Consider the following 288,358-nt stretch of genomic DNA (forward strand, 5'->3'; position numbering starts at 1 on the left):
CAGAGCCTCGTTACCGCCTGAACAGTTATCTCCGATGCGGATATTCCAATCTGCAACTACACCCAGTGAAAGAATCTTATAATCAATACAGCATTTCAGTTACAGCAAGAAATATAATAACAACGTACACAAATGTAATTTACCTAAATATATGTGTACCTAAATATACGTGTAATATGTCAAAGGATATTTGGCTTATTTTGCACGGTATGAAATGGAAGCTTTTCAAAACACTGACCTTTGAAGTGACCAAATAATGATTAGTTAAAATAAGTCACATGCTTAAATATAAGTAAGATTAGTAAAAGTAAGCAATGATTTTTTTCTCTTGGACCATATACAAATATTGGAGTAATTGGAAAAAATACGGAATAACAGACTGGACATAAACGGGGAAAATAAAATAAAACAACCAAATTATTAAACCGCTTTTTTACCCTTCGACACATAGGTTGAATAGAACCGAAGAATGATCGAATTCATGCATTACACTCAGTGATCTTTTTGGTATAAGAATGTCCTCTCTAACTTTATGTATGAACAGGTATACCGAGCTCCATGATCGCCTGTCATTGATTTGATTTATCTTTTACAATATGTATTGTAAGGTATTGAAAACAAATTCTTACATAGTTTTGAAACTAGATATATGCTGATGTCATGTTAACATAGATAATTCATAAAGTTGCAAGACCTTCAGTAATAAAGTCCCTATATCAATAAACTGTTAAATAAGCATTTGATTAAATAACATACGTTTGCAAGTTATCTATACATACAGTGGCGGTTCCTTTTTGGAAACATTCATCTATTTGTAAAAATACATTAAGAAGAAGTCTCGTGTCATAACATATAATAACTGCAGAAAAATTCTATTAAGGGATAATATACTTGAATAGCTGTTTGAGCTCACCTGAGCCAAAGGCTCATGGTAAGCTTTTGTGACCGCTCAATGTCCGTCGTCCGTCGTGCGTCGTCAGTCGTCTGTCGTGCGTCCGTCAACATTTTCTAAAAAAATCTTCTTCTTCAAAAATACCGGGCAGATTTACACCAAACATCACATCCTTCTGTGGTCCCCTTTCAAAAATTTTCAAAGAATTGAATTCCACACAGAACTCTGGTTGCCATGGCAACCGAAAAGAAAAGCATAAAAAATCTTCTTGTCCAAAATCGCAAGGCGTAGAACCTCGATATTTGACATGTGATATCATATAATGGTCCTCTATGAAAATTGTTCAGATTTTACCCCTAGGGTGAAAAGAGGCCCCGCCCCGGGGGTCCCAAGTTTTACATAGACTTATACAGGAAAAAACTTTAAAAATCTTCTTGTTTGAAACCACAAGACCTAGGCCTTTGATATTTGATATGTAGGATTGCATTGTGGTCCTCTATCAAACTTGTTCAAATTATTACCCTAGGGTGAAAAGAGGCCCCGTCCCGGGGGTCCCAAGTTTTACATATACTTATATAGGAAAAAAACTTTAAAAATCTTCTTGTCTGAAACAACAAGGCCTAGGCTTTTGATATCGCCTAGTAGTCCTCTACCATAATTGTTCAAATTATGCCCCTGGGATGAAAAGAGGCCCTACCCTGGGGGTCCAAAATTTTACATTGACTTATATAGGAAAAAACTTTAAAATCTTCTTGTCTGAAACTGCAAGGCCTAGGCTTTTGATATTTGGTATGTTGCATTGCCTAGTATTCCTCTACCAAATTTGTTCAAATTATGCCCCTGGGGTGAAAAGAGGCCCTGCCCTGGGGTTCCCAAGTTTTACATAGACTTATATAGGAAAAACAAATCCTCTTGTCTGAAAGTTCAAGACCTGGGCCTTTGATATTTGGCATGTTGTATTGCCTAGTGGTTATCTAACAAGGTTGCTCAAATTATGCCCCTGGGGCGAAAAGAGGTATATAGGAAAAAATACTTCAAAAATTATCTGATAATATTTCCTAGACTGTTAAATTATAATTACCTGATGACTCCAAGTATGTAGGGGTCATTTGACTTTGACCATGACCTACTGACCTACTTCCTTATTTTTAAGATACAGCCTTGTAATTTGGATGACATTTACAGTTTTGCACACCGATCTTAAAACTGACTTTCAGTGACCATGAATGTGACCTACTGACCTACTTTCTTAATATTTTAGCATCAAACTGATGACATTTGAAACATGTAGCTCATATTACTCAGGTGAGCAATCCAGGGTCATCATGACCTTCTTGTTTCCATTTTCCCATCATTCAGGTATCAACAGATACAAAAAGGGAGGTGTTATCAGATCTTAAAAGCAACATGTCAACAGAAAGTGATACTACTGAAAATATAGTGATGTTCAGCCGGCTTGGTCATTTTGCTGCAGATGAAACTATATCTAAGGTATATATAGTTCCTTATTATTGTATATGATTTTGAGAATTTGGAGAAATAAATGGGTTTTTTATTGTTTTATTTTATGAAAATTGATAAAGCAGAATTTTACGGTAGGTTAGGTGTAAAACATCTAACTAAAATGGGAGAAAAATTTCCAACGATATGATTTTGTAAATGTACAACTGAATTAAGTTTTATAATTATGAATATAACTGCTACAGTAAAGGTACTGTTTCTTTTTTAATATTAACTCGTCTGTCGAAATGAATATAACTCATAATTCAAGACATTCTTCGTTATTTTTACACAAATATATTCTTGTCTGATATGGTATGCACCGGATATATTATCGTGTTAGCGTCGCACTAGGTGCGCTCTAGCGCCTTTACAAGTGAACTTAATTTAAACGCATTTTCCCGAGAAATTAGCGTTAACTATGCATTTTTTCAACAAATGAATAGTTTTCTAAAATATATAATTTATGTATTTCAATACTTATATACACCAAAGAACTGTAGCATAAAATTCCTCTATCGTCCATGAACAGGCTAAATCAAACAGAGCCTACAACGATTTTCTTTTTTGCCATGTTTGACGACCTGTGGAGTTTCTACTTTTTTCTATTTAACTAACTTTTTTTACGAAATGCTAATGGTTAGCTATTGTGATTACGCTGTGTCCGTCGTCCGTCGTGCGTGCGCTCGTCCATTTTTCGTTTAAGCGACATCTCCAAAACCACTGAATGGATTTTTATTACGCTTAACATTAACGATCTCTTGGTAGCCCACTTTCAAAATTGTTAAAATGGTTCCGGTTCATTGAACACATGTGTCACTATGGTTAAATATAGGTTTTCAGCTATCAAAATTTAAAACAAAAATTCTTCTCTGAAGCGATAAAAGCAATAGAGCCTTGATTTTTGGCATGCGATATAAGGGTTTCACTCTTTACAACAATTTCTAAAATCATTGCCCTTGGGTCAAAAATGGCCATGCCCTTGTGTGTGTCATGTTTATGATATAGGCTGATATAAAGGAATCTTTGAATATCTTTTTCTCTGAATTCAAAATAGCTAGAGCCTTGATATTTATGTAAACCTAATTCTGTACTTTACATTATTTTATCTGGGGACCGCTTTGCAGAAGGTTCCATGTGCACCGCCGTATAAATACATCTGCGGATGTCTCTAAATTACATTCTTATACTTACAACATGTGTAAATGTTGAGTTCTGCTCAACCCGGGGCTAGAGGCCGTGGACGGTAGCTTGCACTTCCACTACCGTCCATGAACAGGCTCAATCAAACCGAGCCTGCAACATTTTCGTTTATGTCGTGTTCGGCGACCTGTGGTTTTCCACTTTTTTATTTTATTGTACTGTACCATTATGTGATACAAACACACTTGAAGCCTTTTACACAGATGGGCGCTTTAGGGTCAATGACCCTCTAGTCATATTATGTTATATAATATAATGATATATTTAAAAGGTACGAAACCAAAAGTAAAAGAAACATAAGATATCATTAAAATACTGCTATATTTCTGAAAAAGGCTTTGAAACTTAGTTACTGACAGATTATATGCCGTGTTTAGTAATTTTTCCACTCGATATTGAAAAGCGTTTGTCACGGGCTGCCAAAGCTAAACTGTTTTAATTATGTAGCTATATAGAAAGAGTCGTTAAGAACGAATTCCTTCATGTTGTATCGGTCAAAATGGTAGGAAAGTGTTTATTGCAGAGACAACCCGGACTCAGACATGTATTTTTTCTCAATGTGAGCTTTTGTGACCGTCGTGCGTCGTGTGTCGTGTGTCAACAATTTCTAAAAAAAATCTTCCTTCTTCAAAACCACGGGGCAGATTTACATCAAACTTCACAAAAATGATCCTTGGATAGCTTCCTTTCATAATTGCCAAAAGAATTGAAATTTATGCAGAACTGTGGTTGTCATGGCAACCGAAATGAAAAACTTTAAAAATCTTCTTGTCCAAAACCACAGGGCCTAGGGCTTTGATATCTGGTTTGTAGCATCATCTAGTGGTTCTTTACAAAGATTGTTAAAATTATCCCCCTAGGGTCAAATATGGCTCCGCTCCGGGGGTCCCTAGTTTTACATAGACTTATATAGGAAAAAAGTTTAAAAATCTTCTTGTCTGAAACTACAAGACCTAGGCCTTTGATATTTGGTATGTAGCATTGTCTTAGTTTAAGTAAGTTTTAGTAAGTTTTATTTGGCACAAGTGTACATGACATGGCAATATAGCGATAAAACAAATGACAAATCAATGCATAATAAATATTAAATAGTGACAAACCAACAAATCATTAGACAGTTATATCATATTACTCAGCAAAGCCATGTAATGCTCACCAATACCAGGGATAACACAAAAAAGATGAAATGATTCTTCTTATTTCCATTGTGGTCCCTGTTATTGGCGGCATGACACAGAAAGTCATGTTTAACTATTATATTTTTGAGTAATAAAGCAAGATACATAATCTTAAATACTAAATGATTTATGAAAGCTAATTGAGATCACATACATGATTGTATCACAGTAAAAGATTTATCATATAATATTTCATGAGGAATGATCAATGAATGATAATATGATCACAAAGTTGTCAGCCAAAATAGAAAACTCACTACATCTGACGAAAATAAAAATATTCATACTTTAAAAATATAAGTATATCTACATTTAAATGAAATCAGTACTACAGCAAAAATAAAAAATATAAATGACTGAGATAAGAATTATATTTCTAAGACTTGTCTGTTTAAATCAATCAAAAGATTTTAATATACAACAACTGAAAGACTATTAAAATCAATTAGGCATTACATAGGATTTGATGGCATGCTTAAATGAATGGGAAGATTCAATATCCCTAAGATGTTGAAGGAGACCATTCCACAAAACAGTCCCATTGTAAGCAAAAGACTTTCTACCAAAGCTACCCATCCCCTCTGGCAAAGAAAACCGACCAGTATCAACAAAGGAATAATTAGACTCAAAAGAATTTGATGATGGAAGTGCAGACACTCTAGATCTGGTAAAATGGTCATGGGCTGGAAAAGAGGATGTAAAATGCTCCTTAAGATATTCCGGTGCAGTGCCTGACTTTATTCTATGGACATGACAGAGAGTTATCTGATCTACTCTCTTTGAGACAGGCAACCAATTTAGAGACTTGAATTGCTCTGACCCAACATGAAACCTACTATCCATGTTCAAAACAAATCTGATCATTTTGTTTTGAGTAGTTTGAAGCCTATTTTTCCAATACTTGGTCAAAATTGGATACCAACTAGAGCATACATAATCACAATGACACTATCAGAGACATTACTAAAAGCTTCTTAGTATGAAGATCCAAGAACTGATTCTTTCTATGAAGGAATTTTAACCGGGCATTAGACTCTGTGACCACTGAACGTGCAATTTCATCACCTGAAAGATTTTGGTCTAATGTAGCACCCAGATACTTCTCTGAACTGGTTCCTTGAATGTTTGTACCATTACAAGAAACAATTAAAATATTTGTGTCTTTAACCTAGGCTTAGACCCAAAGAGAATAGACTCTGTTTTACCAAGATGGAGTGAAAGCTTGTTATCAATAAACCATTCACTTACATTTTCCATTTCCATAGATAAAATAGACTCAATATCAGCTATACTTTTCCCATATACAAGAATTCCAGAGTCATCAGCATACAGTAATAACTTATTTTTGACCACAGCTGACATATCATTGACATAGATTAAAAATAAAAGGGGACCAAGGATTGAACCTTTGGGAACCCCGCAGGTTACAGGGGCACGACTGGAATGGACACATGAAACAGCAACTAACTGGTGTCTATCAGAAAGATATGATTGAAACCAGAGAACAGCATCTGAACTAAGGCCAATTGCATTCAGTTTCATTAATGAAATACTATGATTAACTGTATCGAACGCCTTCTGTAAATCCAGCAGAACCATTCCAGCCATGTTACCTTTATCCATTTGAAACTTGACAAAATCTGAAAGATGGATAAGACAGGTATCCGTGGAAAATCCACGTCTGAACCCCGACTGAAAACTGTATAATTTTTTTTCTCATTCAAGTAACCTTCCATTTAATCATAAATGACCCTTTCAAAAATCTCTTATGGTCTTCTACCAAAATTGTTCAAATTATACACCTAGGATGAAAAAGACCCGTCCTGTGGGTCCCAAGTTTTACACAGACTTATATAGGAAAAAGCTTTAAAAATCTTCTTGGCTGAAACCACAAGACCTAGGCCTTTGATATTTAGTATGTAGCATTGCCTTGTAGTTCTCTACCCAGTGTGTTCATTTTGTTACCCTGGGGTGAAGTGAAAAGAGGCCCCGCCCCGGGGTCCAAAGTTTTACATTGACTTATATAGGAAAACACTTTAAAAATCTTCTTGTCTGAACCTGAAAGGCCTAGGATTATACCCCTAGGGTGAAAAGTGGCCCCGCTCCGGATGTCCCAAGTTTTACATAGACTTATATAGGAAAAAACTTTAAAAATCTTCTTGCCTGAGACTGCAAGGCCTAGGCTTTTGATATTTGGTATGATGCATTGCCTAGTAGTCCACTACCAAAATTGTTCAAATTATGTCCCTGGGATGAAAAGAGGTCACGCCCCGAGGTTACTTAGCTATTATATGAGTTATATAGGAAAAAATAATTAAAAATTTATCTGATAATATTTCCTAGACTGTTTTATTATAATTACCTGATGACCCCAAATAATATTGGGTCATTTGACTGTGACCTTCGCCTGCTGACCTACTTTCTTGTTTTTTAGATACAGCCTTGAAATTTGGATGAAATACACAGTTTTGCACACCGATCTTAAACCTGACTTTCATTGACCATGAATGTGACCTACTGACCTACTTTCTTAATACATTGTATTTAGCATCAGTTTGACATTTAAAACATGTAGCTCATATTACCCAGGTGAGCGATCCAGGATCATCATGACCCTCTTGTTTAAAACATATTATTTAAAAATGTTCATGTTCTAATGTTCATAACATGATCAAACTTCAATTTTAAAGAAAGGTCAAACTTTTGAGTTCAGCCCCTTGTTTTATTACTATACAATACCAGATTTCGCCTTACAAATGCCTATTTATTTTCTCATACTTCTTCAAATAGGAAAGAAAATTCCGAACAGAACATGTTACACTATTTCATCCATGTAGATTGATATATATTATCAAATGAGTTAATAAATCTCTACAATTATTGATATATACACTACATAAACTGCTTTGAAAGATAAAATCTTCATCCCTGATACTCCTCGCATTCACATGCTATTTATATATGTAGGTATCTAGATACATGGAAGAAAATAGGAATACTATAGATCTTAAAAGCAACGCAGCTGTGGACTATGATGTTAATGAGGACTTAGAGCTCTACAATAGATTCGATATTTTACCTGTAGATGAAACTATGCTGGAATCGGACGAGGACATAAGAGAGGTATAAATATAATAGCCTTTGTTTTGAAATCATTGTTTGAGGTTAGTGTTTTTACAGTCATTCTAAACACCAACTGTGCTGAAGAGTGTAATAAGCTTACTTGTCTTTAAATTTAATCATTCTGGGCCAAGATCATCCGCCAATAAAAGTATAACAGTGAATAACCATCCTTATTGATGATCTCGAAAACGAACGAAGTGTTTCTGAGTAAGCATTTCAATTATCCGAATATGAGCTTGAACCATGAGACATTAAAAAACCCAACAGTTTATCAGTTTGTTCCACAATTATCGGGTTATTGCAGGTGAACGTATAATGTAGAACGTGTTTTAGCGTAATTAAGTTATATCTTAATTAAAGATATTCGTACTTTACCAAAAAAAAAAAAGATTCAAAAGATCACAAATTAAAATGATAGTAATCAACGACAGTACTACTACGTATGAAAAATAAAGAATTTAAGTAGTTGTTACATTTTCCAAATTTTATATATTATACACCCTCAGTGTATTAGGGATGAAAGACAAAATTGATAAAGTACTCAAGTCTTCGCACTATCAAAGAGGAAATACGAAATGTTTATCTGTGTTTCTTTGCATGTTTTGATAATTTGTAATAAAGGAAGTAACGACCTTACGTAGACTGCTACGATTGATATAGACGTTCTGTCGCGATAAAATGTTGTTTGTTTTTTTTTTTGCTTTATTGATACGCCGATATTTATTTAAACTTTTACGAGTGTCATCAGTTAGAGCGTGGATTTAGAATGGGTGACTATGTAAAAGTATACCGCATAGAAAAAATCGGAGTAACACGCGAAAGTTATTCAGGGTAAAATTAAAACTTAGGGGATGGTAAACGGGGTGGGGTAACAGAGCCAGGGTGCGCAGCAAGTTCAAATATAAGAAATCGAAAGCGGAAGTAGCTTGAAAAAATATGATGATGAAATTCGGGGTAGACGGGGTTGTGTTATCAGGTTAAACTTCATGTTTGGCCTTGATCTTTGAGCTAGGGAGTTTTGTGCACGGGGTACTATGTAGTTATTGCCAATGTTTATGTCGTGATTTTTCAATATCCAGCAATATCTGAAAGGAAGATCTCTATTTGACCTAAATTGGGTTGGTAGGACTTTAAGCCCATTCGAAAGTTACAAACTGGTATCAGAATCACTATAAATCTGTGCACCCTTTGTAATAGGGATTCAGCACATTGGCGAGTGCTTGTGTGATACTGCTTGAATAGACATCTATGCACTTGAACATTATAGATAGAATAATCAAAATAACATAAATTCCTGTAACTTTGAGCTATGTTTTAACTCGATATTTGAAGCTTGGGGTTTGAGTCTTACACACGGCAAGTTGTCTTGTGATAGTGTCGAGTAATTAAGAAGTTAATGTACTTGACTAATTGACTGGATAAATATGTGACTGACTGACGGGCATAAGAACTCAGTCACAAACATATTGACAGGCACAGTGTAAATTTATAATTTTCAAATTTTCAGGTACAAGTGGTCTTATTATTAAACTCTTACATATCTTTATAGGAATCTGACATTCGTGATGATTTTATGTGTCCTATATGTCTAGAGCTATTCTTTCGGCCACATTTGGTCCGTTCTTGCGGTCATGTATTTTGTGAACATTGTCTTCGTCAATTATGTAAAGCGACACCGAAAATGACAAAGTGTCCAATGTGTAGAGAGCTGATCTACAAATGTGTTTTTGACCCAGGTATACTTAGATTATGCGTAAATACAAATATACCCTTATCACAATAATAAATCTGTTCCAAAATATAAAAAAAAGAAACAGGACCAGTTTACCTGACATCTAGCATTTGGCTAAATAAATAAAAAATACACTTCAGACAAAGTACATTTTTTATCACAACTGAAATCAGAATTTTTGTCTTTAAGATCTAACCATTTTTTTTCAGCTACTCTAGTTATAACATTATACATTAGTCTAGTTTGAAAAAACTTACAACATTATAAATTATGCTGTTTTTCATTATTTTGCAAAATATGTTACACTTTCAGATTTAACTGAAAAGATAAAAGTCAAATTTGAAAACCGGTATAGGGAAAGACGCCTTGACGCGCGTCAGATGAGAAAAGATGACAACCCCCTACCTGGGTGTACAGATGTTGAGTATAACCGATACTTGAAAAGAAAACAACAGCAGGCCTTCCACTCGCAAAGACGGACTACAGAACAAAGCAACAGCTTACGGTCATACTTTGGCTGGTTTCTGATCCTTTTTCTAGTATATAAAATTTGGTTTTGGCTTGATAACCAGACGGAGTACGAGTATAATATAGGACTTATTATAGGTAGCTTTAAATGTAAATTGTTACTTTGTGAAGCAGTTCGTTATTGCGTACAAAGGGTAAACAAACCTATACCAAAACAAATGCTGTATATTTTCATATTTTTTGTAGCTTTGGAAAGTTTAAACTGTAAAGGTTTACAGATAGCAGCTAATATTTTCATTCTATTCTTATACTCTAAATAAGATGTAAATGAATTGTGGTTAAGGTAAATCAGTCCGTTTGATAAACCGGAAGTAATGGCGTAATCCCATTTATCCGGCACGTATACTGGCGCAAAAATCATGTTTTGGATTAATAGCAACACGTGAGATAATTTGATAAAATGGCAACGTTTCTTACATTCGAAAGATAAAATATGATATTAAAACGTTTTATACGTCTGATAATTCCAAATAATATATTCAGATCCACTTTAAATGTGCAATGTCTTTAATCATGGGCAAATAGGACCTATATATTTTATGTCCTGATATTATAGACCATATGTTAATTTATAATTGTGGAATGTTTGATTAAAATCTACAATGTAGAAACATTTCTATTCGCGAAAATGTCATCCAAATCGTGACTCAAATTATGTAAACTTGTGTGAGTTTAAAAGTTTCTATTAAAATAAGTCTAACAAAAAGTCAAGGACACACTCCACACTTTCTTATGTGACGAAACTATGTGCTGAAATTTTGAAAAAAAATCAGGATTTAATCAAGTTCTGCATTATAGAAGATTTTTCATCCAAACATGCATATCTACCTTAAAACATATGGGTTTATAATAAATTAAACTTGACCCAGTTTCCTGCATTCAATCATTTTTACAAGCAATAGAATAATTGATATATATTTTCCTTCTAACAATGATTCGCTGTTGGTAATTAGACTATTCGGACAATGTAGAATTTTGTGCCATATATATTATGCCTGGCAATTTGTAGGAGAATGAGACAAATACATGTTTTTTTCCATATTTAAAAAAGAGGTTAGAACGACTTCCTAATTTGCATGATAGCTGGTGTAAAAGATATCAAAATAATGACTACGTTCAAGATTGTTGTAAAAAAAATTCCAGACAGTAACTGAGAAGTTTGATGTGATGTTTGGCTATCTGTCTGGCTGTCAGTCCACACAATCTGGATCCCATGATAGTTTGAAATATGTTAGACTTAGTATGATAATAGACAATAAGGATATTATGCACGTTATTTTTTTGAAACTATGACCACAATACAGGTTGCTATTAAAAAGAAATACGTTTATTATTACAATATATATATATATATAATATGTTAGATTGTAGATACCTACATTGAAATCCACACATTTTATAATGGAAATTTCTTAAACTGCAGATCGCAGCTTTGAGTAATTCATGTATTGTCTCAAGGCCCAGGTCGAATCATTTCATGTCTGCTGCTTTGCATTGACAATCCTTGATCACCTGCTACATAACTTGGCATAGATGGCCCATATAGTTGCTGTTGGTTGAAAAAGAGAAATATCGTACGGTGAAAAAGGGTAAATAGGCGGTATTTGATTACAAAGGTCAAGTAGATAGAATCTAATATCCGTTAATTTAGTTTTTGATCCATTGGAGGATAGCTATTTAATTTTGTAGAGTCAAAATACTGGCAAATATTAGCTAAAGGGAAATGTTTGATATAGCTTTACTATACGGCATACGGCATATGACTCAAGTTTTTTTCTGTTTGTATACAATTGTAAGGAAGTGATTACAAGGAAAATAGTTCCTCTGTTTGATGTTGAATATTAATGACGTTTTGAGTGAAAGACATGCAATAAATCACATGATGTTAAACAGGAGACATGAAAATTTGTAAAATTGGATTGAATAAGAATGTTAGGACAAGTATTTAAATACATGCTTTAATGAGGAAAATGTATAATCATAATCGGATGTCTAAAATGTTTAAAAGCCTGAAATTGGCATTTTATTTTATTTTAAAGAAATCTGGGAGGAAGTCACTCATTAGACTTGCATATAGACTATCTTTATCCACAATTGAATATTTGTAGGTTATTATCTTTGTATCGGGATATATGCACGAGTTCTTCAGCGGAAATATTGCGCGACTTTAGGAGCGCAATATTCTTCCGCTGAAGAACGAGTGCATATTTCCCGATGCAAAGATAATAACCTTTTTATTGCATACGCATCTACACGTATAGATATTATATAAATATCATAAATATGTTCAACAGCCTGAATAGGATTGACAATACTGAACTAAATAGAAAAAATAGTGCACAACACACACTGAATTACGTCACGCACCTGATATGAAATTCAGGCGTCAGTGTATGAAAAATATTGACGTTTCCTGTACCAGTGTAACTTAACGGGGAATAGAAACGAGTATGTAATAATGATCATTATAGTTTAAGTTCTGAATTGTATAAATGCATATTTTGCTGTATGTCCCATATTTTAGTATAATAAAATCTGAAATGAGGGCGATCAGACAATAAGTTTGTAACATAGAATGGACAGCCCTGGTATATATAAGTCAACCGCTTCTCAGATTTGACCGAGGACAAATAGTTGGAATTTCGAAATGGTAAATAATTGCTATTAATATGTTACTAAGCAAAATTATGCAGTTTTCTACAATATTGTGAGAGTTACCACCCAACTGTAACAGGACATTGCCAGGAAACTGAAATTTGCTGGAAATACATGCTGCCTGTCACTTTTGCAATTATGTACACTTATTTTGAAACAATATTCCATTTATGCACAATGGCCATCCTATTGGGTAAGATTCTGTTCGTAATAACTGGTGCACTAAGCTGTACTCCCTTTGATGTTCCACACAGTTATTTTACTTGTAGGCAAATATATACCAGATGCTGCTGTAAATGGTGATATTGGCTGGCAACCAATGACTTGTAGAGTTAAGAAAACTGTAGTACAGTTATTGTCAAGATTAGTGAATATGTCAACTAATAGAATGAATAGAAATGTATTTGCTTGGTAATAGAAATTGTAAAATTGAAATTTCAAAGTTGTAAAATTGTTTTTAAAATACAATTTGAATACACATGCATGTGCTATATGTAAAACTCTGATTCGAAAATATGTTAATTCTTGGCGGCATGCTGCAGTAAACAGGATAAATACACAAAGAGGAAATGGTAGAAATAAACCAAGATTTTACAGATCTTTCAAAACTAATTTAAAACTAATTTTTCAAGTTGAGCCATATTGTAAATCAGTGTTGAACAGGTTTCACAGAGGTGCGATAGCAAAGTTCCGTAGTGGTACAGCACCAATTAAGGTTGAAATAGGAGATATAACAATGTTTTACTAGAAAGTGTTTTACTCCATTGTCCTTTATATATTGATATAAGACAACAAATGATGCTTAAAGCTTGTCAGCAGTTCTCTGAATTTGAGGTTTTTAAATTATGTAGAGCAGGTAAAAATAGAAGTAGAAGTAGAGTAGAATAGTATGCTTGTTTGTGTAGGCCATTTGATCTGTCTCATGGATATTATTGTTATTTTTATTTGTTCCAGTCAGCCAAAATCCTTTCCTTCCTCTATTGGTTAAATCAGGGTATCCAATTAGTAAATTAATTGTTTGATTTTTGAACTCTTATGAAACACACACACACACACACACACAGAGAAATTCTTTGGGTTATTGTCAGGAATCGATAAATGTTTAAGTATTATTTGACAGTTCACACTACCCACATAAATCATGCATATTATATAGATGAACATTTTAAGTGATTTTTTAAAACTGAATTGATAAAAAATATAAAGTACATAATCTGAGTAAGAAAGTTTGCCAAAAGTTTGTTGAAGTTAAACCTATAAAGTAGTTATTAGTAATCTAATATCAAAGTAATGATTACTTGTGAAATCTGTTAAACTACATATATATAACATTTGGCTTTGTACTGGTTCGCAACGAATAGTAAGCATGCAATGTTTTTGCTGAAATAATTAAGTAAGATCAAACTGATATTATATTTAATTATAATAAAGGTAACTTTTTGGCAAATATTCCTACTCATACTTAATATTCTTACTCACACTTGATAGGATTAAAATTTTAAGTATTTTAAAGGCTGTGATTAGTATTGTATATGTGTGTATGTAAAATAGTTTAAGTTTAAGTCTTTTATAACTCTATATCGAGTGACAGCACTCATTGTGTTTATACATAATATATATGCTGATGAGACTATAATAAATAAATAAATGAATACATACATAAATAAATACTTGACAAGAACTCATATTTCATTACATCTTAGGATGGTTAGGCTAGAAATGTTTTGACATATTCACTACACCAGTTGTACTTTGTGGCGCAAGGTTTTATATCACATTATGACACTTTCAATGATTGTTATAAATGTTTATGGAAAAATTGGTCTGAGGGGCCCTTCTTGATACTTCATTTTCTTGGCGGTTAATTTTTTTTCACATAAACATGAGCATTAAGACTTATTATATGTGTTATCTGAAATATTGTGACGCGCTTCCACAACATTCTATACGTTGTATTACGGATGGCTTGCCAGATCAGTTGCATGAATGGTTGCTGAAAGTAAAACTGGTCTCTGAAAAAGCTAGGAAATCTGTTGCAGTTAATCAGACTCTCATATTTGAAATTTTTCATGCGTGAAGCCGCTTTGAAAATCTAAATCCCGTCAAACAGATTTGAGCATTTAATTCTGTCCTAATAAAAAGATTTGCTGTTTTACCTGGAAATAAAAAATAAAATATAAACATATAAATGTAATGTCATGAAAATTCTTAAAAGACATGTTGTGTCAATTTGTATGATATGTGGAAAAACAGGTGTTCAACCACTATCTGATAATATAAAAGAAGAGTTGTATCCTTTTGGGTATAAGACTATCAAGTAATATCTATGCTATTTTGCTTAGTCATTTTAAATACAGTAACTCACATAATTTTCCGTGCATTGTAAATGTTAAAACCATAAATTACCTGTTGAAACTGGTAATTGGAATGGAATACCACTAAAACATAGAACTTGGGCATAGTGTAATTCAAGTAAAGGTGACGAATTCCGCTATCTATTAGAATGTCCAACACTTGTTGACGAAGTATATAAAATCAGAATTTGACAGATTTCCAAATATTTTACACTGCGAATATGTCATAAATATGAATTTCAATACTGTAGAATATAACAAAAATAGGTATTTTTGTTAAAAAATACCATCCAGAGGTTTAAGAAGTTTATGATAGTAATTATATAAATATTTGAAAACGGTAGGCATCTTTCTGTCTTTTCGGAAAGTCATATTTATATTGATTTGGTTAGAATTTGAGGACTTATTGTTTCAATTATGTCATATTTGTATTGTGTACTGTTGCAAAATTGTAACTCTCCCGCATGAAAATAAACATCAAACATTTCGTAATTATGAGTTCGATACATGTTTTAGAACTTAATGCTAATATTATACCTGTTGTTATGTCAATACATAAGCCACCTTATAGTTAAATGTAGCATTGTATGTATTTTACCTCATTATGTCATGTTACCACAAATTGGGAGAATAAACGAATTTAATTGAACCAACTCCAAAAAAGAGCCAAAAGCGACGCTAGAGCCGAAAACAAATGTTGGCTCTCTCCACTTTAAATACACTGAAGGACACTGTGAATTCAGTAAAATACCTTTCACATCGTAGTTTAAATCGTTTAGAAGATATTTAAAAGGTTAATAAAGAAACAAAAGGTGTCAACATCGATCCATTCATATTTTACAGCATGTCATCGTACAGTTCTGTGTTATAGAGTCCATTAATGACTCCTAAACTCTGCTTCCTATCACCATAATTATAGGCGTCGATATTACTCAACCGATATGACGGTATTCATGCGTGGAGTTTGTGAGTACAATATTAATTGTGTCAAATGCGATGAAACCGTGTTTGAAGTTTCACTCTATGGACGCATCAAGTACCTTAAAGCTGTGACACAGTTTTGGTCAAGAGACTAGAGGAGGTCATTCTAGACTTTGATTTAAACTGACTCAACTGAACGAAGCTTTCTGCTGACTACTACCCGGTAGCATTTAGATGCCACTCTAAACGGACATGTACTAGCTGCCATTTCCTAAACGGAAGCAATTGGACAAGGGTCTATAGTTTTCAGAGTATAGGATAGTGAAAAAGATAAAATGTAAGGGTAGGTTTCCCGAAAGCACAGATCAACCCAAACACAGCCACAGAGCTTACTTTTGAGAGGTCATATCCGCGCATCCTCATGATTCTTGCATTTTTATACAATCTCTACCTCCCTGGATGTATTTACGATGTTTGTACAAAAATGCAAAAGAAGTTTATTCAGGCGTATGTTTGCTAGTTTTGTTGTTGTTCAGTATATTTTAGCGATTCGTCTAGTACAAAAAATCCTTTACTAATAGGAAGAGAACGCAACTTCGGTAATTGATTCTTTTGTGTAACATTTGAACATTTACCATGAAAATGCACTAGCATAACACAGCTTGGAATATATCATGCTAGAAGGTCGATACTGTATTTGCCCAGTGACCATACAATTCGTATAATAAAACGACATCCCTGATTTCTTTTTTCAATTTTATTGGTGAAAAGAAAATAGTGCATGTAATGATTTCAGATTTTACAAACTTAAAGGCTTGTTCGGAGTTGATAAAAAGCAAACTACTCTTCTTGGGAATAAAAATTGTTTCTGGTATTAAGATACTAAACAAAGTCACTATAGAAATGCTTTATTATGTTTTAATGACACATAATAATGATCAATAAGGACATAGTTTCGACGCATTGTGTGCAGAAACAAGGTTGACTGTACAATTATCTGTGCCAATGGTAATACTGCAACCTGTCGGAACTGTATAGTGCCCCTTTCCTCCATACCTGTATTATCAATATATAATACGTTATTATATAAATCATCGGTCCATAAATAGTACTTTATGACCAGTCTATTCAGTGAAATACACATTGTACCCAGCACATGCTTACTGACCATTAGCTTGAAATAAATCTATGAAAAATTACTATTAAACCTTTACTGAATGGTTGTTCGTCTATAGTCAACTGTACTTGCCCCAGGTCCTGCGGTCAAGTGGCAAGTACTTTTACTGACCTTGGGAAAATAGTTTTGTTCTACAGTATCATTCTTTAAGTGTATTGGTGTGTATCCTATGCAATCTTGACACAAAAATATATTTTATACACTGCATATTATGTTAATTTAGTGTAAAGCCCGATCGGTTAGTCCAGTAGCAAATGTCGCTGGTTTGAATCTATCCGGCACGAAGTATATGTTCTCAGAAATGATTGTTCTGACATTCGTCGTCACAGCCGAGATGGAAAGTTCTCAAGAGTTGTAATGTTACATTTATAATAATGTTAATAAGCGAATCTGATGCAATATTAGACTTATGCAGGCAGGTGCAGCATTTTATGACATAAGATTAGATAAGAATAATAAAACAAGTCCTACATAATTATTGTAAAAAACTGAAAATGTCAAACCCGCAACACATCATATGAGCACTGTTTGGTGCAGTTAGCATAGAACAGTTGCATTTTAAACATCTCTCCTTGATTATCAACTCGGAACCAACTTGAAATGTGACTCCTGTTACTGAAGTACAGTAATCCTGCTCTCCATCATCTTGTGAATCTAGTAATAAAAACAAATTTATTAATAATATTTGAAGAAATATATAAACTGAAAGGAACTTTCTAATTACGTTTGAATGACTGTAAAGGTAAATCTTTTTAAATAATGTCCATTTCTCTGGTTTTATGTTAAATTTTAAAATTTTGAGTTAATCAGATATAAAGTCAAAAAAAAGTTCGCAATTCTAAACTTTTTACTTACATAACCTCACCGAAACAGATAACTTGCGCAGATACTTATATTTGCTATATGAGGTCTTGAAACTGAAGGATTTGGTCCTTAAATAATTCGGTGACTAAATACAGTTTCAACTACTACGTATAACAAATTACATTACTCTCATTCCATTTTTTACTTAAAAACGTGTTCCTCCTCTAATAAATATGTATAAGTGATATTATGAAAATGAAATGCATAGCGGAAAGCTAAATTACAAAAATCGGTGATGTCTGAAGTAAACTAATGGCAGCTGGAGCATCTTCATAAAATACAATACTAAACCTTACTGTGAAAGTTTTAAGCAAGTAAGAGAAATATATGAAGAAAGGACTTTTATCCACAGTGAAAAGTCCCAAACAGATCCAGAAAACATGCAAAACTAGACATGACACTGATCGATTAAGATTGAACATAAATGTCGCGCTTTCCAATCGTTTTCAAATACAGCAAACAATCTGATAGCATCAAATTATTAATTGTATTGGCATAATAATGACATACGGTAAATCCTAGAAAAACATGTCTGGTTGTTCACAAAATATGATTCCGCAACAAGAATGTACAGATATACACAAAGAAAAACTGCTAAAGATTTGACTAATTTGCCAAGCATATTTAATGCAAGCCTAAATATTTAAATGCATCCAGATCTACGTGTTTCATCTATAAATGAGATAAGATATGCAAACTTAGGTGGTGAAACTAGTTCATACTGATTATTTCATGCCTACACTGGGACTCAACACTTGATATTATGGTCTTTCAAGTATTAAAAGTTAAAACCTAAGATAAACAGAAGATTAATAGTAGTTTGTTTAAGGACTTATATATATTTTATATATTGGAAACTTTTGTTTGCCAAATAAAATAGACTTTAGCTTGTCACTGAAAACCAACAGCACTGAATGGAAAATTGTCATATCTCATTGATCCATTATTTAATGGACATGTGTATACACACTTAACAAATCCTCATTGTTTTTACAATTGTCATAAACGTTATCTAAAGTACATTTCTTACATTTGATATAAGTTTAGACAAATACATTTTGAATGCCATAAAGAAAATTTCAATACAATACATTGAAACCATCTTTTAATTTCACTCATTTTACGAACTCGTCAAGGTTTGTTTTAAAGGTCACTTAAAGTAAACAAAAGAACAAACCTTACAATATACAGTAACACCAATATTTTTTCATAACAAGAAAGAAAAGTAAACTTCTTGGACATATTTATAAGAAAAGTAAGTATCTACACGTGTGTGTCCATTTGATAATTATCTCGTATGCCTCTTTGGAAAATACAATTTGAAACAAATGTTTTACATAATACATTGCCATTACCTCTCATGAACAGACCAAATCAAACTGAATCTTTTATTATTTGGTTGTGTTCTATTATTACAAAGGATCTCCTGATAGATTATATTAGTGCAAGGATTTCAATCGGCTCCTATACAGTAGTCTCCAAGTGTGTGATGACTAAATTATCTGATAAGCATTGTTTCTATGAAAAAAATTGCATGACAGCATTTAAAATTGAACGAACTAAGTTTATACTGACGAAACAAAGATAATTACGATGTTTGTTAAGTCTTTCATGTACGTAACAAGATTAAATCGATGAAACTTTGTAAAGTAGAAAGTTCTTTCAGAAATAGACATGGTAGAGCCAGTCAATACCTTTAGACCAGAAGCACTAGGAATTCAATACGACAATGCTGTATTATGTGCCAGACGCGTGGCTCAAAAGGGTAACCTATGCCAGCCATTTCCTGAAATTTCTTAAATTGACATAAATCAACATGGAATTGATCAACAACAATTCCTGCCCTACTGAACGGAGGAAAGCAACGCTCGTCTATTCATAATTTTAACTTGTCCAAAACATTGTGGAATGATACTAATTTCACTTGGGTAATGATTACGTTTTACTCGGACTTTATCATAGACTCCCTGTGTAAAATCTCAAACTTTAAACTAGAATAAAGGTATTAAATCCATATAATATGTCAATGAAACTTCAAAGTTTTGTTGTTTGTAGCATAATCTGGGGCATGTGCAGTGAAAAAATCTTAATCTGATTTCTTAAAATGTGTGAAATTTATTTCTAAAGTCACTATATGTTCATTGTAAATATACCTCGTTATACCCAAGTGGAAATGAGAGGTACTCGAAAATGCAGCTCTCTGATTGGTCAGTTAGAACCCCTAATGTACAGTGATGTCATGATAAAGTTATGAATTCAAAAGTTTTGTCACGAAATAGTTAAAAGAGTCATTATCCCAAAATAACATAAAAGAAATTTTAAATTTGAGGCAAAGTACAATAGAGTTATGGAATCTGTGCGTCACATGTTTGATTATCATAATTAACATGTGTGGGAAAATTCAATTCATTCCTAATTGTGGATACTGAGGTACTAGCTTTTGTACAAAGACTAGACCAAACATTTCGAAAAGGGGCATAACGTTGTGCAAAAGCAAAACTGTGCAAAAGTGTATATCGTTTCAATTCATTTCCGCTAAGACACCACTTTAACCAATAAGGACGCTGACGATGAAGATTGGTAGAGCTCAGTCTCCACTTGGAATGGTCGAGTGAGCTAAAAAGCAATATCTTTGGTGGAGTTCTTTTATCTTTTAGATATTGCAATTCCATACAATATATATTGGTTTTGCATTTTTAGATCATAGGATTGGCCTACATTAATAGTTATTGTTACGTCATCATTTCATAAATTACCTGGCATGAAATAATTGCCTGGCATTATAATATGATACCTCGTGAAATTTCAATTAAATCTGGAGCGATTATAACGTTTATAAGTCAGTTATATACGAATCCTAGTAAAAGGTTTCGTTCAATATACTGAAACATAAAAAATTTTGACTAGTGTAACACTTTGCTAAGGTACGATTCAGAAGTAGTGCCGAAACAATATGATGTTATACAGATGTTAGAAAAAAGATTGCACTTGGTCAAATTACAGTACACAGTTTTTCAGTATATTTTGAATGATCAAAAAAGAGGGTTTGCTAAAATGCTTGCTATTCTCTTCAAATTTCGTCAGACATTCTGGTGTAAGAAAAGTAATGGTTCAATTTTTTTTATTGACTTTCTTGGCGGCCTTCTTGGATTCAAAATGGACGCCGTTATTTTCAATGTTTATCGCATAAGATGTGAGAAAGTCGTCATATTCTGCTGAACTTATTTTTTAAAAAAAATGCTTTTGATAACGGAAATTACTAATATATAATGTACTTTGTGTAATACATTGTATATGATGAGCTTTTTTTAATGATAAAAGCAGAAAAGAGAACGCAGTTTCTACATTTACGGTCGAGAGATGTATTTTGAATGGTCAAAAAGTGGGTTTGTTAAATTTTTGTTGTATTCTTTCAATGTGGTCTTATTTCATTTAAGTGACTTTCTAGTTTATGAAAGTATCAATGCCTTTTTTAAATTGACATACAATGGAAATTGATGATATAACGTAATTAAACTATTATTTAGTATTCTGCTTTATTTGAATGATAACTACAAAACGGGTGTGTATGGGTTTGGATTGAGTGGTGGGGGTAATATATATGTGGAAGGAAGATAAGTTTATATTATTTTCATCCTATGTTTAGCATTATCTCATCGCATATTATTCATGTGTGTTTTTTTTAGCAATCTTGCAAGCCAGTAGAATAAACTCTATGAACATTCTCAGTGAATATGAATGAGTTAAAAAGCGTGTAATACCATTCATCTTTTAGACATTCTGGTGGATGTCCGGGCCAACCCGGGCCCTTGTTATGTTTACGGTGTGGCTGCAATAAATGTGGAAATTGTCATTACAAATCATATGAGGACACTAACACTAAAACCTTGGAAGAGTCAAATGTGACATAGGTTTGTCTTAGTATGTTTACCCTTTTATTGCCCAGGATATGGATATATAACTACTGGCTTATCGATTTTATACACCGTTCCACATACTTCATACCATCAGTTCAAGGAATAGAGGCCATTCGCTTGGGAACACTCAATCCTTCAACCACTAGAAACTTTTCAAGTTCATCAACAAAATCAAGACAAAATAAAACGACTCAACCGGAGATTATAAATCAAGTGAGGTTTGTGCTACCGACATGCAAGAAAAAGCCGCTCACTACAGGAACATGTCCTAGCTAACAAACTTACTTACAAGTACTAAATAGCGGTTGTGGTGTATCAAAGCTAAACAATTTAAAGACAATTTGAGTTGTTTCTCAAATGTTTTTATTTTATTTTTTGTAGCCCAAAAGTGTAATTACAGAACAGTTAAGACACTCAGTTTTCGTGAGAACGTGTCTGGACAGAAGTGTGATCAATTCAAAGACAGTAGAAGGCTTTACGTTCGCCCTTCGTGACTTAGACAGACATATATACAACCTGACATGCACTGAGTTGTTTAACTGTGAAGATAGTGAAAAGAGTTTTAATGTCAGTCGGGACATTGAAGATACTTAGAAAATAAAATCTATAAGAAAAGCCTTTGGAATTACAGAGCAAAACCAAGCAAAATATAGCAGACCCGGTTTGATTAATTCCGTTCACGAGAGGTAATGAAATATGCGATAACCTTCACATATGGTGTCAATTGTAGGTTTATGTAGTCACATTGTCCTTAACGTAACGTTAAAAAGTTCAGCGGGCTGTTATTACAAGATAATACTAGGAACCTGCCCGCAAAAAAATCATAATCGCTCGACGTAACTCATAATGCCACTTAAACAGCACCATTTTCGATACTGTATACAGTAACATTCGTATTAAAGTAAATAATTGTATAGGTCCGTGTGCTTGCTTTTGCGATATTTGTCCATGACTAAACAGATACGCACATTTCAGGCTTTTGGAACTATTTAACGTATCAAACTTTTCGATATCATATTCTATTTTTAGAAAGATAGAAACGTTGCCGTTTAAATAATTTACCCAGTCGTTGCCGAATGCCATTCCATGCGTTATTTAAGAAATAATATATCTCATCCAGTGATTTGTCGTTGAATAAGTCATTGTTTGGAGTTCAGATGCGAAGGAATTATATCACGAGGGCGCAGTCCGAGTGATATAATAATACGCATCTGAACGACTAACAATGATTCATTCAAGAGCAAATCACTAAATGAGATATATTATTTCGATTCTAACACGTTACTAAGGATTTTTAGGTACATCCTTGACGACATTCATTAAATATTTGCCCGTTTTCAATCGGTTTCTTTTCCAGCGCGCCGCTATGCCGTTTGACGCCATGACGTAATAATTGTGACGTCAGAACAGTGATTTGTTGTATAATAATTCACTGTTTTCTGCCTTCTTTGTTTAATAGGAAAATGAATCGGATCGTGTTAGAATATACGTTATCCGGATAAACGACGTTACGTCATTAATCAAGTGCATGTATTATTTTCTCATTGTTAATCCTCTTTAAAGAGAGATACATATAATTTGACGGATGGATTGCGAATTTTTAACAAATTTATTTTAAAAAATAGATAGAAGCAATTTGATAAGAAACAAAATCATAACTTCACAGTATGATCATTTTGTAATTGAAAAACTATCAACAAGAAAAATGGCATTTTTTATGGACAAATTTAACATTGTGTATAATGTCAAGTTAGCATATTCATGCTAATTATGCTCGGAGGTCATGTATATAAAGCTATACTTGTGTTAATCTCTTTGAGAAAAATTTTGAAAAGTACGTTTCTATTTCATCCAGAAAGACCCAATATATGGACTGAATCACCATAAAAATTTAGTCTCATATAAATTCACTGTACTAGTCTTTAAGTGCCGTATGGCGCCCCATACTTGGACTCGGTGTTTGGCATATTTTCTTGTCCTTTTGGATCATGGAGTACATTCATCATACTATAATAGAATTCTGCTTAAGCCGGAGCTAGGGGTAGTGAGGGGTGTTGCACATTCCATTTCCTCTCATGAACAGACTCGATGAAATAGGATTTGCTATAGTATGTCGCGTTGTGTGCTTCCAAAGGATCTTTTGACAAATCTTTTCATCTACATCTACATCTACATGATACTTCCAACAATCATTAACGATTATGACTGGAAGGCGCTTGTCTGGGCAGTGTTAAAAATGAGAAAACTCATTAGGTGCAAAGAATAAAAATTACTACAGGTGCTAAGTTAAAAACATAGTGAAGGAAGTTACTGCAGATGTACAGTGGCCAGCCGCTCAGCAAATATGTTGAGGCTGGGGCTGGACTGTACATATTGGGGAAGGCCATTCCATAGTCTGATTGTACGGGGGAAGAAGGAATTCATGTGGTATTGAATACGGGACTATGGAATTAGGTAGTTCAGGTTTATGGTCGGAGTTAGATGGTTATGGTCGACGCATACATGATTTGTTCGGATTTTGTAAAAATAGATGAGAGAAGATTGTATGCGCCGTTGTTCTAAAGTTTGCCAGTTTAGGGTGTTAATCATCTGGATTACACTGCTTGTATAGTTATAGTCGTTAAAGATAAACCGTGCAGCTGATCTTTGCACTTTTTCGACTTTGTATGAGAGGGACTTTTGCCAGGGGTGCCAGATGGATGAGCAATACTCGAGTTGTGGACGGACATAGGTGTTGTAGGCTTTCTCTTTGACCTTTTTGTTTGTTGTCTGAACATTTCTTTTGATGAATTTAAGAGAGTTGTTTGCTTTAGAGGAAATAGTATTAATATGTTCAGACCAGTTTAAGTCTTTAGTTAGTGTAACACCTAAGTATTTAGCGGTATCGGTAGATTTCAGTTCCTTGTCATGCAGGGTGTAAGGAAACATGACAGGGTTTCGTTTGCGAGTAATTCTCAGCACCTCACACTTGTCTGGATTGAATTCCATTGACCAGTCCCGTTCCCACTTTTCAAGGGCGTACAAATCTTTTTGTAGTGTTTGGGCATTAGATGAGGACTTGACTGTAAGGTATACTATGGTATCATCTGCAAACAGTCTTGCCTTACTTCTAATAGAATCTGGTAGGTCATTAATGTAAGCCAGAAAGAGACAGGGCCCTAGGACGGATGCCTGAGGGACACCGGACAGGACAGGCAAGGTGTTCATGAATTATTATACCCTTATTGAATGGCTTGCCGGTCAATAGTCTAAACTATTGCCCAAGGTAAGGTTAGGGGTCAATAGTTTTGATTATTGACATGCAAGTTAATTATTGACGTCTTTGTTTGGTAGGTAAAACGACATAAAACACGTTTTTTTGGTCACAGACGTCGCGATCATAAATCAACCAAAAAAGACGTCTTTTGTTTGCTGGGAACAATCAGTGAGGACAGCAGCTGGAAATCAAACTTACAAAATGTAGCAAACAAGGCAAACAATAGGCCTACATAAAAAGAAATGTTCAGACGAATAATATAAAAATTTAAAGAAACTGTGTGTATTAAAACATATGTTCGCCCCAATTGATATACTGCTCAACTGTTGGCAATCGTGACAAAAAAATCTAACATATGAATTTGAAAGAGTACAGAAAGCTGCAGCCAGATATGTTCTAAACAACTATGACTATAAATCAAGCGTTCCAGAAATGTTAACTGTACTTAAATGGCATACTTTAGAAACAAGGATAAATTTCACATTGCTAGTTATGTTATATAAAATACATCATTCCATTGTTTTTGTAGATCACCAATACCTGATACAAACTAGGAACCTTAATTTTCATACCCCCTTCTCTCGCACACAGTATCACATGAACTCATTTTTCCTAGAACCATTAGACTTTGGAACAACCTACCACATCATGTACAGCCTGGAGTTACTGATGTTCTAACCTGAAATAAATGTTGTTTTTTTTCATCTTTTAACATTTAACTTGTATTCTAATATGCTTTTCTCAGTTAAAACACTCTTACGCTAGAATGACGTCATGTTAACGTGCGGTGGCGTCAATGTTTAAGGGCATATTAGAATCGAAATAATTTATGGCAAAACCGTGTTTTAAGACTACTTATAATACACTTGGGCTGTGCCGTCGTGAAATTATTACGTACAACCGCCCATCGAGCATATATAAATAGTGTTATAACACTCTTTTTTTATAAACTACTTTTTAATATAGTAGTGCTAATTTTAGTATTGCACACTACTTTTGTGTTTTTGTAGCAGACTGAAAATACTTCAGCCCTGGCTGAGAATCGAACCCGGGACCTCCCATGCCTAAGGCGGACACTCGACCGCGTCGCTATAAAAGCTAGCTCAATAACAATGAAGTATTAGTGCACCCTTATACTCTACCCTCCTATATACACCATCTCCATTTTAGAATACGTCCTCTCATTCAAGGAGTTCGAACCTCTGTGAGACGTTCCAATGTGTCCATTTACATCTACCCGAGAGTTATTTAACATTGGGCGTCAAATGTAGCAGACTGAAAATACTTTAGCTCTGACCGGGAATCGAACCCGAGACCTCACAGGGAATCGAACCCGGGACCTCTCACGCCTAAGGCGGATACTCTACCTCGTCGCTATAAAAGCTAGTTCAATAGCAAGAAGTATAAGTGCACCCTAGCTTATACTCTACCCTGGTGGCTTAATCATCAAAGAGTCCTCCAGACAGTCGCCTTCCAGTCATAGTCAGTTATTGACTGTTGGGAGTATCATGTAGATGTAGATGATTGCCTCAGTCGATTCAGCTGTAAATGGGTACAAGAAAATTGCCGGGGATAAGATATAATAAGATGATAATTGGTCAGTTTCTTAATTAGTATCGCTCTTGACTGGTATTGTCCCCACATTTCTAAATAGTATGTTTTGTAAATATAGGGCCTACAATTAGTCTTAATTAGTTGTATAAAATGTGCAATAAACTTCTGTTATGTGTAAAACATGACTTCTTTGTATGTGTTGAATATGTGCTAATGCTTTCAGCTATATGCAATGATTTTATATTTATAATTTTGCGTTCTTACTGTTTGCAGATTACTGTTTGTTTAGTTTTAATGTACGGTAAGGAACGGGCATACAGGTACAACTCATGACCGGATGTAGTTTGGCAAAAACATGGCCGAAGCAGAAGCAGAAGATTTGTCGCCCGAACAAACGGAGAAGTTAATCCAGTTTCAGGTAAACGGATGTACTGTGTATTTCAGCACGAGTTTGATAACAATTAGATATTTAATGAACGTTCTTATGATTAAATCTGATAGTGTACTGTTCATTTTTATGTTATGTATCAGTTGCACAAATTTATTTCCAATGCTTTTTTCTATTTATAGATATTACTTGAGGAAATGTACCTCTGGTATGGCTTCCACGTTTACAGAATTTTGTATTTTGTAACAGCAATCAGTTTTGGTCCTCATGCAGTCATGACTGGCGCACAATTGTAAATTTTATTTTCTCAAGTGAAACAAGAAAAATACCGTATTTTCCCGAATTAAGGCCCCCCCTCTAATTAACGCCCCCCACCCGTTTTGGAGGGGAAAAAAAGTCAACAAGAACGAAAAAAAATCACCTACCTCATTTTTATAAGTCCACATAATAAGTAGTTTACAGTTAAGTATCCAATGTATTAAGAATTAAACACACTTTTAAACAGTACATGTAACGTAAATCCAAAACGTTTATACTAAGTACGGTACGTATCCAATCATCAAATAGAAAATTAAACGGTAAATCCATTTTTGATTTGTTTTTGCACCACCCGCGCACAAGCTTCCTGTCGACTTTAAACACATTTGCGGCAAAGTGTTTTCCTTTTCTTCGGCAGTTTTAATAACTTTTAATTTAAAAGCCGGCACATAAGCAGCGTGTCAAACGACTGACATTGTGTATTGCAGTACCCGCATGTACTAAGGAAAATATTATCGGAGTACACAGCTGTTTGGGTATGATGACGTAATGTGTAATGTCGCGAGCGTGTCACGGAATACATGAGGTACTGTATTTAAATGCATAATTTTAAGACACACTGCATTAAATTGGATGCCAAATAATTACGTTTTGGGGGAATTAAACAACACAGAAACACTTTACAGTTGGTTTGAACGATGTTTTTAAGTTTTGTAAAAAAAATTATTTTTTATTTTTTTACCTCAAATGAACGCCCCCTCTTTGGAAAATGTAACGCCCCCGGGGGCGTCTATTCGGGAAAATACGGTATCACAAATTCAAGGGTACGCCTATAGTGCGCAATGGAGATAAAGTGCGAAATGGAAGTAAAATGCGCAATGGAGTCGATTTTTTTTTTAGGAATGATTATTTCTTTAAATGAAATGTCATTGGAAGGGTAATTAAATATTAATAATTAAAAAGGAAACACAAACATCAAATAATTTTATGGCAGTGGCTACGATTACGGTACGGTAATCCTAGCCTCCGGTTCTAGGATTATGGAAGTTCCGTATTCCTAGACAACCCTATGAGGATAGGCTAGGATTACGGAAGTATTTAAGAGACATCAAAAATATGTTAGGACATGCATAAATGATGTTGTAAACTTCTTATTTCACTTTATTAAAATAGCGATTTTTGATGCCTGCCTTATTATTCCGTGTTATCTATCCGCCATTTTGGGTTAGTATAATCTTAAACGCTATATTAATGGCGGCCCGCAGAAATATAGAAATATGAGGGTAAAAGTTAGGTTTAAAAAAATATTCTATACTTTGATTTTTTTTATTTATAACCATATTGTATGTTATTAAAGACCATTTGTGTTGATTTGATGACAAAAATTGCAGGTATATATGAAACATAGATAATTCTATAATATTTCCTCGTGCCACCATTAAGATTATACTAACCCAAAACAGCGGATCGATAGCAGGAAATAATAGTGAAATAAGTAATTTTATAACGTCATTTATGCATATCCTAACATATATTTGATGCCTCTTAAATACTTCCGTAATCCTAGCCTATCCTCATACTCATAGGGTTGTCTAGGAATACGGAACTACTGTAATACTAGAACCAGAGGCTAGGATTACGGTACCGTAATCGTAGCCACTGCCTAATTTTATATTATTACATGTTATTTTTATATATTTATACTAAGTTTAAACGTATTTTAATGATATATATGATGTTAAAAATATACAAACATATGAATTTAATGCATTTGAAAGTAATCATTTACAACATGCTGCAAATCAAATTTTTCTTAAACAGAAATAATATATTTAAAAGAAACAATGCGATGAAAACATAGCAAAAACATTTATATTTCATACATTTTTAAACATACAATATATGTCATATATGCGCGGCTCTAAGTCTTTTTTAAACTTAATAACAAATCATAAAAGAATATTTCTATATCAATATTTCCTGAAGTACAGACAAAGTTCAGAACAACAAACAACTGAATTTAAATAAATAAATTATGTTAGAACAATATACACAAACATTTGATTCTAGATAGATTTGAACCCATAATTTAACATTTTGAAAAAGTTATAGACAGACAGACATACAGATAACATTTCACCTATGGTATTATACAATACTACGTGAATAGATAGTTTTATTTCTCTAAACAATTTTCCAGAAGCCCCAAAAAGGTTATAAATTATATGTTAAACATACAAACACGCGAATTTATAGCTCATTATTACAACATGCTAAAAGTCTATTAGTTTAATATTAATTGTAAAATGGAAGAATCATATTTTAAAGAAAAAATGGCAAAAACATGTAGATCTTAATACATCTTTATACAGATAAGATAAGAAATATAAATGATATGTTTAACAACAATAGTATGGTACATATAAACAAAAAATATGATATTTACACACTGCTCAGTAAACCTATGACACTTTATTTATAATGTGTTAACATTTTTCAGAATAATTTGTACTTGTATATCTAGGAAAGGCGATAATACAACTTGGGAACAATCGTAGCATTAGGATATTTAATCTCAAAACTTACTTACTGTTTTATACATTAAAAGACATTATACAGCGATAATTAGATCAATAAACACGTGCGCTCTTTCTTGATTTAACCAGTTAAAATAGCGCGAAGTACTTACCAGAGGCGTGATTTAATCAGTTAGCATAGGTGTGATAATCCTGATAATTCAATTATACACCTTAATCAGTCGGCAGCTTATTTTAGATAGAGCAATAAAAGGGTTATTAAAATCCTTAAAATTATAATTATGATATATCTATCATTTTATTGCAATATTATTTACCGATAATAAATTAAGTAAAACTATTTTAAACAGAAAATCGGTAGCTGTGAGTATTTTTTAAACTTTTTTACAGGTTATCGCTCCTAATAGAATGTTTCCGTTGCGCACTTTGCCTCCATTGCGTGCCAGTGATTTAGCAGAAATTTCTGTTATGTGCCTGTTTTTTTTTCTTTTTGTTTTTAGCTCACCTGTCACAAAGTGACAAGGTGAGCTTTTGTGATCGCGCGGTGTCCGTCGTCCGTCCGTGCGTCCGTAAACTTTTGCTTGTGACCACTCTAGAGGTCACATTTTTCATGGGATCTTTATGAAAGTTGGTCAGAATGTTCATCTTGATGATATCTAGGTCAAGTTCGAAACTGGGTCACGTGCCATCAAAAACTAGGTCAGTAGGTCTAAAAATAGAAAAACCTTGTGACCTCTCTAGAGGCCATATATTTCACAAGATCTTCATGAAAATTGGTCAGAATGTTCACCTTGATGATATCTAGGTCAAGTTCGAAACTGGGTCACGTGGGTCAAAAACTAGGTCAGTAGGTCTAAAAATAGAAAAACCTTGTGACCTCTCTAGAGGCCATATTTTTCATGAGATCTTCATGAATATTGGTCAGAATGTTTATCTTGATGATATCTAGGTCAAGTTTGAAACTGGGTCACGTAGGGTCAAAAACTAGGTCATTAGGTCTAAAAATAGAAAAACCTTGTGACCTCTCTAGAGGCCATATTTCTCAATGCATCTTCATGAGAATGTTCATCTTGATGATATCTAGGTCAAGTTCGAAACTGGGTCACGTGGGATTAAAAACTAGGTCAGTAGATCTAAAAAAAGAAAAACCTTGTGACCTCTCTAGAGGCCATATTTTTCATGAGATCTTCATGAATATTGGTCAGAATGTTCACCTTGATGATATCTAGGTCAAGTTCGAAACTGGGTCATGTGGGGTCAAAAACTAGGTCAGTAGATCTAAAAATAGAAAAACCTTGTGACCTCTCTAGTGGCCATATTTCTCAATGGATCTTCATGAAAATTGGTCAGAATGTTCACCTTGATGATATCTAGGTCAAGTTTGAAACTGGGTCATGTGCGGTCAAAAACTAGGTCAGTAGGTCTAAAAATAGGAAAACCTTGTGACCTCTCTAGAGGCGATATTTTTCAATGGATCTTCATGAAAATTGGTCAGAATGTTTACCTTGAAGATATCTAGGTCAAGTTCGAAACTGGGTCACGTGGGGTTAAAAACTAGGGTCAGTAGATCTAAAAATAGAAAAACCTTGTGACCTCTGTAGAGGCCATATTTTTCATGAGATCTTCATGAATATTGGTCAGAATGTTCATCTTGATGATATCTAAGTCAGATTCGAAACTGGGTCACGTGGGGTCAAAAACTAGGTCAGTAGGTCTAAAAATAGAAAAACCTTGTGACCTCTCTAGAGGCCATATTTCTCAATGGATCTTCATGAAAATTGGTGAGAATGTTCAGCTTGATGATATCTAGGTCAGGTTCGTAACTGGGTCATGTGCGGTCAAAAACTAGGTCAGTAGGTCGAAAAATAGAAAAACCTTGTGACCTCTCTAGAGGCCATATTTTTCACGAGATCTTCATGAAAATTGGGTGAGAATGTTCACCTTGATGATATCTAGGTCAAGTTTAAAAGTGGGTCACGTGCCTTCAAAAACTAGGTCATTAGGTCAAATAATAGAAAAACCTTGTGACCTCTCTAGAGGCCATATTTTTCAATGGATCTTCATGAAAATTGGTTAGAATTTTTTATCTTGATGATATCTAGGTCACATGTGCTCAAAAACTAGGTCACTATGTCAAATAATAGAAATAACGATGTCATACTCAGTTGAACACTGGGTCATGTGGAGATAGGTGAGCGATTCAGGACCATCATGGTCCTCTTGTTTTTTTGTTTTTTATGCCCCCGAAGGGAGGCATATAGTTTTTGAACCGTCTGTCAGTCTGTCGGTCTGTCAGTCTGTCCGCAATTTTCGTGTCCGGTCCATATCTTTGTCATCGATGGATGGATTTTCAAATAACTTGACATGAATGTGTACCACAGTAAGACGACGTGTCGCGCGAAAGACCCAGGTCCGTAGCTCAAAGGTCAAGGTCACACTTAGACGTTAAAGGTCATTTTTCATGATAGTTGGGCGTGTCCGGTCCATATCTTTGTCATCCATGGATGGATTTTCAAATAACTTGGCATGAATGTGTACCACAGTAAGACGACGTGTCGCGTGCAAGACCCAGGTCCGTAGCTCAAAGGTCAAGGTCACACTTAGACGTTAAAGGTCATTTTTCATGATAGTGCATTTGTGTCCGGTCCATATCTTTGTCATCCATGGATGGATTTTCAAATAACTTGGCATAAATGTGTACCACAGTAAGACGACATGTCGTGCGCAAGACCCAGGTCTGTAGCTCAAAGGTCAAGGTCACACTTAGACGTTAAAGGTCATATTTCAACATAGTGCATTGATGGGCGTGTCCGGTCCATATCTTTGTCATTCATGCTTGGATTTTAAAAATATTGGGCATGGATGTGTACCACAGTAAGACGACGTGTCACGCGCAAGACCCAGGTCCGTAGGTCAAAGGTCCTAAACTCTAACATTGGCCATAACTATTCATTCAAAGTGCCATCGGGGGCATGTGTCATCCTATGGAGACAGCTCTTGTTTTGTTTAGAATTTTCACGACAATTCCATTATTTCAAACAAGTTTACACAATAATCGTTCCTACATGTATACAATGGCTGTACAATAGAATTCATCGAGCATTTTTCAGTCGGCAGCTTATTTTAGCGAGAGTAAATAAAATCTTTCAAACAATTTTAAACAGACAACTGTGAGTATTTTCTAAATATTCATCCAATTATCGCTCCTAGAAAGGTCCTTTGTGCACTTCACCTCCATTGCGCACAATTTGAATTAGCACAAATATATGCTGCTTGTGTGCCATTTTCATTTCTTGGCATTTAACTACGTTCCCATTAACTATAGCCAGCAAGTTTACCCAATAATCAATGCTAAAAAAAATGTGAGTCCATTGCGCACTTTACCTCCATTTCGCACCATTGCGCACTATAGGCGTACCGCAAATTCAAGGCAATCTATGGTAAAATGTTTGCATTTTCGGGCTGGTCTACATTTGGCACTGTTTGATGCAATTCCATAGCAAAATGAAACAGTTTAATTTAACTCATCAAATTTAGCACTGTAGTGTGCTTTTGAAGAAATAAGCAAAAGCAAATCACTTGACACATGCAAAAAAAGGAAGTGTCTAGTCGTCTGGTAACCAGACGCCTAGCCTGCGTTCTAGTCGTCCGGTAACCCGGACGACTAGCATTTCCCCTGGCAATTTTCTAGTCGTCCGGTAATCGATTTCTCAGTCAATAAGTAGTGTTCTGGCCTAATTTTACGTGTTATTATTTAAGATATCAATACCTATCTGCAAACAGAAATTTGTTTGAATACATACCAAAGTGTATTTTTAATCTTCTCGAGAAATTTACTGCTTTTTCAGCCGATAAAACGAAAGTTTGCAAAAATCAGTAATGACGAAACGAATAGAAGCGGATGATTGTGTCGTTGTCATCTTGCTGTTAGAGAGCTAAAATTCGTATTGCAGTTCAGTGGTCGTGAAAAGAACATGAGTGCAAACGTTATTTTCCATTGCCGCATTGTTCATATTTTAGTTAATACATCTTGAAAATTGCTAATGAAGCTCAATAATTTTGGTAAAAAACATATTTTGTAAGTTTTGCGCTGTGAGGTAGAATGGTACACAAATGTACAAAAATAAAGTAAAGACAAAATATGACATTATCAGTGTTTTTTTTTATTGAATTACAGATTTCCAGATTCATATCATAAAATGCAAATTAAACTTAAAATGCATAATGCAAAGACTTTAAACACAAATATTTAAGTTAAGGTGAATATGATTTTGTTTCAAAACCTCAAACTTCACTATCATTACTAGTAAGCATTACTTTCAAACATATCTATTTATCATAGGCATTATTTTCATCATAGAGGAACACTACTCGCTTTGTCTCGAACAATCAAGTGTAAAGTAAATATCAAGCAAAATGTTTGATTTAAATACTCTGAAAACTATTGCATAACGTACAATACATCCACGTTTAAAGTTTAAAACTATTCTATTTCAGTTAAGAACTCTTACGCGAATATTAGATGTCACGTACACAGGAAATGCGAGTAGAACTTTTATTATTAAAAACTTTCGTTTCAAGCTTTTAACATTGACAAAGAACATATATAGCTAGAATTCTAGGGCATTTTTAGTCTAGTGAGATATTCACATAAAACGAAGCAAAATTATATAAAAACGGTCGATTTTCAATAAAACTTACTGTAAACTTTCACACAGCGCGATCGTAAATAACTATTTTGTTTAAAAGGTAAAGTAATTTATACCGCTACGATCATTAAATATAGACTTTTGGCTAGAAATTGCAAAATAACAGATCAGAAAGAAAAAAACATTAAGAAATGACAAAATGACAAGTATTTAAAAATATAGAGTAAAACGGTATTGTTGACATAATTAATTTTTTCTAAATTCTTTGGCAATGCAGAAAATTTCATGATATAGATCCAATTGTAGTAAAAACATTACAAAAACAAATTTAAACACCTTCACCGATACCCAGACATGTTATAAAATTACATCTGGGCCTTGAATTAAGACCCCCTTTTATAGAAATCACATTTTAAATATTTCCGAATATATCCAGGCATCGACGTGTATTTCAGTTCAAGTCTCCAAATTCTAATTTCGCGGGGCCTACGATTGATTAGTTTGACCGGAAACGGTCAAAACTACGCAGGGCAGTACAAATAAATATGGATAAAAAAACAAAAACAAAACAAAAAAACATCACTTAATTATTCTAATTCATAACTATGGCATTCACAGAAAGCTACTGTTGGTCAGCTGAATAAATACGTTAAAAGAGAGCCATACTTCGGGCAAGCTTCATAAAACGTCTCTGTAGAAAATGAAATACTTGACAGATCCCAAACGACATGCCCTTCAGCAGAGAAGCATACGGGACTAGTGGTCTATGAGTGAAGCGACTTCAAATACTTCTTCAACAAATTCACGTAGTTAAATATGACATATTTTTAGCTCACCTGTCACAAAGTGACAAGGTGAGCTTTTGTGATCGCGCGGTGTCCGTCTTCCGTCGTCCGTCCGTGCGTCCGTAAACTTTTGCTTGTGACCACTCTAGAGGTCACATTTTTCATGGAATCTTTATGAAAGTTGGTCAGAATGTTCATCTTGATGATATCTAGGTCAAGTTCGAAACTGGGTCACGTGCCATCAAAAACTAGGTCAGTAGGTCTAAAAATAGAAAAACCTTGTGACCTCTCTAGAGGCCATATATTTCACAAGATCTTCATGAAAATTGGTCAGAATGTTCACCTTGATGATATCTAGGTCAAGTTCGAAACTGGGTCACGTGGGGTCAAAAACTAGGTCAGTAGGTCTAAAAATAGAAAAACCTTGTGACCTCTCTAGAGGCCATATTTTTCATGAGATCTTCATGAATATTGGTCAGAATGTTTATCTTGATGATATCTAGGTCAAGTTCGAAACTGGGTCACGTAGGGTCAAAAACTAGGTCATTAGGTCTAAAATAGAAAAACCTTGTGACCTCTCTAGAGGCCATATTTCTCAATGCATCTTCATGAAAATTGGTCAGAATGTTCATCTTGATGATATCTAGGTCAAGTTCGAAACTGGGTCACGTGGGGTTAAAAACTAGGTCAGTAGATCTAAAAATAGAAAAACCTTGTGACCTCTCTAGAGGCCATATTTTTCATGAGATCTTCATGAATATTGGTCAGAATGTTCACCTTGATGATATCTAGGTCAAGTTCGAAACTGGGTCATGTGGGGTCAAAAACTAGGTCAGTAGATCTAAAAATAGAAAAACCTTGTGACCTCTCTAGTGGCCATATTTCTCAATGGATCTTCATGAAAATTGGTCAGAATGTTCACCTTGATGATATCTAGGTCAAGTTCGAAACTGGGTCATGTGCGGTCAAAAACTAGGTCAGTAGGTCTAAAAATAGGAAAACCTTGTGACCTCTCTAGAGGCGATATTTTTCAATGGATCTTCATGAAAATTGGTCAGAATGTTTACCTTGAAGATATCTAGGTCAAGTTCGAAACTGGGTCACGAGGGGTTAAAAACTAGGTCAGTAGATCTAAAAATAGAAAAACCTTGTGACCTCTCTAGAGGCCATATTTTTCATGAGATCTTCATGAATATTGGTCAGAATGTTCATCTTGATGATATCTAAGTCAGATTCGAAACTGGGTCACGTGGGGTTAAAAACTAGGTCAGTAGGTCTAAAAATAGGAAAACCTTGTGACCTCTCTAGAGGCCATATTTCTCAATGGATCTTCATGAAAATTGGTGAGAATGTTCAGCTTGATGATATCTAGGTCAGGTTCGTAACTGGGTCATGTGCGGTCAAAAACTAGGTCAGTAGGTCGAAAAATAGAAAAACCTTGTGACCTCTCTAGAGGCCATATTTTTCACGAGATCTTCATGAAAATTGGTGAGAATGTTCACCTTGATGATATCTAGGTCAAGTTTAAAAGTGGGTCACGTGCCTTCAAAAACTAGGTCATTAGGTCAAATAATAGAAAAACCTTGTGACCTCTCTAGAGGCCATATTTTTCAATGGATCTTCATGAAAATTGGTCAGAATTTTTTATCTTGATGATATCTAGGTCACATGTGCTCAAAAACTAGGTCACTATGTCAAATAATAGAAATAACGATGTCATACTCAGTTGAACACTGGGTCATGTGGAGATAGGTGAGCGATTCAGGACCATCATGGTCCTCTTGTTTATATAAGTCGGGGAGGATGACATAATATCACTTACCAACAAGAAGCTGATGAAATCCCTTTTAAACATCTACAACGAGTTGACATCGAGAGGAGACTGGTTGTATTCGGTTCGCTGTTCCAAAGACATCATCGGCGCTATAACAGGTTATGCAAGCGCCTTAACAAAATTCTGTTTAAGTTATACCAATGCGAAATCTGGCACCTATCATGTGTCGGTGCGACGTTGAATCCAACCAACCAAATCAGTTTAGCTGTGAAATCTGTTACGGCATTTGAACATTAGTCTTAATATTTTAGCTATCCAAACCTAGAATACTAAAGAAAAGCATATCAAGTTTAATATTGTAATCCTTCAATCCTGAGAAAAACATGAATTTGATGAAAGATTCAAAGTGTTACATTATACCCTCATTAATGTGGGTTAGGGTCTCACTCGGGGCGTTGAATTCTTTATGTGAGGAAGCCATCCAGCTGGCTTAAGAAAGGTTGGTGGTTCTACCCAAGTGCCTGCTCATGATGAAATAATGCATGGAGGGGCGCCGTGGGGTCTTCGCCACTATCAAAGCTGGAAAGTCGCCATACGACCTATAATTGTGTCAGTGCGACATTAAACCCAACAAAATAAAATAAAATGATAAAAGTGCTGATTAATATTAATAATTTATCGAGTTTGCGGTCATGTTTTTCCGAGGATTAAATTATGAATACTTTTGTGTATTGTCACTTGCAATATGATTTAAACCATAAAAAGTGAGAGCAAAACATTATTTTAGCCTCTTGATACTTGATGTACCATAACTGGTTTAGTCTTTGCTTCTTGCAATACTGATGAAAATTGTTTAAGACTCTGGTCAAGCATGTGGCAATAACATCTGTAGATAAATGTCTACAAGTGCACAATAAAAAAAGATAGATAGAAAGGTCTACATGTCTTGCAACAATATTTCATCAGTCATTCCCTATTTTGTGTTATATTTAGTATTCTAACTTTTCTGGTTGATAGTTAAACATACTTTTATAAAGTTGTTGTGATTTTCAGGATTTAACAGGGATAGAAGAAATAGACAGATGTCGGCAAACATTGGAAAGGCATAACTGGGACATTGAGGTACCAGAATTTATATCTTAGAGATCTGTCTATATATAATTTTATCTTGTATAGCAGAGGTTAAAACATGAAGCATTCTCAGTAGTAAGAAGCCTAAAAGGAAGGAGCATAGCTACTGACAGTGGTTTCTTGATAATGGCAAAGGTTTCACTTCATATGAAATTAGTTTGACTACTTGAAAATTGGCATATAGTAGAGATTTTATTGTCACCCTTTCATCAGCATCTTTGTTCTTGTCCTCGTCGATTTCACAAAAGTCCTGAATGACATGACAGGGCATGTTACTCTAGATTTGCTTTGCTTGGCCAAATGCATTTCAACTACATGGAATCGTCTTCAGAAGACAAGTAACGTAACCTTGATTTCTTATTTTGGCAAAATTATCATATGCCTGTTTTAGTAAATAGAAATTTTAGTGAAAAGTTTACATGTAAGTTGCGTTCTCAAAAACTATTGGGCCAAACGCTTTCAGACTTCACACATGGCATATAAATTAACACAAAAGTCACCATTACTAAATGACTTGATTCTATTGCATGATAGATTCCTGTAACACAAATGTCAAGGTCACTCATAGGGGTGACCCGGTCAGATATTTTACCTCACAGGCAAGTTACATGTAAAACTGTGATAATGTGAAAAGTAGAAGGAACTGAGCTGTAGAATGTCAAATAAGCTTCAAGATATCTTCACTATCAAATTTCTTTATAAACTAAACAGTTAACAAAATGCTGATTTGATTCTAGGTGGCAGTGCAAGACACATTTAATGAACAAGAAGGTCGACAGTCAGTCTTTGATGAGCCGCCGCCAGAGCCACGAGCCCCTCCCATGAACCTTGAACCCACAGATCAAAGGTAAATATACTTAGTCCAATGTGATCATTCTACTTTGCTTGTGTATACTTGTATAAATGACAGTAGGGAAGGAAAGCAAGTAGCTTGACCTCACACACTCTCCCACCACCTCTGGCTGAAGACTTACTGCTACAGTTTGTATGAAATACTTTCTACAAATTAAGTTCAGTTAAATTAGCAGTTTTTTAGCTCGACTATTCATAGAATAGTGAGCTATTGCACTCGCCCATGCGTCGGCGTCCGCGTCCCGATTTTGGTTAAGGTTTTGTATGTAAGCTGGTATCTCAGTAACCACTTGTGGGAATGGATTGAAACTTCACACACTTATTCACTGTGACAAACTGACTTACATTGCACAGGTTCCATAATTCTATTTTGCTTTTTTACAAAATTATGCCCCTTTTTCGACTTAGAAATTTTGGTTAAGGTTTTGTATGTAAGCTGGTAACTCAGTAACCACTTGTGGGAATGGATTGAAACTTCACACACTTATTCACTGTGATGAACTGACATGCACTAAGCAGGTCCCATAACTCTACTCTCTTTTTTTTCAAAATTATGCCCCTTTTTCAACTTAGGAGTTTTGGTTAAATTCTTATATGAAAGCTGGTATCTCAGTACCCACTAATGGGAATGGATTGAAACTTCATACACTTGTCCACTGTCATGAGCTGATAAGCACTATGCAGGTTCCATAACCCTATTTTACTTTTTTACTAAATTATGCCCCTTTTTCGACTTTCTTATTCATTCAAGCGACAAGGCTGTTAAATAGTCGAGCGTTGCTGTCCTCCGACGGCTCTTGTTTCACTTATTGTCACATTTTTTGTAGGAAAATAATATATCTTTGTAATCTAATCTAACAGAAAATGTTCAGTGACCAGTATCAAACAGTATTGACCAATCAACCACTTCTGACCAATTTGGGAGTACTGATTACATGTAGGTTGCTTTAACTAAATGAAAATGCCTGCATTCATCTTAATCAAGCCCCAAATGCTCTTAAACAGTCATTTAATTGTTCATAAACTTTGCAAAATATCTTAACAGTCAGTATTGACCAATTGACCAGTATTGACCAATTGACCAGTATTGACCAATTGACCAGTATTGACCAATATTAACCACTTAGGGAGTATTGACTAGGACAGTTTTAACTGATTAAAACTGCTGGTTATAACCGCCCATCATTGGCTGAAGGTGTGAAAAAAATCTAGTTTCTTAAATCTGTGTTATCAGTATTTTACTTTGTAAAATGAGAAGTTCTGTCTTATTTTTAAAGACAGCAGTTTGTTATCAGTCAGGATTTCCTTTTAACTGTTATAAAAATGAAATACAATTTTAGTGTGTGTATGGCTTCTGTTGTCAGAGAATGTGTAAAAATAGAGATCTTGTTACAGCAATAAACCTGTTTTTAATGAAATGGTGATGTCTATACTTATGATACTGTAATAACAAAGGTATACTAGATGTTTGTCTGTTGATAAGCGATTTCTTGCTGTTCAAAGTGAATTTACTACTTAAACAGAAGGGGTAGAGTTACACATCTTTAAAAATATTGATTTACATACGGTAAAAGTTCTCTATTTTGCTTTCACTCTTTTGATTTTATATCGTGGAAGAAATTTTGGCAGGTGTTACGTCTGCCCCAAGGTTATTTTTGAATGAAGTAAGCAAAATTCAAAACAGAAACACAGGATTCTGTCTCATTAAATCCATTTACTTGTCGTTGAGGTACCCTAGAAAAAATTATATTGACATTTATATTTTGTGAATTGTAATTGTTTACCAATAGTTTGATGTTTCTTTTATTAAAATTAATGGTAAAATGAGTTCTCTGCAAACATTTTGGATAGTGGCCATCGCTTTGAAATTTGTCTCTACTTGAGCTTGAGGAGATACCATAAGTTATACAAAATTTATAAAAAAACTGCACGGTAAAAGTTGTTTAAAAATTGCAAAACAGTGCGAAACATGGTCACCTTTTAGAACATACCAAGCAAATGCCATTTTGTAAACATTACTATTACGCGACTAATACCTTAATTGTCCATTTGAAATAATTCAGTAAATATTAGTGATGATCATGAACTATAAATTATTCAGTTATTTTGTTACTTATTGGAAATAGAACACTGCTGCTTAATTTACCTGCTTAAGCAATGTGATAACCTAATAATCTTACAAAGAAGATAAATAATTTATTTAGGTTTCAACATGCTCTATGCACACTTTGTTTTCTAAACCAAATATTGAAAATGTTGAAAAGTAACAGAAATACATATTTTATACCAGATTACTCTTAATTTCTCGGAAACTAGTATAATTTAAAAATTACACTTTTCTAGTGAATCTAGTGTGTGACACTTTTTGATTTGATAAGCTGTAGAAAAAAACTTCTGTTTCACATGGGAGACAAATCAGTCATGTTTATTTGTATTAAGATACATGAGATAAATATCAAAGGGGAGTGGTGGTTTAAAGCTACTTGCCCAAAGTTTCAACTTTGGGTGAAATTTTTGAACATGTTGCTTTCCACCAAGTTTGCCATAGAATGAATATATGACACTGAAAAAAATGATAAAATGGGTAAAAATAAAAATTAGATATTAGTAAAAATGCAAGAGGAATGTAAGTTTTCTGCAATATTTCAAAAGCGTTGCAACAGTTTTCCACCTTCTGCACAATACATTTGGTTATTTTTAAAAATATCTTGCAATAATCTTACGTCAGTAAGTTTGTTCTACTAGTCACTTTCAGAGTACTCACTTTTTATGGATCTTTGAGAGAAATTATTTATTGCCTTAGATGTGTGGGTTAGTCCCTTTAACAGATAAGAGGGCTGTAAGTGCCAGTTTGAACCCCATAAAGGTCGCAGCTGCATCTCATATAGCACCGTCTCTGGTTTGCTCAATTAGTGGACTTGAGAATTACCTGCACAAATAAGTCGTACTGTTTACTCAAAAACTGAGATTTGATAACTTGGTATGTGGTTAACAGTTTTAAAAAATCAGAAAATTTAAGTTAAGAATCAAAATACATACGTATGATGATTAGGGTACTGTTTATTTTACTCTCGACTGATCTTACTTTTCAGGGTGTTTACAGTGCAGCCACGACAACCCCAGGGAATTGTACAGTGGGGATACTATATAATAACTCTCCCATTTAGATTCTTATACACCACATTGTTAGATATTATTAGGTTTGCTTGTAAGTATAAGCATTTTGATACAGTATATGTAATTTAGGGTTTTTAAAATGAAAGAGATTTTACATATTAAGTAAATTTTTACACAAAATTGTGCTTTATGTACTACATGTATAGTCAATGCAATCACAGAAAGCTAAATTTCAGTGGTATAGATTTATAAGCTTACTGATCTTCATTAATTTTGGTCATTTAACAAATTATTGAGTTGATCACACATCACTTTGAAGTCCATCAGCTGAAAGAGAGTACAGATCTACAGGAAGCAAGGTCTATTCATGAGCTTGGTCACAGGTAAAGCATATGTTTGCTGTGACAGTTGGATGCAACACATCATGTATGAAATAATTTGTTCTCAATCTCTGATTCATGTGATAAAAATTAGTAGTTACTTGCATAGAACACGCTGGTACTCACAGAATCCAGGCACATGGGTAAGGTTAACTGCCATGCTGTCACATAACTGAAATACTGTTTAAAATGTGGTGCTAAACACAAAGCAAAATTGCTATTGATTTGGCATAGGTATAATTGTGGTGATTAAAACTAGGTTGTTTCACTTCTAATTTCAGTTCAAATTTTACGGCCAGATCCTAGAAGAAGTAAGTATTTCCTGTGCTTTCTTACTTTACTTACAAGCTTTATCAAGTCCTATAGAGATGGTACCTAAAATTCAAATTGCATCTGATATTATTTTCTGTTGAAAACTTAATACCCGAGTACCTCAAATATATAATGGTTTAACTTTCATACTTCATTTTTCATGCTGAAAGGCAATATTTAATCCGAAAAATTTGGTTCTACTTGGAAAAGTGAAACCAGTGACAGATAATCTTCTAGGACTATTCAGTTATTTGAACAAATTACACATAGATATGGATGTGTTTACAAAAACTATAGTTCACTTCAAGATCTGTGAACAACCATTCAAACAGAAAAGTTGAGCATTATCTTTCATTTTTGAACAAAATAATTCAAAAACAATTGTTATTATTCATAACTGCCGATAATTTACAGGTATGGTATGATCATAGGAAAGAAAACATTATTCGTGAGAAAAAATATAAAAAGACTATAAGTTTTTTGCGACATCGAATCCCTCAACATTTTACAAAATTTGTTTGCCAAGAATAATCAAGGCCTCAAAATGTATGAGTTAAAAACAGAGCAATATAAAAATGTATATTCTCTCTGATGGTCACACCAAAACCATACCAAAAACTGTGCCGAAAGAAGTTATTTCACTTTTTATGACACACACCTTGTGTTTACAAATGTAACTAATTTGCATATTGACCGAGGCATGCAGAATCGCATTTACCTTGCGTAATCTGCTGTTACAGAAACTTCTGTTAATACAATGCAGACATTCTTTAGTATAAATAAAATGGTTGTGTTAGTGAAAAGAAAATGACACTCACCTTGCTTTAGCTAATCCATCAAAATAACAGAGCCAGTTTCGCTGTCAAAAGTTCCAGTATTTACTGACAGGTGCTCTGTTAAAATATTGCTAGCGTGAGATAAGTGATATGCGCTTCAGTTTTGCACTTGATTTGTTGTTGTTGTCGTTGAATACGCGGCCTTAGGTACCATCTCTAAGTCCTATCATTTAATGCTTTTTTTTTTTAATCACAACTTTTTCAGAGCTTTTTCAACAATCTTGACATTCTGAAATAGTAAATGAAAATGTTCTCTTTAATATTGTATGGAATAATGGAACATTTTGTTACACTAGGACAGGGTTATTTGTCATATTTACAGAGAAGTGAATACTAGTACTCAAATTTTAGATCATGAAGCACAACTATGCAGATAGTCAAGTAAATCATGCAGATTTACCACGTTTTAAGCAAATTGCTTGTTTCCAAAAGTATGTACATGCTTTCTGTTCGAATCCTCCAATTAGCTAATTACATATTAGACTTAAGTGATAGATCCACAAAAACATGCACTACCCGCCCGCTTAGCTCAGTAGGTAGAGCGTTGGTCTATGGATCTCTGGGTCGTGAGTTCAGTCCTCGGGCGGGGCGTATGTTTTCCGTGACTAATTGATAAATGACATTGTGTCTGAAATCATTAGTCCTCCACCTCTGATTCATGTGGGGAAGTTGGCAGTTACTTGCAGAGAACGGGTTTGTACTGGTACAGAATCCAGGAACACTGGTTAGGTTAACTGCCCGCCGTTACATGACTGAAATACTGTTGAAAAACGGCGTTAAACCCAAAACAAACAAACAAACAAAAACATGCCCAAAATGTTTCTGACCTTTTAAGTTGTAAACACAAGATATCAGAAATGTAAGAAAGAGACTAATGCCAGTAATGGTTGTCTGTCCTTTTGCACTTTAACACAAAAACAGTAATTGTGTATTCCAAAGAATTCCATTATTTATTCAGTAAATATATGTAATTTCTTAATCTTATGCAAAATAAACAAACTCATACATGCAAGTAAAACAGAAAGTGTTACCAAATTTCCAAAAAGGTTCAGAAATATTTAGTTATGAGTCAGCACTAGTAAAAACATTACAGTATAGCAACAACATATTTAACATAAAAAAGTACATTTTCAGATGTAACAGATCCTTTAGGTGATGTAGTACGGTTTATACAAACGTACAACGAGAGATACGGAGAAAACCATCCTGTGTTCTACCAAGGATCTTATAGTCAGGTAACTTTACCACTTTTACACTAAATTTTTTATTCTAGAATACAGTGTATTTGATTTATTGCTCTTTCAAAGAAGGCTGGTATGTTGTCTTGAGCAGTGAGTCATATCCTGCATGACATGAAAAACACAGTGCAAGATTGTCTCCTGTTATAAAATGTGGCAATAAAGAGCACTTGCATGTTTTTTTGTTACCAGTATTTATTACCACATTTCTTTGGGCACTCTTTTTTTTATGCCCCCAAAGGGAGGCATATAGTTTTTGAACCGTCTGTCGGTCTGTCAGTCTGTCAGTCTGTCAGTCTGTCCGCAATTTTCGTGTCCGGTTCATATCTTTGTCATCGATGGATGGATTTTCAAATAACTTGGCATGAATGTGTACCACAGTAAGACGACGTGTCGCACGCAAGACCCAGGTCCGTAGCTCAAAGGTCAAGGTCACACTTAGACATTAAAGGATAGTGCATTGATGGGCGTGTCCGGTCCATATCTTTGTCATCGATGGATGGATTTTCAAATAACTTGGCATGAATGTGTACCACAGTAAGACGACGTGTCGTGCGCAAGACCCAGGTCCGTAGCTCAAAGGTCAAGGTCACACTTAGACATTAAAGGATAGTGCATTGATGGGCGTGTCCGGTCCATATCTTTGTCATCGATGGATAGATTTTCAAATAACTTGGCATGAATGTGTACCACAGTAAGACGACGTGTCGCGCGCAAGACCCAGGGCTGTAGCTCAAAGGTCAAGGTCACACTTAGACGTTAAAGGATAGTGCATTGATGGGCGTGTCCGGTCCATATCTTTGTCAACCATGGATGGATTTTCAAATAACTTGGCATGAATGTGTACCACAGTAAGACGACGTGTCGCGCGCAAGACTCAGGTCCGTAGCTCAAAGGTCAAGGTCACACTTAGACGTTAAAGGATAGTGCATTGATGGGCGTGTCCGGTCCATATCTTTGTCATCCATGGATAGATTTTCAAATAACTTGGCATGAATGTGTACCACAGTAAGACGACGTGTCATGCGCAAGACCCAGGTCCGTAGCTCAAAGGTCCTAAACTCTAACATCGGCCATAAATACTCATTCAAAGTGTCATCGGGGGCATATGTCATCCTATGGAGACAGCTCTTGTTTTAAGTTGCTTTAATAAAAGTAAGTGAATTTTGAATGTGATACATTCTGAGATTTTGTCTCATACAAGAAATTACTTGGCTTTTTGTTGAGAGTTAAAAATAACAGAATTTAAGTTATCCTGTTTAATGTGACTATGTAATAGCATTAAAAGGGCAATAATACACTTTAGATATAAGAATTAAAAATAAAAGAAAACTTCCTCTAAATGCAATGATATATTTAGAAGTTTGAGCAGCTTCATCTGTCTGTGCTTTATGCTGTAAAATCAGTTTATTTTAAGGGCATGCAATTTTGTGATTTTGACCAAAACATCTGTTTCTTGAGGACATGCATTTGTTAATTCCAACATATGAAGATAAAATGAATAGGAATTTGATTTGTTTATTGGGATTTACTTTGTGCATTGATTTAACCATGAAATCCTTAAAATTAGTCCCCAGCAAATATTAATGAATTCGAAGTATGTCTGTGTTAAATGCAAGGGTAAAATATATGTGTGTCATAATCACATTCTTGTGTGTTTTACTTCTCTGTCATTATGTGGATGGATTTTGAACCAAACGTTTCAGTTGTTTTGGTTTGGTTTGGTGATTAGATTCCTGATATTTTGCTGTTTGCAGTTTACCTGTTATGTCACACTGTATTGGAATGATAGTTATTTTTTTCTTCAAAAGTAGAAACATTAGACATTCTGTATTTTCTCCTTGTTTTTTTCCTTGTTGAGGTATAAAGACAAGAGATACTGTATATGTGATCTTTTGTATTATTTACAGGCTTTAAATGATGCAAAGACAGAGTTACGGTTCCTGCTGGTATATCTGCATGGCATGGACCATCAGGACTCTGAGAGCTTCTGTAGAAATACATTGGGCAGTCAAACTGTTATTAACTTTATTAATACCTCTATGTTATTTTGGGCCTGTGACACTAATAGTCCAGAAGGATACAGAGGTGAATATACTTATTTCAGTATTTTAGTGGCTTTCAACTTGGCCAAATACCTTTTACATTGTCAGTCAGTTTGAAATTTCATGTGTTACAGCATCGTCTAGAAATGGTATTTATAAACGGGCCGGAATGACGAAATATCTTTCCTAGGGGATTTAGTGCAGTTTCTAATCATTGCTTCATTGAGACAATGCAAACATTTACAGCGGTTGGACAGTTTTCCAGTGTTTTGGTCATAAGTTTTGTATGTCACACGAGTTATGTCGTCAACGAGTAACAACGTCAAAATGTGTATTTATGTCATGTACAGTATTTTAAACAATTTTAACATGTTTATGTGGCTCTAGTATGAGTCAACAAGTTAAGCTTGTTAGGGAAACAGTTGGATTGAATTAAACCATGTTGCAGCAGGGGTCTCTGTGACTACTGATCTCCAATCACTTGTCTCTAAGTGCTACAAGTTCAGAAGTAATTATACATGAGAGTCATCCAGCTGGCATAAAGATGCTCGTTGGTTCTACGAAGGTGGCCCCTGAGTCTAAAATAATACCCAGAGGGGCACCTGGGGTCTGAAAAGATTAGCAAAGGAAGAAAAAAATGTGTATATGCCACAGTTTGTAAAATGTATTTTGTTTTAACATTTTTGAAATATTTCTGTTTCAGTGAGTCAAGCATTAAGGGAAAATACATACCCATTTCTAGCATTAATTGTTTTACGTCAAAACAGAATGACAGTTGTAGCCAGAATAGAGGGACCAATAGGTTTGTACATGATACACGTTAACTATCATTGAAATTCATACTTGAATGTTAGTAATGACAGAGTCAAAAGTTTGTAGATGCATTTGGTAACCATATTTTGCTAAATGAAATGTGAGGAAAGTAAATTTGAGAGTTTGCTGGGGAAAAATTGCTATTATTCTGTAATGATACATGCATTTATATTTGCAGTCAAATGGATGAAGGAATAATACCAATGTGTTGAACAAATAGTCAAGTCAATAATTTTTAAAGAGAACTAGCATATCAAATATATCTATAATTCATTGTTTCTGATTCACATTAATTTAGTCAGTCCATTGTTTTGTTACACTGAAGGAAGGCATATAGCAGTTACACTGTCTGGTTGCAAGTTTATCAGAAATGTTGTGTTGTTTTAGCTATATAACGTTTTAGCTTACCTACCTGAACATAAAGTGCTCAACATGAGCTGTTATGATACCCCTGTGTCTGTCATCTGTTGTCCGCAGTTTAAAACCACTAAAGGTCACAGACTTTGCCCAATCTTTATGAAACTTGGTCATAGTCATCTGGTTAAAAATCAAGGCCATATTATATACCTGGTTTGTATGAAACATGGCCAGACTGTGTGTTAGCCTAAAATGTAGATCTTCATGAATACTGGGCCATTTGTGGTTAAAAGACAAGGTCACTGGGTCAAATAATAGAAAACCAATATACTTCACTGAAGTCACATATTCTTTATTATCCCCCGACGAAAGTCGGAGGGATATAGTTTTGGCGTTGTCCGTCCGTCCGTCTTTCCGTCCGTCCTTCCGTCTTTCCGTCCGTCCGTCCGAGCCATATCTAGGAAATGGTTGGGAATATTTATTTAAAACTTCATATACATGTTCACCACAATGAGTTCTTGCGGCCCGTCAAGTTTCAGTCAGATTGCCCAAGTAACACCAGAGTTATGGCCCTTAGAAGTTTCTAGTGTTAACTATATAGGGTACTATAAATATGGCAATTTCTGCATCATAACTTTTGATATATTTGACCTAGAACTATGAAACTTAAACAGAATTTAGATCACCATAATGTGGTTGTGTACACACAATTTCATTTGGATTTATTTGTAAATTAAGAGTTATTGCCCTTTAATTGTATAAAAATCCACATATTTGTACATAACAAACTTACCATTTTGTAGAATTTCATTAAATTTCTTTCATTCTTTTCCATGAACATTTATTGTAAACATGTGAAGTTGTGTACCCACACCTGGTCGCCCCCTTACCTTGATCACACACCTCCCCCCCCCCCCCCCCCCCCCCCCCCCCCCCCCCCCCCCCCAAAAAAAAAAAAAATTCATTCCTTATTTTAGATTTTTTTCAAACAAACTTCATATACATGTTCACCACTATGAGGTTATGGGGCCCATCAAGTTTCAGACAGATTGCCCAAGTAACACCAGGGTTATGGCCCTTAGAAGTTTCTAGTGTTAACTATATAGGGTACTATAGATCTATAGATATGCCAATTTCTGCATCATAACTTTTGATATATTTGACCTAGAACTATGAAACTTTAACAGAATTTAGAGCACTATAATGTGGTTGTGCACAGACAATTTTGTACGGATTTCTTTTTGTAACTTCAGAGTTATTGCCCTTTAATTGTCTAAAAATCCACATATTTGTACATAACAAACTTACCATTTGGCAGAATTTCATTAAATTTCTTTCATTCTTTTCTGTGAACATTTATTATAAACATGTGAAGTTGCGCACCCACACCTGGTCACCCACTTGCCTTGGTCACACCCCCTCCCCCTCCCCAACCCCCCCCCCCTTTTTTTCATTTATTTTAGATTTTTTTCAAACCTTCCAAGTTGTACTATTCCCCCACCTCACTTCTCCACCCAGTCATGCCCACCACTGATCATGCATCCTCTGCCCCCCCCCCCCCCCCACCCCAACTTCACCCTTTTACCTTTTTTTTTTTCATTTTTAATTTTCAATCAATATTTATAATCAGCATGTGAAATTTTGTTTCCTCTCCCGTTCCCCTGCACCCCCACCCCCTAAAAAAATAAATATATACATATATCTATATATAGATATATATATTTACACTCCTTTTTTTTTTTTTTTTAAATGTTCAAACCTTCAACATGTTAAGTTGTGACTGCACAAACCTTGCCCTCAGCCATGTTCAAGATATCTTATCTGTGTTCTCTTAAGGACATCTGATCTTTTAAGTTCAAATGTACATGTAAAACAGCAACACCTGGTGCCAAACCACTCAAAGACAATATTTCATTCCAGTTAAACTTCAAGCTCACATTTCAATAAACTGCATTTGATTTTAAAAGCTAAGCTCATTACAGTAAGCATATCCCATTCAAAATGAATTCTTTAGTCCGGATCAAAGTATCATACATTTATTGTGTACTCTTTAATTAAACATTTGTTTTCTGTTAAATTGATTTTGACTAATGAAATTATTTGCTTCTTATTAACATCCTTAACTTTTTGCCGGTATATCTTTTTGCCATTCCTCACCACAAACCCTTTCAGCGGGGGATACCAATTCATCAAATTTGCTTGTTGATGTATATGAATACTGGTCAGAATGCTGGTCTCAATCAAATCTGGGTCAGGTTTGAAACAGGGTCATCTAGGATCAAACAGTATCTCACTAGGTCAAATGTTAATACGTATGCCAACTTTTCAACATGATATATATGAACCTTTGTCATAATGTTTGTCTCTATGAAATTAAGGTCGAGTTACAAACTGGGTCATGGGCCCAAATCTAGATCACTTGCTGTGGCACTATGCCAAATCATAGTAAAACTTTGTTTTCACTCTCAGCATCACATTTTCTACTTGATATATAGGTACATGAAACATGGTCAGAATGTTTGTCTCTTTGCAATCTAGGACATGATTTGAATTGTTCATCTGAAATCAGGAGTTGAAAACTAGACCACTAGGACAAATCGTAGAACAGTCTTGTGTACATACTAAAGGCCACTTTTATTCTTGAGCTCGATGAAACCTTGGCTGAATGTCTGTCTTATGAAGTCAAATTCAACTTTGAAACACAATTATCTTTGATAAAAAAAAACAACAGGTTACTAGGTCATAGCTTAGAAAAACTTGGTTAACACATTCTACCCAGGTTGTATCAAGCATGGTCAGAATGTTTATTTAATGAAATCTAGGTCATATTTGGTACTAGATCATCTTGGTAATTAAGTCTGTTGAGCAATTAAGGGCCATCGTGTCTGTCTAGTTACCGATTTAAAGGATTCCAATGAAATTTTGCACAGATTTTTATCATGATAGGAAGAAGTGGCATGATGAAGAGCCTTGTCTGTCCCTCCCAGGCCAAGGTCAAAGGTACACCGCTTCAGAAAAATTTGTCCATTTACTAGTGATATCTCTAGTAAATCAAAATATTTAACAATTTTACTGTTCAGTGGTATAACAACTGATACTAACAGACAGTCTTACTTTTCCAGAGAGTGAGCAGTTAATGCAAAGGCTAGAGGCAATAATGGGAGATAACGAGGCATCGTTAGTGGCAGCAAGAGCAGATAGGGAGGAGAGAAGTTTTAACCAGTCACTGAGGCAGCAACAAGATGAGGCCTATCTTGAGTCACTTAGACAAGATCAGGAAAAGGTAGGTCTTGTTCAAGTATATACGCTGAACTTCTTACCAAATTTGGTATTGTATTACCCAACCAGGTTTTCCCACATTGTAACTTAAGTACGTGTTTCAGATTGCTGACTTTACACATCTTTGAACTTCAACTTTAAAAATTCTAATATGTATTAAGCACTCTGTGAACACAGATAAGTGAAAATGATCAGTTGTTAGTTCCGAAGTAGCCTTTAAAGAGCTTGAGGTTCTTACAGAATAACAAACGTTTTGAAAGGGCATGCCCTTACAACAGACACATTTCTAGTTTAAAAGTGATTTATAATCTTTAAAAAGGATGTTTTTGTTCTCTCCAGGAAAGAAGGAAGAGAGAAGAAAAGGAGCTAATTAAAGCAGAGGAGGCAAGGAAAAGACAACAAAAGGAAGACCATGAACAGATGTTACAGGTACGGTTTTGGAAGGGTATGACCATTGTAGACTTTTGTTTTTAGCTCACCGAACACAAAATGCTCAAGGTGAGCTATTTCGGTAGCCCCGTGTCAGTCATCATACAACATGCTGCGTTGTCAACAGTTTGATTTTTAATACTCTGAAGTAACAATTTTGTCAAAGTATTATTGAAATTTTGTCAGAATATTACCTTCAATAAAATCATGGAACAATTTGTTAATGGTCATTGGGATCAAAAACTTGGTCACTAGGTCAATTAATAGAAAAACTTTGTTAACTTTGTTAACATCTGTAGGCCATATTTTCTACCTAATCTTCATAAAACTTTCTCAGAATGTTTACCTCTGTAAAGCCTGAGTCAGGTTAGACACATTATTTGAGGTCTGAAACTAGATCACAAGGTTAAATCATAGAAAAATCCTGTTAAGGCACTAGAGGCTACATTTTGTACTTTATTATCATAAGCATTTGTCAGAATATTTGTCATGTTGAAATGAAGGACAAGTTCAAGGCTAGTTTACCTGAGGTAAAAAACAAGATCACTGGGTCAAATCAGAGAAAAAAACGTTCTTTACACTTTAGAGGCCATATATAAGTTTAAAACTTGTTAACCTGAATTCAGAATTGAGCTCGTTTGGTCAAATCATAGAAAAATCTTGTTAACACACTAAAGGCCACATATTCCATTGAAAAGCTTTGTAGAATGTTTGTTTGTATGAAATTTAGGTAAAGATTAAATAATTTTACATAATATTATTTTTTCCATATGTGACGCTCTACCAAAATTGTCACTCAGGTGAGTGATTTAGGGCCAGGTGGCCCTTTTGTTTGATTCATGTATTGTTTCTAATATTTTATATCAGTATGGAAAACATTCTGCGAAGCTTGAAAGCCATATGATGTATTGATATTGATTGATTGCCCAGAGTTTTGTACTTGTTTCACGTAAATTAGTTTTTTGTAGGTTTGTATGATCTATAATTTGACAAAATTTTGAAATTAATGAATCACTAAATTTTAAGAATGTTACAGTCTATCTTTGGGGCTGTTTAAAAAAAAAACACACACAGTTTCATCAGAAGCAGTTCATTCAGACATTACCATGTGTGTCATGTGAGGACAGGATATATCTTTAGGAATTCAGGCATGTTAAAATGCAACCTTTGATGTGTTGTGGCATTACATCAGTATTACAGGATCACTGTATTTCAGTTGAAAATGGGAAACATTAACTGCGAAAAGTTATATAATTATGTCTCCCACCACAGAGTGGTGTGGGAGACATATTGATTTACTCCAGTGTGTGTGTGTGTGTGTGTGTGTCTGTCTGTCTGTCACAAAGCTTGTCCGCACTCTTAAGTCGAACATTTCTCATCCAATCTTCACCAGACTTGAACAAAATGTGTTTGACCATGAGACCTGGGTCAAGTTCGATAACTAGCCAAATCAGTCCTGGCATTTTGGAGTAACGGCCCTTGAATTATCGAATATCGAAAAATCTGCCCTTTTACTCTTGTCCGCACTCTTAAGTCGAACATTTCTTTCCAATCTTCACCATACTTGAACAAAATGTGTTTAATCATGAGACCTCGGCCAAGTTCGATAACTAGCCAAATCAGTCCAGGCGTTTTGGAGTTACGGCCCTTGAATTACCGAAAAATCTGACATTTTACTCTTATCCGCTCTCTGAGTCGAACATTTCCCATCCCATCTTCACCAAACTTGAGCAAAATGTGTTTGGCCATAAGACCTTAGCCAAGTATGATAACTAGCCATATCCGCCTAGGCACTTTTGATTTATGTCCCTTGAATTACTGATTGGATCCACTCGTCTAAACCATCTAGAGAAACTAGATATTTTTCATAGGGGCAGTTGTGGGAGACATGCGCTTTTCTCAAAAGCATCTCTAGTTATGTAATACATTACATTTTTTTCCATTTTCAGGAAAGAGAAAATCGAAAGGATCAACTAAGGAATGAAATTCCTCCTGAACCAGAGAGTGGGCATCCTGAGTCAGTACGAGTTGTGTTAAAACTTCCTCATGGTACCAGAATAGAGAGAAGGTTCCTTAAATCTCAGTCATTAAAAGTAGGTTTGATGTTTTTTGGGGTGGGGGGCAGTAGTTTTCTGACACATGGGTTAGGGATAAGTTGTGCATTCATGCTCCAATGAAAAATACTCTGTTTGCATCATGAAATTTAACAACCTTAACGTCAGAATGGCTGTTCCAGTAGCAGGGTTGATGTGTATTTCCAAGGTAGGGGAATTCCCGCCAGTATTTCTGATAGTTCCTATTTTTGGAAGTACTTCAAAAATTGCAAGAAATGGGAAATATTTGGTTGTACTGCAAAGATGACCCCCAGTTCAAAAGAAAATGCTGTTTAGTGTGACAAATCAGTAGTGGATTTTACTTGTAAAAATGAAATGTTTGATAGTTGTATTTGTTCATAACAGTTTCATTTTGTACATTGACACAACAATCCATGAAAATTAATTCCACTGAATTAATTATAGATTGTTACTTTTTAGCTCTGAATTGAAAAGATGTGCTCATGGTCTGCAACAAGATACTGCACAACTTCAGGAAGGCAATATTAATCTGTGAAGGAATGAAGCCATAGCAAATCATTCTGTTTTAACATACATGTTTAAACTTATAGGTGATACACATTTGGTGTTAAGATTGAGTCTGCAAAAATTTGCATTGGAATGCAACGACAGATATGAAATAGAAAAAGTTCAGTTGTAAATTAATGGCAATTAAAAAATATGTATTTGATCATAATGATTTCATAGCCATCAGTTGCCTGTGTATGTTTGTCATCCTTGTGAAGTATTTGTAATTAATTTTAATTTTCAGTACCTGTATTACTTCACATTCTGCCATGTTGATTGTCCGGACGATTTTCACATAGTTACAAACTTTCCGAGAAAGACGTTACCTTGTGAACCAACTGACGCTTGCCCAGATCCTATAACATTTGAGGAAGCAGGACTAGGGAAGAATGAAATGTTGTTTGTGCAGGATAATGAAGCATAAATAAGCTTGTATAATTCTGTGATAAATAGAGAATCATGGATCATAATTGAAAAAGCGGAATGCTTTTGAAGTACCAGTGTCAAATGAATGATACAGGAAACAATGGAGCTGAAATGTGCAATTTTTGCATCAAGTTTAGTCAAGTTCTTATGTGCATGAGCTCAAGGATATTGATTAAGTGTAATAAATGTTTACTGAAAGGTTTGATAGTTTGGCATAGAGTCTGCCAGGGACATAGATTCATACTGGATTTGGTGCAATTATAAGTCTGTATAAAGAACATAGTTTAACCAGTTAAACGTATGCATACATATTTATTTTGATAAGTTACATCATGGTATAATAGATTTTGTAATATTACTGAAAGTTTTTTTACTCACTACATTTGTTAAGACAACACAGTACTTTCAAATGGGCATTTATAATATCACCAGCTGATTTCATTTCCATATCATTCACAAATATGTTTCATTTGCAATGTCCAGTTTGCTGCGGCTCGTCCTTCAGTTCCAAATTCTCTTTCTTTCAAGAGGAAATAAATGGGACTTCCATATGGTTTCCAGTCAAGGGTAGATGAATGTAAAGAAGGTAGTTTTTGAATAGGCCATTGTTATTGACCATTAGGCTATTGTTGTTTTTTCTTAAGACACCGCAGTCTGTGTACACACTCTTGTTACAGTCAAACTATTTTTTATTTGATTTATCATACGTTTTGTTTTTCAGCATTTATACCAGTTATGTAATTTAATAACAAGGATCAGTAAAGTTACAAAATTTAGGAAGAAATGACCTCTATACATTCATTTATGGAGAATTTTAGGGATGAGAGAGAGATCTTACAAACTGTAAGTGTAACCATGCTGTAAATGTTAGACATTTTCTTAAAATTAACAGAAATTGCAAAATAATGGAATGGCAGGCAACTGCAGCATTCGGCTTCATTATTACATTACCGTTAGTGCTCAATATATTTACCAATTATAACTTTTAAGCATCTTGTTAATTGAACTTAATATTTTGACCATAGATGAAACACTACAGTGATCTCCTTATTGATTGCTGCTTTTAACAGGTTTAAAACAGATACTACACTGTGATAAATGGTTGTCTAATTTAATTATGTATCCAAGCAAACTGTCACTATTGCATAACATAAGCACCTTCTGTGTTCACGTTTATAAAATGGGTGTTATTGGTTCAAAAGTGACAACAGATGAAATCGGTAGTCAACATTAATTTGTTTTAGAATCGTGTTATCTCATTTGATAGCATGGGTTTAAATGATGATATATGATCCAAGTTCAAATTAGATACATTGATTCACAAACACGGCAACAAAGTCTTGTGTGCAAATAGAGCAAAGTTCAAGCTGCCAGTGTTGACTATTAACATCCAAATCACCTTCCCCTCCCCCCCTCCCCCATCCCGCCCCTTAGGCGGATCCTTGAATACTAGTCAGATTTGAGGGTAGATTTTAAATTGTGAAATAGAAATTTTTAGATCATTCCTTAAAGCAGTTCTTTTGCTAGAAATCTTTGTGTACACAATAATGAAGTACTTGAATGTATATTTTTCAAAAGATTTATATATCAAATGATCATATCACATTATTGACATTAAGCTTGATATCAGTGTCAAAATATGAAATCTTAAGAAACAAATAGGTAAAATATAGTCTTGAAAACATTCTTTCTTTAAAGTTAAGAGAATTTTAAAATGCTGCAAAACCAATTTAATCCTTGTTTTGTGACAGATATTTCATTTGTCAGGGACTTTTTTTTTTCTTTTCATAAACAAAATCTATGCAGTCTACTTAGTGTTGGTACAATAGATTATTGTATATTTTTGATTAGTCAGCCCAAGATATCAGATGATAACCTAGAAACTATCAAATAAATATCAAAAATTCTTAAGGTAGTTCTGCACATTTTAAACTGATACTTTTCTACAATGTAGAATTTTATCAAACAATATTTTTTTTTAAACATTATTGTATAAGGAAATTTAACCAGTAAAATATAGGGTTTTGGACTTTGTTCATTTAGTTGAACTCATTCACGGACACTTTGGGTCAGGAAAACCACTTCTACCCCTGTCAGCGTTCAGTCAATTTCTTTTAACATTTTAACAGGATCACATAGACAGTGTTTTATTACAGTTTCAGCATGTTTTAAAACTGCACTTTTTACCATCAATTCTCTTCATATTGCAAGACCAGAAACTCTGAAATTGTTACTTGGAAACAATAGTTGATTCAACATTAAAATCAGCACAACTGATCAAATTCTCGGTATCAATCGACAGGTCTGTAACCATTTTGTCAAATGACATCGGTCCCGACAACTGACATTTAGGTTTCAATGAGAAGTTGATAACTTCCATATTTCATTCAGTTTTTCTTCTATGAAACACTTTGAGGGGGATACCTGCTTTATACCGTAGGCTGGCAGAGCCAGAAACTAAACTGATACGCTTTCAGCTTAATTGAACAGGATAATTACTACACAAGGATTGTTATCCCCCGCCGATTAAATTGGGAGAAGGGTATTGAAATGGCGTCCGTCTGTGCGTGCGTCCGTCCGCAGCCATTTCTAAGTAACTAACAGGTAGAATTTCATAAAACGTGAAATAAACATGAACCAAAATATTGCGATGATGCCTGTCAAGTTTCTTTTTGGATTAGTCAATTTCCCTTAGAGTTATTGCCCTTGATTTAATGAAAAATCCATGTCTGCAGCCATTTCGCAGTAACAAACTGGTAGAATTTCATGAAACTTGAAATAAATATGAACCAACATACTTCGATGATGCCCATCATTTTTAGCTCATCTGATTTTTTGAAAAAAAATGATGAGTTATTGTCATCACTTGAGCGGTTGTCGGCGTCGGCGTCGGTGTCGGCGTCGGCGTCTGCGTCGGCGTTGCCTGGTTAAGTTTTATGTTTAGGTCAGCTTTTCTCCTAAACTATCAAAGCTATTGCTTTGAAACTTGGAATACTTGTTCACCATCATAAGCTGACCCTGTATAGCAAGAAACATAACTCCATCTTGCTTTTTGCAAGATTTATGGCCCCTTTTGTACTTAGAAAATATCAGATTTCTTGGTTAAGTTTTATGTTTAGGTCAACTTTTCTCCCAAACTGTCAAAGCTATTGCTTTGAAACTTGGAATACTTGTTCACCATCATAAGCTGACCCTGTACAGCAAGAAACATAACTCCATCTTGCTTTTTGCAAGATTTATTGCCCCTTTTGGACTTAGAAAATCAGTTTTCTTGGTTAAGTTTTATGTTTAGGTCAGCTTTTATCCTAAACTATCAAAGCTTTTGCTTTAAAACTTGCAACACTTGTTCACCATCATAAGTTGACCTGTACAGCAAGAAACATAACTCCATCCTGCTTTTGCAAGATTTATGGCCCCTTTTGGACTTAGAAAATATCAGATTTCTTGGTTAAGTTTTATGTTTAGGTCAACTTTTTCTCTTAAACTATCAAAGCTATTGCTTTGAAACTTGCAACACTTGTTCACCATCATAAGCTGACCCTGTACAGCAAGCAGCGTAACTCCATCCTGATTTTTGCAATAATTATTGCCCCTTTTGGACTTAGAAAATCATTTTCTTGGTTGAGTATTATGTTTAAGTCAACTTTTCTCATAAACTATCAAAGCTATTGCTTTAAAACTTGCAACAGTTTTTCACCATCATAAGTGGACACTGTACATCAAGAAACATAACTCTATCCTGCTTTTTGCAAGAATGATGGCCCTTTTTAGACTTAGAAAATCATGGGTAGGACAATATTTCTATTACACAAAAAAAATCAGATGAGCGTCAGCACCCGCAAGGCGGTGCTCTTGTTATATGCCCGTTTGAAAAAAGGGACGTATTATGGGAACGCCCCTGGCGGGCGGGCAGGCGGCGTCCACAGACTTTGTCCGGAGCATATCTTCTTCATGCATGGAGGGATTTTGATGAAATTTGGCACAGTTGTTCACCATCATGAGACGGGGTGTCTTGCACAAGAACCAGGTCCCTAGGTCTAAGGTCAAGGTCACACTTTGAGGTCAAAGGTCAAATTCAAGAATGACTTTGTCCGGAGCATATCTTCTTCATGCATGGAGGGATTTTGATGAAACTTGGCACAGTTGTTCATCATCATGAGACGGAGTGCCATGTGCAAGAACCAGGTCCCTAGGTCTAAGGTCAAGGTCGCACTTAGAGATCAAAGGTCAAATTAAAGAATGACTTTGTCCGGAGCATATCTTCTTCGTGCATGGAGAGATTTTGATGTAACTTGGCACAATTGTTCACCATCGTGAGACGGAGTGTCATGCGCAAGAACCAGGTCCCTAGGTCTAATGTCAAGGTCACACTTACAGGTCAAAGGATACAAGAATGAAAACTTTGTCCGGAGCATTTCTTCTTCATGCATGGAGGGATTTTTAGCTCGACTATACGAAGTATAAGGAGAGCTAATCTACTCGCCCCGGCGTCGGCGTCTGCGTCTTTCCGCGTCCCCACCTTGGTTAAAGTTTTGGTGCACTTTCTCTTTTTTCAACTTATCTCTGTAATTACTTGATGGATTTGATTCAAACTTGAAATACTTATTCCTCATCATCATTCACATCATCTGACATAAGGGTCATAACTTTGGCACCAATATTTCATGAATTATCCCCCCTTTTCACTTAGATTTTCAGGTTAAAGTTTTGATGCACTTTCACTCTATCTCTGTTATTACTGAATGGATTTGATTCAAACTTAAAATAGTTGTTCAACATCATCACCCACATCATATGACACAAGGTGCATAACTCTGGCACAATTTTTTCATGAATTATTCCCCCTTTTTACTTAGAATTTCAGGTTAAAGTTTTGGTGCACTTTAACTCTACCTCTGTCATTACCAAATGGATTTGATTCAAACTTAAAATAGTTGTTCAGCATCATCACCCACATCATATGACACAAGATTCATAACTCTGGCACAATTTTTCATGAATTATTCCCCTTTTTACTTAGAATTTCAGGTTAAAGTTTTATGCACTTTAACTCTATCTCTGTTATTACTGAATGGATTTGATTCAAACTTAAAATAGTTGTTCAACATCATCACCCACACCATATGATGCAAGGTGCATAACTCTGGCACCAATTTTTCATTAATTATTCCCCCTTTTTACTTAGAATTTTAGGTTAAAGTTTTGATGCACTTTCACTCTGTCTCTGTTATTACTGAACGGATTTGATTCAAACTTAAAATAGTTGTTCAACATCATCACCCACCCTATATGACACAAGCTGCATAACTCTGGCACCAATATTTAATGAATTATGCCCCTTTTTGCTTAGGATATACATACATAGTGTTTTGATACATTTTATCTTTACCTCTCTTATTACTTTAAGTTGATATTTTTGACATAGACTCAGGCTATTGTGCAATATCTTCATCCACAATTGGAGTCATGAAACACTCCAGTGACAGCTCTAGTTTCCTCAGATGTGCCCAGTTTCACTATCCAGCATCGAAATAGTCGAGCGCGCTGTCTCCTTTGACAGCTCTTGTGATATAACTTGGCACAATTGTTCACCACCACGAGATGGAGTGTCTTTCACAAGAACCAGGTCCCTAGGTCTAAGGTCAAGGTCACACTTAAGAGGCTAAAGTCAGATACAAGAATGACTTTGTCCGAAGCATTTCTTCTTCATGCATGGAGGGATTTTGATGTAACTTGGCACAATTGTACACCATCATGAGACGAAGTGTCATGCGCAGGTCCCATATTAAGAATTACTTCCCTTTGTTGTTACTATAAAAAGCTGGTATTGTAACTTTTTCATTACTAGTCGTAGGGAAAAATCGTGACCACTTTTCTGTAGTACAACATGCATGTTACATCCAATTCTGAGGTGTATTTTGACCTATCTCTACCTGGGAAGGATTTTTTTGTGGACTTACAATTTTTTGGGGCGGATTTTTTTTTTTTTTTTTTTTTTTTTTTTTTAAAGATTAACTTCCCTTAGTTGTTACTATACATAACTTATATTGTAACTTTTTTATAATTGACCGTAGGGAAAAACCAAGACCACTTTTCTGTGGTACAACATAGATGCTACTTTCAAATTTTAGGTGTAATTTAAGGATTTAAGGTATCTCTACCTGGTAAGGAGTTTTTATGTGGATTTGAAAAACAAAAGAATTACAATAATTACTACCACAAAATTAAAATTCCATTTGCAAATACAGGTGCTAGTGTAAAGAAATTTTCTGTGATGGACGTATATTGCGACATTCTGGCACTCTTGTTTTTTTTTTTTAATTGGTCAATTTTCCTTAGAGTTATTGCCCTTTAATTGTTTAAAATCCACAGATTTGTACGTAACAAACCAACCAATTGGTAGAATTTCATAAAACTTCTTTTATTTTTTTCCATGAACATATATTATAAAAATGTGAAGTTGTGTACCCACACCTGGTCACCACCTTGCCTTAGTCACACCCCCTCCCCCTCCCCCATAGGGACCTCCATGGCCGAGTGGTTAAGGTTGTTGACTTCAAATCACTTGCCCCTCTTCGATGTGGGTTCGAGCCTCACTCAGGGCGTTGAATTCTTCATGTGAGGAAGCCATCCAGTTAAACCCAACCAACCAACCCCCCCCCCCCCCCCCCCCAAAAAAAAAATAATATTTTTTTTAATTACTTTCTTTTAATTTTTAAACCTTCCATGAATATTTATCAACATGCAAAGTTGTACCATTCCCCCACCTCACTCCTCCACCCAGTCATGCCCACCACCCCGGTTAAGGATCCCTCCCAACCCACCCCATTTTTTTTTTAAATTTTTAATTTTCCATAATGTGTGAAGTTTTGTACCCTCACGCGCGTCCCCCCCCCCCCCCCCCCCCCCCCCCCCCCCCCCGAAAAAACATTCATTTTCTGTTAAATTGATTTTGACTATATATATTTTTTGCCATTCCTCACCACAAACCCTTTCGGCCGCAGGGGATACCAATTCATCGAATTTGCTTGTTTACTATGAAACAATAGTATTTATTTCAGTACCTGAGGCATGTGCAATACAGAATGGGTGTAAAGCACAAGATGGTGTCAATTTCAGAGTTTTCTGTCTTGTTATATAAAGAGCATTGGTGGTAAAAAGTGTATTTTTAAAACACACTGAAATTGTAATTAAACATGGTCTATGACCTCTATCTATGTTTAGTTAGTTTTAAAGTGCTAAAAGATATTGGCTCACAGTTTGCAGGGGTAGAGGAGCTGTTGGAGGTAGCGTGGAGCAGAGGAGGGGTCCTGACCCCATGGGTCCTTTGATTGATTTTTACAATAGGCTCATACTTTTGATGACATTTTTGCATACAGAAGTTTCACATTGTAAATATTAATGTAATTTTTCGTATTTGTAGATCTCCTATTTACAATCATATGGCAAGATAAAATGCATAGGTCCGCATGCTTAAGTTTTCATAATTCATCAATCATCAGTAGGAGTCCTTATATTGCTGCTTATAATATCGAATTATTTTACACCAAAACCTGGCTATATTCAAAATCAATCTGAAGAAAGACAGTAGTGCTGACTTTTTTAAAATGGATTTGATAGATTCTAGGCAACATTTATGTTACCAGTATAATGGCTACCGGGCATTATTCTAGGTTTTACGTTAAGGTTTCTGACTTCAAATCACTTGTCCCTCATCGATGTGGGTTCAAGCCTCTCTTTGGGCATTGAATTCTTCATGTGAGGAAGCCATCTTTGGCTTACGGAAGGTTGGTGGTTCTACCAAGGTGCCCGCTCTTGATGAAATAATGCACAGAGGGGCACCTGGGGTCTTCCTCCACCATCAGAGGTGGTAAATCGTCCATATGACCTATAATTGTGTCGGTGCGAGGTTAAAACCAACATAAACAAAAATATAGGTTTTCCATATAAATGATGTTTATGCCATCACTTCTAATTGACCAAACATGCACAATTACCTTAAGTGTTATGATGAAGAACAGCTAGTTAGATGTGAATGATTGTGAATGGAAGAGTTACTTTTTAAACTGTTTGTCATTCACATTACATTGAATTAATTATAGCATAAATGTACCAGTTTTATTTTGATTTTATTGTAAGAATACAAGTAAGGATCGATAGACACAGTTACCAGTTACAAAGGGTAGCTGGTTTTGAGAGTAGATTTTTACTGTTACTACGTACATTAATAAATTGATAACTCGCTTTAACTTTGCTTCTTTTTCCTTTTGGGAAGGTATGAATAGTTATTCCAGAGCCAATAGCTTTCTTAATCATCTGAGACTGTATTGCTACAGTTGTCAACTTTAATCTGTAATTTACTAACTTTTTGACCAGAGAGTAGATCCACTTGATATATACAATATAGTATATCTTTATCATGCAACCAAGTGTCCTATATTTGACAATTATATTAATGCAGAGATATTCTATGAATGATTAAAATCCTTCCACATAGGCGACCTTGTTAATTGACATCTGGTGCCTATACCAGTTGCAGTCTGTTAGACATCTAGTGCCTATACCAGTTGCAGTCTGTTAGACTTCTAGTGCCTATACCAGTTGCAGTCTATTAGACATCTGGTGCCTATACCATTTGCAGTCTATTAGACATCTGGTGCCTATACCAGTTGCAGTCTACTTTTAAATACTTCTTACCACATTTGTCAGTTAAAAAGATTTTAAGTAATTCGTAGAGAGCACAGAGTTAAAACAGAAAATATAAAAATCACATCAAACTCGTGCCCGATTAGCAACACATGTAATCTGACTGTGGTGTTGCTTTACACACTTGATCCTTTGCAAATGATATGTCATTTGTGAGACGTTTGAATATGTCAGTTTTTTCCCCTTTTCTGGGTTCAGTGATAGGAAACCCACAAGTGTCCCCATTGGCTTTCAGGTATGAAAGTTCATGGCCTAGGCCTTTGATATTTGGTATGTAGCATTGCCTAGTGGTTCTCTAATAGGATTGCTCAAATTAAGCCCCTGTGGTGAAAAGACTTATACTACATAGACTTATATAGGGAAAAATTTTAAAAATCTTGTCTGAAACTGCAAGGCCTAGGCTTTTGATATGTGATATGTTGCATTGCCTAGTGGTCCTCTACCAAGATTATTCAAACTATGCCCCTGAGGTGAAAAGAGGCCCCACCCAGGGTGTCCCAAGTTTTACATAGACTTGTATAGGAAAAAACTTTAAAAAATCTTCTTGTCTGAAAGTTCAAGGCCTAGGCCTTATATATTTGGTATGTAGCATTGCCTAGTGGTTCTCTAACAAGATTCTTCAAATTATGCCCCTGGGGTGAAAAGAGGCCCCGCCACATGGGTCACTTGTATATGGGTTATATAGGAAAAAAATACTTCAAAAATTATCTGATCATATTTCCTAGACTGTTTAATTATAATTAACTGATGACCCCAAGTAATTAGGGGTAACTTGACTGTGACCTTGGCCTACTGACCTACTTACTTGTTTTTATACGCCCGTTTGAAAAACGGGACGTATTATGGGAACGCCCCTGGCGGGCGGCGTCCACAGACTTTGTCCGGAGCATGTCTTCTTCATCCATGGAGGGATTTTGATGAAACTTGGCACAGTTGTTCACCATCATGAGACGAAGTGTCATTCTCAAGAGCCAGGTCCCTAGGTCTAAGGTCAAGGTCACACTTTGAGGTCAAAGGTCAAATTCAAGAATGACTTTGTCCGGAGCATATCTTCTTCATGCATGGAGGGATTTTGATGTATCTTGGCACAATAGTTCACCATCATGAGACGGAGTGTCATGCGCAAGAACCAGGTCCCTAGGTCTAAGGTCAAGGTCACACTTAGAGGCCAAAGGTCAGATACAAGAATGACTTTGTCCGAAGCATTTCTTCTTCATGCATGGAGGGATTTTAATGTAACTTGGCACAATTGTACACCATCATGAGACGAAGTGTCATGCGCAGGTCCCTTCTTTAGAATAACTTCCCTTTGTTGTTACTATAAATAGCTTATATTGCAACTTTTTCATTACTAGTCGTAGGGAAAAATCGAGACCACTTTTCTGTAGTACAACATGCATATTATATCCAATGTTGAGGTGTATTTTGACCTATCTCTACAGGGTAAGGATTTTTGTGTGGAATTACATTTTTTTTTTGGATTTTTTTTTTTAAGATTAACTTCCCTTAGTTGTTACTATAAATAATCTATACTGTAACTTTTTTATAATTGACCGTAGGAAAAAACCAAGATCACTTTTCTGTGGTACAACATAGATGTTACTTTCAAATTTTAGGTGTATTTTAAGGTATCTCTACTTGGTAAGGAGTTTTTTTGTGGACATAGAAACACAAAAGAATTACAATAATTACTAAACAACCACAAAGTTAAGATTCCATTTGCAAACACAGCTGCTATTTGCTAATTTGCTGCGACGGGCATATATTATGACATTCTTGCACTCTTGTTAGCTCACCTGAGCAATGCTCAGGTGAGTTTTTCAGATCGCTCGATGTCCGGCGTCCGTCGTCTGTCGTCTGTCAACATTTAGCTTGTGTATGCGATAGAGGCTGTATTTTTCAATTAATCTTCATGAATATTGGTCAGAATGATAACCTTGATGAAATCTAGGCCGAGTTCGAAAATGGGTCATCTCGGGTCAAAAACTAGGTCAAATCAAAGAAAAATCTTGTGTATGCGATAGAGGCTGTATTTTTCATTTAATCTTCATGAATATTGATCAGAATGATAACTTTGATGAAATCTAGGCCGAGTTCGAAAATGGGTCATCTCGGGTCAAAAACTAGGTCACTAGGTCAAATCAAAGAAAAACCTTGTGTATGCGATAGAAGTGGTATTTTTCAATTAATCTGCATGAATACTGGTCAGAATTATAACCTTGATGAAATCTAAGCCGAGTTCGAAAATGGGTCATCTCGGGTCAAAAACTAGGTCACTAGGTCAAATCAAAGAAAAACCTTGTGTATGCGATAGAGGCTGTATTTTTCATTTAATCTTCATGAATATTGGTCAGAATGATAACTTTGATGAAATCTAGGCCGAGTTCGAAAATGGGTCATCTCGGGTCAAAAACTAGGTCACTAGGTCAAATCAAAGAAAAACCTTGTGTATGCGATAGAAGTGGTATTTTTCAATTAATCTTCATGAATATTGGTCAGAATGATAACCTTGATGAAATCTAAGCCGAGTTCGAAAATGGGTCATCTCGGGTCAAAAACTAGGTCACTAGGTCAAATCAAAGAAAAACCTTGTGTATGCGTGAGAGGCTGTATTTTTCAATTCTTCTTCATGAATATTGGTCAGAATGATAACCTTGATGAAATCTAGGCCGAGTTCGAAAATGGGTCATCTCGGGTCAAAAACTAGGTCACTAGGTCAAATCAAAGAAAAACCTTGTGTATGCGATAGAGGCTGTATTTTTCAATTGATCTTCATGAATTTTAGTCAGAATGATTGCCTTGATGAAATCTAGGCCGAGTTCGAAAATGGGTCATCTCGGGTCAAAAACTAGGTCACTAGGTCAAATCTAAGAAAAACCTTGTGTATGCGATAGAGGCGGTATTTTTCAATTGATCTTCATGAATTTTGGTCAGAATGATTACCTTGATGAAATCTAGGCCGAGTTCGAAAATGGGTCATCTCGGGTAAAAAACTAGGTCACTAGGTCATATCACGTAAAAACCTTGTGTATGCGATAGAGGCTGTATTTTTCAATTGATCTTCATGAATTTTGGTCAGAATGATTGCCTTGATGAAATTTAGACCAAGTTCGAAAATGGGTCATCTGGGGTCAAAAACTAGGTCTCTAGGTCAAATCAAAGAAAAACCTTGTGTATGCAATAGAGGCTGTATTTTTCAACTGATCTTCATGAAATTTAGCCAGAATGATTACCTTGATAAAATCTAGGCTGATTTCGAAAATGGGTCATCTGGGTTCAAAAACTAAGTCACTAGGTCAAATCGAAGAAAAACATTGTGTATGCAATAGAGGATGTATTTTTCAATTGATCTTCATGAAATTTGGTCAGAGTGATTGCCTTGACGAAAACTAGGTCGGTTTTGAATATGGGTTATCTGAGGTCAAAAACTAGGTCACTAGGTCAAATTAAAGAAAAATCTTGTGTATGCGATAGAGACTGTTTTTTCAGTTGATATTTATGAAATTTGGTCAGGTTGATTGCCTTAATGAAATCTAGGTCGAATTTGAATATGGGTCATCTGAGGTCAAAAACTAGGTCACTTGGTCAAATCAAAGAAAAAACTTCTGTATGTGATAGAGGCTGTATTTTTCAGTTGATCTTCATGAATTTTGGTCAGAATGATTGCCTTGATAAAATCTAGGTCGAGTTTGAACATGGGTCATCTCGGGTCAAAAACTAGGTCATATCTAAGAAAATGCTTGTTTTATCGCAAGAGACCAATTTTTTGGTCCAATCTTAATGAATATTGGTCAGAATATTTGTTTCCATGAAATCACTAGGTCAAACATGTTTTACACTGTTATGGAGTGTTTCTTAGGTGAGCGACCTAGGGCCATCTTGGCCCTCTTGTTTAAGATATAGCCTTGAAATTTGGATGACAAATACAGTTTTGCACACCGATCTTAAAACTGACTTTCAGTGACCATGAATGTTACCCACTGACCTTTCTTAATATTTTAGCATCAGTTTGACATTTGAAACGTGTAGCTCATATTACTTAGGTGAGCAATCCAGGGTCTTCGTGACCCTCTTCTTGGAGTTTTGAGTGGAGTTTCTACCTAAATACTCTTTCTGATTTGATTTCTAGACAGCAATCCATTGCAGACACCTATTTAACACAGCTGAAAAGCTAGCTTGCTGCTGGAAGTACCCTGTGTACAGGCGTGTTCCAATATTTTGTACAGGTACGAATTTTGCAAAAGTCTTTGCCCTCCTAACAAACTAGTTTGAAATACAACAAAGAACTTGAAAGCAATGAGTAGGTCTAAACACACATTTTAGTTACAAATTAATGTATCATGGCCCTTGTAGTGAATAATTCTTTCAGCTGTCATTATTTTCAGCATTTAATAAAACATTGAACTAACGGCACCTATCATTATGGTTATAATGCTGATAGGTAGATATTACAAAGCTTGCATTTCATTTGACATAATTAATCTGCTAAAGGTAAGGTTAGAAAATAAACATGTGCCCATGCCTAGTTTATGCCTTGTGTAGCAAATAAAATAGGGCATTTAAATATTTATATAATTAATCAGTTCATATATAAAAACCAGTCGGGATTTCTACCAGGACATTCTACAATATACTAACTTATTGATATATATAAACAAATATGTAAATCTTTTGACGATAACCAATCTATGACATTTCGAAAGCTTTCGACAGAGTTTGGCACAAATGTCTTCTATTTAAACTTCTTCAAAACGGTATTTCTTGAAATATTGAATGGATCCTAAGCTATCTTAGTAACCGCACCCAAAATGTTTTTTCGGCTCCACTTTCTCTAATGAAAAAGTTTTAGAATCAGGCGTGCCACAGGGATTGGTGCTCGGGCCTTTACTTTTTCTCCTTTACGTCAGTCCCTTATTAGTGTTACACGTCTTTTCACAGACGACAGTTCTCTTGCGGTTCCATCTTCAAATATACAATACATGGAATCAATGTTGAATGCAGATACAATTACTAAATGGTCTAAACAACGGTTAGTTAACTTAATCCTTCCAAAACGGAAGTCTTATTTTTCTCCCTTTAAAATATGGATAGACCTAAATTAATTTTCCAAACCTCAATGTGTTCATGTGAAAGGAAATGAAATGTGCCACACTCCTCATGGACTCTTTAACACCGACCTAAGCGGAACTCTTATTATCTAGAAACTATGGGTGTTCTCAACGATCTCTAAAAAACAGAACCTATAATAACACTAGAAACGTCCAACAGGAAATGCTGCATTAAAAGAACGGAGCCGCCCATACAGCACTACACATGTGAAACTGTATACACGTACACAGTAGCTGAGTACGTATACGCAGGAACACTACACAAACGTGAAAACACAAGAGCAATTACGGAGGGACTTTGATATTTGACCACGTGTGAAAAATGACAGTGTTTTAACTTTTAAGGTATGTTGTGACCTAACACGCACGAATGCACTCGCATACGTACATTAGCACACACGCACAATGTCGTATGTGAACTTTGTCCTTGATTTCGAATTTAAGTGGTGGAAGTGGTATATATCTAAAGTGCATTTCAGGGCATTATTCAGGGGAGGACAATCTTGTTGGAGCTACAGTCCTACCGTCCTTTTGGAAGCTAGACAGCCGCTTCCTCACATGAATCTATTCTATTCGATAATCGATACAAGTATAAGTAACAAACACCTAACGAGTATGTGTTAATCAAGGGTATCAAAGTCGCTGATTTCAATTAACTTGCCCCCTACCACTATGGGTTCGAAAACCTCTATTGGGGTGTAGAATTCGTTCAAGTGGGGAAATCGTCTAGCTGGCTTGCAGAAGGTTGGTGGTTATATTCATTCGTCCATCCTTGCCTGAAATAACGCTTGGAGGCGCAATTTGGATTTAGTGAATGCACTTTAAATTTGTGTTGCTGCAGTTTCTGTGATATGCAGGATAGTCCATTGTTTAACTAGGATCATACGCGGCTTTTCATGGAATTGTCTCTAGTGTATCATTGAAGGTTCCTTGTACACCGCCATATGAACACCTTCATTGTATTTTGGTACATTTAACATTGGTAAATGTCAAGTTCCGTTTAACCCAGGGCTAGAGGGCGTGTACTGTAGCAAGGATTCTTCTACCGTCCATGAACAGGAGCGTGCACTATTTTTATTTTTGTCGTATTGGGCGACCTATGGAGTTTCCACTTGTTCTATTTTTGTAATTTGTTAACAATTATATTTTGCCATTTTTATATTTAACTGTAGTACATGTGTATGATAATCTTATTACACCCTGGAAAACGTTTTATGAATAAAGGTGTTGTAACGTTACAAGTATATAAGTTCTGAGAAATGGGTCTGTTGAATAAAATCTTAAAGAAGATCTTTTGGAATTATAAAACTGAACCAAGCAAAATAGTAGCAAACACACTTTGACTGAGTCTGTTTATGAGAAGTAACGAAATGTGCAACAACCCTTACGCCCCTATAGCACGGCTTCAGCAGAATTGTATTATACTAAAGATGAATGTACTAAAAATCCCAAAGAGCCAGAAAATACAATATCACTGAGTTATATTTCTAAAAAGTTCTACTCTACTTCTAGTGCATAGACTCTAGTCCTTTACATACCAAAGTGTTCATTTTCAGCCAGTTCTGTGTCAACAATTCAAAAGGCAAAATATTCTACAAATCTGGCCGATAGCCACTAAATTAGCATAGGATTTAAGAATAAAGTTAAATATCGTATAACATCCTTATTGTAATTGTGTTAAATTTACGAAAATGGATACTAATTAATGAAAATGATCAAAGACATTATAGATTTTGTAAAATATTTCATGCATTCCTTAATTGTAAATTCATTAGATAATTTTATGTATTCGCAACACAAATGCTGATTAATTTTCAATTGGGGTGAGCTGTTTCTTCTTCAACTGAGTAAGGATGGTAGCGGCATGATGGGGTGGTCTAAATACGCCCACTGATTCAAGTTGTACCCCATGCAAAGTATCTCCTGAGCTGATGTTGGTTGTACTGCCATCAACAACGTCATTTCTTGAACTTTCTGCTCCTGAAGCAAAATCTGAATCCGTATCCGATCCGTTGCTATCACTGTGGTTGGTTTGTACCGCTTCAAATGGACTCTGTCCATACTTTATCATAAATCGGTCTGGAGAGTCACACTGATGTCTGGTAAGGTTGTGCAGACTGAAATACAAAAAAGTATCGTTATGATACCAAATAAATCCTTTTTCGTATTTTGATAAAATCTTTAGCCCCCGCTCAGTAAGACATATACAACAACAGCAGTAACTGAACCTTTCTAAAGTTGTAACGTTTTCGTTCCATTTTACAAGTAAAGAGTTTTTACGCACCCGTTTAAGAGATCATTAGGTGTGTTTATTCTGTTTGAATTGAAAATCACTTATCCTGTGAATCTTTTTCAAGAGGACAGAGATATAAGTCTACGTAAGCCATAACGCTAATATGACGGACGACAGATTTGATCAACTGAACTATTTGAAAAACGTTTACTTACTTCATATGTGATACTTTCATATTTTTATTCAGTTGTTCCTTCTTCCTGTAGATAGCAAAGCATACCAAGCCTATTGCCAACAGTGAGCAGATAAGAATAGCCATTAGTTTAGGAATGTTGATGTTACATTTATACCCTGCGACAAGGTCTTCACAATCAAACATTAAAGCACAGGGTTCTGGCTCACATTCGTTAGTTTCTTTTTCGCACCATTGCCCTTCATATCCAGGTTCGCAATTACACCAGAAATTGTCAAAGGATTTAGCTCTTGAAAAATCTGAACATGACAAACCCTTGAGTGGAGCACAACCACCATGTACGCATGGATTGAACAGAACTCCGATACTCAATTTAATCGGTAAACTCCAGTGTCCTGCGATATCGTTAACAATTAAACCATATTCGATCACCCCAAAGAAGTCCGTAGATATAGACAGTTCTAACTGATATACTTTGGCGGTAGTCGCAGATTTGTTGTAGATGGATTTAAACTGCTGCACGATATTTAAATCATCAATTTCTTGCAGTGTTAAATTAGCCTCTGGGAAAGATGTTTCAAACACATTTTCTGTCAAACTGTCGTTCATGTCAATGTCGCTTGCAAAAAATGTTCCTATAAGATATCCTGTAGTATTTGATTCAAAAGGAAGAATGATTTTGTTGTTGCGATCACCTTTAAATGTTACATTGTCCCTTATGAATAAGAGGTCCGGGGCATCATTCACTTCTGTCACAAACAGGTTTATTGTAGCTCGACTTGGTTGTGGTACACGAGGAGGTGGTAGAGATGTTTCTATGCATTCAATCTCAACTATGTCATTTCCAGCAAAGTCATGGTCCGATTTATAGTAGAGTCTTCCGTCCGCAGTTATATTGGCATCGCCGTGGAGTGGTCCGCCGATTAAACTACATGTCACATTATCGTCCTCGTCGTCATAAACATGTATAGTCTTTAGCTCTACCGTCGCCAAATCTTCCGCGTACGTAAGTGAAGTAGTTTGAATGACAGGTGCAGTTTGGGTTATTTCTCTAGAAATGAAGACGAGAGAAAACTGACGCGGGCCATCGACTTCAGTTAAGACATCTACTGAGCGACGTTGACGGCCTGTTTCAGATAGTTGAGATGGCATACAGACCTGTGATGTACAATTGAACTGGTTATTGGTTTCATGCAGATGAAAAATAACTGTCAAATATTGAAAATCTGTTGTTGTTTTTTTTGGTCTCGAAAGTTGTATAAATGAGCATATAGGTATTTAACTTTCCCTTTTGTTTAAAATGTACACTTGATCTTGTCCTAGAACGACAAAACTAAATAAATTGTAAGAAATATCAATATTGTAGTTTGTCCAAATGGCATTATTAATATCATAATATGGCAAGAACATTTGTTTATTTTAAAAATGACATTCTGATGGTATTAAGTAGGTACTTCGCCTTGAACAAACCTTTGCTTTGTATGTTTTGGTATTGTAATTGATATGTTCCTCTGCTTTGCAATCCTCTGTAACATGCAGCCATTCTCCAGCAACTAAAACAGAGTAGACAAAACTCGTTTATTTCTACACATCTTTTAAAATGCTCTGGTGAACATAAGCAAATCTTATCGACGGCACACTTTGAGAAAATTCATACTTAATCCATAGTAAAACATCAAATTTGTTTTCGGTATTGGAAGAATTTAAACATTAAGTATGTCAATATGTTCACGATATTAGTATGTATACAGTTTAACAAGGATTCAATAAAATAAGTTATACTTTGGTCCCAGAATACTAAAGCAGGAAGAGTGGCTGTCTCTGTGTTGTTGAAATGTAAAGATATCTCTATCATATCGGCGAGCGTGGTGTCTCCGGTTGGAGAAACATAAAAGGACATTCCAGAATAGCGATGAAACCTGAATAGAGAGCATATAGCAACATATATATGACTGCATACGCGTAATTTATGTTTTCACTCCCAAAACTACGATATTAAATTGGTAAACCATTGATAAACTACTTGCATTTGTAGATTTCAACCTGAATACTTTGGATATACTATTACAACGCCATATCTTTATCAGCAAAATTTAGCTTAATTTTTTATTATGTTTTTGAAACCGTTACGTAAATTTAATTAAAAGATAATATTATGAATTACATAAGATTGTTCGGCTGTGCAAATGCAAATTCTGATGTAGTTTCCTTGAGAAAAGCCAAGAAAGGTTATGTATTTCATTTAAATTGCAATACCATTTTGGATGAATAATTTTGATATGTTATGGTTGTTACTAAGATTAAATCTGTATATACCGTTTTCTCAACAGCCGTGATGTTTTTGTTTTTGCTAACGGCGAGGAAATAAAAGGATTGTATTTATCACTAGCAGCAGACCCATACATCCCGTCCAAATCATCGTCATCTAACAACCCAATATTTAATCCACCAGACGTTCCTACACAGAAAAAAGAAACTCAAGGATGAATCGGACATGGAAATTGAAAATGTTTCAAAAACTAGAAGACGCTTTTGTAGAAAAATACATGTCTCCCCCAAAGCATAATAGTAATAGGCAAGTCAATAGGGGACAGGAACGAAAGTCAAAGAGACACTGATGATTTGCTTAGTGACTGAAATGCAATAGGAATAATCTACATGGTATGTCCTATTATCCCATGAAGGTCCAACGTTCTGTGTCAAGTGGTTCCCAAGTTATGGATTGAAAACTGTTTTCCATGTTCTGGCCCCTGTGACCTTGACCTCTGAAAGAATGGCCCCAAGATCGATAGGGGTCATCTGCTAGGCACCTCAAATCATCCCGTGAAGTTTCAACGGTCTAGGTCAGGTGTTAAATGTTAGAGCCCCTCTGCCCTTGACCTTTGTTCGAGTAACACAAAAAACAACACATCTACTCTGTAAGTCTATGAAGTTTGGAGTTTCTGGGTCAAACGGTTCTCAAGTTATTGATCGGTAACGGTTTTCCATGTTTTGGGCCCTGTGGCCTTGACCTTTGATCGGGTGACCCCAAAATCGTTAGGCGTCATCTACCCTGCATGTCCAATCATCCTATAAAGTTTCAACATTCTGGGTCAAGTGGTTCTAAGTGATTGATCAGAAACGGTTTCCATGTTCAGGCCCCTGTGACCTTGACCTTTAATCGAGTAACCCCAAAAATCACTAGGCATCATTTAGTCTGTATTTCTAATCATCCTATGAAGTTTCAACACTCTGGGTCAAATTGTTCTCAAGTTATTGATCGGAAACAATTTTCTATGTTCAGGCCCCTGTGACCTTGACCTTTGATCGAGTGACCACCAAAAACAACAAGGGTCATTTACTCCGTAAGTCCTATCACCCTATGAAGGTTGAAGGGTTCTCCAGTTAATCGGAAATGAAGTATGACGGACGGACTGATGAACGAACGGACAGACAGTGCAAAAACAATATACCTCCCCCGTCCCCCAGTGGGAGGAGACATAACTATTTTCTCTAGTGCATGAATACATTCACCTTAATATTATGTGTATCATTGTATTATGAACGAAAATGTATCTAAATAATATTTTAACATTTTCATTCTTAAAATTATATCAGACAGTGCATAGATTTGATTGAAAATTGCTTCCGGTTCTGTTGAACCTGCTATTAATATTGAATTTGAATTAATTACCACCAATTACATAGCAGATAATTTGTAATTGACGGGCGTTTAAATGCATAGAATTTAAAGCGGTAAATTTTCTTTAAAAGTACCTCTAAGGTTAATGATCATGTCTTTCTCTCCATAATGTGTTCCCGATGGAATAGTCGTCAATTTGTTTCCACTTGCAATAAGTGTTTGCGTTGTCTGATCCTCGAAGTTTATTAACAGATCTTTCTCTCCTTAATTGAAAATATTAGTGTTTATGTATTTTTCGTTATGTAGGATATATTTAAGTCTCTTCACAAATTTAGTATAACTGTTCATATACAAAATTAAAGTATTCACTTACTAACTAATGTACTTACGTTTATACTAAAAAGTATGTATTATATTATGCAGGAATAACAAACTTAAAAATCTAATGCCAGAAAACAAGTATTTATAACAATATCATCTAAGAACAAATTCAGACATAACATTAGACTCTGCTAGCAAAACACATTTTAACATACTAAAGCCTTCTTTAAATCAATGTACTACGAGGACAGTGCTACCCTGACTTACTCTTCATACATATTGGTTTCACTGGTATTTTGCTAGAAAGGTGAGCACGGTTGACTGAGTACAAGTTGATATGGATACAACGTCCCGGTTCGAAGTTGAAGAAATTTCCATGCGCTTTTGCTTCAGCTATTTCCTCCTCTGTCCAGTTGGTCAGTACGTATTCTTTAACAGTGGTATTTATATTGACCCCGTCCAGCCACAGACGACCGTCTATGATGGCAGCTTTTTTAGACTTTTTCGTACCAATTTTCACTCTTGGAAATATATCAGCATCGTACGAATTGCTCCCTATTTCCCATTCTATAAAGAAAAAAAAGAAACGTTTACTTCTTTGGCTTGTTCATACGATGCATTATATTTGAAATTATTTGCACGTTTATAACTGAATGGATCACTAACATGTAACCGATTACCTAGTTAAAACCAGGATCAGACAAATAGCAAAGGGATCATTTATAGAAAACTCCCATCCCTCACTAAACAAAAAAATGACAACTCATGTGTTGATTCGTAAAACACACAATGTTTAATACTCTTCTTAAGATAACAACAAATATTGGTGCGTGAAAAAATTCCGAAAACGTAACAACGTTAGTGAGAAATTAGGGATGCCTCTTGCAGTTTCAAAATAAGAACATAAACCTAGTAATTTTTGTCAGACAGAAAATAGAAAATCAACAAATGAGTATGTTTCGTAAAATCCATATGTTTCTATTCAATATCTGATTTCCGTATTAACTAATACTTCCATTATGGAAACTTTTTTTGTGGTCTATTCTTTCGAAACAAGTGCAGCAAAAAATAGAATGTTTGAAAAATCAAATTGTACATTGTAGAAAAATATCGTATATGTCAATATCTTTAGCGCAGTAGACGGCTAATTAATATCCTTTATTTTGCATAATGCGAAATCTTGTGGCATATTGTATGACATAGAAAACTCTGCTGGGTAAACCAGCTGTATACAGTATGTAGAGATGTTTGCTCTGAAAGATAAAGCTACGTAGAAACGTGTCAAGCACCCTGTCTGTAAATTATAAATGAAATCGTAACGTTTTTTCACAAACTGCATTTGTTTAAAATATAAAATGCATGTTCAAAAAAAAAGTGTAATGTGTACGTAAATGAATATATATATATTATGTACCATAATGAAACAACAGATTATATACTTACCAAAAAACTCTGTATCGTTGTTTTTGCTTTCCCACTGAATCCCTAGTCTGTCAGTCCGGTTGGAGAATGCTACATTTGGAGGTGGGTTTGCAACTGCCACACTAAACATTTCTTTTGATTTTGAATGTTCAGTAATTGGCGATTTTAATTCTACAGTTATGTTGCATGACCGGCTAGTCTGTAACGAAAAAATTGTACATAATATAACGAGCAAGAGTAAAAGAAACGTGCTTACCCTAGTATAAGATATAATTATATTAGCTATTAAATGTCTAAAAGATACAATTTGTCTGGGAATAATATTTACGCAAGAATAAATATTTATTTGATTTTAGGAAAAAATTACGTTGTATATACATGTATTTCAAAAGATACTATTATAAATACTTTTATAAAATGTATTGATCAGCCGAAGATTGATATGTAATTGTGTACATATAAAATAATACTTTCCTTCAAATTGGCTTCATTATAAGCACTGACTGTCAAGAAGTATGTGGTTTCGTCAAGTAATAACCCATCTAGGCCATCTATGAGTACTGAAGTTTGAAGACCGACATTCGTCTCCAGTTTAATATCACAAAGTCCATCAGAGGATCCGACGCATACTGTGTACCTTTCAATTTGACTAATGTCATCTTTGCAATTCCAGAATGCACCAACACTGGAATTTGTTCCTTGATAAAGTGTAGGTTCATCCAATGAGTGAACTGGATCAACACATGATAATTGATCAAATTCAGGAGGTGTATTATCAACAATTATAGCATTCGATACCGTTTCCGCAGAATTTCCAGCAAAGTCTACTACCTTGATGTTGATGTAGTAGGATTCAGTTTGTAAATCATTAAAGTCAGCACCAGATGAAATGTTTCTTTCAGTAACACGTGACGAATTTGATGACGGTAACAAGGTAAGGTTGGATAGTGATATAGAAAATAATTCCGTTGGAAAATTGATTTCTAGTGTGCAATCTGGATCGCAGTCGGAAAAGCATCTATTTTTGCACGGTAGGCAATATTGTTGTTGAAGAGCATAAGGCATAATAGTTTGAGTTTGATTTATTGAATTCGATATCCCCGCCCAAATTTCACGTATTCCGCTTTCGCCGTCGTAAAATGATTTTCCATATTTGCAAGGTATGCTCTTATTACTGGGAATCTGAACTGTGGAAATGTCTATTTCGGAATAGAAAGGATTAAAAATATCGTTCACTTTAGGAACGTAACCATCCTTGTTGTACCCGAGAATGGAAATACGACACTGCAGTCCATATGTCAATGCATTTATTGTAGCCTTTTCAACGCCGTCTATAGTAAGGATAACTTCCCATTTCACTTCTTCAGTGTCATTGATTCTTTTTAGAATGAAATCATACTTTGCCTCTGTCGATGTGGGGTCAAAATCAATTGAAACCCATTGTTGTCGGACGTTGAACATGTCAGCAGCCCAAAACAGAACGTTCCATGAGTTTGTTGCAGTGTGAATCTGGTAGCCTGGTATCAGCAAGCCTGTCCCATATCGCTCCTTTGCGGCTATAGTTATTATCCCGTTCTCTGAGTGGTTACCCTCGGTTCCATTAATGCCATATCCATATGGCTCCCCATCTTCCAAGGTGTCATTAAATTGGAATGGAATAGTTGAAGTATCACGTGATATAGCAACACTTGAGACCATTTGTTTACCTTTTAACCCTTTCATTTTAAATGTGTAAGTACCTTCTAAAATATCCATTTCGTCTGTCTGCACTCCTCCTTTTACTATCTCAGTTAAAATGTGCTCGTCAATTTTTACTTGAATTTGTAGACGTTTTGTTGTAAAGGTAACACATTCTGGCGTAAAGTTGCCTGCTAATGGATACAATGTTGAAGAAAAGGCATCCGAAATCAACAGAATGTCATTTTGTAACGGACAAATATAGCTCTCTTCAGTTTTTGCAATAAGCATCGTAGCATTTATAGTAGTTTGCGATTGTTGAACTGAAACTTCATTTTGCCAGTCTTCCCCAACCTTAACATCACCCTTCAGTGGCCCCTTGCTGTCAATAAATATAGATGCGGTAGTTTTTGTTGTTGATAAGTTTGCCCTATTTGTTGCCGTCAGTTCAATAACATATTGTTTCGCCATGTTAAGGTGGTAAAATGTTACCTCCGTTACATTGACAACCTGATTTTGAATTATATGGTGCGTATTACAGTCTTCCTTCTCAGCCAACTGAACATGATAATATGCAATGCCACTCTCGCTGTCTGAAAAGTTTTCCCACGACACCTTCAAACTTGAACCGTTGATAAAGTTATATCGTTTATCTGTTTCTGCACCGTTTAGAAATATTTTTCCAGTGCTTGGCCGCGTTGTATCTACTTCTATTGGGCCAGAAGTGACTGAGATACACGAACCGGATTCATCCTCCGCAAGAACTGTTACAAAATAACTTTCGCCGTGTAACAGAGAAAGGCCCGTTAGTTTTGAGAATGTATTCAGCCCAACGTTACGCAATTCCTGTTTATCAAAATTTGTAAATTTTGATTTATAGAATGAGCAATCCACAGTATCATTTGTTGTGTTTGGAGAATTTTTACCAACTGCCGTCTCATAATGTCGAATACTGTAGTCAGATATAAAGTCTGACCATCCAATATTAATAGTGGTTGTTGAAGATTGAAATCCACTATACTTAAGATTCCCTGGTTTAATAACTTCTTCATATCCTACTCTTATGCCATTGGAATAACCTTCAATGAAGCTACCAGCAGCACTGTAGGCTCTAACAGTTAAATAGTACCGGACTAATTTAGCGTTCAGTTTTAGATTTGTAAAGGTAATTGTTCTATTCATGCCGACATCAACGAAGCCATGAACGTTTGTCCTTGTATTTGGGTATCGCCTGTCATTTCCTACTGCAACTTCATACTTGACGATTATTTGTGACGGAATATGTTTAGTGGTTTCGCCGAATGCATCCCAGTTGCCTGACAGCTCCGAAGTGGATCTTTGGTAATTTATGTCTTCGTGCTCTAACCCATCCCTTACACTTGCAAATTTTGGAGGTTGTATGCGTACGGTTATTCCATCAGAACGTGCTAACCGTGTTCTGTTCAGAGCATCTATTGAACGTATGATATTGACATACGTTAGGCCGTTTTCAGTCCGAAGTTCATCATTAAGGAAAAGCGTGTTGGCGTTAAGAATAGGCTTAAACGATTGAATGGTATTTCCGACCAAATCTTCGATCGACCATTCCACAAACTGTATCGGACATGGATCAGAATATTTCCATTGGCCTTGAATGACGTTAAGTTGAGAAAGGAAATCTTGATCAACAGACTTGCCTCCATCAATAACAGAAAGCTTTGGAGAAGGACTGATAACAACTTGGTGTGAAAAATGCGTACTGAACAAATTGACATTATTGTAGACTTTAACAGAAGCAAATACTACTGCTCCAGGAATAAGTTGCAATCCGTCAATCAGTATGTGCTCCTTAACGTCGAAAGGTCTGAATTGCAAGATGTCTATTCCTCCAAGGCTGCTTCCGAGACCAATTTCATACCTAAAATATTAATAAATACTATTGATTCACATATCACTTTTAAACAATTTTTAAATATATATTTCTATATACAGTGCCAATTTTTAAGGAGCAGTTAATTAATAAACTTACTTAACATGTTTAACGTGTTAATTTACACACCTTGCAAGTCCTGATTCTTTATCCGTAAATCCACTAATTTGTATTTCTATATATTGGTCGGAAGACTGACACAGTATCTGGCCTTTCGGTGAAGTTGGAGAATCTTGTGTTACAATTAGTATATTTCCATCAACTGGAGGTGTCCTGTCTAGAATGGCAGTTTCCTCAATTATAAACTGTTTACCTGCGGCATTCCATATTCGTAAGGCCATATATACCTTTGTTATTTGTGTATCAGAGATGAAATTTCCAATATCTCTATACCAATTTCTTCTTTCTATTGAAATATCTGTAAAGTTCAAAATTTCAAATCCAAGCGGTGTTAAGCTAATTCCAAAAGAAAGGGAAGTGATAGGACTTTCACTGTCTGAAATCATTGACCATTTACACCCGATAAGACTTTTGGCATCTGATAATACCTTAGTACATAGAAAATCATTCACTACTGGTACAGATGTATCAACCGTGATTGCTGGGCTTATCAGCAAAGAAGACATTCCACCCGTGTCACTCGACTTAACTGTAAGAAAGTTAGCTTTTCCTGGATACAAGGAAACAGACTTTAGAGGAATTACGTCACCTTCTGATATCGTCATATCGTGAACATCCTGCGTTCCTGGTAGATTTCCTATCATCCAATCTACCTTGCCTATACCAGAATCATCAGTTGTCTTCCATGAAGCTTCAATGTTATCAATAGGCTGTTGAAATACAGGATCTTTCAGATGAGAATTTTCACGAAGGCTGTAAGATTCATTTTTCAAATATAATGTTATCTCAGGCCCATTTGTATCGAGTTTGATACCATCTGATACAGACATTATGAATTCTTGCTTACACATTTGACCTGTCCTTGCTCTAACTGATGCGTAATAAATTTGTGATTCGTAAAGCTCTTTATGAATTTGGGCTTGTCCCTGCGATTTGTTAACAAGTACAATGCCATAGTCAGTAAATGGTAAAATATCAGTCAGAAATGGCGTAGTACCGACAGCCCACTCATAACCAACAATATTACAAGTTTCGCTTTCAAACCCGCCAAAAGAAATTCCAATAGAAGTCTTATCTCGTGTGAAAACTGCATCTGTTAGCTCCTCCCGGCCATCATAAACAATACCTGGAACATTTTCATGTAAAATCTTGATTGGTTTAGATGTAGCTTTGTTAGATTGCAAACCAGCATAATTAATGGCTATTACTGAAACATAGTAGAGGATAGGTGACTCATCTGCATAGAATTTCATGTTTAAGTCACGGAACACTACGTGCGTTTCTTCGCCATTGAAACTGACATAACCATTGGAAACCGATGTATCCCCAATAAATACACCAATCCCAACCTGTATTGTTTGAATACCGCTCTCTGAATCCCTTGCTATCCAACTCACAGTTAGGCTATCCGACCCCGCAAGGAGAACGTAAGTGTCTGTTTCATCCAAATCCTCTTCTTCTTTTGGCATGGCGAGTTTGACCTATATGTAAAAACAAATTTGGTTACCAATTACAAAACAGTGTAAATATTTACACAATCTACTGTAATAATAACGTTTAACAGGAATATTAAATTATGCCGAGGATAATAAGCCAAAATTGAATTATTTCATTTATACTATTCAATACTGTGAGACAAAACTTAATATGGTTAGACTTAGTACATGACAGGATGTGCTTCAGTTGTTTTGTATCTCTTTTTCATATAAGAATGCCACCTAGATATTGCTTTCAAATTAATAACGATTAAAATCTTACATTTTTCACTATCGGTGTTGTCGTGTCAACGAGCACCCCCTCAGATTCATGGGAGGAAGACAGTCTTGCTTTGTTAAAGGCAATAAGGTGCACTTTATAAATTGCCCCGTCATTAAGGTGTAGCTTGTCAAGCTCCATAGAAACAGTTGCCGATTCAGGATATATATACTTGAAATCTCCGCCTGGCGGGAATATTGTTGTCTTAATACCAGCATCTATTTCATTTACTTGATATCTATATTGATCTATGCTAGATTCCGGGTCTGAAAACTCCCATTCCAGATTAAGCTTTGTGTTCTCGGACTGGAATCTATTTCCGTTCTTTGTGTCATGAATAAAATGTACGATTGGAGGAGTGTGATCTACTAGCATTCCATCAGATGATGAAGTTGCTTGTAACTTTGCACCATTTGAAGCGGAAACCTGCACTTCTATGTAGTCTAAATGGTTCAGTGTTAAGGAATGGTCTTGTAACAAAGTAGCCGTTGACATTGGGACTGTTTTAACAGTTTCGTTGTTTATTTTTATACTAATGTCGTAGTGATCAATATCGCTTTCTGGATCGGTAAAGTTATACCAAGACGCAAAGACTGTAGCAGTTTCTGACGTGAAGTCAATGTCGCCTATACGTTTACGATCTGTGTATCTATCGTTGACATTTCCTGAGAGCGGCGGTGTGATATCCACCAGTACTAAATAAAGAGAAATATAATACCAACTATTCTGAACATTTACCAAAAAACAATTGCCAATAAAACGCTAAGCAACAGGTAAAAATTTATATCCAAATTATAGATTTATATCCAAATTATAAATTTATATGAAATAGACCTGGAACTACATGGACTTTTAATAAATACTAGTTGCAAATAGCAAAAACAATAATATTACAGAGAGAGTTCGACGCATATGATATTCGAACATTTGATTCTACGTATTATTCGTATACTGTATATAATGAACACAGATTTTGAAAAGCCACAACACAAGTTAAAATAGCAAAATATAAATCCTTACATGCAGCTCCACATCTAATCTCCTACGCAGTTGTCTCCACTACACTAGGGAGAATTCTCGTACCACACAAATTTAACAGAAGTTTCTTAGTCTATTGTTTTTGGTAAAACTATTGAAAGTTTTGAGTATTTTTCAAAGTTTTAAGGTAAATATTGATAATATTGAAAACGATACTTGAGAGATGGCGACACATTAGAATTTATACAAGTATGGCATTGCTTACTTCTATATTATTGGAATTCCATGTGTGATAAATAAAAATAAATTGGTTGTTTATGCTGCACAACTTTACGTAATTAACGTCTACAGGCAATCATTACTTGAAATTGAATACCTTCGCGACGACCTATGAAGCATAAAAAGTTATTTTACATAAAGTAAAACATTAATATTTAGGCCAAAGGATTCTCCAGTTTAAAAGCGTTGGTAATGTGCTATACTGACCGATCTTCATATGCAAATGTATGTTTTATAAAACTAAACATATCATTACCTCCGTCCGATGAACTGTTGCTTCGTTTAGAATTCAGTGCATCATTAAGTGCAACCACTATAGAATAATATGTAGTATTGTGTGTAAGATGAGCCTTTTCACAAGCCTGTCTTTTAAATCTGGATATATTTTTGAAAGCAACAATATCGTCTAGTTCAGGTAGAGTTCCAACTCCCCAGATGAACCTTGAAAATGAGATATATTCAAATTGCGTGTCTGTCATTGTCATACGTGCGGTGCATGGCTGGTTATGTGACGTTGCTGTCAATATTACTCCTTACTTGACTGCCTTGATCATGTCGTCGTATTTCAAATATCTTTTCCAAATGTTATAAAAGTATCGATTGTTCAAAACTTTATTTTACGTAATTTAATTGTAATATAAAAAATATCAACGGCATCAGCAAAATTTAAGTTCTTGACAATCATTGAATATGAGTTTACTGTGAGACCTTGCAATTCATTGAAAATATAATATTACATTGGTATACATATAAAGTATGATAACAAATGAAAGATACATATCAGTCGCATTATCCTCTCGCAAAAACATTTTTCAAGCAGAGTCATTGAGTTACAACACTCGACGTATGGGACTAAATATATGGGACACATTGGAACTAGTAGATACGCTATTACCTCTTAATACCAGACTCAGGATCAAAGAAATCTTTCCACTGTGCACATATGTTTTCTGTATCAGACTGATATTGTATGTCGTCTTTGAATACATCACCATCAAACACTGCTCCTGGCACTGGGGGTGTTTTGTCTACCATTATAGGTGCTTCAGCATGACCAGATGCAAAAAGGCCCACTGAAATAATCGTTAGAAACAAAAAGTATAATACTGAATTGTTTAAATTTTAAAAATTGTTTTGCACAAAGCACGAGATCTAGACGTAAAAGGTACAAATTGAAAAAGATAAGAAGTGCTCTAATTACTTGTGTCGTCTTTCGTTCAGATATCAAAATTTACCGACATTTTGCCACAAACAGGCATAAGCTATGTTAAACATAACATCAAATTTCTCCATGTGTTATACTGTGAAATCATTAATATTCGTGGGGGATTAATTTTCGTGGATTTCGTGGTTGAGTCAATCCACGAAATTTAATCCCAACGAACAAGTAAAACTCCCATTCATTTTATGTTCAAAAGTTGAAATCCACGAATTCATATCCCAACGAAATTGCTGTTTTGACCAAAACCACGAAATTTCATGCCCACGAAATTAAATGATTTTACAGTATATGAATACCCTTAAAAGTATCATACAATCATTTATTCAATTTTGAAACGATTTTTAAAGAATCAATACAAATTATAAGCATGGCATTTCTTTACCATTGTTAACTGCCCTTAGCCTAACCCATGCCGGTATGCCTGGTTGAAGCTCCAAGTTTTCTATCACTAGGTAAGGATCGCTTCTATTTAGGAAATCGTGGCGACTGTAGGCTCGCAGTCCGACATCGTGCTTAGTCATTCCGAGACCAAAATCCACCCGCGATATGCCAGACTGTCCGTCAGACACGTTATAGTAGGCAGCAAGAATATCAAAGTCTTCGTCGAACATAACGTCAGTTATTTTGTGAAAGAAAGGCGGGGTTGTGTCCACAGTGAAAGGCACAGAATGGCATACAGTTGTCACTAGGGCTCCGCCAAATACAACATTATTCAGTGCCTCGACCGTTATATAATATTCCCCATCGGGAAGAGCGACATCTTCATGAAATCCTGAGTACGTCCAATATTTAGGACTGGATATATGTCGATGTGGATCAACGTACTTAACAATTTCCTGTCCACAAACAGTTCTTCCAACAGCCCATGAGTAACCCCATATGCCACTCTCTGGATCCTGTATATTCATCATACCAATAATTACGCTAAAGTTGCTCTGGCTGTTAAATAAATATTTTATAGATTTATCATGCAGGTGAATACATATAATTCTTTATCAAAATGACGCAATAAAACATGTGAATAAGTAAAAAAAATAAAATACTTTGTTTACCGTTAAAAATTGTTCTTTGTTGCAGATATATTTAAGAATACAATATTTATAACGGTGAAATGTTTCATAAATGCTTCAAATTTTGCCTCGTCATCTAACTTTAAATTTGTTTTAAAAAGCATATACCTGGGGGGTGGGGGGGGGGGGGGGGTTGTCAACTTATTGAACAGGGTTGTCTAATCATCTTTGTTTATTTCTATTCTGATATGTTTTTACCTGATAAGGCACGATCTGTTCTTGTTCAGACTTCTTTAATATAAATAAACACCATATTTGACATCTGCCTTGTCATTTGATATTTGTGACCAGCGAGTTAAAACGCAAGATCACTTCCTGATAGATAACGATGTTTATGTTTGGATTTTAGCTAATAAGTTTGGTGACATGATAAGTCGTGTTTTTCTATCAATCAGTGATATCTATCGAAGCATTTGAGATTAAGTAAAGATCAAACGGTTTTGTCTGCTTTCAAGTTCGACATTTATCGAATCATTTTGGAAAAGTGTATGTCGTTATTTGAAATGCTTAGGGGCAAACGAAACAATGATATTAGTTTGGTCCATTAATCAAATTACATTTTTACAAATTTCCAGCAAAGAACATGGTCCTTACATACATAGTGTCCATTTTACCTTTATTTCTAGCACATGTTTTACCTTTTATTTCGTATGAAGTTTGGGAAAAAGCAAAACTATTTCAGAACAAATCATTTCCTTAACACTTGCTTTATTATTATCTTGAAAACATACTCTACATTTTTAAGGTTCGGCAGTGTGTTAACGTGTCAGTCTATCTACATCGACCTATATATGCTTGTATACGAGCAATGTGTGAGTCTGGAGCAATATCAACGACGTGTACACCGCTAGAAGTTCCTCATCCTAACGAATATAATCACAGGCATGTGTATGAACTGGATGCCAGACATCCCAGTATGGATGACATAAAAATGAAGCTGCATGCAGAATTTCTAGGAGAAACCTTACTGTTGTTACATAAATTAGACCTTGACTTCTGTAAAAAGGACACGCTGCTTCTCGGTGCTATTCCAAATGCAGATGAAAGAAATATAACATGGTACCTACTGACAGACAAGAACATTCCGTCAAGGTCCTGTGAGTTGTCGGGAAATTGTATAAGGTCTGTCACATCATCTGGAGGATTTGTAACAATGCATAAGACCAAACTGATTCCAGGAGCTAATTATTACATATGTGCAAGTTCAAATAGAACCGTCGTCCATCGCGAACTCTTCGACGACATTCTGGAGGAAATAAACGAATGCGGGAATGGATTTCTAATCGACGATGCTCCTCCCATTGCTGGTCAGGTCAAAGTCATTAATCAGAACCAGGGATTTATGTCCAGTCAAAATGAAATGGTCATTTCCTGGAAAGGATTTAAAGACAGACTTTCGTTGTCACATTCGAATTTTTCATCTCCAGTTTATTCATACAACTATGCAATAGGTAAACAACATAAAAGATTTATGTTTGAAAAATTAAATTTCAACGAACAGGAATACAGCAATTAAATGGTTTAATATGTTGTCTTTTAATTACAAACAGATATAAATCATTCATTTCCTTCGTCGTTATTACAATGTTGGTATGTTTGACATGGTATTCTATTTCTCCCTCTAAATAACATATTTATTGAAATGTGAATTGTTGCGACCATTTCTTACTTATATAATTTAAGAAATGTTATATATCACAAGCAGTCTTTGAGTTATTCAAAAACGACGGAAAGTTTATACGTAACAGGTAGAAATTTCCCGAGGGCGTAGTCCGAGTCAAATTGTCCGTACGCTGTATAACAGCTTTTTACTGTTTAAAAGTAAATGAACAGATTTAGTTTCTGTTATAAAATATAAAGATTCTTTAACTTATATGTAAATCTGAATAAAAATTACTATAATCGCTAGAGTTAGGTCGACCTGATGTCTCCTTTAGCGTGTGTATTTAAAACTAACATGAATACTCAAAGGTGTACTATATATTCCAGGAACAACACCTGGAAGCATTGATGTTCTGCCATTTAGCAGTGCTGGTCTCTCTCATTCTATAGAAGTCAGAGGCTTACATTTACAAAATGGTGTAAAGTATTATGCAACAGTGCGAGGTAAGGTGCTTTTATACCTCAGTTTCTATATTTAACATATAATTTGACAAACAAAATATAAATTTCCTTGTTACAGTATAATGTTCTTTTGCTGGGTAATTCGATTTGTTACGCGTAAAATGGAAAGACTTGCATTTATTACATTGTTATGTCTCCCACCACACAGTGCTGTGGGAGACATATTGATTTGTTCCTGTCAGTGTATCTGTGTGTGTGGGTATGTGTGCGCGTGCGCGTGCGCGTGCGTGTGTCTGTCACAAAGCTTATCCGCACACTAAGTCGAACATTTCTCATCCGATCTTCACCAAACTTGAACAAAATGTGTTTGCCAATAAGTCCTCGACCAAGTTCGATAACTAGTCAAATCGTCACAGGCACTTCGGAATTATGGCCCTTGAATTACCAAAAAACGCTTAGATTTTTTGCGCATTTTTGATACCAAAAGGATTCTATACTACTTCTTAGTAGTATAGGGATCCTTTTAGTGTCATGAATGTGCATGCGCTCTAGTAGTATATGAGTCCTCCTGGGGTCCTTTATGTGCATGTGCTCTAAGTCCAATCTTCACCAAACTTGAACAAAATGTGTTTGACCATAAGACCTCAACTGGCCCAGGAACTTCATAATTATGGCCCTTGAATTACCGAAAATCAGCATTTTTACTCTTGTCCGCGCTCTAAGTCGAACATTTCTCATCCGATCTTCACCAAACTTGAACAAAATGTGTTTGTCTATATGTCCTCGGCCAAGTTCGATAACTAGCCAAATTGACATAGGCACTTCGGAATTATGGCCTTTGAATTACCGAAAATCGGCCTTTTTTACTCTTGTCCGCGCTTTAAATCGAACATTTCTAAATCGAACATTTCTCATCCGATCTTCACTTAACTTGAAAAAAATGTGTTTGTCTATAACTCCTCAGCCAAGTTTCATAACTAGCCAAATCGCCTTAGGCACTTCGGAATTATGGCCCTTGAATTACCCAAAATCATCCTTTTTACTCTTCAAAGGTATATTTGTAGTGAGTAAACAGTATATAATGACTGACTTACTATTTATTACTATTTAGATGATTAGGCAGTTGTGGGAGACATGCGCTTTTCTCAAAAGTAGCTCTAGTTTTATATTATTATATATATTTATTTGGAAATTATAGCCATGGACCATGTAAATCTATCCGCCGAGGCCATTTCTGCTGCTGTAGATGTAGATTTTACACCTCCTGATGTAGGTACAATTACTGTTGGCGGTGCTTTGAGACATAAATATATAATGGCAACGGAACATCTGAATGTCTACTGGAAAGGGTTCGAAGACAAAGAAAGTGGAATCAGACATTATTATTTGGGAATTGGTGATCAGCCAGATACTGATAATATACTTCCATTTAGAATAATAACAGAGCAGTATGCAGACCTATCTAGAAATGAGTTTCAGGACGGATTTAAATACTATGCTGTTTTAAAGGTACAGTATACAAATATCTGTCTAGTATATATATTATGTCATTGTAATATATGCGGTATTTTAAAACTTGTTTCATATGATATTATATCTTAGTAACTATGAAGTAACGTAACTTTGCATTTTTATTATTTTCATCAGTCATTAATACTAAGGACAACAATTGTAACACATGATATACGGTAATTTATTAGAATATCTTATTTTTCAGTAAAATGCATACTTTAATTCAGGTTATGAACAAAGCTGGACAATGGACAACGGTATCTTCAGATCCATTTATATTAGATTCATCTCCACCCCAGAGAGGAGTGGTCAGAGATGGCAGCAGTGTACAGTCAGTGAGTGTGTTTTGTTATCTTGCATGTGATAAATTTATGTACAAATCTTCCTATTAAATATCCTAAAGTAGTATCGTTAATATCATTTTCTAAGCTATTACGTATTACTTTCAGAGTGATGTCGATTACCAAAATTTTACAAGCTCTCTGACTTGTCATTGGGAAGCGTTTGATGACCCTCATTCTGGAATTCAGTTTTACCGGGTTGGGCTTGGGACAGATCCAGAACAATTTGATACGTACATGTTAACTGAAGTCGGATTGAGAACAGGTTTGTAAGGCACCGGTTTATTGTAGAGGCGCTGACTTCTGAATCGACATTTTTCGTTAATGTACTTGCGAAATGCTTAAAAACGAAAGGAAATCATGCCTTTTGTTAAATCACTTTAAGGTAGTTCTTCATGTCCGGATCAAAACTTTTTCTACATTGAAGAATCTGATCAAACCTTGGTATTTTTTTAACTCTAGGATATATTTGGAAAATTCAGCAAATAGAGAAGACAGCAGTGACTTGTGCTTGATGGTTTTCTATACTGACTTTTAAAAGTTTGAATATTTTACAATATTCTTCGTGGCCGTCGCTGACTCCAAATTAATTGTTTCGCACCGCTGTGGGTTTAAAACCTCACTTGGGGTATAGAATACTTTCATGTGAGTAAACCATCTAGCTGGTTAAATACTTAGGTGCCCACGCGTGCATGAAATCAGCCTGGAGGAGACCCTGACGTTTTCATACACGCAAAAGAAAATGTCAGTGTGTGCTGTTTTTAGATATTTCCCCAGAATTAAAGAAATAAGAAAAATATCAAATTGATTTAAGACAGTGTATGGAATTATTTTACGTATCAACATTTTAATGATAAATACCTGGCTTTAGAGTGACAACAATGTTGCTTTTTTGTATTAATTTACGCACGGATAGTAGACATTCAATTCTTTATGACGGCTCCAGATATTATGCTATGTTTCCAGTTAAATTACATTACGTCATTACTTCCGGTTTATCAAACGTGCAGACGTTAACAAGCCTTTAAATAAAGTATTAATTAATAACATTTAATAACTTTACATTTGATTTTAGATTTGAAACTATCTGTTATAAATCATAATTTGCTGCATGTATTTTGTTATTTTTATGATCATTTTCAGGAGTCCTATAGGGCATGTGTAAATAAACGAACAATTTATTTTTAGAGATAACTTGGAGAACCCACTTAAAAGCAGGTGAAAAGTACTTTGCAACAGTTGAAGCATGTAACGGTGCCACATTATGCACGCGGCAGCATTCCGACGGTATTATATTAGATGATTCTCCACCAATACAGGGTCATATACATGTTGGCATCAGTGGAAAACACGAGAACTATCAAAGTCATAGGTTTGTATTTTACCACAACCTAAAATGAGCACTGAATTTGTGGGCATATTCACGTAATCATTTCACTTTGGTTACATTATATTTTGTTTCCTTATCTGCTAAAATCTTTACCAACTTCAATGTTTATATTTACAGAAACAGCATTTCTGCACATTGGGTTGGTTTTGAGGACCCACAATCAGATATTCATCACTTTGAATGGTGCGTTACATTGCATAGGAACACGTGTGATATATTTCCGTTTGCAAATATACTTTTATCGCAGTCTGGGTTCAAGACACAACTAAATCTTCCTCTTGGGCAAAATATATTTATTAGAATAAAGGCCTATAATAATGTTGGAATGTACACGGAGGCTACATCGGACAGCTTTAAAGTAGACAACTCACACCCAGTCCTGGTAAAAAGGCCCAAGTTTGTTCTGAAAAATATGCAGATTTCCCATCAAGATCAAACACAATGGGAAAATTCATTAGTTCGTCTGGAGTGGAAATTCTCTGATCCAGACAGCCCAATTGTTAAACATGTTGTCCGGCTGAATACGCATCATGACGGGAAGGTCCGAGAAGAAATCACTCAACTAGGCAATGAGGACAAAGTTACTGTTCAAATGTCGGAACATGACCTGCTATTAAATGGAGATAGGTACTGGGCTACGGTTACGGCTTGTAATGCTGCAGGCATTTGTACAAATTCAACGTCCGAAGATTTGCTAATAGATTCTTCTCCACCACATCTAGGGGGATTTCAACCTCCAATGACATGGGTAAATGAAGGTAACGTAAGTCGTATATATTTATCATGGTACGGATTCAGTGACGTTGAATCAAATATAGTAAATTATATGATTACTGTAAGTAGACATTACAGCGGTTCAGAATTATCAAATGGGGTCGTGGAAATTTTACCAAAGAACAAAACGGTGGAAAGTTCATACATTTTGTTGCACAATACCATTTCCGAAGAAGATACTTTCATTTTGTCCATCTGGGCAGTCAACGGTGTAGGTCTTCGCAGTGAAATCGGAAAGGTAACGGTAACTGCCGTCCAGACTGATACAAAAGGTAGCAAAGGTATTCTTAAATTACAGAAACATTCTTGTGTTACTTACTACTGCAACCGTGATTGCACCTGTGCAGTAGTTGGAGAGAAATGTGAGCAGCATGTCAAAAATCTTACTTGTGTAACAGCGGAAAATAAACCCGAATACCAAAATATTCGAGTCCTTGTCGGAATGCTTAAGAATCACCAAGCAGTAACAGCTTCTTCATCTTGTATATCAGCTCACTGGATATTGGAGAAAAACGAAACAAAAGTACCTATTCAGAGATTTGAATGGAGCATAGGGACTGATAAGCCTGGCGGTGGAATATTTGAAGGACCATTGGCTAAAAAATGGTTTGACGTTGATTTGCAAACTAACTTAACATTTTGCATGCCAGCAAATCGGCAACTGGTCAATGGGGAGAACTACACAATATACATAAAGGCTTGGTACTCGGAAAGGGAGTCACATATGTTCTCTTCACCTCCTGTAACGATAGATACGACGCCTCCTGATATTGTTCGAGGAAAATATGTATATGTGTCAACCGATGATTGTGTAACAGACGTTTATTTCATCACAAACACCACTTCTATTCACGTGTGTTGGCGAAAGGTCTTCAAAGATAGAATAAGTGGCATACTAAAAAACTTTGTAATGGCTGGAACGTCTCCGTATGGTAAGATAATCAAGTTTATACAAAGAAAGCTTATTCATATGCTGTATAAGCAAATATTTAGTTTATGATTGCCTTATGCGTACTATGATAAAATATTTTTATGATATTGTAGTCATTTAGTTAATGAATATTTTCTGCATATTAAACATCTGCACAGTGAAATCTGTAGCAACACTGAATTGTTTATCATGTCTGTCATCACTTGAAATACTTATCCAAATAGAAAATAAGTATATTGTATTGCTGTTTTATACAGGAGACGACTTAATCCCAGTTACTGACTACGGATTGGCAGAAAAAGCAGAATTTAATGATTTACCGATAAGTCCCGGTACGAAATATTACTTCACTATCCGTGTCCTGAACTCTGTTGGTCTTATGACCTCTTTGGCATCCGATGGAATCGTTCTTGACGAAGAACCGCCATTTGAGGGTGTTGTATTCAATACAGACCATCATAAAAACGTTAAGTTCCAAGCTTCTTTGTCCATTATCGGTGTTTCCTGGCACGGATTTGTCGACCATCATTCCCATATTCATCATTATTCGGTTTTTGTCACTGAAGTTGCAACAGGGCGAGTAGTTCAATTTGACGAAAATGTTGGAATCAGAACATCCATTACCTTGAATAACACAAATCTTCACCACGGCGAAAGCTACAAGGTATCAGTTCAGGCTTCCGATGCAGCGGGATATGCAACTTCTGTCATCGATTCTGAAACAGTCACTGTTGATTCAACTGCTCCGCAATCTTTTACATGTAGAGCGTTCACTGGCACTAGTCAGCAAAGTAATCTAACATTTGGATCCAATGACATTTCCTTTACAAGCGTTTTAAGCAAAGATAGATTTTATAAGTTAAAAGTGGGACTTGAAAGTTTGGACTATTTCTCTTCAGTGCAGATTTCCATTGGTCATCACATGATGGTACTACAAATGTCTGAGAACGCTGACCACTCGAAGGAAACAGAGATGTCTTTCTTGTCTCCATATAATGACTCTACTGATTTTACAATCAATTTCAATGATCCAGTAAAAAGTAACGATATTAGGATTCGATTGCTAGAGTGTTCCGATATTGACCTAGAAGCTACAGTCTCTCCTATCGATGTGATGCAGTTCAGTCACTCGCAGATATCGGTTTGTTCTCGTATTCTAGACCTTGAAAGTGGCGTCAGGTCAATTGAGGTTGGGGTAGGAACAGTTGAAGGTGGATTCCAGGTTCATCCCTTAACGCCAGTCCCTCTTGAGAATCATGTCGTTATAGAGCACAATTCCCCACATGGAACAAAACTGTACGTTACTGCTATTGCTCGTAATCACGCTGGTCTGTGGACCGCATTTGGGAGTAACGAAATCGTCGTTGACCACACACCGCCACGAATATTCAACATTAAAGCCAAAATGAAGCTATACCAATTTGAGAATACTACCGAGGAAAGGACTGCGCATGTGACGATAAGTGGAAACATTCAAGACAAAGAATCTGGAATAAAAACGTGTACTTGCAATATAGGTATGTTTCAAAATAGAGTTATTTGTACATTCTTCTGCATTTTTGATACGTTGTGATGTTAATGATGAATTATTGTATACCAGATCATGGCATACATCGATGATTTTAATAAAAATGTGCAGAAATACTGCTTAGCAATAAAAGTATGATATGGTTTACTTTTTTTTCAGAATTATAAACAGTGACTGGAAACGTAACTACGACAGACGGTGAAACAATGGTCAGATGTCAGTTTGACAATGGCAATGTAACCGTTAAACATGGTACAGTTATTGTACCGAGTCTTGTTTGTATAAATAACGTTGAGTTGACTGCACGAGAAACAGGGCCACAGCTGTGCGCCTCATTTCGTCAACCATCTGCCACGGATGCGTCCCTCCAGATTTTACCCGATAATGGAATTTCCTATGAAGCATTTAACTATGGATTGAGTAGTAATGAAACAATTCAATCATCTTTGTCATCAGTACATGCTCGTTGGACAGGTTTCCATGACATTACTGGTATAGACCACTACGCTTACACTTTAACAAACGGAAATACCACCATTACCATGGATACACTGCATGACTCTCGTACAACTGCAGTGATCGCCGACGTGACATTAGAAGATGAAGAAACCTATACAATGTCTGTTGAGGCTGTAAATACTGGTGGCGTTCATAGCGAACCATGTGTATCATCGTTTAAGGTGAAAAGCGGAACACCCCAAATGTTAGGTATGTTTCAGTTTGTTCTCAGATAATAATTAAGTAGTCAATACATTATTATACAGTGTTATGCTGTAATTCTGTGTATTCAGATATATTGATGTTGTTGCAAAGTCTGTATCTGTTTCATGTAATATATCTGTAATATTTTCTGTAATTGCCAGAATAACGGATTAACTGAATAGAATGCCAAAAATATCTTATTTTTTGGATTTGATACTACGCTTAACTCAACGAAAGTGTACACTACCTAACAGTAGCCGGTCAAACTGATACAAAAGTATTCATAAATTTTAACTTCGTATGACATCATATAATATTACATGAACTTATTAGCAAATATATTACATGGACTTATTGGCAAATATATTATCATTTTATTTGCACAGGGATCATATTAGTATTAACCGCGGCGGTAGCCGATTAATTTTTCAGTCTGCACACCATACAAATTCCATAATTGTACGAGAATGTCATTCTGTTCAATTTCATATCCATACTAACAAATTGTTAATCCCTGTTGCAATAATACACTGTTTAACTGTGGATAAAATACCACCGTCTTTCATTTTGTTGAGAAAACGGCGTTAAACTAACTCATTAAAAACTAGTAAACGCTAATGGCTTTTTATATTTCCAGGTGAAACGGTAAAGATCTACCACGATGACAATGGCTCTAAAGTAATAGACTGGGGAAAAGTGTTTGACATGAGGGATGGAATACCAATGATTTTTGACATTAATATTGGAACGCGAGAAGGTTATTCCGATGCTCTTAACAGATTTGAGACTATGGCAACGTCTGTTGGTCTACCAGACACAGACACAGATAGTGTGTGGGTCTCTGTATGCGCTAGATATGTAACTGGCAAATACAGCTGCAACCATGGAACTGTTGTACTTTAGAGGCATATGCCTTCTGTTTACATTAAATTTGCAAATGAAAATTCCAGTAGAATATCGTGTATAGATCATTTTGTTTTATGATCCTCGCATACTATACGGAGCTACGTTTTAATATTATGCTAGATTCATTGTATGCTTACTTTGCAGTTCTCACACATCTGTCATGTGTAATTGTACTGTTCTAAAAGGCTCTTTTTAGATGATCGTGTTCATCGTATGGTCATCTAAATTTTAGCACACCTTTTTTCTTGGTCATATAAAATGGCGTTAGGTGGTATGTTACATTCTTTCGAATATAAAAAGTACGCGCTTTTCATTTTGTATATAGAATTGGAATTTCACTGGACTTGATAGGCATTGTTTGTTGCAGTAGTTGCTTAACAATTAGAAAAAATAAAAAATGATGAAGATTCCAGTGAAGTCATTTTTACTTTTTTAATTTAATTCTATAAACTGATGACAAATACTTATATTTGAAACCCCGCAGAAGTTTTCACGTTTATATACTTAAAAACAGAATTACTCATGAAATCTATTTGCTTATGTATAGATTTTTCGAAACATAATAGGAAGTCGAAAAGCAAAAACACCCTAATGTTAATCTTTTCAACATCGTTTTTCATATTCCAAATTCAAATTTCCTATTTTCATTCTTTAAAGCATAATTATGTTATAATTAACATTTCTTAAAAACCATAGCCTACAGAAACAGATGTGAAATTGTATTTGTTTTTTTTAATAATAGAAAGCATTCTTTACCAATAATATGATCTTGAATAGCCTGTGTTGGATGCAGTTCATTTCGTGTTTTTCTTTAAATTCAAATCATACATTTGAAGGACGTTGTTGTGCCTGCAGTCTCTTCATCATGAAAGCAGTAAGAAAATGGAATAGTTTTTATATGAAACCAAATGCTGTCTTATCTGATATTGTAGTTTATGTCAGAAAAGGATTAAATTGTCTATGAATGCATATTTCAAGTATGTACTTTATCACAAGTGGACATATCAAACCTGAGTCATGCACGTATTTAAGATTATTCTTGATGTAAAATATGTTTTAAATGTCTTTGAGTGCGTACTTTTAAGTACGTAATGAAAAATTAAAACTCAGTATTGTTTGTACTGTAAAGTGATTTGCAATTTTGTCTGATAAAAGATCCTGGGTATCAAGTATTTATTTGATTAAAAATCAGCTTAATCTTAAACTTGTCAATTCAAAGCTTCAAACTCAAGTAGGAGGTATAAAAAGCACACTGAAATCACACTTACTGCCAAAATATCAATATAAATGACGCATGCGTAGATTGATAATATAAATGTGGTATCACTGCGCGTAAACCAGTCGGGACTACTTTTTCATTATCGGTGTCGTCGCTAAACTTTTCGTAACAAACAAAAATGAGGTAAAGTTTTGCAAATCAGTTGCATTTACTGATAATCAAAATGGCGTACATATATTTTCAAGTTGTAATAATGCTAGTTTATATCGCGAATAATGCCGATTTATGCTTTGGAACAAGAAAGACGTTTAACCACGAGATACATGTGACAGACAACAACATTGGTCGATTCAAGCTCAACAGTCATGGACGGTTTTCAGATATAATACACCTTGACGACGAAATGGGAATTAAAGTAAATATTTTAACTTTATCATTATTACTACACTGTTTTAGGAAGATTATTACAGAACAAATTCTAACTTTTATAAGAATAAAAAGGTAGTAAACAAATGCGTTATAAATTATCGTAAATTATAGAGTCCCTTTTCGTTAAACATGGTACATTTTCTTCGAAAATAGTAAAAAATGGTCAAATTTGAAATAGACTGGCCAGTTAAAAACTACTTTGTTGTTTTAATTATTTTCATATGATGACGCAACTAAGCTTGCTTAGTTTAAAACATATTTCGGAAACTGAAAATTATATTTTCAAAAACGAAACCTTAATTAAGAAATAAAATATGTTTCTGGAGTTCATGTGAATGAACGACAGAATAGGATCGGCAAATCCATGAATTGCGCTAGCGAGTCATGTTTAATTTGCCGATTCATTTCGCATGAACTAAAAAAAAAGATTCATTTCTTACATTTGCACTATATTTTCTTTCCATTTGTTAACAAGGTTGTATTATAAAAGTGCACACATTTTGTTGCATTAAACACTGAATAAAATGAGCTTCCTGGTCATTCTGTTCACCAGACGGAACAACTGCGGCGTCACCTAAGGAACGTTCATCAAAACAGCGGCCCATTATCACTAAGCATCGTTGTCGTAACTTTTAGGCCTTTCCTTTGTTGTTCATACAATATTAACGTCATAAGTTTCAATGGAAAAGAAAAGGGCGAATGTAAAAATTATATAAAGGGTACCTTTCTGAACAATTTAGCAATCCGGGCACTTATTAATATAAGGAAAATAGACAGATTTTCCATCATTGTCTTAAAATGAATAAACGTTGTTATTTACTGTGTTGTTCTTTTAATCAGAGACTACTATGTCGGCATGATAAAATACTAATTGCCTTCAAAGAAAATGTTGCAATTCCGACCTGGAGACCTGGGCAGATTGTATTGGGAGGTTCTGAGTGGGCATGCGCACTGTCAAAAGAAGCTGGCGGACATCATGAAGGGATTTATGCCAGAATCCGTGACGTATTCCGTCCAAAACCTGACCGCCTTGATTTAGTGATAGGACATGTCGGGTAATGAAGAATACTTCAAACCATTTTAAGTGTTGTTAGAAATACAAAAAGTAAAGCATTAATCGTACAATTATCACTCACATGACTATAGATATAACCTTTACATTATTTTAAATGTGTTTATTGTATTTTCAGAAAAAATAAAGGCTTGTTTTGTAATGATTAAAAGTTTACAATGTTTAAGTTACCTGACAATACTAATAATTTAACCAGATGAATTTAAATTCGACTCTAACGATTTATGAGATATTAATTCAAAATTTTAGTCCTTTCGATTTGCTTGAAGAGGCTTCTATTCATTTCCACTTTGACCCGACGCTACCAAACAAGTCTATTTCGTCAAAGACACGCAGGAATGCCAGGAAGAAGAAACCAAATGGAAAGGGAAAGACGGTCTTTCATGAACGTAAATTAGAGAGAACGAAAAGGGGCACCTCTAACATGTTGACTGATATATTGAATAGAATAGACTGGCATAAGAATGTATCAATGTTTGTTCCGTTTAACTACGATGCACGCAACCACAAAGAGTCCTTCCAGTTTTCATTAAAGCGGATGAATGGTTCTAAGGAGATGCATGTATCAACAGGTGCTATGGGAATTAAGGATTTGCTGAAGGTTCCAGATTATTTTAGCTTGGACTGTTTATCCTGCTTCTCGGTGGCAAGTCTAAAGTACACATTGTGAGTTGTTTTGTTAAAAGAAAATAATAAATAGCATAGTGCCTTATTCTAGTACATGAGAGTTTTATTTTAGAATCTTTTGATAAATTGTATCAAATAACTGAATATAAAAATAATAAGGTAAAAACCGTAAAGAGTACAAGTTAATAATATGGTGAGCAGAAGAAAGTTGACAGCTCTCAAAATAGTCGTTGAATGACGAATGCGTAGCTTTGGTACACATCAGTCACTGCGAGGAAAACTGCCACAATGTATTGAGCTTAACACGGGTATACATTGATGGCTTCCCGCAATTTTTTTTTTATTTCACTGAACTTAAAGAGGCCCCGCTCGTTGTTACAACTGAAGTCACGACTCAGTGTTGTTACTTTTCCGGTCCGTCAGTGCAATAAATAGTCATGATATGACTCTTTTGGTTAACTCTCTTATTTTGAAGTATATGATAATGCTTGGGCCAATAAATTTCTACCTTTGTTCTTAATACGTAGAACTCTCGTCTTATAACTGTTATACAATACTGAGCTAAAAACTGTTGAACTTAAAAATCATACACTTATTTTTTATCATGCTCTTAATCCTGATTTTATTTGTACGTTATTTTTGTTTCAGCGACCTTAAAATTGAAAAGGTTGATAATAAACCAGTTTTAAAGCAATACATTTCACAGGTAAACTAATCTTCAGATAGTTTTAAAAACACATTTTACATACACTATGTTTGGAATAAAACTGTAAAAATGTCTGTTATATGCAAAATTTTATTTACACTTTTACGCAGTCTAATAAATATATACAAAACAATAATAAATGAAGTAACAATTTTCTAGGAATTCATGTTTTGGCCAGTGTTTTTAAACTATTTAACAATCAATCATTAACAGATGCAATGTGTACCTATACATATATATTTCAAAATAAACTGGTAACATCTTAGGTAGAAACAAAGACACAGATGCATACAGATTTCGCTCTTAGATTTCGTGAAGAGATGACTATAAATGGTAGTAGATTATTTTGGAAAACACAACCGAAGGAATTGCTGCGGATACCATTAGCTGTTGTACCGGGACTCCCGCCAGTAGAGCTTCTTCTTAGCTACGACATGGACATTTTCGCCGACATACATGCTGCGGTTAGTGGGCCATCTGTGCTCAGGAATAGATACACCACGAAAGGGTCGTATGTAATGTGTACGTAGTTAAATAAGTAATTCAAATGTAAATACGAAATGAATTAAAATATGTTCAAAACAATAACGTTTTTTAATTGATCTTTTAACTTGGGTTTTTAAAGCTGAATCTTTGATTTTCATTCATATTTAATACTGGAAACACAATATAATATAGAAAACAACGCATGCATTTTCCTGAGCTATACTGTAACTATTACAAGTCCAAAAATGTTAAGGCATTATTGCGCAAAGCTTTTTTGTAGCCCAAACGATGACGTCGCAAACGCCGATTTGGGGCGATGTCAGCGTATCTAACTGGACAGTGGTACCATCAGAAAGTCATTCAATGCTACCATCATTTGCTGATGTCAAGACTAGTTTCAAACACAGGGTAATAGTTTCAGATTTTCTTAAAGCAATAGAAAATTTCAATTATGCTTACCTTTCATGTTTCTAGTTTGTATATAATATCTCCTATATCAAATAGCACAACATTTCTTAATTATGTTTTTAGCTCGCTGAGACTAAAATCACCAGAGCTATTGTGATACGCCTGGCGTCGGCGTCGGTGTCGGTGACGTGTGTAACATCTTGTTAACTATTATCAGCTAAAATGCCATTCGCTCGAAATAACATGTCCTGTGCTCGAGATAAGATGTGCTTCCGAAATAATATGCAGTGCGCTCTGAATAAGATGTCCAGCGGTCGAAAATATGTAGTGCGCTCGGGATATGTTGTCGGGCGGTCGAAATATGATGTCACGCGCTCAAAATAAGATGACGTGTGCTCGAGATAAGATGTGCTTTCGAAATATTATAAAGTGCGCTCGAGATAAGATGTCGGGCGGTCAAAATATGATGTCATGCGCTCGAAATAATATGTCATGCACTCGAAATATGATGTTGTGCACTCGCGGTACGACGTCGTGCACTCGAAATAAAATGTCGAGCGTGCGAAATAGAATATCGTGCGCTCGAGACAAGATGTCGTGCACTCTAGTTAATTTTGTATTTGGACAGGCGTGGTATGATGATCCTAGATCTATCACCTGAATGTCGCAGCTTAAATTAGATATCAAACATATCCCGCACACTAGAGATGAGCCATGCTTTATGTTTTAAAATTTAAAAAAAATATGGAAAAATCTATGTTTAATGAATGAGCGCTCGGGGTGACCAAATCTAAAACAATAAGTTTGTATCCTAAACGTACATAATCATAGAACCGTATAAAACATTTCAATTTACTTTTCTTTTTTTACTCTGACACTTTATTTTGTTACTTACTATAGTCTCAAACAAACAATTCACACTCAAAAAAAGACCCACTTTCTGTTTGTTTTGTTGTTTTAATTGTTCATCTGTACAATGTCATTTTTCTGCAGATGGGATTTAATGCATCTTTGATTTGGTCTGGCAAAGATGTATCAATATCGCTTTCGCCGCAAACAGATATCACGTAAGTTACGCAAGTGGATTTTCTTCATTAATATTGAATTTACGACAGGTTAATATTTTTTTAACTTGTATCATATTATAACTATTAATACTAGTTTAGGAATGTTGTCACGCCTTTATTCTCAACGGGTCAAACGGTTTCGGTCATTTACCCAAAACAGCGTTATCAAATTATCTATTGGTACAAATTATTACAACATGTTTGTTCGCCCGTAGGTAGACCTAACCAGCTGATCTTTTCTTAAAATTTTTTTTTACTCAATCTGCCATTAACAAGTATACATATGTTTAGGGTCAAACTTTTGGGAATTTGATAAATTTATTTTTTCGCTTATCTGGGTTAATGTGTCACTAGATTTTACAGCATTTTAATACAATTTGCCATTCTAGAATGTCAGTATTTGCATTGATTTAGGTTAGAGCCAGACGTGAGCAATATTGTACATTCGGATTACTTTGGAAAGTGTCATAGTTCCGACGTTGTTGTAGTTGGAAATTTCAGCATTCAGGACGCATACTTTCATGTCCAGGCATTCGGAAAAGAAATTTGGTAAATAATTTACAGGTTTCTCTTCTGATTCACGTGTTATTTGGTTCTTCTTTCAAAATGGAAAATGTTTTATGGAAGTCGTATTGAAATGTTCAAATAAAACATAGTTACATGTACATGTAAAACTTTTTTATAACACAAAATTTTAGAAGTCGAGTACAATGATCAAAACTTTGTTTTAACCACATCGAAAAATTATTTATATGTTTACAGTATTTAAAACGCTCCATCTACTACAGGAATAAGTATTTAGCGAGTGGCTATGAAAAACATATGTCGATGACTTCCGGTGCATTAGTACACGAATGTAAGGCACGCTGTGTCGGCCCATCGATGACTGGTTATCCGGCTGATATGGAAGACGTTCTGGGAACAAGCAGTTTAAATTTAGACAGGAATCACAGTCTGTTTTCCAAACAGTAAGTTACAAAAGTTTTGCAATGACTTTTTATCTAATTAGACGTTACTGAACTGCGAAATCCAAAGCAGACATAAACAAGTTAAAGCATAGCAAATGTTCTTTTTAGGGCACATCTATATAAATATATAATGTTCATCTTGTAAAATTTTGGTTGCAATGTTTGTTTTAAATATTGGTCATCAGTGTGTGGAACCCCAGGACTGGACACAAGGACAAGACAATTCTACCTTATTGACAGTCCGTATCCCCCCGTTTAAGCGCCAACGGGGGTGTTACATTTTACACCAAAGATGCGTTTATTTCTGTATCAAAATACAAAAAAAATTGTAAAAGAACTATGTTGTTTTTGTACTGCCTAAAATGTCAAGTCCGCTATTTCCAAAGTATTTACGCTAATGTAAGTTGTTAAATCCAACAACAAAGTAAATCCGTTACCACTTTCAGTTGAGTAAATACGGCAATTAAGAAGCACCGGCTATACATATTGACCCGGTCAGTCCATGTCCACATGTAGTGTACCGTTCGATGCGTGAATTTGTTGCGCACAATTAGTCGCAATGGGGTTCGTTTTCACATATTGACCATGCATTCGAAGGTAACGATGTATGTTAATGTTTGTGACAAATAAGACGTTTGGCATGCTTCAACAAAGCCACTTTACCATCCTCGGGTTTACTAATATGTAATCCGCGGAGTGCGTTCAGCCCGAGAGTCGCCTCAATTAGGAAAAATTTATTTTAACTTTAACGTCAGAGGTTATTTCTAAGGTCACGGAGTTTGATTGGCCAGCTTCTAATGACAACAGCTTTCGAGGTCCGTTGCTCAGTCAAGTGTGACTTACAAATTCTAAGTGTTCCTTCTCAAGAGAAGGAAAAATAAGATTAAAAGAACAAAACATCGTAACCGTTAAGCATAATTATTTGTTCTTACTGGCTTAACAAACACTTGTAAATTTTGTATTTGACATCCAGACGATTGATAATACGTATTCAAACAAACGTTATCTTTGCTTGTAGCTTCAGAGGTCTGAGAGGAAATTTCATGATATTTTCAATGGCAAACAACAATGTCAGCAGCGATGGAGTAGAGTCATGTGATGATTATACTGGTAATGTGTCGACATTGTGTTCTGCGCGGTTGGTTACATTGACAATGGCCACAAAATTAGCTCGACTGCAGAGACTGGCACAAACAGAATGGCAAGACAGTTAGTATTTCAAAGGCTAGATTATTTTACTCGTAAACAAATTGACTCAAATTTGCACACTATTACTTAAAAAGGAGACTAATACAATAAGCTGAAAACGTAAAAATCTGTAATAAATTGTTAGATACCCAAGAATATGCATGTATTTCTAAGAGATAGTTATACTATTTGACGAAATAGAAAGAGGTCATTTCATTGAATACAATACTGCTATGAAAATCGCTTTATGACTATATATCAAATCGCGAATACATGTGACAAGTCTTGCAGTCCAAAAATTTGACCATTAGACCATCATTATTATATTTTGTCATTGGTAAAAGAAAGCAAAATAAAACAGAATTGTGGAATATTGAATTCATACAGCAATTTTCAGGGATTCTCCTAACCTGACATGCGTAGGTCAGGTTAGCACAATTGCGGAATTGCACAAGCGCGTTGTAGTATGAAATTAACCTTCATTGTAGCTATAATAGCATGTCAATAAATGTGAGAAATATGGTTTCTTGGATTATCAGGATACTATTTTTGACCAAAATTCCACTTTGATATCCCATATAACGATAGTTTTAGTTTGAGCAATATGTCAATATAAGATATTCTTAAAAAATGTCTTATGCAAGGTATTTTCTGTAACTAACACTTAACGATTATCAACTTGATTTCCTCGTCCCCATACCACTGTATACCAACATTTCACTGTTGTTTACCAAATAATTATATTTTCTTCTGACAGGACACCTGGTAGTTGTTGAAGGCTTAGACGAATCTCCACATTTCCGACACAATATGACATCGCCATATAGAGATGGCCGCGCAATGACACTAGCGCTAACAAACGTTAATTCCTCCACCACCCATACGTCCTTTACTTTGAGCAACAACTTGAATAAATTCAGACGCCTAGGCCAGTTGGCTGTATGTTCAGGATTTGACTATGTTGCCATCAAAAATCAGACGGGACAATTGGTTATTGAAGTTGGTGTGAAAAATGAGACAAGTGAGACAGTGATCTCAGTCCTGTCAAACCTAATTGACCAGAGACGCATTTTTGACAGAGCTATCCAGTCTGCTGGTACAAAAGCGTATTCATGTTTATACAGTCTCTACCTTCAAATACTAAATTGTTGCTGATAATTAGGCACCATGGGTTTGCACAACGGTTACACTAAACCGTTGTGTGAAACTTCTGGGGTGAAACGTAAAAAAACTATAATCATTATATTGTTTTGTTTTTCTTTTTTGTTCGTTTTTTTTTTGTTGTTGTTGTTTGTTTTGTTATGGGGTACGTTGAAAACCAACAGTTAATATTTATCTGATATCTTTTGTTTAGAATATACACCACAATAAACGTTCTTCGTATATCAGGTTTACTATAAACAGGTAGCAGAAATATAGACTGCCAAGCCAGAGTGTTGTACAAGGTTGGTGATAGTTATCCATTTGGTCGAACAATAGAGTCATGGTGCGGGCCGCCGACTGGCAGATTACACTTTCTTAACCCTGATGTTAATCAAAGGTACACATTATCACTGCTGTACAATTTATTTTATGTTCATTCAGTATGTTTCTTGAAGATATCTGTGATGCACTTTAACAGGTTTGAAAATGTAGTGTATATTTTTGCATTGTTGGTGTTGTTATTAAATTGAAACTTGTTACTGACATCATTAACGATGTCTCATCTATAGATTTGTATGCTTATTGTGTATAATTATATTAATTCTGTAAATAAAACGGGTTTAATATCTTGCAGCTTGTACGAATATCCGTTCAATGACATAAGCTTTAAACCAGAAGGACAACAAACAGATTGGTGTGGAAGTGCATTGAGGACGTGTAATTCATGCAATCATTCTTCCTCAGATGGTCATGCTCTAACATGGGACAGTTGTATAACACGAATAATGTCCCCAAGATTGGCACTAAGATTACGTAAACTGGCTAATATTGCAAGACGGAATTCTATAGGTAGATATTTTAGTACAGTCATTATGCGAACATTTGATACTTTCTCCTGTTTCGGAGAAATATGTACGTTCTTTTTGCAAATGATAGTAAAGTGTTGCTTTACAATTTAAGTGTGTCAATGATACAGATTTCTTTTGCACATAGATTTGCAAGTTGAGAAGGCATTGGTTGTGGAGACAAATGACACTGGCAATCATATTTCGAATCCCCTATTCCTCGAAGGAAGGTAGGTACACTAAAGATACCGATGCGCTTCTTACGTGCAGATATCATCATGTTCTTTATAAAGTAATGATATATACGTTTTGTAAATATTTACTGTAAGTTTTACTAAATAGATGTTTTAAGTCATTAAAACATTTTAAAATTTTCATTACAGTACCAGGGAGTCTGTTGTTTTGTTAAATCATGAAACGATACGTTTAAGAATACATTTACTTTAGGCACATGAAAATTATGTTCGTTAATTCTAATTTCAGAGCTGCGAGAATAACTTTAACTTCGTCTAACATTCCGTCAAAAATGAATCTTCTAATGAACGCAGCACTGTGTGCAGGTTTTGATTACGTCAGCTATACGTCATCAGATTTTGTAGATGTGTTTGTCCGACGCCAAGATGGTTATCTTGAAAGTAAAACATACTTTCCTAATGGAAGGGGACTCTTGTCTGTCCAAGCGCCGCATAATCTAACCTTAGAGTACGGCTATCCACTAGAATTAGCCAACGAAGCGCGACAACCCTCATTATTTGATGGTCATGATGACAAGATTTCTGTTTCTAAATACTACACTATATCAGACTTCAAAGATAAATCTCGCCGCGATTTCAGGCTTGATGCAGCACTAGTGGAATGTTTAGAAGAGGTTTCAGAGGAAGCTGGACGCAAAGTAGAGATTGTTCCCGGCTCTGGTTACATTCCCCGCTCCAAGAATATGAAAAACTTAGATACGAAACATCCTGAAGAAAAAGTAAGGCACCGGTCTGGTCAGGCAGCTCGTATTAATTTTGGAAGTTCAACCAACAGTAACGATCTTGTCAAACTTGGTAAATCTTTAATAAGGAAATGTCAGCCTCTTCTACAACAACAACAAAGGTGCATAGGGATAGGTTGTCATGTTGACAGCTTATATATTGATGTTAGACCAGTCATGGCGGGTAATGAAACAACTCTTATACATGTCTGGAATAGCGGTGGTGGCGCCGTATACACAGAACTACAAAAAGCGTCTGATACAGTCAATAAAGGTAAATGGTCATTTTCGTTTCACGGAAGCGCAACCTTGCAGCCGACACACTGCACTAAAAAGATTGCTGTTATAGAAGTTAATAAAGTCTTTAAGGTATATTAGATCCAAATTTTATATATAAAAACATGAATAATTACTTTATATTGTTTATGTAAAATTCATGTGTACAATGCATTAGGTTTAAAATAGTACACACTGTAGACATGTTCAGATAAGCACACTGGCTGTTTTTATAAAATCAGCTGTTGCTTCGTGACATTTTAATTATAAATGTAGCTTTATATATGCAAACTTAATTTATATACTTAGTAAAGTTAAAATATTTGATGAGTTTTTTATACATTTGAAGTAAGTATCACCTACCAATATTTTAGTGAAAGACGATCACTTAATAGCTTTAACAGGATCCTTTGGAAGCAAAAGAAAATGCGACAAACAAAATAATAGTAGACTCAGTTTGATTTAGTCAGATGACACAATGTAATAATATCATGCAATTGTATGTTTATGTGATTAGATTTAATTCGCCTTTGACAGGAGGACCATTGATTGCACCAATACATCGTTCGTCAGCCTGTTCTATTGCTTCTATGGTCAGTGCAGACAAACCGTATCTGTCCTTCCAATTCGGACACCCGCCGTAAGTTTAATAACTATATATTTATGTAAATTCAAAGAAGAACGTCGGAGTGTATAAACAGTATTGTGTGTGTATGTTTTTAGTTCTTTTAGTTAGTAAATGCATAATTAAACCGTAGTGTGTGAATGCATCTGCTGAGGATTTTCTATATTAAACGTTAATAGCCTTTATCTTATAAAAACTAGTTTAGTGAAAGATGTGAAAATATACTAAACAAAACAGTTAACCCACATTTATTTTTTGCCATTGTCTTGGAAACTCTGTTGAAGTATTTTTCTTCAGATTAAATGTAGGTTTGTAACCATGTGTTGCTGATAACATGTCAAAAATATCAACAAAACCAAACAATGCCGTCATATGAATTTACATGTTATTCGACTTCAACCCACTTAAATCTCAAAAATTTATAAACATTATTTAAGAACCATATATCACCAACAGTCATTAAATAAAATCATTGTTTGCAGTTTAAAATACGAAGGAAATATATCACACGGGCACAGTACGAATGATATAATAATACAGATCTAAACGATAATGATTTTATTCAAGAGCAAATCAGTGTTTGCGATATATTAAATGTATTTCGATTTTAAGACCTTTTCTGTCGTAATTCCATATTTTTTAAATTTTGATAATTTATTAATAAATGTATGAACTGTACTTCTAGTAATTATTAACAATAGGCAATTAGATTGACAAATGTATGGTTAGCGGTTTTATTCAGTATATATCTACAACATCAATCAGTATTTAATTGTTACTGCACGGAAGCTTTAAGCGTATCAGTAACTGCACCGTTTCTAAGATGAAAATAACAAATAACATATCGAGGGCTTGGTGCAAAACTATTGTATCTTGTTCTTTATTTATATACACTTACAATAGTTTTGCACCAAGCCCTCGATATATGAAATTAAAATATGTAAGTCTTTAATTGGAAAAGGAATTTTCTATACTTGTAGTCAGTGTACTAAGACTGGATCAGGTGTTTCTGAATTTTGTAAAACGACAAGGCCGTATTTGCTGGAACAAGCTTCTAAGCTCCAAGATCGACTAACGTCTGCTGCGGGATCAGATCGGTTGCCAAAAAGAGATATAATTGATGAAATCAACGCATGTGTAGTGGATGCTTGTGGTGGCTGTCCTGGAACAGGTGATAAGTCCAATAATCTATTGAAAATGCATTTCTACAATACAGGAAATGTTTTTGTCTCTATTACTGCATACGAACTTTGCAAAGCGTTTTATTATAAATTATTACTAATTCACATTTCATTAAAATAGAAATACATTAGTGTATTTGTTTGTTTGTTTTAGGTTAAACGCCTTTTTTTAAATAGTATTCCAGTTATGTAACAGCGGGGCAGTTAACCTGACAGTGTTCCTGTATTCTTTACCAGTACTTTCTCCATATGAATTGGAGGTGAAAAAGGAAGGATTTTAGAAACAATGTGTTTTATCAAATCGTCTTGGAGAACATACACGTCGAAATCATGACTCCACTCCGCGTTCTGTAGATCTACACTCTCCCAACTGATCTAAGCGGTAGGGTGGGGCATGCGTGTATTGATTAGACATCTAATTTGTAACACAGTCTTTTATTACCAGGGCCGATGTGGGACCAAAAGGTGCGTGTATGCTCAAAAATGATAGAGAAGTATCTGTCTAGAGCCAGCAGTCCTTTCAGAGAGATGACCAACAAGACGTCTTTCTTCAATCCAGACAATCCTCAGTCTACCGTCCACTCACTGGCTTGTCATGACGGAAATATTTGTGTTGAAAATACACAATTGTATTCTTTACTAAGTATGGTTTTATTGTAGTTTTATCTTATTTTTAAGGAAAACCAGCCATTAAATATCAAGTTGTAACGCTACGTCTAACAATATTTATTACGAAAATATGGCATTACTTTAAACATGAAACTTACAAAATGTTTGGTTTGCATTAGAATGAAGTCTTTAAAAGACAATATTACTGTTCTTTATTTCGCAGATCAATGTATTGAACGATAAAAACATATACCACATATATGCGTTCAAGTTATGTGTGAAGAAACAGCTGTCACTTATATGTATGTTTTAGTCTGACACATACAATAAAATATTAAAATATATGTTTCTTTCACAATTTGAAAACTAGTAACAGTAGGCCATATCTTATGATACAGTTGAATTCGTAGTATATCTACGGTAATACGCAGATAGTACGGAAGAATGGGAAAATATGCTGTACCTAATTTTGTACAGTTACATAGTATGAACTTAAACTTGTGCATAACTAGTTTGTTGGGCTACACAAAAGATGTAACAAATATGTAGTAAAATCGTTGCCAATTAATGACTTACATATTTGTATGTTCTCGTTACAAGTGCCATTGATAACAGCCACATACCGTGTGAACAGTGAAAACAGTGTTGAAGAGAGACTGTTTAACAATGAGGACAATCCTAGTCCGTTATTGGAACTTGTAGGACAAGAGCTTGCCATGCACACGTAGGGAATAGTGAAGGTTTATATAGACACGCTAGGAGACATTTCCCGGATTAGAAATGTTCTCAAGGTGAGCGTAACATGTCACTATATCACTGGACTACACAATTTTATAGTTTTTGACCACTTATGCCAAATGTTGAGTTTTTGGATTTTGTCTCCGTGATAAAGTAGGAACATGTATGTGCAAAAGCTACTCTACATAATTGAGTAAACACCTTCTTGTAAAATGTTTACACCGCTGAAAAATTTATATCAGTTCACTATTTTCTTACGTTTGACGCATGGTGCTTGTTAAAGCAGCTCACAATCTATACCTTTTAATCAGTCAGTACCATACAGACTTAGTTAATAACTTCAAGTATAACAACACACAGGAGAATGAGGAGAAGGTGCTTTCACGTATTTCAGTGGCTTATTGTACGTTTGCTTCTCCAGACTGATTAACTGGAAGTCCTTAAATTGTTATTCAGAAGTTTGTACTCTTCAGCATGCGAGGTGTTGTTTGATTTACAATAGGATAATTTACAATAATACATTTGTTTTTAATTTCATTATACCATTTCAGTACATAAAATGATACCGTTATTGATTGTTTTTTCTTTCCAGGTGGCAATGGTCTATAACAAGAACGTAAGTCATGTTGAATTTCACGTAAGCGGTGAAGTAAATAAAGACTCTGTGATGGCGACGATACAGAGAAAGATAGAAATCTGGGCTGGGACAGTTTGCAGTGATGTGTCCCGGCTTTCTATTGCACCTTTTAGTGTTTACACAATATATGAACATAGACTTAAACGAAGCGCAGAAAGAAGTCAATCCAGAAATCAAGCAAAACTTGATGTAAGAAACTGGGAGATGGAATGGGTGAAGAAACTGTAGGAAATACCATTGTTCTTAATGTACTTTGGAAGAATTATTGCAAACATTCACATTATACATATGCTAATGCACAAAACTCTAAGTCAGTTTGTTTTCATTCGCAAGGCAGATTATAATTTACCTGTACTTAAATATTAATTTTTCTGATGATTAAAATGTTTACATCTTCAGAAGGATACAAAGGTCTGAACTATGCCTGTAACTTTTCATACTTATAGCTAAATGCTATAGTGCGGGACAAATTTGTTTTGTTACTTAGCTTGTATAAACCAAAGAACTTAGTGCAATATATATATCACTTTATGTCTAGTACAATCCTCACCGTACAAAAATATATTTAGTCATAAAAACACTTGTAAATGATATACAGTCAAACATCTGAACAGGGACCACCTGGTTTAAAACACCACTGGTTTGGTTTCCTACTTTAACATTTACAGTGTATCTAACCCGAGAATAAAGACCGACTGCCATTAAAAAACAATGTTTTTCTCTCCCAGTGCCAGTCTTTATAGACAGTTTCAGCTGTAAAGCATGAATTCGAATGGTGTGAAAAACCCTTTATTCGATAATTTGTTAAAAGATGACAACTGACAAGGCGTAAATGAACAATCGCACAATTCCTTTTGATACCAAATATTTTTGAAATATGATACAGCTTGGAGTTGTTTTGATTTTTATACTTCACATAGCGTTGTTATGATGATAATAATGAACCTTGAGTTGTTATGATTATAATATTTGACCTGGAGTTGTTATGGTTATAATAATGAACCTGGAGTTGTTATGATTATAAGAATGAACCTAGAGTTGTTATAATTATAATATTTCACCTGGAATTGTTATTATTATAATACTTCACATGAGGTTGTTTTGATTATAATGTTTCTCACAGAGTTCTTATGATTATAACTGTTATGATTGTAATATTTCCCCTTGACATTTTTGTCTATACAATATTTGACATGAAATTGTTATGATTATAATATATCACCTAAAGTTGTTTAATTATAATATTTCACCTGTATGTTATCTTATTTCAAAATAAAATATATTTGAAACAAAGATAAGTAGATCTACATTCACATTTTACTGATCCGGAAACATTTGAACAAATCAACTTTGGTGTTTATCCTTTTCCAGGAATTCTCGTACAACACCTCACTAAACAAATCCTACCTGCCTGATATCCAGGTTCCTCCTCTTCATTAATCAGAATATTCTCGAATTCCCTAGTATTTTTATATTTGATACATGGCATAGACGTCCTGACCGATTCAAAACAAACACTGTTTCTAGAATAATAATGATCGCAAAAACGTCTGCAACCATTAAAGCCTTAATTTAGGTCTATATCAGGAATTCACAATGTGTAAATATCTTCTTTCAAGTATGTAACTTGTTTATGAATTGATGTACGGAAACATTTTTTCTTGTCCGTATTTGGTTTAGAGTCGAAAGGACACAATTTACGTCATACAGCGACTTTTCCAGTTTTTAATGACGGGGGAAGACGACAGTGGCCCCTCCGGGCATTTTTTCTCAGGCATGGGAGGGCATCTGGGTAAAACCACTGACATTCTATAAGCCTGCTGGATGGCGCCCTCATATGGAGAATTCTTCACTTGGAACGAGGTTTTGAGCCCCGTAAGGGGCAAGTGATTCCAAATCAGCGGCATTAACCACTCGGCCACAGAGGTCCCTTTTTGATATAATTATGTACTACCACAGTCTGTTCGATTTGACAACTCCACTTTACAATGAAGATACTAACTGAGTAATACTATAAGTCAGATAACAATAGTTATTTAGAAAATGTGAAACGACGTTATAACTGAACTTAAATTAGATAAAATGATATGGAATGAGGGGTGGAACTGACTACAAAAACTAGTCTGTTGATATGGACGGGCTCTTTTCGATGTCATAGGATTGATTTAATACCAAGCCCTCCCTGGGTTCTTTGTGTACTAGAATATGTACAGCCCGTTGTAATGCGATAAATAGCCGTGACAGTTGTGACAGTTTTCATCCCTGCCAAGTTTTATATCATATTCGGTAGCTCATAGATCACGCAGTTAAACATATCAAAATATAAATTCATAATGAGATGGGAACTTATCATCTTCCATAGAATGTCAGCCTTATGAATAGGTCACTGATAAAACAAAGTTGAAAGCTTAGTGCTTTGTAGTCGTTGTTCTAATACTTATCAGATAATTTCTTCAAGTTTTTGTCGACACTTTAGTTACATGCAACAGATAAAGCGAATTTAGATCTTTGGCTTGACAATTATTTCAAAATGTGTAGGGTGATAGCGTTGTTTTTCTTGTTCTTTGGAATTGGAAACTCCCAAAGCGAAAAACGATTAATTTTACACAGCGAAATGGACATAAGCCAGGAATTTGCCAGAGTGAACAAAAGGATTGACGATCAAGCACAGCACATTGAAAACTTGACAAAAACGGTTGCTGAAAAGGATAAAGAAATTGAAGTTTTGAAAGAGAAAGTTAAGAAAATTGAAACATTGCAACAATCTCTTCAAAATCTTAAAGGTAAGATAAATGTGAGAAGTATTTTAAGGAGGTAGGTTACCTTGATATTTGTAAGTGCGCATGTCCAACCGGAAGCTAACGTGACGATTTACGACGACGTTTACGACAAACTAAATGTGTTTGTATATCCATTCTTCTGGAAATAAAACTTCAACCTGCCTCCGATCTCATGTTTAATGGTTTAATAATGCAGATATAATGAATGAATTGCCGCAGAAACGCTTCAAAACATTGTTGCCTTAAAATGACGTCATTGACGTCATGACGTTACGTGCCAGTTACCGCGCAAAATTAATAACTTTCATTTTGAAAGTACGTTCTTCTGTGCTTTTTCTTTATTTGAACTATTTTTAAACAGCCATTATTTGCTGAAATACTTTTTATTAGTCTTTTGCTCTGAAAAATGATCAATATTTTGCTTCTTTTATGTAATTATATTGAAATGTTATGCGGAATGTAAGAAAATGGATGATGGTAACTGTTGTGATTTGGAATATAGTTGGCTGAAAGGTAACTTATTACGGTCATTTACAAATAAAAATTGGGCAGTTTGATTTGTTATACCTATTTCCCAGTTTCCGTTGATAATTTGTTACTTACATACTAAAACTAAGCTCTAAAATTGTTCAAATTTCAGTAAAAAAATGTGGTGTCTTGAATTAAATTGATGTTACCATGGAAACGAGGCCCGTGACCTATATGTCTAATTGTAAAATTCAAAAGCGTTGACACTGGTCTATTTAAGGAACACAACTTCGGCTTTTTATTTTCATTTCAACAATATCCATGAGAATAATAGCAGCATGCAGAACGGTTTTACAATAAAAATGTCAGACGACGGGCACTGCTGTAAGTATTTTAAGCTGTGAAATTTGTTAAATTAACTGCAATTCATACGAAAATATTACTAACGTTAGAAATAAGATGTTTTAAAGCTACATTAAGAAGAAAGATAATTTTATATAATATTTTTTTATAAGAAATTACGATAAAAAGCAACATATAAGCTATTTTAAACATCTCTGTTGCCATGGTTACTTTAAACTTTAAGAAAAACATAGTACTATGTAAAGTTCTTGGTATTTTGCTAATCATATTACCCAAATATTCCATGTTGGTCAATAACAGAATGGCACTGAAGCCGTCGAAAAACCCGTTTTCATACATAATTGTTGAAAAATGAGAGAAAATGCGTTACCATGGAAACACGAGCCCCGCGACATATACATTTTAAGCTTTTATTAGAAAGCTAATGCGCATACTAGTAAAACTATTAATTATGCAGACTTCTACGGATAACAAAGAAACCAAAATACACTGAAAAGTGTTAAATATCCGTATTTTCCTTCTTCTTTCTATATAAAATACCTTAAGAGGGTCATGTACTTCAAACCTTATAAAAATTGTACTTGAAGGGACAGAGATAAACGGAACAGAGATTGTAGCAGTTAAAACATTAAATTACACGAAATACAAAAAGTCACTGCGGTTCAACTAATTTGAATTTACCCTGGTAACAAGGTAACCTACCTCCTTAAACAAAAGTCACAATAGTGTGTCTTTGTAAATATTTAAAGGTACATGATTAATGTCAAATTTTCGCAATTTAGAAAATGTTTTCAGTAGTTAGTTATTGCAATCAAAAGGAAATATAAAGCGATTATGTGCATTTTTTTTTTTTTTTTTTTTTTTTTTGAGTTTTTTTATCTAAAACTCTTTCTATGAATACAATATGTTACTTGTAGACAACTCATAAATGCGTGTCACGATACTTGGCACTACTATCTACTTAAGCAATACTTCTTTATCGTTTTTGTGCCCCCCCCCCCTCCCCCACCCCCATGAGTGGTGGGGGCATATAGATTTGGTCTTGTCCGTACGTGCGTGCGGCCGTCCGTCCGTCCGGAGTTTGTGATGCGCCTAGCTCAAAATGTATTTGATATAAATTGATGAAACCTTGCCTGAGTCTTTATCATGATATGAACTTGCACACCTCCTATTTTTCGTCTGGCTCCATCCCTGTTTCTAGAGTTATGGCCCCTGAAATAGTCAAAAATGCACATTTTCGCATTATGACGCGCCTAGCTCAAAACGTATTTCATATAAATTGATCAAACCTCGCATGAGTCTTTATCATGATATGAACTTGCGCACCTCCTATTTATCGTCTGCCTCCGCCTCCTATTTCCACAGTTATGGCCCCTGAAATAGTCAAAAATGCACATTTTCACCTTGTGACGCGCCTAGCTCAAAAAGTATATGATATAAACTGATGAAACTTTGCATGAGTCTTTATCGTGATATAAACTTGCGCACCTTTTATTTTTCGTCTGACTCCACCCCGTATTTTAAAAGTTATGGCCCCTGAAATAGTCAAAAATGCACATTTTCACCTAATGACGTGCCTAGCTCAAAAAGTATTTGATGTAAATTCATGAAACCTTGCATGATCTTCGGGATCATTGATTTCAACTCATTTAGATTTGAAGATTGAATACTGCTAAAGCCGGTGCTAGGGGGTGTGGGCAGTGTTGCATTTTCCATTACTGCTCATGAACAGACTCAATCAAACCAAGTCTGCAATTTTCACTGTTTGCCTTGTTTTCAGTGCTCCCGAGGTATCTACTTTTCAGATTTCATTTATCATGATGTGACCATGCAGACTTGGCATTCTTCTTGGGAATCTTAGCGCTTATTACAGAATTACGGCCCTTGAAATAACCAAAATAATGGATTTTCTGTTTTTGATATTCATAGCTCCAAAAGTATATGGCCTAGAATAATGAATCCTTTATATAAAATGTTTGTTCAGGCGTATCCCCTTAAGACTGCAAACATTTGAATTATTGCCCCTTAATTGTGGACAAATGTACCAGTGGGGGCACACCCTGTGCCCTAAAGACACATTCTAGTTTTTATCTAATATCAATTCCTATTCGTTAAAAAATGAAATTGTAATTTTCATTTGGAGACATGTCCATTTAAAACTTCTACACAAATTGAAATTACCGTGACTGGCTTTTCAGTTCACTTTAAAATGAGATAGGGTGACGAAGTTCTTAAAAATGCTTTTGATCGATATATAATATGTTGCTTTTACTTTTTGTATCAATGAATTTCCACAGTCTATTCAAGGTACATTTTAAACCAAAGTATTTAATATATTGAGCATATCTGTATTCGATGATTTAACAGTATTCAGATACTGAATTAATGTTTTTTCCGTTGTAATTTTATTGCACTCTCGTATTTGCAGAATCAAGTTCAACATACGTCAGGTGGGGTCGCACAACATGCCCAAGCAACGATACGGACCTTGTTTACCATGGTAAAACCATGAAATGTTTTGATACAAAGTGAGATTAATGATCACTGTTCATTTGTTTAGAATGTAGGGGAATGTTAATTGTAATTCATTCTTTTATTTGTTTCCTCGTTGAAGTCTCGTATTAAAAACAGTCTTCCACAGATGATTTAACAATGTATGTTATATAGGGTGTATTGTACTTTACACTTTTTTGGCACGTTTTGGTTACCCAATCGCCTTTTTTACCTTTTTCAAACATATATTCTCCATTTGTTTATTCGAAAAGAAACATGGCCATTTATGATGGGTTCTTTCTTGATAAGTTATAGCATTTACGTGTAAAAAAATACTACTATTTTAGTGCAGATCTTCGAAAGACCATGTTCCGCTTAACATGCAAATGCAAAGCTTATGTTTAGAAGATATAGCTCCACAAATGTGACGGCAGTCAAGCGAAACTGACAAATTCAAGATAAATCTTTTTACGGCCTGTAAACGCAAGCTCCTACTCTTTTTGGAGGTGAGTTAAAAAAAAAAGAGCCAAAGGTACTTCCGAGGTGGCGTTCATGATCAGAACTATAGCAGAAACGTAAATAAAGGAAGAAGGTGAGTTTATTTTTTACTTTCTGTAACAAATTTAAGACCTTATTTCAACAAACGGGCAATGTAGTTCCACTCGGAAATTACAGCAGTCATACAGATGTTATACTTTAATGTATGACGGTCGATTTGTAGAGCGAAAGCATTTCTTGATGTGAGAACTTTTGAATGTTTTGGAATAGAACCGGTTCAAGCCAAAAGAGGACTTGTCTATATAGTTCGCCCTAATTTACACAAATTAAAAATTTCAAAGTCACCATACCGATCTTGTTGAAACGAATGTATTAATACTGTATGGTCTATTTTTATCCGTATGTGTGCATTTGTGACTAAGAGGATGAGATAGCGCTGCAGAGGTGGGGCCAATGCACATTAAATTTCAGGGTGTTGATTACTTTTCAGTTGTCAACAAACTCTCCGTTTTTTCTCAACTGTATTAACAGATATTTGGACTCCTTTTCACTATTGTAACATGTCTAATGGCGTTCGAACATAGGGTCATTAGTTGTATACGATATATCAATGTAAGGGACTTTCCCATTCGAGAACAGTTTTCATGGCCAACAGATTTTAGAATTAAATTCAGAAGTGGTAATCGAGATGATTATACATATCATTTATTTTTTTAATTACTCTGTTTTCAATATTTGCTTTGTTCGGTGTTATGTCAAGCTGAAGTTTTACTAAAAGTCTTATTGATGGCCTTCTTTTTACAGATTATATTAGGTACCTCAACAGCAGTTTTTAAGTGTCGTGTGGCGACAATCTGTCCCCTTGTTATATTTTCTTGTCCTTTGGGATCATGGAGTACATTCATTTTTACTGCAGTAGAATTTCATTTAAGGTCACGCACGCCTAAATAGTATTCCCTGTATATTCTATACAAAACTGACATTTTTAAAGGGCTACCAAACATAGCTAGACCCATTTCAGAGAACAAATCGTTACCTCATTTTAAAGAGATATGATAAAACTGACATAAAATGAAGAGAAATGTAAGGGTCATGTATCTTCTAAGAGAGATTTCTCTTGTCGCATTTTCTTACTGTAAAATCACATCAAAATCACACTGCTGTGACCTGGAAGTACTACTCATACTAAAATTGAGTTTCACTTCACCAAATACAACCTCCTCTCTCATTTTTTTACCAAATTGTCAAAAATACATCCACAATGAAATTTAAACAGAAACCAGCTTTAATTTTGACCTCAGTGGTCATGCCAAGTGAAAATCTAGTGTTCAAAAACCTGTCCGCCATTACGCGATCAGGCCAGATGGCTCCCACGCTGGTTCCTTTACTATAGTAAGGCTTATAAGAAAAACTAGCTTTCTGTAATAGTCTCAATTTCATTTGAATAGTACCAGTAACACATCTGCATGAAAAAATACCAAGTTTCAGCTTAATAAAATCTCTTTTCAAGGTTTTATGGCATTTTCAGTAACGCATGTCTCTGCGTCAATTTTCCTCCAAAATTGATGTCGCGACATATAGTTTTTGAGCTTGTTTTTGTCCTATCTTATATATTTTTACTATAATTAGCAAGCAAATTTCACACTAACGCTTTGATTACACCAAATGTCCCCTCTGAAAGCTATATATGGGCAAAAGTTAGTGTGTAAATGTGCATTTTTATAACCATTTCTGAGTGGAACAACACTGCCCGTTTGTTGAAAGAAGGTCTAAAATTTGTTATAGAGAGTAAAAAATTAACTCACTGACCCTCTGTCTTTGTTTACATTTCTGCTATAGTTTCGGTCATAAGCGCCACCTCGGAAGTGTCATTGGCTCTTTTTTTCAACTCCCCTCTAAAAAGAGTAGTAGCCAGCGTTTACAGGCCATGTTTTTATTGCTTGCGCAGTCACAACGCTCAGTTGTTTTTATATACGTCGCATCGTCAAACGTAATTCCAAAAACTGCAGGTTGTTGACGATTTATATTAATCATTATTTAATCAATTAGAGGAATGCAAAAGAAGGAAAGTTGTAAATTTAAAGTATAAATTGAGGTTTAGTATTTACATTTGGTTATTGAATAATTCATTGTATTTGAAAGTAATTGTAGAGGCCACCGGCGTTCTTAACAGTGTTTGTTTGTTTGTTTTGGGTTTAACGCCGTTTTTCAACAGTATTTCAGTCATGTAACGGCGAGCAGTTAACCTAACCAGTGTTCCTGGATTCTGTACCAGTACAAACCTGTTCTCCGCAAGTAACTGTCAACTTCCCCACATGAATCAGAGGTGGAGGACTAATGATTTCAGACACAATGTCGTTTATCAAATAGTCACGGAGAACATACGCCTAGCCCGAGGATCGAACTCGCGACCCCGCGATCCGTAGACCGACGCTCTACCTACTGAGCTCTTAAAATAGGCTATATGTATAAATTTACGTTAGTGGTTATAGAACTGTGATAAGAAGTATGTGTGTAGAAAAGATACACGTGTGGCAAATATTCTGTTTGACTATGCTTTGTCTGTCAGAAAAAAAAGTTTGAAGTTTGAAAGTAAGACAAATGTTATAATCTTCTTCGGGAAAGCCATTGCGTCTTTTCTATAGCTATAACAATACAAGGTTAACATATCGTGATAGTATTAATATTTACATCCTTTATTAATGCTTATTTTGAGGAGTAATCTTGGATGTCAAAACTTAATTGATAAAGCATATCAACGAAAATCATTTATTTCAGGTTATATGGCAAGCACTGCATACGCCAGCAGTGGAGGCGGCTCAAATTTCCTGTGTTTATCTCCTGATCCCCAGTGGAGCTACTACGATGAATCCATCACCAGTTTGGCAACTATAAAAGGAGTTGAGTACGAATTTTATGCTCACCACGCTGATGGTGCTGCCAAATTTTTCGGTCATGATGTTTACAACGATGACGCAGTGTGTGCAGTTTGCCACAGTCGCCGGAGTTCGAGCCTTATGATTCCCGGGAGGAATGAGTGTTACAGTGGTTGGACAAAGGAGTACAGCGGGTATCTTGTTAGTGAATATGATACGGCTACCCACGAATCGGATTTCATTTGTCTTGATGACAGACCGGAGTCTGTCGTTGGTGGAAAAAACGATGATGACGAGAGTCTTCTATACTTTGTTGAAGCATCTTGTGGGAAAAGCTTGGAGTGTCCGCCTTATATCAACGGAAGAGAGCTTACATGCGTTGTATGCACAAAATAGTCGATGAAAATAAAGATCCGTTGAGTTGTTTGATAACTATTTTTGTTATGATATGTTATAACAAGCATAATAATGTACAAATGAGCTTTTACACCAACACATAACTAGATGGGTGTTTTGATGAAAAGCCTATGTCTCCTGATTCATTTTATTTTGCTAAAGAGCCCGCCCGCTAAGCTCAATAGGGAGAGCGCAGATCTACGGATCGCGGGGTCATGAGTTCGATCCCCGGGCGGGGCGTATGTTCTCCGTGACGATTTGATGAAAGACTTTGTGTCTGATATCATTCGTCCTCCACCTCTGATTAATGTGGGGAAGCCGGCAGTTACTTGTGGAGAACAGGTTTGTACTTGTACAGAATCCAGGAACACTGGTTAGGTTAACTGCCCGCCGTTACATAACTTGAATACTGTTGAAAGTCAATGGACATTTTCTTTTAATCATATAGTCCGTAATATACGCACTATGATCATCAGAAATGTCAGTCAAATCCTACCAATAGTGTAGGAGGAGTAGCTCGTACAAAGTCTATAAAAATGACATTTAAGGGACCGGAACTAAGCAAAAATTATCTGAGCAAGACGCGCCAAAAACATGAACAATTAGGCTTTATACTAATCACATTTATGATGTGTTATTGATATCCGTCCAGAGGTTCATTTCTAAATTAAATGAAGAATTCCTTTCTTATTTGTTACTTACAATAAGAAAAACGGCACAAGCTATTGGTAACAAATTTCCAAAAATACACAAATATTCATAAGTTCGGATACAGTGTATGTACATAACGTTTTGAATAACTAACTTCATATGATTTTGCATGCTGCAGGCTTCACTTGCGGAACAGTACTGTTCATTGTAATTGACTGAAAAAGTTTTATAACGAAAAAAGAAGCACAAAAGCTATTTTATCAGTTGTTTAACAGTATGACTTTGAAATGTCCAATACTAGAAAAAAAGACATAATTTTCTCGTACAATGAGCAATGGGTACGAGTTGATACGGTTTATGCTAAAATAAGTATCGATAGAGTGGTCGTAAGTTTTATATTTTCAAATCGATCCATTTCCCGTCTAGTAAAGGCCACTTCATGTCAGATATAAGCTTTATTGATGCTTTATTCTAAAGAGGAATGTCTGTGGATGATTTAAGCTAATTTAGGGGTTAAAGGTCATTTCAGAGCTTGACCGGGCAGTATGGAGCGATCATTTTTTATTTCACCTCCATGACACGGGGTGTCGTACGCAAACCCCAGGCCTCTATCTCAAAGGTCAATGTCACACTTAGGGGTAAAAGGTCATTTTAGAGCTTGTCCGGGTTGTCACTTTGCCATGCATAAAGCAATCTTTTTCTTTGGCATAAATGTTTGCCTCAATGAGACGGGGTTTTGCGCGCAACTCCTAGACCCAGGTCAATGTCACAATTACGGGTCAACAGTATTGTTTTTATTTGGCATAAATGTTTGCCTCAATGAGATGGAGTGTCACAGGCGAACCCCAGCCCATATCTCAGAGGTCAAGGTCTCACTTAAGGGTCAAAGGGCATATAACATCTTAGGCCATAACTTTGACATGCGTTGGTCTTTTTTGGTAGATCCCATTTTGGTGGACTTACATTTTTTTTTCAGAATTATTTCTCTTTGTTGTTCCTATAAATAGCTTATTTTGTAACTTTTTTATTATTGGCCATGCGGAAAAGCCAACACCAATATCCTGTGGTACAATATGGATGATACATCAAATTTTCAGGTGTAACTTTACCCATCTCTACCTGGTATATCTGGGAATAAGGTAAACTTAACTTCAAAGCAGACGGCAGCTGTCAAAACTTTGGGTGCTCTTTAAACTAATTTTAGGACTTTTGAAGTTAATGCCTGATTGGTATAAGCAAAATGGCGAAAATAAGTAAGAATATCATATTTTAACATATATCTTTCGTACTTCCATCATCCAACTTTGAATTTGCGTGACATTCCAGCCGGTGTTTACAAATGAAATATCACGTGACCTGTCAAAATGGACGCTTGTGTTGCGTCATTTCCTTTTTACATGCATGTGTTTGCATTGTGCGGGGAGTAGCAATGTAACAAACTACATTTGGCAAATAATCGGTATGGACTCCAATTAAACCTCTTTGGTATTGATTAATCTTATTTTATTTTATTTGAATCAAAAGTATACTTATGTTTTTATTTAAAAATATGTAAAGGTTATGAATGTCTACACGGACAGGCACGTTGCGTATTGAAAACAAATAGAAGTTACTCAGGCTATCAGAACCCAAAGTGTCTGGTAAAAGACTACCAAAGTCTCAAAGAAAAGCTACCAAAGCCTAAAGTAAAACAAAATGCCAAGCTACCTGGTCTTAGAATTAAAATATGTCCACATCATTGGCCAACTCAAGTAACTGTAGTAAGATTACCAAACTGTATTACAGATGAAAACACATGTGCACCTGGTAAAACTCGTCGAAAAAGAGGTAAATGGCGTCATTTCCCGGTTGGACTAAATCGTATATTATCCTAGTCAATAAGGAAATTCAAATTTTGCTCCAAACGTTGTGTTATGATAGTAAACTATATTATAAACAGCATTATTTATGTTATACTATAAGTAAAAAGATGTTAAGTAAAGGCATGCAGTAAATTACTATGCCATCGGTATACATGTAGATATAACCTTTTGTTTCAGATGAGCCCATACATGTACTTTCATACTGTTTATATTGGATATAAAGAGATTTTTATATATAGAAGTACCTAAACAATTTTAGATTTGATTGAAATTAAACTACTCATTCATTGATGTCGAATTTCGACCGTTGACAATTTTGACAATTTTTTTGTCAAGTTAAGACGCATTACCGTTAAATTATGACACTGAACAATGATGCATTGCGTAGCAACTTAGAGAATAGATATCACCAGCTAGCGTAATATTGTATACACTTATTGAATGGCTTGTCGGTGTATAGTCAAAGCTATTGCCTGATTTCCAAAAGGACATGTGATCAGAAATTAATTTACACAGTTATATTTCTATTCATTATTTAACTTTTTAACCAAGGTAACACTTTTGGATATAGACCGGGCGTGTAGCATACACTATAGACCGGCGAATTAAATATAAGAATTCATATAATAATATAATTATATGGTGATTTTGATCGTAGTTTAGTTATAGCGCTATTTGTTTACATACATATTTAGAAAAACAGAATTACAATACATGTAGGTATCGCATATATAAAACTTTGTCCGAAGCTTTGCCCGCCCGCTTAGCTCAGTAGAGAGAGCGCAGATCAACGGATCGCGGCGTCATGAGTTCGATCCCCGGGCGAGGCGTAACTTTTCCGTGACGATTTGATAAAAGAAGCTGTGTCTGAAATCATTCGTCCTCCACCTCTGATTCATGTGGGGATTTTGTCAATTATTTGCGATGAACAGGTTTATACTGGTACGGAATCCAGGAACATGTGCACTGATTAGGTTAACTGTCCGCCGTTACATATCTGAAATACTATTGGAAAACGGCGTTAAACTCAAAACAAACAAACAAACAAACAAACTCTCCGAAGCTTACTTCTATTGGAATACAGCCCGTTGTAATGCGATAACAAGGTTAGCTTTTTAAAAAGCTAGAAAGCGGCTCGGTTCGTTCTTTTTATCAGGTAAGATGTGGACATATGCACATCATATGCACAAACTGTTCCCCGTTGAATGACAGCAAAGCAAAGAGCTACCAACGCAATAACAGTGCGTTGCCTACCAGCAAACCTGTCCGTAAAATAAGGATAACCCTGGTGACATAGTCCCCTCGTATATCTTACTGGTCGTACCATTATCACTTACCCATGAAGGCTTTATAATTTTGGTTGTTTCAACAATTTGTCTTGCATTCTCTGGATTGTGTGGGGCCTATTTCTTCCCGGGAAACTTCAGTGTAGAGTGTTAGTCTAAAAACCGAAATACGCGAAACGAAACGAAAAGAGCCCGAGTTAACTTAGTTCTGTACTGCCTATTGGCTCATAATCACAAATTAGTAATGTTACTTATGCCATGTTTATCTAGCACTTGTGTCCTAAATTAGAACATTTTCTGTTGCATGTGTGACTCAATCGAGTTCAAGTGCAGTATGCATTAACCGTGGCTCCCGATCAGTACCTTCAGTGCTTTGATCTTATGACGTCTCTTTTCGTTTCAAAGACATATTTGGGTTACTATACTTATGGCCGCCAAACATGGGGGTAAATTTATGCTTCTACTGGTTACTATGCAAAACGTAATATTTGGTCTCCGGTTTTTTCCTTTCTTTTTTTATTGATACGATGAAGCTGGAATCTAGGTTGGTCCTAATTTTCGGAACATTCGGAGTTCTAGGTGTGTTCATGTTGTTTTCTCACTAAATTCCTAACGCAATACCTGCTCGCCGAGGCGAGCCAGCAATAGCCGTGACAGTTGTAACAGTTTTCATCCCTGCCAAGTTATATATTGTATTCGGCAGCTCATAGATCACGCAGTGAAACATATCAAAATATAAATTTATAATGAGATGGGAACCTATCATCTTCCATAGAATTTATGCCATATGAATAGGTCACTGATAAAACAAATTTGAAAGCTCAGTGCATTGTAGTCGTTATTCTAGTACTTATCAAGATAATTTCTTCAAGTTTTTGTCGACAATTTTGTTACATGCAACAGATAAAGCGAATTTAGATCTTTGGCTTGACAATTATTTCAAAATGTATAAGGTGATAGCGTTGTTTTTATTGTTCTCTGGAAATGGGAACTCCCAAAGCGAAAAACGATTAATTTTACACAGCGAAATAGACATAAGCCAGGAATTTGCCAGAGTGAATAAAAGGATTGACGATCAAGCACAGCACATCGAAAACCTGACAAAAACGGTTGCTGAAAAGGATAAAGAAATTGAAGTTTTAAACGAGAAAGTTAAAGAAATTGAAACATTGAAACAAGCTCTTCAAAATCTTAAAGGTAAGGTAAATGTAACATGTATTGTCAACAAAAGTCACAATAGCGTGTTCTTTGTAAATACTTAAAGCTACTGCTGCCTCCAGATTTATGTCAAATTTCCGCAATTTAGAAAATGTTTTCAGTAGTTAGTTATTGCAAAAAGTGATTATGTGCATCTTATGAGTTTTTTATCTATAAAACTCTTTCTATGAATACAATATGTAGACAACACATAAAAGCGTGTCACAATATTTGACACTACTATCTACTTAGGCAATACTTCCTTATCGTGGTGGAGGCATATAGATTTTGTCTTCTCCGTGCGTCCGTCCGTGCGTGAGGCCGTCCGTCCGAAGTTTGTGACGCGCTTAGCTCAAAAAGTATTTGATATAAATTTATGAAACCTTGTCTGAGTCTTTATCATGATATGAACTTGCGCACCTTCTATTTTTCGCATGGCTCCGCGCTCTATTTCAACATTTAAATAGTTAAATAATGCACATGAAATAGTTATGATGCCCTGAAATAGTTAAAAATGCACATTTTCACCTTGTGACGCGCCTTTCATATAAATTGATGAAACCTTGCATGAGTCTTTATCGTGATATGAACTTGCGCACCTCCTATGTTTCTTCTGGCTCCATTCCTATTTCTAGAGTTATGGCCCCTGATATTGTCAAAAATGCTCATTTTCACATTGTGACAAGCCTACCTCAAAAAGTATGTCATATAAACTGATTAAACCTCTCATGAGTCTTTATCATGATATGAACTTGCGCACCTCCTATTTTTCGTCAGGCTCCACCCCGTATTTTAAATGTTATGGCCTCTGAAATAGTCAAAAATGCACATTTTCACCTAATGACGTGTCTAGCTCAAAAAATATTTGATGTAAATTCATAAAACCTTGCATGAGTCTTTATCATGATGTGACCTTGTACACTTGGCATTCTTCTTGAGAATCTTAGCGCTTATTACAGAGTTACGGCCCTTGAAATAACCAAAATTGTGGATTTTTGTTGGTGATGCTCATAGCTCAAAAAGTATATGGCCTAGAATAATGAATCCTTTATATAAAATGTTTGTTGAGGCTATATCCCCTTAAGACTGCAAACATTTGAATTATTGCCCCTTAATTGTGACAACTGTACCAGTGGGGCACACCCTGTGTCCTACAGACACATTCTAGTTTTTATCTAATATCAATTCCTATTCGTTAAAAAATGAAATTGTAATTTTCATTTGGAGGCATGTCCATTTAACTTCTACACATATTGAAATTACCGTTACTGACTTTTCAGTTCACTTCAAAATGAGATAAGGTGACGAAGTTCTTAAAAATGCTTTTGATATATATATATAATATGTTGCTTTTACTTTTTGTATCAATGAATTTCCACAGTCTATTCAAGGTACATTTTAAAGTATTAATTATATTGAGCATATCTGTATTCGATGATTTAACAATATTCAGATACTGAATTAAGGTTTCTTCCGTTCTAATTTACTGCACTCTCGTATTTGCAGAATACAGCTCAACATATGTCAGGTGGGGTCGCACAACATGCCCAAGCAACGATACGGACATTGTTTACCATGGTAAATGTTTTGATACAAAGTGAGATTAGTGACCACTGTTCATTTGTTCGACGCCGCCAGGAGGCGGCGTCGAGTATATGGGATACACTTTTATTTTGGACCCTGTAAAGATGGTAGTGAATAGTTTCGGAATGATAAACTGAACACAGTGAATAGTTTGTAAAAGGACCCACGATATTGCACAATAGATTTTAGTGAATAAACAAAAAATGGCAAAAAGAAAACATAAAAAAATATATGTAATGCAATTTATTAATATAAAACTATGTTACCTGTCTTTCCTCTCCTTATTTGTAGAGCAGAAAATATTTTTTTATTTACAATTTCGTCAAAATGTTGATCCGATTTATTGATAAAGGAGGTTACTCTGTAAGTCAAGTTTTCTATTTCTGACCTAAGCATGACCTATTTACCTATCGCATTTTATATATATAGAACACACCGCAGATATACCATACTGCAACGCGTGAATTGCGGTCATGTATTTTACAATAACCTTTCAGAGAATACATGTATTAAAAAATAAAAATACGGAAAATTACACTTTGCCTGCATAAAATTCCTTGAAAAAATGTATTAACAAATTAAATAAAGGAATCAATAAGCATATATATGTTGAAATGAACGTAGGAAGAGCCACTGTTAACTTATTTTTAACCTTTTGTCTTATTTTCTTTGTTGATAGGTACATTGATGTAATTTCAGAGTGCACACATTTTTGCAGATTCCTTAAACAGTTGTATATTTATATAATTGTTATGGTTACCTTAACTTTGAAGCATAGAGTTTCCCATTTGTGACCACATGTTCAACTGGTCAGAATATTTCTAAATATTTTATAAACTCATCTTGATTCTAACCTTTGACTTTCATTTCCATTTTTTTTTTTTTTTGCTTATGTGTCATATACTCATTGTTTACAGATATTCACTGTCAACTAAGGTGTGCAATAAAGGGCCATCATTTGTCAGTGTGTCAGCATACTGGTTATATGATCCAGGGAAGTGCCTACGCCTTTAGTATCTTGAACAATGGTTTGGGTCCAATCGCTAAGGTGACTATGTCTTAGACTAGCTGACAAACGATGTAGAATGTCCTTTGTTAAAACATAAAGCTGGTGAGACCAAATATCTCAGATATAGAATTTTCCTCTGGCTACCTTGCCTAAATGATTCGTGTACCAATGATTCGTAAATGATTTTAATTATGAGCTAGACAATTTCAGGGATCAAGCAAATCAATAAATATTTCAAACTAACAATTTCCATTTAGCTCAAACTCCTATAGGCTGGAGACTCTATACTTGACTGGTCTTTTTGTTGAAGTTCCCGTCAGACAATGTCTTTGAATCAACAACATACGAGTCCTATCGCATAGATGCTCGGCTTCTGTCCTCTCAAACTCTATATGATTGCCCTGACTCCTGGATGCTCAGCGCCTATATGCTATCATATGTAGCATTCAACTACCATATAGGTATTATCTCCGATGCCTTGGCTGTACTTCGCCAATAATGCTGAACCGTCTATAAGCTGGAACTCTCCTACTATCTCAGTAGATTACCAAACTCTGGGTCTCTGTCTCAGCTTCCCGATGCTCAGCCTATATATGCTATCGTCTATAGCATTCAATTACCTTTAAGGTAAAACTCCTATGAACTGTCCCTATAGCTCGAAACCTTATCGAAATTCTGCTACTCTTCTTTAGTCTAAGAACTTCCAAAGTCTTCTTTTTAATAATTTATCCGCCCTGACAGGGTAACTGCAATAGTCTCCTTCTCAAGGTACTGGGATAAATTATTAGTTGAATCCTCGATGTGTCTTCTTCAACCGCTGGATACCGAATGAGCTCTCTGTCATCCATCTACCTATTTATACCCCAGCAGACGTGCTATTTTTAGAACTTGTTTCTGATTGGTCCAAATTTAAACATAACATTTTACAACGAGTACTTGGGGCGCTTTTGTTTGCAAAAATCCGGTTTGGGTTTTAGGTTTTGGTTTGGATAAAAAATAATGATAAACTTAAACTGGTTTCGGTTAAAATGAGTTCTTGAACAAACAGGCGGTTTGTATGAACAAAATGACGAATCTAGAAAAATAGTGATTAAATTTATTTTATGGACTAAGCACATTGATAAAATTACAAAAAAGGCAAATTCAACCTTGGCTCTACTCCGTAGAAATTTTCGCCACTGTCCATCAGAATGCAGAAAAGTGCCTACTTAGCTTTAATACGATCAACTCTCGAATATAGTGCATTCGTTTGGGACCCTTACTTAGAAGGCGATATTAATAAGTTAGAACGTATCCAGCGTCAGGCAGCGAGATTTATTACCGGCGACTACAGGTCTAGAGAAAAAGGATCGGTCACAAACATGTTGGAATCTTTCAAACTAACTCCACTTCAGGATCGTAGAAGAACCAGTCGACTTGTGTTTCTCTACAAAGTGGCCGGGGGTCTGGTGCCAGCTATACACCCTTCGGATTACCTACAAACTGTAACTCGTAAAAGACAAATCAGAGCAAAATCATATAGTGATTTCCAAGTGTCAAACATTGTTGAAAACCAAGTAATAAACAATACCAGAGGTTTTAGTGTTAAGCATTGTAAATCTGAGCAATTGAAAAACTCATTTTTTGTGAAAACTATAATTGAATGGAACCACCTGGACGATAGGGTGGTCCGCGCAGACAACAGAGGGCTTCAAGTCTGCCCTTCTTCACGATTAAGCACCTCCCTCCAGTGTGCGAAGCTGTAACAGGCCCTACACTGTAAAACATACAGATACAGATTTATTCTAAATGGAGATAAATGACAGATTTTGTATCTAAGAGCCAAACATATTAAATAACATGTACTACTATTACTACTCCTCACGTGCCGCCACAATTTAACATAGCAAGGCTAATTATGGCATAGACAGTTGAGTCACTTCCTTTTGCACTCGAGAACATTAGACCAATTGAGTGAATACAAATGATAGTTTTTGTTAAGTTTAATGTCAGACTGACAGAATTATAGATCATATGTCAACTTTCAGTGCATTATTTAAGGCATGGGCGGGCAGCTAGGTAAAGCCACTGTCCGTTAAGTCAGCTGGATTACTTAAAAATCCACACATGAAAGAATTCTACACCCTGAGCAAGGTTCCGAGCACACTGCAGTGAAGGACAAATAAATTAATATCAGCTACCCTAACCATCCGGCCACAAAGACTAAGACTGAGATGTAATCATATAACTGTATCCACTATCCAGCAGACTTTTTTTTTTATTTCAATTTGATGAAAATTAGAGATTAAGTGTTTTGTAACAGGGATAACTCCTAAATTGAAATCATTGCTGTTTCCTTGTTTTAGACACACTCAGCAAAGTTTGACAGTTGTGATGTAGTTAATGTGCAAAAATAGATGACGTTATACTACTCAAGGTTCAAGCAAAGCACATATACTCTGACTCTGGTGCTGGACTGATTTAAGTAAGCAGTTGTATTTTAGGCCAGCGAGTGTATCTTACCTCACAAAAACATGTTTAAATAAATATTAATTAAGATTCTTCAAAAATGGTTGACATATTTAACCTCTGACATTTTTTTCTGATGACGCATTGTATATTCAAAATCCGGATGGCATCCAATGACACCCCTGACTTGATCAGATAATACTTAATACTTTGAACTTTTATGTCACTGTATTAGGTGGGGGAGAAACCATGGATATACATTATTAAACATAATTGATACTTATGTATATAGTTATATGTATTTCGGTGAATTGAAATTTCTCTACACTAAACGCAGCCACAGGAAAACACTACAGCAATTTCAAGGCAGAGACTGACGCACTCATGAAGGCCGTCTCAATGATTGAAAACTCGGCAGAAGAAAGTTCCTCAGTCGTCTTTCTTACAGATGCACTGTCTGTCATGGAAGCTCTTATCAACAATAAAGCTCCGCAGCTAGCCAGGAGAATGCAGCACCTGAGTATAACCTGCAAAGTAGCACTTCAGTGGATTCCATCCCATTGTGGACTTGCAGGCAATGAAGAGGCAGACAAACTGGCTAAGTTAGGAGCTCAGTCAGAACAACCAACAGAACATGTGAGTCACAAGGGGAAAGTCACCATCACTAATGAGACAATGCATTATCAATTGAAACAAACTTGTGCAAACTTGTTTTCGAAGTTAGCATTGTAATAAATTGTACAACATTTGACAACAAGGATCAGCTCTTTTTACAGACTTAATAGTCATTTTTATTTTTGTTGTTGATAACTGCTTTGTCTATATTGAAATGGTTATTTCATGAGGACACGATTTTATAGAATTCACCTTTTGAAGATAAAAACGATGGTATTTATGGCTTGTTAGAAATTAATTACACAACTATGAAATCCATGAAAATTAGTCCTCCACAAGTATGTATGACTTTGCAGTGTTTTGCGGCCATTTTTCTGCTTTTGTTAACAGGTCCTAGAGCTGTCAGTCAAGTTATTTTCAATTAATATCTTGTCAGGGATAAAAAACAAGAGGGCCAAGTGGCCCTGGTCGCTCACCTGACAAGCCAATGATGCACTATGGTTGTAGGAGAACAAGTTAATGACTGAAAATGTTATTTGAACAATTTTGGTAGAGGACCACCCAAGGATCATTCCTGTAAAGTTTCCTTAAATTTGGCTCAGCAGTTTCACAGGAGATAATGGTGCAATATAGGCTCGGCCAACCCGGTTGGGCTCACACCCTCAACATCTCGACCAAAGCAATCCTTGATGAAAATCATAATACGTTTTTTTTTTCTCCAGGTTCAAATATCATGTCTTCTATTTTTTATGAATTTTTGAAATCAAGAGTTTTTCCTATATAAGTCTATGTAAAAACAAGTATCCCTGGGGCGGGGACAATCTTGACTCCAGGGCCATGATTTGAAGAATCTTGGTAGAGGTCAACTAGATAATGACATACACCAAATATCTAAACTCTAGCCGTTGTAGTTTCAGACAAAAAGAATTTTCAAGATTTCCCTCTATAATTCTATGTAAAACAAGTAGCCCCTGGGGCGGGGCCAATTTTGACTCCAGGGCCATGATTTGAATAATCTATGTAAAAACAAGCAGTCCCGAGGGTGGGGCTAATTTTGACTGCAGGGCCACGATTTGTATATTCTTGGTAGAGGTCCACTAGACAATACTACACACCAAATATCTTAACTCTAGCCATTGTAGTTTCAGACAATTTTTTTTAAAGATTTTCCTATACAAGTCTATGTAAAAAACAAGTAATCCCTGGGGCGGGGCCAATTTTGACACTGGGGCCATAATTTGAACAAATTTTCTAGAAATTCGGTTAGGTGAGTTAAACAAGTTTGGTGAACATGCAAAAATAAATAAAAGCGCTATCGTGAACACAAGGCTAAAATCTGCAATTTTAGCCATTTCAGGGGGCATAACTCCAAGACCCATCGTGCAATATGGCTGGTTTTCGAAAGTAACCGAGATCTAATAGAGATACAAGTTATGTGCAAGTTTGGTTCAAATCAAATGAGAAATGAAAGCGCTATCATGAACACAAGCTCAATTGTGCAGATTTTAGCCATTTCAGGGGGCATACAGGGCCCACACTGGGCTGAAAAAAGTAGGAGCCACCTTTTTTTTTTTCGGGAACGGTGGGGAGGGTGCTGGAGAGGTTTCCCTTCCCGCAGCGCGTTGAAATTTTTTTCACTTACCATAAACAAATGATATTCTAGCTATATAGGGGGACTTTTGAATGAAAGTGGGTATACCTCTAAAGCAAGTTTTGTATTTTAAAATGTTGTTGGATGTTTGAATCAATCCATCTGAAATATTTTTCCATTACAGCTTCTTTTTGTTGTGGGCCTACTATGTAAATGCATGGCTCTGGGGTTGTGTTTTTTGTGTTCTGTGCTTCCGAGAAATCTACCTTTACAGTATTATCTTCTGTGTTGGTAACTTTGGTAAAACCAATACAGAATTACATTTCAAATCCACTCCTAACTTTTAAAGACATTAAAAAAACATGGCAAACACCTTTACTAATTACTTACTAAGATCTGACGGTGGCTACAACGTTAAAAAAATCATCAAACCGTTCATTATTTTGCCGATTTGTTTATCAATTATTTGATCCATGGAAATTAAAGGCATCAAACATTTAATCTGCCGTAATGACAACAAAACAAAACGATTATTCTTACCCGATAATTGGTTGCTAACTGATTGAAAATTGCATCTTCTCGCGTGTCAAGATGTTTATTACACATTGCACATTACACATTGTTAAATGTAAAGTGAACGCAGACTGGGTAGTACTATCTCAAAATAAGTTATTTTTATAAGGTAAATTATCGGAACCAGTCAACTGTTTTTTAACAAAATTTCTCGGAGGTTACGATTTAGAACGTCTGAAACAAAATGGCGGTCCAAATTACGATGATTTTTTCATTTTCGCCACTCGCGATTTTTCTTCGCCACTTTCATCGCAAATTCGCCAAATGGCTCAAGTGGCGAACGGCAGCGTGGGCCCTGGCATAACTCCAAGACCTATCTTGCAATATGGCTGGTTTTCGAAAGTAACCGAGATCTAATAGAAATACAAGTTATTTGCAAGTTTGGTTCAAATCAAATAAGAAATGAACGCGCTATCCTGAACACAAGCTCAATTGTGGACGGACGGACGACGGACAAAAGACCATACTAAAAGTTTCACCTACTTTCAGTCAGGTGAGCTAAAAATGAAAATTTAATTGGAAATTAAAATTTTATTGATATGAATAGTTGTATGCATGAAAATAAAAAAAATACTCATTTTGCTCTTAAAATTTAGTCAGACTAGGGAACTGCTTTGCATAATTATGTATTTATATACTAATGATGTTTATGTGCATATAAAGTTATGTCAATGTGCATAGGGCTTCTTGCTAGGACTTGAACCTAGAATTCTTACAAAAGTAAGTGTGTTTCTTTACACTACAAGAAGTGATCCCTTGCTTAGCAACAGAGACATTTATTTAAATACAAAATATTGCATTTGTATGTTATCCTTCAGAAACAGACACATTTACTATAAATTAAAACTTTATACTATAACAGTAATTGGATTTTGGACTGTCGGAGGTCGAATAATCTTGGAACGAAATGAATGGAATATTTCGACCATGTTAAGAGAAACTGATTATAACGATGTATACATGCCAATCAAAGAGAATGTTTTCAGAAGTAATTATTGACAAATGAATTCGGCTGAGCATAAAGATTACCACGGGTTTTCTCATGAAATTAACAAATTCTTTTTTTTTCCTTACTCATTTCCATTTTGGTCCAGACGGTCCGCCATTTTTTCTCGAACTGCAATAAATTTCGGATACAACAAACCGAACAAACCGCCTCCGGAGGCAGTTTGGTCGGTTTGACAAACCGGTTAGCGGTTTTTTAAAACAAATGACACAAACCTTTTCCAGATCAAAACCAGTTTTACAAAACAAATCGAAAGTTTGGCAAACCGGTTTGAAACCGAACTGAGTTTGTTACAAACAAAAGCGCCCTTGCTCTATCAAATATCTGGTTCCCTTTAACTTTTGTATATGACATAATGTGCGAAGCTGGCACCCAGCTATCCATATAATGAACCCAAATCAACCATAAATGACCCAAATTCTATTAATAACAGCAATTCAACAAAAAATATAGCAATGGCAACATGAAAAGGGAGTCAAGCACTGTCTGTGCTTATGTGTTACGTTATCAATATATTAAATATACAAATTATTCTGACACAGTGACAAGTTAATACTTCTTTAAAATGTGGTTAGATCGAAATATCAAAAGCCACGGGACCATAACTTATCAAAGCATCAGTGACTTTCAAATAGATTTCCATGTTGAATTTATATTTTCATTAATTTTATGTGACTAGTCAGTTGCGCTGGTTGTATTATATCTTGTTACTTGTTTCTTTTTTTTCTTGTTCTTCTTTTTGCTTTTATAGATAGTTTGTTTTTGTATCTGTCCATTCCTGTCTAACTTAAAAAAAATGATTTTCATTAAAACATTTTCTACACTTTGGCAGTGGGTTATTATGCTTGCTAAATTTCTTGTAATATTAGATTTGAATCTAGACACTGACATATTCCTAGTAACCTTACGGTTCAACGAGGACTTCAAGTTTACCGTTCGTCCGAAAAAAAAATGAATTCTATGATATTTCAAAAGCATATAGGAAAGATTCATGACATTTGCTTTGTGAATAGGGACAATATAAAGATTATTCATGTTATATCATTCTTTTCTCGGACAAAATTTTAGTTGTTTTGGCAACGGAAACAGTAAAATGCTGTGTATAATCTGCATTCTGAAATCTATAATGTAGGTGACTAAGGTCCATGAAACTTCATCAGTGAATGAGGAATAATTACTTTAATTTTGTATGTAAAGGGACCACCTACTCGCAATGTCAATGTCATTGAATACTTTTCTATTATGTTTATTCTTCATATTTTTAACAGTTTATAACATATATTGTATTATGTGCTAATGTTGATAATTTGTAACCAGGCAGAGTAGTAAAGTAATGATTAGGTGATTTATCATATTGCAATAAATGTACTTCAGGCACAACACTTGGCGGCGTCTTTGATGCTTGCATCAATGAATTTCCTTGTTTAGTATGTAGGGGAATGTTAATTGTAATTCATTCTTTTATTTGTTTCCTCGTTGAAGTCTCGTATTAAAACAGTCTTCCACAGATGATTTTACAATGTACGTTATATAGGTTGTATTGCATTTACAGTATAAGCCAGCCCGCCCGCTTAGCTCAGTAGGTAAGAACGTTGGTCTACGGATCGCGGGGTCGCGAGTTCGATCCTTGGGCGGGGCGTATATTCTCCGTTACTATTTGATAAACGACATTGTGTCTGAAATCATTAGTCCTCCACCTTGGCAGTTACTTGTGGGGAACAGGTTTGTACTGGTACAGAATCCAGGAACATTGGTTAGGTTAACTGCCCGCCGTTATATGACTGAAATACTGTTGAAAAACGGCGTTAAACCCAAAACAAACAAAAACAAACAAACAGTATAAGCCACGTTTTGGTTACCCAGTCGCCTAACTGTTGACATTTTAGGCCAAATTGTTTTTCTCACCTTTTTCAAACATATATTCTCCGTTTGTTTATTCGAAAAGAAACATGGCCATTTATGCTGGGTTCTTTCTTCTTAAGTTATAGCATTTACGTATAAAAACATAATACTATTTTAGTGCAGAAAGACCATGTTCCACTTGACTTACAAATGCAAATCTTATGTTTAGAAAAATAAAAGATATAGCTCCACAAATGTGACGGCAGTCAAGCGAAACTGACAAATTCAAGATAAATCTTTTTCACGGCCTGTAAACGCAGGCTCCTACTCTTTTTGGAGGCGAGTTGAAAAAAAGAGCCAAAGGTACTTCCGAGGTGGCGTTCATGACCAGAACTATAGCAGATCGGTATGGTGACTTTGAAATCTTTAATTTGTGTAAATTAGGGCGAAATATATAGACACATGTCCTCTTTTGGTTGGAACCGGTTCTATTCCAAAACTTTCAAAAGTTCTCACATCAAGAAATGCTTTCGCTCACATACATTAAAGGTATAACATCTGTATAACTGCTGTAATTTCCGAGTGGAACTACATTGCCCGTTTGTTGAAATAAGAAAGATCTTAAATTTGTTACAGAAAGTAAAAAATAAACTCACCTTCTTTCTTTGTTTACGTTCAAACGTAATTCCAAAAACTGCAGGTTGTTGACGATTTATATTAATCATTATTGAATCAGTTAGAAGAATGCAAAAGTAGGAAAGTTTTAAATTTAAAGTATAAATTGAGGTTTAATATTTTCGTTTGGTTATTGAATAATTTAGCGTATTTGAAAGTAATTGTAGAGGCCACCGGCCCTCTCAACAGTGATCAATGTGCTTTAGTATATGTATGAATTTACGTTAAAGCGGATAAAGAACTGTGATAAGAATTGTGTGTAGAAAAGATACACGCGTGACAAATATTCTGAAATTTGACTTTGCCTTTTCTGTCAGAAAAAAAGAAAGTTTGAAGTTTGAAAATAAGACAAATGTTATAATCTTCTTTGGGAAAGCCATTGCGTCTTTTCTATACCTAAAAGAATATAGGGTTAACATAGATAGTATTAATATTTACTTCCTTTATTAATGCATATTTTGAGGAGTAATCTTGGATGTCAAAACTTGATTTATAAAGCATATCAACGAAAATTATTTATTCCAGGTTATATGGCAAGCACTGCATACGCCAGCAGTGGAGGCGGCTCAAATTTCCTGTGTTTATCTCCTGATCCCCTGTGGAGTTACTACGATGAATCCATCACCAGTTACGTAAAAATAAAAGGAGTTGAGTACGATTTTTTTGCTCACCGCGCTGATGGTGCTGCCAAATTTTTCGGCCATGATGTTTACAACGATGATGCAGTGTGTGCAGTTTGCCACAGTCGCCGGAGTTCGAGCCTTATGATTCCCGGGAGGAATGAGTGTTACAGTGGCTGGACCAAGGAATACAGCGGGTATCTTGTTAGTGAATACGAAACGGCTACCCACGAATCAGATTTCATTTGTCTTGATGACAGACCGGAGTCTCTCGTTGGAGGAAAAAACAATGATGACGAGAGTCTTCTATACTTTGTTGAAGCGTCTTGTGGGAAAAGCTTGGAGTGTCCGCCCTATATCAACGGAAGAGAGCTTACATGCGTTGTATGCACAAAATAGTCGATGAAAATAAAGATCCGTGGAGTTGTTAAATAACTATTTTTGTTATGATATGTTATAATAAGCATAATAATACACAAATTTTGCAGAGTCGCTTTTATACCAACACATAACTACACTCATAGACATTTATAATCGGCCACCTATAATTTTCATATATTTCTTTAAGAATACGCTGAAAATAAAACACTAATGTATACCATCAATTTATTTAATATCTTAATAACAACATGGGCTGTTTCAATTCATTAGAACATTTCAGATTTGGTAACAACAACAGTTTAAATATCATTTTTATAGAACTTTATGTCAGATATAAGCTTTATTGGTGGTTTATTCGAAAAAGGAATGTATGTGGATGATTTAAGCTAATTTAGGGGTTAAACATGCATTACTCTATATTTTTTGGTAGATCCCATTTTGTGGACCTACATTTTTTTTTTGAATTATTGCCCTTTGTTGTTCCTATAAATAGCTCATTATTAATTGTAATACATGACTGAGTACCAGTTTCGTATATTGATCTTACAGCTTAGGTAGCAGATGCCGGTTTTTTCTAGTACTTCGGACTTCCGAGCGATGTGGCCAAGTCAGACGGCTTCTGATATCTTACGAGATGCAGACCTGAAAATAAAAAGATACCTGTTTACATCTTACTTGAAGAAGAAATAAAATACATAGTAAACTTCATACAAAGCATAGATTTTTAAATCCACAAGCCGCCTGAAAGATAATTTCAGCCCGCGAAACTACATGACATTTCAGCCCAAATTAGCCATTTTTCCAAGTGGCCTGAAAATGTTAGGGGAAATGATAGAGCCAAATGGCCACATTCATTCAGTACTCAGTTTCAAGTATTACTTGCAGAGCTGGACAAAAATACCTGTCAACCGATTACTTTTTTTCACTATTTTCAACTGTGTGAGGCCTGTATGTTATTTGACAGTTCACGAGAAGCTGAATGCTGGTAGTGGTATATACGCATTTCAAGCAGTTATACGAAAATAATGCCATCAAGCTTACATTCGCATCTGCCAGAATTTCTGCAACATACCATTCTTAAACTTCTTAATCAAAAACTCACATCAACAAATATTTCAAACATCAAAACAGCATTCACTTCAAGGTTTCATCTCTAATGACAGATTTTGACCCTGGCCAATTCGAATATGTGGCTGGAAACTACCAACTGCTACCTTAAAAAAAAACGGAAATAATAATCGTGTGTTTATGGATCAGTGTTTGAATAGTTTGATGAGTCATTTCATATAGATCAGTGTTTTAATGATTGAATTCACTTTGAATAAAACAGTTGTTATATAGACTAGTATGTGTTGATTCTATTCGACTTATGATATGCATTCAAGTTTTTACAATCATCAGTCAGTTGTGTTGTACTTTCATTACTGAATATAACTGTTACGTACCATCATTTATATTCATTATTCAAAAATCAATAACACAAGTCTGTTTAAAATAAATATTTTTTTCTCTCCTAATTTTGTTTAATAAATATGCACGTGCAGCTATTAATCTATCAATATCTTGGTTAACAAATGTATATTTAAAACGTTGTATACAGATAAACAAAAATAATAATATGAGAGCTGCAGACATTAAATGCAGAAGAAAGCCATCTTGCTAATAAATTAGGTGTCACTCCACTAAAAGTTTCAAAGAAAGTATTAATTAATGACTTTCACAGCAATTATATTTAGTTATCAAATTTTGTTTCAGACGTGAAAGTACTCTGCTCAGCTGGATGCTGAAGTTAATAATTGTGTCGCGAAATTGGTCCTTTCGCGCTTTAAGTGTATTTCGGTAAATTGTACTAGTTCGACGCCGCCCTGAAGGCGGCGTCGAGTATAGGTTATAACACACTAAATAGTAGTTGTTCTTTATTCTATATAAAACTGACCTATTTCCAATGACCGCAGCACACATCAGGACCCATTTTAAATTTCTGTAACTTACATTTTCTTGAAGAATATTGTCAGTGTTAACTGAAAATCAAAAGAAAAGTGGGGGTCATGTTTGATGCAAGAAAAATAATTTCAGTCAAACACACAAACTGCAAAATCAGCTAAAAAATGAGACCCCAAATTATACTGGTGGTGTATGATATAAGTTTCCATGAAAAAATTTGTCATGTTGTTATTTCATTATGAAAATGCTACCTACATGTCAAGCATAGATCTGTCATGTGATTTTAGCCAAAAAATTGCAAAGAAAATAAGGAAAATAGCTCTACAGAGCAAAAAAACTGAGGACTATTTGTGTCCGCCATTATGCGACTACCATTTTTTTCGCGCCATTTTTCTATTTAGTGTCTGTATGCCTATATGGGATACACTTTTATTTCGGACCCTGTAAAGATGGTAATGAATAGTTTCGGAGTGATAAACTGAACACAGTGAATAGTTTGTAAAAGGATCAACGATATTGCACAATACATTTTAGTAAATAAACAAAAAAAATGGCAAAAAGAAAACATAAAAAAATGCATTTAATGCAACTTATTATGTGATTTAAAACAATGCTATCTGTCCTTCCTCTCCTTATTTGTAGAGCAGAACATATATTTTTTTATTTACAATTTCGTCAAAATGTTGATCCGATTTATTGATAAGGGAGGTTACTCTGTAAGTCAAGTTTTCTATTTCTATTCTTAGCATGACCTGCTTACCTATCTCATTTTCTATAAATAGAACACACCGCAGATATACCATACTGCGACGCGTGAATCGCCTGGACAAGGGAGCGTTCATGTATTTTATGTAAACTTCGAAGAGAATATCAAAAAATAAAAATACGGAAAATTAGAATTTGCCTGCATAAAAATTCCTTGAAAAAAACGTATTTACAAAGTAAATAAAGGAATCAATAAGCATAGATATGTTGAAATGAACGAAGGAAGTGCCGCTGTTAACTTATTTTTAACCTTTTGTCTTATTTTCTTTGTTGATAGGTACAGTGATGTAATTTCAGAATGCGCACACTTTTGCAAATTTCTATTTCTATTTGTTTTTTGTTTGTTTGTTTGTTTTTTCTTTTTTTCTGCTTATGTGTCATATACTCATTGTTTACAGATATACACTGTCAACTAAGGTGTGCAATAGGCTAAAGAGCATTTGGCTGAATTTGTCAGTGACAAGTTAATACTTCTTTAAATGTGGTTAGATCGCAATATCAAAAGCCATGGGACCATAACTTATCAAAGCATCAGTGACTTTAAAATAGAATTCCTTGTTGAATTTATATGTTCATTGATCTTATATGACTAGTCGGTTGCTCTGGTTGTATTATATCTTGTTACTTGCTTCTTTTTTTTCTTTTTTTTTTAAGTTTAATAGATAATTTTTGTATCTGTCCATCCCTGACAAAGAAAACATTTTCATTGAAATATTTTCTACACTTTGGCAGTGGGTTATTATGCTTGCTTAATTTTTTGTAATATTAGATTTGAATCTAGACACTGACATATTCCTAGTAACCTTACGGTTCAACGAGGACTTCAAGTTTATCGTTCGTCCGAAAAAAAAATGAATTCTATGATATTCCAAAAGTATATAAGAAAGATTCATGCTTTGTGAATAGGGGCAATATAGAGATTATTTATGTTATATCATTCTTTTCTTGGACAAATTTTTTGGTTGTTTTGGCAATGGAAACAGTAAAATGCTGTGTATAATATGCATTCTGAAATCTATAATGTAGGTGACTAAGGTCCATGAAACTTCATCAGTAAATAGAAAACACTCATTACATTACATGATAATAAAAATAATGGTTTCTGTGAACCACTACTTTGAAATAATTTCAACATTTCCTCATCTCCCAACAAACTGCATTTCTGTGAAACTTCATACACACGCTCCTGCATATAAGAACTTTTCACAGGTGCTGACCTTAGTTAGTGAAATAATTACTTTAATTTTGTATGTAAAGGGACCACCTACTCGCAATGTTAATGTCATTGCAGGTAGAGGATTTGTATTGCATGGTAAAACTTTTCTATCATGTTTATTCTTCATGTTTTAAACAGTTTATAACATATATTGTTTTATGTGCTAATGTTGATAACTTGTAGCCAGTCAGACTAATAAAGTAATGATTAGGTGATTTCTCATATTGCAATAAATGTACTTCAGACACAACACTTGGCGGCGTCTTTGATGCTTGTATATAGTGGTCTATGTAAAAGTCGGAAGTATGTCCGTATGCAAGTGACACCATATGGCCATATAAATATACACTGCACATCCAGTTTGGACAGATCGTCCTGATAGTTCAAAGAGTGCACATCGAAGAGAAACTGGAGAAATATAATTCATAATAAGCCGTAATTATTGCTGGGACTTTGGTAATAAATAATTTAGGCGAGGCATCCTCATATTTGCAGCTTCGGCTCATCCTTGCTGGGTCCTCTTGATAATTATATTATTATATTGATCCGGGTCGCAGTATAAGCTGATGGTTTAAGGTTATAGTGCTGAACCTTGGTAGGTTTGAGACAAGGTTTAAAACATAGTTTGAGGCAAGGTTTAAAACATAGGTTTGGGAGAAAGTTGTTAGGAGTTTGAGACATTTGGTTTGGAATAGAGTTAAGGTTTGGACCTAGGTGGGTTGTGGAAAGGTCAGTCCCTCATCCTTACAGCGTATGCTCATACTTGTGGGGTTTCCAATCCATATATTCATTCTAGGTCGAGTGGTTCGAGACAAGGTGTTGAAACGTATGGTTTGAAACAGCTGGTTAAAGGTCAGAAATTTAGGTTGTTTGATACCAGTTAGTGAACAATAAGGACAACAAATTGAATTGATTACCTGCTTGATTTTAGTTGATTTATGTTTCAAACAATCATTTACAAATCATTGGTCAAACTAATCAGAAGAAAGGCAGCTTAAGGAAAATTCATTATACAAGTTTTATACTAATCAAAAGCAAATAGCTTGAGAAAAATTACGGGGCCTCCGTGGCCGAGTGGTTAGAGTCGTTGACTTCAAACCATTTGCCCCTCATCGATGTGGGTTCGAAACCTCATTTGGGGCGTAGAATTCTTCACGTGAGGAAGCCATCCAGCTGGCTTACGGAAGGTCGGTGGTTCTACCCAGCTGCCCGCTCGTGATGAAATTGTGCACGGAGGGGCACCTAGGGTCTTCCTCCACCATTAAAGCTGGAAAGTCGCCATATGACCTAAAATTGTGTCGGTGTGACAATAAACCCAACAAAATAAATAAATAAATGAGAAAAATTATATACCAGTATATTCATTTTATAAAGTTACGCTCGGTACAGTACGTGACAATTGTGTTAAAACTAAAGTTTTACAACTCACTGTAATTGACTGAAACCTTATACATATTTAAAACCTTACAAATATTACCTGGATTTTATGGGTACATTTGATATTTTAAAAGTGGGTACATTTTAATTTTGTTGGGCACATTTTAACCTAACCAAGTGGGTACATTTTAGTCTTTTGGGATACATTTTGACTTTACCATGTGGAAACATTTTGGTTTGGGTACGTTTTGACCATAATCCTATCTATTCATAACTTTATCATGACATCAAAGTTCTAATTGACCAAGTGAAATTAGTATCATTCCACAATGTTTTGCACATGTTATACATACACTGTTGTAGTGTTCTGTTTCGAGGGAGAGGTTGTTTTTATGAAACATAGCTGTTATTTTTGCAGGATCTTTGATCATATCTTCTACATTTTAAGTCAACTTTGTTATTTTCCCTTTCACTTTTTATAGAGTATATAGGAAACAAAGACTTAGTTCATTTACACCTATGACGGTTTTAAAGTACGGTATGGTACAGGGAATAATTTGATGATACTGATCAGTGCGATCAGACGCTCGTAGTGACAGCAACAATGGCGGCTTCCACTGCAAACAAACAAGGACCGAGGGAACAAAATCCGGTCACACTTGCATATCTAATTGCCTACAATGTTGCACAAGTGATGGGGTATGGACATTTATCTATGTTCACGATGTTTACTCTTTCTTTGAATTGTAGACTTCCCATATAGTGCCTGAAATGCATATAGGTTAAAAAGAATCTTGGACGTTTCGACCCCAAGACATTTCGACCCCAAGACATTTCAACCCCAAAATTTAATTTTCTTGGACAATTCGACCCCAAAGACATTTCGACCCCAAGACATTTCGACCCCTCAGAAATAGTTGTATGTTTTCATTTTATATTTCTTCCATTTTACATATTTTAGAAAATATGAATATATAGATCTATATAAATATTCTATTTTTAAATACATGTCAGTGAATAAACCGCGCGGGTCGGAAAGGATCGGCCGTATGTTTATTATTGGAACTAATTGAGTTATTTCTTCATGTTATTTTGATAATCTAAGAAGAAAATATATTATGAAAAAACAGTTTTTAAAAGAATTATATCATGTTTATATATGAATATAAAAACGTTTACTGCATTTATTGCCAAAGCACGAATAATGTCCTTTGATTAGTCCTGATAGAGTTTGACTGGATTATCACACCTATTATATCAATTAATCAGTATATTTGTAAGCACACACAACTGACATGTGACAAACAATGTCTTACAAGGTAAGTGCAGTTAAATATGATAAGCTTTTATTTAATTTAAAAGCTAACAAAATTATGGTGATTGTGGTTCATCCACGAGTGCTCAAATTTCCGTGCGCTCAACAAATTTTCAACTTCGTATAAAAACGTTTTGTGCATTTTATTTTCCTTTTGTAAATTAATTATTTATTTGAGATATCAAACTGTATGCGTTGATGGTGAGTTGTCGACGCCTACGTTGATGAAATACAGTGTGCCCCAGGGATCAGTGCTTGGTCCAAAGAACTATATCATGTACACTAAACCCGTGGGTGCCATATGCAGACGTCATGGACTTCTTCATCATTTCTACGCTGATGACTCTCAATTATACCTATCTTTTAAGCCGATAGAGGCTGTGGCCAGAAGTGAAGCTTTGCGCCGCATTGAGAGCTGTCTGACTGAAATTGTCTCGTGGATGAATTCCAACATGCTGAAGCTCAATGCTGACAAAACTGAGGTAATGCTATTGACATCAAAGCGTAACTCCAAGTACATTGATGACGTTTCTGTGAAGGTCGGTGATTCTGTGATAAAATCCACGAAATGTGTTAGGAATCTTGGAGCAGTATTTGACAGCGGTATGGATATGGAACAACAAGTCAACTCGGTGTGCCGGGCTGGATATGCACAACTTCGCAGAATAGGTCACATCAGACGGTATCTTACCAGTGATGCCACAAAAACCCTTATAAACAGCCTGGTTACTTCACGGTTAGACTACTGTAATGCCTTGTTAAGTGGTATACCAAACAGCACACTTAACAAGTTGCAACATGTCCAGAACACTGCAGCTCGCGTAATCACTAAGACGCCCCGTCGCAATCATATAACACCGGTTCTGAAGGAGCTTCACTGGTTGCCAGTGAAATACAGGGTGCAGTACAAGGTTCTGACCCACACCTTTAAGGCGTTACACAATCAGTCCCCTGCCTATATTAGGGATATGCTAGAAGTGTATAAACCGGTCAGGACCCTAAGATCGCAGGACACGCTGTCACTGGTTATGCCAAAATCTAATACCATGATGTATGGCAATCGCAGCTTTTCGTGCACTGCTCCAAAGCTTTGGAACTCTCTTCCTGTCAAAATCAGGGAAGCTGACACGCTAGCTGCTTTCAAAAGCCTGCTCAAAACCCACTTCTTTGTACAATATTTTGTTAACTGACCGATACATTTATTTTTTTTATCTTGTTTTTTTTTTAAATTATACTTGTTTTCATTCATGATTTTTGTTAATGTGGAATGCATTATCTTTGTATACGTATTTGTTTGTATTTTTGCAATTTATTCTGTAAAGCACTTTTGAACGTGTACAAGTGCATGAAAAGAGTGCTATATAAATGTGGTATAATAATAATAATAATAATAATAATATGATTGAATTCTATCATAAACCCTAAAAATACGATTTATTAAAGAAATACCTGTGTACATTAGAATATTTTAGGACATGGAAATTCCGAATGTACAAATTTCCAGTGCGCACGCCGATTTTCAATCATGTACAAGACGTAACGCGCAAAAGTATTTTAATTTCCTTTTGAAAAATAATAATTTATGATCTATATGTTTGAATTCAGTCATAAATCACTTCAAAAATACCATTTGTTGAAGAAATACGGGTGTATTTCAGTTATGGCAATTTCCCGCGTGGTCGCCGAATTTCAATCTCTTATAAAATCGGTTTGCTTAAGGAATTTTATTTATCCTTCTGAAACTTATTATTTATATTATACACGAATGATTTCTGCAATAAACCCTACAAAAATACCATTTATTAATAAAAAAAAGGGTGTATTTCGATAATGGAAATTTCCCGCGCGGTCGCCGAATTTCAGTCTCGTATAAAGTCATTTTGCGTGAACGCATTTTATTTTCCATTCGTATTTTATTCATTTATGATATATATAATTGAATTATTTAAAAAGAACTTCAAAAATACCTTTAACTTACAAAATACAGGTGTATCCCGGTTATGGAAAATGTATTCCGGCGTATCCCGGTTTTTTAGGTGGATTCCGGTTTAATGTGTGACCGAAATCGCTTGAAGTTGCTTAAATCATACTTTTAAAATCATACATTAAACCACGTGTATTTGCTAAAATATTTAATATAGAAAAAAGTAATACGGCTGTCACATTTTCTTTACAGATATGAAATATGATAATAATTTTTTCCCCGTTTTTAACAGAACAGTACTCACATATTCTTACATTTTGCAGAAACGGGGATTTCGTGTTTGATATTTTACAACTGGAAGGAATGTCGTACATAGAAAAGAAAAGAGCAGTTTGTAAAACACGAAAATCATATTCTGTAAAGCAAATACTTTATGTGTGCGTCAAAATCGCGTACGAAAATAACATTAAATGCGAAAATAAGCAATATGTTGTTTAATTTCCTATTGTTTTCTTTACATTTTCGCCCAAATTAAAGATAATGTTGACACATGTTTATAAATATCCGATGTCACCACAATCGCTTGTTAATTGCAATGCGCACTGCAGATAAATGCACACCTGCTGTATATCAACAAACAATTAATCAAGGTGTGATAATCCAATCAAAAGATTACGTGTTTCTGATTATGATTCTAAATATAAATATAATGAAGATGATGACATCTTAAACTTCTTTGAGTTACATTATAATTATTTATATTTGGTTGAATCCCATAGAAATGAGATGCATATATCTTTCGAAAAAAAAAGTCAAATAAATATCATATAATTATCTATAGATTAAAGCTTAATTATAATAATGACGACATTCTTAGATGTTTTCAGGCATATCATTGAATGGGGTCGAAATGTCCAAGGAGTTGGGGTTGAAATGTCTTGGGGTCGAATTGTCTCTTGGGGTTGAAATGTCTTGGGGTCGAAATGTCTTGCTAGCGGTTAAAAACTAGGATCAAGGGAGGCAATCCAATAATTTATTAATTATCTATAATATCGTGTGTATTGATTTTGATAAAACAATAATTATTGTTTTTAAAATTATGATTAAAGACATTTTTCATTTTGTTTGATTTCACAATTTGTTAGAAAATGTCATTTTTGACATCCCCGTGCAATGCAGTCATACATTTTAACCTGCTGTTGGGCACTCATTTTAACCCTTGCAAGAGGGAAACAAGGGCGAAAGACTCTGTTCATTTTAGTGATTATATGTTGCATATAATATCATTTACGTTTGACTTCTGTCCACTTTTGACATAGTAATGAAAAAACTCTGTTACTCTATTGGTCCTACTCTATTTTATTACCGTCTTTAGCACTAAAATGTCTTTGAAGATTTGATGGCTACAAGATACAAATTTTATTTAAATCGGTGTTATATATAGACAACATCAGCTATGTATAGCTATTGACCGACATAAATATCTATTGACCGTCACCTACATAATTTCCGGAAATCAGTTATAAACAGGTTAATAATATGAAATAAGGCAAAGCCTCAAAGCGAGCTCAAAGAAATTGGATTTAGCTAAAAATATTATGCATCATTTATTTGTCACAAAGACACTATTCACTACTCACAAGAATTCAGGAGAACATAATACCTATTCACTTGAAAAAGTGTGCATTTAGTGTCACCATACCTATAACAGTGAATGTAATACGTTGCAAAATTTATGGGAAGTCGGTGTCACGGTGACGTCATTACCGCGTTCCCGTTTCTTTCTGCTTATTAATGACATTTTTTCCATTTTCTGGCCGATGCTTGATCTTTTAAATGAAAATAATATTTTTTTCAAACAACTGGAAATCATTCTTTCATTATTGTTGAGTGATGAATAATTTTTAGCAGTTGAATGAAGTTTTGTATTCACTCCGGAAAGAAGTATTTCCTGTGAGCACCTGTCCGCTAGGGTGCGCTTTTTAAGAACTTCTGATGAAACTTTTCAAATCCATCACCAAGTGTGAAAGTATACTTGCATTACCGTAAAGCTCTCTTCGAGCTTGCTATAAAGTAGTCATTATAAAAGTGATTTGTATAATTTTGGTATAATTTTTAGAGCCTCTATACTCCAATATATTTTTGAAAATTGATTGAAAAAAAAACTAATTTTTTAATAGAGTAGTTTGGTTGCCAAAATAATGCAATAATCCAAAATTTGTTCTAGGTGAAACAGTAGCATTTTGGAAAACCGGGAACTCATAAAAGTGCTGAGAACTTAATTATTTTTAAAGCAATTAATTCATTTTTTTAAAAAGTGTATCTATAGAGGAACCTCTATGCTAAGAAATATGTAAAAAGAAAAAGAAAATATTTACATTTAATACTAAAAGTAATCTGATTGTCAAAATAGCGTATTTTTCTATTCGAAAAAGTAGCATTTTTGAAAATGCGGAAATCATAAAAGTGCTTTTAAAAGAGTTAGGACTTTAATGTATTTAAAGCAATTAAATTTAATTTTTTATATCTGTCTATAGAGGAACCTTTATGCTACGACATATGTGAAAAGAAGTAGAAAATATTTACATTATGATTTAATAAGGTAGTCTTATCATCAAAATAACATTTTTTCTAAATTCTATTTGAAATTGTACTGGCTATCGACCACCAAATCCGGATGACCACCAAACCGAACAGTCCTGTAAACGCTTTATTTCGGTCTTTAACCTTGCTAATCTGTTTATGGTCAAATGGACGCTTAATTTTCAACAACAGGTCAAAGTTACAACAGTTTAAGTTAAGTATTTTACAAGAAATGCTACATTTCATTTCGTCTGCACTCATGAAGCATGTTTACAAGTCGGGGGAAGTCCGAAGTGGCGAGATACGCATGTGCAGTATTTTCGTGAGGTCCCGCCATTAAATCTAAAGGACCCATGCAAATTTGAGGTAAGCAGACAAGACATTTCGTAAACACTTATATCAGGGAAATACAGCTTTGATAATCTAGTGCATGACTTTTACACACTCTAAAACACATTTTCATATCAAAATATTCACTTCGAAAAGTGAAATTTTAAAAGATTTGGTTGGGAGAGATACGATCAAATTTATAGATTTAAGAGAGGTAATTCGTACAATTCTAGGACTCAGACACTGTATGAATACTTTCCATTGGTTGAAAATAAAGTTTAATTCAATGTTGAATGTAAATTAAAAATCAATAAAGTGTCCATCTCGCTGTCCAGAAACATGGTACTGTTAGACCTTAAAACAATGTGATTCTGTGGCCCTTCGTTCGGGCCTCGAAAAAGTACTTGACCTAACTTAAGAAGTAAACAAATTAGCTCTTTAGTTAGGATGAGAACCTAGCTTTGTTCATGTGAAATTTCAATCACTAGATGTATCTGTTTCCCGAGTTATCATGAGGAGTATTCCAAAAGTGTTTGGTTGAAAGACGCTAGCCAGTAATTGTATCACTTTGGATAATCCGAAAATCATAAAATGCTATAAAGCATTAAAGTATTATTTAAAGCAACTAATCTGTGTTTCTTAAAAATATATCAAAACAAGAATATAATTCTATTGCATACGTAAAAGGAAATAGAAAATATTAATGTTTAGTAATATAATTTGATTGTCACAATCGCTGTATTTTTCTATTTGAAGTTTTGAAAAATCTGGAAATCATGATAGAACTTAAAACTATGATAAAGCATTTTGATTAGGTTTTTATGCCCCCGAAGGGAGGCTTATTAGTTTTCAACTGTCCGTTAGTTTGTTCGTTCGTTCGTCACAACGTTAACTTTTTGCATGAAGGCACTTTACTCGCGAACCACTGCACCCAGGACCTTCAAACTTCACATGCTGATAGTACTTATTGAGTATACCACCCCTACTGACTTCGGGGTCACCAGGTCAAAGGTCAAGGTCACAGGGGCCAACGTTAACTTTTTGCATGAAGGCACTTTACTCGCGAACCACTTCACCCAGGACCTTCAAACTTCACATGCTGATAGAACTTATTCAGTACACCACACCTACTGACTTTGGGGTCACCAGGTCAAAGGTCAAGGTCACAGGGGCCAATGTTAACTTTTTGCATGAAGGCACTTTACTCGCGAACCACTGCACCCAGGACCTTCAATCTTCACTTGCTGATAGTACTTATTGAATACACCACCCCTACTAACTACTAACTTTTGGGTCACCAGGTCAAAGATCAAGGTGCTGTGGGGGCATTTGTCACCATTAGTGACAGCTCTTGTTATATACATATAATTACATTCTTTCTATTTTATATGTAAATATTATATATAATTAATACTACACCAGAATTAAGATGTTTTCCAAGCTTCCCGAGCTTCCCAAAGTGCCTCTATAGCAACATATGCTTTTCCACACCTTTCAGTTTTAAGCCCAAAACATTTATTCAGAAGGTAGAACTATAGGCAGTACATTGGTACCTGACATCAAAACAAAACACCGGATAAATAATACATTAATTACTTTTGTTACACAGTGTGCCAAATCATGTGATCGCGCTACGTCATTTTGAGCACGAAAGTGAAAGTGGAAAGGTAAACAAAAATTATAAATCAGGGCGTAAGTTTTTTGTTCAATATATTGTGTTATCTTGCACATGATTCAAAACCTATTTGAAAGTGCTATCCCCGGTACTACGATTTCCCCACCAAAACCTCGTTTTAATGCTATTCCTGTTCGACCACTTTCGACATTGTGTGCTCTAAGGTGTTCTCGCTGCAAATCAGTTGAACAGGAATAGCATTAAAACGAGAAGGTTTTGGTGGGGAAATCGTAGTACAGGGGGTGGCACTTTCAAATAGGTTTTGAATCATATGCATGATATTTACACAATATATTGAATAAAAAAACTTACGCCCAGATTTATAATTTTTGTTTACCTTTCCACTTTCACTTTCGAGCTCAAAATGACGTAGCGCGATCAAGTGATTTGGTACACTGTTACAATAATTGCAAAATTCTTGATTTATAAATACAATAAAACCTGGTAAAACAAGAAAAGAAAAGAAAGCTTCTGTCATGGATGGATCTCCTGACCTGTGGACTGTAAAGCGGACAAATAAATCTTTATGCTACTGTAGAAGTGTAATATCATAAGGTACAAAAGTACATATATTATAATTTCAGTTACAGCAGCCTGATGAGATTCGTTTCAGATTGAAATTTATGTAATTACTTATTTTTGTACAAAAACAAATATATTTGATGCTGATTTTTTTTTATCAAACACTGATTGTTATTTAAGAAATTTTTTTTTCAGTGTTTATGCAAAATGAATGACAGAATGGAATTGGCAAATCCCTGAATGGCGCTAGCGATTCATGTTTAATTTGCCGATCCTATTCTGTTGTTCATTTCCCATGAAAACCAAAAAAGAAGTTTTTTTTTTTAAATTAACATTATATTTCCATTCCATTTCTAATCAAGATTAAATTATAAACTGCACACATTTTGTTGCATTTAACATTAAAATCAGCTTTTCACCAGACATAACAACTGCGATGTCATCTATGGAACATTCTCCCTGACTGTATGAAGAAGTCGTCAAAACAGCAGCCCGTTATCACTAAGCAGAGTTGACGTAACTTTTGCGCCTTTCCTTTTGCTGTTCATATGAAATGGTCGTCATAATTTTCAATGGAAAAGAATAGGGCGAATGTAAATAATCAATATTCAAAACAGTAAGCGAGAGGTTTGAATCATCTGTGAACGCAAACATCTATTAACACCATTAAGTACTAGGTGCAGTCCTGTGAAGAAACCTTAATAACTCTGATTCCATCAAATGCCACAAATTTCCAAGTCATCATTATACAGTAGAATAAGAATAATCTGTTTTCTTTTACACATGTCTTCTCATAATGAGATGCTGTTGTCGCTGCTTCGTGGCATCAGTATCTCTGCTATTGTCTCCATTTATATATAAAAAAATGTTGAAAATGTTTTAAATACAAATTATTTGTTTTGTTTTGTATGGTGAGCATACACACTCACAGTTATCATAGGAGTTGTTTCAGCCAATCAGTGTTTTCCTATATGACGTCAAATTGAAAATTCCAGCACCATCTAAGAAATGTACCTGCTATCAATGAGTAAAGACGATGCACAATGACTGCAATCAGTAAAGATTTACAGTTATAATTGGTTATTAGTAATTCACCTGTAGTAACATTCCTTGTTATCCTGCATTGATATTTTGATGAATATGACCACATCTTTTAGAGATGGTTTTGATTCACATAATTATGTTTTTATTGTGAAACACTACAGTTATTGTCCGCAAGTATTGACCTGGCACTCTTTAATCTTCGCCAATATTTTCGGACGTTTCTGTTTATTTACGGAACATTTGTATTCTGAAAATATCTTTATTACTAAAGTAACCTATACAGTTAATGGAAGAAACAGTGGTATGGTGCTAAGCTGTCTAACTTCCAAGCACGTTGCCACTGGTTCGAAATCACCTTAGATCGTTTTTTTTTTCAATATATTGTTATCGATACTGCTTTTATTCTCACATTATTTTATGTACCACATTTCATGAATTTTAATTGTTTCTCATGAATGTAAAATTTATTTTCTTGAAACTGTTGCGCTGGTGACAAGCAGTTTGTCTTTTTATCACAGATAGGCCTACATTTGAAACAATTTTTGTCTGACTTTTTCTACAACGTTTTGATAACTTTTTATAAATGAACCATAGAAATCATGATAACTTTGATCAGGTGAGTGGTAGGTTTGCATATAAAATTTGGAGAAAAAAAGATGATTAAGTCTGAGGTAGGACTCGAACCCACAACCCTGATATTGACAGCTAAGCGCTTTGTCCTCACAGCTACCTGCACTTGTGACATCACATCAATTAAGAAATATATACATGCAATAGTAGTATTACTGTTTAGGCTCGGGACACCGAAAATTGATTTACAGAAATATACGGAATATTCATGAGTGCCAGGTCAATACTTACGGACAATACTACTGATAGCTGAAACCTTTAACCTGTTATGTAAACAAAGTAAAAATATCAGTGAAATGTACCAGAGATTCTACCAAAGAATCACTGTAGACTTGGTATGCCAAAATGTGTTTGTGTTATTTAATTTCATGATGCACTTTCTATACGATGTAGAGCATTTGATATGTTTGCTGTTTGCAATACAAAATGTATACAAATTATCAAGTATTATAAATTTGTTTATTAAGGACAGAATTCAATTTATGATGATTTGGCAATATCATGGTGGTGACTAAGATCAGATTTTTTTTTTTTATAAGAATAGCTCAAATGAGTAATGTGATTTGCAAGTGTCTGTTGTGGGTGGTTGCTTCAGTCTGTATTTTCAGACAGGTTATACATATTTCTTATTTAATTGTTTTCAGATGGAGTGCAATTCTGTTTATCTTCATATCACATTATTCAACAGAGAATACAGCAAAGGGATTGTATGCTAAAGTTGCCCCTCTTCTCAACATATTCCAGACAGCAGCCATTCTTGAGGTAGTCAGACTTTCAAACCTTTTTTTTTATTTCAAAACTTAAGACACATTTAGATTGGATATATTTCATAGCCATTTATATTCTTAAATCTGTGCTTTTTGTGACTAACACCTGAAAATGTTCAATGTAGGATGAGTATACACATTTGATATGCTGTAGTCACAGATGGTCATCCAGGTATGAAGTAAGGTTGTTAGTTTCCCATCATTTTTTGCCCAAAAAGTGCCTGTATCTATTTTTGTGTCCCCCAAAATTTTGGGGAAGCACTTGTCAGGCAGTCTAACTGTCCGTCAGTCCGTACGTCTGTCCGTCCAAATTTGTGTTTTGAAATGGTATAGTGAAGTTTGAAAGGGCAGTAATTTTGGATAGCTTTTTTTCCTTGTTAACATGTCATTGGCAGTTTGTTATTTCTAGTTTTTATATTTTGCAATCTTTTTATAATCATCCTCAGTAACATTAAAACAATTCCACAAAGGGTACGTAGGTTTCATGGTTATATGATAGAAATGACAATGTGATCTAAATTGGAAACTGAATGGCAAGATTTAAGTTGTTCACACTTCTAACTTTAATCCCTTAATCTTGCTCAATAATTGCTCAGTCGTCATCATAATAATGTCTATTCAATAGATTTTTATAGGTATTATAACATTAGGCATGCAGGTGTCATTGTTATCACTATATGGGTTGTAAGTCAACTAAAGTGTTGAAATATATGTATTGAAGTATGAACTGAAATATCATACTACCCAGTATTGCCCACTATTGCCCAGTAAAACCTGGGTTTTCCCAGTATTACCCACTGGGCTGGGCAATATGCTTAAAACCCGGGTTTTTGCCAACCCTGTGAAATATACATCAAGTTGACACCTGTATTTCTGTTTTGTGACTGTTTCAGATCCTCCATTGTGCAGTTGGTTTTGTAAGATCTAGTGTAATGTTGACAGCCTTCCAGGTGTTTTCAAGAATCATGCTCACATGGGGAATAGCGTATAGTTTATTAGTGGTAAGAAGGTTACTTATTTCATATGGTGGCTGGTGTGTTGGTATGATATGTCTGGCTTGGGTATCACAGGGTGTTCGGTTGACCCGAGGTCCCGGGTTTTGACCCGCGAAAATCGAAAAAAACTCGTATTTGACCCGCATAAAATATGCCACGTGCGTCGGCTTGACTCGCGGAAATTTACTTTGATGCGTCTCAAGTTCGAAAGTTCTGCCCCTTGTCAATCAAAATCCCAATGAATTTCAATATTGTTTGCCGGCACAAGCGGAAATATGGCAGTAGGCGGAGCGTCGTATGTTAATTAGCTGCTGACAGATGTCCGTCACGCCACGCGCCAAATGACACGTGATCATCTCGCGGTTTGTATTTAGTACAATATGCCTTGTCATTATCAAAGGTGTTTATTGATCAATGTGTAAAAGTTAATTGATAAACAATGCAGCCTTGTACCACTTGTTAATTATTTTGTGTGCTTGATACGATTACATGCGCCGGCCGGCCGTCACGGTCTATAGCAAATTTATTATCATTGCCGAGGCTTTGTTTGGGCCAAAACAAATTAAATGCTTTAAATAAGCAGAAATTATACGTGGTATGATGAAAAAATGAAATTTAAAACAGTTATTTTTTCAAGAATTTCAAATGTTTACTTTCGTTTTCCGTAATTGTCACTCGTTTTCGCGACTGCCATGTTTGGACATTTTTATCATTTCTTCCGAGATTTTGCTAGTACAATCTGAATAAAAAGCCAATAAAACGTCTGCATTTAACAAAAATATGATCACTGTTGCCAAAGCAGCTCTTATTTAGAAGAATTTGCCGAGAATAAAATCATGCAAAGCACCAAACCCCACCCACTTTTAGGCAATATGCAAAATAAGACAACTAAAATATGAATTGCTTAAGAAAATCTGTTATGTCTAATGTACTTGTTTAGATGAAGTCTGTGGGAGTTGCATTAATAACAGTATACATGTAGCTTGACCCCTGAAAAGCTGATCTTGACTCTTGAAAATCTGATTTTGACCCTTGAAATTTTAGGCTGAAGAGTCAATGACTCTTGAGTTTCAGAACCTACCGAAAGCCCTGTATCATATATGTGTCTACAACGCGATATTCCAGTGAGGCAGCATTATGAAGTTGGGCATTGTCCTCACTGCTACAAGTAGACACCATGGTCTAAGTGACTGAAAATTGTTGAAAAAAGTGCTGAACCCGAGCACACACATATATGATGGCTGCAGTCCCACATGCACTCTACACAGCAACTGTGCCTTGTAATCCAGAGACAAGCAGAGTCTGGCTTACCTGATATACACATCCATCTAGTTTATTAGATTTGCATCAAGAAATATGCACACAAGTGCGAGACTGAGAAATTGCACAACTTCAAGAGTGAATTTAACACTACATATTTTTATCAGAAACGTAAAAATCGTTTTTATTGAATACATATTTATACTGAAAAATGATACATATTTGTTCCTAAGCTTAGTAAAATTTACAATTTTCAAAAATAATGTACGGTACTTTTTAATGCCATGACTGTCATTGAATTAATATCACTCAGCTGATAGGAAATTAATTTCTTTTATTTACAAGTCAATAAATGAATAAAAGTAATGGAAATTATGAAAATTATCTATATCCTTCCTATCAGGTCCAACACTTGCAGACGAGCAATGGCACCCGTAGGTGGTTCTCTTGTTTTCAAATTGGGGCACTTGGTCCCTATAAAAGACCATTTGAGCTAACGTAGAAACATCTTCAAATGCATTTTTCTTGGATCACTTGGCAGATCTCTAATTATGTCTCCCCCCAGGAGACATATTGTTTTTGCCCTGTCCGTCCGTCCATACGTCACACTTCATTTCCGAGCAATAACTGGAGAACCATTTGACTTAGAACCTTCAAACTTCATAGGGTTGTAGGGCTGCTGGTGTAGACGACCCCTATTGTTTTTGGGGTCACTCCGTCAAAGGTCAAGGTCACAGGGGCCTGAACATTGAAAACCATTTCCGATCAATAACTAGAGAATCACTTGACACAGAATGTTGAAACTTCATAGGATGATTGGTCATGAAGAGTAGATGACCCCTATTGATTTTGGGGTCACTCCATCAAAGGTCAAGGTCACAGGGGCCTGAACATGGAAAACCATTTCCGATCAATAACTAGAGAACCACTTGACCCAGAATGTTGAAACTTCATAGGATGATTGTACATGCAAAGTAGATGACCCCTATCGATTTTGGGGTCACTCCATTAAAGGTCAAAGTCACAGGGGCCTGAACATTGAAAACCATTTCCGGTCAGTAACTTGAGAACCACTTGACCCAGAATGTTGAAACTTCATAGGATGATTGGTCATGCAAAGTAGATGACGCCTAACGATTTTGGGGTCAGTCTGTGAAAGGTCAAGGTCACATGGGCCTGAACATTGAAAACCGTTTCCGGTCTGTAACTTGAGAACCACTTGACCCAGAATGATGAAACTTCATAGGATGATTGGTCATGCATAGTAGATGACTCCTAACGATTTTGGGGTCACTCTGTGAAGGGTCAAGGTCACATGGGCCTGAACATTGAAAACCATTTCCGGTCAGTAACTTGAGAACCTCTCGACCCAGAATGATGAAACTTCATAGGATAATTGGTCAAGCAGAGTAAATGACCCCTATTGTTTTTGGGGTCACTCCGTTAAAGGTCAAGGTCACAGGGGCCTGAACATTGATAACCAGTTCCGATCAATAACTTGAGAACCACTTGACCCAGAATGTTGAAACTTCATAGGATGATTGAAAATACAGAGTAGATGACCCCTATTGATTTTGGGGTCAGTCTATTAAAGGTCAAGGTCACAGTGGCCTGTTCATGTAAAATCATTTTTTGGAAATAACTTTAGAACCACTTGACCTACAATGTTGAAACTTAATAGGATGATTGGACATGCAGAGTAGATGACCCCTATTTATTTTGAGGTCACTTGATCAAAGGTCAAGGTCACAGAAGCCTGAACAGTGACTTGAGAACCACTAGGCCAAGAGTGTTGAAATTTAGCGGGATGATTGGACATGCCAAGTAGATGATCCCTATTGCAGCCAACCATCAGTGTCTCTTTGACTTTCGCTCCTGACCCCTATTGACTTCTTGCCTATAGGACTTTGCATTGGGGGAGACATGCGCTTTTTTACAAAAGCATTTTCTAGTTTCTTCAAATGGCGGCATTTGACTTGTTTTCTGTTTTTATACAAAATGTTACCTTTCATGATTCAGTGTGTCATAAATATATTCAAGGGCTACTTGAGCAACTTACAGCCACTATGGCCCAGTTGTTTTTTTTTTAAAAAATGATTTATAGAGTTGCAGGATTTGTTTTCTCTATTTTAAATTATTGTGATATTGTAACAATTCCCTTAACATTGAACATGTCTTTTAAATTTAAGATTATAGTAAACTTTCTACCCTTCTTCCTGTATATTTCAGGTTCAGAATGTATTTGGTGTTTCCATGTTTATTTTTGCCTGGAGTGTTACAGAGATTATACGATATGCATTCTACATGTTCAGTTTGATTGGAGAAGTTCCCTATGCTCTACAGTGGTGCAGGTAAGTTAGAAACTTGACACTGAGTTCAAATGATCCAAGTTTGTTTCATTTTTAGCTCGTCTGATTTTTTAAAAATATCAAGACGGTATTCACTTGATTGTCGGCCTTGGTTTAAATTTTTTGTTTAGTCCACCTTTTCTCAAAAACTATAAGATTTACAGCTTTGAAACTTGCACACTTGTTTGTCATCATTAGTTGACTTAGTAGACCAAGAACCATAACTCTGATATGCATTTTGTCAAAATTATGGCCCTTTTTATACAAGTTTAGAAAATTTGAGTTTCTTGGTTAAATTTTTTGTTAGGTCCGCCTTTTCTTAAAAACTATAAGAAATACAGCTTTGAAACTTTGCACACTTGTTTATCATAATTAGATGACTATGTAGGCCAAGAACCATAACTCTGCTATTCATTTTGTCAGAATTATGGTCCTTTTTGTACAAGTTTAGACAACAAAAATTTGAGTTTCTTTTAAAATCTTTGTTTAGGTCCACCTTTCTCAAACACTGTAAGAGCTGCAGCTTTGAAACTTTGCACACTTGTTTATCATCCTTAGGTGACTATATAGGCCAATAACCATAACTCTAACCAGCATTTTGTCAGAATTATGGCCTTTTATGTACTTAGAAACTCTGAACTATAACTATTTTCTTACATACTGACCAGCACTTGCAGACGAGCGATGGCACCAGTAGGCGGTGCTCTTGTTAGTTTTTGTTGTGCTTATGTCATGCTGACACAACTATAGGTCAAATGGCAACGTTCCAGCTTTTGATGGTAGAGGAAGACAACCTGACTACATTTGTGCATTATTGCAGGTACAAGCTGGCACCTGGGTAGAACCAGTGACCTACCATTAGCCAGCTGGATGGTTTCCTCACATGAGAGAATTCTACCCTGGAAGCAAGGTTGATCCATTGACCAAGTTTGAGCCAATGAAGTAGTGGTTTAAATATGGTGTTGAGTTTTCAACCTCAGGGTTGCGTATTTAATGTTTCCCTGGGGTCACGAAGCACCCTTTCCATAAAGCACCAGAGATATATATTCAAATGAGGGTAACTGGGCCTACATTGCTAAATGGTTATGTTTGCCATCTTCTGTTTTCTTGCCGACCATCTCTGTGAGTTTGAAATCCTGATGTAGAATTCTTGTGAAGATGCTTATTGGCTGCACTACCAATTGCACTTGCCTAAAATAATGCTGGAAAGGGAATATGGAATCTTCTTCCATCATAAGTGCTGGAAAGTTGCTAAATAATCCTGTCTTTAAAATGTACCAGAAACAAACAAATGAGAGTTATTTACGTTATAACTCGGCTAAATAAGGGTTAACTAGACTTTGTGTACATTTCTAGCAGACCAAAAATGAAGCACCAGGTTGAAATTATTTGATCATGCAATGTCCATTGATTTTCTTATTAACCACATACATGTAGGAAATCCAAATGGATTGAAATTTCTCAATTGTTCACTGTAATGATCTGAAATGCACTGTACAGGTTTCATAACTCTACAAAGTTGAGCCTCTATTTTGACTAAATACTTTTTTGGTTTAGTTTTTGTATGTAAACATATATGTCTGTAACCACTATAAAAGAGGATGAATTGAAACTTCACATACCTTTTAATTAGCTTACCTGAGCCAAAGGCTCATGGTGAGCTTTTGTGACCGCTCAATGTCCGTCGTCCGTCCGTCAACATTTTCTAAAAAAATCTTCTTCTTGAAAACCACCAGGCAGAATTACACCAAACTTCACAGGAATGATCCTTGGGTGGCTCCCTTTCTAAATTATTCAAAGAATTGAATTCCATGCAGAACTCTGGTTGCCATAGCAACCGAAAGGAAAAACTTTAAAAATCTTCTTGTCCGAAACCGCGAGGCATTGAGCCTTCATATTTGGCATGTGACATCATCTAATGGTCCTCTCTGAAGATTGTTAAAATTGTGCCCCTGGAGTGAAAAGAGGCCCCGCCCAGGGGGTCACAAATTTTACATAGACTTATATAGGAAAAATCTTCTTGTCTAAAACCACAAGACCTAGGCCTTTGATATTTGGTATATAGCATTGCCTTGTGGTCCTCTACCAAAATTGTTCAAAATTAATGATAACCCTAGGGTGAAAAGAGGCCCTGCCCCGGGGGTCTCAAGTTTTACATAATTATACTAATATAGGAAAAAACTTTTAACAATCTTCTTGTCTGAAACTGCAGGGCCTAGGCTTTTAATATTTGGTATATAGCATTACCTTGTGGTCCTCTACCAAAATTGTTCAAATTATAACCCTGGGGTGAAAAGAGGCCCTGCTCCGGGGGGTCTCAAGTTTTACATATATAAGAAAAAACTTTAAAAATCTTCTTGTCTGAGACTACAAGGCCTAGGCTTTTGATATTTGGTATGTTGCATTGCCTTGTTGTGCCAGAATTGTTCAAATTATGCCCCTGGGGTGAAAAGAGACCCCACCCTGGGGGTCACTTGTTATATGAGTTATATAGGAATAAATACTTCAAATATTATCAGATCATATTTCCTAGACTGCTTAATTATAACTACCTGATGACCCCGAATGATTAGGGGTCACTTGACTGTGACCTTGACCTACTTTCTTGTTTTTTAAGATACAGCCTTGAAATTTGGATGACATGTCAGTTTTGCACACCGATCTTAAAACTGACTTTCAGTGACCATGAATGTGACCTACTGACCTACTTTCTAATATTTTAGCATCAGTTTTCCATTTTAAACATGTGCGTCATATTGCTCAGGTGAGCAATTCAGGGTCATCATGACCCTCATGTTGTCATGATCTGATATGTTCTGTAAAGCTGTCGTAACCCATTGTACTTTTTTTTGCAAAGTTATGCCCCTCTTGACTTTGCTGTTCATGCATTAATTTTGTTTTAATGAGAAGGCTTTTGAATGATAGAGAATTGCTGTTGTCCAGCAGGTCTTGTTCTTTTGAACCTACTGTTGACATCTGTCACAATTATCTTAATTGTTCCAGCTTATTTCATATGAGGTTAATCAGAAATAAAAATAGAAACATTTTCTAGTGGCCTCTGCCAGTTTACTGCTTGATAAATCTTTACCAAACTGTACTGGAACATGCAAGCTGTTTTTAAATATTAACATTTTATTATTAAAAAGGTAAAGGGTCTCAAATTGTAGGAAATTTTACACAAATAATTATGCAGTGAGGTTTTATTTTTCAGATACACCTTTTTCATTGTGCTGTACCCCATTGGTGTGACAGTAAGTGACTTATTTTGCTGTTCCTTTAGCTGAATCCATAATAATACTGTTCTATATTGTATATATCATGTAGTTTTACTCTTGTCTTTTTAGCTCACCTGAGCCAAAGGCTCATGGTAAGCTTTTGTGACTGGTCAATGTCCATCGTCCGTAGTCCATCGTGCGTTGTGCGTCCATCAACAATTTCTAAAAAAATCTTCTTGAAAACCACTGGGCAGAATTACACCAAACTTCATAGGAATGATCCTTGGGTGGCCCCCTTTCAAAATTGTTCAAGGAATTGAATTCCATATAGAACTTTGGTTGCCATGGTAACTGAAAGGAAAAACTTTAAAAATCTTCTTGTCCAAAACCGCAAGGCATAGAGTCTTGATATTCGGCATGTGACATCATTTAATGGTCCTCTATGAAGATTGTTCAAATTTTGCCCCTGGGATGAAAAGAGGCGCCACCCCAGGGCTCACAAGTTTTACATAGCCTTATATAGGAAAAAGCTTTAAAAATCTAGTCTAAAACCACAAGACCTAGGCCTTTGATATTTGGTATGTTGCATTGCCTTGTGGTCCTCTACCAAAATTGTTCAAATTGTGCCCCTGGGGTGAAAAGAGGCCCAGCCCCAGGGGGTCTCAAGTTTTACATAGCCTTATGTAGGAAAAACCTTTAAAAATCTTCTTGCCTTAAACTGCAAGTTCTAGGCTTTTGATATTTAGTATGTTGCATTGCCTTGTGGTCCTCTACCAAAACTGTTCAAATTATGCCCCTTGGAGGAAAAGAGGCCCTGCCCTTGGGGTCCCAAATTTAACATAGACTTATATTGGGAGGAAAAAATCTTCTTGTCGAAAAGTTCAAGGCCTAGGCCTTTGATATTTGATATGTAGCATTGCCTAGTGGATTTCTAACAAGAATCCTCAAATTATGTCCCTGGGGTGAAAAGAGGCTCTGCCCTGGGGGTCACTTGTTATATGAGTTATATACTTTATTAGGAATAAATACTTAAAAAATTATCAGATCATATTCCCAGACTGTTTAATTATAATTACCTGATGACTACAAGCGATTGACTGTGACCTTGACCTACTGACCTTCTTTGTTGTTTTTTAAGATACAGCCTTGAAATTTGGATGACATGTACAGTTTTGCACACCGATCTTAAAACTGACTTTCAGCGACCATGAATGTGATCTACTTTCTAATATTTTAGAATCAGTGTACCATTTTAAACATGTGTATCGTATTACTCCGGTGAGTGATTCAGGGTCATCATGACCCTCTTGTTAAAAGCCACATGTAAAAAGTTCGAGCCACTTTTATGAAATTGTAGCAAATGGCTTAAGTGGCAAATGGCTCAAGTGGCAAATAAGAGTGTGGCTCTGGTCCTATATGTATTAACAGTATAAATGTGTTTCCTTGGATGGAACAATATAATGTCAAAAAAAAATTATATTGCACGAAATATATTGACCCAAAAGTTGGCTTGTACTAGGTGTGACTCTGCTGGATTTGCTTTACTTGTTTTCAAATGTCACCTTGTCATATGAAATACTAACAATAATTGCTCATGGAAAGTGAGTGTTGTGACTGCTAGATGTATAAAGTATACAACATTGAATTTAATAAATCAGTGTGAATGGAAGAGAAAACAAACCTGTTAATATGAATCAGGTTGAATGATGACCTTTTGAGTATGAAGTTCATTAAGTTGGCTGTACACATGCTGGTGGGTTATATATTCAAAGGGAAAATACATTGTTTGTACTCATTTTGTAATAAAGAGTTACTCACAGTAAACAAAATACAGTTCTGTCACAGGTTTAGATAACTTATGAGTCATTCTGTTATTCTGGAGTTGTTTTGCCATGTGATCTCAATGGTAATTAGATCAATGGGAGAATTTGTTTGGGTTTTTTTTGCATCTAGTTATTTGCTAAGATCTACACTGGTGTGCATTCAAGAATATTATATTGATGGAAACTGCCAATAATGATAGCTCAGAAATAAACTACTCTTTTTACTTTATGTAACTTTATAGCCATCCTTTTCAGTTTTTCTTTGTTTGTAATTTCATATAACTGTTATGTGAATTTGAAAATACCGGTAACCTTCAAAATTAATTTTTTCAGGGTGAATTGCTGTCTATTTGGAGTGGTTTGGATTTTGTGAGAGATTCAAAAATATATTCTGTGGAGCTACCAAATGCGGCTAACATGTCATTTAGCTACTACTACTTCTTGATTTTCTTTATGATCATGTATATTCCAAGTAAGTATGCAGAATTTCCATAGGGGTTAAAATGAAAGTTGAAAGTGCTTAAGGTGAGCTATTGTGATCGCCCTGTGTCTGTCATCCTCAGTCGTACATCCATTGTCAACAGTTTGACAAACTAGATTCACAGTTTGACCCAAGTCAGAATGTTACCCGCAATAATATCTGAACAAATTTGTTATTGGGTCATTCAAATTTAAAAGGTAGGTCACTGTGCTATTTTAAAGGAAATCCTTGTTAACACTCTAGAGACAGCATTTTCTGCCCCATCTTCTTAAAACTTTGTCAGAATGTCTCTATGAATTCATGGTCAAGTTACCAATATGCTTTATCCAACTAATTAACTCCAAGGTATTTTGAATTTTTTGTTACTTTTAATTCAATGTTGTGAAGTTTGTATGGGTAAATGACAGGATTTCGTTTTTTGGTAATTCTAATGATCTCACATTTGTCTGGGTTAAACTCCATTCTTAAGTCATTCTGTAGCTTTTCAGAGTCAGAATGGGTATCTATGGTTAAGTATACAATTGTATCATCAGCCAGTCTCTACTGAATCAGGAAGGTCATTGATAAAAGATAAGAATAGGCAGGGGCCCAGCACTGACCCTTGGGGCACAGGGAGTCTCATTTTTTGCTCATTGTTCATAAAAGTTTGTCAAATTGTCACTATGAAATTTAGGTCAAGTTCAAAATTGAATAACTTGAGATCAAAAATTAGGTCACTAGGTCAAATCATAGGAAATAACTCTAGATTACATTTTCTGTCTGAGTTTCATAAATGTGAGAATGTGTGTTACAATGAAGTATAGGACCAATTTGAAACAGGAGTCAAAACTAGGTCACTAGGTCAGTTTATTGAAAAATCTTGATAACACACTAGAAGACATTTTATACTTGATCTTTATAAAAATTTTGTCAGTGTATTTGTTTGTTTTGGGTTTAACGCCGTTTCTCAACAGCATTTCAGTTATGTAACGGCGGGCAGTTAACCTAACCAGTGTTCCTGGATTCTGTACTAGTACAAACCTGTTCTCCGCAAGTAACTGCCAACTTCCCCACATGAATCAGAGGTGGAGGACCAATGATTTCAGACACAATGTCTTATATCAAATTGCACGGAGAACATACGCCTCGCCCAGGGCTCAAACTCGCGACCCCGAGATCCGTAGATCTGCGCTCTCCCTATTGAGCTAAGCGGGCGGGCTTTTTCAGTATATATGTCCTTATAAAATCTAGATGAAATTAAAACTTGGTCAACTTGAGTCAAGAACTAGTTGGCTAGGTTAAATGATGGAAAAAGTTGGTTACCTGTTCTACCTTATTTAAAGAATGCATGGTTTGAATGTTTGTAATGATGGTTACCTGAGGAAAGAACTCGGTCAGATGAGTGATACTGGGCCATCATTGCCCTCTTGTCCTTTATTTGATCATATTTATGTCTCCCACCACACAGTGGTGTGGGAGACATATTGATTTACTCCAGTCTGTGTGTGTGTCTGTCTGTCTGTCACAAAGCTTGTCCGCACTCTAAGTCGAACATTTCTCATCCGATCTTCACCAAACTTCAACAAAATGTGTCTGCCAATAAGTGCTCGGCCAAGTTCAATAACTAGCCAAATCGGCCTAGGCACTTCGGAATTATGGCCCTTGAATTACCAAAAACACACAGATTTCTTGTGCAGTTTTACCCCCAAACCGACGCCTATACTACTAGTAGTATAGGCGTCATTTTGGTGTCAAGAAAGCGCATGCACATGTGGATTAAGTAAACCATATATAAAGACTGACTTACTATTTAGATGATTAGGCAGTTGTAGGAGACATGCGCTTTTCTCAAAAGCATCTCTAGTTGTATTATATAATTCTGTATCATTACATCACAGACTTGATCAGATCATCAGTACATCATTACCATGTTTGAAAGTGACAGTCTAAGACAAAATATTTGCAGATAGTGTGAAACTCACTGTAGATGAAATGTTTTTTACCAGCTACATGTAGCTTATAATATTCTTGCTGTAATACTGTAGTGTTCTGTTTAAGTTGCAAAGGTTTGTTCTCAGTAGATGTATACTTCTGTATTAGTTATTCACACACAATGGCCGTCGTAGGTACACAAAATGTTACTTGACATATTCTTTATCAATATTTTGCTCATATACAGTTTTATTTGACCAGTCTTTAATTTGACTCCTTTATTTTATGTTTAAATTTAGTTTTTCTACACATGCAGTCTTTGACACCTATGTTCTTTTTCAGTTTTTTCAAAAATGCAGTCTTAATCTTTGATTTGACACCTATATTCTGTTTCAGTTTTTCCACAGTTGTACATGCATATGCTGGCACAGAGGAAGAAAGTCATTGGAGGTGCTGGGAAACCAAAGACAGAATAGTTCAGATTGTCAGAAACAGACTGTAGCCATAATGAATGAAACAAACTACATGTATATGCCAAAAAGCATTGTATGAATGAGTTTTATGACATGAAAGAATGTAAATTAATGAAGAGAACTTGAGCGACTAACATGACTTAGACATAATATTCCATTTAATTGTTATATAATAGACAATCTACAGTAAAGCATGATAACTTGAATTATCCTGGGGTTTCAGTGATCCAGACAGAAAATATGAGGAAAATGGCTAGAGACCACACAAATTTCTCAGATCAGCCCTGGTACCCTAATGTTTCACTGTACTTCATTCTGTTTTCCATTTCATATTTTAAGAGTTAGGTCCATATTTTATACAAGAATTTCATAGAGAGAAAGAGTTGCTTGAACTGAAAATGGAACAGCATGTGAAATATTTATGAGTTCATTTAAAACTATTGCCAGTTAAAGTGATACCAACTGAATTTTTGAGGAGTTTGCAATTATGTCCAGGTGCTGTATGTTCACAAAACTGTTTTTAATATCCTTTTCAGCAATTTTGAAAATTTGTTAGATCTACTTGGAAAGGATGATAAATGTTTTTAGAATAATTCACATATCCATTAGTACTGAATGGTATGGGACAGTTTGATAAAACATGTGCTGGAAAGATAGACTGTTTGTAAAAATGTTGCTTGTTCATAAATGGTGAGAATGTCATTTTACATTTCATATTATATTTTTAAGGAGTAATCATGTTGATTTCATGACAGCCATGTTATTTATTCATTTTCAATAGTTGTTTCCCAAAGATTCAATTGGAAATGGAAATCTGTCGAAAAATTGCATATGGCTGACTTCATTATTATAAATGCATAAAAATATACCTGTTTTACAGTTGGAGAACTATTATATTGTATTTAAACTAAGAACTATTCGGAAGTGTGACTTCTTTTTTTTGGATTCTAAGGCATATCATCACACATTATACATGCACCTGTTGAAAGGAATATCTGTATGCTGAAGTCAATAGTTAGGATCTGTTAAATTTCACATAAAGAGTCATTTAAATACATAATGTTAGTGATTTACAGTTTGGTTCAGAATTTTGAATATCCTTATTTGGATCCTGTGTACCAATACTTAAGTTTTATACAAGATGTATATCCGACATTGAAAAATAATGAAAGGTGTGAAACTTGAAATTGTTGTAAAAACCCATGCAGAATGCTGATTCTGTCCTTTCAAAAGTGATACTTTACAACTTTCCAAGCTTCAGTTTTTAATTTTATAAGATACTCAGTACAAATATATGTCAGTATGTTTACATAAAATGTTATGGAAAATAACACATTCTATCGATTTCGAAATGGCTTTATTTTTACTGGAAAAAAGTTGTTAATTAGTCACTTTAAATGTTCTTTCAACAACTTGACTGTTTTGTAATTTATTTTTTAAGGTGTATGACTTGTAGCTTAATCTGTGTAGATTGTTTTTAGGAGAAAATATTGAAGATAGTATGAATAATTGTTGTCTTATTACTTATATGTGCTTACATTAAACAGATCATAAAACATGAAATATACTTTGATTTTTAAGAAGTGAACATAGTTGTTGTGTATGCTTTGAAGAAGAATTTTAGGATATTCCCATATAAACAAATATAAATTTGATTAAAACCACCATGTTGCAAATGGTTATTAAAATATAGCATGGTAAAGGTTAAAGGAGAAAGCGCAAAAACATGAAGACATCTTGCATTAGTGATTGTTTGAAGCTGATGTGATTGTAAATTACTGGATGAATCTGTCAGTATAGAAAGATAAAAATACCAAGGTAAATGAAAGTTCAAAAATGATTTGCAACTCCACTGGTGTAAAAGACTGAAGGCATATAGTGTTTAAATTGTCTGACCGTTAGTTCATTTGTCACACTCTTGTGTATTCAACTCCTCCCACAGTTTCCATCTAGTTAAAATGAAACTTTGTATACATCATCAATCCAAAATTATCACATACAATTTTTTATGGACTTTCATGTGCAAATTTTTTTTCTTCTGTAGTTTTGACATTACAATTTTGCAACTTTTACCTGTACTTTGATCAACTCTTCTGTTGTTTCAATCCAATTCAAAAGAAACATGGCAGAGATATCCTTTATTTACACTGCCATTTGACTTTGAAACATGGAGGCTGAGCTTGAAGTATGGTGTGCACTTTAAGCCAGTTTTAATTCCCTAGTGGTGTTATGTCACTACCACTTTTATTAGGTCATTTGAACTATGTTATGGGTGAGTTATTAGTATAGATGGATGATCCAGCATTTGTTGTTCATTGCCCTGCATCCATCACCCTGTATCCATCATTTGCTTCATCACCCTGCATCCATCACCCTGTAATCATCATCTGCTTCATCAGCCTGCATCCATCCTCTGCTTCATCACCCTGTATCCAACATCTGCTTCATCAGCCTGCATCCATCACCCTGTATCAATCATCTGCTTCATCACCCTGCATCCATCACCCTGTATCCATCATCTGCTCCATCAGCCTGCATTCGTCACCCTGTATCCATCATCTGCTTCATCACCCTGCATCCATCACCCTGTATCCATCATCTGCTTCATCAGCCTGCATCCGTCACCCTGTATCCATCATCTGCTTCATCAGCCTGCATCTGTCACCCTGTATCCATCATCTGCTTCATAGCCCTGCATCCGTCACCCTGTATCCATCGTCTGCTTCATTGCCCTGTGTCCATTGCCTTGTGTCAACATTTTTACTTTAATATCTTCATTGAAATTTAAATTCGCTAAACTCTGTAGCCTGCTGGCATGAACTTCTTTCATATTTGTTTGGGTTATTTAGCTTGGTCCCTTCTAGGGTCAGCTATTATCAAGTCAGGCCATCGTACAGCTTATCTGACATACTGATGGACAGATGTAACAGAGGAGTATCCATACTATGTTAGAATGGATAGTTCATAGCTCAAGATTAGGACAGGTAGAGCTAAAAATAGAAAAAAGAAACTTCCCATGAACCATACTTTTTCAAGAAGGCCACTGAACACTCCTCAAATTATCAACACTTGTAGGTTGTATTTTTTGTTTTGTCTGAAATGGTTTAAAAGTGCACATGTCGTCTTGTTTTTCTAACATTCTATGTGAACCTCTGAGCCCCCACCCCTATTTCAGTTTTCTAGGCTAGTAGTATGTCCTTTTCAACCTTATTTACTCAGATAATTTGTTTGAAATGACTCGGGACTGCGTCGTTTTGTCTTGTGCTATTTCAGCATTTCTCAGGGATTTTGAACTCAAGACAATAGGTGTACACCCTACCCTCCAGGTTAGTAAGGTGTAGTTATTTGTCCAACTTAGTTTACAACTTGCACCCTTAAGAACCAGGAGGCTTCTGGAATTTGAGTATCTTCTGTTTAACAAAGGGACTGGACTTTGGCTAAAAATGAAATTTTTCTGTGAAATTGAAGTTTGGTCATATTATGAAGATTAGAAAATGAGTTTTAGTTTCTGAACTATTTTAATGTTACTAACTTGTTAAATAATACTTACATAATTATACTAAATACATTTTTAAACTGCAGATATAAACTTGGATGTTTTTTCATGAAACTTCATCTGTAGGTTGTATCTGCCGATTGAATTGCATTCAGAAAGCTATTTCCTTCCTTCTGACTCAGAGCAAATGAATCATGGCTAAGGCCTATCTCATGGTCTAAAAGAAGATTTAGATTTAGAATTATCTATATGTATAACGTACTACATCAGAAGAAACTGAAGATCTTGCAGCTCTCAAGTAATTTCGTTATATATTTTAAAAGACATCATACTGCTTATCTGTCCACAAACCAGATCATTTTTACTTAAAAAATAATTGAAAGCTAAAGTGTCAGCAGTTAGAGGTGATAGGTGTCAGAATAATTTGTATATTTGATGTATTGATAACGTAACACATTATAAGCAAAGACAGTGCTTGACTCCCTTTTCATGCTACCATTGCTATAATTATAATCATATAATTGCTGTTAATAATATGATTGGGGTCATTTATGGACGATTTGGGTTAATTACAGTAATAGCTGGGTCCCAGCATCACACATTATGTCATATACAATAGTTAAAGGGAACCAGATATTTGACAGAGCAAGTGCTCGTTGTTTATAGGTTACATTCTACCAATTCAATTCCTTATTTATTTCATATTAATAACAAAACATTCAGACCTCATTTTCAGCACTTTAGAGCATTTCAATGATATGAAAACCATATAACATATTATGGTCATTTAGTATAACATGTCTTCTTATCAAAAATAGAAAAATATTGACATGTTATGTTGAATATAAGAAAAATAATCTGTTCTGAGATACATCACCCTCTAAAAATGCCCCCATGAAAACAGCCGTTTAGCAGTTACGCGTAGGTAGACATTTTTCGCAAAGAATAAAACTTATTCCAAGAAATTTACAATGAAAATGGTCTAGATCTATTCTCAATACTATAAGCAATAAACATAAGCCAAAAATTTAACTGTCACCTCCTCATGTCACTCATTATACCAGATTTCATCCATAGCATGGAACTACATTTTGGACTACTTCACATGTAACACTGAGTAGTCACTTCCGGTTTGGTGTAATCCGTCCTAAAATACTACGAATAAATTTGGACCAATCAAAACACGTTCTATAAATAGCACCAATCAAAGCTCGCGTCTGCTAAGGTATAGATAGGTAGATGGATAACAGAGAGAGCATTCGGTATCCAGTGATCGAGAATTCAACTACATGTAATAATTTATCCCAGTACCTTGATAAGGAAGTTATTGCAACTACACTGTCAGGGCGAATAAATTATTAAAAAGAAGACTTTGAAGTTCATAGACTGAAGAAGTGTTGCAGAATTTCAACAAGGTTTCGAGCTATAGGGCCAGTGCATACGAGTTTTACCTTAAGGGTAGTTGAATGCTATAGACGATAGCAAATATAGGCTGAGCATTGGAAAGCTGAGACGGACACGAAGAGTTTAGTAATCTACTGAGATAGTAGGAGAGTTCCAGCTTATAAATGGTTCAGCATTATTTGGCGAAGTACAGCCAAGGCATCGGAGATATACCTATATGGTACTTGAATGCTGCATATGATAGCATATGGGCGCCGAGCATTCTATGAATCAGGTCATTCGTATACAGTTGTAACTTCAATTAAGAGGACAGGTCGAGCATCTATGCGATAGGACTCGTATGTTGTTGATTTAAAAACATTGTCTGATGGGAACTTCAATAAAAAGACCAGTCAAGTATAGAGTCTCCAGCCTATAGGAGTTTCAGCTAGTTATTATTAATTGAAGATTGATAGTTTGAAACATTTAGTGATTAGCCTGATCCCTGAAATTATCTAGCTCATAATTAAAATCACTTAAGAATCATTGGTACACGAATCATTTAGGTAAGGTAGCCAGAGCAAAATTTTATATATGAGATATTTGGTCTTACCAGCTAAACGTTTTAACAAAGGACATTCTGTATAGTTCGTCACCTAGCCTAAGGTACAGTCACCTTAGCGACTGGACCCATTGCATTGTTCAAGATATTAAAGGCGTATGCACTTCCCTTGGTCATATAACTCGTATCCTGACAATAGGCTTACAAAGAGTAAATCATTTTTTGCCAATTCAGTATGTTCCTTTTTCCCTTTAAAGGGATTCAAAACTCTCTCTTTTAATTAAAATGAACAAACTTCAAATGGCTGCTGAGATTACTTAAAATGTTAGTAACCTAAATTTTCTTGTTGGTGCTAAGAATAGTTGAAGTCCTATATATACTTTAAGAACAATAGCTTGGAAAGTTTGCAAACAAGTTTATCATCATCAGACAAGCTCTTTAAGTAGTGCAAGAAACTGCAAGAAACAATTTTCTGCTAAACACACTATAAAATCAGCTCAAAAGTTAAAACCCAAATTGCAGTGATGGTAAATGATAAATGATGGTTTGATGATTCAGTTTTTCCAGTGCATTTTTTTTTACCTTTAAATGTCTAACTCTCCCTTTTTTAATTAGACATAATTTTCTTATATCTGTACAATAACTTTGCACCTACTGAAGTTTTTTTTTTACACAGACAGCTTGGTAGCATATAAAGGAATGCAGAGAACAAGAACCATATAACTGTCTTGAGTAGTGTTCTTCCTTTTAGGCTGTAATGAGGAAATAAAGCATGCTAGAATTCCTGTATACATACGAGATGGGTAGATTTTTTCCCAATTATAGAATTTCCTCAAACTTTGGAATTTGAAGGATAATCATCTAAGAAACAAAAATATGAAATAAAAGTCATAGATCACTGGTACTGAAAAAAAGTTATCTGCCCTTGAAAACGGCATTTTAGGATATTTTGGTTTTGGAGTGTAACGAAGGTACAACTGTCAGAATATACAATGGTATAATCTGCAAACAGCATGACTTGACTTTTTTATAGAGTCAGGAAGATCATTTTTGTTGGAAAGGAAGAGACAGGAGCCGAGAACAGAGCCTTTGAGACCCCAGATAAGACCTGTGTCTAAAGTGTAGATGTCCATTACAACTTGTTGAGTGTGGTCCTTTATAAACGGCTTAATTCATAGTGATGCTAGAGGTTGGGCTTCCTGTGGTTCAAGTTTGCATTTAATTAATATAGACACCTTAGAATTAAGAACTAGAAACCTGAACTATTTGATACCGTATTTAAAGACACGCTGGAATCATTCAAACTCCTCTTTTCCCAGAAGTATACGTCTGTGGAACAGTTTCCCTGTGTCTTTGCAAGCTAGTACCAGCTTAGAAATATTTTTGCTTGGCAGCTGCCTCCTTTCTGTCAGTTCTAATATTCAACTTTCTGCTTTTTAAAGTAACTTTTAACCTTAGCCTTTAAATAGGACTTTAAGTATACTTTATTTTTGTGATCATGCCGGTTAGGCTATTTTTGGTCTATAAAGTTTGGGTGCTTTGGCCGATTTTCACTACATCTGGCGTGGAAAGCGACAGGTGCATAGGACCAGAGAGGCGTCTTTATGTAGTCTATAGTATCTGCAATGGTCCATAGTAGTTTCAAAGAAAAATAAGCAAAAACGAGATTTCTATGGATATTTCAACACTGGTACCCACACGTCAATGTGGAATTCGCAAATTTGCACTCCCCTGCCACCTAATGTTTGTGTCCCTGATTCGTACGGTACGGGTACGGTTCGGGAATTAGGAACAACCTCGAAAATTCGGAAATGTTTTGATTTATTCGTTATGGTGGAGAACGCGGGAGATTGAAAAGGAAAATTTTATCCTTCATAAAATATTTAGCTGCTGTAACAGGTAAATATGTCGCCTGCTATGTGTCAGTATCCTCATGTCTTTCTACTATCTACAAAACGAATTAACGACACAATTTCTTCTTTTCTGTCAGGTTCAGACATGCCAAGTGCTGTAGAGGCTAATATTTTCATGAGTTTGTGTTACGCGCATATAGCCAATCTGCGCATTTGGTAAATCGCGCAGCGCAGATAACCAATTTGTTATCTGCGCAATGATTTGTAAATCGGGCAACCTTATATATTTCTTATATGCGCAGGGTGTTTGGTAAATGAGTCTGCGCTTTTAACATATGGATGATATTTCCCGATAAAATTGAATATCATTAGAGGGTTAGACTTGTAGGCCTACATGAAATTGTTTAATTTTAAAACTGATCAGGCACACGTAAAGGTGTTGTGCTTTCTTGAAGCAGCTTAATTTGTAAAGGACAAGGAAAACATTTTTTAAAAGTAAATGAGCGTATTTATGCGTTAATTTCAATGAGATGCTCACGTCCCTGGTAGTTTATGGACTAAAAATTTCTGTTGACGACGGTATTGAGTCATTTATCATAGTTGTTAACATATGGACAAATACAAAATAGCTATTATCAAAAACGGACAAGCAAGTCAAAATCAGATTTCGCGGATCTCTGATGGACGCAACCATCACTGGCATCAGAAAATTTAAGTTATAGTAGCCAGAACTTGAGTCCAGTGTTTGTTACAACAGGATGTCCAAAGGAATCTGTACTATTTCAGGGTTTTTTTTCGGCTATTTTTATAGCCGTTATTGGGCTATATTCCCAATGCCAAAAAGAATGTATTTTTCCCAAAATGAGTGCAAAAATTCCCAATCTACATTCTGGGAAATAAAATTAGCAAAATTGCACAAATATTATGGACAATTTTGTAATGGCAGTTTGTTAAAGAGGTTATACAATGTGAAAAATGTGTATGGGAAAGTGCCTAAATACATCCTTACTATATCCTATGGGTCTTAATATTTACCAATTTGGAACATTTACACGTCAAAATTCCCAATGCTTAGGGTATAGGCTATGTTCCCAAAACAGCAAGAAAAAAACCTGTATTTAAATCAGGGGTTCTTCTCAGACTTTAGGATCACTCTTAATGTGATACATAAAAACAAAGAGGTATAAAAATAAATAGATCGGCAACTTGGAAAGCATATAGAGCAAATCTCGCCAACATCCGGTGACAACTTAATGAGATCTTGTTTACCGGAAGTGAAGCGTTCTCCACGCGCCATTTTGTATGCGATAGCAACTATTCATCGGCAAATTAATTATCACCATATGACCACGCTTTTTTTTTATGGTAAGAAACGTGTACTTTGTGTCTTAAGACTATTTTTACATTAAACTAATGTTGTTTTAGAAGCTAACATGTATTTTAATTGTAGTTTTAAAGGTACAAATTGTAACTCTATGCTCGCCTATGTTTGTTTTTACTAAGATAATGCCGATTCACGCTCTCAGTCTGACACGAGATCATGCGAGATTACAGCCAGTTGCCATTCTGTGTATTTTATACTTCTTTGATAAAAACAATCACAACAGGTTTTTAAGACCATTTATTGAGAGTTCTGGTTAACATTAAATCTAGCATCAACTCCAAGTGCCTTATTTGCAAAGTAAGGCAGTGTCACTGATGTCGGGACCCTTGGCTTTTCAATAAGTCTCTGGGGCAACCTGAGTGAGATCATCTATTTCTAAAAAAAAATGTTTACAACAAAACTACAAATAATATCGGCAACTTTATGACAACTAATTACAGCATTTCCCTAGCAAATACCATATACACTGATAACACAGTACATACCAGTACGCTTATATTGATTACCGGACCTGTAGACTGGGTCTAGAGGTCCAGTTACGAGACCCTAGCTACTTCCTTTCGATTTCTAATACACACTATCATGGGCACCAGTTTGTAGTGGTTTCTTTAATCCTTCCACACAGAAATGTAGTCCTGAAAACACAGACAAAACAACTGTTAAAGACATTGATAAAAAATGACACAAAATGTACACAGTGTCAATAAATACATTTGGAATTTAACAAGTCAAAGTAGGGATGGCTTTAAATTGGGAATTAAAAATATCAAGGAAGTACTTCCTAGGATACAGCGACCCGGAAGTACTTCAATACCGGGGTGACACCTTTCCTTTTCCACACCTTGTCTTAGAAGGAGACTATTGCTGTGTTGAAAGTGTTTGACAGACCAAGAGGTCAGTTGTATGTCCCTGGAGGGATGGAAAGGATCCTTTACCTTTTACCTTTGTGTCTGAAATGTCTTAAAACAATTCAGCTTCAGAGATTTTGTAATGCTGTGTTGGATCTCTGAGCTGAAATGAACCCAATATTGAAATCTAACCAGAAACCGTGCCAGAAGTCTGTAATGCTATAATTTCATCAAATCGAATGCCACAAACTAACTTTTTAATTTGATATGTTAAAATTAATCCATTTTTCTTTTGATCTGACATAAAATGAACAACGCAACACCATTTGAAAACGAGTTCTGCAATATTTTTCCCACCAATGCAGTTGGATATAAGATACAAATTTTATTTCAAGTAGATATTACATATATACAGACAATATTAGCTATGTGTAGCTATTGACTGACATAAATAACAAAAGTATATTTAATATTGTACAGACCTATTTCTCATCATTTTGGGAATGCCACCAAAACTGGTACAATTGGGAAAATACCTCTGTAATTTGTCTTAATTAGGAATTATGGAAACTAACGAAATGTACTATATACAGAGTTTCCGCTGCAATTCGCCAAAGTCGCCAATGGCGAAAAAATAAAAAATTGGCGAAAAAAGTTTTTGCCATTAATATATTTTATATAATGTGTATTTCTTTGTCTTAAATACTCTCTATCTAGCCTAAAAAATCAATATTACCGTAGATACCCATGTATAATGCGCAGTTTTTTGACCCCCCGAATTGTGGGTGCGCATAATACACAGGTATAGACAATTTTCTAACTTCAAAACAAGTTTGTTACCGATGTTCGCCATTTTGGTAAAGGGAAACTACTCCCCGCGCTTACTATCACCGCTAAAATCTAAGAATGTTGTACGTTCCATAAAAGATCGAATGGTTTATTTTTCTTTCAAACAAAATTAATTTCATATAAATTTAAAAGTATTTTGATGAAAGAAATGTTAATAAATCACAAAAATTATGATACTAATTAACAATCGAGAATTATCTTTAACCGAGATCAAACTGTGAACAACATAATTGACATGAGGTGACACGTTAATTGCCGGTAATTACTATTTGATCGTGACAAAAAGACTATCACACCTTTTGTTATTGGTTTGAATTGAGAAGCTCATGTCATTTTGAAAGATACCATTCCGAAATATTGAATCAGCTACTGTTTATTTATTCAAAATAGTTAATTAAAAAGGTAAAACAACAAATATAACAATATTTTACTGGTTTTATTTTGGAGAAAACAAAAATCGATAGTACCTCGAGACCAATGCTGCTCTCCGCCGCAGATATAAAATTTATTACCGTGTCGATGTAAACTCTACTTTCGTTTTCCATCCACCTCAAAATTGACCAAAAATGTTTTTTTTTCCAGGATTTTGGGCCAAAATCTGAGGTGCGCATTATACATGGGTATCTACGGTACCCGCGGCCGTTTCCGTTTATAATACACAATACACAGCGTGTCATCAACCGAGAGATTAGCGATTCGACGTCCATTACACAACACTGCCATGTGCCTCTCGATCTTTGACCTTGATTTAAACATGCGCATAAACCAATAATAGCTTCGGGTGTAAAACGCGTGACGTATTTTATCGGCAAATTATTTAGCTCCTCCTTTACATATGTCATCCTTGATTGGCAAGGTAGTTTACTGTTACAGTAAATGGGATGCAATAATGTTTCTCAGACTGAATTAAAAGACAACGACAGCTGATTAAAACATGTTTTAACAGGCGGAATCACAAAAATAGTGTCAAAGTGGCTATTTCAAAGTTGTATTTTGTAGCAAAACTTCGGAATAGACGACTGACGGGACATCCGTGATAATTAAGAAATAATTTATAGCAAAACAGTGCTTTATCACTATTTATACACGATGGGCAGTTATACGTCGGGCGTAATAATTTCACAAGGGCTGAGCCCTCGTGAAATTATTTCGGACGACGTATAACCGCTCGAGTGTATAAATAGTGATAAAGCACTGTTTTGCTATAAATTATTTCGATTCTAATATGTTCTTTATTGTAAAATTTATATCAAATTGATGGAACTGTTTCTTAGCGCAAGCATGGCGCCAATAGTAGGTATTTGTTAAAACACTCCAGGACCAGAAACGGTAATACGTCTTGCGGTAGAATTCAGTACGAGCGAAAATTATTGCAAATTATTCAGCAAAGCGAATGACTAACTCAGTATGTGTATAAATTAATCAAAACATTTGTGCAATGTGACATTTCATTTAAAACATGTTATTAAGTAAAATATTTCATGAAATTTGAAAGCGCTATTTCTTGATGCATACATGGCGCTAAATACAGGGTTTTCCCTGACGCAGAAATTCTGCGTCATAGTCGCACTTTTCTGACAAATGATCCGTAAAAATAAATTCTGTACGTCACAGTGGACGCAATTTCTTGAAAATCAAAATCAGGCCAATTTTGTTTACAATGAGCGATTTTCTGAAAATATACTTTCAGTTTCGTAATTATATGCAGACTGTGTCACCAATTTTCTATATTTTCGTCGATTCACATTTCACAATTTTAATACCCAGTCTGATACTTTGACTGATTAACACTTTGTAACAGTTGTTATCGCTGCTCACTACTACTACCAGTAGTACCAGTCTGCTGTTTACTAAAAAAAGATGGCTCAAAATCAAAGCAAGCTGACGATGTTTGTGACATCGTCGGCAGCAAGTACAGTAGGACCAAGTGGTTCAGATCGCCTGTTTCTACCATAACACTGCCTGGTAAAAAGTACTAAAACCTATTTTAGCACATATATATAAATAAAAGTCAAACATCAGCTGTTTTTATCATTTTATTCAGTAACAAATATGAGGAAAGACTTTAATCTGTATAATCACTAGTATAAGAAAAACAAAGTTATATTCAAAATACTAATTTTAGTATATCTGTATGACCCCCAAAATTTGAAAATGACCCCCACATGTGAAACACTGGGGGTCACAATGACCCTTATTTTCAAAAGCCAAGGGAAAACACTGTAAATATCATGTTGACGTGACGTCAGCATAACATCGCTGTGATGATTAAAGCATCGTTAGCCATATTAGAATTTCCAATAATTTTTAAATCATGACCGTACATTGATTTTGACAACTTGCGATAAACAAGCAGAAATCATTGTAAAAATTAACCCTGGCCATAGAAAATAAGTTATAAATTTTCGTTCTAGAAATAATGCTAGTCTTGATTGCCATTTTTTCATTTGTCACACATTTTCGCAACCCCAATTTCCGATTAATTTTGGCCATTCAGAGAAGACCTACCAATGCAAATGTATTGTTGATTTTAAATCAAATTGTCAGATGCAAAATACAACGACATGTATATCTTGTTTGATTTATAAAGTCCTTTGATTTGAATAAAATTCCAGGTCCGACTTCAGGAGCTTGATTCCCATCCCCCTCTCCCACAGTTAGCTGAGAAGTGGCCTATACTCATCAAAGATGCACCCTACTATTTTGGCAAAGGAATAATAATATTTACTCATAATTTAGACCAAGAAATGCACTAGAGGCCACCATTCTATACCTGTATTTCATAATTTTCAAGAGGGAAAGCCCCTAAACCCCCTCCCTCACCCCCTCATCAGATGGGAACTAACCTCTCCATTACCTCAAAATTTTGGACCTAAAAACTTGACAGAGGCCATCATTTCATACCTGTATTTCAAACATTTCCAGGGGGCGAGCCCCATGACCCCACCCCCCCATAAAAGTTCTGAGTAATGAAATAAACTATAGAAATGACAAATTGTTGCAACATGCCCAGTACGTTGGAGAATACACCTTCTGTCCCCCTGCATGCATCACCTACCCCAACCCCCCGCCCTCCCCCACCCCAATGTGTCATCGACTTAGATATTTTGTGGTGAAAAAAAAAATCAGGGCCAGTGGAAACCCTGTATATAGCTAATTTGTGACTTTTCTGGGACCTGTTTAAAATAAAAATATTGCAAAATAAGAGCCGAAAAACAAAGGCTAACTTTGTTTTGCTTTGTGTCCAACTTCTCTGTTCTGCTGAACATTAAAGAATAATTTTAATTTGCTGCCAAGTGAAGTTTTGTCCGAAGTTCAGTTGAATGCCAGATTACCAAATCTCAGCAAGCAAACGATTGACATGACTTATAAATACACACGCCATAACACCGCTTGACAGAACAAATAGGCAAACCATTTCCTCGATGATTTAATTCAATAACACTCCATTCCAGATGCAATATATTCCTAGATTGAAGTGTAGAAAGCTAAAATCCTGAACAAACGCTATACATGTGATTGTCTTCTGTCTCATAAACCATTTGAATGGGATAATAATTATTTTACATTTAATATACACATATTTTGAACAATTGTTATTGGTTTTATAGCTATTTCTAGCTATATATATAGCCAGATTTAGCTATATTGCTAATTTGTGACTTTTCTGGGACCTGTTAAAGACCTGTTTGTGTAATGGTTGGGTGTATTAATTTCTGTGCAAGACAGACTCAAATCTAGTTGGTGGTAAATTTTGAATTTTAATTAAAGAATGAATTTAGATCAGAAGGTAGGATAAATAGAACATTAAGTTACTGTCTTATAAATTTAAATTTATTAAGTTCGTCTACGAAAAAATAAAAGTCTCAGCAGAGCCTCGACTTTTGTATTTTCTCCGACTCGCTTAATAAATTTGAATTTATTAGACAGTGACCTAATATTCTCTACTTATGAAAAAAATTAAAATAACTTACCTTTAAGTGGTTATAAAGTTGAAAGTAACATACAAACTGCCTTTGTATGAATTCCACAGAAAATTTCCTGTTGTATCTTTTGGTAAAACAGAATGTTTCAGTGCAGGAGAATTCATCTTATTTGTTTCAATTTTTTCAGCTGTATGGTCAGATTGAGAGAAATGTTGATATTTCTTTATACCAAAGTTGCAAGTTGAGTGAATACAGTGTGAACCCTTAATTATACAAAATTGTCAGAAAAGTTTTTGCTTTAGGCAAGTTTCATTTTTACAAAATTTTGATTAAACATTAATCAATCAACAAAACAAGTCTGTGTCATTGATGTACCTTTATGCCATATCAATAGTTACTGTTAGAAATCAGTGAAAGGTGTATTATCAATTATCACTTCTTAAAAGATTATCATAAAATGTGAAAAAGGAAGCATTTATGTCTTATTTGGGATCAAACTCTCAATTATCAATATGGCTAAGTACAAAAGGGGCATGATAATTTCATTAAAATGAAACAAGAGTTATAGAACCTATTCAGTTGGTGTTATCATGGGGAAAGCATGTATGAAATTCATTAAGTTCTGACAAGTAATAATTGAGATATGAGCTTGCTAAGAATAAGTAACCCTTATCATGCTGGACACTACTGGTTCTGCCTTTGTGACCGGTGTAGATCGTGGTCAGCCTGCACATCTGTGCAGTCTGATCATGATCTGCACTGTTTGCCATTCTGTCAGTATCTTTTTGGTAAGCACCCCTTTTAACAGTTAATGATACTGTTCAAATTAAAAGATAGACAAGTTCATTATAGAAATTTAGCAGGGTTAGGGTTAAGAAGGTGTCGCATAACACTGACACTGTGGTATCGCATTAGCTCGGGTGATGGCATGGTCATGGCGTGCTAAAAATGTCATTTTCTAAATTAATCAAACATTCAGCTTGTGTTGGTTATCTAGATTTTCATGCAGACTTCTTCCTACAATCCAGTTTTTTGTTACAAAGATAGGTTTTGAAATTAAATTTAGCGTGCTAAGGAGTTACTTTTAAAATGTGGCTTTGGCTTTTTTATTCAGACAAGATAATGTTACAACTTACAAAGATAGATTTTGAAATTAAATTTAGCTTTTACTTTTAAAATACAGCTTTGGCTTCTTACTTCAGACAAGATATACACTTTTACTTATTTTAATAAGGTCATTTTGTTTACATGCAGAAACATGTGGGACATTATTGAAACAGACTTTGGTGGTGATGAGACAGCAAATTTCGGGCCTCGGAAAGAAACTGGGACGGCACTCTATCAGATTGACACAGTTGCTACGGTATCTTGTCAGAATCAGGTGAGAAGTTTTTCAAATTGTGTGTCATGTTGAGACCCTTGCAAAAAAACTTTCAAGTCCACAGTTTCTTGTCACTGGTTTAAATTGACTTCTTTAAAACTGCTACATAGAATGGATTATAAATGGAATAATTAATCTCTTTAAAGTTTAATTGAACTGTGTTTGAGAGTAGCATTTTTGACATAGAATGGAGTTAAAAAATGGAATAATTGATTTTTTTTAAAGTTTAATTAAACTGTGTTTGAGAGTAGCATCTTTGAAAGGACTGACAGAGTCTGGTTTCAAGCCTCTGTCATGTAAGAAATGTTGCCATCATGTATGCTGGTGTCTGTAGTTACTATCCAGTTTTTAGCTCACCTGTCACAAAGTGACAAGGTGAGCTTTTGTGATCGCGCAGCGTCCGTCCTCCGTCCGTCCGTCCGTCCGTGTGTAAACTTTTGCTTGTGACTGCTCTAGAGGTCACATTTTTCATGGGGTCTTTATGAAAATTGGTCAGAATGTTCACCTTGATGATATCTAGGTCAGCTTCGAAACTGGGTCACGTGCGGTCAAAAACTAGGTCAGTAGGTCTAAAAATAGAAAAACCTTGTGACCTCTCTAGAGGCCATATATTTCACAAGATCTTCATGAAAATTGGTCAGAATGTTTACCTTGATGATATATAGGTCAATTTCGAAACTGGGTCAAGTGCCACAGGGCGTTCAGTTGACCCGAGGTCCCTGGTTTTGACCCTCGAAAATCGAGAAAAACTCGTATTTGACCCGCATAAATTACGCCACGTGCGTCGGCTTGACTCGCGGAAATTTACTTTGATGTGTCTCAAGTTCGATAGTTCTGCCCCCTGTCACTCAAAATCCCAGTGAATTTCAATATTGTTCGCTGGCACAAGCGGAAATATGGCAGTAGGCGGAGCGTCGTATGTTAATTAGCTACCGACAGATGTCAGTCACGCCACGCGCCAAATGACACGTGATTATCTCGCGGTTTGTATTTAGTACAATATGCCTTGTCATTATCAAAGGTGTTTATTGATCAATGTGTAAAAGTTAATTGATAAACAATGCAGCCTTAGATTATCGTGTTTGTACCACTTGTTAATTATTTTGTGTGCTCGATACGATTACATGAGCCGGTTGGCCGTCACGATCTATAGCAAATTTATTATCATTGCCGAGGCTTTGTTTGGGCCAAAACAAATTAAATAAGCAGAAATTATACGTGGTATGATGAGAAAATGAAATTTAAAACAGTTATTTTTTTCAAGAATTTTAAATGTTACTTTCGTTTTCCGTATTCGTCACTCATTTTCGAGACCGCCATTTTCGGACATTTTTTATCATTTCTTACAAGATTTTTCTAGTACAATCTGAATAAAAAGACGTTTTAAGAAAATCTGTTATGACTAATGTACTAGTTTTAGATAAAGTCTGTGGGAGTTGCATTAATAACAGTATACATGTAGCTTGACCCCTGAAAAGCTGATCTTGACTCTTGAAAATCTGATTTTGACCCTTGAAAATTTAGGTTGAAGAGTCAATGACTCTTGAGTTTCAGAACCTACCGAAAGCCCTGTGCACTCAAAAACTAGGTCAGGAGGTCAAATAATAGAAAAACCTTGTGACCTCTCTAAAGGCCATATTTTTCATGGGATCTGTATGAAAGTTGGTCTGAATGTTCATCTTGATGATATCTAGGCCAAGTTCGAAACTGGGTCACGTGTGGTCAAAAACTAGGTCAGTAGGTCTAAAAATAGAAAAACCTTGTGACCTCTCTAGAGGCCATACTTGTGAATGGATCTTCATAAAAATTGGTCAGAATGTTCATCTTGGTGATATCTAGGTCAAGTTCGAAACTGGGTCATGTGCCTTAAAAAAGTAGGTCAGTAGGTCAAATAATGAAAAAACATTGTGACCTCTCTAGAGGCCATATTTTTCGTGGAATCTGTATGAAAGATGGTCTGAATATTTATCTTGATGATATATAGGTCAAGTTTGAAACTGGGTCAACTGCGATCAAAAACTAGGTCAGTAGGTCTTAAAATAGAAAAACCTTGTGACCTCTCTAGAGGCCATACCCTTGAATGGATCTTCATGAAAATTGGTCAGAATGTTTACCTTGATGATATCTAGATCAAGTTTGAAACTTGGTCACATGCCGTCAAAAACCAGGTCAGTAGATCAAATAATAAAAAAAACCTTGTGACCTCTCTAGAGGCCATACTTTTCATGGGATCTGTATGAAAGTTGGTCTGAATGTTCATCTTGATGATATCTAGGTCAGGTTTGAAACTGGGTCAACTGCGTTCAAAAACTAGGTCAGTAGGTCTAAAATTAGAAAATCTTTTGACCTCTCTAGAGGCCATATTTTTCAATGGATCTTCATGAAAATTGGTCAGAATGTTCACCTTGATGATATCTAGGTCAGTTTTGAAACTGGGTCACGTGCGGTCAAAACTAGGCCAGTAGGTATAAAAATAGAAAAACCTTGTGACCTCTCTAGAGGCCATATTTTTCATGAGATCTTCATGAAAATTAGTGAGAATGTTCACCTTGATGATATCTAGGTTAAGTTCAGAACAGGGTCACGTACCTTCGAAAACTAGGTCAATAGGTCAAATAATAGAAAAACCTTGTGACCTCTCTAGAGGCCATATTTTTCAATGGATCTTCATGAAAATTGGTCAGAATTTTTATCTTGATGATATCTAGGTCAAGTTCAAAACTGGGTCACATGAGCTCAAAAACTAGGTCACTGTCAAATAATAGAAAAAACGACGTCATACTCAAAACTAGGTCATGTGGGAACAGGTGAGCGATTCAGGACCATCATGGTCCTCTTGTTAGTTGAATGTTCACACCAACCTGTTTTCACTAAAAACATGATTTATGAAATATTTGAAATTAAACTGTGTATAATAAAAAGCCTCATACATCTGTATTAATACTCATACCTGTACAGATTATTTAGCAAAAATGTGGAGAAAAAGCTTTTGGGGTCAGGGCTTTTTTTACCAAGAGGGGAAGGGGCCCAGGGCTGTGATTTGGGAAAAAAATAGCTCAGTATTTGGGCAAAGGGGAGTAAAAAAAACCTGATGTAAAGTCAATTTTTTAGGGAAAACTGCATGATTTAAAAGACATTTTCTGAGGGGAAGGGGCCTGTTAATGGCCCCTATTATAGAAGGGAAAAAAAAACAACCTTGGGGATGGAACAAGTTTTCGTGTTTTACTATACATTACAGATTAACTGGAACTGTAGGTATGTTATCTGTTCTGATGTTTATATGTATGTTTTCAGGACAATACCAGTCTCCCTGTTAATGCAGCATGTGTGTTTGGTGACCTGACTAGTTTGGCTGTGGAGAAAACCCTGATACTGCAAGCCTCCTCAACTCTTAGTTTTGGTAAATAGTTATTGATGTAAAAGAATATCAATGAAATATGAGGTAGGCATATTCTTGCCAGTGTTTTGGCGGAGGTATGGCCCCATTCCTTTTTCGAAAAAGTTTTTTCACCCATTTTTGAGGAGATTCCCCGCTAAAAAATATTTTCTGGTCATATTCCAACCAAAGCTCTTAGTTCATTTATAATGTAATCTGTACCATTTAAAAATAATACAATGTGCTTTTAAGTAATCTTATGAGTGTAACTTATTTATTATGAATGCCATTTTTATGTGATTTTCCCCAATTTGAATATTACAATGCAAATTTTCCCTCGTAGTGTCCTGCCCCCATTTCTCAAATAACTGGAAAAACACTCCCTGCAGAAAACATGATTATTCTGGTAAGAAATTCAGGAGCACTGCTCAGGTATCTGACTGCAACATATAACTGAAATAATGTTGAAAAACAACATCATGATCAAACTAATTTATACAAATTTTTATTTTCAAGTACATGACATATATTGGTTTTAGCTCACCTGTCACGAAGTGACAAGGTGAGCTATTGTGACCGCTTTATGTCTGTTGTGCGTCGTCCGTCAACAATTTCTAAAAAAAATCTTGAAAACCACTGGGCAGAATTACACCAAACTTCACAGGAATGATCCTTGGATGGCCCCCTTTCAAAATTTTTCAAAGAATTGAATTCCATGCAGAACTCTGGTTGCCATGGCAACCGAAAGGAAAAACTTTAAAAATCTTCTTGTCCAAAACCACAGGGCCTAGGGCTTTGATATCTGGTGTGTCTAGTGGTCCTCTACCAAAATCGTTCAGATTATCCCCCTAGGGTCAAATATGGCCACACCCCGGGGGTCTCATGGTTTATATAGACTTATATAGGGAAAACTTTGAAAATCTTCTTGTACAAATCACACGGCCTAGGGCTTTGATATTTTGTATGTAGCATCATCTAGTAGTCCTCTACCAAGATTGTTCAAATTATCCCCCTAGGGTCAAATATGGCCCAGCCCTGGGGGTCCCAAGTTTAACAGACTTATATAGGAAAAAAAGTTCGAAAATCTTTTTGTCTGAAACCACAACAAAAAATCTTGATATTTGGTTTGTAGCATTGTCTTATGGTCCTCAACCAAAATTGTTCAAATTGTACCCCTGGGGTTAAAAGAGGCCCCACCCTGGGGTCACTTAGTTATTATGTGAGTTATATAGGAAAAAATACTAAAAATCATCTGATCCTATTTCCAAGACTGTTTAATTATAATTACCTGATAACCCCAAGTAATATGTTGTCACTTGACTGTGATCTTGATCTACTGACCTACTTTCTTGTTTTTTAAGATACAGCCTTGAAATTTTGATGACATAAACAGTTTTGCACACCAAGCATAAAACTGAATTTCATTGACCATGAATGTGACCTACTGACTTTCTTAATATTTTATCATCAGTTTGACATTTGAAACATGTAGCTCATATTACTCAGGTGAGCGATCCAGGATCATCATGACCCTCTTGTTTGAAAGAGGGGAGCATGTTTACAAGAAACCTATTTTGATTCTGTAGTTAATGTCTATGGTTTGGTGCTCTTATGCAAGTTCTGAACCACACATATTTGAAAGAATGTTATAAATAATAAATCACCAATTTTCATTGAAATATTCAATTGACAGACACATTGCTTTAGAAATATCGTTCATCATAGTCTAGTATTAGTAAATAACTATCAAAGTAGTGTGGTTTTTTGCTGGTGTTGGGCATGTTAAAAGTTTATATTCATACATTCTATTAATTAGACTGTCAGAAACTATATACTCCTATTGTCTATTTATAGATAGTGAGATTGAAGAAATGGAATGGAGCCCAGATGGTAGTCTAGTTGTAATGGGACTGACAGGGGGGATGTTGTTCATCCTGGATGCAGAATCAACTGAAATTGTCTTTTCTCTTGTAAGTTTTTGAGTGCACACAACATTGGAACAGTAAAGGAAAAATTAAAGTCCATTTCATCTTTATAGTAATGGTATTTCTCACATTAAAATAAAATTTTCATACCCTTGTTGAAGAATATATATTTTTAGCTTGACTATTTGAAGAATAATCCTAGCTATTTTACTCGCCATGGCATCAGCGTTGGCATCCCACCTTGGTTAAAGCTTTGCATGCAAGCACATATAGCTATCATCTCGAGGCATATAGCTTTGAAACTTATATTTTCTTTTTCTAGGTCAATTACCAACCTCTCTGGGTCAAGTCCCATATCTCTGACTTATATTTTGGCTAAATTATGCCCCCTTTTGGACTTAGAAAATCTTGTGAAAAACATACAAGTTACTATCATCAAAACTAATGCAGATATTGAATTGAAAAATCACATATGTCTTCGGGGTTATAAAACTAGGTGATAGCATCTAGTGCCATAACACTGACATGCATTTTAGCCAAATTGTGTCCCCATTTGGACTTTGAAAATCCTGGTTGGACTTTTACCTGCAAGTGCATATTGCTATTATTTATAGATATATAGCTTTGAAACTATTTTTCTCATTTTTTTTTAGGTCAATAACCAACCTCACATATCTCTTGACATGTATTTTGGCCAAATTATGCCCCCTTTTGGACTTAGAAAATCCTGGTTAAAGTTTTGCATGCAAGTTAAAATCTCCAAAACTAATGCAGATACTGGATTGAAACTCTATAGATATTTTAACATTAAGGGTAATGTTCCTGCTTCTGGGACGACAATTCGAATAGTCGAGCATTGGCTGTCTTTCTGATCGCTCTTGTTACTCTTATTCCTTGACGTTGAGAATGCACAATTTTCATAATTTTGCCAACTTGTCCTGTGACACCAATAAATTGGTATAATAAACCATATTCAACTTTCTTTTTTCAACTTTATTATTTTGACCACAAAGTAAGATAATTAAGAGTTTGGTTGTCAGATTGATGATGTTTTGTCACATGTTTTCACAATTTCACATACCTGTTGTCAACAAAAAACATAACAAAAATACATATTTTTTGTGCAAGATAATACTATCAGATTTTTTGACAGTAGATGAAATGGTAAAAATTCTGTAGATATGAGTTTATGATTTCAGAACCTTGTTCCAGAAGAACGACAAGTAAATGGCAGGTCCTTTAAGAGAATTCTTTTCTCAGGTAAGTAATTAGTTACTTATGGCAACCAACAAGAAACTGATATGATAGGTGTTTCAAAAATGTTTCGCATTTATCTTTTGCCTTGTGTTAAACAGGACATCTTAACATATAATCTGCCAGCGAGTTATAAATTAGCAGATGGTCCTAAAATGTCTGTACAGGTGATCAAGTAATTTTGCCATTGACCATCCAGATGTTCAGAAAATAGTGTGTTCATTGCATGATTGTGTATGTGTTGATAAAAGTTTTGAAAGGGCAATAATTCTTAGCTATTGATTTCAGAGTAATTTTATAGTGAAGGTGCCCCTTTGTTCAATGAGCTATTCTTGTTTTTAGTTCTCCTTGAAAAAAAACAACAGACTCTTGTAATTTTATTTGCCCAATTTTAAGAAATAATTTCTGATATCATGAAGAAACTTTGTTTAGACAAAAATATTTCATTTGTAAAATATTTCAATTTATTAGATTCATACTTGGATGAAAAATGTGAGTTTTTAATGTATTGTATAGGAATATAATGGCTTATCATAATCATAATGCATATAAGTCTAATCCATTATATATTTTGCACTTATTATATATGCTTGACTGAGGTATGCCAATGGTTTGAACTGTTGACTGACTAGCCATTCAATATGTTTTGTATTACATGGCAGAAATATTTTTTCAAAGTTTTTAGCTCAAATAGTCTGAGCTATTCTACTCACCCAGGCGTCGGCATCACACCTTGGTTAGAGTTTTTGCATGCAAGTACATACAGCTATCATTAAAAGGCCTGTAGCTTTGAAACTTATTTTTACTTTTTTATGGTCAGTTATCAACCTCACTGGGTCAAGTCCCATAACTTTGACATGTATTTTGGCTAAATTATGCTCCGGTTTGGACTTAGAAAATCCTGGTTAAAGTTTTGCATGCGGGTTGCTATCTCCAAAACTAATGCAGATATTGAATTGAAACTTCAAATGTGTCTTCGGTGTTATAAAGCTAGGAAATAGCTTCAAGTCCCATAAGTCTGACCTGCATTTTGGCCAAATTATGCCCTCTTTTGGATTCAGAAAATCCTGGTTAAAAGTTTTGCATGCAAGTACATACAGCTATCATTTAAAGGAATATAGCTTTGAGACTTATTTTTTCTTTTTCTAAGTCAATTACCAACCTCACTGGGTCAAGTCCCATTACTCTGACCTGTATTTTGTGCAAATTATGTCCCTATTGAACTTAGAAAATCCTGGTTAAAGTTTTGCTTGCAAGTTATATAACTTCTATCTCCAATATTTGGGGTTATAAAACTAGGTGATGGCATTAAGTCCCATTACTCTGACTTGCTTTTTGGCCAAATTATGCCCCCTTTTGGACTTAGAATATCCTGGTTAAAGTTTTGCATGCAAGTACACACAGCTATCATTTAAAGTAATATAGCTTTGAAACTTATTTTTAGCTCACCTGTCACAAAGTGACAAGGTGAGCTTTTGTGATCGCGTGGCGTCCGTCGTGCGTGTGTGCGTAAGCTTTTGCTTGTGACCACTCTAGAGGTCACATTTTTCATGGGATCTTTATGAAAGTTGGTCAGAATGTTCATCTTGATGATATCTAGGTCAAGTTCGAAACTGGGTCACGTGTGGTCAAAAACTAGGTCAGTAGGTCTAAAAATAGAAAAACCTTGTGACCTCTCTAGAGGCCATATTTTTCATGAGATCTTCATGAAAATTGGTCAGAATGTTCACCTTGATGATATCTAGGTCAAGTTCGAAACTAGATCACGTGGGGTCAAAAACTAGATCAGTAGGTCTAAAAATAGAAAAACCTTGTGACCTCTCTAGAGGCCATATTTCTCAATGGATCTTCATGAAAATTGGTCAGAATGTTCACCTTGATGAAAGCTAGGTCAAGTTCGAAACTGGGTCACGTGGGGTCAAAAACTAGGTCAGTAGGTCTAAAAATAGAAAAACCTTGTGACCTCTCTAGAGGCCATATTTCTCAATGGATCTTCATGAAAATTGGTCAGAATGTTCATCTTGATGATATCTAGTTCAATTCGAAACTGGGTCACGTGCGATCAAAAACTAGGTCAGTAGGTCTGAAAATAGAAAAACTTTGTGACCTGTCTAGAGGCCATATTTTTCATGGGATCTTTATGAAAATTAGTCAGAATGTTCACCTTGATGATATCTAGGTCAAGTTTGAAACTGGGTCACGTGCGGTCAATAACTAGGTCAGTAGATCTAAAAATAGAAAAACCTTGTGACCTCTCTAGAGGCCATATTTTTCAAGAGATCTTCATGAAAATTGGTCAGAATGTTCATCCTGATGATATCTAGCATGCGTAAGCTTTTGCTTGTGACCACTCTAGAGGTCACATTTTTCATGGGATCTTTATGAAAGTTGGTCAGAATGTTCATCTTATGATATCTAGGTCAAGTTCGAAACAGGGTCACGTGCGGTCAAAAACTAGGTCAGTAGGTCTAAAAATAGAAAAACCTTGTGACCTCTCTAGAGGCCATATTTTTCATGAGATCTTCATGAAAATTGGTCAGATTGTTCACCTTGATGATATCTAGGTCAAGTTCGAAACTGGGTCACGTGGGGTCAAAAACTAGATCAGTAGGTCTAAAAATAGAAAAACCTTGTGACCTCTCTAGAGGCCATATTTCTCAATGGATCTTCATGAAAATTGGTCAGAATGTTCACCTTGATGATATCTAGGTCAAGTTTGAAACTGGGTCACGTGGGGTCAAAAACTAGGTCAGTAGGTCTAAAAATAGAAAAACCTTGTGACCTCTCTAGAGGCCATATTTCTCAATGGATCTTCATGAAAATTGGTCAGAATGTTCATCTTGATGATATCTAGGTCAAGTTCGAAACTGGGTCACGTGCGATCAAAAACTAGGTCAGTAGTTCTGAAAATAGAAAAACTTTGTGACCTCTCTAGAGGCCATATTTTTCATGGGATCTTTATGAAAATTAGTCAGAATGTTCACCTTGATGATATCTAGGTCAAGTTTGAAACTGGGTCACGTGCGGTCAATAACTAGGTCAGTAGATCTAAAAATAGAAAAACCTTGTGACCTCTCTAGAGGCCATATTTTTCAAGAGATCTTCATGAAAATTGGTCAGAATGTTCATCTTGATGATACCTAGGTCAGGTTCGAAACTGGGTCACGTGCGGTCAAAAACTAGGTCAGTAGGTCTAAAAATAGAAAAACCTTGTGATGTCTCTAGAGGCCATATTCAATGGATCTTCATGAAAATTGGTGAGAATATTCAGTTTGATGATATCTAGGTCAAGTTCGTAACTGGGTCATGTGCAGTCAAAAACTAGGTCAGTAGGTCGAAAAATAGAAAAACCTTGTGACCTCTCTACACGCCATATTTTTCACGGGATCTGTATGAAAGTTGGTCTGAATGTTTATCTTGATGATATCTAGATCAAGTTTGAAACTAGATCACGTGCGGTCAAAAACTAGGTCAGTAGGTCTAAAAATAGAAAAACATTGTGACCTCTCTAGAGGCCATACTTGTGAATGGATCTTCATGAAAATTGGTCAGAATGTTTATCTTGATGATATCTAGGTCAAGTTCGAAAGAGGGTCACGTGCCTTCAATAACTAGGTCAGTAGGTCAAATAGTAAAAAAACCTTGTGACCTCTCTAGAGGCCATATTTTTCATGGGATCTGTATGAAAGTTGGTCTGAATGTTTATTTTGATGATATGTAGGTCAAGTTTGAAACTGGGTCACGTGCCTTCAATAACTAGGTCAGTAGGTCAAATAATAAAAAAACCTTGTGACCTCTCTAGAGGCCATATTTTTCACGGGATCTGTATGAAAGTTGGTCTGAATGTTTATCTTGATGATATCTAGGTCAAATTCGAAACTGGGTCAACTGTGGTCAAAAAGTAAGTCAGTAGGTCTAAAAATAGAAAAACATTGTGACCTCTCTAGAGGCCATACTTTCTCAATGGATCTTTATGAAAATTGGTCAGAATATTCACCTTGATGATATCTAGGTCAAGTTCGAAACTGGGTCAGGTGCCTTCAGTAACTAGGTCAGTAGGTCAAATAATAGAAAAACCTTGTGACCTCTCTAGAGGGTATATTTTTCATGGGATCTGTATGAAAGTTGGTCTGAATGTTCATCTTGATGATATGTAGGTCTTATTTGAAACTGGGTCAACTGTGGTCAAAAACTAGGTCAGTAGGTCTAAAAATAGAAAAACCTTGTGACCTCTCTAGAGGCCATACTTTTGAATGGATCTTCATGAAATTTTGTCAAAATGTTCACCTTGATGATATCTAGGTCAAATTCGAAACAGGGCTATGTGCCATCAATAACTAGGTCAGTAGGTCAAATAATAAAAACCTCTCTAGAGGCCATATTTTTCAGTGGATCTTCATGAAAATTGGTCAGAATTTTTATCTTAATGATATCTAGGTCAGGTTCAAAACTGGATCACATGAGCTCAAAAACTAGGTCACTATGTCAAATAATAGAAAAAACGACGTCATACTCAGTTCAAAACTGGGTCATGTGGGGACAGATGAGCGATTCAGGACCATCATGGTCCTCTTGTTTCTTATTCTAGGTCAGTAATCTACCTCACAGGATCAAGTCCCATATCTCTGACATGTATTTTGGGCAAATTATGCCCCTTTTGGACTTAGAAAAGCCTGGTTAAAGTTTTGCATCTCCAAAACTAATGCAGATATTGATTTGAAACTTCACAATGTCATGTGTCTTCGTGGTTATAAAACTAGGTGATAGCATCAAGCCCCGTAACTCTGACATGTATTTTGGGCAAATTATGCCCCTTTTTGGACTTATAAAATGTTGGTTAGAGTTTTGCATGCAACTTACTATCTCAAAAACTTATGCAAATGTTGAATGGAAACTTCACATTTCTTTGGTTTATAAAACTTGGTCATAGCATCAAGTCCCATAACTCTGACATGTATTTGCAAAATTATGTCCCCTTTTGAACATAAGAACTCCTGGTTAAATTTTGCATGTAAGTTACTATTTCCAAAAGTAATGCAGATACTGGATTGAAACTCTATAGATATTTTAACATTAAGGGTAATATTCCTGCTTCTGGGACAACAGTTTGAACAAAATAGTCAAGATAGGCTGTCTACAGATAGCTTTTGTTATTTTATTGAAGCAAAATTTAGTTATGAACAATGGCTCAGTCTATAGCATAAAACTGTGGCAATGTAAATGAGTCATGTAATAATAATTTTTATAATGCTTTAAATTCATATCATTATGCTTGGCATGAAGTTTCATGAGTCTTCAGTGAATATTGCTTGTAGTGGGAGACCTGTTTTTTGGGGTTTTTTTGCTTCATATTACTGCTAGAGGCTGGAGGAAATATATGGTACATGCATGCCAGTAGAAACTTAAACAGTACAGACAAGTTCAGCTATGACAGGTTCTAAAAGCATCGATCATTTTTAGTTTTTCCAAATTCATTATCTCTATTCTTTGTATAAATCTTATCTTCATGCTGAGATAAACTGAGATAATTTTGTAGTTACAGTGGTGAAAGGTGTTTGTTAGTAAACATATTAACTTAACAGGATATGCCTAAGTGGAAATAAATGTTTTCTTTATATTTTGATACATTAATGCTAGTTATCAGCTACTTATGTGACGGATGGTGCAGATTTAATTTTACATATGAAAATATATGTATTTCAAAGAAATCCCGATGGAAGTGGGTGATACATTGTTTTGATTTTTCTAACCACACAGGATTAATTTGTAATTTAAACTTTTTAGCAATCGATTTTTGGAAAGAAAGAAAGTGTTTAAAACAGGTCATACTATTTTGTTTTTAAATGCTTCAGTCTGTATGAATATGTATACATTTAAATAAAAAAAATGAAACACACCCACAAATGCGATAATTTTAATTGTTTAAATGAGATGCAAGGGATGCTGTCTCCTTTTATATCATGTGGTTTTTCTCATATATATATCATGTTTTCTTGATTTATTTCTTGTAGTTACTGCAGACCTTGTAATTCTGACTGTTGATGGACAGCTCACAGTTTTACCAGATATCCAGATATTTAAACAAGGTATGCATGAACTAATTACCTAATTTGAGAAATACTTTGACATGGCTTTTACAAGTCAATAAAAAGACTTTTTTAATCCCCTGCCACGAACGGTGAGGGTTATAGGGATGGTCTCCATCCATCTGCCCGCTCCATATAACATAAACCCCTTGAAGAATTTTCATGAAACTTAGGTCAAATGATCACCTCATCAAGACTTTGTGCAGAACTCATGAGTCAGTCATGTTGGCTCAAGGTCAGGGTCACAACTCGAGGTCAAAGGTTTGAGCCTTCCATCTTATGTCTGCTCTGTATCTCCTAAACCCCTTGAAGGATTTTAATATGACTTGGCTGTAATGTTTTCCTTATCAAGACGATGTGCAGAACTCAAAATTCACCCATGCCAGCTCAAGGTCAAGGTCACTACTCAAATGTTTGAGCTTTCAATTTTCTGTCCTCTGCTAAACCACTCGAAGGATTTTCTTGAAACTTTGGTAAAGTGTTCACCTTATTGAGTTGGTTTGCAAAACCCATGAGTCAGCCATGCTCGAGGTCAAGGTCACAACTTACGGTGAAAGACAAGTCAGCGATGTCGTCAATGCTTCCACCCATTATCATCAACCATTAACTATCCATAACAGCAGCGTGGGGATATACACATGCTGTCTTTCAGACTACCTTGTTCTTCATGAGAAAGTTTATAAAACATTAAGGCAAAGTGAGGAACAAGGCAGAGCCAGGCCATTTTTTGCTTCATTTGAAAAAAAAGCACACACAAGGGATGTGATAGTCAGTTTAAATGAAAGAATGTCTTACTTACAGTGGTTGCAGGATGTTTTTGGCAGAATGTGTATACTTCAGTTAAAATTTTTATGTAGAAAAGTGATGAATTATTTTCCTTTCTTAGGTGGGGAAAATATAGGAGACATGATAACAAATAGTGTAAAAGTGGCGAGCACGAAATCCCAGCATTCAAGTGTCAATGATGTGGTTGTCACTGGAGATTATATTTACACACTGGTAGGTTGCCTTTACTTTGAATTGACATGTATATTTTATATTGTCTGTCTCAAAGGATATGATAGCCTAGATGTTACAGAAATTTTATTAACTTTGATAACTTCTGTTTTAAATTCTTGGTTTTAGCTCGACTGTTTGAAGAATAAGGAGAGCTATTGCACTTGCTTTGTGTCTACTTCTGCTTTGGTTAAAGCTTTTTATGGAAGTCAGTGTTTTCTTAATACTTAAAAGATATTTAATTGAAACTTGATGTAATTGCTCATAGCAACCATGTTCGTCAGTTTGACAGTTGTGTAGCTCTTCCAGCAAAATTTCCAGAATTATGTGCCTGTTTTGGTTAAAGTTTACAATACAGTGTTTTTAGCTCCACTATTCTACTCGCCCCGGCGTCGGCTTCGGCGTGACCTTTCTTGGTTAAAGTTTTCCGGCAACCTTTGTTTTTCTGTCATATCTTTGTTACTATTGCTTATATCTTACTGTAAGTTCACATAAACATTGTCCAGTATACAAACAATGTGTAGGGGCTGAGCCCATTATACCCAAGGTCAAGGTCACCAAGGTGTTACACTTAGGTTATTTTTAAGGTTAAAGTTTTTTGGCAACCTTTGTTTTTCTGTCATAGCTTTGTTACTATTGCTTATATCTTACTGTGACTTTACATAAACATTGTCCAGCATACAAACAAATTATGTACAGGGCTGTGCCCATTATACCCAAGGTCAAGGTCACCAAGGTGTTATACTTAGGTTATTTTTAAGGTTAAAGTTTTTCGGCAACCTTTGTTTTTCTATCATAGCTTTGTTACTATTGCTTATATCTTACTGTATCTTACTGTAACTTTACACGCCCCATGTGGTTCTGGGACGATCATTGGAACCACTGCCTTACCCTTGCATGATCGTAAGAGGTGACTAATAGGGTCTTAACACTTGGTTTTGCTGTAACTCTGTGATTCCAGCAGGTATGCAAATTTTGATTCCATACCTCATGTATTTATTTCGATGTAAATGAGATGTGAAACCAAAATTTGTAGTCCTGTTTGGGGCCATATTAACCTATACTGTGTTGGTGCGCCGTAAAACACAAATAAATAAATAAATGTAACTTTACATTAACATTGTCCAGCATACAAACAAAGTATGTACAGGGGCTGGGCCCATTATACCCAAGGTCAAGGTCACCAAGGTGTGTACTTAGGTTATTTTTAAGGTTAAAGTTTTTCAGCAACCTTTGTTTTTCTGTCATATCTTTGTTACTATTGCTTATATCTTACTATAAATTCACATAAACGTTGTCTAGTATACAAACAAAGTATGTTTAGGGGCTGTACCCATTATACCCAAGGTCAAGGTCACCAAGGTGTTATACTTAGGTTATTTTTAAGGTTAAAGTTTTTCGGCAACCTTTGTTTTTCTGTCATAGCTTTGTTACTATTGCTTATATTTTACTGTAACTTTACAGAAACATTGTCCAGCATACAAACAAGGTATGTACAGGGACTGGGCCCGTTATACCCAAGGTCGAGGTCACCAAGGTGTTATACTTAGGTTATTTTTAAGGTTAAAGTTTTTCGGCAACCTTTGTTTTTCTGTCATATCTTTGTTACTATTGCTTATATCTTACTGTAAGTTCACATAAATATTGTTCAGCATACCAGAGCTCCAGATAAGCTTTTGGTGCAGTTGGGTATTTACTCATCACTTTTTGTCTGAATTGGGTATTGGAAATTTGAATTGGGTAAAAATAATATCATTACCCAGCCTTTTCAGAAGTAATTGGGTATTTGCTAAAACCAATTGGGTATTTTACCAATCTCGCACTACAATTGAGTATTTTTGCTTACAGTATACATGGTATATATATCATTAGACAGGACTGACTACTTTAATGGCGCCCTTCAATGTTTAATACAAAAATGTATTTAAAATTGTAATGAATGTTCCATACTGTTGTTTTCTTTTCACTTTTATGCAGTCGGAGATCAGTTCATCCACAGTATCCCGAATGATGTGGTCATCGCAATATGCATTCTCTGTCAAATCACCAAATAGTGGAGCGCACTGTCTTACGGACAGCTCTTGTTAACCATTGCAGATACTGTTAAAACTTCATACTCATCTTACATGTTATAATGCTAGGCTTTGATGTCAAGTCCCACAACTCTCCCATGAATTTTAACATAATTATTCCCCTTCTTGGACTTTGAAAATTTAGATTGAAGTTTTTCTTACAAATTGTTTTCTCCAAAGTCAATGCAAGTATTGAATTCAAACTTGATATAAGGTATTGAGGTTGATAAAGCATGGTGAAAGGTGCATGTCCTATAACCTTGAATTGTATTTTGGCAAAGTTATGCCTATTTTTGGACTTTGAAAATACAGGTTTTAACTTCTGCATGCAATTATTATCTCAAAAACTAACACAGATACCTTGGTTGAAACTTCACAGAGATGTTTTGGTGCAATTGAACAAGAACACAGCATCAGGTCCAATACCTCTTACATGAATTTGAACAATACTGTGAAATCATTATTATTCGTGGGGGAATAATCTTCGTGGATTTCGTGGTTCAGCTCAACAACTAAATTAAGTCCCAACGATCAAATAATGGCCACGGTAATGTAATTTGTACTCAATCAGTCAATGTCATCAAAAAAGACACCATAGCTGTCCGATCTGGTCCGGATTTGTCTGCATGAGGAAGTACTGACCTGCAGCTTTCGTGTAGTTTATGGAGGCTCCATTAACGATAAACATAGGTATGTGTCAAAACAAAACTTCATTCATACATTTACCCGTTAGTTTACGACATGCTCGTCAAAGTAAAAGTAGATACTAAAAATAGAAGTTTGACATAGCTTCACGTGCCAACCGCACTATGCTGCGGCTGTTATATGACTTTTTTCGGCCTCGGTCTGCAATGTTTTTATTTACTGACATGGAGTAAACTACTACTACTTTGGGACTATTAAATGTTATAAATTAATTGCTAGATTTGCGTCTGATGCATTATTACCCAATTCACATTACATGTTTCTCGGCAGGAAATAACACATGCATCAGTTCAACAGCTTGTAAATTTAGATGCAGATGCGCATTTATTTTGCAAAAAAAACATTCGGATAAATTCTAGCAACCAGTTTATAATAGTTTATGTAAGTACCTATTACTACGGTTATACTAGTACTACTTAATAAAAACAACAGCAATGTACGAAACTTTTTTTTCATTATTCTTAACCATTTATATTGTATCAGTCGTGTGCAAAAATACATTTCTAGCACCATGAAATCAGCATATCTATAAAAGATTTTTATGCCCCTACTTTTGGGGGAGGTGGGGGGGAGCATATAGATTTGCCCTTGTCCGTCCGTCCTCCGTCCGTCCGTCCTTCCGAGAATGTTGTGTCGCGCGTAGCTCCAAAAGTATTTGACGTAGAGTCACAAAACCTTACAGGAATGTTGGTCAGCATGTGTAGTTGTGCACCTGGGGTTTCGCGTCTGGATTCATTCAGTCCTGTATGAGTTATGGCCCCTGACTTTGTAAAAATTGGTCATTTTAATGTTGTGTCGCGCCTAGTTCTAAAAGTATTTGACCTAGTCACAAAACTTTACAGTAATGTTGGTCATCATGTGTAGTTGTGCACCTGGGGTTTTGCGTCCGGATTCATTCAGTTGTGTAGTAGTTATGGCCCCTGACTTAGTAAAAAATTGGTCATTTTAATGTTGTGTCGCGTGCAGCTCCAAAAGTATTTGACCTAGAGTCACCAAAGTTTACAGGAATGTTGGTCAGCATGTGCAGTTGTGCACCTGGGGTTTCGCATCCGGATTCACTCAGTTGTGTAGGAGTTATGGCCCCTGACTTAGTTAAAATTTGATCATTTTAATGTTGTGTCGCGCGTAGCTCCAAAAGTATTTGACCTAGAGTCACCAAAGTTTACAGGAATGTTGGTCAGCATTTGCGGTTGTGCACCTGGGGTTTAGCGTCCAGATTCATTCAGTATTGTAGGAGTTATGGCCCCTGACCTAGGAAAAAATTTGTGTCCTTTGTCATGTAGTGGGGGCATCTGTGTCCCATGGACACATTTCTAGTTTTTAATTTGCAATACAATAACTAGTTCTTACTTCTTACCTAATTCGCTAACCATGGTAGTGCTGTTTGACACGTGTATGTTTCACATGTGCGAACAAAGTGATATATTAGATCTATTCCTGTGGAAATTATGAAAAAATAAAATGTTTTTCAAAAATTGAAAATCCAGGAATTTACGCCCCCCACGAAACAGCCGTTTTGGCCAAAACCACGAAAACTTGTGCTGACGAAATTAATTGATTTCACAGTATACTTATTCTTAGATAGAAAATCCATTTTACTGTCAAATCTTCTATAACTCCAGCGTGCTGTTATGAGCCTTACTTTTACCATGACAAATTTCAGTATAAAACAGTTCCTGGGATGTGTCTTAAAAGAGATGTATTGAATTCGAAGTTTGATACAGTTATAACAATGTGTTTCTCACTGGTCCTATACAGTTCTTAATATTTAGATAATTATAAGGAATGAGAATTTTTGTGGCTGTAAAGCTCATTTTATTGGGATATGGTAAACAAATGCTTTTCTGATGTTTACAGTTTTTGCAGAAAGAAAACTTTTAAGACAGATTGAGAAGGTAATGAAATGATTTAAGAATGAAAGAATCATTTAAATAATCACAAATTGGTTTATCTGTCTATATTTTGTAGGGTGGAGGTAATAGTGTGTTGTGTTTGTGGAGTTACCGTCATGGCAGTATAGAGCCGGAGGATCGGGTTGATAGTCCTTGTAGTGAAGGTATCACCTTGATATGTGTTTTCAGGATATAGGAGGAACTAAAAAATCTTTTTATTATACCTACACACAACAAATATAGGGGCTTTATTAGAATCGCTTTTGTCCCATTCATCAGTTGGACTCACAGTCCATCCTTACATATTTAAGACACCATGATTTTTACATCACTAAGGAATTTAATGAAATTGAACACAGTGAAGTTTTGAGTACAAGAGCCAAAACTCTATCTTAACCTTTAGCCTGCCGGCAGCAAAAGAATTTCCTTTGCGACCAGTGCAGATCAAGATCAGCATGCACGGATCCATGCATGCTGATCATGGTTTGCACTGTTTGCTATTCAGACAGTAAATTTTCACTGAATACCCCTTTGAATAATAAGTGGTACTGCTAAAATTGAAAGATGGAACAGTCCATTGTAGAAATTTAGCACCTGGTAAAGGTTAAATTACTTTAGAATTAACTAAAATAATCGGTAACTCACTGACTGTTCCATTTGAATATTTGAGTACATAGGCATACTGTGATAAGTCTTTTCCTCATGATATTTACGAGTATGTCTTGCCTCGAGATTTGAAGTTACTTAATTGCCTGTATACTCTATTAAAACAGATGCTGTCTTGCTCACTGGAAAAGCAACTTCAGATGGCCATTATATTTTCACTGTGGACTCTGATGTAAGTATTTTCAATACATCTTCAGATAGTTTAATGCTTTATGTTATTTGAAAAGAAATTCTAGTTGTCTAAAATACAAAAACAGTGAAAAGTTAAATGACTGATGTATGCATTTAATCAATGCAAAAACAAAACCTTTGGTAACAAGTTAGGACATTGCTGTTGCATTTTGTCAAATCAGTTGCAATTTGTGATATAACCAAGATCTACAAGCTTCATTCTGAATGAATGCTTCAGTAGGTAATGTGCAGGACTACATGTATAAGTCTAAGGGCTGTGAGGTTCCAAGATTGGACAATGTTTTATTTCTTGACTAGGATTTTTTTATTCCCAAACAAGGGAGTGTTTTATTTTCAGAGTAAGGAGTTTTCTCTGATGATTTGACAGAAGAAAAGATCTTCATTTGTCCACTAGGGCAGCTGAATTCGAATCACTTACCCTCCCTGATGCGGGTTTGAAAGCCTATTTGGCATGTAGAATTCTAGCAGGCTTGCGGAAAGTTGTTGGTTCTACCCAGGTGCCAGCCCATGATGAAGTAATGCTTGTAGGGCCACCTGGGGTCCTCTACCATCATCAAAGCTGGAAAAGAAACCATATTACCTAAACTGCGTCTTTGTGACTCTGAACCCAACATAATCTAGAACAAAACAAAATCCATTTTTCCTGTACATAAGATTTACCTTGAAGGTTTTCATATACTTGTGAAATTGTCAGTAATGGTACAGGTACCAAGAAAACTGGTTATGATATCTGACTGATATAACATGAGATATGTGAAGCACAGATTTGAAAGTAATTTGACTACAAGAACTAATACATGTTGTATATTGCAGCGCTGCCTGAGTCTGTGGGATGCAAGGATGTTGGTTTGTGTGAAAACATTCAATAGTGTCAAGGTGACTGACCTCTGTCTCCTAGAGACCAATACTTCACAAAATAATAGGTAAACGTTTTTCATATTTAATCAGTAAATTTTGTTCCATTGTAAGCAGTGTGAATTAAATAGGAACTGTTCATTTTTGCAAGTTTTCATAGTAAGGTAATAGTTAGTGTGCTAGTGCAGATGCTTTACAGGCTATACTTTCATGTGTAACTTTCAGAAAAAAAGTGAAAGTGTGTTACATAGACATTTAGACTTTAAAGGCATCAAGGCTGTTTGAATTTTTTTATTTGGATTTTTTAAAAAATAAAATAATTCCACTTTGAAATTTATAGTTGAGGTACGAAAGATTTTTCACATAAATGTCTAGATAGTTTGTAGTGTCCAAGTGGTTAAGATTTCTGACTTCAAATCACTTCCCCTTAATGCTGTGGAATGGAGGCTCAGACACCTTGCTTTAGATGTAGATGATTTATTTCAGGAAGCCATCCATCAAACTTTCAGAAGGTAGGTGGTTCTAACCAAGTGCCCTGTGTCTGAAATAATGAGCGAATGGACACTTTGGGGTATTCATCTTTATCAAAGCTGGAAAGTGGCCATATGACCTATGGTTGAGTGGGTGTGACATTTAACCCAACAAAACTAAAGTAATGTTTATATTTTTGTTTCAGCTTGAGAGATATGAAGTTAGTGATAATGACTGAACCAGAAGATGGAGAATGTTTTCTCAAGGTGCAAACACTACCAGACTGGGAGACAGTATATAATCTGCAGTTATCTGCCCCTAGTAAATTGGCAAAGTGTAACACATTCCAGGATGCCCTGTACATCTCAGAATTCTGTGCAAACAATGAGTAAGTACTGTGGTATAATCTGAAGTTTTCACATTGGATTTATTTTTGGTGTATTTTCTGTCTGTATCAAGATGATCTCGTACAGCAGGTTTCATAACTCTGGCTTACCTTTAGTCAAAATTATTCCCCATTGTAACATGGAAAATTTATGACATGTTTTCAGGAGCTATTATAGTAAATGCTTTTTTACTCTCCATATCTCTGACTTACAGTTTACAAATTTTTATCAACTTAGAAAATTTTAATTAAGCTTTTGTATGTAAGCCATTATTATTAGAAAGAATAAAAAAAATAATTGAGCCGGCTGTCTTAAGTTAAGAAAGCTCTTGTTTTTCTTCAAATCTCAGCAAATGTCATAACTAAAACGCATAAATAGAAAACTGTTCAAAAGAAATTGTTATATTTTTAACTGACTAAACAATTGAACCTTTCAGAAAACCTGGAACAGTTACCACTCTAAGATTCAGGTGCTTGAATGAAACAGATCCCAAAACAAGGTAAGAATTGTAAAACTGTTAGGATTTGAATACATTAATGTACACAGTTTCTTCGCATTTTTCTGCCATTTTCTGAAATATAACATTGATTTCTGTGAATGAACATGTGCTTGTTTCTGACTTTTTAGATTGTACAGAATTTTACAGAAGAATAAGTTTGAAGAGGCAGAGAAGTTTGCCAACCTTTTCCAGCTTGATATTGAGGTAATTAAAACAACTTCTTTAAAACAGTCACACATTTAAATAGTTTTTAAAAGTCACTTTGCTCCCATTTAAAATGGAACAAAACAGGTCTGTATTGACTTGCTTTACATCTTTTCAAGTTATTCTTAATCTCATTTATCGCATTAGTGGTCAAGGTCACTGACCTTGTAATGCCCATCACTGATGTGGGTTTGAATCCTCACTTCTGGGTATAGAATTCATCCCTTGAGCAAGCAAACTAGCTGGCCTTTAGGTTGCTGGATCTACCCAGATACCCGCCTATGCCCAAGAATTATTGCTTAAGAGGGGCACCTAAGATCTTCCTTCACCAACAAAAGCAAGAATAAACACCGTATGTCCTAAATTGTGTTGATGTAACTCTTAAAGCAGTAGAAAGAATATAAAAGTATGTAATGTACAGTTCATACTTCAATTTGATGACATTTGTATGATCCTAGAATATTTTTTTTGCCTAAGTCTGAAAGTAGTGGAGCATGTTTATCGGGGAGTTCAGATTACTTGATGTTTTATTTGTACATGTATTACAGCTGGTACATACGGTTAAGGCAAACTACCTGATAGACCAGTTATCTCCCTGGAACTGCAGCAAATATGAAGAAGAACAGGTCAAAGATATGATTAATCAATTATGGAGCTGTCTGGATACAATTGTGGTAAGTTCTCTTTCATTAATACTTATGGATTATTGGTTTCTCATTTATTGTTAAGGGCTGGGCATGAAAAATCGTTGTTTTGGCCAAACTAACTTTTGACTGGTATTTCAATTGTTATATGCCCGTCTGAAAGACGGGACATAGGGAATGGCGGGCTGGTGGGCGGCGTCCACAAACTTTGTCTAGAGCATTTAGAGGTCAAAGGTCAAATTCAAGAAGGCTGTCTGGAGCATTTCTTCTTCATGCATGGAGGGATCAGGAGCATTTCTTCTTCATGCATAGAGAGACTTTGATGTAAGTTGGCACAGTTGTCACCACCATGAGATGGAGTGTCGCGCACAATAACCAGGTCCCTAGGTTTAAGGTCATGGTCACTCTTAGAGGCCAAAAGTCAGATAAAAGAATGACTGTCCGGAGCAATTCTTCTTCATGCATAAAGGAATTTTGAGGTAACTTGGTATAATTGTTCACCATCATGAGACGGAGTGAAATGTGCAAGAACCAGGTCTAAGGTCAAGGTCACACTTAGAGGCCAAAGGTCAGATACAAGAATGACTGTCCAGAGCATTTCTTCTTGCATGGAGGGATTTTGATGTTAGTTGGCACAAATGTTAACCACCATGAGACAGAGTGATGTGCACAAGAACCAGGTCCCTAGGTCTAAGGTCAAGGTCACACTGAAGAGGTCAAAGGTCAAATTCAAGAATGATTTTATCCTGAGCATATCTTCTTCATGCATGGAGGCATTCTGAAGTAACTTGGCAAATTGTTTGCCATCATGAGACAGAGTGTCATGCACAAGAACCGGGTCCCTAGGTCTAAGGTCAGGGTCACACTTGAGATTCAAAGGTCAAATATAAGAGTGAAATTTTCTTGTATGACCTTTCAGTGGGTTGATGAATGCTTCCACCTATTGTCACTGAACTTTATATGCAGGTCACCCATGACACTCATTTTAGGTCAAGGTCAAGTCAGATGTCAAGGTCACTGTGACTTGTTGTATTAAAATGCATATGAAAGGTGAATGGTTCCACCTATTGACTTCAAAGTTTATTTTTAGGTCACCAATGCCACCAATTTTGGAAATTTTCTTCTAACAATCTCTCGACAGGCGTATTTTGTGACTATGGCACCCTTGTTGGATAATGTAAATAAATAATAAAATAAATGGGCAAATTCAAATTCTATTTGATCTTTGGTATTCAATTTTTAGCTCACCTGAGCACGAAGTGCTTATGGTGAGGTATTGTGATCACGCTGTGTCCATAGTCCATGCGTGCATCAAGTCGTCCATCGTCAACATTTGTGTTTAAACGACATCTCCAAAACCACTGAATGGATTTTGATGAAACTTGGCCATGATGTTCCTTGGGTGGGTCCTCTACCAAAGTTGTTCAGTCAGTTCTGCTTGGTTGCACATAGGGGCTGCCAGAGCTAAAAATAGAGAAAACTTCAAATGACATCTCCTAAACTGATGGTCCAATTTTAAAATAATAGTCCACCATGAATATAAATGAGTTTTGTCAATTTTATACTACATTACATAATTATGTAGTTGTAAAATTACCTAGCAACCTGATTTGGTTTAAATCCTTGTTATGTTACTGTATGAAAGAACACCTTTTGAATTTTAAATGACCGTATGCTACCAAATGTAGTAAATTCTGGTAATCATGATAAAAGGCAAGTGCCGAAATTCTGATTACATGATTTTTTAAAGTTGTTCATTTTTCAGGGTTAATTTTGTATTGATAAATGGAGGTTTTGTCAGGAAAGATTTCAGGATTAGAAGGGTTCTGGTTAACAGGGATATTTTTCTAATGAAATTAGATGGCCAAATATCGGGAGTGCAAAATTTGTTCCGTTTAGAGGGGTTACTAGTATTCACACAGTTAAGAGGTGTTTTTATGCCCCCGAAGGGAGGCATATTAGTTTTCAACTGTCCGTCCGTTCATTCGTTAGTTAGTTCGTCAGTCACAACGTTAACTTTTTGCATGAAGGCACTTTACTTGCAAACCACTGCACCCAGGACCTTCAAACTTCACATGCTGATAGTACTTACTGAGTATACCACCCCTACTGACTTTGGGGTCACCAGGTCAAAGGTCAAGGTCACAGGGGCCAACGTTGACTTTTTGCATGAAGGCACTTTACTCGCGACCCATTGCACCCAGGACCTTCAAACTTCACGTGCTGATAGTACTTATTGAGTACACCACCCCTACTGACTTTGGGGTCACCAGGTCAAAGGTCAAGGTCACAGGGGCCAACGTTAACTTTTTGCATGAAGGCACTTTACTCACGAACCACTGCACCCAGGACCTTCAAACTTCACATGGAGATAGTACTTATTGAGTACACCACCCCTACTGACTTTGGGGTCACCAGGTCAACGGTCAAGGTCACAGGGGCCAATGTTAACTTTTTTTTGCATGAAGGCACTTTACTCGCGAACCACTTCACCCAGGACCTTCAAACTTCACTTGGTGATAGTACTTATTGAGTACACCACCCCTACTGACTTTAGGGTCACCATGTCAAAGGTCAAGGTCACAGGGGCCAACGTTAACTTTTTGCATGAAGGCATTTTACTCGCAAACCACTGCACCCAGGACCTTCAAACTTCACATGCTGATAGTACTTATTGAGTACACCACTCCTACTGACTTTGGGGTCACCAGGTCAAAGGTCAAGGTCACAGGGGCCAACATTAACTTTTTGCATGAAGGCACTTTACTCGCGAACCACTTCACCCAGGACCTTCAAACTTCACGTGCTGATAGTACTTTATGAGTACACCAACCCTACTGACTTTTGGGTCACCAGGTCAAAGGTCAAGGTCACAGGGGCCAACGTTAACTTTTTGCATGAAGGCACTTTACATGCGAAACCACTTCACCCAGGACCTTCAAGCTTCACTTGCTGATAGTACTTATTGAGTACACCACCCCTACTGACTTTGGGGTCACCAGGTCAAAGGTCAAGGTGCTGCGGGGGCATTTGTCACCATTAGTGACAGCTCTTGTTCTGTAAATGAAATTTGTTTTTCCTGTCAGATGTCTGTAAACATTACATCATAATTTTAGGATGACCTTCATACCGCAGAAAACTGCATGAGAGCTGCTCTCCCCACATACAGTGATACAGAGAAACTGCTGTCGTACTGCAAGGAAAGGGTATGTAAATGAACGTCAGACAATATCACCCCAGACAGATTCATCCTTGCTTAATTTGATCAAGGCGGACTAAATTCCCCCTTCGATTTTGTAGAATAAAAGCTCTAAAGTTTAAAAAATATTAAAAGCAATTAAAATTTTACAATTTTTAATTTAATAAATATAAATTTTTAAATACAGTGAAACACCGCTCGCTCGAGGTCGCAAGGGGATGAGCAAAATGCTCGAGTTATCCATGGTTTCGAGCGAACCAAACATTGACCAACAGACGAAGAAAAATTGAAGTTTTATTGTATCAATTGTCATCGGGACCATTTGCAGAGGAAACAGTGATGCGTAATAATAACAAACCCGTGACATTTAAAAAAAACATATCACAAACGCTATCTATGATGTAATAAGTAATAACATACTTGCTTTAATCTAAAGCAAACAGTAATTGATCAATATTTGATCAATAAAACTTTTCTTTAACCTTTCTTCAATAATTAATCTCATTATCAGATCAAATATACCGACAAACAAACATTTCAGATAGTCGGGGAATAGACAACGCAATTTTCATGGCGTGCGAAAATTTTTAATTGACCGATACATTCTGATCGCCGAAGCTGCGAAAAATTTTGACACCACTGCTCGAGTTAGCCAGAAGCAACAAAGAGTAAATTAATACACAGGGACCAGGTGTCATGCTCGAGCGATCGAGTTATCGATGCTCGACCCAGCCATGGTAATTTCACATAGAAAATAGAAGGAAATCGGCCGGGACCACATGAAATGCTCGAGCGAGCACGGGTGCTCGAGTCATCGATGCTCGAGCGAGCGGTGTTTCACTGTAGAATGAAGTGAAAATTTGGATATATTTAAAAATAAATAAAAGGGGATTGGGGTTCTTTCTCCTTGGTCAAATTGAGCAAGGGTGCAAGATATTGTCTGTACTCATAATATTATGTAAATAGTTTATTAAAGGTATATATATTCCATATTCATTGGACTACTTGTCTTTAGCGGGTATCATAGCGTAAAAGCTTGCCAAAAATAATTACCTGTAATTGAATAAGGGGCCCTTGTGGCGAGTGGTAAAGGTGGCTGACTTTGAATCACCTGCCACCAATTAGTGTTTGAGCCCAGATCAGGGTGTTAAATTCTTCATGCGAGGAAGCCTGGCTTGGGTGAGGTCAGTGGTTCTAACCAGGTGCCTGTGCAAGAGGTGCATGTGACGTTAAACCCAACAAACTCACATGAATGTAATTCAAACTTATATTGTTATCTCTTTAAACATGGGTTATATTTTGATATTAAGGCTTAGTTTGTAATATCACCAGAAGGAAAGAAAAATGTCACAACTTGATTGTCTTCAGGGTTGTTTGTTTATTGCCAGGGCTTTAAGTCACACCAACACAACTTAGGTCATATGGCGACATAGATTTTAATGGTAGAGGTGCCCAAGGTGCTTTAGGTATTGTTTCAGGAATGGATAGGCTGGCACAAGTAAAAACTGACCTTCTGAAAGCTGGCTGGATAGCTTTCCTAAGTACCAAGCTAAGCGGAGCTCACACTGACATAGGTGGTCAGCAAGCAGTTTGAAGTCACAGAGGTCCCTGCTCAATTTTGATATTTTTCTATAACTTTCTTACAATGCCCATTAAACCAGGATGCCGGCAGTGTGTTTTATCTGTTGAATGAAGTTTTATAAATTGCAGATCACAGTTAATTAATATTTATTAATAATACTTAACATTTCAGTTATAGACAATAACCCAACCTGAACACCTGATTTACATATAAGTTTTGATTTGATTTTCTCTTGTAGCTGGTCAAGGCTTTAGCAAGCAAAGACCCAGCAGTCAGAGAGAAACAGAGGGCACTATTCAGCAAGGTAATCTATGTTTAGCAGTACATGTATATACTAGTGTGGATATTAGGTTCCAGTTTCAACTGAGACATTAATTTTGTACTAGCATTAAAAACATTTTGGGTCATTGATTGGGTCTTTGGCATATCGACGATACCGATATATCAGAAGACAAATATCGACGATACATCGATTATTAAGTTAGATTAACAACCTATTTGTTCATATGCATACTATATACCTTCCTGTAAATGCTATTTTTAGTTTTATTGCCTACTTTTCATATTACTGTTTGATTGTGTTGTATTTGTATCTATGAAATAAAAGAAATAAATAAAAAATAATTAAATCTTTCATTTTTATTTTGCCTTCACTTCTCTTTTACATTTATCTAAATTTCCAGCTTTGTGAACTTAATTGTTTTTGAGGGTCTGAGTGTTTATCTGGATAGTTTTGTTCTCTCTGTAAAATATCGATTTTTGAAAATGGGAATCGATAATCAGTCGACAAAAAATATCGTTGATACATCAATATCGTTTCTATCGATGACAGTCCTAGGTAATTTAACTGTCAATCAAATGATTCCTTAAAGTTTAGTCTATAGACATGTTTCTGTATAAGTTATACAAAATAGTATATTATTTTGCAGTTGCTGGAGATTCAGCATAGACTTACAACCTTTAAACTGGCATATGGAGAAGAATCATTTAGGTAAGCATTCTGTCAAAGTAATAAAGGGTGTAAAGAAAGTTTAATCAAATTTCATTGTATCTAGGTTACTTCATAAATTTGTTGCAATATTGACAAACTGTGAGATTTTGTGTCTAAATGCGATTTTGGCCAAATCGGCATTTTGGGGCTATTCTGACAGATTGTCATATTGTGAGTAAAAGTTCATTGAATCTCTTAAATATATCAAATAACTGTATTGGTAGTTGCATTTTCTGCACAACCTTCATAGTTTTCAAACGTCGGGTTGATCTAAAGGGCAGTGAATTATCCATTATTTGATAAAGAAACAAATGGCGAAACACAGAAGTGTAAAAATACAAACATGATAAACACTGTTTCCCTCCTTACTTATTCATTGTGATATGAAGGAGTTTTATTGAAAAAAAAAAATGCATTAGTTGCTGCAAACATTTTGAGATCAATTTCTGTGACATAACTTTTCAGTTTTTCTCCAGTGACGTTAAGTAAAATATCATGATTTTTCACATATATTTAGATGTAACTTGATTTGTTTTTATGCCCCCGGCATCTACTGATGCGGGAGGCATATAGTGATTGTCCTGTCCGTCCATTTGTTCGAGGTTAACCAAATGGGACCGTTTCGTCTAGCATCAATACCCCTTACTAGAATGACTTGATACTAATGCAGATGTCATACCAAAGACGAAAAAAATGGTACTAGTAGCTTCCTCGCTTGGCGCTCAGCATTAAGAGGATAGTGATAGGACTGGTCAGCCCGGTGTCAGTATAATGTGTCTGGGTGGGGTATCATGCCACGTGTCTACGGCGTGATATTCCAGTGAGGCAGCACTATAAAGTTGAGCATTGTGCTCACTGCTACAAGTAGACACCGTCGTTTATATGACTGAAAAATTGTTGAAAAAGACGTTAAACCCGAACACACACACACACTAATGCAGATGTAACCTGTGACCATTCCTCATCTTCAAACATCACCAGACCTCAGTTTGACCTTGACCTCATTTTGGACTTAGGTTGCTTTATATGGGCCATCTCTTGGTTAACCAAAAGGGACCATTTCGTCTAGCATCAATACCGCTTACAAGAATGAATTGATACTAATACAGATGTAACCTGTGACCATTCCTCATCTTCAGACATCACTTGACCTCAGTTTGACCTTGACCTCGTTTTGGACTTAGGTTCCTTTGTATCGACAAGGATGCCACTGGGGGCATCAAGCATTTATTGAATGCAGCTCCTTGTTATAGAAGAGTAATTCAGCTTTTATTGCTTATATGTTTATTAAAGATAACATAAATTGTAAGTGTTGTAATCAATTAAAACAGTCAGAGGTACTTGTTTATGACGAAAAGCTGATACTGGTGATAGTTATTTGTAAAAAAAAATACCAACATACACAAGTAACATAGTAACATTTATTATTTTACTGACCATCATTATATCAAAACTGAGTTTTTACAAATGTATTATGAAAAAAGTGCTATAATTACTGGATTTTCATTTGCAATATAACCAGGATTATTTTTAGCTTGACTATTCGAAGAATAGAGGAGTTATCCTACTCGCCCCGGCGTCGGCTTTAGCAAATGTTAAAAGTTTGCGTACCACCCCAAATATTTTCAAAGTCCATTGAGATATTGTTTTCATATTTTGCATACTTGTTTACCATCATGACCCCAGGCTGTAAAAAGGAGGAGGCAACTCTATCAAGTATTTTGACTGAATTATGGCCCCTTTTCGACTTAGAATATGCTTATTGTAATGTTAAAGTTTGCGTACCACCCCAAATTGTTTCAAAGTCCATTGAGATATTGCTTTGATATTTTGCATACTTGTTTACCATCATGACCCCAGTCTGTAAAAAGGAGGAGGCAACTCTATCAAGCATTTTGACTGAATTATGGCCCCTTTTCGACTTAGAATATGCTTATTGTAATGTTAAAGTTTGTGTACCACCCCAAATATTTTCAAAGTCCATTGAGATTTTGCTTTCATATTTTGCATACTTGTTTACCATCATGACCCCAGTCTGTAAAAAGGAGGAGGCAACTCTATCAAGCATTTTGACTGAATTATGGCCCCTTTTCGACTTAGAATATGCTTATTGTAATGTTAAAGTTTTTCTCATAGCTTATATTATACTATCAAGCACTGAGAATAGTTGAGCACGCTGTCCACTGACAGCTCTTGTTTTCTAGTGGTGAGAAGTGGGAACAGTTTAAGCGTGCTGATTTGCTCCAGGAATCTTTGAGATGGCTGGACAGAGGTCATTTTGATACAGGGTTTATCATCTGGACTAGACATCAGGTTTGTTACATAATTATGTTAATTCTCAATATTGAATTGTAAAAGTAGATGAGAGAAACTTTTTATTGCATGTAGCCGATTATTTACATCACTATGTCTTTAGGTATGTGTACATAATCTGTTGAGATCTTTTTTGAAATACCAATTTTTATGCAATATGTTTTGTTCACAGGGTGGAATACGGCCCTCCTGGGAAAATAATTGTATGGTTAGGCTGTATTTTTAATGCACTTCTTTAAATGTATGAAAATATTCATATAAGAAGTGGGTAATACTCATTATATTTTTTACTTATTTTTAGTAAAGTATATATTCAAAGAAATATATCTCAGCATGTTTAACACATGATTCAACTGATCTTGTAACACTATATTTCACCATTTCGTTTTGACAGTCGAGCTGGAAGAGTGACGTGTTGAGTCGAGATCTGATACAGAAGATACTGTCTACCATACCACACCAAACCCCACCCAGCAATCTGCTAGGCTACATCAGTACTGGACTTATTCCATGTGTTGTCAGAGAAATACCAGAAGCCCTGGTTAGTTTGTACTGTTGTGTAATTCCTAATACTGTTAAATGCAGAATACCTTTTTATACTTTGTCAAGTTTTCTTTTTAGCTCATCTGATTTTTTGAAAAAAAATGATGAGTTATTGTCATCACTTGAGCTGTTGTCGGCGTCGGCATCGGCGTTGCCTGGTTAAGTTTTATGTTTAGGTCAGCTTTTCTCCTAAACTATCAAAGCTATTGCTTTGAAACTTGGAATACTTTTTCACCATCATAAGCTGACCCTGTATAGCAAGAAACATAACTCCATCTTGCTTTTTGCAAGATTTATGGCCCCTTTTGTACTTAGAAAATATCAGATTTCTTGGTTAAGTTTTATGTTTAGGTCAACTTTTCTCCTAAACTATCAAAGCTATTGCTTTGAAACTTGGAATACTTATTTACCATCATAAGCAGACCATGTACATCAAGAAACATAACTCCATCTTGCTTTTTGCAAGAATTATTGCCCCTTTTGGACTTAGAAAATCAGTTTTCTTGGTTAAGTTTTATGTTTAGGTCAGCTTTTATCCTAAACTATCAAAGCTTTTGCTTTAAAACTTGCAACACTTGTTCACCATCATAAGCTGACCCTGTACATCAAGAAACATAACTCCATCCTGCTTTTTGCAAGATTTATGGCCCCTTTTGGACTTAGAAAATATCAGATTTCTTGGTTAAGTTTTATGTTTAGGTGAACTTTTTCTCTTAAACTATCAAAGCTATTGCTTTGAAACTTGCAACACTTGTTCACCATCATAAGCTGACCCTGTACAGCAAGCAACATAACTCCATCCTGCTTTTTGCAATAATTATTGCCCCTTTTGGACTTAGAAAATCATTTTCTTGGTTGAGTATTATGTTTAAGTATACTTTTCTCATAAACTATCAAAGCTATTGCTTTAAAACTTGCAACAGTTTTTCACCATCATAAGTGGACACTGTACATCAAGAAACATAACTCTATCCTGCTTTTTGCAAGAATGATGGCCCTTTTTAGACTTAGAAAATCATGGGTAGGACAATATTTCTATTATACAAAAAAAATCAGATGAGCGTCAGCACCCGCAAGGCAGTGCTCTTGTTTGTACGTTTGTTATTACTTTGCCAGAAGTTGATACTAAATACTGTTAGTCAGTGCTTCTCAGTATTGCATGTTCTCGATATGTGGAAGATTTTCTGTCAGACCTAAATAGGTAAAAGATTCAGCAGCGTAAAAACTAATAATCTAACTCTATTTGTAGGTAGATCTTGTGGACTTGGTTATTGATAAAACAAAGAATATGGAGACAATGGATAAGGTTTGTAAATCTGTTTTCAACGAAAGGGCCCTGGTTATATATTTTTGTGCCCACTCAAAATTTTGGGAGGCGAAAGTGGTAGGTGATAAAAGCGATTAAAATAATTTTTCGTAAATACACGTAGTCTCATGTTCTGAAATACCCGATACCACTCTAACTCAATGACATGATTGTACAGGTAAAAAATCTAGGAATATTTATGTACAAATCTGACAGCAGCATATAAACCACATTAAATCCTGTATGAAATATATCAGTTTAAAGACAGAATAACATCGTTTTACTGGCATTGTTTATGAATGGCAAACAGGTATTAATAATTGTGAATACACATTTTGTGCCATCTTAACCAGTGGACCACTTATTAGTCCCCTACTAGTTGAAAACCAGTTTCGGTGACTATAGGAATGCACTTTTCCGTCATTCCGTCCGTCCGTCCATCCGTCCGTCCATCTGCAATTTCGTGTCCGGTCCATAACTCTGTCATCCATGAAGGGATTTTATTACTTGGCACAAATGTTCCCCATGATGAGACGACGTGTCATGCGCAAAACCCGGACCCCTAGCTCAAAGGTCAAGGTCACAATTGGAGGTCAAAGGTCAACAGGGCTTTTTTCCTGTCCAGTCCACAACTCTCCCATCCTTGAAGGGATTTTAGTATTACTTGGCACAAATGTTCCCCATGATGAGATGATGTGTCATGCGCAAATCCCGGACCCCTAACTCAAAGGTCAAGGTCACAATTGGAGGTCAAAGGTCAACAGGGCTTTTTTCCTGTCCGGTCCATAACTCTCCCATCCATGAAGAGATTTTAATATTACTTGGCACAAATGTTCCCCATGAGGAGACGACGTGTCATGCGCAAAACCTGGACCCCTAGCTTAAAGGTCAAGGTCACAATTGGAGGTCAAAGGTCAACAAGGCTTTTTTCCTGTCCGGTCCATAACTCTGCCATCTATGAAGGGATTTTAATATTACTTGGCACAAATGTACCTCATAATAAGACGATGTGTCATGCACAACTTTCAGACCCCTAGCTCAAAGGTCAAGGTCACACTTAGCAGTCAAATGTTAACATAGCATAACATCGTGTCTGGTCCATAACTCTGACATTCATTAAGGGATTTTAATATCACTTAGCACAAGTGTTCCCCATGATAAGCGATGTGTCATGCGCAAATCCCGGACCCCTAGCTCAAAGGTCAAGGTCACAATTGGGGGTCAAAGGTCAACAGAGTTTTTTTCCTGTCCCGTCCATAACTCTGCCATCCATGAAGGGATTTTAATATTCCTTGGCACAAATGTTCCCCATGATGAGACAACATGTCGTGCGCAAAGCCCAGACCCTTAGCTCAAAGGTCAAGGTCACAATTGGAGGTCAAAGGTCAATAAGGTTTTTTCCCTGTCCGATCCAGAACTCTGTCATCCATCAAGGGATTACAATATTACTTGGCATAAATGTTTCCCATGATGAGACAACGTGTCATGCGCAACACCCAGTACCCTAGCTTAAAGGTCAAGGTCACACTTTGAGATCAAAGGTCAAGAGGATTTTTTTCCTGTCCGGTTTATAACTTTGTCATGCAAAGCAGGATTTAGATATCAGTTGGCACAAATATTCCCCTGGATGAGACAACTTGTCCTGCGCAAGAACCAGGTCCCTAGGTCTAAGGTCAAGGTCATACTTAGAGGTCAAAGATCAAATTCAAGAATGACTTTGTACGGAACATTTCTTCTTCATGCATGGAGGGATTTTGATTAACTTGGACCAAATGTTCACCACCATGAGGCACCCTTGTTTTTAGAATTACGTCCCTTTGTTGTTACTATAAATAGATTTTATTGTAACTTTTTTATTACTGGCGGTAGAGAAAAATCGAGACCACTTTTCTGTGGTACAGCATGCATGTTACATCCAATTTTTAGATGTATTTTGACCTATCTCTACCTGGTAAAGAGTTTCTTGTGGACTTATATTATATAGATTTTTTTTTTTTTTTTTTTTTTTTTTTTTTTTTTTTTTTTTTTTTTTTTTTTGAAGATTAATTTCCCTTTGTTGTTACTATAAATAACTTATATGATAACATTTTTATAATCAGCCAAAAAAATTCAATATGAAAACAACTGTGGGTTTTTATATATGCACATTTTAATCCAAGTGTGTTGTTATAACATATTGTATATGTAGTACAATATTGAAAATATACATCATTGACAGATTCAGAGAAAATTAGGTGCCTTCCAGTAGGGGACTTTGTATTGCATGGCAATACTTCATTCACTTGTTTTATTTGTTACAGGCAAACTGGCCAAAGACGGCGATTCAGTTTGCAGAGTACATGCACACAAGATTACATGAGGCTTCTGCAGTCATGATAGATGATGACACCTGTATGGCAAACGACAATGCTAACAAGGTTTGTGTTTTTGAAAAAACTCAGTAAATTTTATGTTATAGTCTTTCATCCTTCTTTTCTCATTTTGGGATGTCTGGTGTCTTGAATATTTGATGCAGTTTGCTTATACTGGACTGATATGCTGGTGCAAATCTGATATATTCAAAGCTAGTCACGGTGAGTTTTGTAATTGTTATTGATTTCATTTATTCTCAATCCTGCTTATGCCTATCAGCATTCATTATGAAAACACATTTTCAGTAACATAGAACTGAGAATTCATTTCATTTTGTGGTTTTGACCAAAATGGCTACTTCGTGAGGAGAGAAATAGGAAATTTATAGTTGTTAAAAATAGCTGCAACTACAGAATTCAAGCAAATTAGTCAACCACAAATATTTATGATTTCACTGTGTCATTTTAATATACATTTTCTAAATGGGATAGTGAGATTTTCAAGAAATTGAAGACATGTATTAGAAAAGAAACAATGCTGATCTCAAATGATTCAAAGTTAACATTGGTACAATTATTGCAGACTCGGCTTCGAAGTGAGGTGACACTGAAACCTCTGATGACGTTGATTATCAAACTGAGGCAACTTGATGATGTCCTACATAAATACAAGTGCAGGTTGTCTCTTACTCAGTTCCTTAAGGTAAGGTATTTTTGTAAGCACCCAATACGGGGGTCGGGGGTTCGAGCCCCATTAGGGTCACGACAATGACCTCTCAAATGACATCAGAACTGGTTTTTCCAGGAAGCGGACTCGAGAGTGGTTCAGATAAACTTAAAGGTTTCATCACAATCAAGCTAAAATAAATTAGTATAAACTAATATAAAGAGTAGTTAATGGCGAAGGTAATTGGGCAGATGTTATCAAAATTAGATATTTTTGCAAAGCTAAAAGTTCGCTATTTTTAAAGGTATTATTAGTTTTTGTGAGGTAGTAATTTTGCAGCTGAAAGTTTGTTGCTTTTCAAATTAATGTCTTTTTTTTCCTACTGGTTACAATTTTCATTTCATGAAAAATAGGGTTCTTAGAGCTCAGCTGATTTGTTATTGTGACTTCTGCTCACAAGGTGTGCATGTTGATAATAAAATTTGGCATTCTTTGGCTGACATAGTTCCTTCAGTTTGCATGATTTTAAAAAAAATTAAATCAGTAGTACTGCTTCTGTTATTAATATGACAAATAGAGTAGTTTTTTTTATCATCACTATAGAATTCTCTATTGATAGTGATGACCTTGATTACCTAGAGTTCATTAAAATTGAAACTTACAGGAAACCAAAGAGACGATTACATTTAGGATGCTCGACAAAGTTGTTGCCCTTGATTTAATTAGCCAGACGCTGGAGAGACAGATAAGACCTTATATGAAGGAACATGGACTAAATCAGGACCAGATCTTCTCAAAATATATCAAGGTATGTTTTCAGTTTAAGTTCGTTTTGTCTTTCAAACAGACAGATACAGTCAAACTTGTATATAAAGACCACACTAAGAAGAGCATAAAACTGGTGTAAATTAGCAGATGAAATTGCAGTGAAACCTTGACTAAAGACCACCACGGAATAAAGGCTACTATTTCCTCTTCCTGTGTAGCAGTAGTGATAATTATGTCTCCCCCACTCTGGGGGAGACATATTGTTTTTGCCCTGTCCGTCCGTACATCACACTTCATTTCCAAGCAATAACTGGAGAACCATTTGACCTAGAACCTTCAAACTTCATAGGGTTGTAGGGCTGCTGGAGTAGAGGACCCCTATTGTTTTTTGGGTCACTCCGTCAAAGGTCAAGGTCACAGGGGCCTGAACATTGAAAACCATTTCCGATCAATAACTAGTGAACCAGTTGACCCAGAATGTTAAAACTTCATAGGATAATTGGTCATAAAGAGTAGATGAGCCCTATTGATTTTGGGGTAACTCCGTCAAAGGTCAAGGTCACAGGGGCCTGAACATTGAAAACCATTTCCAATCAATAACTTGAGTACCACTTCACCCAGAATGTTGAAATTTCAAAGGATGATTGTACATGCAAAGTAGATGACCCCTATAGATTTCGGGGTCACTCCGTGAAATGTCAAGGTCACACGGGCCTAAACATTGAAAACCATTTCCGTAGAGTAACTTGAGAACCACTTGACCCAGAATGTTGAAACTTAATAGGATGATTGGTCATGCAGAGTAGATGACCCCTAACGATATTGGGGTCACTGTGAAAGGTCAAGGTCACAGGGGCCTGAACATGGAAAACTGTTTCCAATCAGTAACTTGAAAACCTCTCGACCCAGAATGTTGGAAACTTCATAGGATGATTGTTCATTCAGAGTAAATGACCCCTATTGTTTTTGGGGTCACTCCGTTAAAGGTCAAGGTCACAGGGGCCTGAACATTGATAACCAGTTCCGATCAATAACTTGAGAACGTCTTGACCCAGAATGTTGAAACTTCATAGGATGATTGAACATGAAGAGTAGATGACCCCTATTGATTTTGGGGTCAGTCTATTAAAGGTCAAGGTCACAGGGGCCTGGTCATGTAAAATCATTTCTGGAAAATAACTTGAGAACCACTTGACCCAGAATGTTGAAACTTAATAGGATGATTAGACATGCAGAGTTGATGACCCCTATTTATTTTGAGGTCACTTGATCAAAGGTCAAGGTCACAGGAGCCTGAACAGTGACTTGAAAACCACTAGGCTAAGAGTGTTGAAATTTAGCGGGATGACTGGACATGCCAAGTAGATGATCCCTATTGCAGCCAACCATCAGTGTCTCTTTGACTTTCGCTCCTGACCCCTATTGACTTATTGCCTATAGGACTTTGCATTGGGGGAGACATATGCTTTTTAGCTCACCTGAGCAATGCTCAGGTGAGTTTTTCTGATCGCTTGATGTCCGGCGTCTGTCGTCTGTCTGTCAACATTTAGCTTGTGTATGCGATAGAGGCTGTATTTTTCAACTGATCTTCATGAAACTTGGTCAGAATGATTACCTTGAAGAAATCTAGGCCAAGTTTGAAAATGGGTCATCTGGGGTCAAAAACTAGGTCACTAGGTCAAATCAAAGAAAAACCTTGTGTATGCGATAGAGGCTGTATTTTTCAACTGATCTTCATGAATATTGGTCAGAATGATTACCTTGATGAAATGTAGGCCGAGTTCGAAAAGGTGTCAGCTGGGATCAAAAACTAGGTCACTAGGTCAAATCTAAGAAAAAACCTTGTGTATGCGATAGAGGCTGTACTTTTCAACTGATCTTCATGAATATTGGTCAGAATGATTACCTTGATGAAATCTAGGCTGAGTTCGTAAAGGGGTCAGCTGGGGTCAAAAACTATGTCACTAGGTGAAATCAAGGAAAAACCTTGTGTATGCGATAGAGGCTGTATTTTTCAATTAATCTTCATGAATTTTGGTCAGGATGGTTGCCTTGATGAAATCTAGGTCAAGTTTGAATATGGGTCATCTGGGGTAAAAAAGTAGGTCACTAGGTCAAATCAAAGAAAAAAATTGTATATGCCATAGAGGCTGTATTTTTCAATAGATCTTCCTGAAATTAAGTCAAAATGATAACTTTAATGAATTCTAGGCCGAGTTCGAAAATGGGTCATCTGGGGTCAAAAACTAGGTCACTAGGTCAAATCAAGGAAAAAAACTTGTGTGCGATAGAGGCTGTATTTTTCAATTGATTTTCATGAATATTGGTCAGAATGATTGCTTTAATGAAATCTAGGCCGAATTCGAAAATGGGTCATCTGGGGTCAAAAACTAGGTCACTAGGTCATATCTAAGAAAATACTTGTTTAGACTCAAGAGACCACATTTTTAGTCCAATCTTAATGAAAATTGACCAAAATATTTGTTTTCATGAAATCACTAGGTTAAACATGTTTACACTGTTAAAGTGTTTCTCAGGTGAGCAGCCTAGGGCCATCTTGGCCCTCTTGTTTACAAAAGCAATTTCTAGTTCACCTGTGTTGAGAGATCACCTGTCAACAAAGACCACTTTCGGCTCACCTGGACATTGTTCAGACTGAGCTGTGAGTAAAATATGGTGGTCTGTCATCCTGTGTCCTGCGTTAACATCTTTACTTAAATATCTCGGAAACTACCAATCAGAATTGAACCAAAACTTGGTATGTAGTATCCTGGCATGGACCTCCCTCTCTAGTTTTTTTCAAATGATTGTGTTTTGCCCCTTTTAAACTTTCTGTATAGATAAGTGTTACAGGCTATTCTGGGTACAAGCTGTAGACAAAAAACAGCTGTTAAGATAGTTCTACATGTTGAATTAACAAAGTAATTGCATAGTGTAATTTATCCAGATAACATACAATAAAAGCCTTGACTCGGCATATGGAAATGAAAGTCATTTTATGCATAAATGGCAACCTGTGAGTAGAATTAAAAAAAACGACAACGTTACTATATTTTTAGAGGTGAAATATGGTATTGAAATGTTTGACATGTATCCTAAATAACTCCAAATAATGTCTCAAAATCAGCTTGAAATTTGCGAATCACTGGTCAATCATTTCTTAAATCACTTAATGTCTTAAATGAACCATGGTCAAATGTCTTAAAAGCAAGCACATGGACCTATACCTTTCATTTCACCACATTATTGCCCATATGTTACACTCCCACAAAACGAAGTTTGGGGAGGTATGTAGGAGTGAGCTTGTCAGGCTGTCTGTCGGTTCATTGGTTTTCATGGTTTCCAGACAATAACTCGTGAAAGGCTTGACAGATTTAAATAATTTTTTGTACACAGGTCAAGTTCGACTTTGAGGTCAGTAGGTCAAAGGTCAAGGTCACAGTAACCCTGAACAGTTAAACGATTTCCAGATGGTAACTTGAGAACCCTTTGGCCTAGTATCATAACTCAGGTACACAGGGGTAACATCATGAAATACAGGTCAAGTTAACTTTGAGGTCAGTAGGTAAAGGTCAAGGTCACAATGACCCTAAAGAATTAAACAGTTTCCGGATGATAACTTGAGAACGCTTTGGCCTAGAATAATAGATTTTGGTGCACAGTTGTAACATCATGAAATACAGGTCAAGTTTGACTTTGAGGTCAGTAGGTCACAGGTCAAGATCACATTGACCCGGAACATTTAAACGGCTTTCAGACAATAACTTCAGAACGCTTGGGCATAGGATCACGGATTCATTTCCGAAAAATAATTTTAGAATACTTGGGCTGAGGATCATGAAATTTAATAGGGAGGTTGATCATGACCCCTATTGATTTTGAGGTCAGTAATTCAAAAATCAAGCAAGTTCGGCTTTGACATTTGCTTAGTTCTGTGACAAGGCCATATTGTGGGGGTATAATTCGTCTCTCCTGTGACGGCTCTAGTTTGTAAAGTTTCAGTAAAATCTACAGAGTAGAAAAATATCTATTTGCGAAAATGGCATCAAAATTGTGACATACCCGTAAACACCCATTATGAAAACTTCTGTGGGGTCCAACTTTTTCAAATTAATCCTGCAAAAAACTATTTTTTTTATCAGCCTAATTTTTAAGTACATTCTGAAGTTTTAAAAAGTTATGGTTTAATCCAATTCTAAATTGTAGGAAAAAAATTGAGCCAAACATGCAGAACTACTTTAAATATGAACATAGGCATTTAGCACCATGTAAAGTTGTTGGACCTGGAATCTTGGCAAATAGTGCTAGGAGAGGCTCCTTGTATCTTGGCTACGATTAAAGCTGGAAAAGCTGCTAGGACAAGATGATTTGAACGTTGTAAAATGAAACATGCACATAAAACAGCATGCCCACTCATTTTTAAAGTTGAGGGTACATGTACCCCCTGCTTTTGCAGAATAGGGGTACACTTCAAAATTTGGGGGTACACTACATCGCAGATCTGAAAATTTTCTATTTAACTACTGAAATTTGTATAGTACGTTGTTTTTTTTTTTGTTTTTTTTTTATATATATATACAGAACTCTCGTCGGTGGGGTATAACAGATGAGATAATTTTAGAAAATGTAAAATGTTTTTCCAAAGTTAAGATAGGAAATTCTGAATCAAAAGGCCCCTCCCTATATTATACTAAATATAAATATGTTTTCAGCAAGATTCGTGTATTCCCAATTTCGTGAACGGAACACGATTCGTCCGAAATAACATACAGTCAACTGAAGACTGGTAAAATTCGTCCATCAATAATAAATGCCCAAACTATTACAGATATGCAATGTGTATCAAAATTGCAGTTAAATATCGAAAAAATAAAATACTGTTAACCTTTTGCTGAGTTTCTTAAAGCTAAAATGCCTTTTTGCGTTTCGTATCCATTCTTTTTTTGCACACGACCCGTGTGACGTCCGACTAAAACATTTACCAAACCCCTCCATACAGCTGACAATTACGCCGAGAATTCGGTGATGGAAACGAAATTATAACGTTCGTGGACCGGATCTGCGTTTTAGACCATACCAAACAATTGGCAAGTGTGCGATGAAATAAACAGCGATTTGGCAGCTGAACTGGAGTTCCGAATCTCTGCGTGCATGTACCCCCAACAAGTGATTTTTATGCGTGCATTTGATATTTTGTACGTGATTCACGTACTGCAGTGCGTGAATGGGCATGCTGATAAAAAGCCTGAATTCTGTTTACACACAGTGGAACAATGCTGTTGATGGTTTTAAATACCGCTGGAAACTCGGCCTTATGCAAATTTGTGCATTCAGTATGATACTGTATACATGTTTATGTTTGTAATTTACTTTAAGGATTTACTAGAGAGGTATGGTCAGGTTACAAGTTTCAGAGGAGAAGTAACATGGGAAGCCAAGGCAGCGGCTGTGATTGACTGTATTACTGATGTAGAGGTCAGTGTTGGTTTTGTTTAAGATCAAAAAGATTGAACCTATCCTTTAGGCAGTTTTTGTTTTTGAAAGTTATGTAAAGAAAACAATTTACTGAACCATCTCATATGAGATTAAATTACAAATGTACATAATGTGGAAAGGTAAAATTGCTATTTCAATCCCTTTGTAAGAGGACAGTTTGATCTTGTGTCACAGTAATTAGAAAAGATCTGCTTATGTGTCTATACAAAAAAATATTGTTTTTAATTTGCATTTTATAGCAAAAGATTGTGGGTGTGCTGGAGGTTATGGAATGGGCACCTGTACCTTGGAGTCCTGGCGTGGAACAACTTGTGCAGATGGGGCTTAAGCTGAAACACATCAAGTGTGTAATTACTTAACCCTTACTCTGCTAAATTTCTATAATGGACTTGTCCATCCTTCAATTTGGACAGATCCATTAAGTGTTAAAAGGGGTACTTACCAAAAAGATACCGATTGAATCAGTCGTGTCCAGCATGATAAGGGTTAATATACTCTGCAGAGCAAACAGAAGTGCAACATTTAGAAAAACGTTTATATCTCACCAATGAATGGCTCAGTTTATTCAGATAGCTAATAATACAATTACCTCTGTATCATAACTACGTACTGTGAATATTCCATCAAGATAAAATCACAAATAGTGTGGATTTCATTTAGACAAACTCCAGAATACCTTCCAGAATAAGTTGTCCATTAATGAGATATTAAAGTGATGCCTTTCTTTTGGCACTTTTTTTCTACATAATTATGATGATAGCTTGGAATGCTTTTTACAACACCAGAGCTTGACATGAAGGGAAATTTTGTCTAGAGATTATTAAACATTGTGTAATATAACAGACCATTATAGAAATCATGAGACTCATTCGCATCTGACATTTTTAGCACTTAAGTAATTATAAAATGTGATACAGTATAGTCTCCAAAGAGTTTCTGGAAAGTAAATGAGTGACACATGTATATTAGTACTGTGACTGTTGATATTTCATATTTCAGAGTAAGCAAGATAAAGGAGCAGTGTGAGAGGGCAAGAGTGAGGAAACTGATGATGAAATATGGACTCAAAAATGTTGAAGTACCACAAGGACCTCAAGCTGAGGTATTCATGTAATCGCATATACTTTATATGCAGAAATACACATGCATAAGCTTTCTATTACACTTCTTTTATTTGCGTCCCCCATCGGCCCAAACATCCACTGTGATAATGGCAGTGGCATACATTGTTACCTCTGTCCCTGTAAGTATGTATTTCTAGCTTGACTATGAAAAGTTATTGAGGGCTCTGGTGCTTGCCTTGGTGTAGTCATCACAGTTGTTATCATGTTTTGTGTTTTATGGCAAGCTTCAGAATTTGTTATCGTCTTAATTGTTGCCAGTGTTATCATCAAACATGACAAGGATTTCTCATGGTATGGGCAGATCTTATAGACCTGTGTAAGGGCTAGCTACCTATAAGGTGAAAGTCACTGGGTCAGATATTGTAGTAGTGCTGGTTAAGGTTTTACGGCATGTTTGGCTGTATTGTTGAATCTTCTTATCTCCCGCCCTTTGTTATAACTAAAACACACATGGGAAGTGATCTGATGTTACAATATTTCTATAACATCCAGTTTTTTGTCATTTTCTCTTCTATGTATGCTAACATTTTTGAAGTACTGAGTGCTCTGTCTTTTTTGGATCTCTTGTTTTGTCCGTCAGTAAAATGTTTCTTTTCCAGGATTTTCTCATGTTTGTACTGTAAAGACATTAACCCTAACACTGCTTAATTTCTATAATGAACTTGGCCATCTTTCAGTTTGGACCGTACCATTAACTATTAAAAGGGGTGCTTACCTAAAAGATACTGACTGAATGACGAACATTGCAGATCATGATCAGACTGCACGGATGTGCAGGCTGATCGTGATCTATACTGGTGACAAAGGCAGAATCAATCGTGTTATTTTCAGTGTCTTTACATTACAAAGTCAGAGCATTTATGTCCTACAGACACATCTCTAGCTTTTTTTATCAAAGAGAAAAGTTGCCAGAGAAAGGTGGTCCAAAAGTCATACAAAAGATCAGGTTGATCTGTTACAGCTTTTATATATTTATTTTGGGTATACAGTCAATCTTGTGTTAAGAGACCACCCAAGGGACTGGCAAAAAGTGGTCTCTTAAGACAACGGTCTCTTAGGACAAAGTACGGAAATTGGGCATAATATATTGGACTTAAGTTTTCACGTGGTGTATGTAAGAGACACATTGGGTAAGGATGCAGATAAAATACATGTTATTCATATCAATTTAATAGTTTGAAATTCTCTTCATTTTATGCAAGTGTTTCAGAATAAAGATTAACATAATTATGCACGAAATATTTACATACATTAATAGAACTTTAAAGTGTAATAAAGTGTGTGTTTTACTTCGATAAAATCATCATTGAATTTCACACAACGTTATTACGTTTCAAGAACAAAGCAAGCCATCCCGTCGATCCCTTAAAGTTAATGTCCCCAAGATCACTCGCGAACTTAAAGAGCTTGAGTGCACAAGATAGGCCCAAACACGGGCATTCTCCTAGCAGTCACGTCCTTAAATCACTTGTATACCAAATTGTTTACATCCCTGTGAACAGTTACTCTCCTCGCACGTTTACGATCACCTGAAACGTTGTTTTCAATATCCTCCAAGACTTCTGCTTTCCGTTTCAGAATGTTTTTGATCTGGGTTTTTCCTACGCCCATTTCTTCAGCCAATTTACGAGCACTTTTGTTCTTACTTAATTCAACACGGCTCTATCATCTGACGTTAACACTTTCCGTTTAGACATATTCAAGATCAATCAATTACACATAGGATAACTTACAATACATGTATAACACGATATGCGATTTCCTTATTTATCAAGGTCAAGTTATTATTGGAAATAATGGGCGGATCTTAAAAACAACGATGAGTTTGATTGGTCATATCGGTCTCTCGCTAATAATTATGCAGTGATTGCGGGATTCCATCAGATGTTACTTACATTTCTGACCTTTTGCAATCGAGAATTAAGTGTCAGCACGTTCTCATAATTAATCGGCGGCAGTGTTTGATGTAAAGATGACTTAATATGGACATAGTTAAATTTTAGCGGTAGCTTAACCAAAAAAGGTCAGTCAATTTTGCCGAAAATCAGCGATCACTGGTTGTGTTAGACAAAAGTCGTTTAGCACAAATATTTTAATAGTAAAATTGTTTGGGGGGAATTCAAAGTGGTCGTTAAAGACAAATGGTCGTTGAGGACACGTGGTCGCATCCACAATATTGACTGTATTAGATTGCTTTGCTATTTATCTTACAAATACTTATGAAATATTTGTAAGGAACTTACTGTTACATGTATACAGGCTAACTATTATATATGTATATTTCAGAGACTGATGTATTTTATGTTGACCAAGGACAAGGAAGGATGTATGGAGGATGCTCTGGAGGTCATGAAGTCATGTGGGGTCAGTTTGAAGGTCAATTTGTATGGATTCAGAATGAGACAGCTTATCACAGCTGATAGGGTAACTGATTTACATATTAAGGTTGTGGTACACCCGATCACGGCTGACTGGGTAACTACATGTTAAGGATGCTGCATACCATATCACAGCTGACGGGCTAACTTCTTTACATATTTAGGATGTGGTTTGACAAGGCAACTACTTTACATGTATAAAGGATGTTTTATACCTTATATCACAGCTGAGAGGGTAACTTCACTATTATACATAGGATGTCAAATATGTTGTCACAGCTGACGGAGTAACTTAACTATTATATGAATAATAGATAAGGATGTTGTATTCCATATCACCACTCGCAGGAAAACTATTTTACACATTAAGGGTGTGGTATAATTTGTCACCATAGCAGTTTCAAATTGTGATAATTCATAGTGCTTTGTGGAATTTAATGTATTAGCTGCTAATAAGTTGTATTTTCTTGTCCATCTCCCTTTGTTGTAATCATACAGGTTTAAAACACATGAACTTCTAAAGATGTAAGATGGAAAACATTGATATATAGCAGTTTTCAGAGTATTTTTGTCTAAAATTTGTCTTAAGTCATAGAAATCTGGGAAGTTACTGGATTGTCCCCTGTCTTAAATTTGTCTAAGTCATAGAAATCTGGGCAGTTATTGGATTAGTAATTGGGTTGTCTCCTGCCTTAAGTTTAGTCTTAGTGTGATTGGGCTTTCTCCTGCCTTGATGGAAAGAGAAGAAAACATTTATATAGGCTTTGTCTGTCCTTTCGTCTGTCTGTCCATCTTGCTTCATGTTCAGTCCATAACTATCATCCATCAGGGAATTTTTATGTTACTTTGCACATTTTTTTCTCATAATGAGGCAGCCTGGTGTTCTCAAAACCCTGATCAGTAGCTCTATGGTCAAGGTTACTATTAGAGGTCAAGGGTAACAGGGCCTTTTTGTGTCTGGTTCTTAATCAAGGGATTTAATTACAGATGTTCCCAAAAGTGAGAGCAAATGTTGGGATACAAAGCCCAGACTCCTTCCTGTATGGACACGGTCACACTTTGAGATAAAAGATTGTAGATAATTTTTCTTGTCATTTGCTAGTCATGGATTGATATTCAAGTTACTTGGCACAAGCGGTGACCATATCAAAACAGTCTGTGGTATGCAAGGCACAGACCCCTAAGTAATTATGTCTCCCACACCACTTTACTCCTGTCTGTGTGTCTGTCTGTCACAAATCTTGCCTGCGCTCAAAGTTGAACATTTCTCATCCAGTCTTCACCAAACTTGAACAAAATGGGTTTGCCAATAAGTCCTCGGCCAAGTTCGATAACTAGTCAAATCGACCCAAGCACTTGGAATTATGGCCCTTGAATTATCGAAAATACTGATGCCAGTGATACAGGTCTTTGTGCATGGTTGACTCGGATACATAATGGAGAAGAAATACCAATCTAGATGATTAGGCAGTTGTGGGAGACATGCGCTTTTCTCAAAAGTAGCTCTAGTTAATTTGTGAAAACAACAATGATTTTGCGCTGCTTTTCATGTACTTTATAGACAACATTTTTTCTAGCTTGAAGATTGTATGGAGTTGCTGAAGGGCTTACCAGCAGATCTAAGGGTTAAGATAGGAAATGAGATTGTGACCTTGGCAATTGTAAAGCTGAATCATACGGTAATGCTCACACCCATTGAGAATGAGGTAAATATTCCTGATAACAAGTGTCATGTAATTTCTGAACATTATCTTATTTGTATTGTAGAAATTAATGTTGAGCATGTTACTGTAAAATCATTTAATTTCGTGGGCATGAAATTTCATGGATTTGGTCAAAACAGCAATTTCATAGGGATATGAATTCGTGGATTTCAACTTTTGAACATAAAATTAATGGGAGTTTTATTTATTCGTTGGGATTAGATTTTGTGGATGTTAGCTTATCTATATTCCAGTTTGCAATCTTTTTTTCTTATAATGCCTTTCAAATTTTTGCTTATCTGAACAGGGTGAGCTATTGTCACTATGCTGTTTCCATCTTTATGTGAACTTTTCACTTCTCATGAACTATTTGATGGATATTCACTAAACTTGGGCAGAAGTAGCTTTGCATGGACCTTTCTTAAGTTCACTGGCTCCACTTGATCCCCTTTTTGGGGTCTCCAGAGCTAAAAGTAGAAAATGAAACCATTTCAAGAACTCTTGAGCTCTTCACCAAACTTTGTCTGTACCATCCTCATATGAACCTCTCTCAAGTTTGTTTGGCCCCTTTTAAGGGCAACCAAAAAAGAAATAAAAAAGCCTTTAAACTGCTTTATGATACTTTTCGTATAACATTGTGTCATGACGTATTCAAGGTCAATCTGTCAAGGTCAGTCAAGTAACTCGGAGTCGTCATGCCCTTCTTGTTTCCATTTTTAGATAAAAAGAGAGAAGAGGCTGTACACAGAAGCTGCCATATTGATTATCAAATATCTTCAAACCAAAACACATGGTATGTAGTAGATCTGTGCTCATATGCTCTTGGATAAAATTAGAATTTTCATAGAAGGCTTTTATTTTGTATAACAAGATATATAAAACACTAAAAGTGATTTTGATTATATGTGAGACAGACAAAAACAATTGAGAATATGAATAGAGACATGCATTACTTGAAATATTGCTCATGGACTTACATTGAGGCTGTAAAGGGAGGTAATAAAAAGCTATGGAAATTACTTTTTACTATGTTGACCATTATATTCAAACATTTAGCAAATATAGGAAAGATAGTGAAAATAGGAAATAAAAAGTTGTTATATTGTTTCATGTTAAAATGATAGATTGTACCATTATGACCCTTTTGTTTTATTCTCTAAAAAATATGTGGTAGTGTTATTGGCTTACAATCCTGGTACCAATGTTGAAACTGTAAATAGGATAGTTATTACATATGTACCAAAAAAAACAACGTAATACAGTTGTGATGAAAATTTTCGTATTGTTATAGTGCTTGATGCATTAGCACATTATCATAACTGTCTCCAGGTTGATACAACTTTTCTAGTTAAAACAGTTGATAATTCAGTTTTAATTTTATTATCTGTAGCAAAGTGTTGTATTTTTCATGAAATGACTTGCTTTCAATCCAGAGCTATACTATAACCAACAAAGTACTAAAAAGATTTTTTTATACAGTTGCATGTAAAAAGATTGAATTGTGATTTGGAAGACTAAAACTTACCAGCCTATAAAGACTGAAAATTACTTTGTCACAAGGGTCCATTCAATTTTACTGCAATAGAATTTCACTTAAGCTGGTACTAGCGGGCATGAGAGGTGTTGTATGTTCTGTTATCTCTCCTGAACTAAGTCAATCCCAGTTTGCTATTATTTTGCTTGGACGTGTTCTGTGCTTTCAAAGGATCTTCTCACCATTTCATTTTCACTATACGAAAATTTTCTTACTATATTGTAGGTCATGTAATAAGCAGGTAAATACCTGGAAGAGCAGTGCCCTTGAGTGATAATGGCCTTGAAAGAAGATAAAGGCTATGATCACTTTGACAGGGCCTTTATCACTCTTTTACATTTATTAACCTTTTTACTAAATAATGGTATAAAATTCTGTTCTATTTTTTTCAACTACCCATTTTCAGTCACATATTTTAAAATGGTAGCTTTTTTTTCAACCCAGGACTTATCAAACTGTAATAAGAAAACAAATGTACTGAGATATGATTATAAACTGAAGCGAAGCATAAAGTTATGATCTTAAGTTCCCATTTATATATTTTTAGATTGTGCGGACCTTGAAGACTTGAAGAATCAGGAAGGAATTCTTAGAAATATACTGGCACTGCAGGTATTTACAAAGTTCATATAACTTGGTAGTGAAAGACTTGAATACTTATAACCTGAAGTGTTTGAATTGTAGCAGGATTCCTTTTAAAGTGAGGTTATATTAATGGGATTAAAATCCCAGGATAAAACATATGTTAAGGCAAAATGACATCGAATTATTTTCCCATGGCTGCTGTGCGTTCATGCCTTGCAAAGGGAGAGAGCCATTGAGGTAAAACAGTAAGTGGTTCTGCCCAGGTGCCCACCTGTACCTCAATAAGGTGCCATATGATCTGAATTTTTACTGATTTTTTTTTTTATAAAAAATACAGTAAAGACTGTCTACAGTGATCAACCTTCGGAGAATTTCAAAAAATCATTGTAGACAGGGATTTTCTGTACACAATCTGACTAGGAGAGGTCTTGGTTTTAGGCAGATAATACTCTAGTTAGCATTTTTAGCTCGACTATTCAAAGAATAGTCTAGCTATTCTACTCACCCTGGCGTCGGCGTCACACCTTGGTTAAGTTTTTGCATGCAAGTACATACAGCTATCATTTAAAAGCATATAACTTTGAAACTTATTTATTCTTTTTCTAGGTCAATTACCAACCTCACTGGGTCAAGTTCCATAACTCTAACATGTATTTTGAGCAAATTATGTCCCCTTTTGGACTTAGAAAATTCTGGTTGAAGTTTTACATGCAAGTTACTGTCTTCAAAACTAATGCAGATATTGAATTGAAACTTCACATGTGTCTTCGGGGTTATAAAACTAGTTGATAGCATCAAGTCCCATAACTCTGACCTTCATTTTGGTCAAATTATGCCCCCTTTTGGACTTAGAAAATTCTGGTTAAAGTTTTGCGTGCAAGTACATGCATCTATTACTAAAAGGCATATATATTTATGTCTCCCCCCCTCTGGGGGAGACGTATTGTTTTTGCCCTGTCCGTCCGTCCGTCTGTACGTCACACTTCATTTCCGGGCAATAACTGGAGAACCATTTGACCTAGAACCTTCAAACTTCATAGGGTTGTAGGGCTGCTGGAGTAGACGACCCCTATTGATTTTGGGGTCACTCCGTCAAAGGTCAAGGTCACAGGGGCCTGAACATTGAAAACCATTTCCGATCAATAACTAGAGAACCATTTGACCCAGAATGTTGAAACTTCATAGGATGATTGGTCATGAAGAGTAGATGACCCCTATTGATTTTGGGGTCACTCCGTCAAAGATCAAGGTCACAGGGGCCTGAACATTGAAAACCATTTCCGATCAATAACTAGAGAACCACTTGACCCAGAATGTTGAAACTTCATAGGATGATTGATCATGAAGAGTAGATGACCCTTATTGATTTTTGGGTCACTCCGTCAAAGGTCAAGGTCACAGGGGCCTGAACATTGAAAACCATTTCCGATTAATAACTAGAGAACCACTTGACCCAGAATGTTGCAACTTCATAGGATGATTGATCATGAAGAGTAGATGATCCCTATTGATTTTGGGGTCACTCCGTCAAAGGTCAAGGTCACAGGGGCCTGAACATTGAAAACCATTTCCGATCAAAAACTAGAGAACCACTTGACCCAGAATGTTGAAACTTAATAGGATGATTGATCATGCAGAATAGATGACCCCTAACGATTTTGGGGTCACTCTGTTAAAGGTCAAGGTCACAGGGGCCCGAACATTGAAAACCATTTCCGGTCAGTAACTTGAGAACCACTTGACCCAGAATGATGAAACTTCATAGGATGATTGGTCATGCAGAGTAGATGACCCCTAACGATTTAAGGGTCACTCTGTTAAAGGTCAAGGTCACAGGGGCCTTAACATGGAAAATCATTTCTAATCAATAACTTGAGAACCTCTCGACCCAGAATGTTGAAACTTCATAGGATGATTGTTCATGCAGAGTAAATGACCCCTATTGTTTTTGGGGTCACTCCGTTAAAGGTCAGGGTCACAGGGGCCTGAACATTGATAACCAGTTCCGATCAATAACTTGAGAACCACTTGACCCAGAATGTTAAAACTTCATAGGATGATTGAACATGCAGAGTAGATGACCCCTATTGATTTTGGGGTCAGTCTATTAAAGGTCAAGGTCACAGTGGCCTGTTCATGTAAAATCATTTTTTGGAAATAACTTAAGAACCACTTGACCTACAATGTTGAAACTTAATAGGATGATTGGACATGCAGAGTAGATGACCCCTATTTATTTTTAGGTCACTTGATCAAATGTCAAGGTCACAGGAGCCTGAACAGTAACTTGAGAACCACTAGGCCAAGAGTGTTGAAAGTTAGCAGGATGACTGGACATGCCAAGTAGATGATCCCTATTGCAGCCAACCATCAGTGTCTCTTTGACTTCCGCTCCTGAACCCTATTGACTTCTTGCCTATAGGACTTTGCATTGGGGGAGACATGTGCTTTTTTACAAAAGCATTTTCTAGTTGAAACTTATTTTTGCTTTTTCTAGATCAATAACCTACCTCACTGGGTCAGGTCCCATATCTCTGACATGTATTTTTGCAAATTATGCCCCCTTTTGGACTTAGAAAATTCTGGTTAAAGTTTTGCGTGCAAGTACATACAGCTATTACCAAAAGGCATATAGCTTTGAAACTTATTTATTCTTTTTCTAGGTCAATTACCAACCTCACTGGGTCAAGTTCCATAACTCTAACATGTATTTTGAGCAAATTATGCCCCCTTTTGGACTTAGAAAATTCTGGTTAAAGTTTTACATGCAAGTTACTATCTCCAAAACTAATGCAGATATGGAATTGAAACTTCACATGTGTTTTTGGGGTTATAAGACTAGTTGATAGAATCAAGTCCCATAACTCTGACATGTATTTTGGGCAAATTATGCCCCCTTTTGGACTTAGAAAATCCTGGTTAAAGTTTTGCGTGCAAGTACATACAGCTATTACCAAAAGGCATATAGCTTTGAAACTTATTTATTCTTTTTCTAGGTCAATTACCAACCTCACTGGGTCAAGTTCCATAACTCTAACATGTATTTTGAGCAAATTATGCCCCCTTTTGGACTTAGAAAATTCTGGTTAAAGTTTTACATGCAAGTTACTATCTCCAAAACTAATGCAGATATGGAATTGAAACTTAACATGTTTCTTCGGGGTTATAAAACTAGTTGATAGCATTAAGTCCCATAACTCTGATATGCATTTTGGTCAAATTATGTCCCCTTTCGAACTTAAAATTCTTTTGATATTTAACATTTTGGGTAATAATTTCCTGCTTCTGTGACAGTATTTCGAATAGTCGAGCTTGGCTGTCTTACGGACAGCTCTTGTATTAAGGACCTTTATACACTAGGATAAAGCATGGAATATTTTAAATGTCATTTTAAAGCATAGTTTAATATAAATCTGATATAAAAGTTCTTTTACAGTTCTGGAGAAGTTTTCTCCCTTTTAGGTGGTGGGTCAAAAAGTCCTTTTAAGGTTTGAGTTCATGATTCAGGCCAGAGAAATCATGGTCGCTGTACGCATCAGACAGGGTGTCGCTAGAAGCAAACCAAGTTTAATGTGAAATGCATTGGGAGGAAATAAAAAGGTTGTTGTAGACATAAAGTCACTGAAAGCAAGGGGTCCCTAAGGCAGTCTTTACTGTAGTACTAAATACCTATAGCAAACAAAATTGTGAAGTTTACCCTTATCATGCTGGACACAATTGATTCTGCCTTTGCGACCAGTGCAGATCATGATCAGCCTGCACATCTGTGCCATTCAGCCAGTATCTGTTTGGTAAGCAACCCTTTTAACAGTTAATAGTTCTGTCCAAATTGAAAGGTGGACAAGTTCGTTATAGAAATTTAGCAGAGTAAGGGTTAATGCAGCTCGAGACAATAGTAGTCTGCTCTCAAGATGCTTGGTTCACTTCATGTTGACCAAATATGTTCTAGGCATGTTCAGTTGAATCTGCCTTAGTGACCACCTATAATAAACAGCCACTTAACTTAAGCAGGTAAATTCCCAAATGGTGCTTTTGTTCTAATTTCAACCTGGTTTGAGCAGCCACCTGCTGTAAACAGTCAGATTTTGTTGCTCCCTTAGCTGGCTGCTTAAGATAGGTTTGGTTGTAGTTTGAATTGTGAACTTCTGTTTTGTAGGTGGAATTTGACAAATATTTAACACTGGAGGAATATGACAGTGAACAGTTCAGGATGAACTTGATTTATGACTTTATGAAAGACTTCTTTGAAAAGAAACAGATACAGGTAATACATAATTATATAGTTTGTAGGAGCGGCTCTATACTCCTTGTCATTAACTCGACAGGGCTACAATTAACCAATGTGCTTATATTCTACAGGAAAACTAAGCGAACACAGCAGACATAAGTTTATTCTTTGTCTTGTTAGTTTGAGTTAATTAAGGAATAATTGTTTGTTTTATTTAAGATTAAAATATCTTTCTCCAAGTGAATATCAATAAGATGCAATATTTTCATGAGTGCCATGAGTGAAAATTTGAAATTTAGTGTTCACAAATGAAAGGTATTTAGATCTTACTTTTAAAACCAACATGATTTCTTTTATTTCATGTCTTTGCAATGGGTTTTATTAGTTATACTATATTCCGTTTCTTTTTATAAACTTGTATAAAGTCAGAATGTACACATATGCCTGTTTTCAGAAAGTTTTTTTCTTCTGTTTTAAGATGAAAAGTTGTTCACCATGTGAAGCATTCATAAAACTATAGACAAGGCAGCCCCAGCTCCATCTTGTGACTTACATCATCCAGTTTCCAATTATAGTCATTTTCCAAAGCAAAAATGTTTAAACAGTTTTGAACTGATGTTTCTGAAAGAAATTTCTGTTGAATGATATTTAAAATTTAGTTTTCTGAATACAAGTAGACATCAGTTTCTGTTTTAAATCTTTATAAATGTTAACATAAATGTAGTACATTTCTTTACATTTATAAAACATTGTAAAGCAGCATGTGTTCAGTGGTTAAGGTTGCTGGCTTCAAATCATAATCCCCTCCTCACCACTGTGGGTTGGAAACCACACTTGGGGGTGTAGAATTATGTCACGAGAGGAAGTCATTATGCTAGCTTACAGAAGGTCTCAGGTTCTTGGATTCTGGCCTGTGCTTAAAGTAACACCTTGAGGGGCATTCTGTGAGTGTTCCTCCACCAAAAGCTGGAGAGACATCATATGACCTAAAGTTGTGTTGATATAGCTTAAAACCCAGTAAATTAAACAAACTTATAGAAAAGTTGAATATGTTGGATCACCCATGTGTGTCTGCTGTACAGGTAGTATAAAGTGATATTCAGCATTAGAATGTTATACAGTTTTCAAGAGATTTTCTCTTTAAAGTTTACATTTCTTTGAGTAGGTATACATGTTGTTAAGATACTATTACTGTTACATTTTCAGGGTTCTGACTATGCCAAGGTGTACAGGTAAGACTAAATGTATTCATAGTTCACTGTATCCTATAGTATTTCATGCATTGTTCAATGATTTTGCTGCTTAGCCTTGTTATGAGTGAGCAGTTTCAGATGATAGAATTAACAGCACATTGAAGAGTATAAAATTTCATTAACCTTTACCCTGCTAAATTGCTACAATGGACTGGTCTATCATTAATTTGGGCAGTATCATTTATTATTTGAAGGGGTGTCCATGCAGGCTGATCTTGGTCTGGACTAGTCGCTAAGGTAGAATCGTCATCAGCAGGCTAAAGGTTAAGTTAATGTTGTCTACCTTGTCCAAAATAGAGGGTTCTAAAACGATCTTACCTTATTACATCATAAACTGTTTAAAAATTATTAAGGGTTATTCATGTAAACTCCCGGATCAGTTAAATTATATAATAATGATTAAAAAGGAATGTCAGGTACTATTTTTTTATGTCCATGTTCTGTACAAGTTATGTAACATGAACACAAACCTAACTTCGCATATGTACTGTCAGAATACTTTGAATTGTGTATGGTTTTAGGTTGGTATTTTCTGTATTTTAGACTGGCCAGGATCTTAGATATCTCCCATACCACAATACAAGGTCAACTTGCTATCAAATATGCCAATGCTGGGAATATACAAACTGCTGTACAAATATGTGGGTATGTAATATAATCAACATCCATGTTAAAGATTGACTGGATTGACAAATTTAATGCCAACTTAGCTCAGTGCTAACACATTTCTATGTAGGTTTTGTAGCCACTTTGGAAGGATTAGAAAAAGAATTGATAAGATGAGGAAGCAAGACAGTTGCCACAAGGCATTGCACATGTGAATGGAAATACACCAAGTCACTCAGATGTTTGTTTAAGAAATAATAAGTTCCCAAACATGGTTTATCATAGAATAACCTGAGTTTTGAGTTCTTATGCGTAAGAATATATCACGAAGGGCATATGCCTGAGTGATATATTGTTTCATATAAGAACAAAAAACACGGGTTATTCTACAATAAATCACACTTGGGAACTTATTATTTCGATTCTAACACGACATACTAGTATCAGAAATGTTAGAAAAAAGTGGTAACTACTTTTTACGACCTTACTACGCACCTGGATCCGCTGATGTCATTGCACGCGAGTGGTATATTGCAGAATAACCCTAGATGGATTTTGCTCTACAAGTATTTAGGTTATTTGCTGGCCGTGTTAGAATTGTATTTAACCTTATTTATAGTCCCACACATACAGGCAACTCCTCCAGAAGATTGTTTGTAATTCAGTTGGAGGATAGTACAAGGTGCAGAAAATGCTCAATTTGCAGATGCTTCCCTGGTTCTTTAGTTTGTTGGTTGTTAAGCACCTATGCACATGCAATGTAACCACTTGACAACTGCATGTGTGTTAACACAGTCTGATTATATACCAACTTCTTTTATGTGTCTTCTTTCTTACTAAGAGGAACACTTTTTATGCCCTTGAAGGGAGGCATGTTAGTTTTTAACTATCCGTCTGTTAGTTTGTTCGTTCGTTCGTCACAACGTTAACTTCTTGCATGAAGACACGTTATTCGCGAACCACTGCACCCAGGACCTTCAAACTTCACATGCTGATAGTACTTATTGAGTATAAGATCCCTACTGACTTTGGGGTCATCAGGTCAAAGGCTCTTGTTCCTTGTGTAGTTGCATGAACATGAACTTACAATGGCAGAGACTTGTTCACAAAACTGTTCATTGTTTCAAGAAAATAGCTCCTCAGCTAATGTTGTATGTTTCTTGAGCTAATGTTGTATAATTATTTGAAATATCTGATGTTACCAATAATTTTTCTTGTATGTTTTCTTTTTTTGTGTATTAATCTGACCTGAGCCAACAACTTGTCATTTCAGATTAAATTTCTTAAAAAGAAAACTGAAGATACAATTTTATGTCTCAAATAATTCTGTTTATCCAAGTTTAATAAGAGTAGTTCTTTCTTAGAAGTTTTTACAGTTGAAAAATTAAAATTAGGGTTGTATTTTCTTTATTGGTTTAAATTTGTTGTTCATAAAATGAGTTGTGTGTTTATAGGGAACTGTTTGAGTCAAGCCCCACAGAGGAAACTGCAGAAACATTATTTGAGGTGGTACAGGCTTTCTTGGACCTACAAGCTGAGGTTGACACTGGTGATGAAGATGTTGATACAGGAAAATTGCGTCTGCTACCTGACGTCTGCTACAGGCTTGCCAACCAGGCTGTCTGTATCTGTAATCCAGGTATGAATATAGGAAAATTGTTTCTCCTACGTGACATCTGTTACAGACTTGCCACTCAGATTGTCTGTATCTGTAATCCAGGTATGAATATAGGAACATTGCATCTGCTACAGACTTGCCACCAAAGTTGTCTTTGATCCAGGTATGTGTAGACAAAAATTGCATCTGCTACCTGATGTCTACTACAGACTTGCCACCCAGGTTGTCTGTATCTGTAATCCAGGTCTGTATACAGGAAAATTGCCTCTTGATACAGACTTGCCACCCAGGTTGTCTGTATCTGTAAATCCAGGTATGTATACAGGAAAATTGCCTCTCCTACAGGCTTGCCACCCAAGCTGGCTTTGATCCAGGTATATGTAGACAAAAATTGCATCTGCTGCCTGACCTCTGCTATAGACTTGCCACCCAGGTTGTCTGTATCTGTAATCCAGGTATGTATACAGGAAAATTACCTCTGTTACAGACTTGCCACCCAAGTTGTCTTTGATCCAGGTATGTGTAGACAAAAATTGCATCTGCTCCCTGACATCTGCTACAGACTTGCCACCCAGGTTGTCTGTATCTGTAGTCCAGGTATGAATACAGGAAAATTACCTCTGCTACAGACTTGCCACCCAGGTTGTCTTTGATCAAGGTATGTGTACACAAAAATTGTGTCTGCTACCTGACATCTGCTACAGACTTGCCACCCAGGTTGTCTGTACCTGTAATCCAGGTATGTATACAGGAAAATTTCGTCTGCTACAGACTTGCCACCCAAGTTGGCTTTGATCCAGGTATGTGTAGACAAAAATTGTGTCTGCTGCCTGACCTCTGCTATAGACGTGCCACCCAGGTTGTCTTTACCTGTAATCCAGGTATGTATACAGGAAAATTACCTCTGCTACAGACTTGCCACTTAACTTGTCTTTGATCCCTAAGGTGTGTGTAGACAAAAATTGCATCTGCTACCTGACATCTGCTACAGACTTGCCATCCAGGTTGTCTGTATCTGTTATCAAGGTATGTATACAGGAAAATTTCGTCTACTACAGACTTGCAACCCAAGTTGTCTTTGATCCAGGTATTTGTAGACAAAAATTGTGTCTGCTATCTGACGTCTGCTACAGACTTAGTTTATACATAATTTTTTTTTAGGTTGATTGTGAAGGAAGTTCTACAACTTATATTAATCACTCTCGACACCTCATTCCTGATCGAATGCATCGCCATGAGGGTATGAGAGAAGAGGCCAGTTTCCCTTTTAATGCTGAGCGCCAAGCAAGGGAGCTACCAGTACCATTTTTAGCTCACCTGTCACAAATGACAAGGTGAGCTTTTGTGATCGCGCAGCGTCCGTCCGTAAACTTTTGCTTGTGACCACTCTAGAGGTCACATTTTTCATGGGGTCTTTATGAAAATTGGTCAGAATGTTCACCTTGATGATATCTAGGTCAAGTTCGAAACTGGGTCACGTGTGATCAAAAACTAGGTCAGTAGGTCTAAAAATAGAAAAACCTTGTGACCTCTCTAGAGGCCATACTTTCGAATGGATCTTCATAAAAATTGGTCAGAATGTTCACCTTGATGATATCTAGGTCAAGTTCGAAAGTGGGTCACGTGCCTTCAATAACTAGGTCATTAGGTCAAATAATAAAAAAGCCTTGTGACCTCTCTAGAGGCCATATTTTCATGGGATCTGTATGAAATTTGGTCTGAATATTTATCTTGATGATATCTAGGTCAATTTCGAAACTGGGTCAGCTGCGGTCAAAAACTAGGTCAGTAGGTCTAAATATAGAAAAACCTTGTGACCTCTCTAGAGGCCATACTTTCGAATGGATCTTCATGAAATTTGGTCGGAATGCTCACCTTGATGATATCTAGGTCAAGTTCGAAGTGGGTCACGTGCCATCAATAACTAGGTCAGTAGGTCAAATAATAAAAAGACCTTGTGACCTCTCTAGTGGCCATATTTTTCATGGGATCTGTATGAAAGTTGGTCTGAATGTTTAACTTGATGATATCTAGGTCAAGTTCGAAACTGGGTCATGTGCGGTCAAAAACTAGGTCAGTAGGTCTAAAAAAAGAAAAACCTTGTGACCTATCTTGAGGCCATACTTTCAAATGAATCTTCATAAAAATTGGTCAGAATGTTCACCTTGATGATATCTAGGTCAAGTTCGAAACAGGGTTACGTGCCATCAATAACTAGGTCAGTAGTTCAAGTAATAAAAAAACCTTGTGACCTCTCTAGAGGCCATATTTTTCATGGGATCTGTATGAAAGTTGGTCTGAAAGTTCATCTTGATGACACTTAGGTCAAATTTGGAACTGGGTTAACTGCGGTCAAAAACTAGGTCAGTAGGTCTAAAAATAGAAAAACCTTGTGACCTCTCTAGAGGTCATACTTTTGAATGGATCTTCATGAAAATTGGTCATAATGTTCACCTTGATGATATCTAGGTCAGATTCGAAACTGGGTCACTTGCCATCAATAACTAGGTCATTAGGTCAAATAATAAGAAACCTTGTGACCTCTAGAGGCCACATTTTTCAATGGATCTTCATGAAAATTGGTCAGAATTTTTATCTTGATATCTAGGTCAGATTCAAAACTGGGTCACATGAGCTCAAAAACTAGTTCACTATGTCAAATAATAGAAAAAACAACGTCATACTCAGTTCAAAACTGGGTCATGTTGGGACAGGTGAGCGATTCAGGACCATCATGGTCCTCTTGTTTACGTCTTTGGTATGGCGTGGCCGGGAATCGAACCCTCGACCTCCCGCGCAGGTTGTCTGTACCTGTAATCCAGGTATGTATACAGGAAAATTACCACTGCTACAGATTTGCCACTTAAGTTGTCTTTGATCCAGGTATGTGTAGACAAAAATTGTGTCTGCTACAGACTTGCCACCCAGGTTGTCTGTACCTGTAATCCAGGTATGTATACAGGAAAATTATCACTGCTACAGACTTGCCACATCAGTTGTCTTTGATCCAGGTATGTGTAGAGAAAAATTGCATCTACTACCTGATGTCTGCTACAGACTTGCCATCCAGGTTGTCTGTATCTGTAATCAAGGTAATCTTATTTATTTCTTTTACATTGTATGTACATAATTATGTATACAGAAAAAATTGTCTGCCAAAGACTTGCTGTCTGGGATGGTTGCGCCAGTTACTGTGGTAAACAATAGCCTTATCCCTTTAACATTGTATGTAGATGTGTATTCAGTGACTTGTGGCATATACCAGAGGTCATTCACAGCCTGTTGTTAGATGTCTGTTACAGTCTTGCCACCATACAAGTTGCTATAGAAATACTTGACATTTGATACAAAATCACTATGTGTTTTGATACCTACTCAGTATGCATGTTAGGAATTATATACTGGAAATCTGTGTCTCCTTGCTGATAAATGGTGACTTGCCATGTAGGACAATTATTATGAAAATCTGTTTTCTAAGTAGAATTGACATGTTGATGTGTACTGGTATTAGTCAGCTGAATATAGTCCAGTAAATAGTGATGCAAATTCCTTTTAATATGCACTCTGACAACCTTTCCACAGGGTGCTTTTGTATGAAAACTCTGGGGTAGGTTAGTTTGTAATTCTAATATTACTTCCACCTGTACTCCCTTATCACAGTCTTGGCCCTGGCAATAAGTAAAACTACTCTTGCCATGCCTATACTGCTGCCTGACTGTTACAAGCTGTTGGGCGAGGGTGCCAGTAAACCTTGCCATTGGGCAGGGTAACTAGACTTCAGCTCTTCAGTGATCAAGGTCTAGAAAGCAACAGCCAAGTATCTTATAAATTCTTCCTTAGAGTTTCATCTGAAGTGCTCATTGATGCATAGAATTCTGTGGTTTTCTTTGCAGATAAGTTATGTCAGTACCTGGAGTTGTGTAAGAGCTGTTCATTATTGTTGTCTGTGAGTCAGCAGTGTGAATCAGGGGACAGTACTCTTTCTGCTCAGGTAAGAGTTGACTTCTTTTGAGGTACAGCTTTCTCAGTGTTCTGTCGAAAATTGTCAAAAACTGTATGGTGTTTCAATAATGTTTTGTTTAAAAAAAATACTTCTTTTAATACTGATAATAGTTGCTGTCAGATTTCTTGAACTAGATAAGATTCGATTTGTTTATACCATTGTAAGGTTTGGTTTGTTTATACCATTGTAAGATTTGATATGTTTATACCATTGTAAGATTTGATATGTTTATACCATTGTAAGATTTGATATGTTTTGTTTATACCACTGTAAGATTTGATATGTTTATACCATTGTAAGATGGTATGTTTATACCACTGTAACATTTGGTTTGTTTATACCACTATTTTCAGTGGGGAGAGTGTACAGAGTTGCAAGTAGACAAGGAATTGTTTGCAGACCTCACACTGGATGTGTTCCAAGAAGATGCCCTGTTAATGAGTTCAACTGTTGCTTTACCACTTGTCTCAAAATATGCAGTTATCAATCCTCTGTTTACTTCCATTAAAGGTACATTTCTAGCCTGCCTTGTACATTTCTACCTTTTTGTACAGTTCTGCAGCTCTTTATATTTTTATCTCGACTATTCGAAGAATAGTCTAGCTATTCTACTCACCCTGGCGTCGGCGTCACACCTTGGTTAAGTTTTTGCATGCAAATACATACAGCCATCAATTAAAGGCATATAGCTTTGAAACTTATTTTTTCTTTTTCTAGGTCAATTACCAACCTCTCTGGGTCAAGTCCCATAACTCTGACATGTATTTTGAGCAAATTATGCCCCCTTTTGGACTTAGAAAATTTTGGTTCAAGTTTTACATGCAAGTTACTATCTCCAAAACTAATGCAGATATTGATTTGAAACTTCACATGTGTCTTTGGGGTTATAAAACTAGTTGATAGCAGCAAGTCCCATAAGTCTGACTTTCATTTTGGCCAAATTATGCCCCCTTTTGGACTTAGAAAATTCTGGTTAAAGTTTTGCGTGCAAGTACATACAGCTATTTCTAAAACGCATATAGATTTGAAACTTATTTTTTCTTTTTCTAGATCAATTACCAACCTCACTGGGTCAAGACCCATAACTCTGACATGTATTTTGAGCAAATTATGCCCCCTTTTAGACTTAGAAAATTTTGGTTAAAGTTATACATGCAAGTTACTATCTCCAAAACTAATGCAGATATTGCTTTGAAACTTCACGTGTCTTCAGGGTTATAAATCTAGTTGATAGCAGCAAGTCCCATAAGTCTGACTTTCATTTTGGCCAAATTATGCCCCCTTTTGGACTTAGAAAATTCTGGTTAAAGTTTTGCGTGCCAGTACATTCAGCTATTTCTAAAACGCATATAGATTTGAAACTTATTTTTTCTTTTTCTAGATCAATTACCAACCTCACTGGGTCAAGTCCCATAGCTCTGACATGTTTTTTGAGCAAATTATGCCCCCTTTTAGACTTAGAAAATTTTGGTTAAAGTTTTACATGCAAGTTATTATCTCCAAAACTATTTGAAACTTCACATGTGTCTTCAGGGTTATAAAACTAGTTGATAGCAGCAAGTCCCATTACTCTGACCTTCATTTTGGCCAAATTATGTCCCCTTTTGGACTTAGCAAATTCTGGTTAAAGTTTTGCGTGCAAGTACATACAGCTATTACTAAACAGCATATAGATTTGAAACTTATTTTTTCTTTTTCTAGATCAATTACCAACCTCACTGGGTCAAGTCCCATAACTGCATGGCATGTATTTTGGGGAAAATTCAGGGCTTTTTCACCCTATCTCACGGGGCCGATATTCGGCCCCATTCCCAATGCCAAATATGCTCTATTTTTCCCAATCTGGAGCAAAAAATTCCTAATCCAATGAAAAATTTCCCAACTGAAATCAGTTACTTTCTGTTTTTCAATAATAATTCTTGCACAATTAGTTTTGTTTGCCAAGTAAATCAAACAAAATGTTGGAAAACCAACTCGTTTCTATTTCTAGTAACATGACCGTCTGCAACCTCGGCAAAAAATAATTACAAGATTTTGCTGAAGAAATGTATGATTTTGTATGCAAAAACCTCTCAAAATGCATAAAAACACAAATATTAATTGAATCAAGTACCCAAAACATGTTGACAGGTAGTTCTTATACCATTAAAATCAATTGTCACATATTTTCGCGACCCAGTTTTTACACTCGAAAATACTCGCACTTTGCCATTGTACTTTTTGGATAAATTCAGTTATAACTTTGGTGAAAACAAACTGTAAACAAAAATTTTAGCATGACAAATAAAGAGTTACTGTATTTTTAGGCAATATTGGAAGACAATCCTGAAAAAAAAAAAACCTCAAAAATTCACAAGGGGATACTGGTACTGATGATAAACCCGGACAGATGATAAAATCGAACAACTTGGAAATATTCGATTGCAATCGGTTATTTATAAAATTGAGCACACCATCTAATAGTTTCCACTTACAACACCAACTGGTGTAAACAAAAACAAAATTGGTAAATATTCTGTATAAATAAATGACTTAATAAATTTGTATAAAAAATATTTATCCAAAATTACTGGGGAAGAGGGTGTTTTTTTGCGCATGCTCACTGTCGAAACAAGAAGGCCTGACATTTGTTAACCTTTCATTACTTGATCAGGAATAACTTTTGCAGCTTTTTGGGGAAAGTTTCAATATAATAATACCAAGAAAACTTTGTAAATGACAAAGGGTTCGACTTTATCATCAGTCAACGTTCATTAAGTCCCCTTTTTACATACCCCTTTCAGGCCCTCATTTCATGTGAGTTTGCTTACTAAATATAAATTTGAATTATGTAAAGTTTTCAGCAAAGGTTAAGCTTTATTTTGATACCGATCATTGATTTCAATCTGCACAAATAAAAAAGTTACAGGTAAAAAACGTCATTTTCTGTTCGGGTTTATCATCAGTACCAGTACTGTCTACCAGTAAAATTTGAAACTGAAGATTCAAACTAATATATATTATTTAAAAACTCACTTAATTTGTCAGTATATTTTCCCAAATTTGACAATTTACCGCGTTAAAAATTCCCAATATGACCAGGGACCTTTTTCCCAAAACCCCCTGAAAAAGCCCTGAAATTATGCCCCCTTTAGGACTTTGAAAATTCTGGTTAAAGTTTTACATGCAAGTTTCTATCTCCAAAACTAATGCAGATATTGAATTGAAACTTCACATGTGCCTTCGGGGTTATAAAACTAGTTGATAGCAGCAAGTCCCATAACTGATATGCATTTTGGTCAAATTATTCCCCCTTTTGAGCTTAAAACTCTTTTGATATTTAACCTTTTTGGGTAATATTTTCCTGCTTCTGGGACAATATTTCGAATAGTCGAGCTTGGCTGTCTTACGGACAGCTCTTGTTCTACTTCTCCTTATACTACATTATAGGTTTCTACCCTTCCTCATAGGTTTCTACCCTTCCTTATATGTTTCTACCCCTCCTTTTATATTTCCACCACTCCCTTTCCTTATGTGTTTCAGCTCTTCCATGTAAGTTTTTACCTCTCATAAAGTTCTTCTGTGTTCAGTTCTTCCCTTGTTTAGTTCTACTCCTCCTGGTACAGTTCTTCTCCTCTGTGTTCAGTTATTCCCTTCCTTGTGTAGGTCTACTCCTCCGTGTTCAGTTCTACCCTTCCTTGTGTAGGTCTACTCCTCCGTGTTCAGTTCTTCCCTTCCTTGTGTAGGTCTACTCCTCCATGTTCAGTTCTTCCCTTCCTTGTGTAGGTCTACTCCTCCTGGTACAGTTCTTCTCCACTGTGTTCAGTTCTTCCCTTCCTTGTGTAGGTCTACTCCTCCGTGTTCAGTTCTTCCCTTCCTTGTTTAGGTCTACTCCTCCGTGTTCAGTTCTTCCCTTCCTTGTGTAGGTCTACTCCTCATGGTACAGTTCATCTCCTCTGTGTTCAGTTCTTCCCTTCCTTGTGTAGGTCTGCTGCTCCTTGTTCAGTTCTTCTCCACCGTGTTCAGTTCTTTCCTTGTACATTTTTAACCCTCTGTATGGTTTTACCTTCCTGGTACTTTACTACCTCTCCTTGTACAGTTCAACTTTCTGTGTATGTTTCTACCCTTCATTGTACAGTTCTGCCATCTAGGTATGGTTCTGCTCTTCCTTTACAGTTTTATCCTTCTTTGAACATTTCTACCTCTCCTTGAACAGGTCTGTCTTACTTTTTCTTAACTACCCAGATTTGGTATGAATATTTGATATGTACAATTATAATGCTCATAAGTGACATCAGAGTATTTAGAATTTCTCAAGGTCAGTTTTGTTAAAAAAAATTAAGTCCATTTGATTGTTCAAGAAAGTAAATCTTTATATTGTTGTAAAGAACAAGAACTCTGTGTTCAAGTTTTGCAACAACCAAAATTGACTTAAATGTAGTATTTAGCATATAGTGTTTGGCTTTTGACTGCTTCTATATAATTGTCGTGTTATGTCTACATATTCAAGCTACAATATTTCTGTTTATTACATGGCTTGTTATATAAATGGCAAGTCCACAGTTTGTGCTGTATGACTAGTCTATATTCAAAACTTGTTTACTGGGCTAATAAGTCAGAAAATTAAAAATAAAACAGGAAGTTAGTTTCTGATGTCATGTAGTATCACACAGTATTGAATGGCCTGCTGGTCAAAAGGCAAACAGGCCTCCATGGTCAAGTCATTATGGTCTCACTTGCCCCTCATTGATGTGGGTTTGAGCCTCACTCGAGACATTGAATTATTCTTGTGAGGAAGCCATCCAGCTGGCTTAAGGAAGGTTGGTGGTTCTACCCAGGTGCTCGCCCATGATGAAATAATGCACGGACAGGCATTTCTAGGGTCTTCCTCCACCATCAAAGCTGGAAATTTGCCATTTAACCTATAATTGTGTCAGTGCAACAGTAAACTCGTCAAAACAAATAAACAAATCTTTAGTCAGAATTATTGACCCTCGGTCTTCCATGAAAGGCGAGTCATTCAATAAGGGAATAATATGTAACTATAGTAAAGTGATTTAGAAAATGTAATGTATACTATTGTTTTACCAGATGGTGGGATAAAGTCTGATGGAGAAGAGGCTTCTCCTGTCCAGCCTATGTGTAACAGTGTGTTACCTGTTGTTCAGCACCTTAGAGAAAACAGTCATACACAACTCGGATTTACATTTTCCCTCCATATGTTGTTCACACTATTACAGTACATGCAACAACAGGATATGGGTCTGCCATTTGCATCAGAGGTATAGACATATACAACTATCAGCTTTTTAGATGACCTATTTTTAGCTTACCTGAGCCAAAGCCAAAGGCTCAGGGTGAGCTATTGTGATCACTTACCGTCTGGCGTCCGTAAACTTTTACTTTAAACGACATCTCCTCATAAACCGCTAGGCCAATTTCATCCAAACTTCACAGGAATGTTCCTTGGGTGAAGCTCTACAAAAAATATTCAAAGAATTGGATTCCATGCAGAACTCTGGTTGCCATGGCAACCGAAAGGAAAAACTTTAAAAATCTTCTCAAAAACCAGAAGCCCTAGAGCTTAGATATTTGGTGTGAAGCATTGCCTAGTGGACCTCTACCAAGTTTGTTCAAATCATGACCCCGGGGTCAATTTGACCCCGCCCGAGGGGTCATATGATTTTACATAGGAAAATCTTAAAAAATCTTTTTCTCAAAAACCAGAAGCCCTAGAGCTTAGATATTTGACATGTAGCATTGCCTAGAGGACCTCTACTAAAGTTGTTCAAATCATGACCTCAGGGGTCACTTGATTTTACATAGATTTCTATAGGAAATCTTCAAAATTTTCTAAAAAATAAACCAGAAGGCCTAGAGCTTAGATATTTGACGTGTAGCATTGCCTGGTGGACCTCTACAAAATTTGTTCAAATCATGACCCCCGGAATCAAAATTGACCCCGCCCTAGGGGTCACTTGATTTTACATAGGAAAATCTTCAAAAATTTTCTAAAAATAAACCAGAAGGCCTAGGGCTTAGATATTTAACATGTAGCATTGCCTAGTGAACCTCTACAAAATTTATTCAGATCATGACACCCAGGGTCAAAATTGACCCCGCCCCAGGGGTCACTTGATTTTACATAGGAAAACCTTCAAAAAATTTCAAAAAATAAACCAGAAAGCCTAGATCTTAGATATTTGACATTTAGCATTGCCTAGTAGACTTCTACAAAATTTGTTCAAATCTTGACCCCGCCCCATGGGGTTACTTGATTGTACATAGAAAAATCTTCAAATTTTTCTTAAAATAAACCAGAAGGCCTAGAGCTTAGATATTTAACATGTAGCATTGCCTAGTGGATCTCTACAAAATTTGTTCAAATCATGACCACCGGGGTCAAAATTTACCTCGCCCCAGGGGTCACTTGATTTCACATAGGAAAATCTTCAAAAATTTTCTAAAAATAAACCAGAAGGCCTAGAGTGTAGATATTTGACGTGTAGCATTGCCTAGTAGACTTCTACAAAATTTGTTCAAATCTTGACCCCGCCCCATGGGGTTACTTGATTGTACATAGAAAAATCTTCAAATTTTTCTAAAAATAAACCAGAAGGCCTAGAGCTTAGATATTTAACATGTAGCATTGCCTAGTGGATCTCTACAAAATTTGTTCAAATCATGACCACCAGGGTCAAAATTTACCTCGCCCCAGGGGTCACTTGATTTCACATAGGAAAATCTTCAAAAATTTTCTAAAAATAAACCAGAAGGCCTAGAGTGTAGATATTTAACGTGTAGCATTGCCTAGTGGACCTCTACAAAATTTGTTCAAATCTTGCCCCCCCCCCCCCCCCCCCAGGTCAAATTGACCCAGCCCAAGGGGTCACTTGATTGTACATAGGGAAATCTTCATAAATTTGCTAAAAAAAAACCAGAATGCCTAGATCTTAGATATTTGATATGTAACATTGCCTAGTAGACTTCTACAAACTTTTTTCAAATCATGACCCCGCCCAGCGGTAACGTAGTTGTACATCGGAAAATCTTCAAAAAATTTCTAAAAATAAACCAGAAGGCCTAGAGCTTAGATATTTTACATGTAGCTTTGCCTAGAGGACCTCTACAAAATTTGTTCAGATCATGACCCCCGGCATCAAATTGGCCCCGCCCCAGGGGTTACTTGATTGTACATAGGAAAATCTTCCAAAAAATGTCTAGAAATAAACTAGAAGGCCTAGAGCTTAGATATTTGGTGTGTAGCATTGCCTAGTGGATCTCTACCAAGTTTGTTCAAATCATGAACCCGGGGTCAAGCTTAAATGCAGATCTTCATAGCAACCATTTAACCAGGTGAGCGATATAGGGCCATCATGGCCCTCTTGTTATGAATCTGAAAACTCTCTCCAATTTTTAACTGGAAGACTTGTTTCCAAATGCACAAAACTTGAAAGTTTGCACATGCATGGTCAGTTTATCACACTGTTTACTACTGGGTCAAAAATCATGACCCTAGTGTCCAGTATTTTGAAAATGCATTATGATAATAATGTAGGATGACTTGGTTGTACAGACTTAAATATTTGTAAGATAATTACTCTAGTGAGTTAAGGTCTGTTCTTGTTTTGTTGCCAGTATGTCGGATGTCAAGGTTACACTTGCCTATCTGTCAAGTTTCAAGGGATCATTGTGCATATAGTCAATTTATGAAGGTTGCTGTTGTGAACTAGTTCAGGGCTTGACTTTAACTCTGCAGAGTACTTTCCCTTAGCACAGCTTCAATTAAATTTTTACTTGCCCTAACCCTATGTTTGGTTGCCCAAATGTGATATGATGATGTCATGAGATATAACAATGCAGAATAGCAACAAAAACATTTAGTACATAGAGGATATTTGTTTGTTTTGAGTGAATATGGAATATATGTCACTGAGAAGTGAGAAAATTTCAAATATTTTCAGGATCGCGTAGCGCGAGTGAAAATGTGAACATTTTCTCACTTCGAGGTGAGATATATTCCATATTCACGAAAAACAAACAAATTTTCTTTTTATTTTATGCTCAATTACCTTGAGATGTGCATTTTGCAACAATTTTAATCTCAGTGTGGGAAACAGACGCGCGTAAACAGACATGACGTCAGACGTGTTGTGGCGTTAGAAAGACGCACACAACATAAAGTTCCATTTTATTTTATTTTATTGCTGCATAACGGTATGAAATTCTCATTAAGTAAAATAATTTGAATCGAGAAATATACTATAAAGAACAAAGTGCAACTACAATTTTCATCCTGTTTTAAGCAAATAATTTAAAATTCATACACAATGTATTAGGGGACGGAGCTATATCTCTCACAATGTGAAATATTTCATATTTTAGCAGTGTGAGTGATGAGGTACAAAAATATTTAACTGATAGAATAAAGTATTTCATTAGTTAGCATAAAATAAATGCTTTTATGAGAAGTATTTATTGGTATCTTTAATATATTTCACTTGTGCCATGGGCAACTGAGTGAGTTTTTGCTTGCCCACACTATACTTCTACCTGCCGGAGCCCTGTAGTTGTACAGTCTAAACTACTATTGTGTTATATTGTATCCTCATATCTGGAAGTGTTACAGATCACATTATATGTTGCAGGCACAAAAAGAGAACATTGTACAAGGTTGGAAATGTGTCCAGGAAATGGAGAAGACCAGTCAGGCCATGATGAAAGATCTCGTATTTACACTTGTCATGAAGGTTGGAAATGCTTGCTTTTAGTAATTGTTAACTTACATTGTATTGATGTTAATGAAGTCATTATAGAACATTGACTTTGTTCATTTGCCTCTGTTTAATAATTTGGAATCTCCAAATGAGCAGTAACAAATTAAAACACAGTAAGCCATGTCTAGTCAGATCTTAGATTTTAGGACCCTTACTATTTATATTTTATATAAATGATATGACACTTATTTCAGACACTATTAATATTGACATGTATGCTGACGATTCCACTGTGCATTAATCCGACACTGACATTTCAGTTATAGAGCAAGAGCTCCAAAGTAATCTTAGCCTCATTTAACACATGGTGCAAAATTAATAATATGTCATTACATCCAGAAAAAACAAAATGTATGCTTCTAAGTACAAATTATAAAACGAAACAATCAAGGAATCTTGAACTGTTTATCAATGGAATGATAATTGAAAATGTAACAAGTCAAAATATTCTTAGAATCTGTATAGATAATAATATAACGTGGCATGCACAAGTTTGCAATGTTGTGAATAAACTTAAAGGTTGCACTTTTAAAAAGAATTTCGTACTTTTTGACCGATGAAATGAAGATGTTATGTTATAATGCATATATTATATCAACCATGGACTATTGCAGTACTGTATGGGGGCTTGCCCGTAAATCAGATACTGATAAAATATATAATATACAAAAGAGGGCAATTCGTGTAATAACAAAAAATCTTATCGCAGGTAGCGTGTTTAAAAATCTGAATCTGCTCACTTTTGAAAACAGATGCAATTACCACATGGCTGTACTGGTTTTTAAATGTGACCATAACCTTGTACCAAAATATATGTCTGAATTATTATCTTTTGCTCATAACGATAGATATAATCTTCATTCCTCGACTCGTAAAGATCTTTCTTTGTTAAAGCCCCAAACAAACTACTTGAAACAAACATTCTCATACAAAGCCACGCATTTATGGAATTCCATTCCATCAAACATCAAACTTCAAGATAATCTGTTAACGTTTAAACGAAAAATTAAGGATCATTTATTACAAGAACAATGTTACTAATACTGAGATTTTTTTTTTATTATTTATTTATTCATTTTATTTTTTTTTTCTCAAATCTTCATCAATTATCATGCATTTTATGTCGTATAGGGTAGCTTTTTATCCCCCGCCGATGAAATCGGGAGGGGGGTATTGAAATGGCGTTGTCCGTCCGTCAGTCCGTCCGTCCGTCCGCAGCCATTTCTCAGTAACTACTTGGTAGAATTTCATGAAACTTGAAATAAACATGAACCAACATACTGCGATGATGCCCGTCAAGTTTTTTTTTGATTGGTCAATTTCCCTCAGAGTTATTGCCCTTGATTTAATGAAAAATGTCCGTCTGCAGCCATTTCTCAGTAACTAGCAGGTAGAATTTCATCAAACTTGAAATAGACATGAATCAACATACTGCGATGATGCCCGTCAAGTTTTTTTTTTGATAGGTCAATTTCCCTCAGAGTTATTGCCCTTGATTTAATGAAAAATGTCCGTCTGCAGCCATTTCTCAGTAACTAGCAGGTAGAATTTCATCAAACTTGAAATAGACATGAACCAAGATACAGCGATGATGCCCTTCAAGTTTTTTTTTCGATTGGTCAATTTTCTATATAGTTATTGCCCTTTAATTGTTTAAAAATCCACATGTACATAACAAACCAACCAATGGGAAGAATTTCATTAAACTTCTTTCATTCTTTTCCATGAACATTTATTATAAACATGTGATGTTGTGTACCTACACCTGGTCGCCACCTTACCTTGGTCACTCCCCACTCCCCCCTCCCCCCCCCCCCCCCCCCCCCCATTTTTTTTTTTTTTTTTTTTTTTTTTTTTTTTTCATTTTTCATTTTCTATCAATATTTATAATCAACATGTAAACTGTTGTATCCTCACCCCTCCCCCCCCCCCAAACAAACCATTCATTTTCTATTAATTTGATTTTGACTAATGAAATTATTTGTTTCTTGGTAACATTCTTAACTTTTTGCTGTATATATTTTTTTGCCATTCCTCACCTCTGACCCTTTCGGCGGGGGATTCCAATTCATCGAATTTGCTTGTTAACCTTATGATATTGATGGATGAATGTACATGTATGCAAAATGAATTACACTGATTTATTCTCCTGGTAAAATCATTTCAAATCGAGTTTGTTTTTAAAGTGTGTTTGTCGTTAAAATTGTGCTACTGATACTCTTATTGTTGTAGATACTGTGTTTTAACGTTTATGTAGAAGGCCATATTGGAAATAAGTTGTATGTATACTATGTACTCTTAATATGTCACCTTCTTAAAATAAAGTTATTATTATTATGTCTCCCCCAGGAGACATATTGTTTTTGCCCTGTCTGTCCGTCCGTCCTTCCGTCCGTCCGTACGTCACACTCCAATAACTGGAGAACCATTTGACCTAGAACCTTCAAACTTCATAGGGTTGTAGGGCTGCTGGAGTAGACGACCCCTATTGTTTTTGGGATCACTCCGTCAAAGTTCAAGGTCACAGGGACCTGAACATTGAAAACCATTTCCGATCAATAACTAGAGAACCACTTGACCCAGAATGTTGAAACTTCATAAGATGATTGGTCATGAAGAGTACATGACCCCTATTGACTTTGGGATCACTCCGTCAAAGGTCAAGGTCACAGGGGCCTGAACATTAAAAACCATTTCCGATCAATAACTAGAGAACCACTTGACCCAGAATGTTGAAACTTCATAGGATGATTGGTCATGAAGAGTAAATGACCCCTATTGATTTTGGGGTCACTCAGTCAAAGGTCAAGGTCACAGGGGCCTGAACATTGAAAACCATTTCCGATCAATAACTAGAGAACCACTTGACCCAGAATGTTGAAACTTCATAGGATGATTGGTCATGAAGAGTAGATGACCCCTATTGATTTTGGGGTCACTCTTTCAAAGGTCAAGGTCACAGGGGCCTGAACATTGAAAACCATTTCCGGTCAGTAACTTGAGAACCACTTGACCCAGAATGTTGAAACTTAATAGGATGATTGATCATGCAGAGTAGATGACCCCTATTGATTTTAGGGTCACTCTTTCAAAGGTCAAGGTCACAGGGGCCTGAACATTGAAAACCATTTCTGGTCAGTAACTTGAGAACCACTTGAACCAGAATGTTGAAACTTAATAGGATGATTGGTCATGCAGAGTAGATGACCCCTAACGATTTTGGGGTCACTCTGTGAAAGGTCAAGGTCACAGGGGCCTGAACATTGAAAACCATTTCCGGTCAGTAACTTGAGAACCACTTGACCAAGAATGATGAAACTTCATAGGATGATTGGTCATGCAAAGTAGACGACCCCTAACGATTTTAGGGTCACTCTGTTAAAGGTCAAGGCCACAGGGGCCTGAACATGGAAAACCATTTCCAATCAATAACTTGAGAACCTCTCGACCCAGAATGTTGAAACTTCATATGATGTTTGTTCATGCAGAGTAAATGACCCCTATTGTTTTTGGGGTCATTCCGTTTAAGGTCAAGGTCACAGGGGCCTGAACATTGATAACCAGTTCCGATCAATAACTTGAGAACCACTTGACCCGGAATGTTGAAACTTCATAGGATGATTGAAAATGCAGAGTAGATGACCCCTATTGATTTTGGGGTCAGTCTATTAAAGGTCAAGGTCACAGTGGCCTGTTCATGTAAAATCATTTTTTGGAAATAACTTGAGAACCACTTGACCTACAATGTTGAAACTTAATAGGATGATTGGACATGCAGAGTAGATGACCCCTATTTATTTTGAGGTCACTTGATCAAAGGTCAAGGTCACAGGAGCCTGAACAGTGACTTGAGAACCACTAGGCCAAGAGTGTTGAAATTTAGCGGGATGACTGGACATGCCAAGTAGATGATCCCTATTGCAGCTAACCATCAGTGTCTCTTTGACTTTCGCTCCTGACCCCTATTGACTTCTTGCCTATAGGACTTTGCATTGGGGGAGACATGCGTTTTTTTACAAAAGCATTTTCAAGTTATTATTATTATTATCTGAAGATAAAGTACTGCAAAATCATATATTTTCATGGATTAGTGAATTCAGGAATTTAAATCCTAGCGGACAGGTAAAACACGTGTTCATTTTATGTTAAAATACAAATTAGTAACCCAATTAAATATATATTTTGGCAAAAAAAATAAAAAATTTGTGCCCTTGAAATTAATGATTTCAAGGTATAAGATCATTTCGGTGAATTCAGACTATATTCTGTGACCATCTGAAATCAGTCTTCCTGCACCTGTGCTTCATTTGTTACAAATTTGTATGTTATTTGAGAACAGTTCAGAATACAAGCAAAATTGTAGGGTTAACTGGTAGTGGTTATGTGTCTGAAATACTGTTGAAAAGTGACATAAATCCTTTATTGGACAAACAATAACTAGAATATTTCTTGATACAAAGCTAAGAGATTTCCCATTTGAACTGCAGATATTCAACAGTTCTCGTGTAGATGACCACCTAGCGTTCACTTATCTGTGTAATAGACCAAAACGTGAAGTGATGGACTTGATGATGAGACTTACTAAAGCTGCAGGACAACAGTATAAGAAACTTAAGGTATTTTTTGTATGATTGGTGCCCTATTAATGATAAACATGTTCAAAGGTGCTTTACGTACAATGGCAGCTTTATGTATTGAGTTACTGTGTTATATGACATTTAACTTAGTATAATAGGAATATTTTGACTGTATAATAAGTGTTTTTACTTTATTACCAATGTTTCGGGAAAGTAACCTGTGTATTCAAAGTTGGTACTTCAATTTGAATTTAGTTGTAATCATGCTTAAATCTACATCTGAAAATCATTTTAAAAAGTATTTGCATTAATGTAAAAGTAATTGTAATCAAATGTAAATCTGATTACATGAAATCATAATTAACAAAGTGTAGTGGTAATATGATAATTGCATTTTAAAGTAGTTGGCCTAATGTCTGGTTTGTAAACAGCTTTTACTTTTAATTTCTTTATAAATTGTTTTTTAGCTCGACTATGCGAAGTATGGAGAGCTGTCCTACTCGACCCGGCGTGGGCATCCTTCCGCATCCGCACCTTGGTTAAAGTTTTGATGCACTTTCTCTTTATCCCTGTAATTACTTGATGAATTTCTTTCAAACTTAAAGTAGTTATTCCTCATCATCACCCGCATCATATCGCACAAGGGCCTAAACTCTTGCACCAATATTTCAGACATTATCCCCCCTTTTTACTTGGATTTTCAGGTTAAAGTTTTGGTGCACTTCCACTCTATCTCAGTAATTACTAAATGTATTTGATTCAAACTAAAAAAAGTTGTTCCACATTATCACCCACATCATATTACTTAAGGTCCATAACTCTAGCACCAATTTTTCATGAATTATGCCCCCTTTTTAGTTAGAATTTCACGTTACAGTTTTGGTGCACTTTCACTGTATCTCAGTTATAACTAAATAGATTTGATTCAGACTTAATATAGTTGTTCCACATCATCACTCACATTATATGACACAAGGGCTATAACTCTTGCACCAATATTTCATGAATTATCCCCCTTTTTACTTAGAATTTCAGGTTAAAGTTTTGTTGCACTTTCACTCTATCTCAGTTATTACTAAATGGATTTGATTCATATTTAATATAGTTGTTCCACATCATATGACACAAGGGCCATTACTCTTGCACCAGTATTTCATGAATTATCCCCCATTTTACTTAGAATTTCAGGTTAAAGTTTTGTTGCACTTTCGCTCTATCTCAGTTATTACTTAATGGATTTGATTCAAACTTATTCCACATCATTAAGCACATCATATGACACAAGGGCCATTACTCTTGCTCCAATATTACTTTTTCTTAGAATTTCAGTTTAATTTAAAATGCTCTTTCACCATATCTCTGTTGTTACTGAATGGATTTGTTTCAGACATAAAATGGTTGTTCCGCATCATCGCCCACACCATATTGCACAAGTTCCACAATGCCAGCCTCAATATGTTACTAGTTATGCCCTCTTTTTACTTAGAATTTCAGTTTCTAGTTGTGATGCACTTTGCTTTATCCCAGTTATTACTAAATAGATTTGATTCAAACTAAAAATAGTTATTGCACATTATTAGTCACATGATATGACTCATGGTGCATTACTCTTGCAGAAAGTTTCCATGAATTATGTCCCTTTTATACTTATTTAATGTTTTGATACACTATCTCTGTTATTACTAAATACTTTTGACACAGACTTAAGTTATTGTCCAATGTCTTCATCCACATTGGAGTCATTGAACACTCCAGTGACAGCTCCAGTTTCCTCAGATGAGCCCATTTTCACTATCCAGCATTGAAATAGTTGAGCGCGCTGTCTCCTGTGACAGCTCTTGTTGATTTGTGTACACCTAGTCAGTTGATATGATGAAAGTACTATATATTACAGGCTATAGCAGGTATGGGAATAGCTCTAGGACAGATCTTTAAGGAGCCCAGTATGATCAGCAGCTGTCAATTACTGGAAACCAATGCTGCCTGGGGATACAGGCTTAGTAAAATGAAGGTACTATACTTCATTTTTTTCTTGTTTTTTTTTCAATTGGTCATGGCAGCTTGCAGTATACCTATTGATTGTTTCAATTATGACCAGGTGTTTTAGATGTTATTTTCCTTCATCAAGTAACCGTGAGATAGTCTGTTAATATATAAGGTTATGTAAACTTTGTTATTTGTATTCTAAGTCTGAATGTATTCCTATAATTATGCTGGTGAAACAGACAGTTTAGAACTGTAACGTTTGGGAACAGTTTCAGCTTCCAATTTGCGAGATGTTTTGTGCGTAACAGATATTTGTCAGACAATAACTTCTGTGGGTTATTTCAGATTTCTTTCAAAGATGCAATACTAGGACCTAACAGTGAGAAGACGAAGCTGCTGCCAGTAATAGCACAGAATGAAGCTGCAGATACTACATTGGTCAGGGAGTTCTGTCAGTAAGTAATTCATCAACATTAAAGCACAGTCTCCATGTTGAACAATACATGAATGTGCTTTTTTTGAAATCACTTAAAGGGAAGTATAAGCTGGGGGTGGGGTGCCTTTGTTTGAATGTTGTTATTTTGGTTTGTATAATGTATGCATAATCATCTAAGGATTCAAAGGTTGAAACCATGTTTTTTATACATTTGAAAACGTCTTGCAGTTATTAAAATTTGATAGTATGATAGAAATAAATTATGTAAAGTCAAATGTTCATCAAAATGTCTGCTGTATCATACACCTTTTCCATTAACTTACAGGTGTTCTTGATTTAGATTTACCATTTTGATGATTCATAAAAATCTTCCTATTTCAAGAGCAGGAATTTAACATGGGGAGAATATATTTTTGACCATAACATTACCAAATATTGTCTGCATTTTTTTTTAACAGTTACCAACCCTGGATAGATAAAAGGAACTCTCTTAATAAAGCTGAAATTCACATTAAAAAAGAGAGAAAAAATTATATGGATTTGGTGAATCAGACTTACTGAAGGATAGAATAAAAGCATGTAAAATGTTATTGCTATCATACATTAAAAGTAAAGAGTGTTTATACTAATTGTAGATCGTTCAAGCTGGATGAAGATGAGGGTTTGTTACTATATTTAGACCACTTGTTTGTGCAGCCAGATGATGCTTCATTGGAAATAGAGAACAACAAGGCCTCGGTGATATCTCGTGCATGGGAAGCAATCTCTAAAATAAAAAATGAAGATGAGCTTGTGCATAGAATAAAGAAAATTTATTACAGGTAATGGTTCAGTTAGTAAAGGACAGTACTTTTTAGCTCGACTATTCAAAGAATAGTAGAGCTATTGGACTCACCCATGCATCGGCGTCGGCGTCCTGATTTGGTTAAGGTTTTGTATGTAAGCTTGTATCTCAGTAACCACTTGTGGGAATGGATTGAAACTTCACACACTTATTCACTATGATAAACTGACCTACATTGCACAGGTTCCATAACTCTATTTTGCTTTTTTACAAAATTATGCCCCTTTTTCAACTTAGAAATTCTTGGTTAAGGTTTTGTATGTAAGCTGGTATCTCAGTAACCACTTGTGGGAATGGATTGAAACTTCACAAACATATTCACTGTGATAAACTGACCTACATTGCACAGGTTTCATAACTCTATTTTGCATTTTTACAAAATTATGTCCCCTTTTCGACTTAGAAATTCTTGGTTAAGGTTTTGTAAGTAAGCTGGTATCTCAGTAACCACTTGTGGGAATGGATTGAAACTTCACACACTTATTCACTGTGATAAACAGACCTACATTGGACAGGTTCCTTAACTCTATTTTGCTTTTTTACAAAATTATGGCCCCTTTTTGACTTAGAAATTCTTGGTTAAGGTTTTGTATGTAAGCTGGTATCTCAGTAACCACTTGTGGGAATGGATTGAAACTTCACACACTTATTCACTGTGATAAACAGACCTACATTGGACAGGTTCCTTAACTCTATTTTGCTTTTTTACAAAATTATGTCCCCTTTTCGACTTAGAAATTCTTGGTTAAGGTTTTGTATGTAAGCTGGTATCTCAGTACCCACTAATGGGAATGGATTGAAACTTCACACACTTGTTCACTGTCATGGTCTGACATGCCCTGTGTAGGTCCCATAACTCTGCTTTGTATTTTTGTCAAAATTATCCCCCTTTTTCGACTTAGAAATTCTTTGTTAAGGTTTTGTATGTAAGCTGGTATCTCAGTACCCACTAATGGGAATGGATTGAAACTTCACATACTTGTTCTCTGTCATGATCTGACATGCACTGTGTAGGTTCCATAACTCTACTTTGCAATTTTTTCAAAATTATGCCCCTTTTTCGACTTAGCAGTTTTTGGTTAAGTTTTTGTATGTAAGCTGGTATTTCAGTATCCACTTATGGGAAAGGATTGAAACTTCACGCACTTGTTCACTTTATGAGCTGATAAACTCTGTGAAGGTTCCATAACCCTTTTTCCCATTTTTACAAAATTTAAATTTATCGACTTCTGTATTCATTCAATTGACAAGGCTGTTGAACAGTTGAGCGTTGCTGTCCTCCAACAGCTTTTGTTTTATTTAAGATCAGTATCTTCATGTAGATTGGCTGCCCTTTTATTTCCATTGACTTTCTTACACTCTTGTCCGCCCAGCTTGGTTGGAAACCTTACTTATGGTGTAGAATTCTTGCATGTGAGGAAACTGTCAAACAGGCTCACTGAAGGATGATGGCTGTAACCAGGTGCCAGTCTATGATGCACCAGGGACCATTCTTCAGCATGAATAGCTTGAAAGTCACTGTTGTGTAAGTGTGGCTCTTAACACAACAAAAACAACTTGTTTGTTTGGTCAGTTTTCATTGAGGCTGTCAGTTTGTTTTCATATGGTAGGTACCAATCAGGTCAAGACTGAGTAATATGTTTGTTTGTTTGTTTTTATCTGCAGGACAAGTGCCTATGATTATGAGACTTTGGAGTTTGCACTGGAGGTGATAAAAAAGTCCGGTGATGTTGGAGATATACCTGTAGAAAAGGTATAAATAGATTATGTATTAACTGCTAACTACTTTCAGTTATATGGTTGACTAAATCCATTCCAAGATTTCATTTCACATTTCTAAGTCAATTTTCAGCTATACACATGATTTAATTCTTTCCGTATTTGTATACTACCATTATCTCTGTCAGTCATAAATTTATTTTCAGCAGGTGAGTCAGAAGGCCATAGCTCTGATATGTATATTGTTTGTTGTGTCTGGCCCATTTCAGATTAGTTTTAGCACTACAGGCAGAGCTGTCGAGGTCTAAGGGAGATAATTATACTGTTTTTCCCATATCTATTTGTCTGTCTGTCCATTCAGATTGTCACAAAAACACTCCCCAGTTTGACTTGTTACAAAAATATTGATTTCTGATGTTAAAGCAAAATCTTTACCTCTTTTGTACTACTTTGTGTCTTATGTAAGTTTTGTCCACCAGCAGCTCTTGTTACATAAGACGGATGCTGGAGCATAAGGTTCTTTAACATCATTTGTTGTGCTATGAATTATAACATTGCAGCAAATATGTGTAAGTAAAAAGAAACTCGGTATAGTAAAATCATATAATTTCATTGACATTAAATTTTATGGATTTGTAAAAAACTTTTTCATTGGGACATGAGCTCATGGATTTCAAATTTTAAAGATTTCACAGTACTTGTACTTATGTCTCCCACCACACAGTGGTGTGGGAGACATATTGATTTACTCCTGTGTGTTTGTCTGTCACAAATCTTGTCCACACTCTTTAAGTCGAACATTTCTCATCCGATCTTCTCTGAACTTGAACAGCCAAGTTCAATAGCTAGCCAAATTGGCCCAGCCACTTCGGAATTATGGCTCTTGAATTACCGAAAATCGGCCTTTTTACTCTTGTCCGCACTCGGACATTTCTCATCCGATCTTCACCAAACTTGAACCAAATGTTTTTGACCATAACTCCTTGGCCAAGTTCATTAACTAGCCAAATCATCCCAGTCACTTCAGAATCATGGCCCTTGAATTACCCAAAATCAGTCTTTTTACTCTTCAAAGGTATATTTGTAGTGAGTAAACAGTATATAAAGACTGACTTACTATTTAGATGATTAGGCAGTTGTGGAAGACGTGCACTTTTCTCAAGCTCTAGTTTTACCTGCTTTTTTAGCTCACCTGTCACAAAGTGACAAGGTGAGCTTTTGTGATCGCGCGGTGTCCGTCGTCCGTGCGTAAACTTTTCCATGTGACATCTCTAGAGGTCACATTTTTCATGGGATCTTTATGAAAATGGGTCAGAATGTTCATCTTGGTAAATTCTAGGTCAAGTTCGAAACTGGGTCACATGCCTTCAAAAACTAGGTCAGTAGGTCTAAAAATAGAAAAACCTTGTGACATCTCTAGAGGCCATAATTTTCAATGGATCTTCATGAAAATTGGTCAGAATGTTCACCTTGATGATATCTAGGTCAAGTTCGAAACTGGGTCATGTGCGGTCAAAAACTAGGTCATTAGGTCTAAAAATAGAAAAACCTTGTGACCTCTCTAGAGGCCATAGTTTTCAATGGATCTTCATGAAAATTGGTCAGAATGTTCACCTTGATGATATCTAGGTCAAGTTCGAAACTGGGTCACGTGGGGTCAAAAACTAGGTCATTAGGTCTAAAAATAGAAAAACCTTGTGACCTCTCTAGAGGCCATATTTCTCAATGTATCTTCATGAAAATTGGTCAGAATGTTCACCTTGATGATATCTAGGTCAAGTTCGAAACTTGGTCACGTGGGGTTAAAAACTAGGTCAGTAGATCTGAAAATAGAAAAACCTTGTGACATCTCTAGAGGCCATATTTTTCATGAGATCTTCATGAATATTGGTCAGAATGTTCACCTTGATGATATCTAGGTCAAGTTTGAAACTGGGTCAGGTGGGGTCAAAAACTAGGTCAGTAGGTCTAAAAATAGAAAAACCTTGTGACCTCTCTAGAGGCCATATTTTTCAATGGATCTTCATGAAAATTGGTGAGAATGTTCAGCTTGCTGATATCTAGGTCAGGTTTGTAACTGGGTCACGTGCGGTCAAAAAATAGGTCAGTAGGTCAAAAAATAGAAAACCTTGTGACCTCTCTAGAGGCCATATTTTTCACGAGATCTTCATGAAAATTGGTGAGAATGTTGACCTTGGTGATATCTAGGTCAAGTTTAAAAGTTGGTCACGTGCCTTCAAAAACTAGGTCGTTAGGTCAAATAATAGAAAAACCTTGTGACCTCTCTAGAGGCCATATTTTTCAATGGATCTTCATGAAAATTGGTCAGAATGTTTTATCTTGATGATATCTAGGTCACATGTGCTCAAAAACTAGGTCACTATGTCAAATAATAGAAATAACGACGTCATACTCAGTTCAACACTGGGTCATGTGGGGATAGGTGAGCGATTCAGGACCATCATGGTCCTCTTGTTCTGATTGTCTTTCTTGAAAGATTCCGGCTGATTAGTAGTTTTCAGTTTTTCAAAATGAATGAAAACACATCAGTATTTGTTTATTCCATTTCACTTTTGCCTTCTCGATATGAGCTGCTTATAAAGCTTGAACTCTGCAACAATTTCACCCCACATTATAGCAAAATTGCTAATATCTTGTTAATATTCTTTTAGGAGGCCCTTAAAGGTAAAACTAGAGCGAAATCTTTAAACAGCTGTTATCACATGTGCTGGTGTGACAGTATCTTAATCAAAACAAGAATATCACAATCAATTTTTTACCAAACTTATGGATTATCAACTTTTTCTTGTATTTGTTCAAGGGTCTGAAGTTGTTGGAATACCTGAAGGTTTACACACGTCATGCTGACCCTGCCGAGTATGAGATTGAGTTTAAAATTGGTGGCGAGAAAAAGGAGGTAGGAAAAGCTTAATATACAAAGATTGTTCAGCTGTTTTCTATAAATTTGATTAAAAGTACAGAAGTTAGACTTCAGGAATATTAGAAAGTGTAAATTGGTAATTTCTAAGTGTCAGAGTACAAGGTTGTAAATATGCCAATGCTAATAGTCTCGTGTTGGTCAAACTTTGCCAAAGTGTAAAAGAAAAAAATGAAAGCAACAGATTAATGTAAAGGGATGTACAGAAATATTTTATGTAATTATTTATCATAGTTTGATTCTGTGATTCATGTTACCCTTTATACCATCCTGTTCATTTAAATGTCAATAATAAAATTTGGGAAATAATACTATATAATGTTCATTTCAGTCTCAGATTTTTATGGCTTCTCTGCCACCAGAAAGCAAAATAAGGCTGCCTGTTCATCCCTTGTTACATGGAGATCCCTGGAAAGTGATCAGTAAGCATGTTTCAATGTTTAATTTACAGAATGATGTATTTATGCCCTGCTTCGTAGAAGTACGGGGTATATTGTTTTGCTCATTGTCATTGTGTCCATACATCTGCTAGTAGACTATTTGGTTTCTAATCAATAACTAGAGAATGCTTAGTCTCGTGTTGGTCAAACTTTGTAGGATGGTTGTCTGTTGTTTTGTGGGGTCAGTAGGTCAAAGATCAAGGTCACAGTGATGTTGATACTGAGAATTGTGTCTGCTCAATAAAAGCGTTTGAGTCTACAGTCATCAAACTTTCTGGGATGATTGCCTTAGGTCGGTAGATGACCATGATGGTTCTTTTGGTTAGCAAGTGAGGTTAAGGTCATAGTTATCTCTTTACTGAAAAACAGTTTCCTCTCAATAACTAAAGAGTGCTTTTATTTAATTTGGGTAAATGTTTAAACTGGTGGCATTACATGTGCATACTATGTTTACATGATTGTGTAATATTTTAAACCTTAACATATACATGTACAGTTCTTTTTGTATACACAAACTTTTTATTCTGTGTTTACACAGATACTAATAAACAGTTGTTTATATAATCAGATACAAATTCTCAGTATAAGATATATCTTTAAACATAAACTCAGTCAGTCAATGCTTGTATTTGCAGCTCCAGAGCTGAACAAAGAAACTGTTGCTACATGGCTGCTGATGGCAAAACTTCTCAATGTAAGTTCAACAAAGTTTTAGTTTGTCTGCCCAAGTACCCTAGCAGGTAGAGCAAGGAATTGAAGGACTGAAACGGATGCAAGGGTTTGGCAAATATTTGCTTCCCGATATAATTGACTGCTAGTATAGTTGTAGAGACATTGTTGATATACAGAAACCTAGTCAAACAATCAGGAACTCTGGGAAAGTTTAAATCCTAGAAAGTTTGCATGTATCTTCGAGATATTTCAGGGATCTTATTGGGCAAGTGTCTAAGTCCGCTGACTTTGAATCACTTGCTGGTCACTGATGTAGGTTTGAAACAGAATTCTTCATGGAGGAAGCTATCTAACTGTCTTACAGAAGACCTTTAGTTCTACCCAAGTGCACAACCACGCCTCAAGTAATGCCCAGAGGGGCACCTTGGATCTTCCTTCACCATCAGAAAGCTAGAAAAGTCACCATATGACTTGATAATTGATAGGAATGATTCCTTGTTTAGAATCTAGGACAACTTTGTAACTGGGTCACTTGGGAAAAAAACAAGTCATTAGGTGAAAACTTTGTTAACACTGTAGAGGATACTTTTTCAACAAGCCTGCCCGCTTAGCTCAATAGGGAGAGCGCAGATCTACGGATCTCAGGGTCGTGAGTTTGAGCCCTGGGCGAGGCGTATGTTCTCCGTGACAATTTGATAGAAGACATTGTGTCTGAAATCATTCGTCCTCCACCTCTGATTCATGTAGGGAAATTGGCAGTTACTTGTGGAGAACAGGTTTGTACTGGTACAGAATCCAGGAACACTGGTTAGGTTAACTGCCTGCCGTTAAATAACTGAAATACTGTTGAAAACAGCGTTAAACCCAAAACAAACTTTTTCAACTTGATCATCAAAACTGTTTGGTCAAGTTTAAAAATGGGGTAGCTGAGGTCAAAAACTATGTCACTAGGTCAAATCAGTGCAAAAATTGGTTAATGATCTGCCTCATTTACATAAAACATGTTCATAATGTTCTCTATTAAATCTAAGCCGAATTAGATACTAGTTTTTGTACTTTCAAATTCAGCCTTTTCTTTGTTAATCCCCCGCCACAAATGGTGGGGGGTTATAGGAATTGTCTCCGTCCATCCTTCCGTCTGTCCGTAACACTTCCGTGTCCACTCCGAATCTCCTAAACCCCTTGAAGGATTTTCATGAAACTTGGGTCAAATGATCCCCTCATCAAGACGATGTGCAGAACCCATGAGTCAGCCTTGTCTGCTCAAGGTCAAGGTCACAACTCAAGGTCAAAGGTTTGAGCCATTTTGTGTCCACTCTATCTCTCCTAAACCCCTTGAAGGAATTTTATAAAACTTTGGTCAAATGATCACCTCATCAAGACGATGTGCAGAACCCATGAGTCAGCCATGCCAGCTCAAGGTTAAGGTCACAACTCGAAGGTCAAAGGTTTGAGCCTTCCATTTTGTGTCCGCTCTATATCTCCTAAACCCCTTTAAGAAATTTCATCAAACTTGGGTCAAATAATCACCTCATCAAGACAATGTGCAGAACTTAAGAGTCAGCCATGCGGGCTCAAGGTCAAGGTCACAACTCGAGGTCAAAGGTTTGAGCCTTCCATTTTGTGTCCGCTCTATATCTCCTAAACCCCTTTAAGGAATTTCATAAAACTTGGGTCAAATGATCACCTCATCAAAACGCTGTGCAGAACCTATGAGTCAGCCATGCCAGCTCAAGGTCAAGATCACAACTTGGGGTGAAAGGTTTGAGCCTTCCATTTTGTGTCCACTCTATATCTCCTAAACCCCTTGAAGGATTTTCATCAAACTTGGGTCAAATGATCACCTCATTAAGGCGATGTGCAGAACTTACGAGTCGGCCATGCCGGCTCAAGGTCAAGGTCACAACTTAGGGTCAAAGGTTTGAGCCTTCCATTTTGTGTCCACTCTGTTTCTCCTAAACCCCTTGAAGGATTTTCATCAAACTTTGGTCAAATGATCGCCTCATCAAGAACTCATGAGTCAGCCATGTCAACTCAAGGTCAAGGTCAAAGGTTTGAGCTCTGTTTCTCCTAAACCCCTTGAAGGATTTTCATGAAACTTGGGTCAAATGATCACCTCATCAAGACGTTGTGCAGAATTCATGAGTCAGCCATGTCAGTTCAAGGTCAAGGTCACAGTTAAAGGTCAAAGGTTTACCATTTCACTATCCATAGGAGTGGCGGGGGATTTAGCTGTCTTTCAGACTGCCATGTTTGCTTACAAGTGCTCTTTAGAAGTGACAGGCAATACAGGGAAGTTCAGTCAATTTACTTTTATTTTGTTGCTGAAAGCTAAATCTATGAAAATTATCATGTTTTTAGTTTAATATTTTAACCGATCATTTTCAGTACTGTAGGAAGAACCTCCAGTATGGCCTAACTGCTTCTAAAGAGTCACTTCTTTCAAATTCAGCCTTTGGTACATACAGATTTGATACATAGCATCCTTCTAACATCCTGTCCTACATTTGTTTAGTAGTTTCATTTGATTGATTTTAGGGGGCAGCCAGAGCTGAAAGTAGAATAGCCTGCAAACAACTTCTCATTAACTGCTTGGTGGATCATCACTAGAATTTGTAGCATCTTTATAAGGTTCTTTCTCAGATGTATTGAAATGGTTGTGCTTGACTGATTTAGGGGCTGCAAAAGCTTAAAATGAAAAAGCTTTTTCTACTAATCACAGTTGTTACCATTTATGATTCAGTGTGTCATACATATATTAAAGGTCAAATTGTCCATTTCAGGTGAGCAACTTAGGGCTTCATTGGCCCTCATGTTTCTAATATATTCTATGTTAGGATTGCTTGTAACCCAAGATAAGTCAAGAATTTTGCTTATTTGTGTTGTAATTACAGTATTATATATAATAAATTTTATGTAATTCAGCTTTCTCCAGACCAGATATGTCTGACAGCTGTCCAGAACATGGTGAGAGTGTACACAGAGACGTTCACAAGTCCTGATGGAGGATCAGACATGAGTCACTGGAACTGGAGACCTGATCAGGCCAACAGCACCCTGTTACAGGTACACATTTATCTGTTCATTGTTGACATAAAAAGTTTCAGAAATATTCCAACTGGCTTACAGAAGGTCCATGGTTCTACCCAGGCACCCACCTTACCTGAAATACTGTGAAATCATTTAATATTTGGGTATAAAATTCTGGGTTTTTCGTATTTTGTTGGGGATATGAATTTGTTGATTTCTGCTTATCAAGATGTAAGAAAGGAAACTTTGCATGTCCATTGGGATCTGATTTCGAAATCCATGAAAATGATTCCCCATGAATATTAATGACTTCACAGTATTACCTGGAAGGGTACCTGGGATCTTCCTCTGCCACTAAAAGATGAAAGCTGCTTATGGCCTACAGCTGTGTCCATGAAACCAAGCAGAAAACTGCTGAAATTCTGTAACATTTTTGTTTTAATCACTCTGATTTGTATAGCTTGCTGTTTTACTCATTTTTAAACAACTTTTTAAGGAAGCATTACAAACCTGTTTTAATTTACAGATACTAAGAATTTCATTAAAAATGTTTACTAATGAAAATGTAGAAGTTTACTGCATAGAATTTTTTCTCATGTTAATTAAGAAAAGAAATTATCAGACAGAAAATAAACAAATGAATCAGCCAGTTTGGCTTATCTGCACTATTATAATATTATTTTTCATGCATTTGTTGTTACTTTACACTATATTTCCCCTGACAGGATGCTGGTCAAGTGTTACAGAGCATTAAGAACTGTGAGAGTTCATTGGCCTGTGCTAAATGGATGGTCACAAAACTTCCTTTAGGTAATATTGTACATGTTAACACCTAAATTGTTAAGTTACTTACAATGGACCGAGAATTCGCAAAAATTTCAGAGTTTAAGAGATGGTCTTTTTGATTTTACATAGAATTTCAGTCATGCACTGTTATATCATTAAAATTAGTAGGGGACTAATGTTCCTGGTTGCGTCTGTCTGCAAAATTTAATCCCCTTGAAAGAACAAAATTCACAGAAATCCACAATTTCATGTCCCCTCAAAACAGCCGTTTTTACTAAAATCAAAAGCACAAAATTTTGAGGGGGGTGGTGGGGTTCTGAAGGGAAGGGGCCTGTTAATGGCCCCTATTATAGAAGAAAAAAAAAAATCCTGAAATTTCACAGTGTTATAGAACTCAGTAAAGAAGTAAATTTTAAATATTGCTTCAAGTGAATGAAAATATGCTAGCTACATACATGTATCATGGTAGCAATTGTAATTGTACTTGAACAAAGACCTCTAACGAAAAGAATTACTTCATGGCAAGACCAGAATTGTACTTACCAAACATAGATTTATAACGATTCTTGTACATCACTACAAAATTTAGCGAGAAATATATTTGTTGTTGGAAAAAAGAATTGTATCTTTTGTTTATTCAAGGATCAGAAAAGGTGTTAGTTCTGAAGCAGTGTGTAAAACTGGCAGAGTTATGGCACCTGAGTATACCTGAAGAGGTGGGTAATTTGTTCTCTATGTCTTTTGCTATTTCAAGTACTTCCCTGTATATTGTTTATGCTCAAATACTGAAAATTTGTGTAAGATTTGTAGAAACCTGCTCATTCAAGCTGTTGAAATAAAGTTTTATTAGCTTCACTGAATTTTTTCCTATCATAAAACTGTTATAATCATTCTTTTGCCTGCATATGTATCACAAAAGTTTTGCATGCGAGTTGGTTTCTCAACAGCTGCTAGGTCAAATACTTTCAAACTACACAAGTTACGTTAATCTAGCTTTTATTTTGTGGAGGTTCCCTTTGGCCTTATGAGATGACATAACAGGTTTAATAACTCGGGGTTTCATTTTTACAAAAATATATACCTTTTTCAATCAGAAATTTGAGTGAAAGTTTTACATATGAGCAGGTTTCTCAGGAATTATCAAACAGAATGCTTTCAAGTACAAGTCATTTGCATTATGAAATGACCATTTGTCATAAAGCAGTTTGATGTGATCATTTTCCCTTACTTGTCCGCAAACAACTATTTTCATTTCGGACAACCCTAGCCTTCCTTTGTTTAACAGACAGACAAATCAATGTTAGAAAAAGAAATATACAGTTTCCATGTACATGTATTTCACAGAGTGCAAAAAGAGAGAAAGCTAAAGGAGCCTACCTGAAATTTCTTAGTCACTGGCAGAAAATGGCGTCAGCTCAGGCCCTGTGCCTGAATGGTCTGGGTGAGGCAGAATTGTTACAGAACACAGACAAACCATCAGTTCTTCTACAGAAGTTGTATGAACATCCAAGCATCACACAGCTCAAGTGGGAAGCTGGATCTGTTAAACCTGGTTAGTTACTACTGTCAAGAAACTAAGTTATTTGAGATAATAAACTTGGTAACTAGTATGGAAAACCATCTTAATACTGTAGAAGCCACATTTTCTATTTGATCTTCACAAAACTTTTACAGAATGTCTCTAAAATCTAGGCAAGATTTAAAATCAGATTGCCTGAGGTCTTAAACCAGGCCACTAAAGCTAAGGGGGGCAGTGGTTTAGTGGTTAAGGCGTGAGCTTGAGCCAGACTGATGACAGTTTTATAAATGAAAATGTTGCAAACGGGAATGCACCTTGATCAGTTATTTTTATACGCCCGTTTGAAAAATGGGACGTATTATGGGAACGCCTCTGGCGGGCGGATGGGCGGGCGGGCGGCGTCCACAGACCTTGTCCAGAGCATATCTTCTACATGCATGGAGGGATTTTGATGAAACTTGGCACAGTTGTTCACCATCATGAGACGGAGTGTCATGCGCAAGAACCAGGTCCCTAGGTCTAAGGTCAAGGTCACACTTAAAGGTCAAAGGTCAAATTCAAGTATGACTTTGTCCGGAGCATATCTTCTTCATGCATAGAGGGATTTTGATGAAAGTTGGCACAATTGTTCATCATAATGAGACGGAGTGTCATGCGCAAGAACCAGGTCCCTAGGTCTAAGGTCAAGGTCACACTTAGAGGTCAAAGGATACAAGAATGAAAACTTTGTCCGGAGCATATCTTCTTCATGCATAGAGGGATTTTGATGAAAGTTGGCACAATTGTTCATCATCATGAGACGGAGTGTCATGCGCAAGAACCAGGTCCCTAGGTCTAAGGTCAAGGTCACACTTAGAGGTCAAAGGATACAAGAATGAAAACTTTGTCCGGAGCATTTCTTCTTCATGCATGGAGGGATTTTGATATAACTTGGCACAAATGTTCACCACCACAAGACAGAGTGTCATGCGCAAGAACCAGGTCCCTAGGTCTAAGGTCAAGGTCACACTTAGAGGCCAAAGGTCAGATACAAGAATGACTGTCCGAAGCATTTCTTCTTCATGCATAGAGAGATTTTGATGTAACTTGGCACAATTATACACCATCATGAGAAGAAGTGTCATGCGCAGTTCCCTTCTTTAGAATTACTTCCCTTTGTTGTTACTATAAATAGCTTATATTTTAACTTTTTCATTACTAGACGTAGGGAAAAATCAAGACCACTTTTCTGTAGTACAACATGCATGTTACATCCAATTTTGAGGTGTATTTTGACCAATCTCTACCTGGTAAGGATCAGAGCTCCAGATAAGATTTTAGGTTAAAGGGTATTTTACCCCCTAGTTTTTTTTTCAAATGGTATTTTACTCCTAGATGTTTTTCCAAAAGGGTATTTTAGAATTCTAAATGGTTTTTCAGAATTCGAAATCATTTAAAAGGGTAATAATAATAACTGTTCGTTTGTATAATTTTCTGATATTCATGTGCTCCGCTGAAGTGCCTTTGTCGACCAATGCTGTTTTCCTGAATATTTTTTTAGCCTTCATTCAAATAGTTTTAACATTTTGTTTACTGCATACATTACATCTTACACTACATCATAATTTCAGTTACTGACCACTGCGATATATCAACAGCCAGTGATACTTTGACTGTCAATGTTTTTCTCAGAAACACCAACATGTATGGTGCTTCGGCTTTTTCAACAGTTACCCATTATATATCATAGATCACGTGCTTAGCGATAGGCATTGTCCGAGTCATCTCTTGTCACACACTAATATACTTGAAGAAGAAAATGGCATTACTTTACGATATCGTTTTCGTTTGCTTTTATGAGACACCATTTTTATACGCCCGTTTGAAAAACGGGACGTATTATGGGAACGCCCCTGGCGGGCGGGTGGGCGGGCGGGCGGGCGGCGTCCACAGACCTTGTCCGGAGCATATCTTCTTCATGCATGGAGGGATTTTGATGAAACTTGGCACAGTTGTTCACCATCATGAGACGGAGTGTCATGCGCAAGAACCAGGTCCCTAGGTCTAAGGTCAAGGTCACACTTAGAGGTCAAAGGTCAAATTCAAGAATGACTTTGTCCGGAGCATATCTTCTTCATGTATGGAGGGATTTTGATGAAAGTTGGCACAATTGTTCATCATCATGAGACGGAGTGTCATGCGCAAAAACCAGGTCCCTAGGTCTAAGGTCAAGGTCACACTTAGAGGTCAAAGGATACAAGAATGAAAAATTCAAGAATGACTTTGTCCGGAGCATATCTTCTTCATGCATGGAATGATTTTGATGTAGCTTGGCACAGTTGTTCACCATAATGAGAGGGAGTGTCATGCGCAAGAACCAGGTTCCTAGGTCTAAGGTCAAGGTCACACTTAGAGGTCAAAGGATACAAGAATGAAAACTTTGTCCGGAGCATATCTTCTTCATGCATGAAAGGACTTTGATGTAGCTTGGCAAAATTGTTCACCATCATGAGTCAGAGTGTCATGCGCAAGAACCAGGTCCCTAGGGGTAAGGTCAAGGTCACACTTAGAGGTCAAAGGATACAAGAATGAAAACTTTGTCCGGAGCATTTCTTCTTCATGCATTGAGGGATTTTGATACAACTTGGCACAAATGTTCACAAGCATGAGACGGAGTGTCATGCGCAAGAACCAGGTCCCTCAGTCTAAGGTCAAGGTCACACTTAAAGGTCAAAGGTCAGATACAAGAATGACTTTGTCTGGAGCATTTCTTCTTCATGCATGGAGGGATTTTGATGTAACTTGGCACAATTGTACACCATCATGAGACGGAGTGTCATGCACTGGTCCCTTCTTTTGAATTACTTCCCTTTGCTGTTACTATAAATAGCTTATATTGTAACTTTTTCATTACAAGTCGTAGGGAAAAATCGAGACCACTTTTCTGTAGTACAACATGCATGTTACATCCAATTCTGAGGTGTATTTTGAGCTATCTCTACCTGGTAAGGATTTTTGTGTGGACTTGTAATTTTTTTTTTTCGATTTTTTTTTTTTTTTTTTTTTTTTTTTTTTTTTTTTCTCTTAAAGATTAACTTCCCTTAGTTGTTACTATAAATAACTTACGTTGTAACTTTTTTATAATTGACCGTAGGGAAAAACCAAGACCACTTTTCTGTGGTACAACATTGATATTACTTTCAAATTTTGGGTGTATTTTAAGGTATCTCTACCTGGTAAGGATTTTTTTTGTGGACTTAGAAAAATAAAAGAATTACAATAATTTCTAAAAAAAAAACATTGTAAACAACTAGAAAATTAAAATTCCATTTGCAAATACAGGTGCTAGTGTAAACAAATTTGCTGTGACGGGCGTATATTGTGACATTCTGCACCCTTGTTGTTTGTTGTACTCGATTACAAAAAGGATGTGCTTGATTTACGATAAAATTGGATTACGCACTTAAATCGAGTAAAATATGTATCCCGTTTTTATCTGGAGCTCTGTAAGGATTTTTGTGTGGACTTACAATTTTTTTTTTTTTTTTTTTTTTTTTTTTTAAGATTAACTTCCCTTAGTTGTTACTATAAATAACTTATATTGTAACTTTTTTATAATTGACCGTAGGGAAAAACCAAGATCACTTTTCTGTGGTACAACATAGTTGTTACTTTCTAATTTTAGGTGTATTTTAAGGTATCTCTACCTGGTAAGGAGTTTTTTTGTGGACTTAGAAAAACAAAAGAATTACAATGATTACTAAACAACCATAAAATTAAAATTACATCTGCAAATACAGGTGCTAGAGTAAAGAAATTTGCTGTGACGGGCGTATATTGTGACATTCTGGCACTCTTGTTTAAGATATCATGTAGTGAATTGTTTTTACAAAGAAGACCAGATAGCGTTGTTATTTTGTAAACATTATTTGCAGATATACATGCAGCTGCAGTGAAGATTGCAGAAATCAGCAGTACTTGCCTAGATAAAGTACACAGTACCTTGATAGGGAAATGGTTGCAGTCTGGTAACAAGGTGCAGCAGGATTCTGATACAGTAAGTTGTTGTCCCCTGCCAGAGAAGGTAGGGGAAGTAATTATCTGATAATTGGATGTTATTAGTCTAAATCAATCCAGTAATATCGGGTGATTTTCCAGTTTTGCCGACTTGTGACAAAGATGAAACAGTGAGTCATAGCAATTATTTTCAACTGTTGGATAAAGATAGAGGAAAAATTTCAGGAAAATCATTGCTTTCAAAATTCCTACACGTCTATGCTCTCTGTAGGGTCATAAATCAACTTAATGAAACATAAAAGTGATATTGATGTTACTTGTTAAAGGTTGTTTAAGTACTATATTTTGTTCTTTTAGTATTTTGAAAAGTAGAATTAAAAAATAAAATAATTTTGATTTTGTCTCTAAATTGTGCATTTGCTCGCTTAATTTATGTCGATAAAAAACCTCCCAGTTTTTAGACCCCAACTCCATGGGAAAAATAGTAAACCTCCAGTTTTGTGATTCTTAACTTATCACATGTATGTGTTAAACAAGTGCATATTTACATAAATTGTAATGTAACAGCCTGAAAAAACATTAATCTCTATTCCCTGTATGGACAACAGCTGCTTTATCTGTTCTTAAAATAAAGTTAAAAGCCCAATGGAACTTTAAAAAGTAATATAAATTAATGTTACCTTTCTTGTGATTTATAAGTATGATTTTCTTGAAGTTTATCTTATTTAAAATGTTTCATCACAAACATTGTAGTGTTGTTATATTTCAGACAATGACATTCAGTCTAGAGAATCTGAAGTTTACCGACACTGTTCAAGAAAAAGAGGATGATGAGGAAATGAGCTTCAAGAGGTGAGGTGATGTCTATTTTTTCTGGCCAATAGCAATCGGTCAACCAATTTCTATATTCCGTTATTATACCCCCACCAAACATGTTTGAGGGGGGTATAAAGGAGTCAGTTTTGTCCCGTCGCGTCCCGTCCCGTCGCGTCCCAAAATCTATTATCTCAGTTATTACCAAATGGATTTGATTCAAACTTAAAATACATGTTCCACCTTATCACCCACATCATGTGACACAAGGTGCATAACTCTTGACACCAAGTTTTCATGAATTATGTCCCCTTTTACTTAGAATTTAAGGTTAATTTTGTTGTATTTTCACTATATCTCAGTTATTACTAAATGGATTTGATTCAAACTTAAAATAGATGTTCCACCTCATCACCCACATCATGTGACATAAGGTGCATAACTCTGACACCATTTTTTTATGAATTATGCCTCTTTTTACTTAGAATTTAAGGTTGATTTTGATGTATTTTCACTTTATCTCAGTTACTACTGAATGGATTTGATTCAGACTTAAAATAGATGTTCCACCTCATCACCCACATCATGTGCCCACATCATGTGACACAAGGTGCATAACTCTGACACCAAGTTTTCATGAATTATGTCCCCTTTTACTAAGAATTTAAGGTTAATTTTGTTGTATTTTCACTATATCTCAGTTATTACTAAATGGATTTGATTCAAACTTAAAATAGTTGTTCCACCTCATCACCCAGATGATGTGACATAAGGTGCTTAACTCTTACATAAATTGTTTATGAATTATGTCCCCTTTTATTTTAAATTTAAGGTTGATTTTGATGTATTTTCTCTATATCTCAATTATTACAAAATGGATTTGATTCAAACTTAAAATAGGTGTTCCACCTCATCACCCACATCATGTGACACAAGGTACATAACTCTGACACCAATTTTTCATGAATTATGCCCCTTTTTACTTAGAATTTAAGGTTAATTTTGATGTATTTTCACTATATCTCAATTACTACTGAATGGATTTGATTCAGACTTAGAATTTAAGGTTAATTTTGATGTATTTTCACTATATCTCAATTACTACTGAATGGATTTGATTCAGACTTAAAATAGATGTTCCACCTCATCACCCACATCATGTGACACAAGGTGCATAACTCTGACACTATTTTTCTTGAATTCTGTCCCCTTTTACCTAGAATTTAAGGTTAATTTTGATGTATTTTCACTATATCTCATTCTGATTGGCTTAGAGCCAAAGAGAAGTAACCTTTTTTTAACCTTTGTACTGAGTTTCTTCCCCTTAAATTCCAGGAATTAGTCTATTTTTAGAAATCCTATTTTTAGATTTTAAATATTTTAGGTATTTTTCTAACTTTTTTATTATAAGTCCTATGTAAAAAGTAAAAACATTTTTCCGTGGTAACATGGGTCGGTAAGACACTTTTTTGTTTTTGTATTCCCTTTTAGTGTATCTCTAATATTAGAGATTTAATATATTTACTAGTATTACTATACTAGTATTATACTAGTATTACTTATATGTGGAAGCCCAGGATGAAGTACTCCAAAGTATTTTTAAGATTCCTTATGGTTGCCATTCTTCTGTGACAAGACCGTATGGTGGGGGTATGAGTCACTCCTGTGACAGTTCTAGTTTTCCTATAATTTTTACTTTAAAAACCCCTATATTTTGAAAAGCCTCCTATATTTTCCTATGTTTTTAGCCCACCATCATTAGATTGTGGGCTATTCAAATCACTCTGCATTCGTGGTCCGTCCTTCCGTCTGTTAACAATTTCTCGTTACAGCATCTCCTCAGAAACTGTTCGGGGGATTTTGACCAAACTTTGTCAGAATGATGTATTGGTACACTAGTTGTGTCCCCCTGAAATTCAGACTGGTTCAACAATTTTTGAGTGAGTTATGGCTTGTTTATTTTTATTATTTACATAGATTTCTATAGGGAAAATCTTCTTGTCCAAAACCTCAGGGACTTAAGACAATTAGATCTTAAGGTCCGACACCAGTGATCCTTGTGAAGTTATCTGTTCTATGCATAGAACTTGTTTGTATTGATGCAATATTCAGGAATGGTATTTCACTTGACTTACATTCACAGGAATACCATTAAAAAAATAAATGATAACATATTGAAGGAATGTATAAATGTGAAAAGATACCTGTATGTTCTTTTCAGAAGTGTTCATCTGGTAGAGGAGGAAAACAATGAGAAAAACATGATGAGATTATTTGAGTATGCCTTAAAGGTAAATGTTTTAACCACTTGTATTAACAGAGGCTTTTTTGACAAAGTGGTAAAAGTGGTTGAATTCCAATCACTTGTAACCCGCCTGCTTAGCTCAGTAGGGAGAATGCAGATGTACGGATCATGGGGTCATGAGTTCGATACCCGGGCGGGGTGTATGTTCTCCTTGATGATTTGATACTGTTTCTTTATCCAAATGTTCTTTCACCCAGTGGAAGGCAGTGATACTGTTTGTTTATGCAAATGTTCTATTACAGCCTATGGAAGGTGGTGATACTGTTTGTTTATGCAAATGTTCTATTACAGCCTATGGAAGGTGGTGATACTGTTTGTTTATGCAAATGTTCTATTTCAGCCTATGGAAGGTGGTGATACTGTTTGTTTATGCAAATGTTCTATTTCAGCCTGTGGAAGGCGGTGATACTGTTTGTTTATGCAAATGTTCTGGAAGGTGGTGATACTGTTTTTAGCTCACCTGTCACAAAGTGACAAGGTGAGCTTTTGTGATCGCGCAGTGTCCGTCGTGCGTGCGTCCGTCCGTCCGTAAACTTTTTGCTTGTGACCACTCTAGAGGTCACATTTTTCATGGGATCTTTATGAAAATTGGTCAGAATGTTCATCTTGATGATATCTAGGTCAAGTTCGAAACTGGGTCACATGCAGTCAAAAACTAGGTCAGTAGGTCTAAAAATAGAAAAACCTTGTGACCACTCTAGAGGTCACATTTTTCATGGGATCTTCATGAAAGTTGGTCAGAATGTTCATCTTGATCATATCTAGGTCAAGTTCGAAACTGGGTCACGTGCCATCAAAAACTAGGTCAGTAGGTCTAAAAATAGAAAAACCTTATGACCACTCTAGAGGTCACATTTTTCATGGGACCTTCATGAAAGTTGGTCAGATTGTTCATCTTGATGATATCTAGGTCAAGTTTGAAACTGGGTAAAGTGCCTTCAAAAACTAGGTCAGTAGGTCTAAAAATAGAAAAACCTTGTGACCACTCTAGAGGTCACATTTTTCATGGGATCTTCATGAAAGTTAGTCAGATTGTTCATCTTGATGATATCTAGGTCAAGTTCGAAACTGGGTCACGTGCGGTCAAAAACTAGGTCAGTAGGTCTAAAAATAGAAAAACCTTGTGACCACTCTAGAGGTCACATTTTTCATGGGATCTTCATGAAAGTTGGTCAGAATGTTCATCTTGATGATATCTAGGTCAAGTTCGAAACTGGGTCACGTGCGGTCAAAAACTAGGTCAGTAGGTCTAAAAATAGAAAAACCTTGTGACCACTCTAGAGGTCACATTTTTCATGGGATCTTCATGAAAGTTGGTCAGAATGTTCATCTTGATGATATCTAGGTCAAGTTCGAAACTGGGTCACGTGCGGTCAAAAACTAGGTCAGTAGGTCTAAAAATAGGAAAACCTTGTGACCACTCTAGAGGTCACATTTTTCATGGGATCTTTATGAAAGTTGGTCAGAATGTTCATCTTGATGATATCTAGGTCAAGTTCGAAACTTGGTCACGTGCCTTCAAAAACTAGGTCAGTAGGTCTAAAAATAGAAAAACCTTGTGACCACTCTAGAGGTCACATTTTTCATGGGATCTTCATGAATGTTGGTCAGAATGTTCATCTTGATGATATCTAGGTCAAGTTCAGACTTGGTCACGTGCGGTCAAAAACTAGGTCAGTAGGTCTAAAAATAGAAAAACCTTGTGACCACTCTAGAGGTCACATTTTTCATGGGATCTTTATGAAAGTTGGTCAGAATGTTCATCTTGATGATATCTAGGTCAAGTTCGAAACTGGGTCACGTGCCTTCAAAAACTAGGTCAGTAGGTCTAAAAATAGAAAAACATTGTGACCACTCTAGAGATCACATTTTTCATGGGATCTTCATGAAAGTTGGTCAAAAACGATGTCATACTCAAAACTGGGTCATGTGGGAAGAGGTGAGCGATTCAGGACCATCATGGTCCTCTTGTTTTATGAAAATGTTCTATTACAGCTTATGGAAGGTGGTGATACTGTTTGTTTATGCAAATGTTCTATTTCAGCCTGTGGAAGGCGGTGATACTGTTTGTTTATGCAAATGTTCTGGAAGGTGGTGATACTGTTTGTTTATGCAAATGTTCTATTACAGCCTATGGAAGGTGGTGATACTGTTTGTTTATGCAAATGTTCTATTACAGCCTATGGGAAGGTGGTGATACTGTTTGTTTATGCAAATGTTCTATTACAGCCTATGGAAGGTGGTGATACTGTTTGTTTATGCAAATGTTCTGGAAGGTGGTGATACTGTTTGTTTATGCAAATGTTCTATTACAGCCTATGGAAGGTGGTGATACTGTTTGTTTATGCAAATGTTCTATTACAGCCTATGGAAGGTGGTGATACTGTTTGTTTATGCAAATGTTCTATTACAGCCTATGGAAGGTGGTGATACTGTTTGTTTATGCAAATGTTCTATTTCAGCCTATGGAAGGTGGTGATACTGTGTGCTGTATTCGAGCATTGAGGTGTTTGTTACACCTGTATGATGATGATACCATGAAAAAAGTGTGTAACAAGTCGCTGGAGGATATCAGGTTAGAGCTGCATTTTAAAGATAGCAAATTTTATGACAACTACATTGGCCAAACTATATAGCCATGACATTGGCAGCTTAATATTATGCTATTATATCATTGTCAAGATGCTGACAATTGTCAGGAAGATGTCAATCAACAGAAAAACATGAAATATTGCTAAAGAGAACACTTCTAGAACTACAGTAACTTAAAAGGAAAAGATTTGTTATTGACACTGCTGAGACCATAATACTTGGAAGTGTATAAAAAATATTAATTATTGAAATTGTAGTGAAATGTTCTGCATTTGAATCTAAGGATTTTCACTGTTTGAAAAAGTTTAACTTTTGAATAACATGTGTTGGTTGGGAATAATCTGTGAAACAGAGTGATAAAGCGTACATTTTTTTATGTTTGCAGAAATTTACTACACATTATGATCTACTTGGCAAGCTTAGAGAAACTGCACATTCGCCACTCTGTAGAGACATTTATATCTTGTCATAAAGAAGGCTTGGTGAAGGGAATTTGGAAAAACCATAGTCATGAGAAAACTGTGAGTAGAATCAGCGTAAACTGATATTACTGTAACTCTTTTACAAAGCTATTTTGTTTGCATACAACTTGTTGTTAGCTAAAAGTTTTTTCATATCACCCATTAAGCATGTTTGTATATTGCTTGATGTTACAAAAGTGTAAACAATTCAGGGCTTTCCATCAGGATGTCAGGAAGACGCCCTTGCCTTTTAAATTAGGAAATTCATATGAGATATTTGCTTGTTTTGGGAAAAGAACAGTTTATGCAGATATTCATGGACAGTACTAACTAAATTTAAAATGTGAACTTATTTCAGGCTGTGACCCTTGTATCTTGCCTTTGTCTGGACTACGAGATCTATGACTTTCAGTTATGGACAAGTATTCTGCAAAGATTACATTCCTTTGGATTAGTGAGTATACACATTGACTCATTATACACTGTTGTTTATTTCAAGTTTTTCTAGATGATTATTCTTAGCTTGACTATACAAAGTGTATGGAGAGCTGTCCTACTACCCCCCGGCATCAGTATCTGCATCCTTATTTTAGTTAAAGTTTTGATGCACTTTCATTTGATCTATTTACTACTTGCAGGGATATAAATTAACACTCAGACCCTGTTAGCCAACTGGGCTCATTACAGGCAAATTCTAGGGGCCCAGCCTAAAAGTTAGGGGCCCAGCTATTATTAGCGGGAAAATATACTAACAGCAGTTTAGATCGACATAATTAATGATAAGTCTTGTAATTTGCTTCCTGCCAAAATACATCAATTTCTTAAATATAATTACAGAACACTCATCAAACTCACACATTCAGACACAGAATCTCAAACACAGACGCACTTAAAGTTTGAATGATTTTTGCAGCACTAGAGGATTTGGGTTGTTTATGGGCATTTTGATAGAGGCTGCACGCTTATGGACACCTGAATTGTAGTATTTTGTTACATTTTCGTGTTACAGGTCACTCACAATTATGAAATTATTACTTGTACAAAAAGTACACACCATGTTGCGGTCGGTGTTCTATGCAGCCGCGGTCTGTTAACAGCCCATTTTTCATTAAAAGTCCTCATTGGCCTTTAGGTCTTTAAATAATCCTGATAATATTTCCTTTTGTCCCCACGACCGGCCGTTCTAAGCTCTTTAACAACCTTCAATAAACCTCTACTTTCTAGTGCTGTATTTCTATGGGCGCAGCCATTGTTAGTGTCGGAGTAAATGATCCGCCTATTCCGATTGGTCGTAGTATATATCGGTAATTTTGATTGGTCGATTTAAGTGACGTAGTGCATATTAATAAGACAGTCTTGGAAAAACCCAGAATATTGACATTAATAGGTGAATCCAAAGCCATTCGCCGGCTGGGCGACTATTTTGGAAAATTGACTCGACCAGCTTCAAATCTGGTCGCACTGGGCGACTGGGCGAGTGTTAATTTATATCCCTGACTTGATAGATTTGCTTTAAACTTAAAATGGTTATTCTGCATTATCATCCACATAATATGACACAAGGGTCATAACTCTCACACCAATGTTTCATGAATGAATAACACCTTTTGACTTAGAATTTCAGACTAAAAGTTTCGCTGCACTTTCATACTTTCTCTGTTATTACTAAATAGATTTGATTCAGACCTAAAGCAGTCGATCCTCATCATCACCCATATCATATTACACAAGATCCATAGCCCTGGCATCAGTTTTTCAGGATTTATGCTGCCGTTTTACATAGAATTTAACGATAATTTTGATACATTTTCACAATAGATCTGTTATTACAGAAGAGATTTGATGCAAATTTAAAATGACAGTATTAAAGTTTATGTTTTGATAAACTACTCTATCTCAGTTGTTACTAAATACATTTGACTCAGACTTAAACTATTTCCAATATTTTAATCCACATTGGAGTCAATTAGCTATCCAGCTAATGTGTCCAGCTTCCTCAGATGTGCCCTATTTCACTATCAAATTTCGGAATAGTCACCTGTGACAGCTCTTGTTTAAATCTACACTAAACAGTGTATGTGTGTTCTGTTATTGTATTATAAGTACCTTAAGTAATTAATGAAGCTTTTAATTAATCCAGCCTTAAGTTATGTACTTTCTACAAAACTCACCCTTGAAATATCAAATGCTAACTCTGATCGGAAATTATTATATAGTAGCACTCATAGATAAGATATTGCGCAATTTTTCTCTTGTGTTTAAATCGTTATATAGTGTCTCTTTGATAAGGTATTGCTCTGATTTTCCTTTTATGCATAAATTGTTATGTAGTATCAATCTTTGATAAGGTTTTGCTCATTTATTCTTTTATGTATAAGTCATTTGCCTGTTGGCTAGAGCCTTGTCTGGGTAAAGATATTTTGCCCAAGTAAACTTTCTGGCATTTGTCAGGCTAAATTCCCAAAGCGTCATCTCTAGGTAAATTAGAGGTTGCAGCCTGGCAACTGTTAATTTAACCCTTACCCTGCTAAATTCCTATAATGAACTTGTCCTTCTCTCAATTTGGACAGTACCATTAACTGTTAAAAGGGGTGCATACCAAAAATATACTGACTGAATAGCGAACTGTGCAGATCATGATCAGACTGCACTGATGTGCAGGCTGATCATGATCTGCACTGGTTGCAAAGGCAGAATCAGTAGTGTTCAGCATGATGAGGGTTAACAGTAAAAACATTGCACATTTCATTTGATAAGACAGCATTTCACAGCTAGTCTCCAATTTACACAAAAGGGCGGTTGAATTGTTGCATGTTTTAGAAGAACATGGTTATAATAATTGGAATAATTTCAGATGACTCAGCTAGAGTATGTACTACTGAGGCTGAATAATGTACCAGAACTGTGGCAGATTGCAGCATTCCCTAAAATGTGGTATACTGTAGTCTCCATGCCTCTTCTTAAAGGTAACTATTGTCTCTCTTCTCAGTAACTTAAGTTTACACAGTTGAACTTTATTTGCTTGAACTCGATGGGAGAGGCAAAATGTGTTTGAATTATTATATAGTTGGAGCCATTGAACAGTATACATTATTTAGGGATTTTGCTGGGACATGATAATGAGTTGAGGGGATGGTTGTGTTTGAATAATTATATTTCAAGTGAACAAAGTGCAGCTGTATTTTGTGGTATAAGTTGCTATGTAAACGCATCAATAGTAATTTCAGGATCTTTATCATATTCATATGAAGAAAAGTTCCTTTGTGTTATTTGCCATTGCTAGAGTTTTCTAGGCAGGTGCCCCCTTGCCAGAAATTATACCCTGACGGGCATCGAGGGTCTTCTTCCACCATTAACAGCAGCTGGAAAGTTGCCATATGACTACTGTTTATTGTTAAATCCAACAAAAAACAACAACAAAAAGTAGAATGTTTAAATTTTAAAATTCCTCCAGTAAGCAAATTGATTTACGACAGAAGAATGAAACTGAAGTAGTGTTTTCCTTTCATATTTTAGTGTGTTCACCACTAAGCAAAGAACAGATGGACACATGTGTACATTACTTTAATGTTTTACTGAGGTAAGTTTTGTACACATTTCTATTTTTTACAGGAATGAATTCTCTTTATCTGATATTTAAGGTAGTACTAAAGAATTAACAGTGCATAAGCACATCCTTGCATGAAACTACAGTATCATATGTATTAATGATACACACATGTTGTTTTCCCTGTGGTGTGTAAACTAAGCTTGTGCTGTATATTGCTTTTCAATTCCTAATTATACAGTTAACTTATTAAGTGCTATTTACTTCAGGCATTTCAATTGAAGAAGAAAGTAAAGATTTGATCTGTAATTTCATTAGGATATAGAATACATTGGGTTTGTTTAAGTAAAGTACACTCTGTAGCCTAGTTATACATTGAACACCCAATGTATTATAGTTCATACTGTGATAAATGTAAGCCAGCCCATTTATCTGAATAAGAAGAATGCAGATCTAGGTATGGATTATTTGGATGAGAGTTTGATCCCTAGGCGAGGTATATGTTCTATTTGACGAGTTGGTAAAAGACATTGTTTCTGAAGTCATTTCTTCTTCCTCCACTGATCCATGTGGGGAAGTTGGTAGTTACTTGCAGAGAACCAGTACAGGATCTAAGAACACTGGTGATTACATAACTGAATACTGTTGAAATTGGCGCTAAGTCCAAAACAAACAAATTGCTAGTAAATCCATTTTGAAAGACAGTCAAATTTTGGTGCCATAAAAATGAAGAGTTATACAAAAGATAATAGGTAAGGGTAGATTTCTCGGAAGCACAGAGCACTAAAAACACAGCCTCAGAGCCTCGCATTTGCCAAGTAGGCCCACAACAAAAAGAAGCTGTAACGGAAAAATATTAAAGACTGGTTACTTCCAAAATCTAACAAGTACATATAAATTTATGCCAAATATAGATAGAAGGGGAGGAAGTGGTAAGGGGTAGAAAGGGGGTGGGGGAGGAGGTTGAATGGGAAAGTAGAACAAGGATGAATATACAAAGGGAATGCCACGTTCCTTAATCACAGTTACACTACAACGTAAACCACAATAGTGAAGACATTCATGTACCAAAGATAAACACACAACCACACCCAACTAACTAACATAGAAAAACAGACAAGTCAGATACAAGAACATTGCAGGGCACCGCTTTAGACACACAAGCACACAAACGCACACCTACAAGCAGGGAAAAACTATCGTGCACAGCCCCAGGGCCCCAGCAGCCAAAATAAAGGGGGGCACGAAAATATAATGAGTTGAATCAAAATACTGGTTCATTTCTTACTATTGACCAAGTCATTTAAATTCATGTGTTAATACAGAACATTTTAAAATACTGACGTCCTGTTTCTAGTACTTCATATTGAAGAGGAGAACCATTCCATTTTACAGATGTCCTGTATTGAAAGAGCTGGATGGAGACATGTTATCAAAACTGTATCACAAGTTAGAGATGCCAGCTTGCTCCCTGGGCTGCCTGATTATCTGTAAATCTTCCTCTGACTCTGCAATACAGGTATTAGTTACTCAGCTTTATTGTTCATTGGTTTCTGAAAAAAAAATGCCAGAAATGATAAATGTCATTTGTCAGAATTCCACTAGACACTTAGTCTGCAGAAGATCATATGTTAGGAATAACCCACAAAATGGTGACCAGAGGATGTGCAAAATGTCTATTGTACATGGAATTCTTCTTGAACTCGGCATTTTTAAAAAAAAAAAAATACTTCTAATATGGCCATTGTTGAAGAGAAATGTTACAGGGAACTTGGGCTAGTAACTCAGGAGATTTGTACTACGTAGAATTCTTGGTTTTACATTTTACAGAGTATGGTGTGTGAGGAAGGACATCATATTCTGGACAGCACAGTGTGCCTGCTGCAGAATGGCCTTAGTCACGGTATCAGTCTAAAGGTATGCTCATTTCAAAATTGTGTGGCAGAAAGGACCAACTTAAAAGAAATGATCCTAACTATAAGCTCTAAACACAATTCTTTTCTTGGTATTTTACTGCAAGGCCATGGTTATGAAACAAAAAATGTTACATTAGATTACATTTTTGAAAGAAGCTAATGTTAATTTAGTCACATTACAAATCAAATGCAGAAATGCACCAATAGTTTTATGTCCCATTTTAAAGAACAGGATGGTATATTGTTTTGCATATTGTCAGTCTGTAGGCCATCTTGTTTGGGATCAATAACTAGAGAATATTTGGGCTTGCAATGACCAAACTTTGTTGGGTGATTGCCCGTCATCAATAAATTTGTGACCATCAGGTCAATGTTACACTTGCATTGAAACTAGAAATTGTGTCTGCTAAATAATTAAGAATGCTTTGGTCTTCAGTCGTCCATCTTGGTAGGTTGAGTGACTCTGGACAGTTTATGACCAATATTGTATTGAGGTCAGTAGGTCAAAGATTAGTGTCGCATTGACCTCTAGACTGAAAATGGTTTCCTGCCAATCACTTAAGACCAGATGGCCTATTGCATTCAAACTTCATAGGTTATTGCCTGTGATCAGTAGATGACCCCTAATATTATACTGGTCAGTGAGTAGAAGGTCGGTCAGACTGACCGTGACACTGAAAACAGTTTCATTATTAGCTAAAGGATGCCTCTTCTTACTGCTTTTCAGCTGTAATCTTAAACAGATGATCTACAAAGCTTTTGCTGTCATTGGGTAAAAAAAGTCTAGGTAACTGACCTTAGTACTAAAGTCAGTTTCTGATAGTATCTGGAGCCCTTTTAGGCTTAAGGCTACCAAAACTTTATATGATAACTTGGATTGATAATTTTGAGTGTCTGTGTTGTGTTGTAAATGTTTGAAAGAAAAGTAATCAGCATAACAATCAAGTAATGAATATTCTGTTTCCCCTTATACATAATTTACATATCTGTGTTAGATCCAGGAGACTGTGTTCAAAGATATGCTACATTCTGAGAGGTTTGAACAGATCCTAGATACCAAGTTCCAGAAAGAATTTGTAGCCTACTGTGTCCGAGTGAAAGATATAGATGGCTTGTTGGTGTTTGCTATTAAGCATCAGAGGTAAGAATGACTGTTATACATAGGGCTGTCATCGTTAGAAACGATATCGATGTATCAATGATATTTTTTTGTCGATCGATTCCCATTTTCAAAAATCAATATTTTACAGAGAGAAAAAAACTATCCAGATAAACACTCAGACCCTCAAAAACAACTTAAGTTCACAAAGTAGTAAATTTGGATAAATGCAAAAGGGAAGTAAAAAGGCAAAATAAAAATGAAAGATTTTATTAATTTCTATTTATTTCTTTTATTTCATAAATACAATACAACACAATCAAACAGTAATATGAAAAGTAAGCAATAAAACTAAAAATAGCATTTACAGGAAGGTATATAGTATGCATATGAACAAATAAGTTGTTAATCTAACTTAATAATTGATATATCGATGTATCGTCGATATTTGTCTTCTGATATATTGGTATCGTCAATATGCCTAAGACCTAATCAATGACAGCCCTAGTTATACAAGGTGATTATTGAGACTTATTGGTACTACTGCAGAACCATCGATATTGCATGAAGGCAATTACTTTTTTATGGACAAAGTCACTACAGTTAGCATCCTTTCAGTCTGTTATGGTCATAGGGGTTGCTTTAGCCAACCGTCTGTTCATTATCAGAAATTACTTTAGTACTTGTAGCAGTGGCTGATGAAAATAATAACATGTTACATGTGGTGAATAATTTCTATCAACAAGGAGATGCAGAAACTGATTTTTTGTTAGAAAATATTGTTTTACAGTATATATTTGAAAGGAGTTTTTTTCTTTCAACTTTAATTGCCTAGTTCTTCTAAGAGAAGTTTTAATAGTGAAAGGGAATATGTGGACTAATTATTCTGTCCTAGTTGCTAAAATTATCCTCCCGCT

At 35.7% G+C, this 288,358-nt stretch overlaps 9 protein-coding genes and 1 long non-coding RNA gene across 12 annotated transcripts in view; 8 read left to right on the forward strand and 2 right to left on the reverse strand.

The window, feature by feature from the left end:
• The first annotated feature begins 1,788 nt into the window (after positions 1–1,788).
• Positions 1,789–16,843, forward strand: LOC123541412 (E3 ubiquitin-protein ligase RNF180-like). The gene is made up of 4 exons (XM_053527215.1): positions 1,789–2,383; positions 7,741–7,896; positions 9,446–9,632; positions 9,941–16,843. Exons 1-4 carry the CDS (start codon positions 2,300–2,302, stop codon positions 10,414–10,416), a joined length of 903 nt encoding a protein of 300 aa, XP_053383190.1. The 5' UTR covers positions 1,789–2,299; the 3' UTR covers positions 10,417–16,843.
• Positions 16,844–16,978: 135 nt separating this feature from the next.
• Positions 16,979–18,820, reverse strand: LOC123540621 (uncharacterized). Its single transcript, XM_045325821.2, has 3 exons — positions 18,638–18,820; positions 17,767–17,917; positions 16,979–17,142 (listed from the first exon to the last, which is right to left on the reverse strand). Exons 1-3 carry the CDS (start codon positions 18,747–18,749, stop codon positions 17,025–17,027), a joined length of 381 nt encoding a protein of 126 aa, XP_045181756.2. The 5' UTR covers positions 18,750–18,820; the 3' UTR covers positions 16,979–17,024.
• Positions 18,821–27,133: 8,313 nt separating this feature from the next.
• On the forward strand, positions 27,134–56,865 carry LOC123540260 (FAS-associated factor 2-like). Its single transcript, XM_045325124.2, has 12 exons — positions 27,134–27,272; positions 38,299–38,367; positions 39,114–39,223; positions 42,321–42,436; positions 43,007–43,036; positions 45,008–45,108; positions 47,022–47,199; positions 47,860–47,958; positions 51,449–51,609; positions 51,945–52,034; positions 53,984–54,127; positions 54,900–56,865. Exons 1-12 carry the CDS (start codon positions 27,210–27,212, stop codon positions 55,077–55,079), a joined length of 1,341 nt encoding a protein of 446 aa, XP_045181059.2. The 5' UTR covers positions 27,134–27,209; the 3' UTR covers positions 55,080–56,865.
• Positions 56,866–70,117: 13,252 nt separating this feature from the next.
• Positions 70,118–85,534, reverse strand: LOC123539832 (uncharacterized). Its single transcript, XM_053525974.1, has 14 exons — positions 85,009–85,534; positions 84,300–84,477; positions 83,661–83,845; positions 82,151–82,842; positions 80,402–81,873; positions 77,115–80,260; positions 76,708–77,022; positions 75,532–75,831; positions 75,078–75,206; positions 73,638–73,779; positions 73,104–73,240; positions 72,792–72,874; positions 71,344–72,479; positions 70,118–71,012 (listed from the first exon to the last, which is right to left on the reverse strand). The coding sequence occupies exons 1-14, from the start codon at positions 85,532–85,534 to the stop codon at positions 70,703–70,705; spliced, it is 8,751 nt and encodes a 2,916-aa protein (XP_053381949.1). The 3' UTR covers positions 70,118–70,702.
• Positions 85,535–86,444: 910 nt separating this feature from the next.
• LOC123539831 (uncharacterized) lies at positions 86,445–96,265 on the forward strand. Its single transcript, XM_053525975.1, has 10 exons — positions 86,445–87,147; positions 87,686–87,802; positions 88,959–89,269; positions 89,500–89,607; positions 89,722–89,878; positions 90,802–90,985; positions 91,121–92,709; positions 92,966–94,225; positions 94,396–94,944; positions 95,576–96,265. The coding sequence occupies exons 1-9, from the start codon at positions 86,505–86,507 to the stop codon at positions 94,401–94,403; spliced, it is 4,377 nt and encodes a 1,458-aa protein (XP_053381950.1). The 5' UTR covers positions 86,445–86,504; the 3' UTR covers positions 94,404–94,944; positions 95,576–96,265.
• A 53-nt stretch (positions 96,266–96,318) lies between these two features.
• On the forward strand, positions 96,319–111,221 carry LOC123541024 (uncharacterized). Its single transcript, XM_045326369.2, has 20 exons — positions 96,319–97,478; positions 98,333–98,547; positions 98,814–99,230; positions 99,840–99,897; positions 100,164–100,419; positions 100,664–100,791; positions 101,785–101,858; positions 102,273–102,407; positions 102,647–102,826; positions 103,845–104,035; positions 104,772–105,110; positions 105,419–105,554; positions 105,792–106,006; positions 106,151–106,232; positions 106,486–107,252; positions 107,792–107,894; positions 108,860–109,050; positions 109,506–109,703; positions 110,270–110,460; positions 111,000–111,221. Exons 1-19 carry the CDS (start codon positions 97,287–97,289, stop codon positions 110,395–110,397), a joined length of 4,005 nt encoding a protein of 1,334 aa, XP_045182304.2. The 5' UTR covers positions 96,319–97,286; the 3' UTR covers positions 110,398–110,460; positions 111,000–111,221.
• Positions 111,222–113,477: 2,256 nt separating this feature from the next.
• LOC123540904 (uncharacterized) lies at positions 113,478–138,441 on the forward strand. 3 transcript variants are annotated; one of them, XM_053527216.1, is made up of 3 exons: positions 113,478–113,827; positions 127,421–127,492; positions 137,783–138,422. In XM_053527216.1, exons 1-3 carry the CDS (start codon positions 113,575–113,577, stop codon positions 138,274–138,276), a joined length of 819 nt encoding a protein of 272 aa, XP_053383191.1. In that variant the 5' UTR covers positions 113,478–113,574; the 3' UTR covers positions 138,277–138,422. The 3 variants fall into 3 exon arrangements, with proteins under 3 accessions (XP_053383191.1, XP_045182164.2, XP_053383192.1); XM_045326229.2 differs by lacking the exons at positions 127,421–127,492; positions 137,783–138,422 and adding exons at positions 117,084–117,155; positions 120,425–120,948 and having other exon boundaries at positions 113,488–113,827; XM_053527217.1 differs by lacking the exon at positions 113,478–113,827 and adding an exon at positions 125,594–125,914 and having other exon boundaries at positions 137,783–138,441.
• Positions 129,484–131,726, forward strand: LOC128549750 (uncharacterized). Its single transcript, XR_008367910.1, has 2 exons — positions 129,484–130,971; positions 131,293–131,726. It is a non-coding gene; the product is annotated as an uncharacterized LOC128549750 (long non-coding RNA).
• Positions 138,442–144,105: 5,664 nt separating the features above from the next.
• On the forward strand, positions 144,106–168,444 carry LOC123540417 (very-long-chain (3R)-3-hydroxyacyl-CoA dehydratase 2-like). Its single transcript, XM_045325424.2, has 7 exons — positions 144,106–144,259; positions 154,228–154,345; positions 155,244–155,351; positions 158,835–158,956; positions 162,165–162,204; positions 164,325–164,463; positions 166,780–168,444. The coding sequence occupies exons 1-7, from the start codon at positions 144,165–144,167 to the stop codon at positions 166,857–166,859; spliced, it is 702 nt and encodes a 233-aa protein (XP_045181359.2). The 5' UTR covers positions 144,106–144,164; the 3' UTR covers positions 166,860–168,444.
• Positions 168,445–174,087: 5,643 nt separating this feature from the next.
• The window catches only part of LOC123540233 (kinetochore-associated protein 1-like), a 116,974-nt gene continuing 2,703 nt past the window's right edge, over positions 174,088–288,358 (forward strand). The window contains exons 1-62 of the mRNA XM_053525976.1: positions 174,088–174,196; positions 182,412–182,538; positions 185,833–185,938; positions 187,769–187,884; positions 189,039–189,099; positions 189,565–189,585; positions 195,105–195,179; positions 196,066–196,178; positions 200,921–201,008; positions 201,618–201,682; positions 202,516–202,625; positions 203,234–203,416; positions 203,851–203,913; positions 204,042–204,117; positions 204,666–204,791; positions 207,878–207,967; positions 209,781–209,846; positions 210,472–210,533; positions 212,738–212,846; positions 213,241–213,387; positions 214,639–214,695; positions 216,996–217,112; positions 217,630–217,749; positions 218,378–218,521; positions 223,858–223,956; positions 224,217–224,320; positions 224,977–225,079; positions 227,388–227,525; positions 229,057–229,185; positions 229,903–229,975; positions 231,264–231,328; positions 235,458–235,565; positions 236,736–236,761; positions 237,326–237,427; positions 238,843–239,027; positions 242,900–242,997; positions 243,363–243,519; positions 248,080–248,270; positions 251,637–251,738; positions 256,253–256,381; positions 258,237–258,353; positions 258,674–258,783; positions 259,400–259,585; positions 261,274–261,361; positions 264,149–264,244; positions 264,597–264,687; positions 265,341–265,399; positions 268,303–268,443; positions 269,133–269,217; positions 269,836–269,909; positions 270,538–270,745; positions 274,627–274,748; positions 275,478–275,560; positions 277,743–277,812; positions 280,289–280,401; positions 280,804–280,939; positions 281,238–281,333; positions 283,734–283,845; positions 284,396–284,459; positions 285,822–285,945; positions 286,257–286,343; positions 287,338–287,483. Coding sequence (XP_053381951.1) covers positions 182,416–182,538; positions 185,833–185,938; positions 187,769–187,884; positions 189,039–189,099; positions 189,565–189,585; positions 195,105–195,179; positions 196,066–196,178; positions 200,921–201,008; positions 201,618–201,682; positions 202,516–202,625; positions 203,234–203,416; positions 203,851–203,913; positions 204,042–204,117; positions 204,666–204,791; positions 207,878–207,967; positions 209,781–209,846; positions 210,472–210,533; positions 212,738–212,846; positions 213,241–213,387; positions 214,639–214,695; positions 216,996–217,112; positions 217,630–217,749; positions 218,378–218,521; positions 223,858–223,956; positions 224,217–224,320; positions 224,977–225,079; positions 227,388–227,525; positions 229,057–229,185; positions 229,903–229,975; positions 231,264–231,328; positions 235,458–235,565; positions 236,736–236,761; positions 237,326–237,427; positions 238,843–239,027; positions 242,900–242,997; positions 243,363–243,519; positions 248,080–248,270; positions 251,637–251,738; positions 256,253–256,381; positions 258,237–258,353; positions 258,674–258,783; positions 259,400–259,585; positions 261,274–261,361; positions 264,149–264,244; positions 264,597–264,687; positions 265,341–265,399; positions 268,303–268,443; positions 269,133–269,217; positions 269,836–269,909; positions 270,538–270,745; positions 274,627–274,748; positions 275,478–275,560; positions 277,743–277,812; positions 280,289–280,401; positions 280,804–280,939; positions 281,238–281,333; positions 283,734–283,845; positions 284,396–284,459; positions 285,822–285,945; positions 286,257–286,343; positions 287,338–287,483 — 6,455 coding nt within the window. The 5' untranslated portion in view covers positions 174,088–174,196; positions 182,412–182,415. The remainder of the gene's footprint in view (positions 174,197–182,411; positions 182,539–185,832; positions 185,939–187,768; positions 187,885–189,038; positions 189,100–189,564; positions 189,586–195,104; positions 195,180–196,065; positions 196,179–200,920; positions 201,009–201,617; positions 201,683–202,515; positions 202,626–203,233; positions 203,417–203,850; positions 203,914–204,041; positions 204,118–204,665; positions 204,792–207,877; positions 207,968–209,780; positions 209,847–210,471; positions 210,534–212,737; positions 212,847–213,240; positions 213,388–214,638; positions 214,696–216,995; positions 217,113–217,629; positions 217,750–218,377; positions 218,522–223,857; positions 223,957–224,216; positions 224,321–224,976; positions 225,080–227,387; positions 227,526–229,056; positions 229,186–229,902; positions 229,976–231,263; positions 231,329–235,457; positions 235,566–236,735; positions 236,762–237,325; positions 237,428–238,842; positions 239,028–242,899; positions 242,998–243,362; positions 243,520–248,079; positions 248,271–251,636; positions 251,739–256,252; positions 256,382–258,236; positions 258,354–258,673; positions 258,784–259,399; positions 259,586–261,273; positions 261,362–264,148; positions 264,245–264,596; positions 264,688–265,340; positions 265,400–268,302; positions 268,444–269,132; positions 269,218–269,835; positions 269,910–270,537; positions 270,746–274,626; positions 274,749–275,477; positions 275,561–277,742; positions 277,813–280,288; positions 280,402–280,803; positions 280,940–281,237; positions 281,334–283,733; positions 283,846–284,395; positions 284,460–285,821; positions 285,946–286,256; positions 286,344–287,337; positions 287,484–288,358) is intronic.

Source organism: Mercenaria mercenaria, chromosome 16, assembly GCF_021730395.1.
Source record: "Mercenaria mercenaria strain notata chromosome 16, MADL_Memer_1, whole genome shotgun sequence".
NCBI classification, from domain to species: Eukaryota; Metazoa; Mollusca; class Bivalvia; order Venerida; family Veneridae; genus Mercenaria; species Mercenaria mercenaria.

What these genes read in the sequence shown, in the direction of transcription:
- LOC123541412 (XM_053527215.1), top strand. Translation starts at nt 2,300, where the DNA reads ATGTCAACAGAAAGTGATACTACTGAAAATATAGTGATGTTCAGCCGG. An exon ending in CGGACGAGGACATAAGAGAG is followed by an intron (nt 7,897 to 9,445) that starts GTATAAATATAA and finishes ATATCTTTATAG; the next exon opens with GAATCTGACATTCGTGATGA. An exon ending in CAAATGTGTTTTTGACCCAG is followed by an intron (nt 9,633 to 9,940) that starts GTATACTTAGAT and finishes TTACACTTTCAG; the next exon opens with ATTTAACTGAAAAGATAAAA.
- LOC123540621 (XM_045325821.2), bottom strand. Translation starts at nt 18,749, where the DNA reads ATGCTTGGCAAATTAGTCAAATCTTTAGCAGTTTTTCTTTGTGTATAT. An exon ending in ATGTTTTTCTAGGATTTACC is followed by an intron (nt 17,918 to 18,637) that starts GTATGTCATTAT and finishes TTTTATTACTAG; the next exon opens with ATTCACAAGATGATGGAGAG. An exon ending in GCTCATATGATGTGTTGCGG is followed by an intron (nt 17,143 to 17,766) that starts GTTTGACATTTT and finishes TTGATAATACAG; the next exon opens with GTATGGAGGAAAGGGGCACT.
- LOC123540260 (XM_045325124.2), top strand. Translation starts at nt 27,210, where the DNA reads ATGGCCGAAGCAGAAGCAGAAGATTTGTCGCCCGAACAAACGGAGAAG. An exon ending in CAGAATAGAGGGACCAATAG is followed by an intron (nt 47,959 to 51,448) that starts GTTTGTACATGA and finishes TTACTTTTCCAG; the next exon opens with AGAGTGAGCAGTTAATGCAA. An exon ending in TTAAATCTCAGTCATTAAAA is followed by an intron (nt 54,128 to 54,899) that starts GTAGGTTTGATG and finishes TTTAATTTTCAG; the next exon opens with TACCTGTATTACTTCACATT.
- LOC123539832 (XM_053525974.1), bottom strand. Translation starts at nt 85,534, where the DNA reads ATGAATATACAGGATCCAGAGAGTGGCATATGGGGTTACTCATGGGCT. An exon ending in GCTAAGGGCAGTTAACAATG is followed by an intron (nt 84,478 to 85,008) that starts GTAAAGAAATGC and finishes CGATTATTTCAG; the next exon opens with TGGGCCTTTTTGCATCTGGT. An exon ending in ATGAAAGTATCACATATGAA is followed by an intron (nt 71,013 to 71,343) that starts GTAAGTAAACGT and finishes TTTGTATTTCAG; the next exon opens with TCTGCACAACCTTACCAGAC.
- LOC123539831 (XM_053525975.1), top strand. Translation starts at nt 86,505, where the DNA reads ATGTGTGAGTCTGGAGCAATATCAACGACGTGTACACCGCTAGAAGTT. An exon ending in GTATTATGCAACAGTGCGAG is followed by an intron (nt 87,803 to 88,958) that starts GTAAGGTGCTTT and finishes TGGAAATTATAG; the next exon opens with CCATGGACCATGTAAATCTA. An exon ending in AATACTATGCTGTTTTAAAG is followed by an intron (nt 89,270 to 89,499) that starts GTACAGTATACA and finishes ACTTTAATTCAG; the next exon opens with GTTATGAACAAAGCTGGACA.
- LOC123541024 (XM_045326369.2), top strand. Translation starts at nt 97,287, where the DNA reads ATGGCGTACATATATTTTCAAGTTGTAATAATGCTAGTTTATATCGCG. An exon ending in TCGCCGCAAACAGATATCAC is followed by an intron (nt 101,859 to 102,272) that starts GTAAGTTACGCA and finishes GCATTGATTTAG; the next exon opens with GTTAGAGCCAGACGTGAGCA. An exon ending in GCATTCGGAAAAGAAATTTG is followed by an intron (nt 102,408 to 102,646) that starts GTAAATAATTTA and finishes CATCTACTACAG; the next exon opens with GAATAAGTATTTAGCGAGTG.
- LOC123540904 (XM_053527216.1), top strand. Translation starts at nt 113,575, where the DNA reads ATGTGTAGGGTGATAGCGTTGTTTTTCTTGTTCTTTGGAATTGGAAAC. An exon ending in ATCTCTTCAAAATCTTAAAG is followed by an intron (nt 113,828 to 127,420) that starts GTAAGATAAATG and finishes TCGTATTTGCAG; the next exon opens with AATACAGCTCAACATATGTC. An exon ending in TACGGACATTGTTTACCATG is followed by an intron (nt 127,493 to 137,782) that starts GTAAATGTTTTG and finishes TATTTATTCCAG; the next exon opens with GTTATATGGCAAGCACTGCA.
- LOC123540417 (XM_045325424.2), top strand. Translation starts at nt 144,165, where the DNA reads ATGGCGGCTTCCACTGCAAACAAACAAGGACCGAGGGAACAAAATCCG. An exon ending in AATGTTGCACAAGTGATGGG is followed by an intron (nt 144,260 to 154,227) that starts GTATGGACATTT and finishes AATTGTTTTCAG; the next exon opens with ATGGAGTGCAATTCTGTTTA. An exon ending in TATGATCATGTATATTCCAA is followed by an intron (nt 164,464 to 166,779) that starts GTAAGTATGCAG and finishes ATTCTGTTTCAG; the next exon opens with TTTTTCCACAGTTGTACATG.